Genomic DNA, 284,389 nt, shown 5'->3' on the forward strand with positions numbered 1-284,389 from the left:
TAACGTTTTACCTGATCGACAACAAAACTGTTTCAGGTGAACAAAGTAACTGTTCAACCGTGATATAAAAAGCTGGGTAGCGCTGTGGCTAGCTGTAGCTAACAGGTTAGCCTCTTTTAGCTCAGTCAGTTAGCCATATTAAGCTACACTACTTAAACTTCATGTCAAGAACAACTGTTCGTTTTCTACAAGTAGAAAAACAGTTTTATTCGTCTAAAGTCTCTATGAAAGTCATTTTAAGATGTCCCGTTTTTCCTCCACTGACCTCAGATCTTAATAAAAGAAAAAAAATGAGCTGAAACTTTTAGTGTCTCCTTGTTAAATAGCAGAGCTCAGTCTGTCTTTCCTTCCAGACTGACAATGATTGTTTTCTACATTCAGCTACTTTAGATCAACAATGAAATGTAAAATAATAGCAAATATAGGGAATAATGTCCTGCGATGGACTAGAGACCTGTCCAGGGTGGACCCCGCCCCATGGCCATTGACAGCTGGAGATAGAAACCAGCAGCCCTCGCTACCCTGCTTGGTATAAGCGTGTTAGAAGATGGATGGATGGATGGATGGATGGATGGATGGATGGATGGATGGATGATGGATGGATGGATGGTGCCATTAGCTTGGTCAGAACGCTCTCTATTGATGGAGGCAGACTGGAAGCATGCTGGCACTATGGATTGGTCCAGCCAGCTGATCTGACCACTCCTTATACACCTGCCCAGGTGTGTTATCAGGCCCTGGGGCCTTCCTTGGGTTGACTCTCCTCAGAGTTTTCCTCCCTTCAGCCACGTCCAGGTAGTGTCTTTGAGGTGTGGAGGCTGCAGCGCCTCAGACTGGAAGAAGGTGAGAACAGCAGAGAGGATCATGGGGGCTCCTCTTCCCTCCATGAAGGAGATTTCATCCCAGCACTTTCTATGTCTCTTAAATTCTCTCTAACGACCCCCTCTTTCAGAGATACAGACAGGTATGGGGCAGGCCAACAAATCAATGAAACAGCCCCCATTCCAAAGGGGGGGACCCGTTCATCCGTTTCTGCATGTTTTCTAAACTAAAACCAGGCTTTGTTGGGCTGCTGGATAAAACCTGGAACTAAACGCTATTTCTGACATTTTGGATTAAAAAATATTCCTGGATGGAAGAGAAACGTCTTCAAACTTGGAAACAAAGTCCAGAGGATTGTTTTTTAAACTCCTTGGAATGACTCTGACCTGGATGACTGAGAATCTTCACCAGGACATTAACCAGAAATTTGTAGATGTTTTATTTCTTCACCTTCAAAGCTTGCTTGTCCAGAGTTCATTGTTGCAGGACATGATAACCTCTGTGTGAAAAAGTGTTTATTTCTATCCGCATGCAACGATCTGCATGTTAGCTGTGATTCTCAACCTTTCTGTGTGCCGGTAACCCATTTTAAATGTATTGGCGCTACCTAAAGCGCTGCTGGGAGAAATATAGTTTCCTATTTGAAAATGTGCGTTTTGTTAAATTAAGCTGTGATCATTTTGCAAATGCAGTTAATTGGCCAGCCCTAACCAACACTTTTATCACCAGCTGCTGTTACAGCACTGCTGGAAAGAGAACGGCTACTTTTAAACTGTCAAAATATGTAAATATTTGCATTTGTTAAACTGTACTAGCTGTAGGTAAATTCAGCTGATCACAGTTTCAAAAAATTCATAAAGTTCTGATGGGGCCACTGAAACTAAAAGCCATAATTTCAGGGTTTCAAACTAGTATTGTGGTAAACCTGCCTGTAGAAAGTTTATTTTGGGATTTTTAATGTTACGTCGCTGGCTGTGCAGAGCAGGATGAAATGCTAAACTGATGCTACTACAATTTAAACTTGATTTTGTGGGGTGGCCAATGGGGTGGCCAGTCAGGGGGCCAATGGGGTGGCCAGTCAGGGGGCCAATGGGGTGGCCAGTGGGGTGGCCAATGGGGTGGCCAGTCAGGGGGCCAATGGGGTGGCCAGTGGGGTGGCCAATGGGGTGGCCAGTCAGGGGGCCAATGGGGTGGCCAATGGGGTGGCCAGTCAGGGGGCCAATGGGGTGGCCAGTCAGGGGGCCAATGGGGTGGCCAGTGGGGTGGCCAATGGGGTGGCCAGTCAGGGGGCCAATGGGGTGGCCAGTCAGGGGGCCAATGGGGTGGCCAATGGGGTGGCCAGTCAGGGGGCCAATAAGGTGGCTAGTGGGGTGGCCAGTGGGAAGTGGAGTGGCCAGTCGGGGGGCCAATGGGGTGGCCAGTGGGAAGTGGGGTGGCCAGTCAGGGGGCCAATGGGGTGGCCAATGGGGTGGCCAGTCAGTGGGCCAATGGGGTGGCCAGTCAGGGGGCCAATGGGGTGGCCAGTGGGGTGGCCAATGGGGTGGCCAGTCAGGGAGCCAATGGGGTGGCCAGTGGGGTGGCCAATGGGGTGGCCAGTCAGGGGGCCAATGGGGTGGCCAGTCAGGGGGCCAATGGGGTGGCCAATGGGGGTGGCCAGTCAGGGGGCCAATGGGGTGGCTAGTGGGGTGGCCAGTCAGTGGGCCATTGGGGTGGCCAGTCAGGGGGCCAATGGGGTGGCCAGTGGGAAGTGGGGTGGCCAGTCAGGGGGCCAATGGGGTGGCCAATGGGGTGGCCAGTCAGTGGGCCAATGGGGTGGCCAGTCAGGGGGCCAATGGGGTGGCCAGTGGGGTGGCCAATGGGGTGGCCAGTCAGGGGGCCAATGGGGTGGCCAGTGGGGTGGCCAATGGGGTGGCCAGTCAGGGGGCCAATGGGGTGGCCAGTCAGGGGGCCAATGGGGTGGCCAATGGGGTGGCCAGTCAGGGGGCCAATAAGGTGGCTAGTGGGGTGGCCAGTGGGAAGTGGAGTGGCCAGTCGGGGGGCCAATGGGGTGGCCAGTCAGGGGGCCAATGGGGTGGCCAGTGGGGTGGCCAGTCAGGGGGCCAATAAGGTGGCTAGTGGGGTGGCCAGTGGGAAGTAGGGTGGCCAGTGGGATGGCCAGTCAGGGGGCCAATGGGGTGGCCAGTGGGGTGGCCAGTCAGGGGGCCAATAAGGTGGCTAGTGGGGTGGCCAGTGGGAAGTGGGGTGGCCAGTGGGATGGCCAATGGGGTGGCCAGTCAGGGGGCCAATGGGGTGGCCAGTGGGGTGGCCAATGGGGTGGCCAGTCAGGGAGCCAATGGGGTGGCCAGTCAGGGGGCCAATGGGGTGGCCAGTCAGGGGGCCAATGGGGTGGCCAGTGGGGTGGCCAATGGGGTGGCCAGTCAGGGGGCCAATAAGGTGGCTAGTGGGGTGGCCAGTGGGAAGTGGGGTGGCCAGTGGGGTGGCCAGTCAGGGGGCCAATAAGGTGGCTAGTGGGGTGGCCAGTGGGAAGTGGGGTGGCCAGTGGGATGGCCAATGGGGTGGCCAGTCAGGGGGCCAATGGGGTGGCCAGTGGGGTGGCCAATGGGGTGGCCAGTCAGGGAGCCAATGGGGTGGCCAGTCAGGGGGCCAATGGGGTGGCCAGTCAGGGGGCCAATGGGGTGGCCAGTGGGATGGCCAATGGGGTGGCCAGTCAGGGGGCCAATGGGGTGGCCAGTGGGGTGGCCAATGGGGTGGCCAGTCAGGGAGCCAATGGGGTGGCCAGTCAGGGGGCCAATGGGGTGGCCAGTGGGGTGGCCAGTCAGGGGGCCAATAAGGTGGCTAGTGGGGTGGCCAGTGGGAAGTGGGGTGGCCAGTGGGATGGCCAGTCAGGGGGCCAATGGGGTGGCCAGTGGGGTGGCCAGTCAGGGGGCCAATAAGGTGGCTAGTGGGGTGGCCAGTGGGAAGTGGGGTGGCCAGTGGGATGGCCAATGGGGTGGCCAGTCAGGGGGCCAATGGGGTGGCCAGTGGGGTGGCCAATGGGGTGGCCAGTCAGGGAGCCAATGGGGTGGCCAGTCAGGGGGCCAATGGGGTGGCCAGTCAGGGGGCCAATGGGGTGGCCAGTCAGGGGGCCAATGGGGTGGCCAGTGGGGTGGCCAATGGGGTGGCCAGTCAGGGGGCCAATGGGGTGGCCAGTCAGGGGGCCAATGGGGTGGCCAATGGGGTGGCCAGTCAGGGGGCCAATAAGGTGGCTAGTGGGGTGGCCAGTGGGAAGTGGAGTGGCCAGTGGGATGGCCAATGGGGTGGCCAGTCAGGGGGCCAATGGGGTGGCCAGTGGGGTGGCCAATGGGGTGGCCAGTCAGGGGGCCAATAAGGTGGCTAGTGGGGTGGCCAGTGGGAAGTGGGGTGGCCAGTGGGATGGCCAATGGGGTGGCCAGTCAGGGGGCCAATGGGGTGGCCAGTGGGGTGGCCAATGGGGTGGCCAGTCAGGGGGCCAATGGGGTGGCCAGTCAGGGGGCCAATGGGGTGGCCAGTGGGGTGGCCAATGGGGTGGCCAGTCAGGGGGCCAATGGGGTGGCCAGTGGGGTGGCCAATGGGGTGGCCAGTCAGGGGGCCAATGGGGTGGCCAGTCAGGGGGCCAATGGGGTGGCCAATGGGGTGGCCAGTCAGGGGGCCAATAAGGTGGCTAGTGGGGTGGCCAGTGGGAAGTGGAGTGGCCAGTCGGGGGGCCAATGGGGTGGCCAGTCAGGGGGCCAATGGGGTGGCCAGTGGGGTGGCCAGTCAGGGGGCCAATAAGGTGGCTAGTGGGGTGGCCAGTGGGAAGGAGGGTGGCCAGTGGGATGGCCAGTCAGGGGGCCAATGGGGTGGCCGGTGGGGTGGCCAGTCAGGGGGCCAATAAGGTGGCTAGTGGGGTGGCCAGTGGGAAGTGGGGTGGCCAGTGGGATGGCCAATGGGGTGGCCAGTCAGGGGGCCAATGGGGTGGCCAGTGGGGTGGCCAATGGGGTGGCCAGTCAGGGAGCCAATGGGGTGGCCAGTCAGGGGGCCAATGGGGTGGCCAGTCAGGGGGCCAATGGGGTGGCCAGTGGGGTGGCCAATGGGGTGGCCAGTCAGGGGGCCAATAAGGTGGCTAGTGGGGGTGGCCAGTGGGAAGTGGGGTGGCCAGTGGGATGGCCAATGGGGTGGCCAGTCAGGGGGCCAATGGGGTGGCCAGTGGGGTGGCCAATGGGGTGGCCAGTCAGGGAGCCAATGGGGTGGCCAGTCAGGGGGCCAATGGGGTGGCCAGTGGGGTGGCCAGTCAGGGGGCCAATAAGGTGGCTAGTGGGGTGGCCAGTGGGAAGTGGGGTGGCCAGTGGGATGGCCAGTCAGGGGGCCAATGGGGTGGCCAGTGGGGTGGCCAGTCAGGGGGCCAATAAGGTGGCTAGTGGGGTGGCCAGTGGGAAGTGGGGTGGCCAGTGGGATGGCCAATGGGGTGGCCAGTCAGGGGGCCAATGGGGTGGCCAGTGGGGTGGCCAATGGGGTGGCCAGTCAGGGAGCCAATGGGGTGGCCAGTCAGGGGGCCAATGGGGTGGCCAGTCAGGGGGCCAATGGGGTGGCCAGTGGGGTGGCCAATGGGGTGGCCAGTCAGGGGGCCAATGGGGTGGCCAGTCAGGGGGCCAATGGGGTGGCCAGTCAGGGGGCCAATGGGGTGGCCAATGGGGTGGCCAGTCAGGGGGCCAATAAGGTGGCTAGTGGGGTGGCCAGTGGGAAGTGGAGTGGCCAGTGGGATGGCCAATGGGGTGGCCAGTCAGGGGGCCAATGGGGTGGCCAGTGGGGTGGCCAATGGGGTGGCCAGTCAGGGGGCCAATAAGGTGGCTAGTGGGGTGGCCAGTGGGAAGTGGGGTGGCCAGTGGGATGGCCAATGGGGTGGCCAGTCAGGGAGCCAATGGGGTGGCCAGTCAGGGGGCCAATGGGGTGGCCAGTCAGGGAGCCAATGGGGTGGCCAGTCAGGGGGCCAATAAGGTGGCTAGTGGGGTGGCCAGTGGGAAGTGGGGTGGCCAGTGGGATGGCCAATGGGGTGGCCAGTCAGGGAGCCAATGGGGTGGCCAGTCAGGGGGCCAATGGGGTGGCCAGTCAGGGGGCCAATGGGGTGGCCAGTCAGGGGGCCAATGGGGTGGCCAGTGGGGTGGCCAATGGGGTGGCCAGTCAGGGGGGCAATGGGGTGGCCAGTCAGGGGGCCAATGGGGTGGCCAGTGGGGTGGCCAATGGGGTGGCCAGTCAGGGGGCCAATGGGGTGGCCAATGGGGTGGCCAGTCAGGGGGCCAACAAGGTGGCTAGTGGGGTGGCCAGTGGGAAGTGGAGTGGCCAGTCGGGGGGCCAATGGGGTGGCCAGTGGGAAGTGGGGTGGCCAGTGGGATGGCCAATGGGGTGGCCAATGGGAAGTGGGGTGGCCAATGGGAAGTGGGGTGGCCAATGGGGTGGCCAGTCAGGGGGCCAATGGGGTGGCCAATGGGGTGGCCAGTCAGGGGGCCAACAAGGTGGCTAGTGGGGTGGCCAGTGGGAAGTGGAGTGGCCAGTCGGGGGGCCAATGGGGTGGCCAGTGGGAAGTGGGGTGGCCAGTGGGATGGCCAATGGGGTGGCCAATGGGAAGTGGGGTGGCCAGTGGGGTGGCCAGTGGGTTGGCCAGTCAGGGGGCCAATGGGGTGGCCAGTGGGGTGGCCAATGGGGTGGCCAGTCAGGGGGCCAATGGGGTGGTCAGTGGGGTGGCCAGTGGGGCCCCTGGTGGCGCCACTAAACTCAGAATCACATAAATTTGCTGAAATATTAATTTTAAATATTTGAAATGTGAAACAACATGTATGAGTTAAAATTTCTGAGTCAAAATAAGGAACAAATGAGCTTTGAAAGCTAGTCTGCCTTAATGAGATGCAGCTTAATTCATGCAGATAAAGTTCAGCTTTTTAAAACAAACTAGAACTTGTCCCCAAACCTCCCACGACATCGTGAGGCAGCAGGCTGAGGATAATTTGTTTTCTGCAGGTTTCACTAAGTCTGGCTTGCAGAACAAGTTTTCTCCCTGAAGTAACGTAACTGCAGTCATTATCACCGCGGGGGAGTTTCTGAGAAACTCTGTGTCAGTGCAGAAAAACAAAGAAGGACTGAATCCAGAGAAGGAACAACTGGAAGCAACTCATGATTTACTGTGAAAAGGTCATCAGTGGGATGTGGAGGAGTTTAGGGGAGTATGAGCCGATAAAAGTCTTCTAGAACTTTGGGACTGAAGAGAATCAAGATGATCAGGGCTGTGGTTTCCAGAATTAGATCCATGATTTCAGATGAGTAATTTGGAAGAAATGCAGTGGGAGCAAGGAAGACAGAGACGGGGGCTGAATGGTATCGGAGGAGGTTGGGAGGTCATCCGCTGACTAACACATTTCTCTTTCGTGTTTAAACTTATTTTTTCTATTTATTGTGTTGGTAATATCCTCAGTAAAGAGATGACCACCTTAAGTTCTGATCTTCCTGCATTTTTATAGCGTTTTCTGCGGATCTGTAAAGTAGTTTTTGGTTCTACTCACAGAAACATTATCAGAGCTCTGAGACAGATTTAAGATGTTAAACTCTCCCCTTCTGAAACTAACGCAGGTCTTTGAGGTCTGATAAGGTCTGATTCATTTTCCTGGTGTCAGTCAGGAATCTGGCAGCTGTTTCTGTTTTAACAGGATGTGACTTAATCACTGATTTAATGCAGCTGCAAGAGTTAATGATGGACCAGAAGAAGAGTCAGACATGAGGTACCTCTCAACAATCGGACCACATTAGGACTCATTTACAGGAGATTTCTAAAGTCAACTCACTTCTGTACATTTGGTTAATAAATTAGACCATAAATCATTTAAAAACTGATGAATTTCTAATTAATTTAGAAAGAGAAAAACTCTCATGTCAGGTGGATCAGAAGAGGCCGGCTGTCGGATTCAGGATTTGCTTCTCTGATTTAGACGTTTGCTTTGCTTCACTGTGGAGCTAAAACTCCCTCCTCATCCTCAGCCGTCCAGCAAACACTGGCTGATGTTGAGAAAATGAACTTCTATGAAGAAAAGGTGTCCCAGAGCATGATAGTGCCACCACCATACTCTTCTACAGTGGATCAGTTGGTGTTGGGTTCCACTGCACTGCCATTTTCAAGGCATTTCTTTGCCATCATAGAGCAACAGACATTTCTTTCCTGGAGTTTTTCCTCAATCTGTTAGAAGCGGTGATGTTTACGAGCTAAACCACAGGACGTCAGTCAGTGGCAGCTGGTCAATAGAGGGCGCTACGATCCACCCCACTCACTAAATGACCTTAAAGGAATAGTACACCCAAAACATGATTAGCCTTCATTTTCTACTCACCCCCATGCTGAACAACACTCTGGAGTACTTTTTTGATATCTCAAATGCATCTGGAGATCTGGGAGGCTTCTTGCTGTCTGCTGACATTCAAATAATGGAGGTCTATGGCGCCCGAGGCAGAAAGGTCCATAAAAGTCCACAAAAAACGTGTCAATATTCCTCCATACTGCTCGTCCAATGTATTCCAAGTGTCCTGAGTGGGTAGCGTCCAGAATTTACTCGAAACGAAGTCATTTAGAATGTTTTTAGAGCATAAACAGTAGCGTATAGGATTTCCTGAAAGCGCGATCACGACGCTACGGAAGCCGGCAGACCAAACTAGCGCATTCAGCTCGGCAAAGAACTCATGCTCTTCCTCAACACTGAAGTCCTCAGACATTTTTCTTTCGTTGTTTCTTTCTTTGCACAGGTAAATGGCACATTTCTTCTTCTACGCTTGCATTATCGGCAGAGCAGACGCTGAATGCGCACTTTCATCTGGTTTGGTCTGCCGCGGTTTCCGTAGCGTCGTGAACTCGCAGGCGCGCGCTTTCAGGAAATCCTATACACTACTGTTTATGCTCTAAAAACATTCTAAATGACTTCGTTTCGAGTAAATTCTGGACGCTACCCACTCAGGACACTTGGAATACATTGGACGAGCAGTATGGAGGAATATTGACACGTTTTTTGTGGACTTTTATGGACCTTTCTGCCTTGGGCGCCATAGACATCCATTATTTGAATGTCAGCAGACAGCAAGAAGCCTCCCAGATCTCCAGATGCATTTGAGATATCAAAAAAGTACTCCAGAGTGTTGTTCAGCATGGGGGTGAGTAGAAAATGAAGGCTAATCATGTTTTGGGTGTACTATTCCTTTAAGACATAGAAAATGAATAACAATTAAATTATAAAATGAAAATATTTCGAAATATACTCATATATTTTTTTAGATTTGCAAGATATATGAGGCTAACTGCATACAGTGAGGCTAACTGTATGCAGTGAGGCTAACTGCATACAGTGAGGCTAACTGTATGCAGTGAGGCTAACTGTATGCAGTGAGGCTAACTGCATACAGTGAGGCTAACTGTATGCAGTGAGGCTAACTGTATGCAGTGAGGCTAACTGCATACAGTGAGGCTAACTGCTTACAGTGAGGCTAACTGTATGCAGTGAGGCTAACTGCATACAGTGAGGCTAACTGCATACAGTGAGGCTAACTGTATGCAGTGAGGCTAACTGTATGCAGTGAGGCTAACTGCATACAGTGAGGCTAACTGCTTACAGTGAGGCTAACTGTATGCAGTGAGGCTAACTGCATACAGTGAGGGTAACTGTATGCAGTTAGCCTCACTGTATGCAGTTAGCCTCACTGCATACAGTTAGCCTCACTGCATACAGTTAGCCTCACTGTATGCAGTTAGCCTCACTGCATACAGTTAGCCTCACTGCATACAGTTAGCCTCACTGCATACAAAAAAAATGTGTGCGTTTTCGTCTCCTCATGCAGTTAGCCTCACTGTATGCAGTTAGCCTCACTGTATGCAGTTAGCCTCACTGTATGCAGTTAGCCTCACTGTATGCAGTTAGCCTCACTGCATACAGTTAGCCTCACTGCATACAGTGAGGCTAACTGTATGCAGTGAGGCTAACTGTATGCAGTGAGGCTAACTGCATACAGTGAGGCTAACTGTATGCAGTGAGGCTAACTGTATGCAGTGAGGCTAACTGTATGCAGTGAGGCTAACTGCATACAGTGAGGCTAACTGTATGCAGTGAGGCTAACTGCATACAGTGAGGCTAACTGTATGCAGTGAGGCTAACTGTATGCAGTGAGGCTAACTGCATACAGTGAGGCTAACTGCATACAGTGAGGCTAACTGTATGCAGTGAGGCTAACTGTATGCAGTGAGGCTAACTGTATGCAGTGAGGCTAACTGCATACAGTGAGGCTAACTGCATACAGTGAGGCTAACTGCATACAGTGAGGCTAACTGTATGCAGTGAGGCTAACTGTATGCAGTGAGGCTAACTGCATACAGTGAGGCTAACTGCATGAGGAGACGAAAACGCACACATTTTTTTTGTATGCAGTGAGGCTAACTGCATACAGTGAGGCTAACTGTATGCAGTGAGGCTAACTGTATGCAGTTAGCCTCACTGCATACAAAAAAATTTGTGCGTTTTCGTCTCCTCACCGTCACGGGAAAAAGGGGCGTTGACGACATATTTTCATCAACTTCATTGTTGACGAAATTAACACTTCGGTCTGCCCATCCTTCCTTTAATTAATTAATTAAATTCCAATTTAAGGCAATCAATTAAGACCATTTACTGATTTAGAGACTGACAGAAACAAAATATCACTTAGAATGAAAAAAAAGTTTTCTTTGGTTTTAGCAGAGAATCCTGCAGTTCTGGGTGAAGCTGTTCTGCTTAAAATATTTACACATCAAAACAGGAAATGTCCCCAAAATTAAGGCCTGATCAGTTTGTCTTCTTTTGGTTCCATTTGCAGATTAAACATCAAAGCTTAATCACTTTGATAAAATGATAAATGGCTGAAAGGCTCAGCCTAGCATAGAGCAAACCGTCCAGGTGTTTGGTTTCTAACCTTACCTTCTTCTGCCTTTCTTCATTTCGTGGTTTCAAATAATTGAGTGATTAATAAAGCAAATATTTGGCAGAAGCAGGAGATCTGCCTTTCTGTGTCTTTGGGTCAGACTTTCTTTGTTCGGTTGTGAAACGTTAGCTTCAGGATGTGATCAGACAGGAGAAGAAGCAGCGGGATTACCGCCAACATTTCATCATCCTAAAGAACCGTGGCGGTCACAGTCACAGGTGGAAACTTTAACAGCACAGACATGTTTTCCTTCCTGCTTGTTTCTGCCTACTAATAACTGTGGTGAAGAGTTTAAAAAACCTAAATCCTGAAAGCATCCTGGTGCAAACCTTCCATCTGCAGGGTTTGACCTTTAGATGAGAACAAAGTGAGAGTAAAAGTAAAACCGTTGTTGATAAAACCTGGATAAGCTTGGCTGAGAGCATGTTGAAGCACATCAACCATCATCTGTTAGACAGAAGCTTTCCTCCGTTCTCCAGAAATGCAAAAAAAAACAACCCGACTGCGGCCATGTTTCCTGTGTCCATGCTGGGGTCTGACGGAGCGCTTTAAGACCCTTCAGTTTGCTCCACGGATTGGACAACAACCAAAACCTCTCTATCGTTTAACTAAGCTGAATAAATAGAAAGTTATAACGAGCTGATCATAATCAGTGTATTATCCATGAAAGCTGCAGAAGACCTTTGATCTGAGCTGGGAGGCAGATTTCAAACGCTGACAGCGAAATAATTATTTTAATTCATAAATAATCAAACCGATTTTATGCATTTTCCAATTTCTTTAATTCAGTTGCTTTATATGAAAATGAACAGATTGAGTTCTTCCCAAATAAGTTTAACACCACCTTCATGATCCGATACTGAGTCTGTCATGATTTTATTAAGAACTCTGACCCACAGACAGAAAAACCAAAACAGAGAGACCGGGGAAAAGTTTTAACAGGTTTATTTAGTATAATGAGATAAATCAAGTGCTGCTCTGAACACTGTTCAACCGGAACTGGAAAGTGAGGGGAAGACGCTGCGGTTAGTTCAGGCTCAGTGGGAAATTTGATTCTTGAACTTAAAGGAATAGTACACCCAAAACATGATTAGCCAGAGTGTTGTTCAGCATGGGGGTGAGTAGAAAATGAAGGCTAATCATGTTTTGGGTGTACTATTCCTTCAATAGGAGAAATAGGTTGCAGACTCACGTTTCCAGAAAAAGGTGTCTTTAATTGAATCCGGTTGGTGTGGGATGTTCCAGTGATTGTCTTGTTCGATGGAGGGCGGAAAGGGTTTACCCAGATTGCGGTTGTTCCTTGGTGAACGGAGAAGCTGACTGCCACTCAGATTTCCTGCGGTACTTGAACGGGTTATTGTGGAGATGAATCCCCTGCTCAGAGAGAAGCCCCAGACAATCCTTGGGAGAAAAGGTTGATCCAAATCACAAACTTGAATCCTCAGCTCAGTTTGGTGCTCAAAGAATCCTTCCAGGGAGAGAAGGTCCGAAACATCCAGTTTGCAGGATGACTTCCTGCCGAGAGGCAAAGACAAAAACAGCGAGGTTAAAACTCAGGTAGACAAAAACTCAATTTGACTCAGCAAAACTCAGCTTGGCTAGAGTACCTAAACTGGAAAACACTCTGGAGTCGAGGTAGTGGCAGTCAGCAGCTTAAGAACGCTCTGTTAATGAGGAAACCATCAGCAGGTGTGTGAGGAGGAGAATCAGAACTAGGCGCCGCCTGGTGGAGGAAGGAAGACAAACACAAACCACACAGACTGGAATCCTAACAGAGTCGTATCCAGGCTGGGATTGGTGACGCCGTCAGGATTGTTATTCTCAAACACACCTAATGTGTTTGTTAACTGCATAAAATAACTGCTCTGTAACTGGTTTTCCAGCTGGCTGTCCGGCATCTTTAGGTGTTTCCCTGCCTTAATAAACAGGCCTCTGCAGCACCTGGTGGCAGGTGGAAGGCTGGGTGCACATAGAGAGTAGAGACAGTCAGAGAAATGTTCTCTATGGAGGAACCAGGTTAGCCAAACAGGAAACGGACGCCCTGCAGAAACTAAATAAAAGTCTATCTGTCAGGCTCAGACATAAAGAATCCAGTATTTAAAGCAGATAACCAGTTAGATTTCCCAGGACGTTAATTGACAACAGAATCAGAGTGAGCGGTGTTGGTAACTAAGGCGGGAAGCCCTGTGGGTGGAGACAGCAGGTTAGTGACCGAGTCTTTCTGGAGGTGAATGATCACAAATATGCGAGTCACTAACCTGGTCCTATAGTTCAGTCCGAATCTGGAGAGCGAAGTTGGTTCCAGCCGCTCAGCTGCAAATACGGCGCAGTGATCGCCGCACAGGGAGTCCCAGATGCGGATCTATTGGTGGTCGGAGATCAGAACCGAGCAGACGGTTCAGAGGGCGAAGCCAAAGGCGATGTGGGTGACGGTGTCCAGTGATGTAGATCCAGTGAAGCACTGAATGAGAATCCAGGACAAAGTCAGGTCACATGTAGAGTTCACAGTGGTGCTGGCAGGCTGGATGAGGGCAGGCAGGCTCAGTGGTTCTGGTCGGTACACAAACAGAGATCAGGCAGGAGTCAGAAGACGGGTCAGGCAAACAGATCAGATGGGAACATCTGCCTGGGCTCCCTGCTGTGAATCTAAAGCTACAGATCCATGTTTTTCTCAGAAACTATTCAAACTATTTGCTGATTAAATCTGATGGAGACTGGATGAGTTCAGGAAGGTGGAGAGTTGGAGTTTACCTTAAATCTTCTGCTTCCATTCTGACCTGCTATCATAATGTCTGCCGTATGTTGGGGTTTATTGACCAGAGTGATTCATGGAGTGATAAGAGCGAGTCCAAACATCAGGATGAGCGGACAAATAGTTCTAGTCTAGGAAACATAAACTGCTGAGTTTTTGCAACCTTCTGTTTTGCCTCCCTGGGGCTCAGGCTGCTAACGAGTCTCCACATGTCTGGGTTTCTCTGTCAGAAACAGCTTCTGGGAGGCTGACAAAGGAAGTTCACTCCCTTGTCTAAGAACAGGCAGGTCTGCTCAGAAACAGGAGCAGACGGAGCAGCAAAGCCTCCCTCTGCCTGGGCTGCTGCTCAGCCTCTGCAGAAACTCTGCTGATAGAAGCTGAATTCATCTGTTTTTTGCCCTCCGACTCCTTTAGATGTCTGCATCAGGAAACATTTAATTTCCTGTTATCCACTGCCTGCTGGACAGTCAGTCTGAGTCCTGAAAGTCTTTCAGGATGGATGTTTTCTTTTTATTTTTCCAAGCTTGATCATCTTCTATAGAAAATCTGATGTAGAATCTCCTCTGACTTCTCTACATTTACTGTTAAACCTGCTGCGATCTTTGGGTTTGTTTGCTGATTATCTTTGGTTCTGTCTCTCTAGCGATCCGTAGTTCCGTCACTTCTTAGATTGCTGGATAACTGAGGCCTGTTTCACAAACCAAGCAATAAACTGGGATTATCTGGATATTCTGGCCTAATTAAGCCTCAACTCAGTTTCACAAAAGCAATCTGTTATTACAGTTCTGACTAGGATTGTGATTTTGATCAGAGTGAATCTTATTTTAGGGATCTAGAGATGGAACAACAGAGAGGAGAGAATGTAAAACGGCCTGCCATAGCCCACATCATATAAACTATTATTAACTCAGCAGGAATCTCCTCCTTCTCCATCTTCCTCTCCCTTGCAGTTGTAGAGCTGGTCTTTTGTCTTTTAAACACATTCTCCATGTTATGTTTTATGTCTTCATTAAAATCCCCAGTTAAATAGTCACTTCCTGTACCCTGTTGTCATGGTGATATGTTGAACCAGGGCTCCACTGATAATTACTTTTCATACTTGTTGTGCAAGTGTTCAACACTTTGTGGAATTCTAATTGTGCAACAGCTGAAGCCAGGATGCTGTGATTAGGCTTAGATCGGGGGTCAGTGACCCGCGTCTCCAGAGCCGCTCTTTAGCGCCCCCTAGCGGCTTACTGGAGATCTTTAAAAATGTATGAAAATCGGAAAAAAGGATTTGTTTTTGTTTCCATTAATATAGTTTGTAGGAGGACAAACATTCTTTGTTTTTCATTGCTGTAAAATTTGTAAAATAAATAAATTCAAACATTTCTATTAATGAAGGTTTGCCTCACTGCTGTGGCGGCTCTAGACTAAATGTACCAGGGGGCCAGGAGGGGGCCAGCAGTGTTTTCACGGGGGCCCAGAAAAGCACGAAATAATAAACAGAGAAAGGGATTGAAATGTATTAAGATACCTGCATGAAGTGAAGTTTCTATTTAATTAGGTTTAGATAAAATTATATGTGTTATTAGGTCAATATACCTTCATAATTTAGGAATTTAACTTTTTTTTATATACATATATTTATTGAGAACATATGTCCAAATAAAATCTGAATCCAATGTACAACTGTATTTTTCCTATTTTTGAAACCTAAAGAAAACAAAAAACAAAAAACAAAAAGAGACAACAAGAAAAAAACAAACCCACCCACCCCACCGACCCCACCCACTCTCCCCATGTAGCAGCACATGTTCACTGTAGTAGTACTATATTAAGCATTAACCATATTTTTTGAAAGGTCAGAATTAAGAGAAAAGAACAAAAATATTGGAATAATTGAAACACAGTGAAGATCATTATTGATCCGTCTCTCAGGTCTAATCTGGTTAGAACGTCCAAGAAGGGACTCCATATATGGTCAAATTTAGCCAAAGTTCCACATACCGAATGGAGAATTTTTTCCGGAGTGCAGTATGACAGTTCCTTGATCTAACGTTTCTTGTTTGGAGGCTCCAGTTTTCCAGTTTTTAAGTATAAATATTTTGGAATTTTACATATTTTTGACTTAATTTAAGTTAAAATAACCGTTTTATATGGAATCTGAATTAGAACTCAAGAAAACTCAATAAATTCAGCTGTAAAAAAAGTATTTCTTTTTATTTATTTTGGAAAAAAAGTAAACATTTAGCAGATAAAAACTGGGATCCTATCTCAATACAATCACCTTATTGATTTTATTTAAGATTTTAAATAATTATTAAAACACAATTTGTAAAGAAAAAGAATGAAATAGATCCAAAGGATCTGTCAGTAATCATGTCTGTTCCAGCGCAGATCATCATTAATTCCTTTGAGTATTATGTCTTCAGTACAGGGGCCATAACAGGGGCCGGGACGTGATCCCCAGGGGCCCCCGTTGGCCCCTGTCTAGAACCGCCCATGCCTCACTGCCTGTGTCAGACGTTTCAGCGCAGCGAAGCCAAGCAGGTGGCTGAATAAATAAGCCGCTGGGCATAGGCGGATCTACTGGGGTGGCATAGGGTGGCAACTGCCACCCTAAATGACAGCCTTGCCACCCCTGTTGCCACCCTAGTTGGCGGTAGGGGTGGCGAGGCTTATAAATTATGGATAATTTGAGAATTGTGACCGCTAATTTCCAATGTCGGACTGCAGTGAATGCAGCACGAGATGACGCAAGAGCGACTGAGACTGATTGTTTTTTTTTTTTTTTTTTTTTTTTTTTTTTTTTTTTTACTATTTTATTAACAAAATAAAGTAAATACAGATATATTAAATAGACAAATAATATGTTTTATTTATATAATATAAATAAAATATAAGAACACAAGTGACTCAACTCAACAGACTAAGTCAGAAGGGATTGTCTTTTTTTTTTTTTTTTTTTTTTTTTTTTTTATTGAACAAAATGTATACAAATTCTCGATGAGGTGCAAGAACAATACAACATAGGTAGAAAAAGTAAAACAAAAAAAAACAAGGGTAACAAGGTAAAAATTGTGAGAAATTTTGAAATGAGTTTCTTTAACTTTTGGTGAAATTGGCCATTTTACGTACTTGGAGAACGCATTCTCAATTATAGACAAATTGGTTGTTTTTATTAAGATATTATTATTGTAATCATTAAATAATTTAGATTTGAAGGCAGTCACAAGCAGAACATTGTTGCACTTTGAATCGGTCACACTATATTCTCCAATTTTTAATTTGGGTAAAGATGAAGTGACATTTGAGTATCGTAGAGTGTTTTGGATGAGATGGATCAGAGCTACAGGGATAGCTCTACATACTTTTAAATATTCATTACAAGAACAGTTCAGTTCAAATTTGTTAGTGAAATCACTATGATTTAACAACATACCATTACTATCCATTAAGTCAGTTACAAATAAAATACCTTTTTCATACCAGTCAGTTTTAAAAATAGATTTTCTATTTATCAATATTGACCTGTTATTCCACACTACAGATCCATGTGGGGTAAAGTTGTGGGTAAATATCATTTTCCAAAAGTGTAAAACTTGCCTGTGAAAATTAGACAGTGTAATATTAATCTTGGTTAATTCAAAATCACATTTAAGCAGAAAATCCAAGCCACCAAGCTTATTAAATATAGATTTAGGAATATGAAACCACATTGAATTGGAATGAGACAAATAGGTCTTCAGCCAGTTTATTCTAAATGAGCCAATCAAAGCCTCAAAATCTAATGCTCTAATTCCTCCTTTATCATAATCTTTAATAAGATCAGATCGTCTTAAATAGTGAGTTTTGTTTCTCCAGATAAATTGAAAGATTATTGAATTGGCTTTCTTAATATTCTTGCCAGAGATAAAAGCAGAATGGCACGGGTAAATTAATTTGGACACTCCTTCAGCTTTGGACAAAAGTACTCGTCCAAAAATAGTCAGATCTCTAGTTAACCAATGACTCAAGGATCTCTTCATACCATCCAAGCAACTACAAATGTTTTCCTCCTCTCTTCTAATAATGTCCTTTGAAATCAGCATTCCCAGATATTTAACCTCAGACTTAACTGTAATGGAGGCAACAGACGTCTCAGAGCTAGAATGGATCGGCAAAAGTTCACATTTATCAATATTGAGAGACAAACCAGATGCGCTAGAAAACATTGAAATAGATTTTAGTGCAACATCTACCATAGTTTTATCTCTTAGGAAAATTGTTGTATCGTCAGCAAATTGACTAATCTTGAATTCCTTATCAAAAATTTTGATCCCATGTAAATTAGAATTTTTCATAATTAGTAAGGTTAGCATTTGAGTTGTTAATATAAATAATTTAGGTGAAATTGGGCAGCCCTGCCTGATTCCCCTTGACATAGAGAAACTAGGGGTCAAACTCGTTCCCAGGGAAACAGAGCTACTTATATCAGTATAAAATAATCTAATTATACTACAAAATTTTTCCCCAAAGCCAAAATATTTTAAGGTTTTTATTATAAAGCAGTGTTCCAGTGAGTCAAAAGCCTTGAAGAAATCCAGGAATAAAATAAAACTCTCATCATCAATAAAGCTACGATAATCAATCATATCAAAGATCAGTCTAGTGTGATGATGGATATTTCTTCCTTTTAAAAAAGCTGATTGGCATTCATTAATAATTGTTCCTAATCCACTGTTCATGCGATTGGCATAAACAAGAGCTAAAAGTTTATAATCTGTACATAAAAGAGTGATGGGTCTCCAATTGTTTAAAGATAAAGGGTCTTTTTTAGCTTTGGGGATCAGAGTAATCAGACCTCGTTTCATGGTGGGAGAGAGATTATTGTTTGAAATACATTCCAGCAGGGCCTCAAATAAAAGTTTTCGTAAATCTTTCCAAAAGAAAGTATAAAATTCAGTGGTTAACCCATCAAGGCCTGGAGATTTCCCTTTTGCCATTTGTTGTATTGCTACGTCAAGCTCTTCGATTCCTAAGTCATCTTCCATAAGGTTTTTAAAATCAAGGTTAATTTTTTCATCAGATTCCTGGATTTCATCAAAAAAAGATTGGCAATTGGATTCTGAATACTTAGAGCAATAAAGATTACTATAAAAATGTCTAATTGCTACATTTATTAAATCCAGGTCTTCAGTGATACTACCATTAATAATTAGTTTCTGAATCTTCTTTTTGGACTGTCTCTGCTTCTCAAGATTAAAAAAATATGATGAGTTCTTTTCACCGTCTTCAATCCATCGAGCCCTAGAGCGAATGAATGCCCCCTTTGCTTTATCTAAAAAAACATCATCAAGTTGAGATTTGAAACTATCAAGCTGACTCAGCTCTTCGGATGATAAAACTGATTTTGAACATAGAGAATTTATATTGCTTATAAGTTGGGAATGTTTCTGTCTCCTCAGCTTAGAAGCAATTTTGCCTGTCTTTATTGCTGCTGTCCTAACACTAAATTTAAACCATTCCCACTTATTTAAGGGCGACAGATCCATTACTGAAATATCTTCAATAAGTTTCAGGACTTCTGAACAGAAGGTTTTATTATTCAGTAGATTACTATTAAACTTCCAAGTTACGTTTGAAGGTAGTTTGGATTTATTCAGAGAGAGAAACAAGGTAACTGAACAATGATCTGTTAAAGGAGCTGCTGAAATTTCACAACTTGAAATATTATTTACCAGATTATGAGGGATTAACCAGTAGTCTAGCCTGGAGCATTGGCCATTTCCCGAAGGGTTGAACCAGGAGTATTGTCTGGTATTAGGATTTCTAATTCTCCAGCAGTCTGTCAAATTTGTATTAGAGATTAAATTTACAAAAATATCATCATAAATATGGTGTTGTCCCCGAGAGGGCAGACGATCAATGGATCCATCTGGAGCTACATTAAAATCTCCTCCCAAGATAACCTGATCAGTGGAATATTTTATTTTCCATTGTTTTATCTTCACTCCGAGGTCGGTAAAAAATATACTATTCATTGCTTTATTGTTGTATCCATATACACACACCAAAATGATCTTATTTCCATCAATCTCCACTATTGCAGTTACCCAGTGGCCATTTGTATCACTGATATGTTCCAACAAAGAACCTGGGAATTTATAAAACATAATCACAACCCCAGCTGAATGCGACGTACCATGACTAAAATAAATTTGATCCCCCCATTGAAGTTTCCAGAATTTAGCTTCCTCACTTGATGAATGAGTTTCTTGCAGAAAAAAACAGTTTGCCTTTTGCTCTTTGCAATAAAGATAAATAGCCTTACGTTTGACAACATTTTTTAAACCCCTAGTATTAAGTGAAAGTAAGGATAACATGCAAAAAACACAGTAGTTGTACAAAAACTACTCACAGGAACGATGAGCAGGAACGAGATAACATAGCCAATAATAGCTAAATGGAATAGTGCAATAGCCCTTTAAACAAATACAAACATAATATACCATACCGGTGAAAGTAAAGAAACATGGCGGTGTAATTAGTCCGGGTCCACTCTTCGATTATCGATCAGGGCAAAACCCTCCCTCAGGTATGCACGTTTGCCTCGGCTCCTGGCTTCCTGAACCAGGGGCCACAGTTTAGCCCGGGCAATTCTGTCCTCCTTAGAAAAGTCCTCCTTGAAACTAATGTGCATTTCTTTACAAACTTTAGCATCTTTGGACTTCCTCCAGACCTCATCCCGCATGGTTCGCATCCCGAACTGAATGATGACGGCTCTGGGACGGTTGTTGGGCGAACCAGCGCCAGCTTTTTTCCCCAATCTGTGAACGGTGTCGACTGTATCACGCAGCCGATCCACGGAGACAGGAATGATCCTAGTGAGAATCCCAATGATGGTTTCCCGTACATCCTCGTCGTCTTTCTCGGGCAGTCCGGTCACCCTCAGGTTCCAGCGTCTCTTGTAACGAGCCTGGTCTTCACAGGAAATCCTCAGCACTGCATTTTCTTTTTTGAGAAGGTTAACTGTAGCATGGAGCTCTGATATGGCTTTCTTATTAACCTCAATGGCGACAGTATTAGCTACTATGCGTTTGTCAATGCTTTTTAAAATTTCAGTCTGATTGTCCATCTTTGTGTTAAGTTCTCCTATCGCACGAAGAATGGCGTTCGCTGTGTCCTCCTTACCGTCAGCCTCTTGTAGCTTCCATTTTTTTCTTGTTTTTGTTTTTTATGGGTGTGTGATCCCAATTCACCTTTTGTTCTTTAACAGAAGGATCAGACGTTGCCCCGACCGATTCAATTTCTTCTATAATATCTTCGTCACAAGCCTCTTGAAGAGCCGATAGATTGTAGTCGTGGTCTGACATGCTAACTTCCATCGATGAATTGCAAAACGGAAAAAAGGAGTAAGAAGGCTGAAAGGGTTTCAAAAAGTGGTTGAACTAAGAATAAAAAACCTAAAACGTTTAAAAGCAAGGGCTAGAGCACAAAATTTGGGCTAAATCAAGGCTAAATAATAACTGTATTTTAGAGCCTGCAAAAACACAACCTCTCACTCCGCCATCTTAGGACCTCCGTCAGAGACTGATTGTTTTGAAAACCGAGCGGGGCAAAGTGAGGGAGCCAGGGGTCATGGGGAGAGGAGACACAGGATGAAACAGGTAAAAACTGATTAACTATCTATCGAGAAATGAAATCATAATGAAAGCACAATGTTGCTAGCATAGCTGCAATGCTGATTTACAGATGATAAAAATCAGGTTGCAGAACGTTATTTCTCTAACTATGATGTTAGTTAGGCCTGACGTCTCAGCCTCATAAAGACATATTTGCGGTCAACTATGACAGAAAAGAGACGATCAAGTTTGGTTTTACTCAAATCAAAACGCAAAAAGGCATTGGATCTAAATACATTTGTGAAGTGTTTTGCTGAGCAACGTGGAAATCACTGCATTCAGCTGTTATAGTCATGTTAACTTCATGTTCTGCTCTCTGGTGAACCTTTACAGAGCTGTTAGGCTACATTTTGTTTTGGCACCTGAGAAAATCTGATATTTCCTTTAATGAAAACCAAAAGTGTTAAAAGTTAAAAATGTGATACTGGTGTGAATCCTGCTTAATATGAAGCAGTGTTGTTGTTTCTTTTTTTGTATATATAGTATGAAACTATCCAGAAATGACCCGTATGAACCTACTCACTAAATGTTTTGTACTTTTACAGATTGGAAGCAAAATTTATTTTTATGTTGCTTCTTTTCAGATTTGTGGAGTTTTGTTGTAACATCCAGTACCTGCCTTTATGTTGATTTGTTGATAGAGCAGCTCTATCTACAGCAGATCTACATGCATGAAATGTCCCTTTCATGTTGCCTTAACTGCTGTATGTCAAGTTACTGAGGAACAAATGGGGTAAATGTGTGTTCAGAGTAAACATTACATAGATGTCTGGTACCTTGTTTGGGTGCCTTGACCCATTTATTTCTACTGTGTAGTTCTGCTCACTTTAGTCCAGCTCAGTCCATAGATCTCTGATGGGAAACTTTTTCTTTCTATAGTTTCTTCTTGTGCAAATGCTGCAAAGCTGCCTCTCTGACAGTCAATCTCATACATCTGCGACTCAGCACCTGTGTCTTACCTTAATACCTTTCCTGTCATAATGCCCCTCTAGAAGTAGTGTTATCATTCTTCTATCTCCTATTAGGTGAGATCTCATTGTACAATGTATTTCTAATATGATCTGTTTCACATGAAACACTAGTACTGTACATACTATTCTCACCGAACTGTGATAACTGTGATTAAATTCAGTGTAAACAAATGCCATATGTTGCCACCCCTCAAAACTTCCTGCCCCCCTCTCGCCACCCCATAAATATTTTTCTAGATCCGCCCCTGCCGCTGGGTGCACCTTCATTAAACTACATGGACGTATTTTCATTTCCAGAACCTCCTTACCTTATCAAAAGGCTGCTGTTGCAGGCTGTGTTTTATGGCACTGTTCCCCCGATAAGGGGGGGGGGATAGAAATTTAGCATATTATTCCATTTTTTTTTTTCAGATCCTCAAAATAGATTTTTTTAATCATATTTCTTTAATTCCATCAATGCAAGAAGTCATAATACATTAATACTGTGATGGAAGTTAAACTTAAAGCACCAGAAATTGTGCAGCAGATTAGTCAGATGATGTCATTTTCTCCAGGATGCGCTGCAGGGAAAATAAACCTTTAATCATGAAAGTTTGTCGTCTATTCAAGCTTACTTAGTCATTCTGATGGTGGGCTAATATACACCTAAACCCCCTTAGGAAGCTTATCGTTTATAAGCTTCAGCTTCAAACTGCTTTTTGTGTTTTTTTTGGTCCAATATGACGCTGAACATTTTGGGTGGCCGACCCCTGGGCCCCTCCAGCCTGAAACAGGCTTCATCTTCAGGAGGTTGTTTCTGTTTTTATCATTTGTTGTTATCAGGCTACATTCACACGCTGACTCTGGCGGTTTCTGTCCTTACCACAGACCAACTTCTCCTCGTCTGGACGTCGCTGTAGGAGCCATTTATAGTCTTTGGGGTTTAGGTTCGGGGTTTGAAGTTGCTTGGGTTGGGGGGTGGTGTTCTTTTTAGATTGAGGCACTGACCTATTTTGCTCTACCACTGGTGGCTGTGGGGAGGGGGAACTATAAAGGTGACAGGTGAGAGGGCAGAAAGGTCACACCTTAGCCTGCGTCCTAAGGTTTAGTTCTGTCATAGTCTCCATTATTACCCGTCCATCTCACTTGCTGTAGTCGACCGCCACTCTGACAGTTTGTTCATCTACAGACTGACCTCCATAAATGGAAACGCCCGTAACTCATCTCCCGGTTTGGATATCATCTTGCAAGCGAGTTAATATACCAGGATTCCCGCGCCCAGAAGCCATTAAAAGGTGATTGATGGTCGCTACAGTCGGTCCACAGGATGCAACACAATTCTTCTTTTTAAAAGATCTAAACATTTCTCCTAACATTGTTTAAATCTCAGCCCATCTCCCTGTTTGCTCTGACATATTTCTTGGATCATCTCCCTGCTTTGGTGGGATGTTGAAATCTGTGGCATCTGAGTATCGCTTGTTTTGATATAAACTGACAGCTTCAACCTTTCGCCTGAAGGGAACACATGCTGGTACCCATATCAGCCCAGTTCCAACACCCTGCAGCTGGAACTAACCTGCCCTACAATTAAGCCATAAAGTTTAAAGCTGACAGAAATAAGATCACCTAGATTAAACTCTCCCTGGTCGGGGTTTTAGTGGATCGGGTTACCTGTTGACATCACCTGGTTAGAAGGTTGTTTTGATTAATCTGACTTTGACTGGATGATCTGGTTGAACTTTAAATTGCCTTGAGATGACATGTGCTGTGAACTGCGCTATAGAAATAAACTGAATTGAATTTAAACGGAATTAAGCGACATTTATGGGAAATCAGACTTTAATGCTGAGTTGTAACCTAGAGCTGCAATATGTTTTTACTTAATTAAACGTAAAAAGTATACATTTAAGAAATTACTCCAGGAGCAGTAAAGAAAGAGGGAAACAAGCTACTAAGTACTGAATACCTGTTATATCTTTAAAAGTTTGTGTTAAAAGTGATTTTATCCAACAGAAGAAAGTCTAAATTGTGTAAAAGTTCAGATATTTTAAAGACTAACAATAAAAAAGTCAAGCAGGAGAAACACTTTTCTTAATCAGTTTTTTCCTCACAATCAAATAAAACTGATAACAGAAAGAAAAGAGAGCAAAGTCGATCCAGTAGAGATTTATAATGTTTCCTTCAGGTTCAGCTAAACGCTACATAAAGCTCAGTGTTGCAGGAATCGCTGGAATCAACACTTTATCATTAGTTCTGGGGAAAGATCAAGGTGAAAAACAAGATGGAGGCAGTTACTGTGTAGTTCCTTCTTGACGTCACATCTGGACTGACTTTATTTATCATTCCAGAGCCAATCCAATCTCAAAATATATTAGCATATTGTGATAAAGTTCATTAATTTCCATAATGTAATGATAAAACTTGAACATTCATATATTTTAGATTCATTGCACACTAACTGAAATATTCCAGGTCTTTTATTGTTTTAATACTGATGATTTTGGCAAACAGCTCATGAAAACCCAAAATTCTTATCTCACAAAATTAGCATATTTCATCCGACCAATAAAAGAAAAGTGTTCTAAATACAAAAAAAGTCAAACCTTCAAATAATTATGTGCCCTCAATACTCGGCAGAAATGGCTGCTTCAATGCGGCGTGGCATGGAGGCCATCAGCCTGCTGAGGCGTCATGGAGGCCATCAGTCTGCTGAGGCGTGGCATGGAGGCCATCAGCCTGCTGAGGCGTCATGGAGGCCATCAGCCTGCTGAGGCGTGGCATGGAGGCCATCAGCCTGCTGAGGCGTGGCATGGAGGCCATCAGCCTGCTGAGGCGTCATGGAGGCCATCAGCCTGCTGAGGCGTCATGGAGGCCATCAGCCTGCTGAGGCGTCATGGAGGCCATCAGTCTGCTGAGGTGTCATGGAGGCCATCAGTCTGCTGAGGCGTGGCATGGAGGCCATCAGCCTGCTGAGGCGTCATGGAGGCCATCAGCCTGCTGAGGCGTCATGGAGGCCATCAGTCTGCTGAGGCGTCATGGAGGCCATCAGTCTGCTGAGGCGTGGCATGGAGGCCATCAGCCTGCTGAGGCGTCATGGAGGCCATCAGCCTGCTGAGGCGTGGCATGGAGGCCATCAGCCTGCTGAGGCGTGGCATGGAGGCCATCAGCCTGCTGAGGCGTCATGGAGGCCATCAGCCTGCTGAGGCGTCATGGAGGCCATCAGCCTGCTGAGGCGTCATGGAGGCCATCAGTCTGCTGAGGCGTCATGGAGGCCATCAGTCTGCTGAGGCGTGGCATGGAGGCCATCAGCCTGCTGAGGCGTCATGGAGGCCATCAGCCTGCTGAGGCGTCATGGAGGCCATCAGTCTGCTGAGGCGTCATGGAGGCCATCAGTCTGCTGAGGCGTGGCATGGAGGCCATCAGCCTGCTGAGGCGTCATGGAGGCCATCAGCCTGCTGAGGCGTGGCATGGAGGCCATCAGCCTGCTGAGGCGTGGCATGGAGGCCATCAGCCTGCTGAGGCGTCATGGAGGCCATCAGCCTGCTGAGGCGTCATGGAGGCCATCAGCCTGCTGAGGCGTCATGGAGGCCATCAGCCTGCTGAGGCGTCATGGAGGCCATCAGTCTGCTGAGGCGTGGCATGGAGGCCATCAGCCTGCTGAGGCGTCATGGAGGCCATCAGCCTGCTGAGGCGTCATGGAGGCCATCAGCCTGCTGAGGCGTCATGGAGGCCATCAGCCTGCTGAGGCGTCATGGAGGCCATCAGCCTGCTGAGGCGTCATGGAGGCCATCAGCCTGCTGAGGCGTCATGGAGGCCATCAGCCTGCTGAGGTGTCATGGAGGCCATCAGCCTGCTGAGGCGTCATGGAGGCCATCAGCCTGCTGAGGCGTCATGGAGGCCATCAGCCTGCTGAGGCGTCGTGGAGGCCATCAGCCTGCTGAGGCGTCGTGGAGGCCATCAGTCTGCTGAGGCGTCATGGAGGCCATCAGCCTGCTGAGGCGTCGTGGAGGCCATCAGCCTGCTGAGGCGTCATGGAGGCCATCAGCCTGCTGAGGCGTCATGGAGGCCATCAGTCTGCTGAGGTGTCATGGAGGCCATCAGCCTGCTGAGGCGTCATGGAGGCCATCAGCCTGCTGAGGCGTCATGGAGGCCATCAGCCTGCTGAGGCGTCATGGAGGCCATCAGCCTGCTGAGGCGTCATGGAGGCCATCAGCCTGCTGAGGCGTCATGGAGGCCATCAGCCTGCTGAGGCGTCGTGGAGGCCATCAGCCTGCTGAGGCGTCGTGGAGGCCATCAGCCTGCTGAGGCGTCGTGGAGGCCATCAGCCTGCTGAGGCGTCGTGGAGGCCATCAGCCTGCTGAGGCGTCGTGGAGGCCATCAGCCTGCTGAGGCGTCGTGGAGGCCATCAGCCTGCTGAGGCGTCGTGGAGGCCATCAGCCTGCTGAGGCGTCGTGGAGGCCATCAGCCTGCTGAGGCGTCGTGGAGGCCATCAGCCTGCTGAGGCGTCATGGAGGCCATCGGCCTGCTGAGGCGTCTTGGAGGCCATCAGCCTGCTGAGGCGTCATGGAGGCCATCAGCCTGCTGAGGCGTCATGGAGGCCATCAGCCTGCTGAGGCGTCATGGAGGCCATCAGCCTGCTGAGGCGTCATGGAGGCCATCAGTCTGCTGAGGTGTCATGGAGGCCATCAGCCTGCTGAGGCGTCGTGGAGGCCATCAGCCTGCTGAGGCGTCGCGTGGAGGCCATCAGCCTGCTGAGGCGTCGTGGAGGCCATCAGCCTGCTGAGGCGTCGTGGAGGCCATCAGCCTGCTGAGGCGTCGTGGAGGCCATCAGCCTGCTGAGGCGTCGTGGAGGCCATCAGTCTGCTGAGGCGTCATGGAGGCCATCGGCCTGCTGAGGCGTCTTGGAGGCCATCAGCCTGCTGAGGCGTCATGGAGGCCATCAGCCTGCTGAGGCGTCATGGAGGCCATCAGCCTGCTGAGGCGTCTTGGAGGCCATCAGCCTGCTGAGGCGTCATGGAGGCCATCAGCCTGCTGAGGCGTCATGGAGGCCATCAGCCTGCTGAGGCGTCGTGGAGGCCATCAGCCTGCTGAGGCGTCGTGGAGGCCATCAGCCTGCTGAGGCGTCATGGAGGCCATCAGCCTGCTGAGGCGTCTTGGAGGCCATCAGCCTGCTGAGGCGTCATGGAGGCCATCAGCCTGCTGAGGCGTCATGGAGGCCATCAGTCTGCTGAGGCGTCATGGAGGCCATCAGCCTGCTGAGGCGTCATGGAGGCCATCAGTCTGCTGAGGTGTCGTGGAGGCCATCAGCCTGCTGAGGCGTCGCGTGGAGGCCATCAGCCTGCTGAGGCGTCGTGGAGGCCATCAGCCTGCTGAGGCGTCGTGGAGGCCATCAGTCTGCTGAGGCGTCGTGGAGGCCATCAGCCTGCTGAGGCGTCGTGGAGGCCATCAGCCTGCTGAGGCGTCGTGGAGGCCATCAGCCTGCTGAGGCGTCATGGAGGCCATCAGCCTGCTGAGGCGTCTTGGAGGCCATCAGCCTGCTGAGGCGTCATGGAGGCCATCAGCCTGCTGAGGCGTCATGGAGGCCATCAGCCTGCTGAGGCGTCTTGGAGGCCATCAGCCTGCTGAGGCGTCATGGAGGCCATCAGCCTGCTGAGGCGTCATGGAGGCCATCAGCCTGCTGAGGCGTCATGGAGGCCATCAGCCTGCTGAGGCGTCATGGAGGCCATCAGCCTGCTGAGGCGTCATGGAGGCCATCAGCCTGCTGAGGCGTCATGGAGGCCATCAGTCTGCTGAGGTGTCATGGAGGCCATCAGCCTGCTGAGGCGTCATGGAGGCCATCAGCCTGCTGAGGTGTCGTGGAGGCCATCAGCCTGCTGAGGCGTCGTGGAGGCCATCAGCCTGCTGAGGCGTCGTGGAGGCCATCAGCCTGCTGAGGCGTCGTGGAGGCCATCAGCCTGCTGAGGCGTCGTGGAGGCCATCAGCCTGCTGAGGCGTCGTGGAGGCCATCAGCCTGCTGAGGCGTCATGGAGGCCATCAGTCTGCTGAGGCGTCTTGGAGGCCATCAGCCTGCTGAGGCGTCGTGGAGGCCATCAGCCTGCTGAGGCGTCGTGGAGGCCATCAGCCTGCTGAGGCGTCGTGGAGGCCATCAGCCTGCTGAGGCGTCGTGGAGGCCATCAGCCTGCTGAGGCGTCATGGAGGCCATCAGTCTGCTGAGGCGTCTTGGAGGCCATCAGTCTGCTGAGGCGTCGTGGAGGCCATCAGCCTGCTGAGGCGTCGTGGAGGCCATCAGTCTGCTGAGGCGTCGTGGAGGCCATCAGCCTGCTGAGGCGTCGTGGAGGCCATCAGCCTGCTGAGGCGTCGTGGAGGCCATCAGCCTGCTGAGGCGTCGTGGAGGCCATCAGCCTGCTGAGGCGTCGTGGAGGCCATCAGCCTGCTGAGGCGTCGTGGAGGCCATCAGCCTGCTGAGGCGTCGCGTGGAGGCCATCAGCCTGCTGAGGCGTCGTGGAGGCCATCAGCCTGCTGAGGCGTCGTGGAGGCCATCAGCCTGCTGAGGCGTCATGGAGGCCCAGGATGCTTCCATAGCGTTTAGCCTTTAGCTCATCCACAGTGTTGGGTCTTAGATCTCTCAACTTTCTCTTTATAATATCCCACAGATTCTCTATGGGGTTCAGGTCAGGAGAGTTGGCAGGCCAACTGAGCCCAGTGAAACCAGTAAACCATTTAGCAGTGGTTTTGGCTCTGTGAGCAGCTGCCAGGTCGTCTTCATCTCCATGAAGCTTTTCAGCAGATGGAAGCATGAAGTGCTCCAACATCTCCTGATAGCTGCATTGATCCTGGCCTTGATAAAACCCAGTGGACCAACACCAGCAGCTGACATGGCGCCCCAGACCATCACTGACTGAGGCTACTGACTCTGGACTTCTGGCATTCTGGCATTTCCTTCTCCCCAGTCTTCCTCCAGACTCTGGCTCCTTGATTTCCAAATGACGTGTCAAACTGAGCAACAGTCCAGAGCTGCTTCTCTGTAGCCCAGGTCAGGCGCCTCTGCTGCTGGTTCTGGTTCTAAAGTGGCTGACCTGGGGAATGCGGCACCTGTAGCCCATTTCCTGCACACGCCTGTGCACAGTGGCTCTGGATGTTTCTACGCCAGACTCAGTCCACTGCTTCAGGTCCCCTAAGGTCTGGAATCGAACCTTCTCCACTATCGTCCTCAGGGTCTCCTCTTCTGGTTGTGGAGCGTTTTCTGCCATTTTCTCCTTCCCATTGAGGCGCCGTGATGCAGCAGCACTCTGGGAACAGCCTATTGGTCTGAGCCTCTGGCTGAGGGGGTCAATGATGCCTTCTGGACAGCAGGCAGGTCGGCAGTCTGACCCATGATGGGGGTCTGAGTGATGAACCAGGCTGGGAGTTTTAAAGGCCTCAGGAATCTTCTGCAGGTGTTTAGAGTTAATTAGATTCAGATGATTAGGTGCATAGCAGCTCGTTTAGAGACATTTATCATGACATGCTAATTTGGTGAGATATTTTGGGTTTTCATGAGCTGTTTGCCAAAATCATCCGTATGAAGACAATAAAAGACCTGAAATATTTCAGTTAGTGTGAAATGAATCTAAAATATATAAATGTTTAAGTTTTATCATCAAATTATGGAAAATAATGAACTTTATCACAATATGCTAATATTTTGAGGAGGACCTGTATTAATGTCTGTTACTGTTCAAGTTAAAAACTGAACTCAACACAGTTAGCAAAGGTTTGCTTTGTCCAAAGAAAAAAACAAAACCAAAGAAATGAGATTTAGACTCCAGACAAAAGGAGAGACTGTTTGCAGGTTAGTGGATGAATTTAATCATTTTAAGATTTGTGACCAAAAGGCTGAAAGCTGAAGTTGAGTCAAAAGGTTAATTAATAAAGTATTTATGTCATAAAGTTCCCCTTTGCCACCAGATTCTAATGGTCTCATTACTGCCTCTGTCTGCATTAGAGTAAAAACAAAGCATTCATCCTACTTTCAATGGAGATGAGTTCACCATAACATTTGTGTTGGCGTGCGACACGGTGACTCCTAACCAGAAGCTTCCAACCAGCTCACTGCCACGCATGGCATCTCTGTTTCTGTACCCGACGCCGGCTCTGATTGACGACTGTTAGCTCTGGCTGATGACCAAGCATCACATATTCCTGCACAGGCTGGGAAATATGACAAGCATTCATAAAGCAAATAATAATAAAATCACTGAAAGTTGTCCAACACAATCAGCATGAAGCAAACTTCTGTATTTACTGCAACATTCACGGGTGTTGGTTTGCTCTGGGATGCTGTGAAATTAACAGTTAGTTGACTTTATTGATGCAGCTACAGAGATAAAACCTGACATAAGAGGAAAATTACACTAAAATGTTGGGATATTTAAACCCAGAAATACAGACTAAAACTTTCTGTTTCTTGACAGGAAATATAAGAAGTGACGATGGTCAAGAAGAAGAAGAAGCGACGTCGATGGCGTTCCCAGACTCAAGTGTAACTCCGACACCCGACTACGACTACGACAACGCCACCTTTGATTATTACCTCGGTAACAGCAGAGCAGCATCACAGCTCCAGTATCAGTGCTGGTAGCATCAGTATCAGTGAAACTTCAGGCTCTAACAGAACAATCTGGGTCTCTCTGTGTCTTTATAGTGACCTTCAACCAAAGCCTAAACCTGACCGAGGTGAGCGACAGTTCTGCTTTTATCAGATTAGTCATTTTTAACCTCACAATAATGTTTTCACCATGAAACCTCTTTCCTTTGGCTTTAGTGGGAGTCAAACTAAAAGAGAGACTTTTGCAACTTAAGAATAGTTTGATTATTAAATAAATAACAGGGTCTTTATTGGCATTAATGATTTTATTTTATATCACTCTAGAAGTTCATTGGTTGCATTCATTTAGAAAAAGCTATTCATTCAAGTTGAACTCCACCTGAACAGTAAGCGGCAGACTCTGCGCCGCTCTCATTGGTTCTCTTTGCCAGCCGGTTGTTACGTCTGCCAATGCTATCGCTAACCGGGTGTTTGCAGTTACCTTTAGGAAGCAGTTTAGCATTCCAAAGGTTAGCGAATATGGAAAATTTAACTTGCCTGTCCAGAAGGAATTCACCAACCTGTGCATTCCTTCTCAGCCCCTTTGCTTTGTTCGGTCAGCACCGACACACTATTGCACCGACGTTCTTCTTGTTTTGCTTCTGTTTGGAATTATTTTTTTTTGTTTGGTTGAGAAAAGTAACGCAGTGAAGAAAACATTTCTCAGCTCTACCTTGGAGACACGTCGAGCTGGAAACGTCTGCGCTCCGTCTCACCTGACTCCAACCTGCTATTCCTACTGGTGCAGAATCCTTTAACGTTGGCATGGTAACCAGATGTAAATATCTTCATATTTAACACCTGTCAAAATTAATGAAATAAGTATTTTTGAAAAACTGACAGTTTTGATTTGAAACAATTGTAACTATTATCTTTAATGACAAGGAGTAAAACAGCCTAAAGTGGTCCGCAGTGACACCTATTGGCCAAAGATGGAAATTACATCAAACGACTCTAATATTTAAGTGATCAAAGTTAATTAAACCACATCTTCTGCAAATCAGGGTATTTTTTGTTTGTTTTTTGTACTTTATTTGAAAATGAAGTCAAACAAAATAAATAAAAAAAGTTTAAAAACACAGAACAAGTGACTTTTAAAACTACCCACAAAAAGGAATTTGATCAGGACCTGTCATTTAAATCCCAGATCAAAGAGGTTTCTAGAATTTCCTTCTTTCATCTGAGGAACATTGCTAAAATGAGCAATCTCCTGTCCAGGGGTGATGCTGAGAAACTAGTCCATGCATTTGTTACTTCAAGGCTGGACTATTGTAATTCTTTACTATCAGGAAGTCCACAAACTGTAGTTAAAAGCCTTCAGCTGATCCAAAATGCTGCAGCCAGAGTTCTGATGAAAATGAAAAAGAGAGATCATATCTCTCCTATCCTGGCTTCTCTTCATTGGCTTCCTGTTAAATCCAGAATAGAATTTAAAATCCTCCTTCTCACATATAAAGCCTTAAATGGCCAAGCTCCATCTTATATCAGAGATCTGATTGTTTGTAATCATCATTTTAATCATGGAAAATTGTGATTTTCATAAACAGGAAGAGGAGACGACGACGATCCGGGGCTCGAGTGTAACTCCGACACCCGACTACGACTACAACGCCACCTTTGATTATTACTACGGTAACAGCAGAGCAGCATCACAGCTCCAGTATCAGTGCTGGTAGCATCAGTATCAGTGAAACTTCAGGCTCTAACAGAACAATCTGGGTCTCTCTGTGTCTTTATAGTGACCTTCAACCAAAGCCTAAACCTGACCGAGGTGAGCGACAGTTCTGCTTTGATCAGATTACTCATTTTTAACCTCACAATAATATTTTCACCATGAAACCTCTGAGAAACCTCTTGAGACGTTTGCAACTTAAGAATGGTTTGAATATTACATAAATAACAGGGTCTTTAATGGGATTAAAATTAATAATTTTATTTTATTTCACTCTAGAAGTTCAATGTTTGCATTCATTTAGAAAAAGCTATTAATTTAAGTTGAACTCCTCCTGAACAGTAAGCGGACTCTTGCTGAGCCGCTCTCAGTGGTAAAGCAGCCTAAAGTGGTCCGCAGTGACACCTATTGGCCAAAGAAGGAAATTACATCAAACGACTCTAATATTTAAGTGATCAAAGAACATTAAACCACATCTTCGGCAAGTCAGGATATTTTTTTTGTTTGTTTTTCTACTTTATTTGAAAATGAAGTCAAACAAAAGAAATAAAAAACGTTTTAAAAAAACAGAACAAGTGACTTTTAAACCTACCCACAAAAAGGAATGTCGTGGCTCAAGTTCTTTTTTCCCGGGGCTAACGAGGAATTATTCATATTAGATGATGGAACAGTTTGCATTTATATAACTAATTCCTCACAGGTTTTATTCTCTTAGTAGTTGATGTTAAGTTATCCTGCTGACTCTAACAACCTCCTGCAGGCGGATGGTCGGCTATTTGATGGTCTTGGTTTTACTGTGACACTAATTAATGTTACAGTACAGAGTTAAATTAGTCTGGCTTTAGAGCTCATCATAGCACTGAAACAGCTCTGGTGAAAGTCACTAATGATATTCTCATGGCCTCAGATAATGGACTTGGATCTGTGCTCGTCCTGTTGGATCCAGTCCAGAGGGATTGCTGAAGAGTCAATGAGTCGATGCAATCAGCTGGTTTTCCTTAGATAGAAAACTTTGAATCAATCTGACTGGATGATCTGGTGAACTGGAAAGTGACCTGAGATGACATGATGTGAATTGGAGCTATAGAAATAAACTGAATAGAATTGAATTATCAACACTTTGATCAGGTCTGAAGCCCCAGAAGTTAAATACTGATTTTGTATTAATAATCTGGTTGTCTCTCTAAAATAAATGTTCTATCTTTTTTTAATATTTGCACATGCCCTTCAGAATAGTTTGTGTCTTCAGCTTTGGAAAAAAATCCACTGACCACAAAAACCCCAGTTTGTCAAAATAAACTGTAGGGGAGAGCGGGTATGGTCGTAACATAGGGAGAGTTGTAACACCACCAGTTCCACTAATCAGGGGTAAGATAGGAGTCACATGATCATTTCAGTGTTTACCTGCTTCCCATATTGTGATTGTCAAGGCTGGAAACGGGCACATGCCGATACTTAGGAGAAAAAAACAAATTTCGAGGTGAGAAAGTAAATTTTTTGACGTGATGCATTTGCCCGTGCTAATTTTAAACCGCATGCTACTACAGCTAGCTAAACATGGCTAGCAGGGTTGGGGTGGGTTGTAACACATCTTTAAAAAGTATTACAACCATCCCCTTAAATACAACTAAGACCATTTTGATTTAAATAATTTTACAGAATGCCTACGCAATGGAAACGAAAGACTGATAGAGGTGTGCCTGCAGATGTTTAAAAAAAACAATCTGATGAGGTCACAAAGTAGAGCCAGTCAGTGAGATCAGTTGTGAAGGTGCATGGGATCTGCCATGTAACACTGAGCAGATGCTGCAAATCCCTGCAGAAGCAGAGCGAGCGGGGGTCCAGAGATCTTCCCAGTGTGGGTTATTGGAGCAGCAACACATTGGTTTTTGTTAGACCTCCATGTTTGTTCAGCGTTCATTAAGCATACATTCTACATGTTAAGGAAGTTTGTTCTAGTTGAATAATTTACACACAGGCACACAGAGTATATTAGAGTTATGGTCAGAGAGAGAGAGAGAGAGAGAGAGAGAGAGAGGGACATTGTTCTTGTATTGTTCTTTTAATTCAGTAAACCTCTTTTTGAAGCATATCACGGTGTGGCCTCTGTTTTTGCTTCTTTTGTCTAATTGTTAGAACTTACCCCAGCAGGTGTTACCCCGGTAGCGGGGCAGGTTGTAACAGGGGGAACTCCATGTATTTGACATGAACTCATGAAGTCTGTGATATTCTTGCAGAGGTTTGAATTGGTGCCTTTTGTAGCAAACAAATGTTGGTATTTTGTATAAAAGTTTGAAAAGTCAAATATTCTGTGAGTTAAAGGTGCTGGAGCAAAAAGTGTCCCAACCATATCCGGTCTTACGAAAGGACAAATCTGGTCTTTTAGATCCCTGAAAGATAAGTTTAGTGTTAATCATCATTTTAATCATGGAAAATTGTGATTTTCAAAAACAGGAAGAGGAGACGACGACGATCCAGGACTCGAGTGTAACTCCGACACCCGACTACGACTACGACTACAACGCCACCTTTGATTATTACCTCGGTAACAGCAGAGCAGTATCACAGCTCCAGTATCAGTGCTGGTAGCATCAGTATCAGTGAAACTTCAGGCTCTAACAGAACAATCTGGGTCTCTCTGTGTCTTTATAGTGACCTTCAACCAAAGCCTAAACCTGACCGAGGTGAGCGACAGTTCTGCTTTTATCAGATTACTCATTTTTAACCTCAAAATAATGTTTTCACCATGAAACCTCTTTCCTTTGGCTTTAGTGGGAGTCAAACTAAAAGAGAGACTTTTGCAACTTAAAGCTACAGTGTGTAATAATTACAGGCATATAAAGTCAGAAATTTAATATATTATACATAACTATGTTATTTATCATCACCTATGAGCTCAGCCTTTTAACCATAATATTTGCGTTGCCTTAGAATTCGTTATTTATAATTACATAGGAGCGGGTCTCGCAGCCATGGAGGCTGACATCTTTGCGCTACGGCAGCACAGAGGCAACAAACTAGCGATTGCGAGATCTCCCATGACGCTCAAAAATAACTACGGCAAGTTGAGAGAGATGAACTGAGACGGTACTGAACAGTAGATGGCAGTATTATGCCTGAGAAGCGTTTAGTCTGCCTGAAACCAAAGAAGAAGAAGAAGCAGGTATACTGCGCCTCAGTAACAAGAAAGGTGAACAAGGCGGCAGGCGTGAGTGACTTTGCAAACTGTTTGGCACTGTGTGGCCAAACATCAGACGAATGGAGGATCATGCCTACTCTGTATCACAACGAAAAGCGGCGGACACCGAACCCCCGTCATCTAAGAAGCGGAAACACGACGAGAATAAACGCAAGCGTGACAAGAAACGACAAAAAACACGGATCAACATTGGCACGGCATTTACACGATGGAAGTCACTGATGGAGGAAAAAGGTTTTCAAAGTGACGCTCAAGTTGCCAGTTTTCTCTTGGACAGGTAATTAATCCTACACACACAATTGTCTAATATCACTGCAGTTTTTGGAGTACAGGATGCTCAGACCTGTCTAAAACAATAACATGCTGCGTGATGATGCTGTTACTCTCCAGTATACTTATTCAGCAACGTCCCTGACGTTTCACAGGTAATGATTCAGTAATTTTCTGTAAAATAATTTTCTGGATATATACCTCGGTTACTTCTCTCCGGCTCCTTTGGAGATCTTCAAGCCTTTCCTCCTCTGCTCTCACCCCGCTGGCTCCCCTCTCTCGCCTGGCCCTAGCTGCACGGCCTCCCTGCCTTCGCCCTCGTCCTCTCCCTCTCCCTCGCGTTGTAACCCCCGTGCCACCAAAATGACTTGGACTCTGTAAACGGGGGATATATATTCTTCCAGCGAACACAATCTCGCTGTTAAACTAATGACTACAATTACTTCGTCTGTTTATATCACCATGCAAAGCAGCTCACCAAGACGTCACAACGATGTAGAAAAAATAACGGGTATATTTATTATCTTAAGTCTACATGAAATCTATACCCTACACAGACTAATGAAATACTATCTGTAAAATTATCTATGTAAAAAAACCTCATCACTTGAGAAGGTAGGTGATGCGGACGTCGTGGAAGACATTTTGTCCCGTAACGCTCGCCGTACTGTTGGGGGGGAGAAGCGGTGGGGGGGAGATGTTCATGTTGCTGCGGTCTGTAGTCTGACCGCTAGATGTCGCTGAAAATTACACACTGTAGCTTTAAGAATGGTTTGATTATTAAATAAATAACAGGGTCTTTAATGGGATTAAAATTAATGATTTTATCTTATATCACTCTAGAAGTTCAATGGTTGCATTTATTTAGAAAAAGCTTGCAAAGTTTAATAAAACATTTATAGCTATGACCATAAATGACTAGAAATAAAGCTAAAATTGACAATAGTGACACCTGCTGGCCAAAGCTGGAAGTTGCATGAAACAGATGCAAAAGCTCATCTTTTTCTGAGAGGCTATGGAACTGCTCTGTATTTTGCATTTCTTTAACTGATACATGGACATCTCTTATTTTCTGAGTAGTTGGGATGGGATGGGATGGGATGGGCAAAGGCCGGAGAAAACCAGAAGGAGGTCTTTTGGATGCTTTGGATTGGTTACACAGAGAGCATTCCAAAAAGTTAAAATCAATCCTCTGGACTTTGTTTCCAAGTTTGAAGACGTTTCTCTTCCATCCAGGAAGATTTTTCAATCAAATGTCAGAAATAGCGTTTAGTTCCAGGTTTTATCCAGCAGCCCAACAAAGCCTGGTTTTAGTTTAGAAAACATGCAAATAGAAACGATGAACGGGTCCCCCCCTTTGGAATGGGGGCTGTTTGGCTTCTTTTTCTAGCCTGCAATGCATTCTCCCATTCCAATGGGTGGACCTGTTTGTCTGTTTTTCATACAGTCTCTCTTTCCTTATTTTCTTTACCAATGGCACATAAAAGTTAAAGCTGGAAATTGCATCAAACGTCCAACTACCTTTATATTTAATTCCTGAAGTGATCAAATACATCTGAATCACAATTTATGCAAGTCAGGATATGTAAATGCATGATTTATTGCTGTTAAGTGAGTCTTCAGACTTATGCTATGTTCACACCTAACACGCTTTGAGCAGCAGAGGCAACAGGTTTCCATGCAAAGTCAATGTTTGACGCGCATCAATTCACATCTAAAGGCCCTGCAGCATCAGAGCGGCAGGAGCAGCGGCGCCTCAGGAGCTTCTGGGCATCTGAGGTGCGTGATGCACTTCAGAAGCAGCAGCTGCTGGAGTTGGAAACATTGACCTTTAGCTGCTGGACATCAACCAATGAGAGAAGCTGATCTGGGAGCTGGCAGGGAGTCAGACGCAGCACTGCTGATGCAGAGCGCTATGATCACTCCCCTGGAACAGTTTATTAACGCCTAAATTAACTTCAAATGTAGAAACCTGCCGGCAGAATATGTTGGCTTTTATTATCCTGCTGCCTGCAGTTTGTAGCACAGACCTGAAAAACGCTAACATCTACTTCCAGCCGCCACCAACAGGAGGGGAAAACCCTGGAGAGGCGAGCGGGCCTGAGGCAGCTGCTGCTGGGGATTCCCAGTGACAGCGCAGCGCCGGTATGTGGGGGTCTGAGCGGCTCCCACAGAGAAATAATCTTTGAAGGCAGGATGGTAATCTGGATGAACTGACTGCACAGACCATGTTTTCAGGAGGACTTTCTCACTTCAACATAGATTCTAACTACTTTCTACCCGCTGATCACAGCTAATATAGCAAAGCCGCTGTTGAAGAAAATTTCTTTTTACTTTATTTTCTGTTTTAAATAACTTTTACATCGGCTCATTTCTGTATCTGCTCACTGTTCTGTGTGGATCAGCCAAAATGGACATTCCTATGCTGACATATGGTGGCCAGAGCGAATCCATCATCATCTTATAAACTGTGAGCAGAATTATTAGGCAATCAGTATTTCCACCACATCATCATTTTCATACATGTTGTCTCCAAGTTGTAAAGGCCTGAAAGCCAACTACTAATTAAGTAAATCAGGTGGTGAGCATCTCTCTAATGAGAAGGGGCGTGGCCTAATGACATCAACACCCTATATAAGGTGTGTTTAATTATAAGGCAACTTCCTTTCTTTGGCAAAATAGGTCAGAAAAGAGATTTACAGACTCTGAAAAGTCAAAAATGGTCAGATGTCGTTCAGAGAGGAGCAGCAGTTTGGAAATTGCCAAGCTTTTGAATCGGGATCATCGCTCAATCAAGCGGTTCATGGCAAATAGCCAACAGGGGCGCAAGAAGCGTCTTGGAAGACACAAAATAACTCCCCATGAATTAAGAAGGATGAAGCGAGAAGCTGCCAGGAAGCCATTAGCCACCAGTTGTTCCATATTTCAGAGCTGCAACATGTCTGGAGCGCCGAGAAGCACGAGGTGCTCAATCCTCAGGGACCTGGCCAAGGTAAGGAAAGCTGAAAAAAGGCCACCTTTGAACAAGACGCACGAGACAAAACGTGAAGATTGGGCCAAGAAATCTCTGCAGACTGATTCCTCCAAGGTGTTTGGGTCTGATGAAACTGCAGGGTTTAAATCTCCACAGCTCATGATGTTTGTTCTTACGCTGATCTACCTGCTCACACTGTACGTCTAAAAACCAGGTGGGACTCAGCTCCGCAGTGAGATGGCGCTACTGGGACTCGTCTATCTGAAGCCAAACCAGTAGCAGAGGAACATGAAGCTCACTAGAGGGAAACGCGCTGCCTTGGATATTTGGGCGATTTAGTGCTGAAAGCCCTAAAAAGAAAAGGAGACGACGTATTTGGACAAAGACATGGCTGAGCTAACGTGGCTACTACGGTCTGGCAGTTTGACAGAAAGAACTCCATTTCACTCACTGCCCCCCCGCCATGCTGCTGGGTTTACAGAAGAGAGGAAGAAGAAGAAGAATCCTTGTTTGCCCACTGAGTGATTTGCCCACGACCACCTTACGACGGCCGACTGAATTTCAATGTTTGATTTTCTCCCGACCTTAAAGGAATAGTACACCCAAAACATGATTAGCCTTCATTTTCTACTCCCCCCCATGCTGAACAACACTCTGGAGTACTTTTTTGATATCTCAAATGCATCTGGAGATCTGGGAGGCTTCTTGCTGTCTGCTGACATTCAAATAATGGAGGTCTATGGCGCCCGAGGCAGAAAGGTCCATAAAAGTCCACAAAAAACGTGTCAATATTCCTCCATACTGCTCGTCCAATGTAATCCAAGTGTCCTGAGTGGGTAGCGTCCATAATTTACTCGAAACAAAGTCATTTAGAATGTTTTTACAGCATAAACAGTAGTGTATAGGATTTCCTGAAAGCGCGTTCACGAGTCTACGGAAGCCGGCAGACCAAACTAGCGCATTCAGCTCGGCAAAGAACTCATGCTCTTCCTCAACACTGAAGTCCTCAGACATTTTTCTTTCGTTGTTTCTTTCTTTGCACAGGTAAACAGCACATTTCTTCTTCTACGCTTGCATTATCGGCAGAGCAGACGCTGAATGCGCACTTTCATCTGGTTTGGTCTGCCGGTTTCCGTAGACTCGTGAACTCGCTTTCAGGAAATCCTATACACTACTGTTTATGCTCTAGAAACATTCTAAATGACTTCGTTTCGAGTAAATTATGGACGCTACCCACTCAGGACACTTGGAATCATTGGACGAGCAGTATGGAGGAATATTGACACGTTTTTTGTGGACTTTTATGGACCCCTCTGCCTCGGGCGCCATAGACCTCCATTATTTGAATGTCAGCAGACAGCAAGAAGCCTCCCAGATCTCCAGATGCATTTGAGATATCAAAAAAGTACTCCAGAGTGTTGTTCAGCATGGGGGGGAGTAGAAAATGAAGGCTAATCATGTTTTGGGTGTACTATTCCTTTAAGATTCCTGATGGTGGGGGTCATTAGAGGCTGATCGCCCCCTGGTCACTACACTACGCACCATCAGGCTGGAAGTCGACCCGATGGGAAAATTCTTGCACGATTTGAAAATCCTCCAGAAAAAAGGGCATAAAATCGTACAGTGTACGTCTGGCTTAAAACCATGCGACCATTTCAGACAATTTGTTTGAAAAAAAATCCGTAATGTGCTGCTCCCTCTCACAGAGAGGGGGGGCTGCTGTTCTACCTCCAGAAAACCTTCCCAGTTCGTCCTTCTCCTGCTTTACGCTCTTTTCTCGCTGCGTTTATCTAATATTTGACCAGTCAGCCGCTCAAACCCACTGATGATGATCTGTTTATTTTCCTGCAGGTGACCATCGATCCTCAGGAGGTCCGGGACGGCTGCAGATCATTACGCCACCAATCATGGATCATCTCAACCCTGCTGGTGTCTCTGGCTGCTTTTTCCCTCTAAACGCTTAGATCTACCACAATGAAGCTGCAGCTGCTTTCAGCTTTATGTCCTTTATGTTCACGTCTCCATCGTGTAATTAGTGATTCCTCTCTGAAACGTGCTGAAGCTGTCCCCATCCGTTCAGTTTGGACCAAACTTCAGTGAGACGTTGAGGAAGGAGGTTCTGTTTTACTTCCTTTACTTTATTGTCTGATCAGTTGTGCAGCAGGAGGGATCTCTGGTGTTTCTCCTGAGAAATAGAAGATCACAGCCGAGGAGACCAATGACATTTAGGATCTATAGCCTTCCTGTTTCACAGCGTGCTCTGAGTTTTAGAGTGAACTTACCTTAAGAAAGAATCAGAGGCTGGAAGTGGTGTGTGAATATTGATAATACATTAATCATTAATATATTCATGAGATTAATGAATTATGTCTAAAGGGCCATCCATCAGTCCAGGGTTTTATTGTGAATTTCTGGCAGAACTTTTCAAAGTCCATGTAAATTAGCAATAAATATGTGTTCTGTTTCTCAACCTTTAATATGTGCTATTTATTACCCGACCAAATTTAAACCATTAAAATCCTGCTGAACATATAAAGGCAATCTATTGCTGCGTTCACACTGAACGCGTTACGAGCGTCAAAAACACATAACAGAAATCTGGACTCTGGATCAAAGTGGTCCAGCTGCTTCACTGCTTCAACGCTCTGGTTGTTTATCTGTTCTGTAGCTTCCAGCTAGAGAGCAGCTCGGCTTTATTTACTTTATGAGCTGAAAGAATAGTTTTAACACGTTTCTAAGTGAGAAAGTCCACCTTCAAACAATTTTTTTCAATTGTTGCTCGCAGTTGCAGCTCACACTGTACGATGAAACTGCAGGTTTAAAAGTTCTCAGCTCACGATGTTTGTTCTCACGCTGTGCGACCCGACGCTCTGATGCGATCTACCTGCTCACGCTGTACGTCTAAAAACCAGGTGGGACTCAGCTCCGCAGTGAGATGGCGCTACTGGGACTCGTCTATCTGGAAGCCAAACCAGTAGCAGAGGAACATGAAGCTCACTAGAGGGAAACGCGCTGCCTTGGATATTTGGGCGATTTAGTGCTGAAAGCCCTAAAAAGAAAAGGAGACGACGTATTTGGACAGAGACATGGCTGAGCTAACGTGGCTACTACGGTCTGACAGTTTGACAGAAAGAACTCCATTTCACTCATTGCCCCCCCGCCATGCTGCTGGGTTTACATCTAAGAGGAAGAAGAAGAATCCTTGTTTGCCCACAGAGATTTGCCCATGACCACCTTACGACGGCCGACTGAATTTCAACCATGTTGGATTTTCTCCCGACCTTCTGATTCCTGATGGGGGGGGGTCGTCGTTAGAGGCTGATCGCCCCTCGTTAGCCCCTGGTCACTACACCACGCACCATCAGGCTAGAAGTGGGGCAATAAATCATAGTGTACGTCTGGCCTAAGCTAACGAATGCAGAGGAGATTAATCAATAAAAAGGCCAGCAGAGCAGGGTTACGCTGAATCAGTTTATTCAGGAGTATAAGGCCACTGTGGAGTGTGCAGAAGTCAGAAAGGAGAACAGAAACAAGCAGCAGCAGAACCCTGGGAGGGCTCGCTTTATTCAGTCACATCCTCGCTCTTCGCTTTAACGTCTCAGCCCATCTGATCCAGATATGCTCAATAAGACGCTGACCATCAGATAAGGCCCATGACCTGATGAGTGACGAGCAGGCGTCTGCAGGATCCTGGAGCTCCGCCTCCTCGATGGGGAGAAGGAAAGTCCATCACCACAGTTAGAAGAGCTCCTGATCTGGAGCAGATTCTTTGGTTTTTCTGCCAAACTCACAGGTTTAAAAACACTTTTTCACACAATCAGCTGTCAGAGTCAAAGATGCATGAAAGGAAAAAGATGGAGGAGGAATATTGGGCGTCTATTTCATCTGAAATCAGCCAACATGTGTCAGCAGCTCCCCCTGCTGGTCAGCCAGGAAGGAGAAAAAAATGCCGACTGTGGAGACGTTTGCTTCAGGAGCAGAAACAGTCGGTCAGGAACTCCTCCTTTACACTCGTTCTACAAACAATAAGATCTAAGATAGAGAAATACACGATTCTAAGGCCTCATGGTTTATACAGCGGCTACAGCGCCTTACACACAAACTCACAGAGTCCAACTCAGCTCCTCCTGTAGCTCCTGTGGAACGTCGATAAGATATGAAGGATTAAAGGAGCCACAAGGGGGAGCCATCGCTTCATTTTAGCTGAAACCAATCGTCCTCAGCCTGAAGCAGCTGATCGCCCATCTGCACAGATCACAGGATTATTTCACAGCTGCTGGTTTGTTCTGGAGTTTGGTTGAGGAGTTTCCTGCAGGCTTCTCTGCAGGCTTCTCTGCAGGCTTCTCTGCAAGCTTCTCTGCAAGCTTCTCTGCAGGCTTCTCTGCAGGCTTCTCTGCAGGCTTGCGTGGCTGCGCAGGCGAGCGCAGGCCGGACTCTGTCCCGATGTTGACGGTGATGTTGGTGTAGAGGGGCAGGTAGTCCCTGGAGACGATCTCGTACTCCATCGTGTTCATGCCGTCCATCTTCCAGGTCTGACGGGTTTTTGCCAACATGTTGAATCTGAGGACAGAAGAAGAGATTCTCCTGAATGGATCTAAAGCAGCAGGTTCTGGTTCTGATCGCCGCCGTTTGATAAAATCAAGCTAAACTATGATGCAGACTAACGCTGCGTTCACGTTTTTTCTGAACATAAAAATTTATGATCAACCGGAAGAAGATCTGCAGAAATATATCACAATAGCATATATCTGACTAGGTTGTTTTTATAAACATTTTTTTTTTTTATAAAGCATTTTAAATGCCACAATAATCACATTTAAAGAATTTTAATGGCAATTAAGGCCTTAATTAAAAAAATAATTGAATTTCTTAATGATTTTCAATGACCAGCAGAAAACCTGCATAGTTAATAACCGTTTATTCCTTTAGTTTTGTTCTAAAAATAAACTTTAAACCACCTCAGCGAGCGTGTTTCCCTTTAGTCATGTAAAAAAACTATTTAAGGTCAGATCGCCATATGCTTTAAAAAAACACCAAAAATTAAGTAATTTTTTTGACCATGACTAAAGGGAAACACGCCCGCTGAGGTAGTTTAAAGTTTATTTTTTTAACAAAACTAAAGATAAAAGCAAACCTGACATCTTGCGCATTCGTACTGACTATAGGTATGCTGGTCTGACAACAGCGGCGGGATACTGGAGGTCTGGACTGCAGATTATAGTGGGATTATAATCCTGATGAACAGTTTGGAGGTGGACTTTCTCACATCTTAAAACTATTTTTCCAACTGAAAGTAAATAAAGCCAAGCGGCTCTCTAACCGGAAGGGTTAGCGCCCAGCAGCAAAGCAACTGGACCACAGTTTGATGCAGAGTCCAGATTTCTGCATTGAAGCGTTTTTGATGCTCAGAACATCTTTGGTTTGAACCCAGAATCACAGAACAACCTTCAGCTGCAGTAATGATCCAGTTAAAGTCGTAGGGAAGCGGCTGTTCTAACCGCTACATTTCTGAATTCTCCCAGTGGTGCCCGACTTACACCAGTGAATAAAGTGAATGTGATTGGTCGGTTATCATAGGGGGCGGGATTGTTGGGGTGGACAGAGGTGTCAAGTAGAGAAGTACAAATATTTTGTTACTGTACTTAAATACACTTTTTAGGATCTATACTTTACTCCATTACTTATTTTTCCTCCTACTTCTGACTTCTACTCATTACATTTTCACACAGTATCTGTACTTTCTATTCCTTACATTTTAAAACAATCGTTACTCTTGGCTTCGGTTTAATGCAGAGGTCACGGATTAGCGGACCGCGGTCCGGTGTTATGCTGAAAAGTGCATCCCTGCAGAGATATGCATCCCCAGTGGCGGGAGTGCGCCTCGCTCTGAACAACTGCGACTATCGACGAGGAAAACTGATTAAAATGTGACCAATGGAGCTACTTGTTGTTATATTAATGATATAAAAACGTTTAAATATTCCTCTAGTGGGAAAAACAATTGTGGTTATTTTGCAGATTCATTTACAAACGTCCGGCTGTTATGAACAACGTTTAATCCAAACATTGTGTCCGAGGTTCGGCTGATTTATCTGTTCTAGTCTCTTGTTTTCACACACAACAATAAACAGTGATAGTTTTCAAACTGCAAAGCTTCGTCTGAAGCGGAAAATCAAACATGCATCTACTCTGCACAGCGTTCACAGACCAGTGTGATGCATTCACGAGCGTCAGATAGCTATGGTGCATTCAGGAGCATGGGACATTTCACACGTACAAGGAAAGGGACATAAAGGGAACAGAAGTTAACTCATCCAGTAACGGATGAACTCTACCTCTTTGGGTTGATGTCGTTGCCTTTGTCCAGCTTGTGTTTGATCATCTTGTAGCGGCCAACCTTCAGAGACGGACGGCTGATGTACATCCCGGCCAGAGACACTCTGAGCGGACAGAAACAGAACCATTTATCTCTAGGACCTGAACGGGACGGTCCGTCAGAACCTCAGAACCGCCCTCACCTGACTCCGATGTCATCGTCCTCGCCACCCCAGCCCCAGTAGTTGTTGGGGAAGCCGTTCATCTTCAGGTAGTGCAGCGGCGACAGAGCGGACACTCCTCCGAAGTACATCTTGTACGGAAGCCTGGAGAGAACAGGTAGAAGCCGAGCGGTGAGTCTTGCTCAGAAGCGGCGGCCGACATTTTGACCGGCGTTCTCAGGGACGTACTTGTAGCCAAACTTGTCCATGGCGATGGCGGCGTGCTTGGGGTTGTCGTCGCAGACGTAGAGGTTGCGGTCGTCCTCGGGGATGAGGTCGACGTCGTGGAAGAACAGGCAGTCCCAGTCCTCCTCCCTCATCGCCTCCCGGAAACCGACGTTCATCAGCTTGGCGCGGTTAAAGGTGTAGTTTCCCGCCTTTACACCAAAAGAATAAAGAAAAAAATATTCTGATTCATCCATATTTCACTGATTAGATAAAAATCCTGGAGATTTAGATCCATTATTCGGCTGCAAAGCAACGGCTCCCCTCCCCCACGTGTTGCTTGGAGGTGCTCCCTGTTTATCAGAGGGAAACAGAGAGGCTGCTGGGAAATATTTCTGTTCTAAGTTTGGAGCCAAATCTGCATGCTGGAAAAGAATGATCAGTCTGACTGGCATCAAACCATCAGCAGGTTGAAGAACCAGTAAAACCAGTAGAATGGTGAAAGGTTCGGGTCCACCAGGGGGAGCTGTCCAGCAGTGAGCGCGACTCACCTGGTGGATGACGTAGATCCCGTAGCTGAGCTGCTGGCGCTGCAGGAACGGATGCAGGTAGTAGAGCAGGAACTTCAGGTGATGCTCTCGGTTGCGGTGGGGGATGATGATGGCCGTCTTGTGTCGGGCCTCGCATTCCGGCGGCCTGTAGCGCCCCCCTCGTACCACCAGGGGGTTTTTCCTCTGAACCTCGGCCAGAGTGAGTCCAGACAGGAAGCTGACGTGGATCGGCCCGCCTGCGGACAGACCCAGGTTAATGGAGCGGACCCAAAGCGAACGATACTTCAGGCTGAGTTCAGTTCTGCAGCGGGTTCAGAAGAACCAAACATTTTGGGCTCTAGTCGATCAGCCGCTGTTCTGTCAGATCAGCACAGCCGTGGTCATTATTACTCGTTTATCCCTTTAGTTTTGTTCTCAGCGGGCGTGTTTCCCTTTAGCTGTGTGCAAACAAAACTATTTAAGGTCAGATGGCCAAACTGTAATATAGAAAGCAATTAATCTGTTTTTTATAAATGACTAAAGGGATACGCGCCCTCTGAGGTGCTTTAAAGTTTATTTTCTTACTAAACTAAAGGGATAAACAGGGTATGCTGGTCTGATCAGGTATGCCCATCTGACAGAACACCTGAAATAATCGTCATTCAGGAATCGATTAATCATTAACAGGAGCATAGAAACTCTAAAACGTGTCTTTAGCTGACAGAGCGACTCACTTAGAGCAGGAATGAAACCAGTATGGTTAGTAATGGTTAATGGTTAGTAGCAGCTCTGGCAGAAGCAGAACCCTGCGGTGAAATCTGCAACATCTGGCTCAGGGTGACCCGCTCAGAAAGCATTTTAATTATGGAACCAACAATCAGACCTGGAAACGGCCGAACCAGAACTCGCCTCCTGAAAACAACAAATATGGAGCTCAGTTAGCGCCGCTAACGTTCACCCTGCAGGCCTACAGGCTCAATTCTGATTTTTTCTGCGCTGCCGTTCACATTTCCAAATATATATACGACTTGTATGTGATCTCCTGTATGACCTGCGTTCATACAACCTAAGTGTCCCGCATGCGCAGTAGAGGACGCAATGACATCACAAGCCAGCGGGCTCTGTGTTTACAGAGGTAAACATGGATGGTAGCGCTGGAGCGCATCTTTTCCAACCTTAAAAACAATTATTTCAAGAGGATTCAAAAAATATACAGCTCTCTGCATCATTGTTGTTTTTCTTCCTGCTTCTGCGTAGCAAGACCCAGAATAGAGACGTTTGTTGATTATTAATGGCGTTCAGGTCGGATGAATGCGACCTGGCTGTTCAGACACAGGTCGCATTAGAAAAGATCGTATCGGATTGAGGACCACAGAGCCGAGTGGCCTCGGTCGCATTGGAAAACATCAGATCTGTGTTCATCAGGCCGTCATGAAAGATCAGATACAGGTCGCAAAAATTATTTCATTTGAAACTTAAAAAAAAAATAATTCAAGCTGATTTTCTCTCCCAGTGTCAAAGTGCGGATCCCTCAGGGGATAGATGGTGTGAAGGGGACGGTTATTTAAGGACAGTTTAGGACAAAGTATTCCCAGCTGCTGCATTCAGGAACCGTGGGAATTCATTGCGCCAATCAGGGCCTGATTGCTGGAATAATGATAACAGGAATAGCAGGGTTTTTATAATAGTGATATTCCATCTTAAAAACATCATGTGTAGCTAACAATGCGGACATTTTTGGATTTAGACGAAGAAGAGCATCTCCGCTACTCACTGATGCGCGTTCTTCTTTTCTTCTTCTCCTCTTAGGTATATTTGGCAATTATCGGCATTTTCAGCTGTTCCATATAATATCGATCTATCAGCTCCTAGCATTGATTTTTTTTTTTAAATAAAACATTTTTCCTAAAACACTCTGATAGATGGCGCTGTGGAGCCCTGTAGCTGTGCAGCGCTGCACCATATCTGTGGAGGAAGTCACAGCGGAAGACAGGAAATGACCATAAGCCCAAACAACCAGGAAACCAAATTAACTACATAATCAGTAGTTATACGTTAACCTTTAAAATATTCCAAACATGGATCGCTGATTCGAACCCAGATCTACGGTCGTATCAACGGAGGAACCAGCTTCTAAAAACCAGATCTCGGGATGGACCCAGATACCCACCGATCCTCCGACAGGCGTCAGAACCACCAAGCAGCTGAACGTTTCAGGCGGCTGCTCAATAGAGGGCGCAGCCACACCCACCCAGCAACCCTCATTAAGACATTAAAAAATATATATATATGGATTTTTTTTTTATAATTTGATTTCAAATAAAAATTCAAAATTTTATGAAATATATTGCTGCAGCAGCTCCTCTGGTGGGTATCAGGGACCCAGAGTGGCAGGCTGTGGGAGTGGGGCTCTATGCATCTGGAGATCTGGGAGGCTTCTTGCTGTCTGCTGACATTCAAATAATGGAGGTCTATGGCGCCCGAGGCAGAAAGGTCCATAAAAGTCCACAAAAAACGTGTCAATATTCCTCCATACTGCTCGTCCAATGTATTCCAAGTGTCCTGAGTGGGTAGCATCCATAATTTACTCGAAACGAAGTCATTTAGAATGTTTTTAGAGCATAAACAGTAGTTTATAGGATTTCCTGAAAGCACGCACATGCGCGCTCACGACGCTACGGAAGCCGGCAGACCAAACCAGCGCATTCAGCTCGGCAAAGAACTCATGCTCTTCCTCAACACTGAAGTCCTCAGACATTTTTCTTTCGTTGTTTCTTTCTTTGCACAGGTAAACAGCACATTTCTTCTTCTACGCTTGCATTATTGGCAGAGCAGACGCTGAATGCGCACTTTCATCTGGTTTGGTCTGCCGGCTTCCGTAGACTCGTGAGCGCGCATGTGCGTGCTTTCAGGAAATCCTATACACTACTGTTTATGCTCTAAAAACATTCTAAATGACTTCGTTTCGAGTAAATTCTGGACGCTACCCACTCAGGACACTTGGAATACATTGGAGTATGGAGTATGGAGGAATATTGACACGTTTTTGTGGACTTGTACTATTCCTTTAAGGCGTTCAGCGCTGGGGCAAGGCGTCCACTGCAGACCCAGAGCGCTTACATAAGTCAGGGCGAGGAGTCAGGAAGCAGAGATCGTGCGAGCGGCACGCAGCACAGCTGAGAGAAGCAGCTGAAGATGCAAATGAGCTCAGAGGGAATAAATCCAGGATGCAGATCCCTGAAGGCAGCGTTAGATGATCTGCATTCATGAAGGCCTGGCAGCTGATTATGGAACCAGGCTGAGAAGCAGCCTCCAGAGAAATAAAACCTTCAGGAAGGCAGATGATGGCTGTTCAGCAGCAGGATCAGATTAAAAACCTCTGAAGGCCCCTGAAGCTGCAAACAGGAAAAAAGTTTTGCTTCTTCTTTCTTTAATACGTTTAACATCAAATGTTTTTCTGTGAAAATAAAAGCTTGGAAGACTAAGCAGTTACACTCCTCACCAGATGGTGGCAGTAAATAGCCTGAGGTCTGTTCAGACGCCTCTGACTCATCTAATGTTACACTGATCGCAACGATTAGCAAAGATAAAATATTTGGGCCGTTTCTCAATTCACAAAAACACGAGTACGGACTCGGGTTCTCACCAAGTCTGTTCTAGAGAAGAACCCAGGAAAGTCTGGACTCGGGGAGAACGAGACACGCAGAATAAATCTGGGTCAACTGGAACAGCAGCGTACTGATGACATCACCACATTGTGATTAGCCATCCACATTAGCCATGGCCACTGCAGACCGGCTAACGTTAGCCATGGCCGTCGCGGACGGGCTAACATTAGTCCTGGCCGCTGTTAGCCTCAGAGCTCCACTGGTTGCCGCGGTTCTGAACATCAGAACTTTTTATAAATTACGCACTAAATCAGTAAACGTTCCATATAGTGAAGCTCGCCTCCAATGATCTGAAAACGTACTTTTATTGAACAACAGCAACAGAAAAGAGAACTTTTAACTAAATACTCTGAGTGCTAACCTGGAAGCTGCTGCACAAGTACACAGAGAGAAACAGCCGTGTTCAATGGTTCAATTTTCTTCTTCTGTGGTGATATTTAAAGCATCACCAACATGACATGATAAAAATAATTGTATTTCAGCATCAAAGGCAGTCATGGTAATCTATATTAAAGTAGTAACGCTGTGTGGAGTACTGCTGATATTTCACATAGCACTAGCTACATTAGCATAGCTTAAAAGCTTTGTTTTGGTTAGCCAATATAGCCTGTACCTGCTAGCTATGAGGGACACTGCTATGGCGCCCGATAAACGGTCAGGTCATATTTAGGACTGAAATCCGATTAATTGATTATTAAAAATAATCGTCAACTAATTTAGTAATCGATTAATCGTTAACTGGACTCTAAAACGGACCTTTAGCCGACAGAGAAACAGTAAATATACCAAAAAGAATATATATTACCTTTAAGATAAAGAACGTTTTTCCTTTTCAACCTGCTCTATAATCCAGAACTCAAGTAGAGAAGTTTTAGTTTCACCTGGTTAAAAGTTTTCTTTAAGAAAACGTTGGTTATCCGATTATTACTCGACAGATTAATAATCGCCTTCAGTAACGGCCGCTAGAGGGCGCCGCAGTCTATTCCTCTGAGGGACTCACCTATCAGGGGGGACGTCTTTGGACAGTAAGGCATTTCGTCTCCATGGCTATGTCCTCTGGACGGGTGCGACAGGTTGGCGTAGACGTCCCCGCCACCCAAGGCGCCGCCCGTGCGGTTCTGGAGCGGCGGTCCTGTGGCGTCGCCCTTACGGAAGATCCGGATAAAGTAGCTGACCCGTTTCTGGTATCCCTCCCGGGAAAGCAGTGCCATGACCACCAGCTGGATGCCCAGGAACATGAACAGGAAGCGCCATTTGGACTGTAGTGTAACCATGGCGACAGCAGTGGGGTCAAAAATGAGTTCCAAAACAAACAAAAAATCTCAGAAAAAAGGCACTTTAGGCAGCCGGCTGCTAAACGTCCGACCAGCAGCAGGAAACAGTTTCTGTTGCGACTCGTCCCAGTTGGACCGGCGGTCCGGTTCTGGTCTCGGGGGTGTGATGATGGCGGCGTCACGTGGTTCCTCCCCCCATCCTCCGGCCTGGGAAGCTCATTCTCCTGCTGTCAGCTCTTTATGCTGCCGTCTGCTCTCCCTCATGGCCTCCAGGCCAACAACAGCGCCGCAGACAAAAGGCGGCATGTGCAGCCGCCCTGAAGGCCCGCCGCCGCCCGGGGGATTACAGCCAGGGGGGGTCTGGTGGAGAAGGGCGTCAGCTCAGTGAAAAAGAGGCGTTATTCTACCACATCAGGCCCAGTGGGTGGAGGGGAAGCGGGGGGTCCAGCAGGGTTCTGGAAGACAGAGAAAGAAGGAGGTCCGTCAGAACCGGAGCAACAGAAACATGAAGCATAGAAACGGTTTCAGCCTAAAGATGGCGCCGCAATGACCTCTGAAGCTAATTAATTAGCAGTAGTTAAAGCTGCAGCCTGCTGATCCTAATCCTAATCCTAATCCCACTGAAGGCTCCCAGAGGATCACCTGCACACAGCAACACCTCTGATCTCAGCCTGAGCCTGAATCGGGTCAGAATCTGGAGAACCGCTGCTGGGATTCAGTCATGGAGAGAAAAGTTCTGGATTCTGATAAACGGGAAACGCACGTTAATCACCATCATCATCATCATCATCAGCAGCACTTAGGCTAATCAGCTCTCAGAGGAACATGATGCATTATGAGCACTTTGGGTCGGGTCCAGATCAGACGCAGCGGTTCTGGTTCCATCTCTGTCTCAGTAAAATAGCAGACGGCGTAAATCACACCCAGTCCGTCGGAACCAGAACATCACACCCAGTCCGTCGGAACCAGAACATCACACCCAGTCCGTCGGAACCAGAACATCACACCCAGTCCGTCGGAACCAGAACATCACATCCAGTCCGTCGGAACCAGAACATCACACCCAGTCCGTCGGAACCAGAACATCACACCCAGTCCGTCGGAACCAGAACATCACACCCAGTCCGTCGGAACCAGAACATCACACCCAGTCCGTCGGAACCAGAACATCACACCCAGTCCGTCGGAACCAGAACATCACACCCAGTCCGTCGGAACCAGAACATCACACCCAGTCCGTCGGAACCAGAACATCACACCCAGTCCGTCGGAACCAGAACATCACACCCAGTCCGTCGGAACCAGAACATCACACCCAGTCCGTCGGAACCAGAACATCACATCCCGTCCGTCGGAACCAGAACATCACATCCCGTCCGTCGGAACCAGAACATCACACCCAGTCCGTCGGAACCAGAACATCACATCCCGTCCGTCGGAACCAGAACATCACACCCAGTCCGTCGGAACCAGAACATCACACCCAGTCCGTCGGAACCAGAACATCACATCCCGTCCGTCGGAACCAGAACATCACACCCAGTCCGTCGGAACCAGAACATCACATCCCGTCCGTCGGAACCAGAACATCACACCCAGTCCGTCGGAACCAGAACATCACATCCCGTCCGTCGGAACCAGAACATCACACCCAGTCCGTCGGAACCAGAACATCACACCCAGTCCGTCGGAACCAGAACATCACACCCAGTCCGTCGGAACCAGAACATCACACCCAGTCCGTCGGAACCAGAACGTCACACCCAGTCCGTCGGAACCAGAACGTCACACCCAGTCCGTCGGAACCACAACGTCACACCCAGTCCGTCGGAACCACAACGTCACACCCAGTCCGTCGGAACCAGAACATCACATCCCGTCCGTCGGAACCAGAACATCACATCCCGTCCGTCGGAACCAGAACATCACATCCCGTCCGTCGGAACCAGAACATCACATCCCGTCCGTCGGAACCAGAACATCACACCCAGTCCGTCGGAACCAGAACATCACATCCCGTCCGTCGGAACCAGAACATCACACCCAGTCCGTCGGAACCAGAACATCACATCCCGTCCGTCGGAACCAGAACATCACACCCAGTCCGTCGGAACCAGAACATCACACCCAGTCCGTCGGAACCAGAACATCACACCCAGTCCGTCGGAACCAGAACATCACACCCAGTCCGTCGGAACCACAACGTCACACCCAGTCCGTCGGAACCACAACGTCACACCCAGTCCGTCGGAACCAGAACATCATACCCAGTCCGTCGGAACCAGAACATCATACCCAGTCCGTCGGAACCAGAACATCATACCCAGTCCGTCGGAACCAGAACATCACACCCAGTCCGTCGGAACCAGAACATCACATCCCGTCCGTCGAAACCAGAACATCACACCCAGTCCGTCGGAACCAGAACATCACACCCAGTCCGTCGGAACCAGAACATCACATCCCGTCCGTCGGAACCAGAAGCGAAGCAGAGAGGAGCATCGATACCCAGCAGGAGATGAAGGATCAGTGAAGATGATCTCAGGTTAAACTGAACTTGGATGCTTTCAAAGTAACAGTATGACCTTTGACCCCAGCTCTGATCCAGAGCAGAAACCTTTCCGCTCCTTGTTTTCCTGCTGGCAGGGCCGGGTCATCGTCTCCATGGCGACCTGTAGATCCTCCCAGCAGCAGCAGGTCCTCTCTGTTTGCCTTCAGCTGGATGATAACAGCAGCTCAGGAGATAATCAGGACTCCAAGTTCAAGTCCAGACTGGGTTTTAAAACTAGGCAGATGTTTCTGTCACAGCTGGATCCCATATAAACAGCTGCCGGGTCAGACCAGAACCAGAACCCGGGCCTGAGCCCTGCTCAGCCAGCGCTACGTCAACACGTTTCCCAGTAACAGGCTGAACAAACATTAGAAACAGGGATGGGAGGAAGGCCAGCGGCCGTTGGCACGACAACGGGTACCCGCCTCCTCACCATGGAAACCACCCATCCATCAGCCGCCTGGGGGTTGGAGTCTCCTGAGGGAGAAAGAGGAGACCCAGAGGGAGACCCAGAGGGAGACAGAACCCCCCCTCCCTGGAAGAACGCTGCGGTCAACAGCAGCATCAGGAGGCGACCCACCAGAACCGAGCAGGGAACAGAACCGGTCCGACACCGGATCCACAGACCCACTGAGGGTAAACATGCGGACAGGAATGAGGAAGTATTTCATCCTTCATCCTCTGGGTCCAGTTAGCCAGGGTTCTGATCCATGTTCTGCCAACATCTGCCCACTGAGAGCATCAGGCTGGTCCAACTGACAGGAGACATGTTCACCCCGAAACTAAAGGAGGAGGAACAGCAGGAGGAGCAGGAGCAGCGAGAGGAGGAGGCCCTGCTGGGCCTTTTGTTCCGAGGAGGAAACTGAAACCCAAACCAGCCTGAAACCAGCTGATTCCCAGAGATCCGAGCAGTTTGACCCGAACCAGCTGCTACGCAGCTTCCGGTGAAGCCTGAACCCGGAGGGAAACTTTTCTTTGTTCTTCTTCTTCTTGGGGAAAAAAAACTTTCAATGTAGCGCAAACGCTTCAAATGACGCAAACAGTTTCAAAGTCTGAGATGAGCGCAGATAACGAGCCAATCAGGGTTCGGTTCAGTTCGGACCAGAGTCCGAAATCAGCGTTTAATCATTAACAGCTTCCATGCTAACTCCGCCATGCTAACACCGCCATGCTAACTCCATTAAAGTCCTCATTTCAGCTTCACAGCAGAACAAACTAACTTTAAACCGAAAGAAGCTCCCAGATGTGAAGGAAGAACCGGACGGAGCTAACGGCCGCTAGCCAGTTAGCTCCTTAGCCTGCTAGCTGGAGAAGCTAACCTCAGAAAAAACACTTTATTTCCTCCATGTTGAAAAACAATCATTACCGTCAGAGCGCGCGGAGCTCCGGGCTGGAGGAGCAGGAGGCTCTCGGTGTTTCCAGCAGCGGTCTGAGGCTCACGGAGGCTCCCCTCCCCTTCAGAGACTCCCACACCGCCCACACTCAGCCAGGGAGGGGGAGGAAGCTCATTCTGCCCCTCCGGTGCGAGTACGGAAACACCGAGGAGCCAAAAAACACAGCGGCGGGGGGAGGGGCTACTCTGCCCTGATTAAAACACCTGCGCCTATTCTCAATTCTATGGTACGAAGGAGAATTAGAGCCAGGCTAGAGACTGGCTTTTACTCTATTACCAGAATAAAGTAATAACCTTGTGAGAATAAAGTCATAAAATTACGAAAATAAAGTCGCAACATTACGTGAATAAAGTCATAAAATTACGAGAATAAAGTCACAACATTACGAGAATAAAGTTGTTAAAATTAAGAGAATAAAGTCATAAAATTACGAGAATAAAGTCGCAACATTACGAGAATAAAGTTCTTAAAAGTAAGAGAATAAAGTCATAAAATTACGAAAATAAAGTGGCAACATTACGAGAATAAAGTTGTTAAAATTAAGAGAATAAAGTCATAAAATTACGAGAATAAAGTCGCAACATTACGAGAATAAAGTTCTTAAAAGTAAGAGAATAAAGTCATAAAATTACGAAAATAAAGTGGCAACATTACGAGAGTAAAGTCATAAAATTACGAAAATAAAGTGGCAACATTACGAGAATAAAGTTGTTAAAATTAAGAGAATAAAGTCACAACATTACGTGAATAAAGTCATAAAATTACGAGAATAAAGTCACAACATTACGAGAATAAAGTTGTTAAAATTAAGAGAATAAAGTCATAAAATTACGAGAATAAAGTCGCAACATTACGAGAATAAAGTTCTTAAAAGTAAGAGAATAAAGTCATAAAATTACGAAAATAAAGTGGCAACATTACGAGAGTAAAGTCATAAAATTACGAAAATAAAGTGGCAACATTACGAGAATAAAGTTGTTAAAATTAAGAGAATAAAGTCACAACATTACGTGAATAAAGTCATAAAATTACGAGAATAAAGTTGCAACATTACGAGAATAAAGTTGTTAAAATTAAGAGAATAAAGTCACAACATTACGTGAATAAAGTCATAAAATTACGAGAATAAAGTTGCAACATTACGAGAATAAAGTCATAAAATTACGAAAATAAAGTCGCAACATTACGAGAATAAAGTTGTTAAAATTACGAGAATAAAGTCATAAAATTACGAAAATAAAGTAGCAACATTACAAGAATAAAGTGGCAACATTACGAGAATAAAGTTGTTAAAATTAAGAGAGTAAAGTCGTAAAATTACGAGAAACAATTTGTATTTTATGACAAGAAGCCCTTTCTTCCCTAAAATGAGGAATGTGGAGCATCATGTGAAGTTCTACTTGAGCAGGGGCGGAGTCAAGATGGCGCACTGAGCAGACGTTCTTTCCAGAAGGTCCCAAAATTTAGCCCAAACTTCGGTAATTTTTCCAGCCTAAAAGTTTATCATGGAGCCGCAGAAAGTCATAAAACCTGCCAAGCTTAAGCTGGATCCTAGAGAACTTGAAAGAGAGCCAAATCTTGAACAAGGAGGTAAGAATATGGAGCATGACTATGCGATGGAGGTGTCTCAGTTAAACAAGAGGGAGCGTGAAGGCAACTCTGCTCCTTCTACTCCGAGTAAGACTCAGACAGGGAAGAAAACAAAGCCAGATGAAACAAGCGAATCTCCTGTATCAAATGAAGCCATTCTTCAAGCTATTTTAAATCTTGAAAAGAGAGTGGAGAGTCAGCTTGTGGATCTAAAGGAGCAAATGAGGCAAAGTGGCACAATGCTTGCTAATTTAGCAAAAGCGGTCCAGTTTAACGCAGAAGAAGTGCAGGAGTGCAAAAAAAACGTGAAAAAATTGGAGGAGCAAAATGTGTCCTTGAAGAAAGAAGTTTCTGAGTTGACAGAGAGAGTCCGAGAGCAAGAAAGACATAGAATGAAGTGGTGTCTCCGCATTAAGGTCTGGAGGAAAGAGAGGGAGAGGACATCCGCACCAGGGTGGTCCACATTCTCCAGAAAATTGTCCCCGACCTAAAGGGGAAAATTGAAGAGGCGGTGGACATAGTGCATCGGCTTGGAAGGAAGAGCGACAACAGAAAACGACACGTCTTGATTCTGTTCACCCACAGACGAGTGAAAGAAGATATCTGGAAGTGAAGCAAAGGCTCGGTAGTTTGCAAAGAGGAAGGAATCCAGCTTGCTGAGATGATGCCAAAAGAAGATCTGGAGGAAAGGAGAAGGCTGTGGCCTCAGATGGAGCAGGCCAGGCGAGCAGGGAAACAAGCCTTTTTCCGAGGTCCACACGGCTTCATTGAGGGACGTAGGATTGGAGACGGCTAAGAGAGGCAGATGGAGAAGTTTTCAGATCACATAAAGACGGGACACACTGATTTATTAGGGAAGGAAGCTATCTGCTGTTAGTAGGGTGAGAATTTCAACCTATAATTGTTTTGTTTTTGTTTTTTTTTAAGTGTTCTCGTTATGAATAGAAAGTTTTCATTCGGTTCTTTAAATGTTCGGGGCATCAAAGACATTGTGAAAAGAAAAGCACTCTTTTTGTTTTGTAAAGGGCAAAAATGTCACTGTTTTCTGTTACAAGAAACTCATTCAGCAGAAGTGGACGAAACGTTCTGGGCTAATCAATGGGGCGGCAGGATGTTATTCAGTCATGGCTCAAATAGGTCAGGTGGGGTCGCTATCTGCTTTAACAAGTTTCCAGGAGAGATTTTAACACACAGAGCAGATGTAGCAGGACATTGGTTAATTGTGGTGGTAAGAACAGAGGATAGGTTGTTTTTTGTTACAAATGTCTATGGATACAATAACGAAATGCAAAATAAAAAGTTACTGGCTAATATAACCGATGTCATAAGGGAACTTAAAATTCTTTATCCCACAAATAATTTGGTGTTTGGGGGGGACTGGAATATGAGTCCAGATGAATGGAATGATAGATGGCCCTCAAGAACAGGTAGATCAAGACTCAATGAGATTGTCTATAATTTCATGGCAAGAAATAATCTCATTGATATATGGAGAGAGAAAAATCCTGATAGAAAAGAGTTCACATGGTTTAAACCAAATGATAGTATCAAATCTAGAATAGATTACTGGCTTGTTAGTTTTGAAATATCCAGGCTTGTGTCAACTGTAACCATCTCTAAAGCTCCACTTTCAGATCACTGCTGCATAATCCTAATATTAGAACCATCCACTAGATCACATAATAACAAGAGCTACTGGAAATTCAATGCAAATTTATTGGTTAACAAGGACTATTGTTCAAAAGCAAGGGAAATTATTCATAGTATTGAAAGGGATGAAACATTTGAAAATTATGTAAGTAAATGGGAATATATTAAATTTAAAATTAGAGAATTTTCAATTTACTTTAGCAAAACACTAGAGAGAAAAAGAAAAGAATATGAAAGTAACATACTGAGGGATATTTGGCAATACTGTGGTTCATTGGATGATAATGACCAGAATAAGAATAGGTTAATTCAGCTACAAAATCAGCTAGATAAACTTTATTTGGATAAAGCTAAAGGAGTTTTTATAAGATCCAAAGCAAAATGGTTAGAGGAAGGGGAAAATAATTCAGCATATTTTTGCAAGTTAGAAAAAACTAGACAGGAAAGAAATTCAGTAGCTTGTCTCTTAATCAATGGAACAGAATGCAAAGATCCGAAGAACATTGAAAATGAGATTTTCAACTTTTACTCTACCCTCTATGACTCAAGTTCTTTTGGGGATGATGATGATTCAATATTTGTTCAAATTAAAGATTTCACGCCACAAATTGATGATTCCTGGAAAAGTTCATGTGAGTCTGATTTTAGGATTGAAGAATTAGATACATCTATTGGCAAAATGTCCCTGAACAAAAGCCCTGGAACAGACGGCCTCACATCCAATTTTTATCAACACTTTTGGGCTGATATAAGGGAAATCCTTTTTAAAGTAATTAAGGAATGTCTGGAGAATGGTGAACTAACAGTAAGTATGAAGCAGGGGCTAATAACCTTAATTCCTAAGTCTGGAAAAGATCAAAGGTTGTTGGACAACTTGAGACCAATAACACTTCTTAACGTTGATTATAAAATATTCTCAGGAGCCATCGCTGCTAGACTTAAAAAAGGCCTGTCTGCAGTTATTAGTGAATCACAATCAGGTTTTTTGAAGGGACGGTCTATTCACAATAATATTAGATTAGTATTAGACTTAATAGAGTATAAAGATATGATACAAAAAGAGGGTTTTATTCTTTTTTTAGATTTTTATAAAGCATTTGACTCCTTGAAACACACATTTATGCTAAAAACTCTACGTCATTTTGGATTTGGCGATAAATTTATTAAAGCAATTGCAATCTTATATAAAGGAATAAATAGTTCGGTTACTTATGGGAGAGGCACTTGCCGTAGGTTTGAGATTAAAAGAGGGATACGACAAGGATGTGGATGCTCCCCCTTACTGTTTATTCTGGTTGCAGAAATTCTTTCTATCCGTATTAAGAACAGTGATATCCAAGGTATTTCAGTGTTGAATAAACAAATTAAAATCAGTCAATTAGCTGACGATACCACTCTGTTTTAAAAAAATGAAGGACAAATTCCATTAGCTCTAGATTTAATAAATCAGTTCTCTGTTTCAGGTTTAAACTTAAATTTAAATAAATGTGAACTATTGCCACTACACAACCCAACAATGCATTCCCTACATAATATTACCATTAAATCAGAGGTTAAATATTTAGGTATAGTTATTTCCAAGAATAGGAACATAAATGAGAATTTGAACTTTGGGAAGAAATTGGATCATTGCAAATCAATTTTAAACAGTTGGTTAAGGAGAGACATTTCTTTATTTGGTAGAGTATTATTGTCCAAAATGGAGGGTCTATCTAGAATAATTTACCCGGCCTCTTCTCTGCCGGTATCAAGGGAGTTAATTAAGAGAACTAATGATATTCTTCTGAAATTCATTTGGAGGAATAGATGCCATTACATTGGAAAAGATGATGTCGTTAAATCATTGGTTGAAGGAGGACTAAATGTTATTGATTTTGATGTAATGAACGGGGTCCTTAAATTAAAATGGCTAAAATGTTTTCTCCAACATAAAGATTCTTTTTGGTTTACGATCCCCAATTTTATCTTTGGAAAAATGGGAGGAATTGATTTCCTTTTACGGTGTGACTTTAGTTGTAATTCATTGCAGATCAAGCTCTCCGCGTTTCATCAGCAAGTACTCTTGTATTGGAAATTGATTTACAAACATAACTTTACTCCACACAACATTCCTATTTGGATCAACAGATATGTAGTGGTCAACAGAAAGTCAGTATTCGAAAGGGAGTGGTATGCCAAAGGCATCTGGTCTGTTAGTCACTTCATGGATTCAGAGGGGAACTTTTTGGATTTTGGTCGTTTTTGTGCCCAGTACAACCTAAATTGTTCCGAAAAATTGTATAACAAACTGTTAAAGTCTATACCTTGTTCTTTTAGATCTCTAATTAAAAATATTTTGTTATACTCTGACATCTCCCCTATACTGAGATCACTGCAGATCGAAGGTATTCAGATCCAGGATATTAGATGTAACAATAAGATGTTGAGGAATTTCCTTTTAAAAGAACTCTTCCCAAATCCAATTAGAAGACATTACATTTTAAAGGACTTTACAACAGATCAGATTATTAAAATAAGAACTAATTACATAACTTACCCTCTGCCACCAAAAGCGAAAGAGATGCAATTCAAAATTATCAATGAAATATATCCAACGAAATAATTTTTGACTTCTAAGTTTAAGTTTGATACAGAATATTGTGTTTTTTGCATGAGAAACGTTGAGAGTTTGGAACATTTATTTTTTTTTGTGAACCAATCTTTAAATTCTGGAAAGATTTCCAATGTTGGCTAATAAGTAAGAATGTTGTTTTGTCACCACTATCTGACACAAGTATTTTATTTGGTTTAGAAAGTGAGAATAAGACTCTTGAATATTTAGGAAATTACCTTATACTGTTGGGAAAATTCTTCATTCACAGATGTAGGTATTTTAAGACTAAACCCACTTTTTGCCATTGGAAAAATGACTTGGATTTATATTATAAGTCTCTGAGATTAACTAATTCCAAACCCGCTGTCAAAGTTTCATCTTTATTAGAAAACTTGAAGTTGATATAATATTGCCCTTTGTTATTATTTTATTACTTTACTTTTGTACAGTTTTGTTATTTTATTTCAGACACAATTCAGGTGTGTAAATGGTGTAATGTTTATGGTGTCTTGTTTCTGTATTATTTCATGGTCTTATTATTTATATACTTACTTGATGATGCTCCATTTTACAAATTGACTTGATCTCTTAAGAAGTTGTTTGAATGGAAATTCATGTACATTTCGCCCTGTCATTGTTTTGTACTTTATAAGATTTGCATTAATAATAAAAAAAAAAATAAAAAAATAAAAAAAAAAGTTCTACTTGAGCATCAGTTTGACAAATCAGGAAATCTTTTAGCAGCAGCATCAAACTGGACAGGATGTCAAAGTGGACTCTGGCTGCTGATTGGTGGAGCTGGTCGGACATCATCTGCTGGGCGGAGCTCCAAGCTTTCTTTCTGAATCGGGCTGTTGTCTGATCACATAATTCTTGTTATTTTACGACTGTATTCTCATAATGTTATGACTTTATTCACAAAATAAAAAATTAAAAATCTCTAGCCTGACCCTAATACTATGGACGCCTGTTTCCGCCACATGAAAGTAAAAAATGCCAAACAGAAAGTCATTATTATGATATTTGACTTCCAAATTTTGTATGGAGTGAGACTTGACCAAAGCGCTTTACACTATATTCAGCCGTTCACGCACACACTGACCCTGAAATCCCACATCCTCCCTGCTAACCGCCCTGCTCCACCTGTGCTAAGCAGAGCCTAGACCAGCGGGAACCAATTAAAAATCATTTGGGTCCAAATAAAGAAAATCATCAAGCAGTAAAGGTTTGGAAACATTTTCAATTATAATCTGTTACTTTAAACAGAATTTGACACTGAAATAAAATGAGGTTTTTACTCATCCGTATTGAAGTTAATTTTAAATAAGAAAATAAAAAAATAAAATAAATTTTTTTTCCATTTTGAAATCTAAAGTTTTTTTTTGAAGTAGAGAACAACAATCGGTCAGTTTGGTTTATAGATAATTTCCTGATTCCCATATTTTCTCAAACACCTGAACTGATGGTTTGTTCTTTTCTTTCTTTTTTCTGTCTTAATGTTGGCAGTGGGCTTTAGGCTGCCGTGATGTCAGAGGTCAGAAACCAGTAAGGAAGACCTGCTTTGGTTACTGGATGTTATGGTTTAAAAGCTGCAGAAGTTCTAGAAACTAAATCCAGATTAAAAGTCAACATTTCACACAGATGATCGTCTTCGAGTCCGAATCAGCAGTAAGTAACTATTTTTCTATTCTTCAGCTTTGGGTTGCCAGCCCAGAAATGACCCCTGACCTCCTACATTTAGAGGCCTAAAGAACAAACCTTCATGCGGAAACTTCTGGTACAGAAACGGTAAATGAGTAGAAATTCATCCAGAATTGTAGAACAATATTCCTTTAGTAGGGTAGAGCAGTAAAGCTTCAGGCCTTACATTTATACTTTAAGCAGTTTCAAAAACTTTTACTGGACTAAAATTCTGAAGTCGATGTTTTTAATCAGTAGAATTTATTCTTGTTCTGTAGTAATAAACATTTATGCTTTTAGCACCTCTGGCTACCAGCGTGCTTAGCGTGAGGCATTACTGAGGAGTCTATAGTTACCCTTCCCTTTAGAAGCCGTGCAGAGATCGGTCCGACCACGATAACTAAGGGAACTTCAGTGTAAATGGTACGCAGAACTGAACCGGACCACGCCAGACCCAACCGAACCGCGCTAACATGGTTCATCAGTAGGGCTCGGAGTGGTTCAGTTCTGGCTCAGTTCTCAGATAACAAAGACTGCATGAGCATCTCCTTACAGTCAGCCTCCCTAATCAGGAAATTTCAGACATTCCTAAAATCCTAGCTTCCCTACCGTGCCGCACGATTTCCAGTGATGATTCTGCTCAGCAGGGTGATGAACCTCAACGTCTGTCGTTGTTTCCTGCGTCTATAAGCCCTGATTAGACGATCGTTTGTCGTATCCACTTCCCAAAAGCCGACTCTGTCCAGTAAATTCACCAAAGGCTGCCTTCTTCTCCTGACTCTCTGCAAACTGCCTGAATGTTACGGGCGCCGCCATGTTGGTTTGCTTGTTTCCCTCTAGAGAGCAGTAATACCGTAGATCGCCATTGCTAGTGTTGGGTTGTAACAGGTCGTAAGGTAGTGGAAATAGGGCCAATGAGTCGATGCAATCAGCTGGTTTTCCTTAGATAGAAAACTCTGAACCAATCTGACTGGATGATCTGGTTGAACTGTTTCTATAAAGTGGCCAGAGGTGACATGATGTGAATTGGAGCTATAGAAATAAACCGAATTGAATTTTTTCCGCTGCAGGTTTGTTGGAGAAATGCGTTGTTACCGGTTACTCCCCCGCCGGGTCTCTGCAGCTCAGACCCAGATGGACAGACTGGTGTCCACCCTGTGGGACAGGATCTTCCCCAGACAGCTCTTTGGGCCGGACCACAGGCTGGACCAGGTCTTTTCCAGGACGCTCCATCAGTCAGAGCTTTTGACCCAGAACATCTGTCCGTACTACTTTGACCAGGTCGCCTGGAGCCTTCCTGCTGCGTCCCTCCGGTTGGTTCTGTTGAAAGACGTTCTGATGATTAGACGTTTGTCTTCGTCCTAAACTCAACCTCCCCTCATGGCTTTAAGGCAGGACAACCTGCAGCTACACCACTTTGAGTCCTGGGCGGACCTGGAGAAGGAGCGGCATCGCAGGAGACTGACCAACCCTGGATCCAGACCAGACAGCGGGGTCTACCTGAGCCGACTCTGTTATCTGCAGGACCTTCAGTGTGAGGGGAGCATGACCACGGAAACGTTCATCCGCCTGATGTACGGCTACAGCGGCTGAACCGCCGCCTCCAGATTCAATAAAACCTGTTTGCTTTTGGACAATCAGAGTGAAATCATTAAGCTCATCATAACAGAGGAGAACTGGGTGAAGACCAGTCTCCATGAAGGCTTGGAGAAGGTCAACCATTCCCTCCCAGACGGCCTGAATCGGCGTCCCTCAGCCTGCCTTGCAGAGATGCAGCACAGCGTCCCTCCAGGAGTAGGAGGGAGTCTACAGACCACCAGAGTTCTGCTGAGGATCGTCTCCTGGAGGACAACATCTGGAGGTCTTCAAGCAGTGGACATCTCAGCATTCAGTCCAACATCAGAGCAGAGACTGAAAACCCTGAGAGCTCCACCTCAGCCTGTACAGGTTAAAGGTCAAAGGTCAGGACCAGTGTGCGAAATACCTTCATAGACTGGTCAGCTTCCTGACAGCCGGGAGGATGAAGTTTTCTGTGAGCGGGCAACAGCCTGAACAGTCAGGCAGTCTATGAAAACACACACAAAGACTGTCTGTCAGTCTGTCTCTTTCACACATGTCCCACTTTAATCCAGTTACTGACGAATGGAACTGGGTTGAATTTGTCCAGAGGATAGGGGTGTAAATAATAATCGTTTTGTATCGATGCATCGATCCAAAAGCCGACGATCCGATGCATCGACACGTCCGCAAGATAATCGATTGTTTTTTTTTTTTTCCCTCCGGTCTATTTTTATCCATTTGCTCCTGGGCGTAACTCTCCTCCCGTGCTGCGGTGCCGCTAAATCTATTTTGCCCTCCTACCGCGCTTCCTGGTTATACTCTTACAGCAGTTTGTTGCAGCAAGCTTCACACAGACATTTTTAAATTATGCTCAATATTGCAGCGTGGTCTGAGCTACACGCTGTGGGTCTAGATACGGCCGAGGCGGTGAGGAAGTGGGGGCGAGTTTAGTCCGACGACGGAGGGACAATGGGGCAAAAAGAGCGGAGATTCAGCTGGAAAAAGGATCCCAGCGTTCTCGCGCTTCTAGCGGGTCAAACTTCACGAGTTGTTTTCCGCAATTTCGGTCATAAAAACAAAACAAGCCGCCCTCCTGTCTGGTGCACTGTTTGCGGTCAGCTACAATCTGGGAGAGGTGCAGCGGAGCGTCTCTCAAGGGGTCGGCGACGTCAACACTCTGGAGCCTTCTTCTTCTTCTTTTTTTTAATGGCGGTTGGCAAACAACTTATAGGTGCATTACCGCCACCGTCCAGAATGGAGTATGGACCAGACAAACTATTATATTCTCCCTAAAATACCCGTTCTTCTTAGAAAATTAAAAATACCCCCAAAAACTACATCCCCAGATGACCTTTGAAACAATTCCCTTATATCTAGTTTACTTTTATTCCTGTCTGACTCTCTACACAACATCTCTCTTTCCTGAGTATATTTATTAAATTCTAAAAAAATATGTTGGACAGTTTCTTTGGAGCGGAGGTATTGCATTGCACTCATTACACTGATATTCTGCAGTATTTTTACAGTATTTTTTGATGCAGCTTTTCTACTTCTGTTATTTGCTGTTGTTTCTAAAGAAAATGCATAATGATATTACAGCTTTCATTGATTTATTTCAAACTTGAAACTTTGTTTAGCCTGTAAGGTGTAAAAAAAAAAAATAATAATAATAAAAAAAAAATTAACCGATTAATCGATTAATCGAATCGAATCGTGGTGTATTCTTAAGTATCGAAAATAATCGAATCGTTGGGTCAGGAAATCGATACTGAATCGAATCGCCATGATGGATGTGATTTACACCCCTACCAGAGGAGGTCCACAAACAGGAGTGAAGACCTGCTGTCTTCACGCAATCTGTTCTGCGTCTGGTTGCTCGTATTATTTATTTATTCATTTTTATTCTTAATGCACCTTTTCCTCCTTGTTTGCACCTTCTTTAATCACTATGCCAATATGTGACCAGTGAATTTCTCCACTATGAGATCAATAAAGCTCATCTAATCTAATCTAACTGCGCGATAGCTAATTAGCATACGCGAGCAGGATTAGCTGGCTCCACTTGGCGAAAAACAGAACATATTTTTGAATAAAGGTTTTGAATTTCAAATACTGGACATGTTGAGCTTAAAAACATTTTGGTGACAAAAAATATTTTATTTTACATTTTTTTGACACAATTTAAGACTCCCTTTAAATTTAGCTTTTGAGGCTTCCAGGGGGTCTTATGGTTTAATCAGGGGGGAGTTGAGTACCCCCCGGACCCCCCCGTATTTCGCACTCTGGTCAGGACCCTGAACTAGCTAAGGAGGACTGAAGGAGAACCAAGATGGCAGCAGGAGAACCAGGAGATGATTGATGATGGACAGAGCAAAACACAGGCGATCAGCAGAAACGCCTTGAGCTCCTGTTAGGCACGGCAGTGGAGGGATGGTGATGTGGGCCTGTTTGGTGTGTGCAGTAAATCCAAGGATTCGTCTCCTTTACTTGCTTTAATCCACCTATGAAAACGCTGCTAACAATTGATCCGATTAATTAATCCGTCCGGGTTTTCATCAACATTCCGAAGTATCGCATTTTTTAGCAGAGTAAAGGTCTAAGGCAGGGGCGTCACACTGGTTCCAGAAAGGGCCATGTAGCTGCAGGTTTTCTTTCCAACCAAGCAATAGCAACCAGACTCCAGTCATCTCATTAGTGAGTTCAGCATCAACATGATGATTGACTGGAGTCTGGTGTGGTATTGCTTGGTGGGAAAGCAATAGCACACAGCTACACAGCTCTTTCTGGAACCAGTTTGAAACCCCTGCTCTAAGGAGAAGGAAGCGTGCTCTAATAGGTTCTCAGGAAACGACCGTCTGCATGACTGATCAACCGTTTCCTCTAAAGCAACAAAATCCACTCCGTACTGAAGACATTTCTCATACAACCTGCTATTTTTATCAAATTTAAAATAAACTGCATCTCGCGTTTAGAAAGGAAATCTTTATTCATTAAAGACAACGGGGCCGAACTAAAACGAGAGTAAATAAAAACAGGAAGTGAGAGGAGCGGTTTCTAAGGAACCATTAGCACTCAGATGTTAAATCATTTATTATTCTGCTCTGGTCTCAGTTTCCAAACATGGCGTGACTCGACCTCTGCTTCCGGCCCGTTCTGGTTGCTACTGGAAACCAGTCTGATTTTCATTTTCTATGTTTGGTATTTAAAATCTAATGAGAGCTGGGTAGAAACGCGGCCTGATTGGAGCCACAGATCAGAAAAAAAAAATCACATCAAATCCTTTCTTTGGAAAACGTCTTTATTTATTATTTTATTAACACCTTGTTTACTGAGCACACAGAAACCAACTATAGCTACAGTCAGGGTCTGATGTTGCAGGAAGCAGCAGAAGTCATGGCTGCGTGTCTGTGGGCGGAGTCAGGCCTGACCAGGTTATAAATCCACTCAGACGAACGGACATAGATCAGCGTCGTCAGACGCCTTTCAGCGCGACGCTCTCTACTTGTAGAACTCGTGCTCCTGCTCGTCCTTCTTGATGACCGTCTTATACGCTTTCTCAAAGTCTTTGGCGAGGACGATGTACCTGTTCTCGCGTACGGCCAGCATGCCGGCCTGAGGAGAGGAGAAACGGATGAACCAGAACCGTCTGAAGGGTTAAAAGCATCAAACGCGCTAAGCGTCGGCTCACCTCCTGGCAGATGGAGTTGATGTCGGCTCCAGAGATCTTATCGGGTCGGGCGACGTCTGCGCAGCAGTTAAAGACAAAACCAAGAAAACATTTACCCCCCCCCGAAACAGGAAACCCCTGACTGGGAATCCCCAGCAGCAGCTGCCTCAGGCCCGCTCGCCTCTCCAGGGTTTTCCCCTCCTGTTGGTGGCGGCTGGAAGTAGATGTTAGCGTTTTTCAGGTCTGTGCTACAAACTGCAGGCAGCAGGATAATAAAAGCCAACATATTCTGCCGGCAGGTTTCTACATTTGAAGTTAATTTAGGCGTTAATAAACTGTTTCAGAGGAGTGATCATAGCGCTCTGCATCAGCAGTGCTGCGTCTGACTCCCTGCCAGCTCCCAGATTAGCTGCTCTCATTGGTCGATGTCCAGCAGCTGCTGCTGGTGAAATATTGAACATTTGAACAAAGTTTCTGGGGGAAATTAGGGCGTACCAAAGCCGTACATTCCGGAAACAGGAGGTAATAGGCACACCTTTCACTACCGATCCGTCCAAATAGATATACATCCAGGTCGCCATAAATAATATAATCCTGATACTAAAAATACTTATTTCCATCCTTAACTTTCTAAAGAATGCTAATAAACATCTTTAAAAATGATTTTATTACTTTTCTGAGACAATTTTAGTGCTTTTCCATTTTCTCTGTTTAACCAGCTTCTCTGACGTCATCATGTGACATGATCAGAGCAGTAAATCTGATTAAACCATGTTTATCTGCATTTTAGATCACGCACTATATACCGTAATGTTAACATGAAAGGAAAACATAAAACTCAAAAAACCTAGATGTATGCTTAAATCCAAAGCTGATAAAGTTAGCTCCTGGACGTAGCGTAGCATCCCATTTCCTGTACAGATCAGGAACAGAGGATAAAATAAAGAATTTTAATGCATTAATTTTCTAAGGAAATACATTAATAACCTTTAACTAGTGTTGCATCGATACCATTATCAGGCAGGGGCCCGGACAAAGCCATGATGGCGATTATTTTACAAAAAAATGGCATTGGTGCAACATTACCTTTAACACATTATAATTTAGTACGGCAACTATTTCCAGGGAGGGAAAAATGGAATTTAGGTGTTTTTAACTAAATAAAATCTGGATGTTTATCTGGATTTGTAAATGAGCTGATGGCGCCGGGTAGTGGCGGCCCGTACGCATGGCGAGCTAAAAGACTGGCTGTGGAGGCGCTGCAGAGACGATGGAGGAACAGAGAAACGATTCCTGCTTCTCGTTAACAGGATTCTGACGCTTCGCACGTCTGACTCCCCGTCCTCCATTCCCATCGTTCCTCATCTACCTTCCCTGGTTCTGATTTTAGCTGTGCAGAAAACTCTGGACTGGAAAGTTAATTATTGTTACATTTAAACTTCCTCACAGTGTGCAGATAAAAAGTTAGAAAAGAAAAAATGGTCGATTATTTTAATGTTTGATATGGATCACCAGAATAAAATCCTATTTATGATGTAGTAACAATTTTATGGCCTATAAAAGACACTGTAACAGTAGTGGTGGTAGTTTTAGTTCATGCTTTCACCACTAGAGGTAGCTGTGGTGCCTTTGTTGCCATAAAGAAGTTCAGCTTTTATTTTTAACTGCAATGAGATTAAAGAAAGACAGATTTATGTAAGATTTATTTAAGTCAGAAGCGCTCTGACTTCCTGCAGAGGATGAGGAGGACAAGCAGGTTCTGCAGCAGCTTCTTCCCCACCGCCATCACACTGATGAACTGATGGATAAATAGGTTTTATTTATAAAAAAAAATAATTAATGTTAGAACTGTAAATATAGTCATAGGTTTGTATTACTGTTTTTTATGCATTTCTTGCCGTTTACAAGGCTGCACTTTAAAACAGATCTAGACAATTTCATTTTTAAACGAAATTTACACGTGTATACAAAATGACAAATAAAATGAATCTAAGTTTAAGGATCTAAGTTTACAGCGACGTCACTTTGCGTTTTTCGTCCATCTAGGCAATAAGTGATGCAAACGGACTCAGCAAGAGCAATTTAGAAGAAAAGCGTTTTTAAGCTGACAGGTTTGTCATCTAGCAGAACAAAGTGCTATCTTTATTATTTTTAGCTTTTTAATTGTATATTTTGTACAAGTAAAGCAAGTAAACTAATTTTGTGTTTATGCTCTATATGTTTCAGTTCTACGGCGTACAGGTGGCGTAAAGCAAGATAGAAGAGCACAGTAAACACCAGTTAAAGGAACTCTGGAGTCGTTGTGTGGATAAACCGGCATAAACACTTTTAAACCAATTACAGCCTTAGTTACTTACTGAAGAATTAAAAGATTTTAAGAGTTTTTCAGGATTTCCAGAAACCCTGAGAAAGGATACAGTCCTCCAGGTCCACCTCCTCCGACAGGTTCATGTTACTGGTGATGGTGGAGAAGATGAGGCGTTTCTGTCTGCGGTCGGGCAGCGGGAACTCGATCTTCCTGTCCAGGCGGCCCGGGCGCAGCAGGGCCGGGTCCAGAGTGTCCGCCCTGTTGGTGGCCATGATGACCTGAGGGAGCAGATCAGGGTGAAACATTTCCTCCATCGTTTCCTCCTGTCCAGATACACTGGACAACAGCAGATCTATTCACTCTATTTCTGTTCGGTAAAGAAAATCAGAAAGTTCCAGTGAGGGATAAATGCAGTCGGTGTGAAAGTTTCCGCTGATGTCGGGTTACAGGATGGAGAGAATCAGAGTAACACCAGGAGGCGCTGAACCTGCGACACCTGAGATCTGCAGACAGGTGAACGATGAGGATGAAACCATCAAACCTCCGGCTGCTTCCCAGCAGGAACTAAACGGACATGAAGCTGCCTTCTGGGATAAACCTTTAAATCCAGACAGAAACCAGCGAGGAGCTGATGGAGGCAGATGATTAGAAAATTAACCCTTTATAGCGCACTCACAGAAATACTTTAAAAAACATCTAAATTTCCATCTAACAGTGTTTCTGGAATCCAAGTTGGACCCATTACCTTTATAACGTTAAAAAAATATATTTTGATGTTAAAAATTAATGTCAGTGTAATAAAAGGAAACGCCCAAATTTATTAGGAAAAATAACTTAAGTGCTTCTAGAAGAAATTGATGAAACACACAGAGAGAAAGAAACGTTTGCTGTTAGAATATAACCTTATATCAGTGTTTGCCAACATTTTTTTTTTTAATCGAACCATAAATTCCTCCCTGGTTCAAACATGTTGATTATTTTCCAAAGATAGAAAATATAACAGATTATAAAATTAAAAACTATCTAATTGCATTAACTTGCACATTTGATAATCAGACATTTCATTATTTTCTATTAGAATAAAAAATAACACATGTTGCCTGGAAAGGGATTAAGTTCTGAAATTAATATAACATCTAATCAAGTTACAAATCTACAAATTGGAGCTAATCTGAATAATTAAACAAATTTAAACTTAACAAAATCAGGACGAGACAATAATATTCTCTCATTTTTAATTTATCATCATCGCTCACTGCTGATAAGGAAAACAGTTTTAGCCTTTTATCCTCGACTGCAGCTGCTTTCGTCTCTCGTGACCTTTGCCCCTGACAGCAGTAGTGCATATATTTGTTTTTGTTGGTTGATAAAATCTTGGTTTATTTTGCATTGGGGTCCTTATAGAGCAAAACTCATCCCAGACCCATTTTATTATCTTTCTTTATCTAGAAAGTAAAATATTAAATGTTTACACATAACCCCTGCAATGGATTGGCTGACCACTAGGGGAGCTAGTAGCCCTAGTTGGGAAACAGACTTAGAGGCATTAATGCCGATACAGGCACTTATATTAGTTAGTTTCTTAATTTATCAACTTTTTAACTTTTCACTTAGATTTTTACCTCTTTTTTCTTAATTAACCTTAACGTTTAGCTGTTCTTCCAACTTAATTTCCCGTAGGTAATCTATCATTCTAGGGCTCATCTAAGATGTACGGCCATGGAGCAGAATCTATGCTGAACGGCCTGAATGAGCGGCGGAGGGGGACTCCATTTGTAAGGAGAATGCAAGTGATCAGGAGCAGCCTATAAAGGGTTAAATGTAGAAAAACTGAATAGAAGCAAATGATTCGGCATAAAGGGTTAAAACAAATGGCTCTGGTACCAGAATCTGCAGTGATAAATATTCTGACTGCGGACGGATGTGATCCAGACTGGGTTAATGATGATGGGATCAGGCTGAGCGACCAGCCATGTTCACCTGCGCTCTAAAATTTTCAGTAAAGGGCGTAGAATGAACGCCCCAACGCATCGCTAGCTAAAAGCTTGGCGCTCCGTCTCTCCCTGCGTTGCTTTGCTCCAGCAGTGTCTTTGGAACGACTGTCTGGAGGAAACCGAGTGGTCAGTGGCTGGCAGTGCGTCCACGTGGGAACAGACCACCCACCTTGACGTTGACGTTCTGGTCGAAGCCGTCCATCTGGTTCAGCAGCTCCAGCAGGATCCGCTGCACTTCCCTGTCAGCTGCAGGGAGAAAGGTCAACCAGGTCAATTAGCCGCGCTGCGTTCAAGGTAATCGGCAGAAAGCGAAGGCCCGGCCGCACACCTCCGGTCTGAGCGTCGAAGCGCTTGGTGGCGATGGCGTCAATCTCGTCGATGAAGATGATGGCAGGAGCGTTTTCCTTGGCCAGCCGGAAGACGTCCCTCACCATCCGAGGACCTTCGCCCAGATACTTCTGGACGAACTCCGAACCCACCACCCGGATGAAGGCCGCTGCACACAAACGGGTCACAGCAAGTTCCAGCCGGTTCCACACTCCATTAACTGGAGAAACTCCTTTGGTTCTACGGAGTCAACTTTGTTACAACATTTTTGCAAAGAACCAGTTTTGTAAATGAAAATATGAAAAAATAATAATAATAAATAAATTAAACTTTGAAAAATGTTATGTAAAATATGTTTTCGCAGATCTGTTTTCTAAATTTTCATATTTTATGTTAAAGCTACAGTGTGTAATAATTACAGGCATATAAAGTCAGAAATTTAATATATTATACATAACTATGTTATTTATCATCACCTATGAGCTCAGCCTTTTAACCATAATATTTGCGTTGCCTTAGAATTCGTTATTTATAATTACATAGGAGCGGGTCTCGCAGCCATGGAGGCAGACATCTTTGCGCTACGGCAGCGCAGAGGCAACAAACTAGCGATTGCGAGATCTCCCATGACGCTCGAAAATAACTACGGCAAGTTGAGAGAGATGAACTGAGACGGTACTGAACAGTAGATGGCAGTATTATGCCTGAGAAGCGTTTAGTCTGCCTGAAACCAAAGAAGAAGAAGAAGCAGGTATACTGCGCCTCAGTAACAAGAAAGGTGAACAAGGCGGCAGGCGTGAGTGACTTTGCAAACTGTTTGGCACTGTGTGGCCAAACATCAGACGAATGGAGGATCATGCCTACTCTGTATCACAACGAAAAGCGGCGGACACCGAACCCCCGTCATCTAAGAAGCGGAAACACGACGAGAATAAACGCAAGAGTGACAAGAAACGACAAAAAACACGGATCAACATTGGCACGGCATTTCCACGATGGAAGTCACTGATGGAGGAAAAAGGTTTTCAAAGTGACGCTCAAGTTGCCAGTTTTCTCTTGGACAGGTAATTAATCCTACACACACAATTGTCTAATATCACTGCAGTTTTTGGAGTACAGGATGCTCAGACCTGTCTAAAACAATAACATGCTGCGTGATGATGCTGTTACTCTCCAGTATACTTATTCAGCAACGTCCCTGACGTTTCACAGGTAATGATTCAGTAATTTTCTGTAAAATAATTTTCTGGATATATACCTCGGTTACTTCTCTCCGGCTCCTTTGGAGATCTTCAAGCCTTTCCTCCTCTGCTCTCACCCCGCTGGCTCCCCTCTCTCGCCTGGCCCTAGCTGCACGCCCACCCCGGCCTCTCTGCCCTCGTCCTCTCCCTCTTCCTCGCGTTGTAACCCCCGTGCCACAAAAATGACTTGGACTCTGTAAACGGGGGATATATATTCTTCCAGCGAACACAATCTCGCTGTTAAACTAATGACTACAATTACTTCGTCTGTTTATATCACCATGCAAAGCAGCTCACCAAGACGTCACAACGATGTAGAAAAAATAACGGGTATATTTATTATCTTAAGTCTACATGAAATCTATACCCTACACAGACTAATGAAATACTATCTGTAAAATTATCTATGTAAACAAACCTCATCACTTGAGAAGGTAGGTGATGCGGACGTCGTGGAAGACATTTTGTCCCGTAACGCTCGCCGTACTGTTGGGGGGGAGAAGGGGTGGGGGGGAGACGTTCATGTTGCTGCGGTCTGTAGTCTGACCGCTAGATGTCGCTGAAAATTACACACTGTAGCTTTAACTTATTTTTTCAAAATGATGTTTATTTTATTTTTAATATTTCCATTTTTTTTCTCTCTTTTTTAGATTTTGTTTTAGATTGCAATTTCCAGATCTTTTTCTCTTCACTGCTGGGGGCGGGCCTTCCTCTGCATTTCTATTGGTCAGCTGGACATTAGCAGCATTTCTATTGGTCAGCTGGACATTCGCATCATTTCTATTGGTCCAGAGCGAGTGTCTGTACGGGGCGAAGGGAAGAGTGATCTGTGAAACCCAGTCTGACTAAGAATATGATTTGGAAAACTCAAACTGAAAAAAAATTTATTAAAATACAATTTGTGAAAAAAAAATAGATAAAAATCAAAAATAACGTTTTATCACTTGATTTAAAAATTGGCTGAGAAAACACAAATTTTCTCCCCAAACCTGTTCTGACTTTAAACTTTCGTTTTTAAAGTTTTTTTTTTTTCCATTTGCAGACATAGTTCTTTGCACCAATAATGGACCAAAGTTGACTCCGTAGCTTCCTTGTAATGAAGGTTCAGAGACGGCGGTGGGGGATGGAGGTCTCACCGGTGGTATGGTGGGCCACCGCCTTGGCCAGCATGGTCTTCCCACAGCCTGGCGGTCCGTACATCAGGACTCCTCTGGGGGGGTCGATTCCGATCTGAGCAGAAATGAGAGAGGCTGGATGAGCTGCTGCCTCCACTGGGTCCTAATGACCTGCGCCTCAAAGACATTCCAGGACTGAAAATACAAACCGTCTTTACGGGATTTAGATCTGAAACTAAAACAGAATGAATAAAAACCAGAAGCAAACAGAAAAGTTTTTATCTGCTCGTTCTGCAGTTTAACAAGAGAAAAAGGGTTAAATCATCCTCCATCCTGAAATCTCCTCCAATCTTCAGATCTCCAGCTCAGCTCTTTATGGCTGAGGTTTGATGACATCATCACCTATAGACCCTGATCCAGAGCAGCGCTAACATGCTAAAGCATCCTGAGCTCAGAGAGGTCCACCAGCAGCCCCCCCATCCCAGAGGAACCGACTCCAGCAGCGTCTAAAAAACTCTTTTATTTTTAGACTCAGTGATCGCGATGAAAATTATTATTTTAAATGTTTTACTGATTAACGCTAAATTGATTAAATCACTGCAAACGTTTTAGTTTTAGGTTTAATTGTTCCTTGCTCACCAGACTTTTCCTTTAGAGGTTAGTCATCAATTTTAAAGAACCATGTGATCCAGTCTCCTGACCTGTTTATAGAGCTCAAAGTGTGTGAGCGGCAGCTCCACAGCCTCCCTGACCTCCTGCTTCTGGATGTCCATGCCTCCGATGTCGGCGTACATCACGTCTGGCTTTTGGTCTGCAGAAACGAACACAGAGAGCTTATAGAGCAGCAGTGCACCGGGGCGGGCCCTCCAGGGAGGACGGCGGCGTACCTGAAGTCAGCATCATGATGCTGCTGTCGGCCTCTGGAGGAAGGACGTCCACCAGAGCATTGCTGTGTTTGTGCAGAGCCACCGAGGCGTTGGGCTTCAGCAGTTCTCTGTCGATGGTGCTCAGGATTCGCACGTAGTAGTTGGACCCTGGAGGGAGGAAACCAGCGTGAACGGACGAGCTGAGGGGCTGCAGAGCCAACATTTATCACATGTTCACAAGTCAGTGTTTGCAAGTCTCAAGTCTTGAGTGCGTCTGTCGCACAATAATTTCTAATCTCATGTTTAATTAACCTCTTTAAATCCACCTATTGGAAGCCATCCTGGCTTTTTTACATACCCAGATAGATCTCTCCTCACCACAGATAGAACATTTTTTAAACTGGGCTTATTGATTGTGGTCGGAAAATTTAGATTTCTCTTATTTCATTTATTAATTTATCCTATTTACTCATAAAAGTTTTCATTAAGTCTGTTTCACGGCCACACCATTCTCCTGCATGAGTGTTTGTAGAGCAGACATAGCTTCCTCCCATAGCAAAGCAGATTCTTTCTCAGGTTTATTCATAACATTTTATCGTTTAACCAAAGTGTCTGTAATTTGTTTTGACTCTGACTATTTTCCATTATTGTTAGGAAGGAGAAACGAACGCTGCTGGATCAGAACAGGGCTGATAACCAAGCAATAAGACCCGTATGATGAACTGTTCTCTATTTGCAAAGATAAAATTAAGTCCTGACTGAGTGAAATCCATCGATATCTATGGAGTGATTTTTCTGCCAAAAGGTTGCGTACACACATAAAGCATGTTTCACACAAACAAATCTTATTGTTCACAAATAAAACTTATGTTACAAACTCTCCTCTACAGGTGCTGGTCATAAAATTAGAATATCATGAAAAAGTAGATTGATTTCAGTAATTCCATTTAAAAAGTGAAACTTGTATATTATATTCATACATTACATACAAACTCATATATTTCAGATGTTTATTTTGTTTAATTTTGATGATTACAAATGACAACAAATGAAAATCTCAAATTCATCATATCAGAAAATTAGAATATTGTGAAAAGGTTCAAAATTGATGGCCCCTGGTGCCACACTCTAATCAGCTAATTAACTCAAACCACCTGCAAAAGCCTTTAAATGGTCTTTCAGTCTAGTTCTACAGGCTACACAATCATGGGGAAGACTGCTGACTTGACAGTTGTCCAAAAGACGACCATCGACACCTTGCACAAGGAGGGCAAGACACAAAAGGTCATCGCTAAAGAGGCTGGCTGTTCACAGAGCTCAGTGTCCAAGCACATTAATAGAGAGGCGAAGGGAAGGAAAAGATGTGGTCGAAAAAAGTGTACAAGCAAGAGAGATAACCGCACCCTGGAGAGGATTGTGAAACAAAACCCCTTCAAAAATGTGGGGGAGATTCACAAAGAGTGGACTGCAGCTGGAGTGAGTGCTTCAAGAACCACCACACACAGACGTATGAAAGACATGGGTTTCTGCTGTCGCATTCCTTGTGTCAAGCCACTCTTGAACCACAGACAGCGTCAGAAGCGTCTTGCCTGGGCTAAAGAGAAACAGGACTGGACTGCTGGTGAGTGGTCCAAAGTCATGTTCTCTGATGAAAGTAAATTTTGCATTTCCTTTGGAAATCAAGGTCCCAGAGTCTGGAGGAAAAGAAGAGAGGCACTTCATCCACGTTGCTTGAAGTCCAGTGTAAAGTTTCCACAGTCAGTGATGGTTTGGGGTGCCATGTCATCTGCTGGTGTTGGTCCATTGTGTTTTCTGAGGTCCAGGGTCAACGCAGCCACATACCAGGAAGTTTTAGAGCACTTCATGCTTCCTGCAGCTGACCAACTTTTTGGAGATGCAGATTTCATTTTCCAACAGGACTTGGCACCTGCACACAGTGCCAAAGCTACCAGTACCTGGTTGAAGGACCATGGTATCCCTGTTCTTAATTGGCCAGCAAACTCTCCTGACCTTAACCCCATAGAAAATCTATGGGGTATTGTGAAGAAGAAGATGCAATACACCAGACCCAACAATTCAGAAGAGCTAAAAGCCACTATTAGAGCAACCTGGGCTATCATAACACCTGAGCAGTGCCACAGACTGATCGACTCCATGCCACGCCGCATTGCTGCAGTAATACAGGCCAAAGGAGGCCCAACTAAATACTGAGTGCTGTACATGCTCATACTTTTCATGTTCATACTTTTCAGTTGGCCAACATTTCTATAAATCCTTTGTTTTTATTGGTCTTCAGTAATATTCTAATTTTCTGATATGATGAATTTGAGATTTTCATTTGTTGTCATTTGTAATCATCAAAATTAAACAAAATAAACATCTGAAATATATGAGTTTGTATGTAATGTATGAATATAATATACAAGTTTCACTTTTTAAATGGAATTACTGAAATCAATCTACTTTTTCATGATATTCTAATTTTATGACCAGCACCTGTAATGTCACACAAATAAAACTTTTTTCAAACTGTCCTTAAATGTTGCACACACACAAAAACACACTGTTTTACAAACCAGACTAACATTGCACTGAAAATATCATTTGTAAATTAACCATCCGATGATACCGTTCGCCCCCCCCCCATGTTAGACCGGGGGGGACGGTATCTGACAGGCCCCATCAGATACCGTTCACCCTGAAATTAATAACTGGGGATGTTTGATTCTGAAATCCTGTATGTTTGGGATCGATTTGTCCCGATTTCTCCCTTTCTAACTTTCTTCCCTTTCATACAGGCTTGCGCGGTAAATCGTGCCGCCTGCGCGGCGCGGAGATGCAGGGGAAACCACGTATCAGACGGGAAAACGCAGGTCGACGTAACACCGGCACGTTTCAGTTGTTTTGATTGTATGGCGCCTCCTGCTGTTAGTTAGTCAGAATGACAATTCTCCATGTATCTCATGAATTTTGGCAGAAACTTACCAACTTGCACTGAAAATACAACTTACAAATTGTATTTTCAGTGCAATGTTAGATAGAGTCTGGTTTGTAAAACTAATTTTTGTTTGTGTGCAACATTTACAGACATTTTGAAAAAAGTTTTATTTGTGTGACATTAGAGGAGAGTTTGTAACAACTTTTATTTGTGAGTGATAAGTGAGTGATTTGTGTGCGCGCAACATGCATATTTGTACACAACGTTTTGTCAGAAAAATCACCCCATAGATCTCCGTTTATTTAACTAGGGTAAATAGTTGAATACTTTTTTCCCACTACATTGATCACTAATAGTGGGAGGTCATATGAAGTAATAAAGTCCTGTATTATTATTACTTCCTGATATTCTTATGTGTGGGATGTCCCTGACTGAACACTGGTCCTCCTTTAGTCCAAAAGGACTCCATGCTGATCCGTCTCCATTTGGCAGATTTTTTGCTTTACTGAATTTAAAGAACATGCGTTCTAGCAAACATTTCCCAATTCTCCTGAGTTGTCCCCGACAGAGCGCTATGATCACTCCTCTGAAACAGTTTATTAACTCCTAAATTAAACCCCCAAGAGGCGAGCAGGCCTGAGGCAGCTGCGGCTGATCATCATCAGGTTTCTTTAGGACGACGGTGAGAGAGCTGCTCATTGGGTCCCTACTGGTGGCGTCCAGAGTCAAAGACTGGGAACCCTTTTACCTGTGAGGTGAAAGCAGACGGCGTGCCCAGCTACCTGTGGTGGAGCCAACGATGGCGGTGTTCTGGTCCACAGCCTCCAGGAACTGGCCGATGACCAGAGGGATGCTCTGTATCCTCTTCACCTCCTCCTGAGCGTGAAGGAACTCCTTCTTCAGGTTCTTCTGCTCATCCTTGATGTACTCCTCCTGCACCTCCAGGAACTCCAGCTCCTGCTGCAGCTTCTGTAAACAAACCCAGGATCAGCGGCAGACCTAACTAAGATCAGCAGAACCTCAGGACTGGCTTCTAGTTTCAATCAAAACATACAGTTTCTGGTAGCGCTGGGCGATAAATCATATTTATTTGATTAATTTCTGTTCTTAAAAGTCCAGGATTTGAAATTTTGCTCAATTATAAAATCCAGTAAGTCTCTTCTTCTGCATTTTTTACCTGCGTGTTGCTTCCTCCGCCACTTTCCTCCTTTCGCCCGATAGCATTCTGGTTTACTGACGCCATGGCCGCTGCTCTATCAGAGGAACAGGTACCAAGAAAAGAGACTCGCGTTTCCTCCATTATTTGGAAGTGGTTCGGCCGATGTGGAGCAGACTACAGTCGTGGACAACTAAAGCCGGGCTTACGCTGTACGATTTTTTGCCCTCATCAGGCTGATTTTCCAGTCGTGCAAGAATTTATTTCCATCAGCCTGATGAGGGTCAAACAGAGCGGGGATCCAGGTGGAAAAAGGGTCCCAGCGTTCTCGCGCACCTCGCTCTTCTAGCTGCTCGTTTTCAACATGGCGGTCAGACAAACAAAACAAGCCGGTAAGAAACCAAACAGGAAGAACGCATAGAGTAGAGCGGATGTAGATCTGACCAATCAGAGGCCTCCGGTCTGCGGTCACCTACGATTCTGGACAGGTGCAGCATATCTGCGTTAACTGCGACACACGCAGACGACCTGATTTCTGAGCATAAACCAGATTTAAGGCGCCCCACAGAGTGCGAGCAGCACTCACAGCTTTGGGTGTGCAGCGTCGGGCCGAGACGAGTACGACCAGAACTAGAAAAGACCACAAACCCAGGCCGCCTCATTTTCCAGAGCTGTACTTCAGGTGCGCGGTGGAAGCAGACGGTCGACGCATCATATAGGGATGGACATGGCGCCCATTAAAACCGTAGAGTAGCCCGGCTTCCTTCACGTGATTAAAGCGTGTCATCCGATATACGACCCACTGAGCTGCAGATACTTTACGGAGGCTGCGCTACTAAAGCTGTAGAAGGAAACGTGAAAAGCTCTCTGGGAAAAGCTGGACTCTGCTCTGTTTTTAGAGCTACTGCCGACCGTTGGTCCCGTCGGTCTCTTCAGAGTTCACTTGCATTATATCGACCTGAACTGGGCTCCCAGGAGCCGCTGCTTACAGACCACCATAGATATCAGGCTGTGTCTTTCCTCAGCCAAATAGAAGTAACCTTGAACTGGTCTCTATACTGGAGTTATGTGGGGAGGAGGGAGGGGGGCGACGGAGAGAAGTTTCCTCCTCACTCTAGACAAGGACGAAAAATAGAAACTTGCCCTTTCAAGGCTTTAAGACTCCCTAAAGCTGTGAAAGGCAGAGACGGCTGCTTTAAAATGTTTTTATCGGACTAGTGAAAAATGTCCGTCTTTGATGAACTGAAGTCCCAATTTTCATGTGAGAAATCTCTTTATATGCAGGCAGGAAAGTAAAGTCCTGAAGGTAAACTTAACTCAGACATAAAGAAAACCTGGAACCTTGTATCTGCTGTAGAGGTCCTCCAGATCCTCTGGGTCCGGTGCCAGGAAGGACAGAGCAGTCTGAGGTCTGGAGCTCAGGACTGAGGGCGCCTCCTCCTGGAAGGATGAAAATACAAACACTGAATAACACTCCTTTTCCTCTCCTCCTCCCATATCTTTGGGAAATAAAGAGCAACTATTGGCAAATAAAAATCATTATGTGAATGTCGCATATTAGGAATGTCCTTAATCCAGTAATTTTAGACTTGGACAGATTTACTTGTCATTTTGTTTACAGTGTAAAACAAAAAGAAACTTCCTTTAGAACAGCTCTCTGAACAATTTCATTTTTTTAAAGTGCAGCCTTGAAAAATAGTAAAAAAAAATATCTATAAAAACAGTAATATAAACATATGACTGTAAATTTACAGTTCTAACAAGTAATCTGTAATATTTTACATTAGAACAGGAGAGTCTACACTCATCTTTTCAGTAAGTCTTAGTTTTTATGTCCTGCTATCAGTCAGTTTCCATCCTCTTATATCGGTAATGAAAAATGATCTCTCAGGAGGCTGGTGTTCTCTGCCTCTATTGTCGATGCAGCTGCCCGTAGCTGTGGCCGTAAGGTTTGCGGTGCCTGTCGTGGTGGCAATCATCGAACCCGGTGGTGGACACAGATGGTAAGGGATGCTGTCAAGCTGAAGAAGGAGTCTTATCGAGCCTGGCTGGCCTGTGGGACTCCTGAAGCAGCAAGCAGGTACCGTGAGGCCAAGCGTGTCGCGGCCCGGGCGGTTGCAGAGGTAAAATCTCGGGCCTGGGAGGAGTTCGGAGAGGCCATGGAAAAAGACTATCGGTCGGCCTCAAAGCGATTCTGGCAAACCGCCTGGCGCCTCCGGAGGGGAAAGCAGTGCTTCACTAACACTGTTTTCAGGGGGAGTGGGGAGCTGCTGACCTTAGAGGAGGATATTGTCGGACGGTGGAAGGAATACTTTGAGGATCTCCTCAACCCGACAGACACGCCTTCCGTGGGGGAAGAAGAGACGGGGTGCTTGGGGCTGGATTCGTTCATCACCCAAATCAAAAAACTCCAGGAGTATGGAGTCAGGGGCCCTTTATTAGGGGCCATCCGTTCTCTGTACAAGCGGAGCAGGAGTCTGGTTCTCATTGCCGGCATTAAGTCGGACCTGTTCCCGGTGCATGTTGGACTCCGACAGGGCTGCCCTCTGTCACCGGTCCTGTTCATAACTTTTATGGACAGAATTTCTAGGCGCAGCCAAGGACCGGAGGGGGTCTGGTTTGAGGACCAGCGGATCTCGTCCCTGCTTTTTGCGGATGACGTAGTTCTGCTGGCTCCCTCCTGCCAAGACCTACAGCGTTCGCTGGGGCGGTTCGCAGCCGAGTGTGAAGCGGCCGGGATGAGAATCAGCTCCTCCAAGTCCGAGGCCATGGTTCTCGACCGGAAAAAGGTGGCTTGTCCCCTTCAGGTTGGAAGAGAGTCCCTGCCTCAAGTGGAGGAGTTCAAGTATCTTGGGGTCCTGTTCACGAGTGAGGGAAGAATGGAGCGGGAGATCGATAGACAGATCGGTGCAGCTGCTGCAATAATGCGGACGCTGCACCGGTCTGGCAGGGTGGCTGGGCTCTCCCTTAGAGATAGGGTGAGGAGCTCGGTCATTCGGGAGAGGCTCAGTGTAGAGCCGGTTCTCCTCCACATCAACAGGAGTCGGTTGAGGTGGCTCGGACATCTTCTTCGGATGCCCCCTGGACGCCTCCCTCGGGAGGTGTTCCAGACACGTCCCACCGGGAGGAGGCCCAGGGGACGACCCAGGACACGCTGGAGAGACTATGTCTCTCGGCTGGCCTGGGAGCGCCTAGGGCTTCCCCCAGCAGAGCTGGAGGAGGTGTCAGCGGAGAGGGAAGTCTGGGAGTCTCTGCTTAGTCTGCTGCCCCCGCGACCCGGTTCCGGATAAAGCGGGAGACGACGAGTACGAGTAAAATGATAAATACTCACTATGAGTTGGAAAACTGTGTTTGGTGACTGACTTTAATTTCTGTCAGGCTGAAGGGACAGATGTTGGTAAAAAGACAGATTCTCTTGGCGTTTAAAATAACACAAAACAGCTTAAAAAGGACCTTGTTTATTTATTTATTTATTTTATAATTTTGTAAAGAGCAGCTGCTGATTAAACTGGATGTTTAACAGTGACATGATTATAGGAGCTGTTATTAGCCAGAAATCGATCAGCAGCGCAGTGAAAATTGTTCCATCCTCCATTTCCGCCTCTCTGGCTTCAATGCACCTCCAGATAAAAGGGGAACAGAATTCCATAAAACACCGGGACACAGATGACTGCTCCGTCAGTCAGAGCTTCACATCCCACATGGGGACAACTTCTTCTTTTGCACGGTAATGCTACAGGCCGCTTTCCTGCGCATGCTGCCACTATCTGGTGAATTCCAGTACTGCACATTTTATAGCGGAAACATCCGGGGCTGTAGCCACCCCCTAGATCCGCCACTGGTTGTGGTTAACATTTAGGGCCCCTAACAACATGCTTTATTTATCCCACTACTGTTTGAGAGTATTTCATTTTATCACAAACATTTAATCTTGTACCAAATATTTAAACAACCAAAAAGCTCTGGGGAAAAAATGGAATGATGCCTAAACCAGAAGATTATTTATATTTTATTATACAAGATAAAGTAACAAAGTCTTTGATATTCCGTTTATTTTTGGAGTATCGATTCACACCAAATGTCCTCAAAATACAATTCCTTAAAAAAAATATATATATATATATATTTTTTTTTCTGACAGAGATATGAATAGAAAAGAAGGAAGGAAATCTCGCTGCATAAAACTAAAACTGATCCAGGGTCAGATGAGGCTCATAGAGCAGTAAATAGATCCACCTGCTATTTATCTATTTACATTTTTATTTATCTCTAGATATTATTTACAGTTCTATACTTTCAATCAGCTAAATAAGCTCATATTGCTTCCTATTTAGAAGTTTTTCATAACATTTATTATCTCCAGTATATTATTATTATCAGGTTATCAGGGACTCCAATGTTTCATGCAGATTCTACTGGAACCAGGATCCCAGCTTAGAAACAAAGCTAATGGCTAACAAGCTACTAGCTTTAGCAACTGAAACTGATTAGCGATAACATCCTAGCACCGAGCCGGCAAACAACGAAAAACGACTAAAGGCATTTCATACGAAGCATGTTAGCGAATTTCAAGTTCAAATTCGTCACTAAGATGCGAAACATCGCAATTATTCGTCTTCAAAGGCGATGCTAATGCTAATGCTAGCAGCAGCCGCACCGAGCGCAGAATGAATTGGCAGGTTTCTGCTTCAGCAGCTTAAACGAGACAAAATAATTACGAAAAAAAACATTGAATTTCTCTAACGAAGAAACTAAAAACTATAAAAATCATCTAAATACGGCGTTTGAAACTAAACTAAAAAAACTAAAAGATAAGAAATATTCTTACCGGGCTCTTCTCAACAGCAACGGAGTCCTCCATGATAAACTTCTCTAGTGCGACGCATTAACAGAAGGGTTTATGGGTAATGGAGTTCTTTATTTTCTTCTTCTGTATTGTTTTTCTTGAGGTCAGCAGAAATCTATAAACGTTTGCATTACCGCCACCGCCTGGTATGGACTGTAATTCATGCTTTATACTTAAATTCTATTAAACAGTTTAATTTTCTAAGAAATAAAGTGAAATAATAATTATATATTCCTGTTCATTGAGCTTCTTTTAAATGCATCTTCTATATTAAAGCTCTCTTTATTTCTTTGATCTCCTCATGAACATCTTCTATTGATTCCTTCTCCAGAATATTCGCTCCTCTCTGTAACCTGCTTTTTATTTGAAACAGTGACGAATTAAGTCCTGAACGTCTAAATCTTAATCTAGTAATTAATATTTCTCCTTTTCTATTTTTTTAGACTTAGACTGATTTATTTCATCATTTTGTATTCACAAGTGTAAACAAAAAGAATTAATAATTTAAACCAGCTCTAGAAAATTTCATTTTTTAAAGTGCAGCCTTGAAAACAGTAATAAATACAATAGTAATATAAACATATGACTGTATATTTACAGTTCTAACATAATTTTTTTTATTTTATTTATTTATTTTATAAGCAGCCTAAACAATTGTTGTTCTTTACTTAAAAAAAAACACTTAAGTTTTTAAAAGGAAAAAACGTTCTTTTTTTTTTTTCTTTTTTTTATTAAATGTATAACATGGATGCATAACAATCTGCATTTTATTCCAGCGTTAAATTCTGTTTAAAGTAACAGATCATTCAAAATGTCTCCAGATCTTTACTGGTTGATGATTTTCTTTATTCAGACCCGCTGGTTTTTAATTGGTTCCCCTGGTTTAATGTTTCTAAATATCTATTTCCCGTCATGTGCTCCATCCAATGCAGATCATTGGCTCCGCCCACATCTAGTGAAAACTAGTGTGATTGGATGAGTCATAGAAGGCAAACACTCATTGGTTAGCTAAAGGAAATCATCAGAAGCAAGCAGGTGTTCTTCAAACTGCTAACGTGAATTGTCTATGCCATGCTACAATGTGGGATTCAGAAAAAGATGTTGAAATGTCTGAAAGGTCGGACACAGGCGAGAGCGTATCGGGAGACGGAGACCAACCAGACCTCCCTCATCCTTGGCCCTATCTCAGAGGATATTTAGAAATAGTCCAAAAATTGAGCTTTAATTCATATAGCAGCATCTGGCTGTTTTTATTAAAGGTTACTTTATACTTTTATACTTTAAGTAGTTTATGGAGCTCATACTTTTTCACTTTTACTGGAGTAAAGAGGTCAAGTTGATACTTTAACTTTTACCAGAGTGTTTTTAAACTGCAGGATCTATACTTCTACTGAAGTAACTAATGTGGGAACTTTTGATACTGCTGCTGTTCCACTGGCAGAGCAGCTATGAAAGATGTTGCAGAGGTGTGCAGACCCTCACTCACTGTGCTTCTTGTGAAGCCTGACAGTTTCACACTTACGCCCTCTTCACAGCGACGTGTCTGAAAACACCAGAATTCATCCAATAACTGTTTAATATATTAGAGTTCAGCCAGTGACATCATGGAGAGAAAATATGGTGGTTTAGTTGAGGGGCCCAAACCACATCCTCCCTCCTTTGTCTCTTTTTGAAGAGCTGAGCCTCCTCTGAGGAGAACTTCCCGCTTCACCTCAGATAATCAAAGTGCTTGTGAGAAAACATGGTGGTCTTCAGCCGCTGTGGTCCGACGCCGCTACTGCTCTGCTTCATGATCTCAGGTAAAAAAGCAGAATAATGTCATCTATCCGCCTACAGCTGCAGCTCTACTTGCAATGATGGAGAAATGTGTTTCAGATCAAGTCAATCTAAAGATTTCACAGCTGAATATGATGCGTTTATATCGATGCCTATTGTTAGAAATATAAAACCTTCTGCCTTCTGCAGTAACACACATTCAGTGCGGACCCAGAAACCTTTGGCCAGCTCTGGTTTCTGGTCTGACTCCCTTATGCTGGATTTAATGCTGAACGATCAGGGAGAACACAATGCAGGATCTTCTTTTTATCTTTGAAATATCCGGTGGGACATGTGTTTTCTTCTTCTTTTGGGCCCCCCCCTCAGTCAAGGGCCCTTGGAATCTTCCTATATTTTCACCCCCACAAGGTGCCTCTGCGAACAGATCCACACAGATTTAATTAATTAATCTAAATAAGCAAAGCCAGTAAAACCGCATTATAGAAGTGTCAGAGCCTTGGTCTGTTTGTTCCTGTTTTCCTTGTTTATCCATTTGTTGTCCTCTGCTGCCCTCTTGTGTCCTCCCTTGCTCTGTTTCTCTGTCCTGCCAGCACCTGTTGCCAATTTCCTCGTCAGCCCTCTCTTTGCCTCTGTCCCCTTTAAAAGCCCTCCCTCTTCAGTTCCTGTTTGCTGGATCCTCGTCTAACATCTCGTCTTACTTCCCGCCTATCATCTGCTGCCTTGTCTCGTCTCTCCCTGGCTTCTGGTTTTGGTTAATCCCTGATGTCTCCTTGGTTCTGGTACGTTTGGTATTTTCAGTTGGACTCTGATTCCTGCTTCTGGACCTGTGAACCAAATTAAACAGACTTTAATTCACCTCTGCCTACTGGTCTCTGCGTTTGGGTCCTCCATACAAATACCGCTTCATGACAAGAAGTCTTGGTGATGCTTGAAGATAGATCGGTTAATCCACAATGTGGATTCCTATCGTGTTTCACATTTGAGACGCATGCGTTTGACTGATCGTCAGACTTGTTTCCAGTCTGAGCCTGGCGTAGACTAACTTTTTTCTCATTTTGTTACACTATCTGTGAACAATGGCGTAATGACACAACAACAGGCCCATAAGCAACATTATCTGGGTGGGCCCCATATGAAATACACAGAATAATTGTCTTGATGGCAAAAACAGATTTTACTTTCACAGGTGGAGCAGTACAGCTATCGCCATATTGTTCCACCTGTTTCATGCATATAAATTGCTTTATTATAATTATGCAGGGAGTTTTACAGTTTATATGGACACTACAATGGAAATAGAGCAGAAAAACTGAAGAAGAAAAAGGAAAAAAAAAAAAAAGAGAAAAGATGAAAGAAAGAGAAGATAGAAAGGAGACAATGACAAAACATTTTCAGTCTGCTTCATCACCTGTAACGAGATGAAAGGGGAACAGAACAACCAAAAGACATGGTACGAGATATACAATAAAGCAACACCTTGAAACTATCGGTTATGGTTTTAATCTACGCTCTGGATTACCCATAATTCCAAGTCGTATTGTAAAAAATAAAATACTCAACTTCATCGTTCTTTTAAGAGCTTTATTGTGGTTTGAAACATATTATAGGACTTTATTTTCACCAACCGATAATGAACTATACACAGTTATTAACATAGTTTTTAAAAGTGTCCGCTTTGCTGTTGGTGTCGTGTTTAAATGGTTCACCATCGTGGTGAAATCTGCGAAGTGTCGCGGTGTGAATACGGTCTGGTCAGTCTACCAAGTACCAGCTGGGTTTAAGAGGATTTTTTGCACCATTACATCTGCAAAGAGACGTCCTAGTCTACAATCGCGTTGGGGGCCAACCAGGTGTCAGGGACGGGGCCCCTAAGAGGTAGGGGGCCCCTAAGCAACTGCAGTCTCTGCTTTTTGATGCTGGAGATTGGCCTGTTTTCCAGTGTAGTCCTGTTTCTCTGACTGTGACTGGATGTGCTCTCTTCATCCTCTGACATGGGAGCTGGCTCGGAGCTCGTCTGCCTGGCTGTGTGTTTCCTGGACGGGGCCGCCTGTGGAGCTGGTTGACAGTTGCCTTTTGTATCTATGCTTCTTTTTCTATGTCTGCTTCTGTCTCCTTGAACCCCAGTGGGCCTCAGCAGATGGCCGCTCACACTGAGCCTGTTTCTGCTGGAGGTTTCTTCCTGTTCAAAGGGAGTTTTTCCTCTCCACTGTCGCTACAAGCATGCTTAGTGTGAGGGATTGCTGAAGAGTCAATGAGTCGATGCAATCAGCTGGTTTTCCTTAGATAGAAAACTTTGAATCAATCTGACTGGATGATCTGGTGAACTGGAAAGTGACCTGAGATGACATGATGTGAATTGGAGCTATAGAAATAAACTGAATAGAATTGAATTGAATTTACCGATACTGTTCTATACAAAACGAACTTTCGATGCATCCAGCTTATAACAGTGAAATGAACATTGACATTTATAGAGTGCTGCTGTGATAAAGAACGTAAACAGTGTATGAGAAAAGGAAAACCAGTTATAATGGGCTGAGGGTGTGAGGTGTAAACAGCCCCTGTTGGTCCGTCTGTGTCGTCCTTCTGAGTAGAGCGGCTCTTTCTTCAAGCCAAGCAGGAAGTTCGAGGTTTTTGAGGCTCCACCCTGTCAGTAGATTGAAGTGTGGCGTTGTTGTTGTTGTTTTCAGGTGCAGCCGCTCTGATCAAGCTGCTGCAGCCTCCTGTGATAGCCGCTCCTCTGGGCCATGATGTCCTCCTTCCCTGTGAACTCCAAGCTTCCCAGGATGTGAAGATAACAAACACGCCTGTGCTTTACTGGACGGCTGCAGGAGATCGGACCTTAGAAGTTGACCGTAACTCTTCTAACTACTCCCATGTGTTGAAGAAGGTGCAGTGGTCTGACAGCGGCTCGTATCAGTGCAAAATGTCCATCAAAACCAGTGAAGGAAGTTTCCGGCTGAAGGGAACCAACACCACGCTGGTCATCTACGGTAGATTCCCTTTTCTTTGCTGTCAAACCGATCAAATGACCTCATTTGGTTCTATCAACAGGGACTTAATGTAGAACCAAAGTAAACAGAAGAGAAATGCGTTTTTTAACATTAGTTTGTGCAGCGGTAGACGAAGTACTGAACAGTAGTACTTGAGTAAAAGTACTGATACTCATAGTCAATTTTTACTCAACTAGAAAAGTCACTCAGTCAAACATCTACAAGTTAAACTATTAAAGTTCTCACTTTTGAAAAGTATTAAAAAAATATAAATTCAGTTTTCTAATAGCAGAACATTTCTGTCTAATTTTCATTAAAGTCATTTTAAAGGAAAAGTCGGTCAGCAGGAAAAATCAATAGATCATTATTTAGACCTAAAACTAAATCGTTCGCAGTGATTTAATTAATTTAGCTTCAATCAGTAAAAAAAATAAAAGCAATAATTTTCATGGCGATCACTGAGTCTGGGAGCGGCCATTTTTGCCCAAATATAGTAGCCCCTCCCTCCTGCCATCTTCCAGCAGTGACGTCACGGTGCGGTAAGCCTAGCGCCATTCTCCCCGCTTTCCAAGCTAAATCAATGGGAACTACTAGACACATCTGCAATCAACAACAATTATTGAAGATTTCCAGAGGACTTCACCATTGAAATTCACCAGAGCTATAGTGAAACTGACAATGCCCACGTGCATGGCAGCTGGATGCTGGAATACATCGGGGAAAAGTGAAAAAAAAAAGAGTTATTCCACCTTTCTGATTCCTGATCCTCCACGGACGGGTTGGTCGTTGGATCGCCAACTTGAAGAGGGAGGATTTGCCATCGAACTTCTGGCCAGAGAAAAAACCCGTAATATGTAGCCGACATTTGGAAGAAGAATGTTTTCAAGATGACTTGGATAATAGCGCGTTGTGACAAACACCAGATACAGCACTGGGACTTGATCAACAGCCGATACCGCACCGTGACAATGTCACTAACCAGTAGGTGGCAGTAGTGTTCTTTGACAAACATGGATGCCTCCAGTAAAGCACATTCACATGAAAATTACTCTGAATTAAAAACACTGATCATTTATTGAACAGGATGGAATCATTTCAGATTTAAAGAACTTTCAGAAGTTTGGATTCTGAATGTGAGCGACTTTTCCTTTAAAGAATCTGTAACTTTCAGAAACCACCTGATGAACAGATGCGTAGAACAACCTGCTATAGATTCTACACCACCTGGAAAGAACTTCTGCATAGAAATACCAGAAAAAAATAAGGACAGATATTATTATTAGTGCTTCTTATTTAAAAACCAACCAAACAGAAAACAGTAATATCATGATTCTCTTCCTACTTTCACAATAGAAAAGCAGTTTAAAGTTGAATCTATGAGAAACTATCAATCTGAGACTCATCCTACTGAACAACTTGGCCACATGGCAATAAGAGGATAAACTACTAATAATATCTCACATTGTGGAACGTTATTAAACCTGTAAATGAGTCCAGATTCAGTCCTAAGCGCTGCTATCCGCCATGATGGAGGAAAAACTGCAGCAGACGATTAAAAAGCAAAGCTGAGCTAAAAGGAACTAACAGGTTCCTGGAGACGGAGTGGATGAAAATTATAAGTCCCGCCCCAAAAATGGACTCAAGTAAAGTAATGATACTGAAAAGAAGTACTTAAGTACAGTCAAGGGCGGATTTAGGAAATGTGGGGCCCTAGGCAAAGACAGGCAGGGGGCCCTCAATTTCCCTGTTAGCCGTGAAGAAGTGATGGAGACTGTAATCAGGGGCCGATTTAGCATCAGGCAATACTAGGCAGCTGCCTAGGGCCCCAACTTCCTGGGGGCCCCATAAAGCTCTGTTTCCATGTATGGTTAATACAACTATTCCTTATTTCTGCACATTAATTATGTTTTTGATTCAAATCCTTTGTCTAAAATGCCATCAGAATGCTGATAATAGAAAGGGATGAGAAAAGAGGGACAAAACCTAGAACAGATAATGGATGTCTATTCTATTAACATTTATTTACCTAATAGTGAATCTTCCCCTGAATACAATAATCAAGTAAATATACTTTATTACTTTCCAAAAACTGCACATCCAGCTTTAGGTCCATCTTGACACGGATGCAGCAGGACAAAAACATATTTAGTCAGCATCTGGTTTGTCAAGTTCTCCAGTATAGATGAGACAGGTCTATAATTTTCATCATCAGTTCATTTCTGCAATGAAAAAAAAATAGAGCAAAAATACAGGAAATCATATTGAAGGATGTTAAATAATTATAACATTTTGTGGAGAATAATCTGTCCTCTGAACACCAAACTTTTGTGAAGCATGGGGGTGGAAGCATCATGCTGTGGGGCTGGTTTTCTGCAAAGTGGAGAGGATGATGAAGGAAGAAAGAATGAGGAAACATATGTTAAAATTTTACTCACAAACCTCCTTCCATCAATGAGATCATTGAAGAATGAAGGTGGCTGGGTCTTCCAGCACGACAATGATCCAAACACACCCCTAGGCAACCAAAGAGGGTGTTCCGTTTAAAAACATTTCAGGGTCCTGGAGCGGCGAAGCCGCTCTCCCATCAAATTGATTCAAAGTTTTCTGTCTAAGGAAAACCAGCTGATTGCATCGAGTCATTGACTTTTCAGCAATCCCTCACACTAAGCATGCTTGTAGCGACAGTGATCAGACCAAAGCCTATGCTACAGATTATCAAGTTAAATGCTTGTTTTCTTTTATCATTCTTAAAGTGGATCTTTGATGAAAATGTAAAAAATGTTTCTCCTAGCAGGACGTAAACAAGCGTCTGGCCGCGTATGAACCGGTAGATGACAGGAAGATCCAGCTGTTTGAACAGGAAACAGAGAAAGATGAAAGGATTTCAATGCAGCTGTGTCTCATTTCAGACACCATGACCTTTAACCCCAGCAGCCACAATCACTTCCTGCTCCGCTGTGAGATAAACGTGTCCGAGGACCTCGGCTTCGCTCTGTCAGTCCTCAAAGATGGATCCTTCCTCCAGGGCGTTGACTCTGACCACGGACCCGCCATCAGCGGCGCCGTCACTCTGTCCCAGACCGTCTCCCTGACAGGAGGACAGAAATACGAATGTCTGCTGCTCCTGAGGGGAGATCTGGTGACCAGCAGCACCTTCTACACCAAACCCACAGGTGATCATCCGATCAGGAGGAATCAGTGTGGCGTTCGCACTGAACCCGCCGCACTGACGGCCTGAACGACCCCTCAGAGGGACGTCATTCTACTCTACTCTATTCTGTTCTAGTTTAAATAATCTAAGCTTCTGCAGCCTGAATGGTCGGCGTGAATCTGTTAGCATTTCTATGCTAGCTGCAGGATTTGCATGAATCTTTTCACTCTGATTTATTTATACATCAGAAGCAATCATGCATTTAATAAAATGTGATTTATCTCTTTAAACTCAGCACCTGGAGGAGGAGGAGAGAGCCAATTGAAGGTTTATCCACTTTTATGAGCTTTGACAGGATGACAGGATGTTTGACCTTCGCCATCTTTAACCGGGTCTTTGTTTCTGGGTAGGGGTGGAGCAGATCCAGGAGCCGTGGATTCTGTATGGATCTCTGCTGCTGGTGCCCATCGTGGTCCTGCTGGCCCTGCTTACAGCCATCCTGATGTGCTGATAGACCAGGTCATGACCACACAACCCAGACCAGATGGACACAAAGGAAGGACATTTCTCTCCCTGCTACCTTACAATCAGCAGCAGTGACTGATTTAGATGAATTATTGATCTGATTCTGGTCTCCATGATGTCACTCAACCCTGATAATCATCATCAATTAAAGACATTATGACATTTCTAGTAAATCTGTTGACATTCAGTTATTTGTGTCGCCTTCGTTAGTTCTTTAATGGTGGTCAGGGCCGGCCCAAGGCATAAGCAAAATAATCCACTGCTTAGGGGTCCAAGGAAACTAGTGGGCCCTCAGGGGCCATCAGTTGTTTGTTTTCACGTATAATGATTTCTATATAAATATAATGATAAAACACTGACTTTGATGGTATAGTTGTACAATCTTCACATCAATATACCTTTAATGATGTAGAAATCATGACCTATACCCAAAACAGGTGTTATTGGTCAAGCAGACATGATGGTCCAGGGTAAACTTCTCAGAGACAAACTTTTCTTTAGAGGAAAGGCGGATAGAGAAGCTGTGGCTTCAGAGATGAAGAACATTCCAGAACTCTTAGAGCTCAGATATCCTCACGGATCGAAGGATCTGAGCTCTACCCAGATCTCTGGGTCGCTCTGAGGATGGCTGGCTCTCTACCTCTGCAGAGCGGAGCGTTTCCAAATGAGTAAAGATCAACCATTCAGTGGCCAAAAACTCATTTAGGCCTCCGTCTGTCATGCCACATATTTTGGCATTCATCAGAGGACGCCAGAAACCTGTAAACCCTGTAAACCAACTAAAGACAAACGGATAAGGGACCACAGTCTGATCAGCATCACAGATGGAGACGTGTCACATTGGAAAAATAAATCAATATTGCAAAAACAATTAGAGTGAAGGCCTTTTAAAGCAGAGAGGAACAGTGCGACCAACATGGGTGCCATTACTGCTCATTAGTACAAACAACCCAAGTAGTTTGACAAAAGACTTGTTGCAAAAAGAGACTCTGAACAATACAGAGGTATAAAAAAAAATGGCGGCACCCATGACACTGAGGAACTTATGTTTGTTTATATGAGTGATATTTCCTTGTTTGTGGAATGCTAGGAGACGGACGGACATCCTCCTCTGCCTCGGCATCATCCCAGGTCGCACCGCGCTCTTTTGATGCCATTTATTGTTGATAAGCTGAGAAGTTCATGTTGTGAACAGGTGAAGAGATCTGTGAACAGCAAAGACTCCTGGAAAACCTGCGAAATGAGTCAGCTGACTGCAAACAGGAGATGAGGCGGTCTGCTGATGCTCTCTATAGCCCGGTTTACCCTTCCCTTTAGAAACCGTGCAGAGATCGGTCCGATCACGGTAACCGAGGTAACTGATCAGTGTAAATGGAACGTAGAACTGAAGCGGACCTCGCCAGTTACAACAGAACCGCGCTAACATGGTTCATCAGTAGGGCTCGGCGGCGTTCTGTTCTGGCTCGGTTCTCAGAAAACAAAGAATGAAATTTCAGACGTTCATAAATTCCTAGCTTCCCTACTGCGCCACGATTTCCAGTGATGATTCTGCTTAGCATTGTGATGAACCTCAACATCTGTCGTTGTTTCCTGCGTCTATAAGCCCTGATTAGGCTATCGTTTGTCGTATCCACTTCCCAAAAGCCGACTCTGTCAAATAAATTCACCGAAGGCTGCTTTCTTCGCCTGACTCTCCGCAAACTTCCTGAATGGTACGTGCGCCGCCATGTTGGTTTGCTTGTTAACCTCTAGAGAGCAGTAGTACCGTGGATCGCCACTAGGAGGCGAGGAGCTGTGCTAGCGTGGTGTGTCAACAGTGGCTAGGAACCGAGCTCGGCACGGATCGTTTTCAGAGGCTAGTGGAAATGTTTATTTGTTATCAGAGAACCGAGGCACAGATGAACCGCGCCGTACTGTTAAGCTAGTACTAGATTTAGCGCGGTACGGTTGCGTCTGGCACGGTCCAGTTCAGTTGCTTTCTATTTACACTCATCAGTTATCTTGGTTATCGTGGTCGGACCGATCTCAGCAAGCGTAGCGGAAAAAGGGTAAAAGGCTGCAGGTTTGAGCTGTTACTGTCAGCGCTAACAGCTGTATAGGAGGTGACAAACAGAAGGAAGATATTCTTACCACAAATGCAATGCTCAATGTAATCAACCATTTACCATCCGATGTTTCTTTTGGTCTCCTGGTTTTTGCATTCCTGTTTACTTAGTCCAGTTCAATTAAAAGAGATCAATGGGTTTCACTCACAGGATTTTATTTTACTTTGCAAAGTAAATAGAGAACAAGACAACAGCCCTCAATGCATGGTAATCAGTGATAAGGAAAACAGGACCTGCTAACCAATGGCTGCTACAGTCCTGACTGATGGAATAACTCCAGAGGAAATGTATTAGAAGCTGTGCCAGCGCCCTCCCCTGGTGAGAACAGAACCAACACTCACCAGCTCAGGAGGTAAGGCTCATGTAAATGACAAGGAGAAACTGTCCTTTTTTGTTTATGTAATGTTGGGTCCTTCTGGTGCATTCACGCCGAACACCATGTCAGCAGCAAGACAGGCGGATTTACAAAGTAAACCTTCACAAACCAGATGAACAAGAGCAGTGAAGCTGCTTGCAGTGAAATCTGAAGCTGACAGATCGGAACTTTTTTTGGCTGCCTGCTACCAGTCATCAGCACCAGATTCTCTTGAGGCAGTGGGAAGAGTGGCCAGAACTACCGTAGTGTTTTTGATTTCCTGGTCTGCCTCCACCACTGACCCTGCCTGTTACCGTCTGATCTGTTAGCCTGACCTGACCTCAGACCCCTGCTTGTTTTCCCCGGGCTGCAGCATATTGGATCCTACCGTGTTCTCTGGGCACAGACTGAACTGTTGAACCAGGTTAGTGACCCATATTCATCCTCCATCAGATTATCGTGGGTCACTAACCTGTGTTTCTCTACTCTAGAGGTTCCTGTCGCTGCTACTAGAGTTCCACTATTTTAATAAATGCTATTGAGTAATGCCACTGTCTGTCCTCCCTTGAATAATGGGTCCTCTGTACTGAGCCGTGAAGGGATGATAGAAGGACTGTTTAGGTGCCTTTTAAAAAGCCAGTTTCAATTTAGAACTAGAAGGACTTTTCAATGCCCTCCATTACCTCTTTTACAGTCACCAGCGACTTTCCGCCACCTCTCCCTTCCCCTTGGTGTAACCTCTAGTTAGCCTCTATTCCAGGGGTAACCAATTAAAAATCAGTCCGAATAAAGAAAATCATCAACCAGTAAAGGTCCGGAGACATTTATATTTATAATCTGTTACTTTAAACATGAATTTACCATTGAAATAAAATTAGGTATTTATGCATCCATGTTACACAAAATATCTAAAAATAGAACGTTTTCCTATTTTAAAATCTAAAGTGTTTTTGAAGTAGAGAACAACAATCGTTCAGTTTGGTTTATAGATAATTTCCTGATTCCCATATTTTCTCAAACCCCTGAACTGATGGTTTGTTCTTTTCTTTCTTTTTTCTGTCTTAATGTTGGCAGTGGGCTTTAGGCTGCCCTGCAAGGCTTTAAACCTGGGTTTAACCGGAGACTAAGCCATTCTCAAGCACATATCAAGGAGCTCATTTTGAGCCTGGATCCAGATTTATTGTTGATTCTGTTCATGGTGGAGAATCCTGCTTCACAGCAGCAGGTTGAGCCAAACATCCTCTAAATGTTCAGGCTCCGCTCCGTCCAGCCAGGTCCGGATCCGCTAATCGCACCAAACAGGAGAAAGAACGGCGAGAAGATCCGGTTTGTCAAATTAAATTTAGCTTTAATCTCAGGAGGAGTAGTTGTCCTAACCTGAGCTGCTAACCCTACAGCTCCTCCAGAGGCTTTGTGGGCCACCTGTTTGGACTAGCATCCCTTCTCCAGGTTCAGATGGTTGAGCAGAGCCCTGGGTGATTGTTCTAGAAGCTACTTCCTGTTTTAAACGGAACCAGAATCTCCTCCCTGACCCGTCTGCTGGGTTCCCCAAGCTTCATGATGCTGGATGTTCTCTGATGTTCTCTGAAGAACCTCTGAGGTCTGCTGATGACTGACTCACTGCAGCGCCTATTCTGCTGTTTGGCCTCATGGTGGCAGCAGTGATCTTCTCTGTCTTTATCTCAAACTGAAATGGATTTTTGCCTCTAAAAGATAAAATTAATCTTTAATTATGTTGAACATCAGGAAACAAGAAGACCTGAAATAAAAGATTCTTCTTCTAATAAAAACATGTTGGAGATTTTTTCAGCTGCTGATCCAAACTCTTTAAGATATTTTTTTTTTCCAGCCTTTCCAAATGTGAAACTGGGAAAGATCCGTCGTTCATCCAGTTGTTTGAGCTGGAAAGAGAGGAGTTGGAAGATGGCAGCCAAATGCTTCCCGGCCTTCGATGAGGCTGAAGGTCAACTGTTGAAGGTCAACGGCTGAAGGTCAATGGACATCATCACGGGACTGAGGCGAGCTAAATTAGGACTACAGCCTTCAGAAAAAGAACTACAAAAACCAAAGTTCCCCTAACGTGTTGAATGGCTGGTCCAGAACCCAAACATATGAAGGTGAGAACATCAGCGTGATTCAGAGAAAGAACTGGGAACAGACCATCGCGTTTTTCAGGCTCTATGAGGTGATTGTTCCTATATGGTCTGTTAAGGTAAACCTGACCTTTACCAGACGGATCCTGGTAAAGGTCAGGTTTTGCAGGTTTTTTTAGGACATGAGAAGTTAAATTCAATTCTAATCAGTTTATTTCTATAGCTCCAATTCACATCATGTCATCTCAGGTCACTTTCCAGTTCACCAGATCATCCAGTCAGATTGATTCAAAGTTTTCTATCTAAGGAAAACCAGCTGATTGCATCGACTCATTGACTCTTCAGCAATCCCTCACACTAAGCATGCTTGTAGCGACAGTGGAGAGGAAAAACTCCCTTTGAACAGGAAGAAACCTCCAGCAGAACCAGGCTCAGTGTGAGCGGCCATCTGCTGAGGCCCACTGGGATTCAAGGAGACAGAAGCAGACATAGAAAAAGAAGCATAGATACAAAAGGCAACTGTCAACCAGCTCCACAGGCAGAGGAGCTGGATAACTAAAACAAATCTAAACAATCAAACTCTCCTCAAACATGTATTCATTTAAAGTTTTGTTTCTTCCTTTCTTTTAATCAACTTTTATTTTGTTAAATCAGAAACATAAAGGTTTGACTTTATGATCTGAGACACTGTTTCTCGCTAAACATTAATTCAATTTTCAATTCAGTTTATTTATATAGCGCCAAATTCACAACACATGTCATCTCAAGGCACTTTACAGTTCAACCAGATCAAATTGATACAAAGTTTTCTATCTAAGGAAAACCAGTTGATTGCATTGACTCATTGACTCAAATACAATCCCCCACACTAAGCATGCTTGTAGCGACAGTGGAGAGGAAAAACTCCCTTTTAACAGGAAGAAACCTCCAGCAGAACCAGGCTCAGTGTGAGCGGCCATCTGCTGAGGCCCACTGGGGTTTAATGAAAATTAGACAGAAATGTTCTGCTATTAGAAAACTGAATTTATATTTTTTTAATACTTTTCAAAAGTGAGAACTTTAATAGTTTAACTTGTAGATGTTTGACTGAGTGACTTTTCTAGTTGAGTAAAAATTGACTATGAGTATCAGTACTTTTACTCAAGTACTACTGTTCAGTACTTCGTCTACCGCTGCACAAACTAATGTTAAAAAACGCATTTCTCTTCTGTTTACTTTGGTTCTACATTAAGTCCCTGTTGATAGAACCAAATGAGGTCATTTGATCGGTTTGACAGCAAAGAAAAGGGAATCTACCGTAGATGACCAGCGTGGTGTTGGTTCCCTTCAGCCGGAAACTTCCTTCACTGGTTTTGATGGACATTTTGCACTGATACGAGCCGCTGTCAGACCACTGCACCTTCTTCAACACATGGGAGTAGTTAGAAGAGTTACGGTCAACTTCTAAGGTCCGATCTCCTGCAGCCGTCCAGTAAAGCACAGGCGTGTTTGTTATCTTCACATCCTGGGAAGCTTGGAGTTCACAGGGAAGGAGGACATCATGGCCCAGAGGAGCGGCTATCACAGGAGGCTGCAGCAGCTTGATCAGAGCGGCTGCACCTGAAAACAACAACAACAACGCCACACTTCAATCTACTGACAGGGTGGAGCCTCAAAAACCTCGAACTTCCTGCTTGGCTTGAAGAAAGAGCCGCTCTACTCAGAAGGACGACACAGACGGACCAACAGGGGCTGTTTACACCTCACACCCTCAGCCCATTATAACTGGTTTTCCTTTTCTCATACACTGTTTACGTTCTTTATCACAGCAGCACTCTATAAATGTCAATGTTCATTTCACTGTTATAAGCTGGATGCATCGAAAGTTCGTTTTGTATAGAACAGTATCGGTAAATTCAATTCAATTCTATTCAGTTTATTTCTATAGCTCCAATTCACATCATGTCATCTCAGGTCACTTTCCAGTTCACCAGATCATCCAGTCAGATTGATTCAAAGTTTTCTATCTAAGGAAAACCAGCTGATTGCATCGACTCATTGACTCTTCAGCAATCCCTCACACTAAGCATGCTTGTAGCGACAGTGGAGAGGAAAAACTCCCTTTGAACAGGAAGAAACCTCCAGCAGAACCAGGCTCAGTGTGAGCGGCCATCTGCTGAGGCCCACTGGGGTTCAAGGAGACAGAAGCAGACATAGAAAAAGAAGCATAGATACAAATGGCAACTGTCAACCAGCTCCACAGGCGGCCCCGTCCAGGAAACACACAGCCAGGCAGACGAGCTCCGAGCCAGCTCCCATGTCAGAGGATGAAGAGAGCACATCCAGTTAGTCACAGTCAGAGAAACAGGACTACACTGGAAAACAGGCCGATCTCCAACATCTAGAAACAAAGGTGTTGATGGCAGCAGCACAGCTGATGTTTCTCTCTAGGATGGAGTCACAGCCAAACAGGAACAGACCAGATGAAGCTACTATGAGAAAAAGCAGAGAGAGCAGAACGTTAGAGATTGAACTAACAGATTCTGCAGAGTGGGAGAATAGAGATAGAATGAAGCAGAATGATGAAAAAGGGGTCCCTATGTCCTCCAGCAGTCTAAGCCTATAGCAGCAGAACTATAGAGATAGCTCAGGATAACCTGAGCCACTCTAACTAGAAGCTTTATCAAAAAGGAAAGTTTTAAGCCTAGCCTTAAAAGTAGACAGGGTGTCTGCCTCACGGACTAAAACTGGTAGTTGGTTCCACAGGAGAGGAGCCTGAGAACTAAAAGATCTGCCTCCCATTCTACTTTTAGAAATTCTAGGAACCACTAGTAAACCTGCAGATTGAGAGCGAAGTGCTCTGTTAGGAACATAAGGAACAATCAGATCTCTGATATCAGATGGAGCTTGGCCATTTAAGGCTTTATATGTGAGAAGGAGGATTTTAAATTCTATTCTGGATTTAACAGAAGTTCCGTGTAAACTTATCAGGCTGCCTGCTGTGGCTCCACAGCGCCTCCTGCTGGCTTCAGCCCTAAGCTGCAGCTCGGTTCGCTTATTCCTCGGTCCGGTTCTGCCTTTATTTGAATCAATAAGCGAACTTTTCCTGCTGCCTTGTTTGGTTCCTCTCCAACATCCTGGAGCTTCTAGAGGAAACGTTAGAAAATCTGTTACCATAGCAACGCCTCTACCTCCTCTCCTCCTCCGTGTCGCGGTTGCAATGCATCCCCCCCCCCCCCCCCCCCCCCCCTTTCTCTGACTTTCAGCTCATCGCTCTCCTTTCCTCTCCAGCTCAGGTTTCTCCTCCCACCGCTGCAGGAGGAGGAGCTCCCGGTACCTCCTGATGGAAGCCAACCAGCTCTGATCCACAGTCAGCTTCTACCCGGGAGAACATTGTTCACAGGTTATCCGGGTCTCTATCGGGGGGTTAATCCGTCTGAAGACGCGCAGGAAGCGGACCGCTGCTGCTGCGGAGATCCGCAGATGAAGGCGAGCGAACAGCGGCTGGTTGAGGCGCACATTGCGTCATCAGCGTCATCCAGGGCTGGATGAGCAGCAGGCTGATCCTGGAGCAACAACAGCCTCACTGCTTCCCTCCATCTCCTGCGCTGCTTTCTGCTCAGGTCACGTTTGATTTCTGCAACATTTGGGCTCCAGGTTATCTTCCAGGTCGTCTTCCAGGTCCTCCTCCAGGTCCTCCTCAGCAGGAGCTTCCACTCTGCTCCCAGGTGCTTCAGAAGGGTCTTCACGCCTCCTCCCCCTCTGCATCAGGAGCAGAGGAAGAGGAGGGCGGACCACACCCAGAGTCCCAGCAGCTTCATCCTCCTCTTCCTCCCTCAGCCTGGAGGTGTTCAGTCGGAGCGGAGAGCGTTGGTGTGACTCCTCCAAAGTGAGCCAGGATGCTCCTGCTGCCTGTGACCCTCCTTGCTCTCCAAGGTGAGTGGGCTGCATGTGTTCATGAGCCTCCAGCTGAGGAGCTCTCTGCTTCTCTGAACTTCATGTTGTTTCAGAAACCTAACGGTGTTATTCTGCTGTTTCACTGGTAACAGAAAGGAGGAGAAGTTTTTCTTCCAGGAAGTTTTCTAACAAACATTCAGGGTCATCTAACAACACTTGTTACCATCGTTTACTTCTGCAGAAACATCTTCCTTTCTAGAAGGTTCAGCTGCCTGCAAACTGAATGAGAACTGAAGGTTAAATCAGTGGAGAAGAGAAGAAGCATCTGATAAACATGTTAGAAGATGAAGCATCAAATATTGAAATCTATGAGTCATTTTTTCTTAAAATACGTGCATTTGGTCTCGGATTGAGGAGATAAAAGAGACATTTTGCCAATGAGACAAGACAATTTACACTTAAAATAAGAAAACATAATTGTCTTATTTCAAGCACATATTATCTAATTATCTTATTTTAAGAGTAAAAATACTCATTCTATTGGAAAACTCATTTATCTACTCAAATCAAGGGTAAATACATTTAATTTAGGAAATATTTACTTATTTCTAGATGTTTTTGCAGTGCAGGCAGAGAGGAACATTGCTGCTCTGATCATCAGACATGCTGGGATCCTCTAGAAGCTGCTGGTAGAGTCAGAAACATCTACAGAGCTTAAATTAAAAACATTAACTATAAAGAATGACTGATGAGATGCTGCTCCTGAATCCATCTGATTCTCTGATTGGTCTGAGGAGGATTTCGCTCTATTAAGGCTGCAGACGTTTGGTGTTTGACAAACGGACCCGATCCGACCTGAAAACAAAGGAAGGAAGGGATTTATTATCCTATTCAGCTTTTATCCTGATTTTAATTCTGAATTTTGATGTTTTTAATGAATGAAAATGATCAGAAAAACTGAAGATAACTGGTTTTGGGCTCCTAACGGGTCAGGAAACAATTCCTGATTCCTCCACAACAGCAGCATCCAGCTGACTGACAGGGAGGATGAAGAGGAGGATGACGAATCAAATGGAGAATTTAAATGATGATTAAAGTTGAAATTAGTTGAAATTTTCACTTTAGTTCAGATTTCAGTTTAACCTTCCAAAATGTTTATATTTAGCTGAATATAAAACCCTGAAGAGGAGCTTCTTCCTCAGGGAATGTCTTATTTATACTTTTATTAAACTGCAAACAGAAAAAGGAATGAAGAGTTTAAAGGTATTGATGGAGCTAATCTGCTCCCATCAGCTAATGCCGGCTGCTACAGCCGGACCCAACAAGGCAGAAGGTGAAACCGAGGAACAGAAAGAGGTTTGGAGGTTTCTTCTTCTTCTGCTGCTGATAAACACCAGGAACGTCCTGCAGATTTATCAGGACAGATCAGAACCGATTCAAGATCAAAACCACTTTAATGTTGTTATTAATTAGAAGAGAGGGAGAATGCATGGAGCGGAGGCTCGGAGATGTTAGTGCCATAATTACTGGGAGGCGGGCACTTCCAGCTGCAGCTAATGGAAGCTAACCGCATTACGGAGCCTTCAGGCTGCTAATGTCTGCAGAGAGGACTGATAGTCGCATCAGATGGAGTCACGCCAGAAGACCGCAGTGAAGCTGATTCCTCCAGATGCCTCGGTCCGATCGGACCCTTCTGGACCTCAGGCAGCAAAAAACGATCCGGTTCTGCAGATCCGGACGCTGCTGGATCTATCTTCCAAACTCTGGTCAGTCCAGCAGCTGCATCCTCCTCTGCCTCAGGATGTGGCTTTCTGTGTCCCTGGAGAAGATGAGAGTGGGGGGGGGGGGGGGGGGGGGGGGGTTGGTTCCAGCCCATACCATGATACGACCCCCCAGCATCAGAGAGGCTGTGGAACACGGATCTCTCAGAATCTAATCCTTGGTTCTGCTTTGTGATGCAGAGAAGGAACAAATGCTTCCCTGCTTCTCCTTAATGAAGAACCATAATCTGAGAACATGGGTTCCACCTCAGCTTCTGATCTGAACAATCTTCCTCTGGTTCCACTCATCAGTTTATGATCAGAGATCTTTTCTGCTTCCTGCATCGTCGTCTGACCTGCTTTCTAAACCCACTGTGGAACGAAGGGGAGCTAATGAAGCTGATGGGTCCTTCTCCATCATGAAGCGTTCTCTGTTTTCTCTGGGAAACGTTCTGCAGCATCAGCAGGACAAAGTGGTCTTCAGCAGGAAGCATCCTTCCTTCCTTCCTTCCTTCCTTCGTTGATTTTAGCGTCCAGCCCGGTCGGGCAGCTGGGTCCGAACTGGGAAGGAGCTTCGCTCCGGTTCTGCTCTTCAGGGTCACAGCAAAAATCTGGAGCGTGAAAATGACCCAATTAGAGGAACCATTTAACTCTCACACAAGTTTATTTCTCGCTGTATGCTGCGGTGACCATGTGGTGAAATCAAAGAGCTGGAGGCACCTCTGTAAATCCTCAGTCATTGCCATGGCAACCAAAAAACAGGCTGAAATTGGAAGCTAAGCGGACTTTCGCTCCGTTTTTGGAAGAAAAGATCTGCAGAAAGTGATGCGCTGGTGATCTCACAACTAGCATCTAACATGATGGAAATCTGAATCACCCAGAATATCTTAGGTCAGAACTAAACTTGTATTCAATTCTATTCAGTTTATTTCTATAGCTCCAATTCACATCATGTCATCTCAGGTCACTTTCCAGTTCACCAGATCATCCAGTCAGATTGATTCAAAGTTTTCCATCTAAGGAAAACCAGCTGATTGCATCGACTCATTGACTCTTCAGCAATCCCTCACACTAAGCATGCTTGTAGCGACAGTGGAGAGGAAAAACTCCCTTTGAACAGGAAGAAACCTCCAGCAGAACCAGGCTCAGTGTGAGCGGCCATCTGCTGAGGCCCACTGGGGTTCAAGGAGACAGAAGCAGACATAGAAAAAGAAGCATAGATACAAAAGGCAACTGTCAACCAGCTCCACAGGCGGCCCCGTCCAGGAAACACGCAGCCAGGCAGACGAGCTCCGAGCCAGCTCCCATGTCAGAGGATGAAGAGAGCACATCCAGTTAGTCACAGTCAGAGAAACAGGACTACACTGGAAAACAGGCCAAGCTCCAACATCTAGAAACAAAGGTGTTGATGGCAGCAGCACAGCTGATATTTCTCTCCAGGATGGAGTCACAGCCAAACAGGAACAGACCAGATGAAGCTACTATGAGAAAAAGCTGATTTTTATTTGGACGTTTTCTCCGCATACCCGCCTGCAGGCCTCCAGGTGACTTTACGGATACTCTGGATTCTGTCTGGAGAGGACATCTGGGAGATTAAACCCAGTTCTGATCCAGGATCACCTGGTTCCTGCAGAAGAAGCTCCTCCTCCTGCTCCAACATTCAGGACCAGAACTCAGGCATCTCTCTTCCCCAAACAGAAAGAAGAAAGTTTATTTTCCTGGAGAAACATCACGCCGTATCTGCAGATGACCACAGAGAATCAGATCAGTCCTGCTGCCGTCCAGTCTGCTCCAGCATGACGACACCTGCAGGAGGATGGGGACAGTTGGAGCTTCTGTCTATGAGGGAACCAAAGAGTTAACATTGTTCTCCTGCTGAGTGGCAGCAGCTTTCTGAGGAGGCATCATGTGATCTGTTTGATGGACAGAAGGTCCATGTCCCTCAGCGAGCTGGATGTTACTGTCTGAGGTGCCAGTGGGCGGAAGCTGATTTAAACGGAGCTAAACTGAAGGTTTGGTCTGAATCATTGCATCTTTTTTAAGTTTGGAGAACATCAGAGTTTTCTGGAAACTGTCCTCTGTCTGCATACGAGGACTTGGGCACTTCCTGTTTCTGTCTCACTGGGACAATCCATCTTTGAATGAGATGAGAAGTAGACAGACATTTTTCAGCCTGGGACGTTGGGACGGCGTCATGGCGACAGAAGAAAGGTGAGCGGGGGAAATGTCAGAAGTCCTTGGCATTTCCCCGGGACAGCTCGTCCCCAGCATGTCTTCATGTGTGCAGCAACAGAGCCATGGAAACAGCTGCTGTCTCCTCAGAGACACGCTGAGTCCTCATGTCTCCTGGAGCTGCAGACGATGGTCTTTTCTGCAGCTGAGGGACATTTGAGGCCTCAGAGGGGAACAGCTGTTGATGAGAGGGATTACAGACTGCCACGACACAGCCCAGAATATAAAATCCTAATCTGCAGCTTCTAGAACTTTCCTTGCATAATCCCAAGCCTCAGTTTGCAGATTGCTCTGTGGATTAACCGCTGCGTCCAGCTGCTGTTGGACGCATCACTGGCTCTGGATGTGCTGATCCTGCAGAGCGACGGTCACGCTTCTCTCCTGTCGGTTTGCATGTTTGCATCTCCTCAGTCTGCCTGCTCAGCGTTTCTTCCTGCTGCAGCCAATCAGCAACAGCCGCTCTGAACGTTGGAGAAGCTCAGAGGTAAAGTTGTCTCTGCGCTCTGTCCCGATGGACAGGAAGGAGAAGCTGGGACTGAGGCGGAACGTCACTCAATCCTCCAGAGAGGAAAACAGATTCCCATCCTGCACACTGTAAAAAATGAAATCTAAATAAGTCATTTTTTCTTAAAATAAGTACATTTTTCTTTAATTGAGAAGGTAAGTGAGACATTTTGCCAATGGAACAAAATAATTTAAATTAAAATAAGAAAAAAACGACTGCATTGTCTTATTTCAGGTGTACATTATCTAATGATCATATTTTAAGAGTAAAACAACTAATTGCTTTGGCAAATAATCTTATTTACCTGCTTAATTTAAGGCTAAATACACTTAATGGAAGAAATGTTCACTTATTTCTAGATTGTTTTTGAAGTGCAGCATCCATTTCAGGATCCTCATCAGAACCTGTGCAGCTCACTGGATCATCGTGTTTACAGCGACCTTTACCATCCAGAACCAACCGGACCTCTGTGACCCGGATCCACAGGAAATTTCTGGAAACAGTCCTTCCAACCTGGAGATTTGATTACATTCTATTCAGTTTATTTCTATAGCTCCAATTCACATCATGTCATCTCAGGTTTATAGATCCAGATCAACCAGATCATCCAGTCAGATTGATTCAAAGTTTTCTATCTAAGGAAAACCAGCTGATTGCATCGACTCATTGACTCTTCAGCAATCCCCCACACTAAGCATGCTTGTAGCGACGGTGGAGAGGAAAAACTCCCTTTGAACAGGAATGGCCGCTCACACTGAGCCGCTCCGTTTCATTTAGATCATCAAACGTCTGAGTTTCATTCAAACCACCAAGGCGGCCTCAAAATACTCCATCATCGGACTCTGCCGACCTTCAGAAGCTCCATCTGATAAAAGTCATTTCCTGTTTTCATCATGTAGTTTAGAAAATAAGCTTTAATTACCTCATTAAATAAAAAATAAATCAAATCTTTGATCTAACTGTAACTTTGTTGTTTTTCTTTCTAAACCTCCTTTCTTCTTCTGCGGGACATCCAGGCCGCGAGCGTCTGCCTCCTTCTCTGACCTCCAAACATGGAGGTCTTTCCCTCTTTAATATGATGCAGCTCTCCTGGTTTTGTGTTGAGCCTTATGAAGGGCCAGAGCTTCTCCTCTGCTTGTATTCCAGGTTTGACTCCAAACCAAACACTTCGTCCTCTCTGTCTGCTGGTGTCACAGAGTGTCTCACAGGTCTGAGTCATGAATCTGTTGCTCTGCAGTGAGGCTTCACAGATGCATGAAGTGATGAATGTCCTCCGTCGGCTCCCGGCAGCTCAGGATTAACGCCGACATCTGGAGCAGTTTGCAGCAGCCTCCAATTAACACGGACTATCGACTTCCGTTTGTAACAGACGAGGGTTCGGAGATGGAGCTGAAAAATGCGTGAAAAAGCTGCATCACTTCTCGGCTTCCTGTGAATCAGTGCGCCTGTTCTCTGAGGAGGGATGAAAAAAGGAAGCTTTTATAGATTCGCCTTTCGCCTAAAGTCTGTTTGGTTCTCTGCTCATCTGTCAGTCAGCTGAGAAAACAGGGAACCTGACCCCAGATCAGCTGCCACTGGTTAAAACATCTGTTTGATGCAGCTGAGCTCTACTGGACACAGACAGACCTGAAAAAGGTCTTGAACTCGGTGGTTAGTTTGACTTTCAATGCTGAACATTGTTTTTGCTGCTCCGGCACTGTCAATATTTCGCTGCAGTCTTTCACAGTCTGGAGAATCAGGGAGGAATTTTGTTTAAGAAGTCGAGCTAACAACCGGGACCTGATGAGGTCTTGAACAGTCGGTATAGGGTTGTGGTCAGGTCTTGGATGGTCTTTATACATCTTTGGTGCTCCTTGGAGGTTTTTATATGGTCTTGTTGAGGTATTTGTATATTTATATTTTGATTGGTCTTTATTGAGTCTTAGATGGTCCCTATAGACTGTCATGCTGCATTGTTTTCTATCTATTGTCTTTACAGGATCTTGGTGAGTTCTCAACAAGTTATGAATAGCATATTAGGGAGGTCTTGGGAGCTCTTTATTTGGTCCTTGTGAGGTCTTGGTTGTTCTTTGTAGGGTCTGGCGAGGTCTTAGAGTGTCTTTATTTGGTCGTAGTGAGTTCTTGGGTGGTCTTTATAAGGTCTTAGATGGTCTCTAAAAGTCTTAGTGAGGTCTAAGAAGGTCTTTATGGGGTATGGGTAAGGTCTTGGGAGGTCTTTATTGGGTCTTGGTGAGGTCTTAGATGGTCTTTTTAGGGTCTTGTTGTGGTCTTGGATGGTCTTTATAGGGTCTTTGTGAAGCCTTGTGGGATCTTTATAGGTCTTGGATAGTATTTATTTGGACTTGGTGAGATCTTGGATGGTCTTCATAGGCGAGGTCTTAGATGGTGATTTATGGTCATGGTGTGGTCTTAGATGTATTTATTGAGTCTTGGTGAGGTCTTTTATAGTCTTCATAGGTCTTGGAGAGGTCTTGGGTGGTCTGTACAGGGTCTTGTTAGGTCTAGGATGGTGTTTTAGGGTCTTGGGGTGGTCTTGGATGGTTCCTACAGGGTCTCGGTGAAGCATTGGGTGACCTTTATTGGTCTTTATGAGTATTGATTGAGTCTTGGCTAGGTCATGTATGGTCTTTATAGGTCTTGGAAAGCTCTTGGGTGGTCTCTATAGGGTTTTGTTACGTCTTAGATGGTGTTTTAGGGTCTTTGTGAAGCATTGGGTGATCTTTATAGGTCTTGGATGGTCTTTATTCAGTCTTTATAGGAACTTGATGAGGTTGTGGGTCTTTGTGAGGGTCTTTGATGGTCTTTATAAGTCTTGCGGGGTCTTGGATGGCGTTTTAGGGTCTTGGTGTGGTCTTGGATTGTTCCTACAGGGTCTTGGTGAAGCATTGGGTGATCCTTGTAGGTCTTGGATGGTCTTTATTCAGTCTTTATAGGAACTTGATGTGGTTGTGGATGATATTTATTGGGTCTTTGTGAGGGTCTTTGATGGTCTTTATAGGTCTTGCGAGGTCTTGGATGGCGTTTTAGGGTCTTGATGTGGTCTTGGATGGTCCTTATAAGGTCTTGTTGAAGCCTTGGGTGATCTTTATAGGTCGTGGATGGTCTTTATAGGGTCTTGGTGAGGTCGTGGATGGTCTTTATAGGGTCTTGGTGAGGTCGTGGATGGTCTTTATAGGGTCTTGGTGAGGTCGTGGATGGTCTTTATAGGGTCTTGGTGAGGTCGTGGATGGTCTTTATAGGGTCTTGGTGAGGTCGTGGATGGTCTTTATAGGGTCTTGGTGAGGTCGTGGATGGTCTTTATAGGGTCTTGGTGAGGTCGTGGATGGTCTTTATAGGGTATTTTCAGGTTTCCTGGATGTCCCAGTGTTTATGCGTCATGGACGCAGACAGTCTCTGCTATTATCTTCTCTAAGATGAAGGAGAGGAGCGTTGCTAAAAGACAGAAAGCAGGACTTCAGGTATGAACCTGGTCCTTCAGCTGTCCTGGTTATCAATAATTAAAGACAAACCTTTTTCTGTTAGGGTTAGACTGGACTGAACCAAGCAGACTGTCAAAGATTAAAGGAGAGAAAATAATGGTTGATTTTAGATGTTTGTTTTTTTTACTATCGCCTGTTTAAATGACATCAGGCTTATTCTCAGTGGTAGAGGTCCAGTCTGCATGGCTGTGACGGTCATTCCTGCCATTTACTGCAGACTGGACATCAACAGCTCAGCACTGGAAAACAGAATCAAAGTGTTTTTATGTTTAATGAAGTCTTAAAGTTGTTCTCCTAATATTCTCTTTTCCTCCTTTTCCTCTGCAGCTCTTCCTTCTCTCATCCTCACACACCTTGTCTTTCTAACATCCATCCTTCCTCAGCAGGCCGACGCATCGCCACAGACTTTCATGGTTTTGTGGCTGTTGATCTGATTTGGAGTTGAATGTTTCCTGTCTTTTCCCTTCACCCCCCCGTCCCTTCATCTTGCTATTCAAAATGAAAGCCCCCCCGCTCGAGGTGAAAGTAGAGCGTAGACCTCTTTGGTTGAGAGCGATGCTGAGGCCTCAGGGGAAACTGCAAGGTGCAGTTTGAGACAAACTTTTGGAGCTACAGGTGTGTTACTTCTGGCCGATGTGTCATGATAACGTTAGCATATATAGACGCCCGTCTCTATATATGATGTTAGCTCCAGCTGGCAACCAACAGAATGCAACAGGAAACAGGCTAACTGCTCACTGCAACCTCTTTATTTCCCCTCAGTTTCACCTTTTAAAGAGAACAATCACAGCTGAACTCTACTCCAAATTTTTTCTAAGAGTGAAGCAATGAGTGGAAATAAAAACAATGCGAAAATTAAAAAGTCAAAAAGAAAAATGACGCATGCATGGAGGATTGAAAGCAAGCACGCCAAAAAAGAAACATTGCAGGAGCTTCTGTTTTTTTTCTGAAGTACTAATTAGACTGTTTGCCTGCAAGTACTGAGAAAAAAAAACAAAAGCTCCTCCTGGAGTCACGGGAAAGGAGGGAGGGGGTCACCCACGGCCCCCCTCTCCCACCCGCTGACCGAGCAAACAGCAGCGCCTCGTCTCACTCGTCTTTCCTTTGTTGCTCTGCAGCGACTCTGTGCCATGCAGCCTGCGTGGAGGTGGACTCTGACACGGAGGCCGTGGCTAACGAGGGCTTCAGGCTGGGATGCATTTCCTGCAAGATGAGAGGCGAAGTTCCCGCCATCGCCGTCGTTAACTGGTTCTTCAAGGGTTCAGAGGACAAAGATTTCAATCCTGTAAGTGGAGCTAAGATCAGCCAATTATCCGCACCTCATCTCGAGTCTCTTTCCAGAGACTTTCAATCAGATTATCCAGTCAGATTGGTGCTGAAGGCTTTTAACTACAGTTTGTGGACTTCCTGATAGTAAAGAATTACAATAGTCCAGCCTTGAAGTAACAAATGCATGGACTAGTTTCTCAGCATCACCCCTGGACAGGAGATTGCTCATTTTTGCAATATTCCTCAGATGAAAGAAGGATATTCTAGAAACCTCTTTGATCTGGGATTTAAATGACAGGTCCTGATCAAAAATAACACCAAGATTTTTTACTTTATTATCTGAAATCAGTTTAATCCCATCCAAATGAAGTGACTGGCTAATCAGTTTCTTTTTCAGAGACTCTGGTCCAAAGACTATAACTTCTGTTTTGTCTGCATTCAGAAGCAGAAAGTTAAGAGTCATCCAGGTTTTTATGTCTTCAAGACATGCCTGTAATCTATGTAATGGGTTAGCTTCATCTGGATTATAGACAGATATAGCTGGGTATCATCAGCATAACAGTGGAAATTAATCCCATGCTGTCTAATAACTCTACCGATTGGGAGCATGTATAAAGTAAAGAGAATTGGTCCTAGCACTGATCCCTGTGGTACTCCACAGGTAACCTTTGAGCATGAGGAAGATCTATCATTAACATGAACAAACTGAATTCGATCAGATAGATAAGATTTAAACCAGTCTAGTGCTGTTCCTTTAATTCCAACAAAATATTCAAGTCTTTCTAAAAGAATATTATGATCAACTGGATCAAATGCAGCACTGAGATCCAACAGGACGAGGTTGGTCCACGGTTGGTTATTGGTGATGCTGCTGCAAGTTCAAGCAATATTTATGTTCATTCTTTATATCAAACATGGACTGAATCATTTTAACAGATTTTTTAATCTGTTAGAACTTCCCAAACTCTTTCAAAGTGAGTTTAGGAAGTTCTAACATCAGGAGTTCTACAGCTGGTGTCTGAACCACAGTTTGGAAGCGTCATGCAGATTGATTCAAAGTTTTCTATCAAGCAACAGTGGAGAGAAAAAACTCCCTTTTAACAGGAAGAAACCTCCAGCGTGATGGGAAACTTTGGAGATGTATAAGGATTAAAAAAAAAACTAACAAACGCAGTGGTGAAAGAACGCCAGAGTTTAACAGACACTTTATACAGAGTAGTTATTTACACAGTAAAATCAAACTTAATGGTTAAAGGGAAATCTTTGCTGCTTTTCTTCCTATTCCACCAAAACACACAGCCTTGGTTTGCATGGCCTTTCATGGACGTCCGTTCATGGTAACCCTAACCTGGTCCTAAACCCAACCCACAGTAGAAAGCTTTACCATTTGGGGACCCTTGAATGTCCTCATTTGGACCGGTCCCTCATTTGGACCGGTCAGTCCCCAGAATGAGGGATACTTGACGATAATGCTGGAGGTTTCTTCCTGTTCAAAGGGAGTTTTTCCTCTCCACTGTCGCTACAAGCATGCTTAGTGTGAGGGATTGCTGAAGAGTCAATGAGTCGATGCAATCAGCTGGTTTTCCTTAGATGGAAAACTTTGAATCAATCTGACTGGATGATCTGGTGAACTGGAAAGTGAACAACACTTAAGTTTGCTTGTAGCGACAGTGGAGAGGAAAACCTCCCTTTGAACAGGAAGAAACCTCCATCTGCTGAGGCCCACTGGGGTTCAAATAGAAACTTTAGAAGCAGATCTTTAATGAAAGGACAAACAGATGATGAGCGTAAGTCTTATTTTTCTTCTGAGCCAACCACATCAGGCCGCCGGAGGAAGCGGCGCCGTCTCTGTGCCCATCACTCCCAGGAGACGGCTGCTCCTCTTTCTGATGTAATTATCTTGTGGGAAACTGTTTGGTTTGTCAGCAGAAAGCTGAGTGTTGCATTTTTAATGACGGGTTCTTCTGCTGATCTCTGGATTGGAACGGCCATAAACTCAGAGCGTTTACTTACTGCAGGAGCAGGAAGAGCTGCAGCTTCTGCACTCAGCAGGAAACGCAGCATCAGCAGCAGCAGGAGGAGGAAAGTGAAACAAATGAACACAGAGATCTGGTTGTTGTGAACTTCCTTGGTTCTGCCTCCATAAACATCTCACAGCTTCTGTCTCTGTCCTGCTCCATGTTTCAGTTGTACATGTATGAGAACAAGCAGGGCGAGGTCCTGGACCCTCGCTTCTATGAGCGTCTGGACTGGAGCGGCAGCAAGCACACCCTGGACCTGCAGGACGGCTCCATCTACATCCTCAATGTCACCTTCAACGACACGGGGACCTACCGCTGCACCTTCGAGCGCAAACTCCTGTACTCCAACTACGAGTTTGAAGTCAACACCACCAGGGTGATCCACCTCAACGTGGTTCCCAAACGTAAGACCTGCCTCTCAGCTCCCTTTAAAGGAGAAGTCCGTTCAGCTAGAAATAACCAGTGGGTCATTATTTATACCTAAAACTAAAACGTCCGCAGTGATTTACACTGGAAAAAATAGAAATCTGGATAAGTCATTTTTTCTTAAAATAAGTGCATCTGTTCTTGAATTGAGGAGATAAAAGAGACATTTTACCAACAGAGCGAGACAATTTAGATTTAAAATAATAGAACACAACTGCATTGTCTTATTTCAAGTTCATATTATCGAGTTATCTTATTTTAAGAGTAAAAATACTCATTCCTTTGGCAAACTATCTCATTTAGTTACTCAAATTAAGAGTAAATACACTTAATTTAAGAAGATTTTTACTCATTTCTACATCATTTTATAGTGTAATCAGTCAAAACAATAAAACAACAAATTTTCGTTGCGATCACTGAGTCTGGGAGCGGCCATCTTTGCCCAAATATAGTAGTGTGGTGGTTTTCAATGGTAGAATGTCAAAAAATCAGGACACCTTCAGTCGATCATCTGATTGCCCCAGGACGGGAGAAGAAGCGTTTATTTTATAGATCAAATTGACATGCTGTCCTCAGTACACGTAACACAGCGCTGAACATTTCAACAGAACACATCTAGCTTTTCTCAACTTCTCATTCAAATCTGGGCGTTTATACAGGTGCTGGTCATAAAATTAGAATATCATGAAAAAGTAGATTGATTTCAGTAATTCCATTTAAAAAGTGAAACTTGTATATTATATTCATACATTACATACAAACTCATATATTTCAGATGTTTATTTTGTTTAATTTTGATGATTACAAATGACAACAAATGAAAATCTCAAATTCATCATATCAGAAAATTAGAATATTACTGAAGACCAATAAAAACAAAGGATTTATAGAAATGTTGGCCAACTGAAAAGTATGAACATGAAAAGTATGAGCATGTACAGCACTCAGTATTTAGTTGGGCCTCCTTTGGCCTGTATTACTGCAGCAATGCGGCGTGGCATGGAGTCGATCAGTCTGTGGCACTGCTCAGGTGTTATGATAGCCCAGGTTGCTCTAATAGTGGCTTTTAGCTCTTCTGAATTGTTGGGTCTGGTGTATTGCATCTTCTTCTTCACAATACCCCATAGATTTTCTATGGGGTTAAGGTCAGGAGAGTTTGCTGGCCAATTAAGAACAGGGATACCATGGTCCTTCAACCAGGTACTGGTAGCTTTGGCACTGTGTGCTGGTGCCAAGTCCTGTTGGAAAATGAAATCTGCATCTCCAAAAAGTTGGTCAGCTGCAGGAAGCATGAAGTGCTCTAAAACTTCCTGGTATGTGGCTGCGTTGACCCTGGACCTCAGAAAACACAATGGACCAACACCAGCAGATGACATGGCACCCCAAACCATCACTGACTGTGGAAACTTTACACTGGACTTCAAGCAACGTGGATGAAGTGCCTCTCTTCTTTTCCTCCAGACTCTGGGACCTTGATTTCCAAAGGAAATGCAAAATTTACTTTCATCAGAGAACATGACTTTGGACCACTCACCAGCAGTCCAGTCCTGTTTCTCTTTAGCCCAGGCAAGACGCTTCTGACGCTGTCTGTGGTTCAAGAGTGGCTTGACACAAGGAATGCGACAGCAGAAACCCATGTCTTTCATACGTCTGTGTGTGGTGGTTCTTGAAGCACTCACTCCAGCTGCAGTCCACTCTTTGTGAATCTCCCCCACATTTTTGAAGGGGTTTTGTTTCACAATCCTCTCCAGGGTGCGGTTATCTCTCTTGCTTGTACACTTTTTTCGACCACATCTTTTCCTTCCCTTCGCCTCTCTATTAATGTGCTTGGACACTGAGCTCTGTGAACAGCCAGCCTCTTTAGCGATGACCTTTTGTGTCTTGCCCTCCTTGTGCAAGGTGTCGATGGTCGTCTTTTGGACAACTGTCAAGTCAGCAGTCTTCCCCATGATTGTGTAGCCTATAGAACTAGACTGAAAGACCATTTAAAGGCTTTTGCAGGTGGTTTGAGTTAATTAGCTGATTAGAGTGTGGCACCAGGGGCCATCAATTTTGAACCTTTTCACAATATTCTAATTTTCTGATATGATGAATTTGAGATTTTCATTTGTTGTCATTTGTAATCATCAAAATTAAACAAAATAAACATCTGAAATATATGAGTTTGTATGTAATGTATGAATATAATATACAAGTTTCACTTTTTAAATGGAATTACTGAAATCAATCTACTTTTTCATGATATTCTAATTTTATGACCAGCACCTGTATAGTTTCAACATTGCACTGTGTGGATGTATGTGCACGACTGGACGCTCTGATAAAATTTCCTGGAAGTTCTTGGCCTGTGACCGGATTGCGTGCGAGTGGGCTTTTAAAGACTCTGTTTTTCAAGACTTGTACTTGGCTTCCAGCCTGTGAACACTTGTTATTGCCAAGATGTGTACGTGGCTTCCAGACTGCTTGCTCTGTGTTATCAATTATTGTGAGCTTAAGGTCACGATGACCTAGGGCAACACAATTCGCTTCTACAGTAGCCCCTCCCTCCTGCCATCTTCCAGCAGTGACGTCACGGTGCGGTAAGCCTAGCGCCATTCTCCCCGCTTTCCAAGCTAAATCAATGGGAACTACTAGACACATCTGCAATCAACAACAATTATTGAAGATTTCCAGAGGACTTCACCATTGAAATTCACCAGAGCTATAGTGGAACTGACAATGCCCACGTGCATGGCAGCTGGATGCTGGAATACATCGGGTAAAAGTGAAAAAAAAAGAGTTATTCCACCTTTCTGATTCCTGATCCTCCACGGACGGGTTGGTCGTTGGATCGCCAACTTGAAGAGGGAGGATTTGCCATCGAACTTCTGGCCAGAGAAAAAACCCGTAATATGTAGCCAACATTTGGAAGAAGAATGTTTTCAAGATGACTTGGATAATAGCGCGTTGTGACAAACACCAGATACAGCACTGGGACTTGATCAACAGCCGATACCGCACCGTGACAATGTCACTAACCAGTAGGTGGCAGTAGTGTTCTTCGACAAATATGGATGCCTCCAGTAAAGCACATTCACATGGAAATTACTCTGAATTAAAAACACTGATCATTTATTGAACAGGATGGAATCATTTCAGATTAAAAGAACTTTCAGAAGTTTGGATTCTGAATCTGAGCGACTTTTCCTTTAACATTAAAAACATATTTATGACTTTGGAAAATGCTAGTAGGAGAATTTCTTTCCCATCCAAACATCATGAACCTGATTTTAATGTCGTCTTTCTGTTGAAGCTTAGAAATATGTTACCAAAAAAACTCCAATATAATGAAAGAAGTTGCTTCATTTCAACTTGAGGTTTTAAAATCGACACTCAGATCCTGATAAACTATTATGATGATGATGGAGATTAATATTTCTGTTATTATCTGACACAAGATCTTAACCTTTCAACAGTTCAGGTTCAGGATTTTCCTCTTCTAGCTCCTCCTCTCCCTCTACCTCTCTCCTCACTGCTCCTCCTGCTGCTCGGCCCAAAGAGGAGCTCGCTTTGACTCGGCTTTTTCCTCCTTATCCTGTTTTCCCTTTAGTAAAGAAAATCAATCCAGTCTAAAGCTGATGAATCAATAAGCATTTCAACATCATGTTTCAATGAGTTTTATTTGTCATTTTAACAAATTAACATGAAATTAAACTAATTTAGTTTCCAGGTTCCAGAGCAGCCTAGTGCCAAAGAATAAAATAGTAAAACTGGCTATTAATGAGGATAAACATTAAACAAACCAGATAAATATGCTCATTTAATCACTTATGTAAATAAATATAGAACATTACAGCAGTTGTAGATAAAAATTTGTAATTTTGAGGCTTTTTGAAGGATCATGGTGACTCTGGAATGAAGGGAAAATCTTATTTATTTTGTTTCTGTGTCGGATTTCCTGTCAGCATCACATTCTGCTCGATGTTGGCCTGATTTTTCCGTTTCTACCTGAATGGAGCTGATAGTGGCTCCTCCCTGCAGGAGCCGGCAGCAGCTGCACAGACGTGTTCATTTGTTAGTCAAACACGCTCCTCTGCTGACGGAGGAGCCGCAGGAGGAGCAGCAGCTCTGCAAACATGTCAGCGCTCGCTGTGTTTGCAGAGCTGCTGCTTTGTTTGCAGGACAGCTTTTTAAATCAGTTCACGGTAAAGAAATAAAAATCAGGAGCGTTCCTGCAGCTGTTTGCTTCCAGGCACAAAATGACCTTCATTAAATATTCATGTTTCTGTTGTTTATTGTCGAGCACTGAAGCTAAAAACATCCGATCCATTTATAATGGCTTTAAAATCATGCAGACGTTGGTGAGAGAGCGGCTCGCTCTCAGCAGCTCACTGAGTTCCAGCAGCGTCCTTCAGTCTCCAGCTTTCTGCAGTCAGTCACTGCATAACCTCTGACCTTCAGGCTGCCTTTAGATCAGCTCCATGGAACAGGCCTCCATGGTGGAGCAGCGGCATCAGCGAAGCATCAGACGCAGGCCTGGAAAGCAGCCGCCGCTGGTGGAGGTGGAGGGGGGGGGGGTTCCAGTGAAAGGAACTGATCCCAGCGAACAGTTCATGTTGCTTGATGCTTGATTTACGATTGAAAACTTTATTCTTTTTCTCAGATCTTATATGAACATGAAATATTTTGGTTAGTATGAGGTGACTTCATTCTGAAAAAATGAATTTGTTTAGTTATATTTTAGCTGCTATGCATAACTGATGCTATTTCCTGGCTCCGCCCCTTCATTATAGACAGGTGATGCAGCACCTGGATTAAATTGTTTATTAGGGAGCTCTAGGATTCAGGCAGCGCAGCCATAGAGTGTTTGATCTGCCTGTTACGTCTTTCTGCGGTGAGAAATTCTAAGTTAGTTTTTAGATAATAAAGCGTCTAACAACGAGAGGAGAAAAGTGTGTTGGATGAATAATCACTGAGAACGACTGACAGCGCTGGAGCGCGTCCAGCTTGGATCCTTCTGCTTCCTGCGAACCAAAGGTCAAAGGTCCATTGAGACGTGGATGCTGGGAGTCCTGACCTCCTGGATGAATTAGAGCGCAGACTGAGAGGCAGGCCTTCTCATCCAACATTAGCAGCTGACCTTTCAAATGTGCTGCTGGAAGAATGGTCAAAGAAAAGAAAAGCCAACTTTGCTTGGCTTTTAAAATCAACCTTTAGCATTAAAAACGACACGGATGTTTATTCTTTCCCAATCATTGTTACTTTAAATCGCTAAAGATAAAGTGATTTATTCAGAAAAGCATAGAAACCGGATCCTCCATGAAGCGGCGGCGTCCCTCAGAGTCCTGTTCTCGGTCTTTTGTTTTTAACTGATCGAGCTGGAGGACCGGAGCAGAGAGGACGGAGGACGGACTCTAACTCAGGACACGAATCATTTCTCACTGCTATGAGCCGCCCTATTCCTGTCTCAGCTCCTGCTCCTTCTGTGTCGCCGCAGTCACCAGAGGAATGGCGTCCATCCTGTCTGAGGTGATGATGTACGTCTCCATCATCGGGCTGCAGTTCTGGCTGGTCGTTGAGATGATTTACTGCTACAGGAAGATCTCAGCGGCCGGAGAAGAAGCTCTGAGGGAGAGCGAGTGAGTAAGAGGCAGCCTGTCGTCTCCTCGTCCTCCCGTTGGGTGGACCAGATGTCCCGACAGCGTCCCCCTGCTTGTTGTTCCCCTCCTGCAGAACCAGCGGTCTGTCCGTCTGAAAGTAGCAGCAGGTTCTGCTCTGATCTTTGCTCTCTGTTCCTCAGGGCCGAGTATTTAGCCATCGCTTCAGAGAGCAAAGACAACTGTGCAGGAGTCCAGGTGGCAGAATAATCCTGGTAGGTCGACTCTTCTTCTCTGCTTCTTTACTTTGAACCCAGAACCGAAAAACTTAATCTAAACCAGAGAAAAAGTTTCTTCTCTGAACCACTTTGATTTATGAAAGTAACTGACCTCCTCAGCAGTTAGTCAGGATATAAATCCTGGAATGAAACCTCAGTTATTCTGCAGCAGTTCTCTGTTTGTTCTGCAGGTTACAGAAGGAGGCCCCTCCCTGAGGAACCCGCCTCCTACAGCCTCCCCTCCTCCTCCCTACATGATAGAAATCCTGATACCTGGAAGCAGAAACAGACTCAGCTTGAAGAAGCTGCTGAGCTGCGAGGAGCAGAAGGAAGCATGAAGTTCCCCAGGAGGAGATCTGAGGACTGCGTCCCGCTGGGTTCCCCATCCCTGCATGCTGAGGAGCATCGCTCATGTTCTCTCACTTTTCTTCACGGACCAGTTGTTCATCTGCAGGTTTAAGTTTCTGTCAGGAAAATTCAAGGATGAGATTTAAAACTAAAGCAACAACAAATCAGAAAACAAACATCTTGTTGGAGAGCAGGGCTGCAGCAGCTTCCTGCCAGAAGTTCAGAACTTCTCCCTGAAAGTCTTTCATATAAAAAACAAAATAATCCTGGTTTGGATTTTTTCTGCAGGTTTTCCTTTAAAAAGGAGAGAGAAGAAAAAATCCCTAAAAAGTAGAGAAATCGCTCCATTAATCACCATCAAAGCAAAACGCCTCTGCATGTTCATCTAAGGTGCTGCAGCAGCGACACCCAGTGGACAAATAAATCAATGAACAATAATTGGAAGCTTCAGTCGACAGAACAAACAGTTCCTGCATCTTCAAAACATTGAATTTATTTAGAGAAATTAAGTTGATGGAGCAGCCATTCAGGGTGACCCCGCCTCTCACCCGTAGACTGCCCCGTTCAGGGTGACCCCGCCTCTCACCCGTAGACTGCCCGTTCAGGGTGACCCCGCCTCTCACCCGTAGACTGCCCCATTCAGGGTGACCCCGCCTCTCACCCGTAGACTGCCCCGTTCAGGGTGACCCCGCCTCTCACCCGTAGACTGCCCCGTTCAGGGTGACCCCGCCTCTCACTCGTAGACTGCCCCGTTCAGGGTGACCCCGCCTCTCACCCGTAGACTGCCCGTTCAGGGTGACCCCGCCTCTCACCCGTAGACTGCCCCGTTCAGGGTGACCCCGCCTCTCACCCGTAGACTGCCCCGTTCAGGGTGACCCCGCCTCTCACTCGTAGACTGCCCCGTTCAGGGTGACCCCGCCTCTCACCCGTAGACTGCCCCGTTCAGGGTGACCCCGCCTCTCACCCGTAGACTGCCCCATTCAGGGTGACCCCGCCTCTCACCCGTAGACTGCCCCGTTCAGGGTGACCCCGCCTCTCACTCGTAGACTGCCCATTCAGGGTGACCCCGCCTCTCACCCGTAGACTGCCCGTTCAGGGTGACCCCGCCTCTCACCCGTAGACTGCCCATTCAGGGTGACCCCGCCTCTCACCCGTAGACTGCCCCGTTCAGGGTGACCCCGCCTCTCACTCGTAGACTGCCCCGTTCAGGGTGACCCCGCCTCTCACCCGTAGACTGCCCGTTCAGGGTGACCCCGCCTCTCACCCGTAGACTGCCCCGTTCAGGGTGACCCCGCCTCTCACCCGTAGACTGCCCCGTTCAGGGTGACCCCGCCTCTCACTCGTAGACTGCCCCGTTCAGGGTGACCCCGCCTCTCACCCGTAGACTGCCCCGTTCAGGGTGACCCCGCCTCTCACCCGTAGACTGCCCCATTCAGGGTGACCCCGCCTCTCACCCGTAGACTGCCCCGTTCAGGGTGACCCCGCCTCTCACTCGTAGACTGCCCATTCAGGGTGACCCCGCCTCTCACCCGTAGACTGCCCGTTCAGGGTGACCCCGCCTCTCACCCGTAGACTGCCCATTCAGGGTGACCCCGCCTCTCACCCGTAGACTGCCCCGTTCAGGGTGACCCCGCCTCTCACCCGTAGACTGCCCCGTTCAGGGTGACCCCGCCTCTCACCCGTAGACTGCCCCGTTCAGGGTGACCCCGCCTCTCACCCGTAGACTGCCCCATTCAGGGTGACCCCGCCTCTCACCCGTAGACTGCCCCGTTCAGGGTGACCCCGCCTCTCACTCGTAGACTGCCCATTCAGGGTGACCCCGCCTCTCACCCGTAGACTGCCCGTTCAGGGTGACCCCGCCTCTCACCCGTAGACTGCCCCGTTCAGGGTGACCCCGCCTCTCACCCGTAGACTGCCCCGTTCAGGGTGACCCCGCCTCTCACCCGTAGACTGCCCCATTCAGGGTGACCCCGCCTCTCACCCGTAGACTGCCCCGTTCAGGGTGACCCCGCCTCTCACTCGTAGACTGCCCATTCAGGGTGACCCCGCCTCTCACCCGTAGACTGCCCGTTCAGGGTGACCCCGCCTCTCACCCGTAGACTGCCCCGTTCAGGGTGACCCCGCCTCTCACCCGTAGACTGCCCCGTTCAGGGTGACCCCGCCTCTCACCCGTAGACTGCCCCATTCAGGGTGACCCCGCCTCTCACCCGTAGACTGCCCCGTTCAGGGTGACCCCGCCTCTCACTCGTAGACTGCCCCGTTCAGGGTGACCCCGCCTCTCACCCGTAGACTGCCCCGTTCAGGGTGACCCCGCCTCTCACCCGTAGACTGCCCCGTTCAGGGTGACCCCGCCTCTCACCCGTAGACTGCCCCGTTCAGGGTGACCCCGCCTCTCACCCGTAGACTGCCCCGTTCAGGGTGACCCCGCCTCTCACTCGTAGACTGCCCCGTTCAGGGTGACCCCGCCTCTCACCCGTAGACTGCCCCGTTCAGGGTGACCCCGCCTCTCACTCGTAGACTGCCCCGTTCAGGGTGACCCCGCCTCTCACCCGTAGACTGCCCCGTTCAGGGTGACCCCGCCTCTCACCCGTAGACTGCCCATTCAGGGTGACCCCGCCTCTCACCCGTAGACTGCCCCGTTCAGGGTGACCCCGCCTCTCACCCGTAGACTGCCCCGTTCAGGGTGACCCCGCCTCTCACTCGTAGACTGCCCCGTTCAGGGTGACCCCGCCTCTCACCCGTAGACTGCCCGTTCAGGGTGACCCCGCCTCTCACCCGTAGACTGCCCCGTTCAGGGTGACCCCGCCTCTCACCCGTAGACTGCCCGTTCAGGGTGACCCCGCCTCTCACCCGTAGACTGCCCCATTCAGGGTGACCCCGCCTCTCACCCGTAGACTGCCCCGTTCAGGGTGACCCCGCCTCTCACTCGTAGACTGCCCGTTCAGGGTGACCCCGCCTCTCACCCGTAGACTGCCCGTTCAGGGTGACCCCGCCTCTCACCCGTAGACTGCCCATTCAGGGTGACCCCGCCTCTCACCCGTAGACTGCCCCGTTCAGGGTGACCCCGCCTCTCACCCGTAGACTGCCCCGTTCAGGGTGACCCCGCCTCTCACCCGTAGACTGCCCGTTCAGGGTGACCCCGCCTCTCACCCGTAGACTGCCCCGTTCAGGGTGACCCCGCCTCTCACCCGTAGACTGCCCGTTCAGGGTGACCCCGGCTCTGTCTCTGCATTCCAGGTGGAACAGCCTCCCTCACATGTTCTGGTTTCCTGATGCCTCAAGCTGTTTTTACTGTGAGGATTTAAAGCCATGAGGATCCAGGAAACGTTCAGGAGATCCAGGACGCGTTCAGGAGATCCAGGAAACGTTCAGGAGATCCAGGAAGCGTTCAGGAGATCCAGGAAGCGTTCAGGAGATCTCCATTATCTCCATTCTTCATGTGGATCCAATCATCACATCTTTTTTGCTTTAACTTTATGATGAAAGTGTAACTGGATGCTGAGCTGCTTCCATCTAATTAATAATAATAATTCATATTTAAATGTGTTTCTGGCCTATTTATTTATTTATTTCACATCCATCACTAAGTTTTTATCACATGTTTCTACAGAGCAGCGATCCGAGATGTTTGGATCATGTTCTGGTCTCAGAGAGCAGAACCAGAACCGAGAACATAGAGTCCAAATCCAGAACGCACACATGAAAGACTGAATTTCTACTTTTCTGGAATCAGATTTATTTTCTGTTTTCAGAGATTTAAACTGAAGCAGTTCTGACCCCAGAACCAGATTAACCAGATAGGTTCTGAAACATGTCTGGGTTTTCCGTCGGATCCGGATTCTGGTTCCTGGAAACTCAGCCGAGCAGCGAAGCTGCATCAAGTCCAGATGTTTCTGTAGAAAACATCTGGATTCCTTTTTAAACAGCATCTCTGCAGAAACAAACATCTGCAAACATCTTAGAAAAACGTCTTTTCCCCAAAAACGTTTTCTATAATTTAGCTGCACGATAAAAAAGGAAAACATTCTAGTAGTTAATTCAGATTTTCTATTTTTATACACTTTTGAAATATTTTCTATCTTCTGTTGGATTAAAAAGTTAATCCTGTTTTAACATTTTAAAGGATGATTTATAAAAATCATTGGATTCTGAATCCATTTTTATGTAATAAGAGCATAAAGTTGATCATAGTGATTAAAAACTTTAATGAACCAAACATGATCAGAATATCTTAATTTATGATTAAATTTCCCTTTGATCAAATATTAACTAATTAAAATTAGCAGTAGAAGCTCAGATTAGAACAGATTATTCCTGATTATCCTGTAATTTAGTCCCTGTGTGAAATTAATTAAAAATTCACATTAATCCTGTCAGTTTTCAAACAGAACTAATTAACTAAATGTGGTTTATTTTCTATAAATGTTGAACTCAGAAGGAGCTTCAGTCAGATCTTATCCTCTGATGCGTTTCAGGTGTTCAAAGGTTCCTGTGTCTGGGGGGGGGGATCCTGGAGGGAACCAGGGAGGAACCGGTTCTGGACTTGTGGGCCGATCCAGATTCTGCTGAAGATGCATCCAGACCATTCAAAGCCTCCATGTTCTGCTTCCATCTCCAGTTAAACCAGTGGCCTAGTTCCTGTCCCAGTAGCTCCCTCCTGGTTCCTCCTCCTGCAGCCGTGGAGGTTCTGAATCTCCTTCTATCCTTTAAACTGTTTCTGTTAATTCAGCTCAGAGAGGAACCATGAGGAGAACCTGAGCTTCTGATCTCCAGTGGTTCTGGTTTCACCCTCAGAATGGAGGTACCGCTCAGGCAGGCAGCAGAATGATCAACCAGAAACTGGTTGGTTTCTGATCAACGGCCAATGAACAGGATTAATTGAGCCTGGCTGTTAATCTGGACTGGATCAGGTAACCAAGATAATCCCAGTTTAATCCGCAGCTACAGTGAAACAGGCCTGATATCCCATTATAATGAACTAATGGGTTCATCCTCATCCAGAAACAAACACACCTGGTGTCACTTTTAATAGCCGCCGTGTGAAACCATAGAGGCGTTCCTCTCCATCAGGGGGAGGAGCTTCCATTCTGGCTCCTCCCCTTTCAGGATGAAGCCTGGAGGCCCATCAGCTCCTCTTGTTTGTGAACAAAGACGTTTTATAAAAGTTTCACCTTTTAAAAAGTTTGTTGAAAGATAGAAAACGGAGAGCAGTGACGTCACTCCGACTTAAAAACCTTCAGCATCTAAAACACGAAGAAAATGAATCAGTTTTAATCTATGAACCAAAAACTGCAATGAAATTCAGAAAATGTCGAGAAAATGCACATTTTCAGGATTTACAACAAAAATCTATCAAATCAATTATTATTAAAAACAGCAACAGAAAATGTTATAAAAATAGTTTCCCTTCAGACTGAAGCCAAAGGAAAAACTCCCCTAAATAAATTATTTTATTTCTTAATTTGCTTTTTAATGGGATCGTTTGAAACATTTAAATTTTTCATCCTGAAGTGTTTTAAATGTTCTTTGCTTTGAGGGTCAGCGCTTTGCTCCAAGGAGCCAAATCTGACCTTCAACTTTTCTTCCAACAGTGACCACCAGGGGGCAGCAAAGCGCGGCCCAGTCCGTCCCAGTGAATTACAAAAATAAAATCCCATTTATGACTTGGTGACAATTCTAAGACCTATGAAAGACTTATTTTTTTTTATTTTATGCCTTTAAATACTTTTTAAAGATCAGATCATTTTAAATGAGTTAATTAATGATCAGTTTAGGGCTTATTTGGATGTCTGAGGCTATTAAATAAACAAAACATTTGAATAAACAAATTTTTAACTCAAAGTTTTTCATTGGATTATTTCAAATTCCTGAAGATAAAATCTAAAAAAGGGGATTAATCACGTTTCTTTGAAGCCAAAATAACGTTTTATCGGTTTAAAGTTGTTTTTAGTTTTGCTAGAAAATGAATCAAAGTATTAGGCTTTATTTAATTAAAATTTTATTTTGATTATTTAAACAGTTATTTATCTATTCTTCCAGTATTTTTTCACACCAAGAAAAAACAAAAACAGAAGGAGGATCGTTTCATGTTTTAGGATTTTCATTTCTCTGCTTCTTTGCTTTTTTTACAATCATAACTTTACAGAACATTCTCTCCTAAACCTTTAATAATAAATACATCAGCTGTTCGTTTCCATGGTGACCGTGCACAGCAGGGCCATCGAGCTTCAGCTGAAGCTCGGAGCAGAAGAAGAAACGATGAACCGATTCTCAGAAATGAAAGGACCTCAGAAAACGACAACAGGAAGTGGAAAAGCAATAAAAAAAAAATGAAAAGCAAATTCTGATCATTTAACACAAAAAAAAAAAAAAATACTGTTTCCCTTTTTGATGCTCCGGGTCTGAAAAGTTCTGCTTGGTCCGTTTTGTTCTGATTCGGCTGGAAAATGAAGATTTGGACAAAAAAAAAAAAACAAAGAAAAATGAGCAAAAACAAGGAGAACGTAACCATGGCAACGCACCCGCTCCTCTTCTTCACTCACATCATCTTCTTCCTCAGTGTTGATCTAAACCAGCAGCAGGGAAACATTCAGAAATCATTTTTGCTGCATCTGGTTGGTCCAAAACCAGCGAATCAGAGCGCAGAGCAGCCGTCACATGACCGCTGGAAGCAGGACGAGACTTCAGAGGTTCTAATAAATACTAAGATGGTCCGTCTCAGGGTGGAACCGATCCGGAGAAGGCAGCAGGTCAGGTTCTGGGCCCACCAGTGGGCCGGTTCACTTATATACACATGGGACCCAGCTGGCGGGGTGGGGGGGTTATTGCTGTGGTTCTGGAAGCTTCTCATTGGTCGAAGCTAAAGGCGTCTGAAGCTACTTCAAGTCAGTCAGGAGGAGAGCTGAGGAAGGAGCGGTCCGACCGGGACCCGATTCTGATTGGGGGGGGCTCAGGTCTCAGACGGGGGCTCTGCCAGGGAGTCGGGGGGGTCCTGCAGCTCCGGTACCTCGATGTTTCTGTGGAGTTTCTCCAGAGAATGCTTCATCTGTGGAGCAAACAGAAGCGATGAGCCGCCGGCTGCGGGACAGAGCGTCCTCTGGAGCAGAGAGGGACTCACCTGGTCCAGGAGGGACACGGAGGACTGCAGGATCTGCTGCCACTTGCTGAGCTGGGCCTGGTGGAACTGCCTCTGGAGGTGCAGGACCTGGGCCCACTCCCCGGCCGTCTGGGGCAGAGGACTGATGAGAGAACGGCGCCACGTTAGAACTGTCCAAGGTTCTGATCCAATACTCAACCTTAAAGCTGCGGATCCTCCTTAAACTTTACTGTCCAACAAAACAGGGGAAGCTACAAGCTAAAACCGCTAGGCTAAGCTGAACTAGGCCAACCAACCGTAGCTAAGCTAACATGACATCAGCTAGGCTAAACTGAGCTAGGCCAACCAACCGTAGCTAAGCTAACATGACATCAGCTAGGCTAAGAACCCATAGCTAAGCTAACATGACATCAGCTAGGCTAAACTGAGCTAGGCCAACCACCCATAGCTAAGCTAACATGAAATCAGCTAGACTAAGAACCCATAGCTAAGCTAACATGACATCAGCTAGGCTAAACTGAGCTAGGCCAACCACCCATAGCTAAGCTAACATGAAATCAGCTAGGCTAAGAACCCATAGCTAAGCTAACATGACATCAGCTAGGCTAAACTGAGCTAGGCCAACCAACCGTAGCTAAGCTAACATGACATCAGCCAGGCTAAACATAGCTAGGCCAACCACCCATAGCTAAGCTAACATGACATCAGCTAGGCTAAGCACCCATAGCTAGGCTAACATGACATCAGCTAGGCTAAGCACCCATAGCTAAGCTAACATGACATCAGCTAGGCTAACCACCCATAGCTAAGCTAACATGACATCAGCTAGGCTAAAAACCCATAGCTGAGCTAACATGACATCAGCTAGGCTAACCACCCATAGCTAAGCTAACATGACATCAGCTAGGCTAAACGCCCATAGCTAAGCTAACATGACATCAGCTAGGCTAAACACCCATAGCTAAGCTAACATGACATCAGCTAGGCTAAACACCCATAGCTAAGCTAACATGACATCAGCTAGGCTAAACACCCATAGCTAAGCTAACATGACATCAGCTAGGCTAAACACCCATAGCTAAGCTAACATGACATCAGCTAGGCTAACCACCCATAGCTGAGCTAACATGACATCAGCTAGGCTAACCACCCATAGCTAAGCTAACATGACATCAGCTAGGCTAACCACCCATAGCTGAGCTAACATGGCATCAGCTAGGCTAACCACCCATAGCTAAGCTAACATGACATCAGCTAGGCTAAAAACCCATAGCTAAGCTAACATGACATCAGCTAGGCTAAACACCCATAGCTAAGCTAACATGACATCAGCTAGGCTAAACACTCATAGCTAAGCTAACATGACATCAGCTAGGCTAAGCACCCATAGCTAAGCTAACATGACATCAGCTATGCTAAACACCCATAGCTAAGCTAACATGACATCAGCTAGGCTAAACACCCATAGCTAAGCTAACATGACATCAGCTAGGCTAAACACCCATAGCTAAGCTAACATGACATCAGCTAGGCTAACCACCCATAGCTGAGCTAACATGGCATCAGCTAGGCTAACCACCCATAGCTAAGCTAACATGACATCAGCTAGGCTAAAAACCCATAGCTAAGCTAACATGACATCAGCTAGGCTAAACACCCATAGCTAAGCTAACATGACATCAGCTAGGCTAAACACTCATAGCTAAGCTAACATGACATCAGCTAGGCTAAGCACCCATAGCTAAGCTAACATGACATCAGCTATGCTAAACACCCATAGCTAAGCTAACATGACATCAGCTAGGATAACCGCCCATAGCTACGCTAACATGACATCAGCTAGGCTAAACACCCATAGCTAAGCTAACATGACATCAGCTAGGCTAAACACCCATAGCTAAGCTAACATGACATCAGCTAGGCTAACCGCCCATAGCTAAGCTAACATGACATCAGCTAGGCTAAACACCCATAGCTAAGCTAACATGACATTAGCTAGGCTAACCACCCATAGCTAAGCTAACATGACATCAGCTAGGCTAAACACCCATAGCTAAGCTAACATGACATCAGCTAGGCTAAACACCCATAGCTAAGCTAACATGACATCAGCTAGGCTAACCACCCATAGCTAAGCTAACATGACATCAGCTAGGCTAAACACCCATAGCTAAGCTAACATGACATCAGCTAGGCTAACCACCCATAGCTAAGCTAACATGACATCAGCTAGGCTAAACACCCATAGCTAAGCTAACATGACATCAGCTAGGCTAAACACCCATAGCTAAGCTAACATGACATCAGCTAGGCTAACCACCCATAGCTAAGCTAACATGACATCAGCTAGGCTAAACACCCATAGCTAAGCTAACATGACATCAGCTAGGCTAACCACCCATAGCTAAGCTAACATGACATCAGCTAGGCTAAACACCCATAGCTAAGCTAACATGACATCAGCTAGGCTAAAAACCCATAGCTAAGCTAACATGACATCAGCTAGGCTAAACACCCATAGCTAAGCTAACATGACATCAGCTAGGCTAGACTAACTCAAAGCTAAAACCTCCTGAAATTTTGACCAAGAAAACAGCAAAAGGTTAGGGTTAGATTATTTCAGCCCTGAATATTTGTTAAATTATTAAATAAATGATCTAGAACTGATCAGAGCTTCTAGTTTTGCTTCCGAGGATCTTTTAGTCCTTTAAAATCATTTTCAGCTGCAAGCTGCTCAATCTGGTTAAATATTACTTTCAACTAAACTCTTTTTAGAAGCTTTTAAACCCTAAAAGAATCAAAGGAGATTTTAGGGGAAATGTTTGGTTAATGGATCAGAAACCAGTGAAGAAGAAGTCCAGCGTTGACTGGGAGGCGAGGAGGCGGAGTCTACCTGTCAGCCACAGAGTAGGAGTGCCACCTCTCCAGGGTGTGAGCCGCTTTCTCCAGAGCGTAGAGCTTGTAGAACAGCAGCATGTTGAGGACGACCAGCACCACCAGGCTGAGGGTTCACAGACAGATGGCCGTCAGCGGCGACCAGAGGAAAACAGGAACATCAGGATGACGGGCAACAAACCCAACCACAGAGATGAAGGCATGAGAACAATCCACCGCCATCATCATCATCATCAGACAGCATTTAGCTTCCCTGCAGCCTGAATCAAAGCAGCTGAGGTCCAGGTCCGGTTCTGATGTTCTACCATCATGTCTATCTGATAGAAACCAGCAGCTGGGGATGATTTCCAGCAGGGGGCAGCATAGCCCCCGTTGAGAGAGAGCGCAGGTCGGTTTACGTAGAAATTCAGCAGCAATTTCATGACAGGAAGAGCGACGCGGTTAGAAAGTAAAACTCATCCGCTTTGGAGGAAAATCCTCCACGGAGAAAGAGTCGGTCTGGAGTCGCCCATCGCGTTTATAGTGAGCAGGACAGACTGGAGCAAAAACAATAAAACATTAAAATAGAAACTTTCCCCATGATGGGAGTTCAGATAGAAACGGATAAAGTAGAGATCCTCCAGAATAAGGAGGAGCAGACAGAGCAGGTCAGCGCAGCGCATCTCTCACCTCTTTATGGAAAAAAAGAAAGAAAAACTTCCCAGATCTCTCAGAGTCACCTCTGTCGCCATGGAAACCGTCCCACAGAGTTCATTGCTGCGTTTTTCTGTTCTTTAGACGTAGATCTCATGTTTTAATAGATGAACATTCTATTTGTTCTGGTTCTAGATGCATCACTGTGCAGGGGAACTGCGCGGCCTTGCAGGTGAAACAGACTGAGTAAAAACTTTTATCTTGAGTTAATAGAATAAATTATATGAAATGAGATAAATTAAATTCTGCATTTTAAAGTCCCCCCCCCCGTCCCTCAGTGAGATCTAGAAGGACAACATCTATACCCAGCCATTCAGCTGATAATCAGATGATATATTTACCTAATGTAAATTAAGTTACAAAAAAAAGTCAAGAGAAAAAGATAAAAACTAATTGAAAATTTAAAAAGTTAAAAAGTTAATAAGCCTCGTTAACAATTATATTTAGGTTTATAAACTAAAAACTGTTCCAGTATCAGCATTAATGTTGGACCAAAATAAATGTTTCTTTCTCTCAAAGTGTTTTTCATGAATTTCTTCTAGAAGCACTTTTGTTATTTTTCTAAATATATTCGGGAAGTTTGCCTTTTTTTGTTATAACATTGATATTCATTTTTTTACACATAAAATCTCCATATTTATTAAATGTCCAAAGGTAATGAGGTCTTTTCCTGGATTCCAGTCACACTATTGGCTGGAAATGTTGATTTTCAAAGGATTGTCTCCTATAAAGGGTTAAATAGAGCTTTGCTTTATAGAATGAAACAGTGGTTTTATTTTTATTTGTTTTTTTAAATAACTTTTCATAATGTGTTCCAGTCAAATGTGGGAAATAGTTTTTAATGTGTTTTTGTAGCACAAAGATAGAAGTGATAAAAATCTGCATAGATCTGCTCATCCTGCCTGGGCGGAGCTTCTCTACACGCCATCAGCGGGACAGGGAAAATAATCTGATCGTAGATTCAAAAGTCAGACGCGGTTTTCGGGGCCTAAATGTCTGCAGGCTGCAGCGCAGTGCTTCCTTCAGATGTTAGGGGGCAGCACTGAGCTCCTCACGTATATTTCATCCAGACGGAGGAGCAGCAGGACTTCTCTGCTCATGACGCAGCCCGTCTCTTAATGGTAGATCTACATCACTGGAGATCAGTTTGATCTTTTTTGTGACCCAATCGCTTCCTGTTCTGTTGGATCTCATCAGCTGGAAGAACATAGAGCTGAAATGTGTAGATGAGCTCCGCTCTGCGGCTCTGGTTGATGATTGGTCGTTTCTCAGAGGAACCAGCACCTGCGGTTCTGTCTGAACCTCCTCAGCTCCAAGGTTCTGCTCTAATTGGACCCAATCCCGCTGAGCTGCCGCCTCCTCCGACCTGGACCTCAGCCAAGGCGGCCATGTTGGACCTGAGGCCCCAGACTGACTGAAACGGTGGATTTTTCTCATTTTCAAACGTCTTTCATTCACATCCAGAGAAACGAAGCTCTGCATACCAACCTGATACAGATCCTACGCAGACGCAGGGGGAGAGAAACGGGGAGAAACGCGTCTGTTAGTCTGATTATGGGGGGGGGGAGGGGGGTCTCAGCAAACTGAAGAATCAGTGCAAAACTTTGATTTCTGTTCATCTGGATAAAAATTACTAATTTATTTCCAATAAAAACCCAAAAGTTCAGTTTCTCAGAAAAGTTTTGGTCTAAATTCAAACGGCCGGGAAAGTCGAGTGGAAGGAAAAACTAGAGAAGGACTGGATTCAGATCAGAACCGAGCCCAGTCCTCTAGATTGGTCCGATTTAATGATTTCCATTTCTGAGAAACTGATCTTTATGCAGACAGTTTCATTACTGAGATGTTCTGACCCAATAGAACCTTCAGGGGAAGCAGAACTGAGGTGATAAAGGAAGCTGGACTCACATGAAGCTGACGATGAGGAGGATGGTGGAGATGCTGGTGGGTCCTCCACCGCGAGAGCGATCGCCCAGTTTCATGAACTGAGAGCCTGGAAACAGAACAGAACCATCCAGAACCAATCAGAACCAAACAGAACCGATCAGAACCAATCAGAACCGATCAGAACCAATCAGAACCGATCCGAACCAACCAGAACCCCCTCATGCCTCCAGCTCTGATCCTGATCCTTTGCTTCCAAGCATCTTTGACTTTTTTCAGCTCGGAGGATTTTTTATTAATCAGACGAACAGAAAGAAGTTTTAAAAATGACTGAACTTCCATCCGGCCACCAGAGGGCAGCAGAGCTGCTGCTGACTTACTGGTCTCCCTTCGGTTCCGCTCTTCTCCCGCTCCTCGCTCTCCTCGCTCTCCGCCCTCAGCGCCGCCTCCCTCCCTCTCGCTCTGCCTCCTGGAGCAGGTGCGTTTTCGCCGTCGCAGGGAGGGCGGGGTCTTTGCGGCGTCCGGACCCGCGTCCTCGGCTGTGGTTACCACGGAAACCTCAGTCTGCAGCAGGGTCTCCAGCTTGCAGACTTCGCCCTCTGTGTGTCAGAAGAGGAAGGAGAGAATGAGCGGAATGAGGAGCTGCAGCGACTCTTAGCTTAGCCAGTTGCTAACGGAGCTAACCCCAACCCTGAGACCAGAACCCATAGAGCCCTGCAGGAACATGTAGAACCCATCAGGACCCTGCAGGACCCATCAGGAACCTGTACAACCCTTAAAGGTCATGTATCTTCAGTGAGCTCTGATGCATTTAGGCCTCATTTCCTCGTGAAGAAGCTCCTCTTCAGAGCAGAGCTGCACACGATTAGGTTCCCCTCCACTAGACGGACACTTCCTGTTGAGCGCCTGCGCCGACTCACCCAGGTTCCTGTAGGACTCACCCAGGTTCCTGTAGTACTCCTCGATGCCGCTCCAGGTATTCTTCTCTATGAGCGCTTTGACCAGACTCCACGGCTGCTTCTTGTAGCAGATGTCTGAGGAAACTCTGCATGGAGGGAAACCAGAGCAACAGTTTTTGATTAAAATCCTTTGGCTAAAATGCCATCAGAACGCTGATAATATTAAGTGTGTCTCAGCCCCCCCCTTCAGTGTCCACCATATTGGATCAGTCCATTTGCTGCACATGTTCAGAAAGGTCCAAACAGACAGCAGCAAACCATTTGAAAACAAACCATGCAAAGAGCAGTGTTGCCAACTTAGCGCTTTAGTCGCTATATTTAGCCACTTTTCAGACCCCTCTAGCACTTTGATTTCTAAAAAGCTCCTAGCGCCAAATCTAGAGACTTTTTTCTGCTACTGGAGACTTTGGAGACAACATCTAAAAGCAGCGAACTCTGCTCTCCAGAGCGAGTAGATTGGTAACCCCGCCTCCTGCTCTCCTCTATCTTGTCTGCTGTCATGATTCATGCAGCTATTATTTCATCCAAATGAAAAATGGAGAACAGATAAGCAGATCATGGCTTGTCTACAGTGAAAAGAAGGACTGGGTTATTTACTTTGGCCTTTTTGGAAACACAGGAAGGAGCAATCAGCTAAGTGAGCTTAGTGCTTGGAAAAAATCTTTCATTCCTTTAGAGACAGCATGAAAAGTCAGCTGAGTACAAAACATAGAGAGGAAAACAAGAAGAAAAGGGACAAGAAGAGAGGGACACAACCTAGAACAGATCATGGATGTCTATTCTATTAACATTTCTCTATCTGGAGAATGGGGCTGTTTGATGGATTCTCCATTCAGAGGGCCCCCAGCCTGTCTTTGCCAAGGGCCCCACATTTCCTAAACCGGCCCCTGGACGGCTGGGACTCTTCGCTTCTTTAATCAGCTGATCTGAACCATTAATCCAATAAGGAGAATCAAACAAACCATCGACTTCATTTTAACGATCAGTTTATTAGATTCAAATCGTTTTTATCAGATGAACTGATAACAGCTGCTGGAACATTTCCTGCTGTAGTGCTGCTGCCATCCAGCAGGAGGCGCTGCTGTTCAAGCAGAAACAGGAACTAATCCAGAGTCCAGTTTAAAGACACCCAGTGTGCAGACTGGTCTCTAAAAGGTTCAGTCTGGAAATATTAACACTAGAGGCGTAAGAAAAATAATAAAATCAGTCAAATATTAAATTATTTCATTAGAAGATGTTAATGTTGGTGTTAAATAAATGTAAAAAGTATTTATTGTGGTTAGTAGAGTAATTCCAGTGTTTACTCCCTATTTTACCAGCTGGGATAGTTTCTGATGCTTTCTGTAGTTTTCAGGATCAGAGAACTTCAGCGCTGAAGCTGGTGTCAGACTGCTCTGCTGTCTGTTACTGGTTATACTGGTTTTCTGCTAATACTGGATTTTGTGCTGAGGTGTGATGGCAACAATAAGCTCCATGTGATTTCGTTTGCTGACATTTAGAGTTTTTCTGCAGACTTTGCTGGAAGCCTCTCGCTCCTCCAGACCTGCTGAAACCAGTCTTTATGCTACGTCATCAAGCACTGGAAACCAGTTAAAAAATTAGTCATTTAACTGGAAACATCCAACAGTTTGGAGAATCTTTGCCAAATCAAAGTGTTTCAGTAGAGGAACAGCATCTTGTTTTTCTGAGTACATTGAACATTATGGATTAGTCTAAATTATTAATTAAACAAAAACTTGATTTTAAAAAGGAAATAGTAGCTTTTAGCAATGAAAGCCCATTGGCTGATTAGCTGGCAGTGGGTGTGGCTAAAGCTGCAGCAGCATCATGAGGCTGAGGTGAAATGAAAGGGGACTGATTATGGTTGCAGGCTGGTTTGGTGAAATTATTTCCATAAATCCTGATGGGATTATAATCCACAGTTAATCTTCTAACCTGTTAAAGAGGCTCAGCACTAATGAGTCTGATTGACATAGAAATAAAACAGCTTCACATGCAGGAGTCTCTCTGCTCTTTGGTTCAGTTTATGGAGTAAAACTACATTAAAAGATTAACACCCATGTTAATGGAACATAAATATTAAATACAATTAACTGGAAATTTCTACTAAACTGATTAATTGTTTAAAGCGACTCGTTTCTTTATTCATCTCCTTAAAGGGGGAACGCCGTTTTTTTCCATTGGTTCCTTGATTTTCCGTTATACCATCATGTTCTACTCTCCCATATGAGTTTAGTGTCATTTGGAGCCGTTCTGAAGATATTCCGTTAGGTTATATCCAGTAACGTCGTCCTATGGGCAACGACTTGAAGGCACAAACTAAACTGTTCATCATTTATTCTTTATGGTACGCCAGCATTCAGAACATGGAGGCCAATCACTGGCGAACACATCCGCGGTTATACAGTGATTGGCCTCCATGTTCTGAATGCTGGCGTACCAAAACCTCCTTCAATCTCTGGAAATTTCCTCTGAGGTCCCTGACCAATGAACCAATCAGATCAGTCACCAATGAACCAATCAGATCAGTCACCAAAGAACCAATCAGATCAGTCACCAATGAACCAATCAGATCAGTCACCAATGAACCAATCAGATCAGTCACCAATGAACCAATCAGATCAGTCACCAATGAACCAATCAGATCAGTCACCAATGAACCAATCAGATCAGTCACCAATGAACCAATCAGATCAGTCACCAATGAACCAATCAGATCAGTCACCAAAGAACCAATCAGATCAATCACCAAAGAACCAATCAGATCAATCACCAATGAACCAATCAGATCAGTCACCAATGAACCAATCAGATCAGTCACCAATGAACCAATCAGATCAGTCACCAAAGAACCAATCAGATCAGTCACCAATGAACCAATCAGATCAATCACCAAAGAAACAATCAGATCAGTCACCAATGAACCAATCAGATCAGTCACCAAAGAACCAATCAGATCAATCACCAATGAACCAATCAGATCAGTCACCAATGAACCAATCAGATCAGTCACCAATGAACCAATCAGATCAGTCACCAATGAACCAATCAGATCAGTCACCAATGAACCAATCAGATCAATCACCAATGAACCAATCAGATCAGTCACCAATGAACCAATCAGATCAGTCACCAATGAACCAATCAGATCAGTCACCAATGAACCAATCAGATCAGTCACCAAAGAACCAATCAGATCAATCACCAAAGAACCAATCAGATCAATCACCAATGAACCAATCAGATCAGTCACCAATGAACCAATCAGATCAGTCACCAATGAACCAATCAGATCAGTCACCAATGAACCAATCAGATCAGTCACCAAAGAACCAATCAGATCAGTCACCAATGAACCAATCAGATCAGTCACCAATGAACCAATCAGATCAGTCACCAAAGAACCAATCAGATCAGTCACCAATGAACCAATCAGATCAATCACCAAAGAAACAATCAGATCAATCACCAATGAACCAATCAGATCAGTCACCAATGAACCAATCAGATCAGTCACCAAAGAACCAATCAGATCAATCACCAATGAACCAATCAGATCAGTCACCAATGAACCAATCAGATCAGTCACCAATGAACCAATCAGATCAGTCACCAAAGAACCAATCAGATCAATCACCAAAGAACCAATCAGATCAGTCACCAATGAACCAATCAGATCAGTCACCAAAGAACCAATCAGATCAGTCACCAATGAACCAATCAGATCAGTCACCAATGAACCAATCAGATCAGTCACCAATGAACCAATCAGATCAGTCACCAATGAACCAATCAGATCAGTCACCAATGAACCAATCAGATCAGTCACCAATGAACCAATCAGATCAGTCACCAAAGAACCAATCAGATCAATCACCAAAGAACCAATCAGATCAATCACCAATGAACCAATCAGATCAATCACCAATGAACCAATCAGATCCCTCGCCTGCTGATCAGCTCTAAACTCTCTGAATCCTCTCCTGCAGCCTCTGCCCACTAACCGCCATCATTCCCAGGCCGTCTTCCTTATCTAATCAGGGATTGGACGCTTATCTCAGAGCAAACAGTGATTGAGTGAAGGTCGGTCAGGTGAGCGGCGGTCAGAGCGTCTGACTGCCAAAGAATCACAGCTTTAAAACAGACGGCTGTGTTTGCAGCAACCAGCTCAATACAGACTGCAGGAGAACGCCACCAGAACCACGCTGGACGACACCAGAACCAGGAGGACGACACCAGAACCACGCTGGACGACACCAGAACCAGGAGGACGACACCAGAACCACGCTGCACGACACCAGAACCACGCTGGACGACACCAGAACCACGCTGGACGACACCAGAACCACGCTGGACGACACCAGAACCAAGAGGACGACACCAGAACCAGGAGGACGACACCAGAACCACGCTGGACGACACCAGAACCACGCTGGACGACACCAGAACCAGGAGGACGACACCAGAACCACGCTGGACGACACCAGAACCAGGAGGACGACACCAGAACCACGCTGGACGACACCAGAACCAGGAGGACGACACCAGAACCACGCTGGACGACACCAGAACCAGGAGGACGACACCAGAACCACGCTGGACGACACCAGAACCAGGAGGACGACACCAGAACCAGGAGGACGACACCAGAACCAGGAGGACGACACCAGAACCAGGAGGACGACACCAGAACCACGCTGGACGACACCAGAACCAGGAGGACGACACCAGAACCACGCTGGACGACACCAGAACCAGGAGGACGACACCAGAACCACGCTGGACGACACCAGAACCAGGAGGACGACACCAGAACCAGGAGGACGACACCAGAACCAGGAGGACGACACCAGAACCAGGAGGACGACACCAGAACCACGCTGGACGACACCAGAACCAGGAGGACGACACCAGAACCACGCTGGACGACACCAGAACCAGGAGGACGACACCAGAACCAGGAGGACGACACCAGAACCAGGAGGACGACACCAGAACCAGGAGGACGACACCAGAACCAGGAGGACGACACCAGAACCACGCTGGACGACACCAGAACCAGGAGGACGACACCAGAACCACGCTGGACGACACCAGAACCACGCTGGACGACACCAGAACCAGGAGGACGACACCAGAACCACGCTGGACGACACCAGAACCACGCTGGACGACACCAGAACCACGCTGGACGACACCAGAACCACGCTGGACGACACCAGAACCAGGAGGACGACACCAGAACCAGGAGGACGACACCAGAACCAGGAGAATGACGTCAGAATCAACCAGCCTCATTAAAGCCACAATTTTCTGTTTTTTTGTTTTGGTTAAAACTGAAATGAAAACATCTCGTTTGCAGCTTTTCTCAGGCTGCAGCTGCAGCATGACCTCATCGACCACGGCTGCTGCACCAGCTGAGACAGGAAGCCCAAACGGACCGACAGATCTGATCTCTGCTGCTGGTTTTATCTGTCCTGTTTATCTTGCGGTTATTAGCTGGGTGAGCTCTGCGGCGAGCTGATGGCGTCATCATCCGGTGGAGGAATAAAGGAACCCACCTGATTCGGCTCTTGTGTTTGTTGATGGAGGTCAGGCAGTATCTGTGGACGGTGTAGAAGTAGTCCTGGTACGGGATTCCTGAGGTGATGACCTCAGAGTCCACCACGTAGCACTCCCCTCTGGAGGAGCTCTTATGAAGCGTCTGGAAGGAGGGAGACGCACGAAGAAGTGAGTTCCTGCATGCGGGTCACATCCTGCGGAACCTGCAGGACCAATCAGAGCTGCTCTGGTTTCAGGAGGACCCGCTGACAGCAAACCAACCTGCGTCTCGACCACGGGAGCCGTTTTAGGGCCCAGCGGGTTGTTGAGGGCGATGGTGTAGCTCAGGACGCGGCTGGAGGTCCCGCTGCTGGCGTCCTGCTGCCATTCACCCACCGACAGGTCTGAGGGACGAAGCAGAAAACCATCAGAGGACGCAGCAGAGATCTGACTCCATGTTCCTCAGCTGGAACTCAAAGAGAGATCGGATCACTTAGGATCTCACTGGGAGCTCCTGATGGAACTGGGAGAACTGGTGGAACCAAAACTCTAGCGTTTACTGCAGGCCGCCCCCAGCTGAGAAGGAGGAGTCAGCGACCTCTGCTCAGTCTGACCTTCAAACATCTGGAAACATCTGAGCGGACCTCCCTGTTCTGAGGAAAGCTCCTAAGGAGAGCAGAACTGGACTTATGTTCCTAACAGAGCACTTCGCTCTCAATCTGCAGGTTTACTAGTGGTTCCTAGAATTTCTAAAAGTAGAATGGGAGGCAGATCTTTTAGTTCTCAGGCTCCTCTCCTGTGGAACCAACTACCAGTTTTAGTCCGTGAGGCAGACACCCTGTCTACTTTTAAGGCTAGGCTTAAAACTTTCCTTTTTGATAAAGCTTCTAGTTAGAGTGGCTCAGGTTATCCTGAGCTATCTCTATAGTTCTGCTGCTATAGGCTTAGACTGCTGGAGGACATAGGGACCCCCATTTCATCATTCTGCTTCATTCTATCTCTATTCTCCCACTCTGCAGAATCTGTTAGTTCAATCTCTAACGTTCTGCTCTCTCTGCTTTTTCTCATAGTAGCTTCATCTGGTCTGTTCCTGTTTGGCTGTGACTCCATCCTGGAGAGAAATATCAGCTGTGCTGCTGCCATCAACACCTTTGTTTCTAGATGTTGGAGCTTGGCCTGTTTTCCAGTGTAGTCCTGTTTCTCTGACTGTGACTAACTGGATGTGCTCTCTTCATCCTCTGACATGGGAGCTGGCTCGGAGCTCGTCTGCCTGGCTGTGTGTTTCCTGGACGGGGCCGCCTGTGGAGCTGGTTGACAGTTGCTTTTTGTATCTATGCTTCTTTTTCTATGTCTGCTTCTGTCTCCTTGAACCCCAGTCGGCCTCAGCAGATGGCCGCTCACACTGAGCCTGGTTCTGCTGGAGGTTTCTTCCTGTTCAAAGGGAGTTTTTCCTCTCCACTGTCGCTACAAGCATGCTTAGTGTGAGGGATTGCTGAAGAGTCAATGAGTCGATGCAATCAGCTGGTTTTCCTTAGATAGAAAACTTTGAATCAATCTGACTGGATGATCTGGTTGATCTGGATCTATAAAGTGACCTGAGATGACATGATGTGAATTGGAGCTATAGAAATAAACTGAATAGAATTGGACTAGGCCACTTCAACACTTGGATTCTTCTCTTTTCGATCTGGTCTTTTATAGATCTGTAGTTATTTATGGTCTGTCGTGACCAGGCTGGTGGGCAGATGCTTGACTGGAGGAGGGAGGTCACGGTCCACAGTACCGCTGAGGTTCTGCCTCCCGGGTTCGGGTCCATCACCTCCACCTCCTCTGTCCCAGAAGTCTGGTTTTTCATCCAGAAGCAGCTTGTTGTTCTGCTGCCATCTTGGTTCTAGAGAGAAGAGGTTTCCTCCTTCCAGACGGGTTCAGGGTCGTGACCTTTGACCTGTAGGCTCTGAGGTAGGGCTCCTCCTGGACCATCAGCTGACAGAGACGTCCTCCTCTCAGGAGGGACGTCGTCTCTGAGGGTTGATGGTCTTCAGGAGACGACCTTCTGACCTCAGAGGTTTTCCCGCCTCTGCTGGCAGCAGCAGTGAGCTGCTGCTGCCAGCAGAGGAGAAACCCGTCTGACACTCATGGAAATGACCAGATGAAGGAGCAGCGTCAGACATTGAATTGGGAGTATCCGCATTGAACTGGGAGTATCCGCCGTTCCACCAGCAGAACCAGCGCTGAGCCTCAAAGACGCATCAGGAGGCGTCAGCTCAGCCAAGAACAAAAACAAAACGCTCCCAGGGACACCGCCTCGACAGGAAAAACCTGCAGCCGTCCTCTGCAGAGACAAGCTCACACAAGTCCTGCAGAGACGGCTGACACGAACCATCGCCATGGAGACGAGGAGGAAGACGGGCTGCGTACCGGTGAAGTGTCTCTGAGAGAAGAGGTGCTGGATGAAGTGAGTGTCTGCGGAGAACAGCAGGTCGTGCAGCTTGTCCACGCTCATCCTCACCACCGTGTTGATGTTGAGGCGCCCGCTCAGGTCGGCGCAGAACGCCTCCACCTCACCTGAAGCTATGACACAGAACAGAGCAGTTAGCTGGATGGCTCTACGGCGCTTAGAAAGGTCAATCATTGATACGTAGAGTTTCTGTAGCAATTTAACATCACCTGTAGTAGCATCTAGAAATTTAATGAAAACATCTTTTAGCATTAAACATGGTCGAGGATATCAGTTAGCATGATGAGAACCAGGCTCCGCCCCTCAGCAGAGCGTCAGAAGAAGCTGATCAGCTGATCGTTAATCAAAGCGGCTCAGCGTTAAAAACAGAACCTCCAGTTCCATCTTTAGAGCGATGAGAGGAGGAACCGTCAGCCTCAGACCGACCGACGGTCACAGCCTGACGAAGATCAACGCTTTCTGGAAGCTTCCTAAACATCTGCAGTCATAAACAGCCTGTAACGTGTCCGCCATGTTCGCTGCACCACAGGGCCCCATCTAGGGCCCCATCTAGGGCCCCTCATTCAGCATCACTACCATCGGCCCTCTGGATGCGTTCAAAGACAGCTGAAGGTTGAGATAACCATCGAAGGAAATCTAGCTGATGTAGATCTACAGCGATGCAGGAAATGAGCCACATGCTTCCTGTCTCTCTAGATGGTTAGCATGTTAGCAAAACCCACTGATAGATGAAATGTCTCCATGGCGACACGTTAAAGAAGCTTTAATCTTGAGAAATCATTGATCATCCAGTTAAACATTCTCTGATTCTGAAGCAGACTTCTGGTGATAAAACTGGATGCAAATCTAAGAAACTAGAGTTTATTTCTGGTCTTTTGCAGCGTAGAATAAATCATGTTTGGTACCGACTCGGTTAAACCATGAAGGTCACAGACTGGTGCCAGTTCCAGGCTCCCAGTGGGAGGGGGGGATGGTCAGTGACGTAAACGCGTGGCTCTGAGGGCCATGGAAAAACATCCGGTTCTGAAGCAGAACCAAATGTCTCCAGAGTATTTATAGCAGGTTCTGATCCCAGGTCCGGTTCTACTCTGACGGCCGGCTCACCGTGGAAAAGGTCCAGAACTTTCCTCAACAGCTTCCAGATATTTCCCCATCTGCACCAAACCCGGCTTCCCTGATAAGTTCAGCAGACCAGGTGTCGGGTTAATCAGCGGCTCTCCTCGGGTCGACCTTTAGGCCCGGTTCATCCAGGCAGAACCAAACCATCACTGCTGAGTTTGGAAAAACGGGGAAAAGCAGCAGCGACGCAGAGAGGGAGCGTTTAAAGTCCAATCAGCCGGTTAAACCAGGATTAAAGCTTAATTAAGGTGAATCTTTAGAAACAAGGAGTCATTCTGCTTCTATGACTCATTAACTTCAGACTCATCATGTTCTGCATGAACTCTGAGCCTAACAAAGCTGTTTTTTACATGATGACCTTGAACTGAGCGTAGCTCTTTAAACGGTTCTGAGGTTGAGGCTTTTTTCTTCCCTGAGAGCAGGAAGTCTGGTGCGTTCTGAGCGGCTCTGAGCGGCGGGCGTGGGTCTGCATCATCGGCCTTCAAGCATTGGTTGATAATAAAGTCGGAGGGAAGCCGCCGTTCCAACGTCGCATCTCTGAATTCTCCTCAGTGGTTCACGACTTTACACGAGAGAATAAAGTGAATGTGATTTCAACCGTTGCGTATATTAGCTGCGACATATGAATCAAGATGGTATGACCGGAAACATTTGATTGACAGATGACCGCTGATATATGATTGGCTGAATTTAGGTGTTCAGGCTGACGTAGAACTAACTGGCCTGCAGAAGATGACGGAGGAAAAAACACAAACGTTCTAAATTTTGGGACAATCTGGTCTGATAAAGAGAACATTTATGTTCATGTTTGATTTGACATTTAAATGACTTCCCTACGACTTTAGGTCCATAGAGACGGCGTTAGTCAGCAGGAGTCCGCTGCAGGCGCTGAGCTGCAGCGTCCAGCAGTCGCTCCGTTCTGATTAACGACCCGTCTTCATTCCTTCAGTCTGAAACCTGCTGCAGCTGCTCTTCAGACATAGAAACTCTGCAGTCTGATGGTTGTACTGGAACCGTAAGTGCAGACGAGGACTTTAGCGTCTGACAGATGCAAGATTTTCTTATCTAAGGGAACATGGACTCCCTGGAGCCTCCAGGCCGACCTCCAATAAAGACGTGACAATGAAGGCAGCTTTAGACCCATCAGAGCAGCGATGAGGAGCAGGTCTGAGCGGCGGGTTCTCACCAACGCCTCCAACAAATGAACGGTTTTATCATCTATTTATTTACTGATGAAGATACAGGATTAAACACCATCATCATCCTCTCCCACAGATACTTACTCTCCTCCTGCGTGTCGGACGAGTTGCTGGGGTCAGTGGGCAGCTCTTCGTCGTTGGTGATGTCCAATGAGGAGAGGTTTCCCAGACTGGCAGCTGCTGGCGGCGGCGGCATAGGATTGGCCGACTCGGACTGACTGTCCCCTCCTTCGTCTAGGGTCTGATAGAGACAGAGGATCAGAGCTCTGAATGCGTCCACAGAATAAACCTGAAGAGGTTTTCCTCTCTGCGCCTTAACAGGTCCGTCTGCGGCGGCCGGGGCCGACGTCAGCCCGTCTGCAGCAGCCCTCTCTCTGCATAGCCGTGTGTGACGTACTGCTGGCTCTGATGGACGTTTTTTTTGGTTTATTTGACAAAATGTTCATTAGATTTGTGTTTATCTGACTGTGTTCATTATTATTCCTCCACTAAAAGAAAAAGTCATAATTTATTATTATCTAGAGACGATTAATAAGAGGAGGAGAAATGCAGCTCCAGACTAGCTTTGAATGTGGTGATGTCATCAGTACGCTTCTGGTCCAATTGACCCAGATTTATGCTGCGTGTCCCGTTCTCCCCGAGTCCAGACTTTCCTGTGTTCTAGTCTAGAACAGACTTGGCGAGAACACGGGTCTGTATTCGCGTTCTAGTGAATTGAGAAACAGCTGAACATTTTAGCATAGTTAGCGTAGCTTATACATGTTTCTTGTTGGCGTCACTTTGATTTCAATACATTAGCATAGATCCATTTTCATTATGTTAGCAAAATTGAGTTCATGGTTGATCCAGTGATCATCTTTACGGTATTTGGGTCGCTTGGTTTAGGTAACATGTTTCATCACTCGCTACATTTACCCTTAAATAAATGATTTTTTATCTAAATAAAAACATTTTAAATGACATTAAACTGGGTTAAATCTCTGTTTCTATCTCCACAGAGCCGTCAGTTTATATCTATCTGCTTATATCTAATATATTTTGCAGTTTTTTCCTAAGATTTCAGAAAATTGGATGAATGGAGCAAAAAAACATTTTTTTCACTCAAGATTCAGAAAAAAACTGTTAGAGTTTGTAGAAAGACAAAATTAATTAGATAAACCCTTTTGGTGTGATGTCACATGGAAAAGCAACGTCTTTAGGAGAAAACAAACCCAAGAGATTCTATATTTTAATTTGATCATAGAAATTTGACTTCCAGAAGTCTTTGTTTAGCTAGAAAACAGGAAGCTGCAGAAGATCAGAATAAACATCGAACTTAAAAAAGATCTTTAAACTGAAATTCCTGGAAAGAGTTAGGAGGAGTTAAACCGTTTGTTCTTTTATCGAACCGTCAGCAGCTAACGGCTCCTCCTCCTCTAACAGAGTAACTGGCAGCAGTTTCCCGTCTTTACGCCGATGGATGCTGAGGATACTCACGAAGGATGCAGCTGCAGAGACCGAGGCGCTGACGGAGGGGCTGATGGTGGGCAGCGAGCCGTGGGAGCTGGGGGGGCTGGGCTCCAGCGGCTCGGAGCCCAGCCTGCTTCCTGAAGAGGAGGGCACCTCTATGGGCGGACAGGAAGCAGAGGAGGGCAGGAAGGTCCCGCTGAGGGCGGGGGCCGACGCCGGGCTGGTCAGCCCGCAGTGGACCGAGGCAGAAGGGGGGGAGCTGCCGGCAGACGGGGCCGACACGGTGCTCAGGTCCAACAGGTCAGTGACAGACACCGACTCGTCTCCAGGTCTGCAACAGGAAGAGAAGCAGTCAGACGGTAGAACTGGGTTCCTCTATGCAAACTTCTGCCCTGACCCAAATATTTGCATAGAAATGCTGCAGAACACGCTGTGCTTTTGAGGAACGGCGGCTGGCAGGAGAGGAACAGGTTCCCCTCCAGCACAGCTGCCCCCCACCATGCTTAGCCTGAGTCACTCACAGCAGGCCGTTCATGTGCTCGCTGATGGGGGAGACGTAGTCGTCGTCTTCGCTGGTCAGGCCCAGCTCGGTGCCGTAACACTGGTGCACGATGTGCCACAGCTCTTTGGGGGACAGAGACTGGAGACAAACACAGAAATGAAACCAGACCAGGAGAACCAGAACCTCCTGCTGAGGGACTAGAACACATCCAGCTTCTATTCAGGAAGGTTTTCTGAGCAGCAAACCGTGATGGATCAGAACCAACGACCCATCAAGAACATCACATCCAATCAGCAGCGGCTGGTTCTGAGCTGGAGGATCCCATCGCTGCAGCCCGTTTCAGGCCGTCTGGATCCTCCCATCAGAACCTCCAGCTGGTTCTGATCTCCGCCTGTTTCTGCTCCGATAACTCAGACGCTAACTTGCTCAATCAGTGAGGAACAGATGGAAACGACCTGAACCTCCTCTGGGATCAGAACCAAGCTCGGATGCTGTCGTCATGGTAACATGTAAAACTCTCCGCCCTCCGGTTTACTTCCTGACAGCGATCTAACCCGTCTTTTTGGGCCGCTGGTTCTGGCTGCACAGCTCCTTCCTGCTGCAGTAACAGGTGGGGGAGGGGGGCTCACCTTGTCCAGCAGCGCGTTCTGCCACAGGCGGAAAATCATCATGAAGCTGCGCTCCCTCGCCCCGAATGACGTGAAGAAATGCTGCGGCAGAGAGGAGAGGAGAGAGACGTGAGAACAGAGCCTGTCTGCAGACGACAGGGTCAGAACCAGCCGAGTCAGAACCAGCCGGGTCAGAACCAGCCGGGTCAGAACCGGGTCACAACCAGCCGGAACCAGCCGGGTCAGAACCAAGGATACCTTCTCGTTCTCAGTGTTGATCTGGATGGCGTTGGGGATGAGCTTGGCCGTCTTCTCCTTGGTCATCGACGTCACGTCTTTGAGCTGGATGGTGATCTGAGCAGAGACCCAGAAACATTAAACACTCTGCTCTTCCTATATGTGTGAGGACCATTTTAACCCTTTCTCTGCCTGACAGTAACCCCAACCTGAACCCAAACTCACACCTTTTCTCAATCTGTGTACTTGTGCGTCCTCGTGAAACGCCATCAGCCTCAGCCCTAGTACTGTTCCAATTCACTAGAACAGCAGACGGAGAACGGACACAGTCTCCAGATGTTGTTCTGGCCCCTCCCTCTTTACCCAGCATGCATCAGAGCAGACCTGTCCGTCCTCCAGACTGACAGCTGTCCCAGCATGCACTGCAGCAGCAGCAGCTTCCAGGTTAGCGCTCACAGAGCTCAGAGGATTAAGTTAAAAGTTTTCTTTCTGTTGCTGTTCTTCAATAAAAGGAAGTTTAAGATCATTTGAGGCGAGAAGATTAAACTTTAAGCTTCACTAAACGGAACATTTACTGATTTAATGAGGAATTTAAAAAAGTTCTGATGTAGAGAGGACCGCAGCAACCAGCACAGCTCGGAGGGTAACGGCAGCCAGGGCTAACGTTAGCCCGTCTGCGGCGGGCGGGGCCAACGTTACCCCCGTCTGCGGCGGGCGGGGCTAACGTTAGCCCTTCTGCGGTGGTCGGGGCCAACGTTACCCCCGTCTGCGGCGGCCGGGGCTAACGTTAGCCCTTCTGCGGCGGTCGGGGCCAACGTTACCCCCGTCTGCGGCGGGCGGCCGGGGCTAACATTAGCCCTTCTGCGGCGGTCGGGGCCAACGTTACCCCCGTCTGCGGCGGCCGGCCGGGGCCAACGTTACCCCCGTCTGCGGCGGCCGGCCGGGGCCAACGTTACCCCCGTCTGGCGGGGCCAACGTTACCCCCGTCTGCGGCGGCCGGGGTTGGATGATCTAGTCAAGCTCACATCCTTCCCATAATCAGGTTTAGTGTTTTATGATTCTGAGGAAACTGTTTGCCTTTTCTGCTCAGAAATCCACTTCTTAAAATCGATTTTTTTAGATTTCCATTCTTGCAGTGAAGTTCTCACATGTTCCTCACCGCCTGCAGCTGGAGTCCCTGAGTCTCCATGGCGACCGACTGCTCTAGTGGGGACCAAGGTCTGGTCCTCATACTGCAAAACCTTTAAATCTAAATCAAGTCACTTTGACATTAGAACAAGATCATTTAAATTTTATTAAAAAACAACTTCCATGTCTTATTTTAAGTGTATATTTTCTAATTATCTTACTTTAAGAGTAACATAAGAGTAACATGATCTGCAGTGGCAGATCAGCTCAAATTAAGGCTAAATATTTAAGAAATGTTTGGTTATTTCTGGATCGTATTTGCGTTGAAGGACGGAAGGACGGAGGGTTTGAAGCCTTAAAGGTTGGGCTGCAGGAATGAGTCAGAAATGATCGGCAGCGGACAGATAAAGGTGACTGTGTCCCTGTGGGCGAGCAGCTCCCACGGTGACCTACTGTGGTTTCCCAGCGGAAGATGTTGCTGTAGAAGCAGAGCCAGTTCTCTGACAGATAGAGGCGTCCCTGAAGCAGGATGTCCTTCTGCAGAGCGCAGGAGTAGTCTGTAAAAGGAAGAAGAAAAGAGAGCGGCTCAGCTGCAGAGGATCAGAGGGTTTATCGCAGAGCTCCATCCCTGCAGCCGCTCAGACGCAGAGCAGAGGAGGAGCTGCAGCTGCGAGGTCAACAGGAAGCAGATAATCCAGCCGGTTTTAGGGCCAACCAGCAGGGAGCATCAGGGTAACGGATGACGACCCAGACCCGTCAGCACGCCGCTGCTCCTCCAGGCAAACATCTCAGTGTTTGGCCTCCCAGCAGAGTTTAGTCTATCTGTGGGAAACAAACATCCCAGGAGCTCCTGCTGGGACCAGCGCTGCGCTGACGGCGCCGATCGGCTCCAGTTTCACAGGTTCTGCAGGAAAACAGACCAGAGGAGAGCAGGATGGACCCAGCGGTTGATCCTGGCTCCTTGGGTCGCTCTAAGGTCACCGATTCAGGTTCCAGAACCTCAACCTTCTAACCTAAGATCCAAACTTTTGATTTTATTATGTTGTTTTTATGTGTCTTATTGTACTGCCGCCCCTTGGCCAGGTCTCCCTCGAAAAAGAGATTTTATCTCAGGGACTTCCTGGTAAAATAAAGGTTAAATAAAAAAAATAAATAAATAAAAAAACTCCTCCCCCTCTCTGACCGGAACCTTCCTGGTTGCTCCACAGCTAGACCTCCATCAGGGCTGTGGGCCTCCACCTGCTCCACCTGCCATCAGCATACGCCGCTTCTACGACCATCTAGAGGTAATGAAGGTTTCTAGAGCCGCTCCACTTTGCACCGGTTCTGATGAGTGAACCAGCTCCTCTCAGGAGGCTGCTGCCATCAACACCTTTGTTTCTAGATGTTGGAGCTTGGCCTGTTTTCCAGTGTAGTCCTGTTTCTCTGACTGTGACTAACTGGATGTGCTCTCTTCATCCTCTGACATGGGAGCTGGCTCGGAGCTCGTCTGCCTGGCTGTGTGTTTCCTGGACGGGGTCGCCTGTGGAGCTGGTTGACAGTTGCCTTTTGTATCTATGCTTCTTTTTCTATGTCTGCTTCTGTCTCCTTGAACCCCAGTGGGCCTCGGCAGATGGCCGCTAACACTGAGCCTGGTTCTGCTGGAGGTTTCTTCCTGTTCAAAGGGAGTTTTTCCTCTCCACTGTCGCTACAAGCGTGCTTAGTGTGAGGGATTGCTGAAGAGTCAATGAGTCGATGCAATCAGCTGGTTTTCCTTAGATAGAAAACTTTGAATCAATCTGACTCGATGATCTGGTTGATACGGATCTATAAAGTGACCTGAGATGACATGATGTGAATTGGAGCTATAGAAATAAACTGAGTGGAATAGAATCAAACCATCAGAGTCAGAGGGACTGGGTGCGGGCAGCGTGGTATCTCTGTAATCATAGCTCTAGAACAGCATAGAATGATGGTTGTTAGATGTTTCCTCCCCAACAAGCTCTGCAGGGAGGCAGCAGCCTGGCCTCACGGATCAACTCTGCTCCTCTTAAGCTGCCTGCAGAACCGGAACGTGGAACCAAGGTGCAGGGCCGTAGAACCCGATATAAGAACCCAGCCATAGAACCAGAATGTAGAACCCAGCCATAGAACCAGGCCGTAGAACCCGGTGCGTGTTCTCAAACTCACCCACTATAAGCCGCTCGGTGTCTGGAAGCTTCTTGAAGATTTTGCGGAAGTCCTCGTTGCGCTGTTTGTAGGTGGGACTGAGAACCTGGCAGAGACACGGAGAAGCAGTGAGAGGCAGGAACCTCGGCGGAGGCGGAGCCAAAGCGGAGGCGGAGCCAAAGTTGAGGCGGTTATTAATACTCACATTGTACCAGCTCTGCATTTTCTGCAAAGAGAAACAACAAAAGGTCATTTAGCCAAGAAAGCAGATAAGGGCAGGTTACCATGGAAACGGGAGACGTTCAGCTTCTGGCGGTCACATCATACCGACCCGTCAGCGGCGGCCGGTGCTCCTACAGCTCGCCGGCCGCCGCTGACGGCTTGGTATCATGTGAGCATCAGAAGCATCTTCATCTCTCCTCTGTCTGCTGCCTGATGACATCATCATCCTGCTCGGTCAATTACAGAGCAGGATGATGACATCATCATCCTGCTCGGTCAATTACAGAGCAGGATGATGACATCATCATCCTGCTCGGTCAATTACAGAGCAGGAAACAGAACCCCCCTCTCACCTTGGCATTGCGGCTGAAGTGGCGGGACGCCAGCGGGTAGGCGGAGGACAGGGAGGAGGCGGAGGGCACGGAGGGCAGCGGGCTGTCAGAACCTCCTCCCCCTCCCCCGCTCTTCTCTGCTCCTCCTTCGCCCTCGCTGGCTTTGCCCCCCCCCAGGACCCTCCGGCGTAAGGAGGGGGAGCTGCCGGGGGTGCTGCGTGGAGAGTTACTGGCCGTACTGGAGACAGCGAACAGAGGGAACGCCATCAGAGAAGATCAGACGGGACATTTCAGGCCAAACGCCGAGGAACAGAGGTCCCAGGATGGAGGAGCAGAACCAGAACCAGAACCACCGACAGATCCAGTACTGATTCTACCGGGACCGGCCTGATCAGAGACCAGTAAAGATCTCCCAGAGACGTAAACCAAACCAGTTAGAGTCACTGGGAGGTTCTGGATGAACAGGTCCATTCGGTGTCAGCGGTCCGGTTCTGCTTCCCCCCATGAAGGGCAGCAACCCAGACCCGGTTCTGGATCAGTTATTTCCCCATTGAGGAACAATAAAGGATTTTCTTTTCTACATTAAAGGCTCAGAAGAACCAGCAGGGTCATCATCATCATCATCATCATCCTCTCCATCATCATCCTCCTCTCCATCATCATCATCTCCATCATCATCATCTCCATCCTCTCCATCATCATCATCATCTCCATCATCATCATCTCCATCATCATCCTCTCCATCATCATCATCATCCTCTCCATCATCATCATCATCATCATCCTCTCCATCATCCTCATCATCATCATCATCCTCTCCATCATCATCATCATCATCCTCTCCATCATCATCATCATCATCATCATCTCCATCATCTCCATCATCATCATCATCTCCATCATCATCATCATCTCCATCCTCATCATCATCCTCTCCATCATCATCATCATCATCTCCATCATCATCATCATCTCCATCATCATCATCCTCTCCATCATCATCATCATCCTCTCCATCATCATCATCATCATCATCATCTCCATCATCATCATCATCTCCATCCTCATCATCATCATCCTCTCCATCATCATCATCATCTCCATCATCATCATCATCATCATCCTCTCCATCATCATCATCATCTCCATCATCATCATCCTCCTCCTCCTCATCATCGTCATCATCATCCTCCTCCTCATCATCTCCATCATCATCATCATCCTCATCATCATCATCATCCTCTCCTTCATCATCCTCATCATCTCCATCATCATCATCATCATCATCATCATCATCATCCTCTCCATCATCATTATCATCTCCATCATCATCATCCTCCTCCTCATCATCTCCATCATCATCATCATCCTCATCATCATCATCATCCTCTCCTTCATCATCCTCATCATCTCCATCATCATCATCATCATCATCATCATCCTCTCCATCATCATTATCATCTCCATCATCATCATCCTCCTCATCATCGTCATCATCATCATCCTCCTCCTCCTCCTCCTCCTCATCCTCTCCATCATCATCATCATCATCATCATCATCATCTTCTAAGGCCTTCACTGTTTACTTAGACACATGAATTTGTTGTGGACATTTAGAAGTATGATTATTTTATTTTTATTTTTAATTCATTATATTAAACCATTATTTTTAGTTGACTGAAAAATATTGAATATTTGGATGAAGTCGTAGATAAAAAAACGTTCTGGTTCTGACCGACCGGCTGATCTCCTCATGTTACGGATTGCTTTTAAATGACGGCACGTCGACGTTCACCTCATGGTTCGCGTCATAATTCTTGTGGAAACCATCTCAGACCGCCCGCCTGCTGCCTGTGGGCCCTCAGCGGGTCCCCAGCCCCCCTTTGGGAACCCTGCTTTGCTGCCGGGAGGAAGAGAAGCTCTTCAGCTGGAGCTCAGAGCAAGATTCCCATTTTAACACTTGGAGAAATAAATATGGAGGAAGGTAGCAGAGGAAATTTCCAGAGGGAGACGATGTCAGGAACACCAGGAGAGGTCAAAAGCCAGGAGAGGAAAGGTCAAAGCTTCATTTTCAGCCAAACAATGAATATTTTAAAAATAAAACATTCCTCCTGGTTATGATGTCGAGGTCATCATGGAAGGGTCCAGGCGTTTCCAGACCCTCGTAGCTCCACCATGGAGCCGGCAACCCCTTTCCTTCTCAGATTCAAGTTCAAATGGGAAACGAGGAGAACGTTGGAGCGATGGAGCTACTATGGCTGCCGCTATCCGTCCTGCCCCGCAAGCGCGATCCCTGCTGCGCCAACAGGCATTCATCCATGTCGCCGTAAATAATGTAATTATGGCTCTAAAATTACTTATTTCTATCTTTAACTCTCTAAAAAATGCTAATATCTTTAAAAAATGTTTCATGATTTTTCTGAGACGATTTTGCTGCTTTTTCCAATTTCTCTGTTAAAAAGCTTCTCTGACGTCATCATGGGAAACGATCAGAGCAGTAAATCTGGTTAAACCATGTTTATCTGCATTCTAGTTGTTTCTGTAGATTAAGCACTTTATAGCATAATGTTAACATGAAAGGAAAACATAAAAGACTAGCTTTATGTTTAAATCCAAAGTTAGCTCCTGGAAGTAGCGTAGCATCCCATTTCCTGTGCAGATCAGGAGCAGAGGATAAAACAGAAAGGATCACGAAATACATTATTGACCTTTAAGACATTATAGTTTAGTAAGTTTACTACTTTAGGAAAGGAAAAAAAGTAATTTAGGTCTTTTTAAAAAAATAAAATCGATGCAACCCGAATGAGCTGATGGTGCAAGACAGCTATGGTTAGCATTAGCATGAGTAGATCAGGACGGCTATGGTTAGCAGTTAGCATTAGCATGAGTAGATAAGGACGCTATGGTTAGCATTAGCATGAGTAGATCAGGACGGCTATGGTTAGCAGTTAGCATTAGCATGAGTAGATAAGGACGCTATGGTTAGCATTAGCATGAGTAGATAAGGACGCTATGGTTAGCATTAGCATGAGTAGATCAGGACGGCTATGGTTAGCATTAGCATGAGTAGACCAGAACAGCTATGGTTAGCATTAGCATGAGTAGATCAGAACGCTATGGTTAGCATTAGCATGAGCAGATCAGAACGCTATGGTTAGCATTAGCATGAGTAGATCAGGATGGCTATGGTTAGCATTAGCATGAGTAAATCAGAACGCTATGGTTAGCATTAGCATGAGTAGATCAGGATGGCTATGGTTAGCATTAGCATGAGTAGATCAGAACAGCTATGGTTAGCATTAGCATGAGTAGATCAGGCAAGTAAGTAAGAACAAATAAGCAGGCGAGAGCAGGTGCGCCCCTTAGTGGCCGGGAGAAGTTGACCTTGTCGCTCTGCTTTTAAAAATACTAACCAAAGTTATTATTTAGCTCTTTATTGTAACAGGATCGTTTTGGTCTTTTAAATCAAATTATCTCTAAATGTTGGACTTTTTTTCCTACTGGAGAAAAAAAAATCTTTAGATTTTTACTGCTGAATAAAATAGTTTTTCTGGGAGGAACCTGGACGTCCTCCGGTTAGCCGTTAGCTACGGCGGCTCAGCAATGATCAGAAATGGCTCTGAAAGCCTGAAGCCAGCTGACCAGCAGTGCACAGCATGAGAGGGGAAACGCTCCTTCCTGCTGGAAACCAGTGCCTAACCAACCAGCAGAACCAGTTAGAGGTCCGTCAGAAGATCAGGCTGGGCACCAGAACCACCGAGTCTGAATCAGAACCATTCAGGTTTATCACATTAAATTATCTCTGAGCTAATCTGCTGATCAGCAGCTGTCATTCTGACCACAGTCCAAAGGGCCACCATGCAGGGCAAAGTCCAGCCGGTGCTGCCGCTGCTAGGGGCCCCGCCGCCGATGCTAGGGGCCCCGCTGCCGCTGCAGCTGAATCACATCGTTCAGCTCCGCTATCCGAGCGTCTGGCTGTAATCTGCGGGATTGGCTTGATTCCCGCGCTGAGCAGCTTCACTCACTCAAACATGTCATCAGGATCCAGCCGGTAGCCGCTAACCGAGCCGCCGCCTTTATCTCCGCAGCGCGGCGCTGATCCGGGGAGGGGGCGGAGGAAGGTCCGCTGCTCGGCCGGGCTTCAGTCACTCTGCCTCGGATCGGGAAGCGCCGCCGTCCCGCGGTCGGATCTCAGCCGCTCATGGTGGCCGAAGGCGCGCCGCAGCGCCGAGGTACCGGAGGGACCCAGAACCGAACCGAGAGCCGCTAACGGGCTGCAGAGTCCGAGGCTACCCCTAATCCCTCTGCAGGGGGGGGGGGGGGAGCAGGAGGAGGAGGAGGAGGAGGAGCGAGGCTGTCTGCTCTGATAAGGATGACAGCGCAGACTGAGGCTGGAGGACAGAACATGGATCCTTCATCATCCAGAGGACCCGGATTAGAGCCCAGAACCTGGATTACATCCTAATCCAGTCCTCATCCATAATCTGCTGTTCTAGGCTCAAAAGCAGCAAACCATGAAAGATCTGGAGCGTCTAGAAACATAGATCTATGTGCAGAAACAAGTGACACCGATCCAGTGGTGCCAGTCAGGCCCGGTTCCACCTGCTGCAGCCCCCACAGCTCAGCAGAACCTTCACCGGGTCCAACCGGGTCACAGGAAGGTTCTACTGATTATGGTCAGAACCAGAGGAACCTCTTAGAGGTCCGGTTCTTCTCTTACTGCCCAGTCTGACTTCCCAGAGCTACACATCCAAAACATCAGCCTGGTTCTGGTTCTGACGGGTCAGTGACACACAAACCCACAGCTTCATGTTTAGTTTCACTCTGGCTGAACATGCGGCGGCCATCTTTGCTCTAAACCATCTTTCTAGTCCTGGATCTGCTCAGCAGCTGAATGAGCAGAACCCGACCCAAACAGACCTGCAGGGTTCTAATTGGACCTCCTGGTTCTGACTGGACTTCCTCCTGGTTCTGACTGGACCTCCTGGTTCTAAATTGACCTCCTGGTTCTAATTGGACCTCCTGGTTCTGGCTGGACCTCCTGGTTCTGACTGGACTTCCTCCTGGTTCTGACTGGACCTCCTGGTTCTAAATTGACCTCCTGGTTCTAATTGGACCTCCTGGTTCTGGCTGGACCTCCTGGTTCTAATTGGACCTCCTGGTTCTAATTGGACCTCCTGGTTCTGGCTGGACCTCCTGGTTCTGGCTGGACCTCCTGGTTCTAATTGGACCTCCTGGTTCTGGCTGGACCTCCTGGTTCTAATTGGACCTCCTGGTTCTGGCTGGACCTCCTGGTTCTGACTGGACCTCCTGGTTCTAATTGGACCTCCTGGTTCTGGCTGGACCTCCTGGTTCTGGCTGGACCTCCTGGTTCTAATTGGACCTCCTGGTTCTGGCTGGACCTCCTGGTTCTAATTGGACCTCCTGGTTCTAATTGGACCTCCTGGTTCTGGCTGGACCTCCTGGTTCTAATTGGACCTCCTGGTTCTAATTGGACCTCCTGGTTCTAATTGGACCTCCTGGTTCTGACTGGACCTCCTGGTTCTGGCTGGACCTCCTGGTTCTAAATGGATCTCCTGGTTCTAATTGGACCTCCTGGTTCTGCCTGGACCTCCTGGTTCTGGCTGGACCTCCTGGTTCTGGCTGGACCTCCTGGTTCTAATTGGACCTCCTGGTTCTGGCTGGACCTCCTGGTTCTGACTGGACCTCCTGGTTCTAATTGGACCTCCTGGTTCTGACTGGACCTCCTGGTTCTAATTGGACCTCCTGGTTCTGGCTGGACCTCCTGGTTCTGGCTGGACCTCCTGGTTCTAATTGGACCTCCTGGTTCTGGCTGGACCTCCTGGTTCTAATTGGACCTCATGGTTCTGGCTGGACCTCCTGGTTCTGACTGGACCTCCTGGTTCTAATTGGACCTCCTGGTTCTAATTGGACCTCCTGGTTCTGGCTGGACCTCCTGGTTCTGACTGGACCTCCTGGTTCTAATTGGACCTCCTGGTTCTGGCTGGACCTCCTGGTTCTGCCTGGACCTCCTGGTTCTAATTGGACCTCCTGGTTCTAATTGGACCTCCTGGTTCTGGCTGGACCTCCTGGTTCTGGCTGGACCTCCTGGTTCTAATTGGACCTCATGGTTCTGGCTGGACCTCATGGTTCTGGCTGGACCTCCTGGTTCTGACTGGACCTCCTGGTTCTAATTGGACCTCCTGGTTCTAATTGGACCTCCTGGTTCTGGCTGGACCTCCTGGTTCTAATTGGACCTCCTGGTTCTAATTGGACCTCCTGGTTCTGGCTGGACCTCCTGGTTCTAATTGGACCTCCTGGTTCTAATTGGACCTCCTGGTTCTGGCTGGACCTCCTGGTTCTAATTGGACCTCCTGGTTCTAATTGGACCTCCTGCTTCTGGCTGGACCTCCTGGTTCTAATTGGACCTCCTGGTTCTGGCTGGACCTCCTGGTTCTGGCTGGACCTCCTGGTTCTAATTGGACCTCCTGGTTCTAATTGGACCTCCTGGTTCTGGCTGGACCTCCTGGTTCTAATTGGACCTCCTGGTTCTAATTGGACCTCCTGGTTCTAATTGGACCTCCTGGTTCTGGCTGGACCTCCTGGTTCTAATTGGACCTCCTGGTTCTAATTGGACCTCCTGGTTCTAAATTGGACCTCCTGGTTCTGGCTGGACCTCCTGGTTCTGGCTGGACCTCCTGGTTCTAATTGGACCTCCTGGTTCTGGCTGGACCTCCTGGTTCTGGCTGGACCTCCTGGTTCTAATTGGACCTCCTGGTTCTGGCTGGACCTCCTGGTTCTAATTGGACCTCCTGGTTCTGGCTGGACCTCCTGGTTCTGACTGGACCTCCTGGTTCTAATTGGACCTCCTGGTTCTAATTGGACCTCCTGGTTCTGGCTGGACCTCCTGGTTCTAATTGGACCTCCTGGTTCTAATTGGACCTCCTGGTTCTGGCTGGACCTCCTGGTTCTAATTGGACCTCCTGGTTCTAATTGGACCTCCTGGTTCTGGCTGGACCTCCTGGTTCTAATTGGACCTCCTGGTTCTAATTGGACCTCCTGGTTCTGGCTGGACCTCCTGGTTCTAATTGGACCTCCTGGTTCTGGCTGGACCTCCTGGTTCTAATTGGACCTCCTGGTTCTGGCTGGACCTCCTGGTTCTGACTGGACCTCCTGGTTCTAATTGGACCTCCTGGTTCTAATTGGACCTCCTGGTTCTGGCTGGACCTCCTGGTTCTAATTGGACCTCCTGGTTCTAATTGGACCTCCTGGTTCTGGCTGGACCTCCTGGTTCTAATTGGACCTCCTGGTTCTAATTGGACCTCCTGGTTCTAATTGGACCTCCTGGTTCTGGCTGGACCTCCTGGTTCTAATTGGACCTCCTGGTTCTGGCTGGACCTCCTGGTTCTAATTGGACCTCCTGGTTCTAATTGGACCTCCTGGTTCTGGCTGGACCTCCTGGTTCTAATTGGACCTCCTGGTTCTAATTGGACCTCCTGGTTCTGGCTGGACCTCCTGGTTCTAATTGGACCTCCTGGTTCTAATTGGACCTCCTGGTTCTGGCTGGACCTCCTGGTTCTAATTGGACCTCCTGGTTCTAATTGGACCTCCTGGTTCTGGCTGGACCTCCTGGTTCTAATTGGACCTCCTGGTTCTAATTGGACCTCCTGGTTCTGACTGGACTTCCTCCTGGTTCTGACTGGACCTCCTGGTTCTAAATGGACCTCCTGGTTCTAATTGGACCTCCTGGTTCTAATTGGACCTCCTGGTTCTGGCTGGACCTCCTGGTTCTGACTGGACCTCCTGGTTCTGGCTGGACCTCCTGGTTCTAAATGGATCTCCTGGTTCTAATTGGACCTCCTGGTTCTAATTGGACCTCCTGGTTCTGGCTGGACCTCCTGGTTCTGGCTGGACCTCCTGGTTCTAATTGGACCTCCTGGTTCTGGCTGGACCTCCTGGTTCTAATTGGACCTCATGGTTCTGGCTGGACCTCCTGGTTCTGACTGGACCTCCTGGTTCTAATTGGACCTCCTGGTTCTAATTGGACCTCCTGGTTCTGGCTGGACCTCCTGGTTCTGACTGGACCTCCTGGTTCTAATTGGACCTCCTGGTTCTAATTGGACCTCCTGGTTCTAATTGGACCTCCTGGTTCTGGCTGGACCTCCTGGTTCTAATTGGACCTCCTGGTTCTAATTGGACCTCCTGGTTCTAATTGGACCTCCTGGTTCTGGCTGGACCTCCTGGTTCTAATTGGACCTCCTGGTTCTAATTGGACCTCCTGGTTCTGGCTGGACCTCCTGGTTCTAATTGGACCTCCTGGTTCTGATTGGACCTCCTGGTTCTGGCTGGACCTCCTGGTTCTAATTGGACCTCCTGGTTCTAATTGGACCTCCTGGTTCTGGCTGGACCTCCTGGTTCTAATTGGACCTCCTGGTTCTAATTGGACCTCCTGGTTCTGACTGGACTTCCTCCTGGTTCTGACTGGACCTCCTGGTTCTAAATGGACCTCCTGGTTCTAATTGGACCTCCTGGTTCTAATTGGACCTCCTGGTTCTAATTGGACCTCCTGGTTCTGACTGGACCTCCTGGTTCTGGCTGGACCTCCTGGTTCTAAATGGATCTCCTGGTTCTAATTGGACCTCCTGGTTCTAATTGGACCTCCTGGTTCTGGCTGGACCTCCTGGTTCTAATTGGACCTCCTGGTTCTGGCTGGACCTCCTGGTTCTAATTGGACCTCATGGTTCTGGCTGGACCTCCTGGTTCTGACTGGACCTCCTGGTTCTAATTGGACCTCCTGGTTCTAATTGGACCTCCTGGTTCTGGCTGGACCTCCTGGTTCTAATTGGACCTCCTGGTTCTAATTGGACCTCCTGGTTCTGGCTGGACCTCCTGGTTCTAATTGGACCTCCTGGTTCTAATTGGACCTCCTGGTTCTGACTGGACCTCCTGGTTCTGACTGGACCTCCTGGTTCTAATTGGACCTCCTGGTTCTAATTGGACCTCCTGGTTCTGGCTGGACCTCCTGGTTCTAATTGGACCTCCTGGTTCTAATTGGACCTCCTGGTTCTGGCTGGACCTCCTGGTTCTGGCTGGACCTCCTGGTTCTAATTGGACCTCCTGGTTCTAATTGGACCTCCTTGGTTCTGGCTGGACCTCCTGGTTCTAATTGGACCTCCTGGTTCTAATTGGACCTCCTGGTTCTGGCTGGACCTCCTGGTTCTAATTGGACCTCCTGGTTCTGGCTGGACCTCCTGGTTCTAATTGGACCTCCTGGTTCTGACTGGACCTCCCGGTTCTAATTGGACCTCCTGGTTCTAATTGGACCTCCTGGTTCTGGCTGGACCTCCTGGTTCTAATTGGACCTCCTGGTTCTAATTGGACCTCCTTGGTTCTGGCTGGACCTCCTGGTTCTGGCTGGACCTCCTGGTTCTAATTGGACCTCCTGGTTCTGGCTGGACCTCCTGGTTCTAATTGGACCTCCTGGTTCTGGCTGGACCTCCTGGTTCTGACTGGACCTCCTGGTTCTAATTGGACCTCCTGGTTCTAATTGGACCTCCTGGTTCTGGCTGGACCTCCTGGTTCTAATTGGACCTCCTGGTTCTGGCTGGACCTCCTGGTTCTAATTGGACCTCCTGGTTCTAATTGGACCTCCTGGTTCTGGCTGGACCTCCTGGTTCTGGCTGGACCTCCTGGTTCTAATTGGACCTCCTGGTTCTGGCTGGACCTCCTGGTTCTAATTGGACCTCCTGGTTCTGGCTGGACCTCCTGGTTCTGACTGGACCTCCTGGTTCTAATTGGACCTCCTGGTTCTAATTGGACCTCCTGGTTCTGGCTGGACCTCCTGGTTCTGACTGGACCTCCTGGTTCTAATTGGACCTCCTGGTTCTAATTGGACCTCCTGGTTCTAATTGGACCTCCTGGTTCTGACTGGACCTCCTGGTTCTGACTGGACCTCCTGGTTCTAATTGGACCTCCTGGTTCTAATTGGACCTCCTGGTTCTGGCTGGACCTCCTGGTTCTAATTGGACCTCCTGGTTCTAATTGGACCTCCTGGTTCTGGCTGGACCTCCTGGTTCTGGCTGGACCTCCTGGTTCTAATTGGACCTCCTGGTTCTGGCTGGACCTCCTGGTTCTAATTGGACCTCCTGGTTCTAATTGGACCTCCTGGTTCTGGCTGGACCTCCTGGTTCTAATTGGACCTCCTGGTTCTGGCTGGACCTCCTGGTTCTAATTGGACCTCCTGGTTCTGACTGGACCTCCCGGTTCTAATTGGACCTCCTGGTTCTAATTGGACCTCCTGGTTCTGGCTGGACCTCCTGGTTCTAATTGGACCTCCTGGTTCTAATTGGACCTCCTTGGTTCTGGCTGGACCTCCTGGTTCTGGCTGGACCTCCTGGTTCTAATTGGACCTCCTGGTTCTGGCTGGACCTCCTGGTTCTAATTGGACCTCCTGGTTCTGGCTGGACCTCCTGGTTCTGACTGGACCTCCTGGTTCTAATTGGACCTCCTGGTTCTAATTGGACCTCCTGGTTCTAATTGGACCTCCTGGTTCTGGCTGGACCTCCTGGTTCTAATTGGACCTCCTGGTTCTGGCTGGACCTCCTGGTTCTGGCTGGACCTCCTGGTTCTAATTGGACCTCCTGGTTCTAATTGGACCTCCTGGTTCTGGCTGGACCTCCTGGTTCTAATTGGACCTCCTGGTTCTGGCTGGACCTCCTGGTTCTGACTGGACCTCCTGGTTCTAATTGGACCTCCTGGTTCTAATTGGACCTCCTGGTTCTGGCTGGACCTCCTGGTTCTGACTGGACCTCCTGGTTCTAATTGGACCTCCTGGTTCTAATTGGACCTCCTGGTTCTAATTGGACCTCCTGGTTCTGGCTGGACCTCCTGGTTCTGACTGGACCTCCTGGTTCTAATTGGACCTCCTGGTTCTAATTGGACCTCCTGGTTCTGGCTGGACCTCCTGGTTCTGACTGGACCTCCTGGTTCTAATTGGACCTCCTGGTTCTAATTGGACCTCCTGGTTCTAATTGGACCTCCTGGTTCTGGCTGGACCTCCTGGTTCTAATTGGACCTCCTGGTTCTAATTGGACCTCCTGGTTCTAATTGGACCTCCTGGTTCTGGCTGGACCTCCTGGTTCTGGCTGGACCTCCTGGTTCTAATTGGACCTCCTGGTTCTAATTGGACCTCCTGGTTCTGGCTGGACCTCCTGGTTCTGACTGGACCTCCTGGTTCTAATTGGACCTCCTGGTTCTAATTGGACCTCCTGGTTCTAATTGGACCTCCTGGTTCTAATTGGACCTCCTGGTTCTGGCTGGACCTCCTGGTTCTAATTGGACCTCCTGGTTCTAATTGGACCTCCTGGTTCTGGCTGGACCTCCTGGTTCTAATTGGACCTCCTGGTTCTGGCTGGACCTCCTGGTTCTAATTGGACCTCCTGGTTCTGGCTGGACCTCCTGGTTCTAATTGGACCTCCTGGTTCTAATTGGACCTCCTGGTTCTGGCTGGACCTCCTGGTTCTAATTGGACCTCCTGGTTCTAATTGGACCTCCTGGTTCTGGCTGGACCTCCTGGTTCTAATTGGACCTCCTGGTTCTAATTGGACCTCCTGGTTCTGATTGGACCTCATTAACATGCTCCCTGCAGCTGAACTGGGTCATCCCTCAACAGCGTCCACTCCGCCCCACCTGATTGGACCCACATGACATCATCAGACCCAGATCCTCTCCCATTGGCTGCAGATGATGTCATCAGTCCCAGGAAGACCCGCCTCCAGATTCTCCTCTCTATGTTTACATAACCTTTCTGCTGCGCTGCCAGAATCCCACCATCCGTCCAACTGGATCCAGAACCGGCGGCTCGGGTCGCTGCGGTTCATCCAGCCGGTCGGTCAGAACCAGAACCAGAACCGCGCCGCTTTGTCTGACATCAGAACCAGGTCAGGTGACCTTTATCAGGGTTCTGACAGCCACCAAAGGTCCGCTCTGTTCTGGACCCGCAGCAGAACGGCTCCTTTAATCTGTTCTGACCCGAATGTGGCGGCGACAGAACCGTCCGCATGCTGGAGTTCTGCTGCGGGCTCAGAACCGCCAGGACGGATCTGGAACACTAACCTGCAGCTGTCCAGGTCCGAGTCTCTGCTCAGCAGGCTCCTGAGGGACCAGCGGGACCGCCGGCTGGGGGAGGGGCTCCGGGACCAGGACCGGGCCGGCGGCAGGAGCAGGACCTGGGAAGGACTGTCCTCCCTCTGCCTCTCTGAGGGGGCGTGGCGGCGCCGCCGGGCCGGGCCCCTCTGCACAGACTCCACATCAAACGTCGGAGTTTGGGCCGGTTCCTCCTGCCTCCTCTTGGTTCTGGTCCGGCTGCGGTGGGACTGGCTGAGCGGGCCGGAGCGCGGCGGCCCGGGGCTGGGGGAGCGGGACCAGGACTCCGTGTCCGAGGACGGCGGCAGGACGGTCAGGGTCGGTACCGGGATGGGCTGGGTCAGAGTGGCGCTCTGGGTTCTGACCCGGGAGGACGTGGTCATCTTCTGGCTCTCTGAGTCCCTAACGAGCCGCCGGGTCCGATTCAGTCATGGCGACGCTGCTTCTGATGAAAGCAGAGAGCAACCTGCCGGCGCCGATCCGTTGGGCCGCATTTCCTGTCAGGCTGAAACGGTTTGGCGGCCAGAAGCACAGAGCAGAAGAACGAGGCAGAGGTTCCGTCACAGCGGACCCGGCAGAACGACGCTCTCTGGATCAGAACATCCCTCCAGCCGCCATCTGCCTCAGCATCGCTCCCAGAACGCAGTCCTTTCCTCCCGCAGCGCGGGTCAGAACTTCAGGAGCGTCTCTGCGCCATCCGACCCGTTTGGAGGAGCTGAAGGCAGAAAGCGATCAAAGTCTACCTGAGGAGTGGAGAGAGCAGAGGCTGGGTGACGGTTCTCCTTCTGCGCCTCCCCCCGCCGCCATCATGTGACGGCCATGTTGATTAGAGGCCGTTATGCTGCAGACCTGATCAATACGCCCCATTCAGAGCGGAGCGCCTCGTCTGCTGCTCCGGTTCTGCTTTTTAATCAAAGCTTTCTGCTAATCAGGATCTTATCAAACATTAAAACTTTATTTAAACTTTAGACCGAGAGGAAGAATAAAAACAAACAGAATTCATCAAAAACAGAAAAATAAATTAAAATGAGTTTATTTGAGCAGGAAAAGCAGACGATCAGCCAATAGGATGAAGGCAAATTATTTTTCCTGCTCAAATCAGGGAAATTAAAATCCCTCAGGAAAAGATTCTGATGTTTTCCAGTCTGAGAGGAAACCAGGAGCCTCATGGTGTTTGGTTCCACGCCGCGCCCCGCCCACCCGAGAGCTGCTGGTGGATAAAACCATCAAACATCCAGAAATGAAGCCGTCACAGAGGAACCGTTCAACCCGTTTTAATCAGAACCCTCCGGCTGGACGTCATTGTGGCTTTGATGTTTAGACGCCGCCGTGACCTCAGCGGCGCTCATGGCCCTGACCCAACAAACACCAGGCATGTTCGCCTGAAACCGACCGGAGAGACCGCAGCTCCACAATGACCCAAAAGATCTGGATCAGTCAGAACTGATCCGGAGAGAGAAGGACCATTCCAAGGTTCTGTTCTGGTTCTGGCTGCTGGGACCATTTCAGACCGGCAGACGTTACCCTCCATGGATCTGTTCTGGTACCAGCAGACGGTTCCGGACCCTCGGTTCTGGGTACGAGAAACCGGCCCGTTTCTCCATCACCACCTGTTCTAGTGAGAAGCCAGAGGAAGTTCTGGATGAAGCAGAGTTCGCTCTACACAATGCTGCCCCTCCCCAACCTGTTGCTGGCACAGGCCACTCATCACTCCATCCACCCGCTTAGTTTCTCCAGCTGTCAGAACCTCCAGCTTTGGGTCAAAGTTCTGCTAACCTCGGCGTTAAAAGGAAAAGTTTGGTCAAACTCAGAATCCAAACGTCTGAAAGTTCTTTAAATCTGAAATGATTCAATAAATGATCAGCGTGTTTTTTTTCACTTTTACCCGATGTATTCCAGCATCCAGCTGCCATGCACGTGGGCATTGTCAGTTTCACTATAGCTCTGGTGAATTTCAATGGTGAAGTCCTCTGGAAATCTTCAATAATTGTTGTTGATTGCAGATGTGTCTAGTAGTTCCCATTGATTTAGCTTGGAAAGCGGGGAGAATGGCGCTAGGCTTACCGCACCGTGACGTCACTGCTGGAAGATGGCAGGAGGGAGGGGCTACTATATTTGGGCAAAAATGGCCGCTCCCAGACTCAGTGATCGTGATGAAAACATTATTTTACTGATTAACGCTAAATGCATTAAATCACTGCGAACATATTAGTTTAGGTATCAATAATGATCCATTGATTATTCCTGCTGACCGACTTTTCCTTTAAAATCTAAACTAAAACAGTTTGGTTAAAAAAATAAACTTTAAAACTTGAGTTTTATTTTCCCCCAGCAGAGCAGAGGTGAAATGGACTCTGGTCCTGCTGGAGGCGGCTCCTGATCTCTGGACTCGATAATTAGAAATAATCGACTGTATTTTTTATTTAATTATCCTAAATTAAGCGTTAACTCAGGATCAGCTTTTCTAAGGAGCCGATCTGGGAGAACATCTGATGATTTTCTGATCGGTGGCATCAGGAGGACGATCTGATCATCTGACCCCAGAAGGTCTCTACTGACAGACACCAGAGGGGCACAAAGCAGCGTAGACACAGATCCATCCATCCATTCATCCTTCCATCCTCCCTTCCTTCCTTCCTCCCTTCCATCCATCCTTCCATCTATCCATCCTTCCTTCCATCCATCCATCCATTCATCCTCCCTTCCATCCATCCTTCCCTCCTTCCATCCTTCCTTCCATCCATCCATCCATTCATCCTCCCTTCCATCCATCCTTCCCTCCTTCCATCCTTCCCTCCTTCCATCCATCCTTCCCTCCTTCCATCCTTCCCTCCTTCCATCCATCCTTCCCTCCTTCCATCCATCCATCCTTCCTTCCTTCCTCCCTTCCATCCATCCTTCCCTCCTTCCATCCATCCATTCATCCTTCCTTCCTTCCTTCCTCCCTTCCATTCATCCTTCCTTCCTTCCTTCCATCCATCCTTCCTTCCTTCCTTCCTTCCTTCCTCTCTTCCATCCTCTCTTCCATCCTTCCTTCCATCCATCCATCCTTCCTTCCTTCCTTCCTTCCATCCTTCCTTCCTTCCTTCCTCTCTTCCATCCTCTCTTCCATCCTTCCTTCCTTCCTTCCACCCATCCTTCCTTCCATCTATCCATACTTCCTTCCTTCCATCCATCCATCCTTCCTTCTTTCCTTCCATCTATCCATCCTTCCTTCCATCCATCCTTCCTCCCTTCCATCCTTCCATCCACCCTTCCTTCTTTCCTTCCATCCATCCTTCCTTCCATCTATCCATACTTCCTTCCTTCCATACTTCCTTCCTTCCATCCTTCCTTCCTTCCATCCATCCTTCCATCCTTCCTTTCATCCATCCTTCCTTCCTTCCATCCTTCCATCCATCCTCCACCCATCCATCCTTCCTTCCTTCCTTCCTTCTATCCATCCTTCCTTCCATCCATCCTTCCTTCCTTCCATCTATCTATCCTTCCTTCCATCCTTCCATCCATCCTTCCATCCATCCTTCCATCTATCTATCCTTCCTTCCATCTATCCTTCCTTCCATCCTTCCTTCCTTCCTTCCTCTCAGCAGCTCAAACACTTCAGAACCACCAGATTTATTAACATTTCCTCCTTTTCTCCGTCTGCATGTAAATATTTAGCTAATTCTCCAAACTTTGCATATTTTCTTTGAATCTGGAAACTTCTTGTGCAGCCGATCTGTTTCTGTTTTTCTATCTTTAGCTGCTTCTACTCTCCTTCCACTGCAGCTGAGGATGAAAGCTGACATGTTTCCAGCTGATCCTCACTGATCCACATCCTGAAGATCTAACCGGGTCTGATGAGGACCAGAACCAGGAGACCCAGGGACCAGAACCTGGAACTTTCCGCTCCAGCCTGAAGTTCTTACCTCCCATTGGAAGAGGTTCCTGCGGTTCCACCGTCCTGTTCGGCCTCGAAAACCAGCCGGGTCACGGTCCGGGAGGCGATGCTGAAATCCACTTTCTCACAGGAACACATCAACATTCTCAGCGGGAGGATGAGGAGGAGCAGGAGGAGCAGCAGGAGGAGCAGCTGCTAATGGCTCCTAGCCGGCTAGCGGCGGCTCCCCGCGGACCCCGAAGGCCCCAAACCCCGACCAGCAGCCGGGTTCAGCTTCCAGCAGGACCGGCAGCTTCCATCTCCACCTCCCAGAAACACGCGATCCGCTGCGGAGGGTCAGACACCGAGCTCCGCCTGGCTGGAGCCGAACGGGCCGCTTTACAGAAGCCAACAAACGCGCTTTGATCGGAAAGTGAAAAAGAACCAAGTCAGTTAACCGGACCGAACCAAGAGAGTGGGGGGGACGAACCCGACCGAACCGGACCGAACCTGACACTGCTTGAATCCAGCCGGGGGGGGGATGACCAAATATCTCACCCAGAATTATACTAGAAAGTAATATTTTAGATAATCAACGGATAAAAATGATAATTATTCACAAAAATGGACTAAACCTTCGGGGGAAATAAATTGAACCCCCCCCCCCCCGCAAAACTTTTTGGTACATTCCGGGAAAATAACTGTACCGAGGATGTGGGGAGAGGAAGGGGGGGTTATTTCACGCAAAAATACAGACAGCAGCTTCAGATCAGCTTCAAATCAGCTTCAAATTAACTTCAGATCAGCTTCAAATTAGCGGCAAATTAGCGGTAAAACATAAACTATCTGAGTATTTAAGAAAGGAAACGTGTTTGGCTCCAAACACAGTGTTTCAAAAACTTATATTTTGCCTTTATAATTTTTTTCTCGTCCACATCAAAGCCACAATGAGCAGATAAATTATATTTCTTTACATTCGAGTTGATTTTTAAGGTAGAAAAGGTTCAGCTCCTGTTAATCAACAGAGCTTTGGCGACATCTAGCGTCCAATCAGCGTCTGTGCAGCAGGCATTGATTTCCTCTCAGTCTGTGAACAAAACCTGATTTATGCGTTTATTGAAAAGCTTTTCAGCGCAAAACTTCCTGTAATCGCGATGAAAGACTCTGCTGATCCTCAGGGTTAAGTGTGTGAAGCAAAGTAAAGACCCACCTGCTTCCTGCTGCTGCATTGCTTCATCTGATCCCACAGATTCCCACCAGAAGGAGATCAGATGTCTTCAGCTGGATATAAACAGCTGACGGAGCTGAAGGTAGGTCACCTTGGCTGCAGCTGAAAATAAAGACACGTCACTCCGTGTAATGTCAATAATGCACACGTCAATATGCAGAGATCATTGATGTAATTTTGTATAAGAGGAGGAGGCGTTACTTTGTATCAGTTTGAAACACATATTTATATCGTTTAGGATGTTTTTAGTTTCAGAGAGGTAGTTCTGTTTATTTGGTTTGAGTCCAGCTCTAAATCAGAGCCCAGGATGAAGCTGTTAAATACTCTGCTTCACTCATTATGAATAAAACAACACGGTTTGATCCAGCTTGGCTTCAGAACAAATGTTTCTGGACTTTAATAGAACTTATTCTTCTCAGAGGACCAAAGTTTACACGACATTCACTCACTATGATTGATGTTACAATTCTGGCAGAAACCTGCAGAATGTGATCCATATCCCTTAGCTTCAGGCTAACTTTTAATGATTGAAATAATAATAATAATAATAATAGTAATAATAGTAATAATAATAATACAAGGTGAGGAAATTCAAAGTGCAGAAACCAATATTTGTTTTTATCTGGTTGTTTTCTGTTCAGAGCAGCTTTTAACATATTTTATTCTGGTTTGCAGCTGGTTTGAGTATGTTGGTGAGGCAGCTCCATCAGGAGCCTCAAACATGTTTGCTCGCTTTCAGTTCATAAAAAAAAAAATACAAATTTTTTATTGTTTCTAAATTAATATAAAAGAATTCACCTTTATTGTCAAGTACAGAGCAATGAAATTCCCTCTCTGCATTTAACCCCTCCCCTTTGGGAGCAGTGGGCTGCCACTGTGCGGCCCCCGGGGAGCAGTGGGGGTCTTGCTCAGACGGTGGGAGTTGAACTCAGAACCTCTGGAATCCAAGATCAATGCTCTAACCACCAGACCAACACCCCCCTAATATAAGACAAAACTCTGCAGCACATTTATAGATATTTTAACCAGTTTTTTTAATTATTCTTAGAAGAGCAACTTAGTTTCACAACTAGAAGAAATAAAAAAATATATTTATCACAATATTTAAGTATGTTGGCTTAGATTTCTGTGATTTTCTAACTATTTGCATCTTTATTTGCATATTTCACTGTTCTAAACAAAAGCTCAAACTGCTTCAGATAAATACCTGCATGTTTCCTTCAGATTTACCCTTTAATTTTTTATATTTAAATCCAGAGGAGAGGAAATGTTGCTATAAGATCCAAATGTCCGTCTGAAGGTGAAATCCACAGCCATGCAGACATCAGAATCTGTGATCTTAGCGCCTACCTGCCTGTTAGGTGTGCTTTAAACTCAGCAGCAAAGCGTTAAAACATCCCAGAGCGCCTCCTGCCTGTGATGATCCGGGAAGCGGCGCTCCCCTGCAGCTCCGGGCGGCCGGGCGATGAGCAGCAGCAGCAGCAGCAGGAAACTGGATCCCTGCTAAAAATAAAGGAAACAGCAGCAGAGAGGAGAGGAAGGAGCAGCCGGACTCTGTCCACTGAACAAATGCATGGAGGCTTTATCACATGACTGCATTGCCTTGACGCCCCCCTCCCCCCCATGTTTCTGCTTTCTGAGGTCGGGGGGGGGGGGGGGGGCAGGGTCTGTCCATGCTTCACCCAAAGCACCACAAACACAGACGTGTCTCCTCTCACCACATCCATCACCTCAGCAGACATGTTTCTGTCAGCAGACGCTGCCGGGCCTTCAGACAGGCTCCCTGACCCCCCCTGGGTCCTGGTGGTCCTGATACCAGGCTCCCTGACCCCCTCACGGTCCTGGTGGTCCTGATACCAGGCTCCCTGACCCCCCCTGGGTCCTGGTGGTCCTGATACCAGGCTCCCTGACCCCCCCTGGGTCCTGATGGTCCTGATACCAGGCTCCCTGACCCCCTCACGGTCCTGGTGGTCCTGATACCAGGCTCCCTGACCCCCCCTGGGTCCTGGTGGTCCTGATACCAGGCTCCCTGACCCCCCCTGGGTCCTGATGGTCCTGATACCAGGCTCCCTGACCCCCCCTGGGTCCTGGTGGTCCTGATACCAGGCTCCCTGACCCCCCCTGGGTCCTGGTGGTCCTGATACCAGGCTCCCTGACCCCCCCTGGGTCCTGATGGTCCTGATACCAGGCTCCCTGACCCCCTCACGGTCCTGGTGGTCCTGATACCAGGCTCCCTGACCCCCCCTGGGTCCTGATGGTCCTGATACCAGGCTCCCTGACCCCCTCACGGTCCTGGTGGTCCTGATACCAGGCTCCCTGACCCCCCCTGGGTCCTGATGGTCCTGATACCAGGCTCCCTGACCCCCTCACGGTCCTGGTGGTCCTGATACCAGGCTCCCTGACCCCCTCACGGTCCTGATACCAGAACTGATAAGATCTGGAATAAAAAACACAAAACAGCAACTCAGCTCAGCGGACTGAAAACAAAGTCTATAAAATAAACTTTAAAGTTCCTTATTCTGCATAAAGAATTTAGCCTCAAACTTCTGCTAAATCTCCCATTTTTTTATCCTCTAGATGAACCAGGATCACATTTCTTTTCTATCCAAACTTATTCGATCCCTTCAACATTTTAAACATTTATTTCTTCATGATAAATATTGAAATCAGCTCTATTTGCTCTACATCTACCTGTCATCTCTAATAATCAGGCTGTTCCCTGTTAGAGCTGCTGCAGAAATAATCGCTCAGATTATCCATGATTCATTGATTATTGAATTAATCCTCAACTAACTTCGTCTATCGATCATTAGCTGTTTTATAAAGAATAATTCATCTCATTTGCAGAAACAGGTCAGAGCAGATTTACACAAAACTGTGTGAAAAAGAAAATAACCTGGATGGATGGATGTGAGATGAAAAGCATTTGTTAATAAAAAAAAATATTAATCCAGAACTTTTAAATACAGAGTTTTAGATTTCACTGATAAAAAACAACAACAACAACAAAAATGTATGGATGATATAAAATATTATTCAAAACCATCCATCAGCTGCAGCCCTGGATGCTGAAACCTGCTTCTGCTCTTTTTATCAAGGCGTCGACCATATTTGATGGTTTTAAGTTCTGGTTCTGTCTGATGGAGCTGGATGTAAATCCTCTGTCTGCTGTCAGTCTGTCCGTTCATGTGACTGCTGGACAGAAAGAAGAGCCGGACATAGAAACGGTGGAGAGTTTCTAATCCCTGGATGTTCACCTCCATAATAAACTGGACTCCTTCTGTAGAAGGAGGCCCAGAGCCGCCTCCCTCCTCCTCCTGAGGCGGCTGAGCTCCTCTGCAGTGAGCGGCTCCTGCTTCAAACCTTCTCTGACTCTGTGGAGGCATTAGCCCTCCTCTACGCTGTGGTTTGCTGGGCCCCTGGCAGCGCAGAGCAGGACAGAAAGAGACGTTTCTGTCCTCGGCTGCAGTCTGGACTCAGTGGCTGAGAGGAGGAGCTGTCCAAGCTTCCATCCATCATGGACGCCACCTTCCACCCTCTGCAGCAGACTGGAGAGGAGCTGAGCAGCTCCTTTAGTCAGAGACTTTTACAGCCTGGTTGGAAAAAGCAGCGCTACAGCAGGTCCTTCATCCCTGCTGCAATGAGACGCTACAATGAGACGCTACAACCACAATAACTGCTGCGATGGAGAATAATTACTATTTAATACCCTGAGCAATAACTATAAATATAAATATCCATAGAAACACCCGGTGATATATAATAATCCTACTATCCTAATATAAAAAACACTGTCTTATGTGGACGCACTGTATATCCTGTATATATCCCATCATGCACCTTTTTCTTCCTTTGCCACCTTCTTCTTCTCCTGTGACTATTTGAGCTGATGGAACGAGGAAGTTCAGCCACTGTGAGATCAATAAAATCAATCAATCAATCAATCAATCAATAATGCATTTATACATCCCACACATCTATGTTGACATTTACAGGTTATATTAGCATTATTTAACTGTTGCAATTGGAGCATCAAACTGTAACTGAATGAAAAACAAAAAACAAAGAGTTTGTTGTTTTTTAACTAAATTAAAATTAATTTTTTTCTGTCACTAAATCCACAAAAACTGATCTATAGAGTCCGGCTTCTGTTACCGGCCGATAATTAGGTCATAATATTTAGTATTCATTGATTTCCTCGCATTAATGTGTGATGATGTCACAGCCTGTCTGAATCCAGGAACGGTCGGTTACCATGGAGACCGATGCAGGCAGAGGTGGATGCTGAGGATTTTCTCAGATAGATCCTCCTTCTAGGTCGCCTAGATCTGCTCCCCTCCAACATCTGGACAAACATTAACTTTTAAAATCAAGCTTTATTTTCACCGTCAGCATGAATCAATAAACTCCAGTAATGCAATAAAACATGTTTTATAAAATATTTCATAATAACTATAAATTTATAGCGATAAGAACTTTTTATTAGACCAACAAGATGTTTTTCTGATTTTAAGACACAGAAAATGAGACAAGTTTCCCAATAAGACAGAGAGAGATCTAAACTGAGGTGTGTGAAAAACAGCGCCCCCCTGTGGTCACAAGGACTCGACACCTGTCCAGTAATGTGACGTAATGGGACCAGTTTTCAGTTTTATTTACTGGACAAAATTTCTTTGCTGTTTTTAAAGTAAAAGAAAAATAAAATCAACAATTTCTGAAAATAAAAGAAAAAATGTTTGTATTTTAATGCAAAAATTACTTTATTTTTTATATCTGTTTTTGATGAAAACCTTCAAAAAACAAAAATGATTTTTCAAAGCAGAGAAAAAGTGAAGGAAACGCAGATAAGAATAAATGATGATGCAGTTATAAGAAAAGTGTTAAATGAATGAATAACAGCAGCTCTGCTGGGACGTCCGTGATCCAAAGCATCCAGCCATGACCTCTGACCCCTGGAACATGATCTGTGTTTACAGACGAGCCTCGCCTTCAGCCGCTCTGTTTGCTCTGCAATTATTTGCTTAACAAATCAAAACAGGCTGAGTTTCCACCAGAGAGCGGCTGCTGCTCCTACAGGAGGAGGAATGGAGCCATCTTAGAAAACTAAAGTAGGACCCCCCCCCCCCCCCCCCCCATGTTTTCTTCCATGAATCAGAGCCTGCTGAGGATGGTCACGTTGTTCGGAAGAACATCTCACCATCTCAGGTTTCTGCTGGCTCCAAACTCTCCCAGCGTCCAACTCCACTGATCCGGCTCTAAATTTAGCCTTAAAGTCAGAAACAGGAGGAGAAAGTTCAGCATAAACCCTGAGAGGCTCCGAAAAATCCCATCATTCACATCCAGAGTATTAATGATCGATGGATTAAACCCGTCCTGCTGGAGGAACATGGAAGCAGCCGGGAGTCCAGAGGAGTAGCAGGATCAGTCTGCAGGATCTTTCCAGGAGCGTCCAGAACTTTCCAAAGCAGCAGAATGATGAGCTGCTTCACTTTCTTAATCCTCTGCAGCCTTTTTGGTGAGTCCAGCATTTAAAAACCCAAAATCCTGCGTATTAGAAAAGGTTTGAACTAATGAGGGCAAAGACCTCTGACCATTTAGAATCTAATGGTGAGTCTGCAGTCAGATCGCCTGCAGAAATGGAGCCTTTAAAAAGTATTTCATTATTTCTAAATATTTCTGAAGCTTTTAAACCGAGCAGTTATATTTTTTATTTAAAATGAATTGTGATTTGGTCCTAAAGCGAAGCTCATGGCTCCCTGAAGCAGTTCAGGAGCTGCAGACCAGTTCAGCAACAAAACCAAACAGACACTAGAGGAGAGGGGGGGAGGGATCGGCTAATTTCTCCTCGTCTGAAGAAGAAAATGATGGTCGGACTGAAAGGATCCAGGAGGAGCTTCCTGGATGGATCTGATCTCTGATCCTTCAGACGGATCTGCAGCAGCAGCAGCCGTTCTTTATCAAGAGTTAAACAAACAGAAAGGACTTGATTTCATGGAGGAAATCTAACTTTAAGAACACGAAGCTAAAAAAGAAAAAGGTTTATGAGCGTCAGCCTAATGTCTCCAGAGACGTTCCCTGTTCCTGGACTCAGAAGCATCTGATGGAAACATGAGGACCAAGTCTGAGATGTTTGCAGAGGAAGGAGCAGCCAGTCCCTGCAGCCTGTAGGCTCAGTAATGGTAGGAGGTGATATCATGGTATGGGTTCATATAAGCGGTTTGAGCTAAGCTCATTTCCACCAATCTGATGTCATCATTAAAGTCGTAGGGAAGCGGCTGTTCCAACCGTTACATTTCCCAATTCTCCCAGTGGTGCCCGACTTTACACCAGTGAATAAAGTGAATGTGATTGGTCGATTATCAAGGGGGCGGGATTGTTGTGGCGGAAGGTTCGCAAGCATGTTTGGTTGTGGCCGGTTTGTTGGAAGCATCCTGCTAACCAGTTAGCATCTTAGTGCTAGCAGGTTCCCAATGGGAAATTCCATTGGGACCAAGTAGCACTAAATTGCTAACCAGTTAGCAACTTAGTGCTAGCAGGTTCCCAATGGGAAATTCCATTGGGACCAAGTAGCACTAAATTGCTAACCAGTTAGCAACTTAGTGCTAGCAGGTTCCCAATGGGAAATTCCATTGGGACCAAGTAGCACTAAACTGCTAACCAGTTAGCAACTTAGTGCTAGCAGGTTCCCAATGGGAAATTCCATTGGGACCAAGTAGCACTAAATTGCTAACCAGTTAGCATCTTAGTGCTAGCAGGTTCCCAATGGGAAATTCCATTGGGACCAAGTAGCACTAAATTGGTGACTTAGAAACGACGCTGTCAAGGAACGCTATGGAAACATGCAAGAGGAGGAGAGTTTAGTGTCGGAGGTCGTGGATGAGTCTCCTCCGTCATCCATTTTTTATTTAGAGGAGGAAAGCGGGGACGAAGATGTTGTGGAAGAGGACGCCAGGGCGGCAGAAGCTTGGTTTGGTGTAGAAGGCTTCCAGCCGTACATGTTTGAGCCCTTGCCTCGCAACGCTGCCAGTTCTGTTAGCTCTACGCCTGCCGAAGACACAGACGTCCATCCCCGTGAACACTGGGACGCAACTCAATGGGAAAGGAAAGGATTCTGGTTTCAACCGTTGCGTATATTAGCTGCGACACATGAATCAAGATGCTATGACCGAAAACATTTGATTGACAGATGACTGTTGATATATGATTGGATGAATTTAGGTGTTCAGGCTGACGTAGAACTAACTGGCCTGCAGAAGATAACGGGGAAAAACACAGATTTTAAGACAGGATTGTTTTTTTTTAAATAGATATTTTCTAACTTTAGGACAATCTGGTCTGATAAAGAGAACATTTATATACATGTTTAAGCCAGAATGATTTGACATTTAAATTTGATTTCCCTTCGACTTTAATGAGACTTTATAGACGATCTGCTGCCTTCAGGACCTCCATCTTGCTTCAATAATGGAAAACCACCTCCCTAAAATCTGGCTGGTCTGTCCCTGAAAGAGTTCAGATATCAGCCGTGGGACAAGAAGGAGGCGTTAAAATGCAGGGAGGAATAGTCCATATAGAGCGATATGTCCTCAGAAAGAGTGTGAGTGTTTGCTGAAACCCTCTGACTACTGAGGAGTTTGATGCAGAGATTGTTTTATCTTTGTGTAAAGCAGGTCCCTCTGTTCACGGATGAATAAAGTTGTCCTGATCTTGTCCTCCATGTCCATCCTCTGCAGTGTCTCAGTGCCACGGAGGCTGTGCCGAGGTGGACTCTCAGACCGAAGCTGTGGCAGGAGAAGGATTCCTGCTCGGCTGCATTTCCTGTAAGAGGAGAGAGGAGGTCTCTGCCAGAGCGACTGTGGACTGGCACTTCAAGCCTCTGGAAGAGGATGAGTTCAGACATGTGAGTCAGAAAACAAACCTGGAAATCTGGGCCTGTTTCTCCCAAAGAACGCTCCCATCAACATGTTACCAAACTGCCATGTTTACAGTCTTAGACTATTGCCTGACTCCCCAGGACAGAATTATTCATCTGTGGCTTGATGTGAAACTCGACATTTTCTCATCGTACGAACGCCGTTTACCACCGGATCGCTTCCTCCATCAGCGACTTATTAGCAGAGGAGTCAAATAATGAAGTACAAATACTTTATTACTGTACTTAAGTACACTTTTAGGTATCTATACTTTACTCCATTACTTATTTTTCTTCCTACTTCTGACTTCTACTCATTTCATTTTCACACAGTATCTGTATTTTCTATTCCTTCCATTTTTAAATCAATCATCACTCGTTACTCTTGGCTTCAGTTTAATGCAGAGGTCACGGATTAGCGGACCGCGGTCCGGATCCGGATCCACCTGCTGGCTAATCTGGACCCAACCTGATTTAAAACATTTGCAGATTTACATGACAGAGTCTAAACGTCACTGCGACGCTTCTCCTGTTACCCAGAAATCCCTCCTCCTCGGCTCCGCCCCCCAGCGCTCCGCCCCCCACCGCTCCGCTCCGCCCCGCAGCATCCAGACCTCCTGCTCAAAGCAAAGCCTCCAGCCTCCGCTGTTCCTCCGTATCGATGCGCTCTGACTGATCCTCGGAGCTCCAGGAGAGCATGCGCCATATTATCATTAAATTAATAGGAGCAAAACATGCAGAAATGAAGCTTAATTTAATCTGACAGATTAAATAATCCCCATCAGCATCCAGCAGATGTTCAGTTTCTGATGGAGATGAGAAATCTGCTTCCTGGTCTGTTGAAGGACCAATAGTTTGCATCCAATCTTTGAAATAAACGCTGTTAGTTTATTGAAATGTAGAAGAATTATAGTTACTGATCTGTTCACGTTTCTAACCGGTTTTCCCCACTCAGTGACACACCCACTGAGAAGCCCACTCTGGTGATTGGCAGCTCCATAGTCAGAAACGTGGCATTAGAGACACCAGGGACCATAGTCAAATGTTTGCCGGGGGCCAGAACGGGCGACATCAAATCCTACCTGAAACTACTGGCTAAGGATAAGGTTAAATACAGTAAGATTGTTATTCACGCTGGTGGTAATGACACCCGGTTACGCCGATCGGAGGTCACTAAAATTAGTGTTGCTTCGGTGTGTAAGTTTGCCAAAAAAATGTCGGACTCCGTAATTTTCTCTGGTCCCCTCCCTGATCTGACCAGTGATGACATGTTTAGCCGCATGTCGTCATTCAACCGCTGGTTGTCTAGGTGGTGCCCTGAAAACAACGTGGGCTACATTAATAATTGGCAATCCTTTTGGGGAAAGCCTGGTCTGATTCGGAGAGACGGCATTCATCCCACTTTGGATGGTGCAGCTCTTCTTTCTAGGAATCTGGCCACATTTATTAGTCCTCCAAAACCCTGACCACCCAGGGTGCAGACCAGGAAGCAGAGTTGTAGTTTAACACACATCTCTGCAGCTTCTCTACTGTTACCCACTCTTTACTCCATCCAGACAGTGTCTTGCCCACGACCAAAATCTAATAAATTAGCAAAGATTCCCAAAGGAGTAAATCATGATAATCTAATTAAAATCAAAATAACTCAAATTGGGGAAAAAGTTAAAACAATTAAATGCGGTCTGTTTAACATAAGATCGCTTTCCTCTAAAAGTCTACTAGTTAATGACTTGATTTGTGATAATCACATTGACTTGTTTTGCCTTACAGAAACCTGGCTGCAGCAAGAGGATTATGTGAGCATAAATGAGGCAACTGCTTCAAGCTATTTAAATTTTCACATCCCCAGAAGTTCTGGGCGAGGAGGAGGAGTAGCAACAATCTTCCAGTCTGACTTACTGATTACTCCCAAAACAATTAATACCTACAACTCTTTTGAACATTTAACCCTTAATTTCCCTGATCCAAATTTCAAGGCAAGAAAACCTCTTCTTTTTGTAACTTTGTATCGTCCACCAGGTCCTTACTCTGAATTTTTAGATGAGTTTTCAGAGTTCCTTTCTGATTTGGTATTAAATACTGACAGGGTCATCATAGTGGGAGATTTTAACATCCATGCTGACATTGAAGGCGATAGCTTAAGAGCAGCCTTTAATGCTATCTTAGACACTATTGGCTTTGTTCAAAATGTGAATAGTCCCACGCATTCTCATCTTCATACTTTGGATCTTGTGCTGACATACGGCATAGAATGTGAAGAAATAACAGTATTTCCTCACAACCCTGTCCTCTCTGACCACTTTCTAATAACCTTCAGGATTACTTTAACAGAGTTCTCCTCCCCCAAAAGAAGGTTCAATTTTAGTAGATCTTTATCAGATAGTGCAGTTATAAATTTTAAAGAATCTGCTTCACTTTCTCTCTCCTCTGTGTCACTGAGCAGTGCTGCAGAGTGCAAAAGTTTAGCTTATTCCCCTTCACAGGTTGATGATTTTGTTGATGGGGTTGCTAGTTCTCTGCGTATTGCCTTAGACAACGCAGCTCCTTTGAAAATGAAAACCGTTAAAAATAGAAAGCTTGCTCCTTGGTTTAATGCAGAGCTGCGTACTTTGAAGCAAAATGCTAGGAAACTGGAGAGAAAATATCGCTCCACAGGCCTGCGAGAGTCCTTCCTAGTCTGGAAAAATGGTTTACTGCTGTATAAGAGGACCCTTTGTAAAGCAAGAGCAGCATACTTCTCCTCATTAATAGAGGAGAATAAGAATAATCCTAGATTTCTTTTTAATACAGTTGCCAAACTCACCCAGAGCCATAGCTCTGTTGAACCGTCCATTCCACCTGCTCTTAGCAGCAATGACTTTATGGGATTCTTTATAAATAAGATTGATCTTATTAAAAATAAGATCATAAGCACTCCTCTATCCGCGATTGTACCTGAGGTAGTCATGGAATCTGAACTGGGTTTAGACTGCTTTGATCCAGTTGAACTCTCTGAATTAGCAAAATTATTGTCTTCATCTAAGCCTTCAACTTGTATGTTAGATCCAGTTCCAACCAGGTTATTTAAGGAGGTATTCCCTTTGATCTCCTCCTCCATTTTAGATGTGATTAATCTATCTCTGTTACAGGGATATGTACCTAAAGCTTTTAAGGTTGCTGTAATTAAACCTCTGCTTAAGAAACCGTCTCTTGACCCAGATGACTTGGTCAATTATAGACCTATATCCAATCTTCCTTTCTTATCCAAAATTCTTGAGAAAGTAGTTGCCAAACAAGTTTGCGATCACTTCCACCATAATGAACTTTTTGAAGAGTTTCAGTCTGGCTTTAGAGCTCATCATAGCACTGAAACAGCTCTGGTGAAAGTCACTAATGATATTCTCATGGCCTCAGATAATGGACTTGTATCTGTGCACGTCCTGTTGGATCTTAGTGCTGCATTTGATACAGTTGACCATAATATTCTTTTAGAAAGACTTGAATATTTTGTTGGAATTAAAGGAACAGCACTAGACTGGTTTAAATCTGATCTATCTGATCGAATTCAGTTTGTTCATGTTAATGATAGATCTTCAACACGCTCAAAGGTTACCTGTGGAGTACCACAGGGATCAGTGCTAGGACCAATTCTCTTTACTTTATACATGCTCCCAATTGGTAGAATTATTAGACAGCATGGGATTAATTTCCACTGTTATGCTGATGATACCCAGCTATATCTGTCTATAAATCCAGATGAAGCTAACCCATTACATAGATTACAGGCATGTCTGAAGACAGAAAAACCTGGATGACTCTTAACTTTCTGCTTCTGAATGCAGACAAAACAGAAGTTATAGTCTTTGGACCAGAGTCTCTGAAAAAGAAACTGATTAGCCAGTCACTTCATTTGGATGGGATTAAACTGATTTCAGATAATAAAGTAAAAAATCTTGGTGTTGTTTTTGATCAGGACCTGTCATTTAAATCCCACATCAAAGAGGTTTCTAGAATTTCCTTCTTTCATCTGAGGAACATTGCAAAAATTAGAAATATCCTGTCCAGGGGTGATGCTGAGAAACTAGTCCATGCATTTGTTACTTCAAGGCTGGACTATTGTAATTCTTTACTATCAGGAAGTCCACAAGCTGTAGTTAAAAGCCTTCAGCTGATCCAAAATGCTGCAGCCAGAGTTCTAATGAAAATGAAAAAGAGAGATCATATCTCTCCTATCCTGGCTTCTCTTCATTGGCTTCCTGTTAAATCAAGAATAGAATTTAAAATCCTCCTTCTCACATATAAAGCCTTAAATGGCCAAGCTCCATCTTATATCAGAGATCTGATTGTTCCTTATGTTCCTAACAGAGCACTTCGCTCTCAATCTGCAGGTTTACTAGTGGTTCCTAGAATTTCTAAAAGTAGAATGGGAGGCAGATCTTTTAGTTATCAGGCTCCTCTCCTGTGGAACCAACTACCAGTTTTAGTCCGTGAGGCAGACACCCTGTCTACTTTTAAGGCTAGGCTTAAAACTTTCCTTTTTGATAAAGCTTATAGTTAGAGTGGCTCAGGTTATCCTGAGCTATCTCTATAGTTATGCTGCTATAGGCTTAGACTTTTGGAGGACATAGGGACCCCCATTTCATCATTCTGCTTCATTCTCTCTCTGTTCTCCTATTCTACAGAATCTGTTAGTTCAATCTCTAATCTTCTGCTCTCTCTGCTTTTCCTCAGAGTAGCTTTGCCTCGTCTGTTCCTGTTTGGCTGTGACGTCATCCTGGAAAGAAACATCAGCTGTGCTGCTTCTATCAACACCCTTGTTTATAGATGTTGGAGATCAGCCTGTTTTCCAGTGTGGTCCTGTTTCTCTGACCGTGACTGAGTGGATGTGCTTTCTTCGTCCTCTGGCATGGGAGCTGCCTTGGAGCTCGTCTGCCTGGCTGTGTGTTTCCTGGACGGGGCCGCCTTTTACAGCTGCTTTTTCTATGTCTGCTTCTGTCTCCTTGAACCCCAGTCGGCCTCGGCAGATGGCCGCTCACACTGAGCCTGGTTCTGCTGGAGGTTTCTTCCTGTTAAAAGGGAGTTTTTCCTCTCCACTGTCGCTACAAGCATGCTTAGTGTGGGGGATTGTATTTGAGTCAATGAGTCAATGCAATCAACTGGTTTTCCTTAGATAGAAAACTTTGTATCAATTTGATCTGGTTGAACTGTAAAGTGCCTTGAGATGACATGTGTTGTGAATTTGGCGCTATATAAATAAACTGAATTGAATTGAATTGTTACTATATTTTAATTTGACAAACCGGATCTTCTCGCCGTTCTTTCTCCTGTTTGGTGTGATTAGCGGATCTTGACCTGGCCGGACCGGAGAGGAGCCTGAACATTTAGAGGATGTTTGGCTCAACCTGCTGCTGTGAAGCAGGATTCTCCACCATGAACAGAATCAACAATAAATCTGGATCCAGGCTCAAAATGAGCTCCTTGATATGTGCTTGAGAATGGCTTAGTCTCCGGTTAAACCCAGGTTTAAAGCCTTGCAGGGCAGCCTAAAGCCCACTGCCAACATTAAGACAGAAAAAAGAAAGAAAATAACAAACCATCAGTTCAGGGGTTTGAGAAAATATGGGAATCAGGAAATTATCTATAAACCATTTTATATTGCTTTTAGAATTAGTCCAAAAATTGAGCTTTCAGTTCATCTAGCGGCATCTGGCTGTTTTTATTAAAGGTTACTTTATACTTTTATACTTTCAGTAGTTTTTGCAGCGCATACTTTTTCACTTTTACTTGAGTAAAGAGGTCAAGTTGATACTTTAACTTTTACCAGAGAGTTTTTAAACTGCAGGATCTAAACTTCTACTGAAGTAACAAACGTGGGAACTTTTAACTCCGCTGGTTATTAGTGAGCGTGTTTCAGAGATGGCGTCCGTCTGTACGGCTGTCAAACCTGAGATAAGGAGAATTAGGACAGTCAGGGCTTTGGGTGAGTATTGTATGGGGGTTCCGGTACGATATGATGTCATCATGATATCACTATATATGGATATAAAAGCAGGTGCTGTCAATGTTCATCAGAAGATAATAATCATGGAGTTGTTTTGGTTTCCATGTTGTTTGGGGGTTTGTCAGTAAACGTCTTCCAGCGTTGCCAGGGGCGGATTTAGGAAATGTGGGGCCCTGGGCAAAAACAGGCAGGGGCCCCTCTGAATGGAGAAGACAACACTTCAACCAGACCCATTCTACAGATAGAGAAATGTTAATAGAATAGACATCCATTATCTGTTCTAGGTTGTGTCCCTCTCTTCTTGTTTTCCTCTCTACGTTTTTTACTCTGCAGTGTTAATTTAATCAGTTTTTTTATTTAGTCTTAGTCACAACGGTAAAACTCAATGTTAGTCATATTTAGCCATTTTAATCAACACTCTAAATAATAGAACTTCTCCACACACAGCTTCTCCTTTTCTCTATTTTATTTATCTAACACTGTGCAGAATAGAACTTCACACACTGATTCTTTTTAACATATATCCCTCTGCACACATTGAACCTTCTGTCAGTTTGTTTCATCATATCCAAAAAGTCTTCATCCTCCATGGTCGTTGCAGGCAGGTCAGAACGCCCAATCCACTCTGCCATTGAGTTCTCCAGGGCTTTCTGCTCTTTGGGGTCATGTTTGTACGGTGGGGGGGCTCCCAACATCTCTGGAACAGACTTCCCTTCCTTCTCCAACCTCTGACCTGGCGGTGGCGTCAGTCACTATCATGCAGGTTGTTTCGTTGTCCTTCATGTTGTAAACAAATGGCTCCATATATCTGGGTTGTACGTCGCCATAGATCCACTGAGCGATTTTCCCACCACCACCTTACGGCGGCCGACTGAATTTCAAACATGTTTGGCTCCATGGAGCCTCTGATTTGTTCTGCTTCTCCTCCCAGATCTTCCATTATGACCACCCCTCCGCCACCGTTCTCCATCAGGACTTCAGCGACCGCCTCAGCTGGCTGGGAACGTTGGACGAAGACGTCCAGATCGGTGCCGTTTACATCCAGAATGTCACCTTCAACGACAGCGGGACATACCGCTGCACCTTCCACCGCACCCTCCTGCTGGCCCTGCAGCCTGAGCACGTGGTGGTGGAGAAGGAGGTGGAACTCACGGTGGTGGCTGTAGGTGAGCAGATGATGGTGAGCGCCGCTTCGTCCAGAACGCTCCTTTTGACTGACGCCATGCTGGTCGGTGTCTTGCAGCCAATCGAGAGCTGACAGCTATAATCTCAGAGATTGTGATGTACGTGCTGATCGTTGTTCTGCAGCTGTGGCTCATCATCGTCATGGTCTACTGCTACAAGAAGATCTGGAACGAACACGAAGCTCGAGAAGAGAGGAAAGCAGTCAGAGCAGAGGAGCTGTGAGTCTAAGATGGCCGCCTCTCTTTCTGCTGCCGCTCAGATCATCATCATCTACTTTCTTCTTCTGTTCTCAGTCTGTTGCAGTCAAAGGAGGACTTCTGTGACGGGGTCATGGCAGATTAGCTGGACTCCACGAGGTCTGGTTAGAGGCCCGCCTCAAGAGGAACTATCGTTTCCTGAGAGACGGGCTTTTAGAATCCGTCATTAAGGAAGATCATCTCTGAAGAACGAAGGTTCTGTCCTGTTCAGTCGGAACCAAAACGTAAAGCGAGTCAAAGGCTTCCATTATAAATATGCTGCATAAGCAGTTTATCCTTTAAAGGAAAAGTCGCTCATATTCAGAATTCAAACTTCTGAAAGTTCTTTAAATCTGAAATGATTCCATCCTGTTCAATAAATGATCAGTGTTTTTAATTCAGAGTAATTTTCATGTGAATGTGCTTTACTGGAGGCATCCATGTTTGTCAAAGAACACTACTGCCACCTACTGGTTAGTGACATTGTCACGGTGCGGTATCGGCTGTTGATCAAGTCCCAGTGCTATTATCCAAGTCATCTTCTAAGACCAGTTAAAATTAATGCAACATTTATTAATGTACTGTATATTTTTATAGTAAAATTATTGATTTTTTTCTGCACCAATCTAAAACTTTTGTGGATAAATTGTTTTTGAAAAAAGTTGCAGCTCTGACCTTCAGAGGTTTTCTGACCTGAAAAGACTAATTATTCTCCAGAACCTCTCAGGTGTGTTTTTGGTACCGCCCGGCGTACTGAGCTGGTAACAGCTGGTACTCTGACTGACTCGGACTCTAAAACCTTAGAGTTTATAAACTTGGTCAAATAATAGTTATCAGTTTATTTAGGATTCTTTGGTTGGTTGTTCTCGTAGGTCTAAGTCGTCACTAAGAAAAAACCCTCAGAGGTTTTCCTCTTCTGTTCTCATCCAGTTCCTGATCCGGTCGTCTTTTCTTTACCTTTTCTTCTCCAAAACCAAACGGATCTTCCTCTGTGCTTCTCTGAAGCTGTGATTAAAGGTGATGATTGGAGGAAAAGCAGGATAGTTTCAGGTCTGCTTCCTGCGAGCAGATTTATCCTCATTAAGCGTTTGTCGCTTTAATAGACGTTTGCTTACATGAAAGGCAAACAGACTGAAAAGGTTTTTATCTCTGATGTTTGGTATTTTTAGAGGAAGACCGTCCCGTCAGTGAGCTGGAGGACGTTTGGAGGAGGTTCTGCTGTAATCTAATCTCTCTCAGTCTGAAAGCTGCTTTGTTTTCTGGCTGCAGCTCAGCGCCTCACAGACCCAAAGTCCAACAGAAACACGTCTGGTTCAGAACCAAAACATCCCTGAATGGGACGGATCAGCAGGTTTCTGATCCAGACTCATGTAGATCCTGGTTGGTTCTGGCAGAACCAGCGGGTTTGGACCCGTGCTTCATGTGCAGGACTCCTCAGGCTGCAGAGACCTTCACCTGCGCTCTGACCTCCTCCTCTTTCATTAAACCTGTTGACGTGTGGAACCATAAAGGCTGGGGGGGTTACCGGATCAGAACCACTAGATGCTGCTGCTGAGAGTGAAATGGTTGCAGTTTGATTTCGGACCTTCAGAAGGTAAGAATTAAAGGACAGAGACAAATCTGGACCTTTTTTCCTCTTAATCTGCTTAAAACTGAAAGGATGAGATCATAGAAAAATGTTCTAGATTCAAACCTGCAGTTTGCTGATCTGAGCTCTGCTGTTTCTGATCATTCCTCCTTTTCAAAGCAAAACGAGACGCTTAAATGGGAGGAAGTATTTGGTTTCCTTCTTTTTTAAAAACAGAAACCAGATCATGATTTTAATCGTTTCATAAACTTGGTTCATATTTCTATTTTTTTTTTTTTTTGCTGCAATGAAAAAATATGAATAATTTTGAAACAGGAAGTCTGGAGCAGAAATATTTTAATTGTTATATTTCAAAGTTTGTCTTTTTGGAGAAACACAAACTTATATAAAATCTATAAAAACATGTTTTCAATAAAGAAAATATTCAACATCTTTTGATTGTTTTCATTTTCTGACACATTTTGTAGATTTATTAATCTTGTTATAAAATCTTCCAGTTTCATATTTTACTGACATAAACAGCTTTTCTTTCCTCTCATGAAATGTTTCAGTTTTTATTTAATCTCCAAATGATGAAAAATGTTTCAGAGAAACGGTTTTATTTCTGGTTGCAGAGCACAGAGCGGCCAGTAGAGGGCGGCGATGCACCGCTTCAACAGCACCGAGCTGCAGTCCCTCCTGCTCTCCTTCCTGCAGCACTGCCTCAACAGAAGTAGCCTTCAGGCGCCTGAGAACTACACTTCCCATGAGGCCTTGCAGCAGGCGGCCCCGGCCGGGGGCCACACTCAGCCCCAGGAGCTGATGTACATCCTGCTGATGGTGGGCCTCTTCAGCTTCTTCACCTTCGGCATCATGCTCAGCTACATCCGCTCCAAGAAGCTGGAGAGCTCCCAGGATCCGTACCACCAGTACATCGCCCACGACTGGAGCGCGGTGGCCGCGCCCCCCAGGGCCGTAGCCGAGGCCCTGCAGAGGGGGGCCGAGGGGCCGGTGGTCATCTGCAACCCTGCGGCTCTGCAGCAGCTGCCAGAGTGAACAGACCTCCAGGACCTTTTGTGACGCAGATAAACAGGAAGTCATGGATTCCTGATTTAACTCTGATCAAGTTATAATAAAAAAATCTGGTTTTATTTTGTCCTTCTGGATCTGTTGGGGATCACTGGTTACATTCTTTAAAAAATAAAGTTAAACTCTGAGTGCTAATGACGCTCAGAGCTGAGCAGCAGGTTTCTGTAGCTAAAACCCAAACATAATCTGAATCATTTCAACTTTAAATGAATCGTTCCTCCGACTGAAGCGAAACTCTGGGAAAAACGTCCTAAAAATCCGTTCATCAGTTTTCAATCGATCAAACCAACAATTTTCCCTTTTCTAAATTCTATTCAGTTTATTTCTATGGCTCCAATTCACATCATGTCATCTCAGGTCACATTATAGATCCAGATCAACCAGATCATCCAGTCAGATTGATTCAAAGTTTTCTATCTAAGGAAAACCAGCTGATTGCATCGACTCATTGACTCTTCAGCAATCCCTCACACTAAGCATGCTTGTAGCGACAGTGGAGAGGAAAAACTCCCTTTGAACAGGAAGAAACCTCCAGCAGAACCAGGCTCAGTGTGAGCGGCCATCTGCTGAGGCCCACTGGGGTTCAAGGAGACAGAAGCAGACATAGAAAAAGAAGCATAGATACAAAAGGCAACTGTCAACCAGCTCCACAGGCGGCCCCGTCCAGGAAACACACAGCCAGGCAGACGAGCTCCGAGCCAGCTCCCATGTCAGAGGATGAAGAGAGCACATCCAGTTAGTCACAGTCAGAGAAACAGGACTACACTGGAAAACAGGCCAAGCTCCAACATCTAGAAACAACATCTCCTGTTTCTGTCTTCAGTGAAAAACCTGCAGACTTTATGAGTCCGATGCTGAAGCTGTCAATGGTCTCTGCTGCCCCCCTCTGGTTTGGGGGGGAACTGCTTGTTCCGTTAAATATCCTGATATCACCATGTTGGAGAATCTTTAAAAAATCCTGTATCAGGATTATTATCTGGATTAAGACTGGAGCTAATAACTAATTAATAATGGATAAGAACTGAATTGACTTTTTGTCAAATAAAAACCGATGAAACTAAAACTGGAGTTCCAGATGGAGCAGATTGACAGACCTGAAATATCATTTATCTTAAATGCTAAATCTTTGTAGATTTATTTTTATAATCTTGGTATAATTCCAGTGAGTTGTTCTCTCAGCTAAAGGCAAATGTTAGAGTCTCTATGCTCCAGTTAACCAGTAATAGATTACTAAATGGATTACCTTCAAACTAAAGGTTAGACTCTGGTTTAAACTAATTAAAACAGCAGCAGCATCTTGAAAATGTTCTGGAAGATGACGAGCTTCCAGCGACTCTGCATGAGATCAAAGTTCTGCTGATGATTCGCCGTCTTCCAGGTCAGAGTCATTCCAAAGGGTCGGCGCCGTTCGTCCGTTTCTATCTGCAGGTTCACTAAACCTGGAAATAAAGACTGGATTGATTTTAGTTTTGGTTTAAGATCAAAGAACATTTAGCAGCTTAATAAAACTCTGATTGCTTCGTATTCGTTAAAGGATAAAAACTGCATCACTAAGGTGAATAAATATTGACTCGCTGCGTAAAATGACCACTTCCTGATTAAAATGACATCACAGCGTCCCTCAGAGTTTAGCGTCGTCTGCTCAGTGGATTATTTTATGCTGAACATGTTTTCCCTCGGGATGCGTTTCCTTTTTTAAACGCCATCAGAGCGAACCTCCAGGTTTGGTTTTGACCTTCAGAGTCGGAGCAGACGCTGCATCCAGGTCAGCAGTCCAGCTGTTTTTCTCCGAGTCTTTGCTGCAGAGTCGGCTTTCTTCTTCTCCTCCTTCCTTCTCTGTCGCTCCGCCTCTCGGACCCTCAGCAGGTCGGCGCGGCGCCGCTCGGCGCCCCTCTGTGCGCGCTCCGTCTCCCTGGCCATGCTGAAGTGGACCATCTGCATGCCGAGCATGGGGACGATCAGGTTATAGTTGTCCACCATCTTGTTGAGCTTCTTTAGCTCCTCCTCCATCGACGCGCACAGCCGCTCCCACTGCTCCTGCTCTGCCGGGGTCATGGGGTCGGCGAGCCGGGCCCGGCCGTCCAGCAGCCGGCCGCGGAGCCGCGCGGCGCCCTCCCTGATGTCGCGCTGCGTCACCACCCATGGCGGCTGGTAGCCGTTGTCGATCAGGATGCGGTTGAGGTTGTGGGTCATGGGGTCGGCGTACGGGTTGTGCTGGAACTTGTTGAGCGGTTTCCCAGCTCCGCTGAGGTTCCGGAAGTCGCCGCGCGCCATCGACTCCTGGATCAGGTCCTCCACCAGCCGCTCCACCGCCTGCGTGATCTTGATCTTGCGGCTGCGCTGCCGGGTGTCCCGCTCCACCAACGCGCCCTCCGCCGCCGCCGCCCTCTCGTGCTCCCTCTGACGGTAGCTGAGGACCTGCTCGGCCGCCCTGTCCACACGGATCTGCCGGTACTGGCGCTCCCGCTGGCTGGGGGTCCCTGAGCCCACGCCCTCGTAGCTCAGGTAGTGTCTGTGCTGCGGGGCGGCTCGCCGCGCCGCGTCCTCCTCCTCCTCCTCCTGCGTTGCTCCTTCCTGCAGCCTGGTCTTACTCTGATGGGTCAGAACGGTCCGGTACGCCTCCTCGATCTGAGCAAACAGCGCGGCGTCGGCAGTGGCTTCCCCAGAGTCCGGGTGGTAGAGCTTGGCGAGGCGCAGGTAGGCGTCCCTCACCTGGGCGGGGCTGCTGTGGCCCTCGGCAGGCAGCTGCAGCAGCCGGTAGCTCTCCTGGAGGCTCCGGCTGATCCGGTTCCCCGAGCTCAGCCGCCTGAACGCCACGGAGCGCCGGAACGGGCGGAGCAGCGAGCGGCCATGATGGAAACCACTGCAGCCCCGCAGCAGGTGGAGACAGACGCTCATCCCTCAGGTGGAGCTCACCTGAAACAGAAAACTCTTCATCAGGAAGGGGAGGAAGAGGAGGAGCAGTCCAGCTTACCGCACCGTGATGTCACTGCTGGAAGGAGGGGTTACTATATTTGAGCAAAAATGGCCGCTCCCAGACTCAGCGATCGCCATGAAAATTATTTTTATTTTTTACTGATTGAAGCTAAATTCATTAAACCACCGCGAAGGTTTTAGTCTTAGGTCTAAATATTGATCCATGGATTATTCGTTGCTGATCGGAGTTTTCCTAAACGCCTCGGCTCTACTTTCTGTATTTCTACTTTTGTTAATAATATTTTCTCTGTTTTCCATTTTTAGTGAAAAGTTTCTCCATCCGGTCCCTGATTGGTCGGCGTGCGGCGCCGCCGTCTGACACCTCAGCTCTAACTGCTAGCAGCAGGTGGGGGAGGGGCAGGGAACGCTCTGACCGATTCATGTGAATCCCTGTTTTTGTCGCGAACACGAAAAAACGCGTCTCCCTTGAACGCATCATTTAACCATCCAGGCTGCAGCTAATTATTATTTACAGTCAATTAATCTGTTGAATAGTTTTTAGATTAATGTGTTAATAATCGACTTGTTTCAATAATCGATTAATCAGGATAAATTAATTCAGCGCTAAAAGCATCCGTCAGCAAAGAGTCGATTAGAGATTTGATCAAATCAGCTGATCTGGAAAATCAGAAACTTTCAGCTTTAATTTCAGTCGGACTCTTTTTTTTTTTCCTCTTCAGTTTCGCTCTAAATTGTTCAGAACTTAAGTTTTAAAACTATTTGTTCTTTGTAACATTAGTTTTAGTTTTTAATCCGTCACAGTGATGCATGGAGCCCATAGATCAACGATCCAGGAACCGTTTCTAACCCCTGATTCACTGAATCGTTTCTGTCAACATGATGCATCCAATAAAAAAATATCTCATCTTTTACAGTTTATCAGCAAAATGATCCAGAATTTTGGAGCCTAAAGGGAAGAAGAAGTGTTGGAGCTATTTATTCTTTATTTATCCATTAGCATTGTGTTAATTCCTAAACTTATATATTTTTTGTATTATTTACAGACTTAATTTATAGGTTAATTGTTGGATTTTGTGCATCTATTTTTTGCTGTTTTATCATTTTTTCTTTCTTTATTTTATGTAAAACAGGAAGAAATGTGGGCGGTCCACTTTCTATAAATATAGGAGCCTGGTAAGGACCAGCAGGCATTCGGGTTAGGCGCCTATGGGTTTTTACCAGAGCAAGAGAGGAGACAGAGCGAGGAAAGTTTGAACTCTGTAATGTTGCAAAATATAGGAAATAAATCAACTGAACATCTACAAGTTTGGACTTCAACTTCTTTTGCCTGCGTCAAGAAAACGTGAGCCCAGTGTCTATAGCGGCTTATTGGAACTTTACTGGATGTTTGGTTTGACAAACATTCGCCACTACAAGAACGTTTCAGCCGTTTTTAATTTTAAGTTTTTTCCTCTCAGTTATTCACTCAAATGATCTTAATTAAAGCTAATTTTAAATTCATTCTTAGTTTATTTACTATTTTTACTGCACTTATTGTTTTATAATTATGATTTAAAATCCTAGTATACAAGCACTGCATTATTTATTGGCTGCATCTAAAATATCAAAGATATTTTAAGTTTAAACATAGAAATAACCTTTAATTAAATGCAGTGTTTTTAGGATTTTAGGAGACTGTGAGGGAGGGGGGGAGTCTGACCCTCGGGGGTTTTCATGTGTGCACATTTTTAAGCCTGGTGTATCCCACTTAAAGGGGAACGCCGTTTTTTTCCATTGGCTCCTTGATTTTCCGTTATTCCATCATGTTCTACTCTCCCATATGAGTTTAGTGTCATTTGGAGCCGTTCTGAAGATATTCCGTTAGGTTATATCCAGTAACGTCTTCCTATGGGCAACAACTTGAAGGCTCAAACTAAACTAAGAGTCTCCAGAAGCCGCCAGTGACACCAGAGAAGTCGCTAGATTTGTCGTTAGTCGCTTTTATTGAAAAAGATTCACTGAAAAGCGGCTAAATATAGCGACAAAGTCGCCGAGCTGGCAACACAGCACGGGGGAACCGGGCAGCCAGGGCGGGATTTTTATAAAGGAGGGCGGGACGCGCTTTGAAAAAAATCTAACAATTTGTGTCTCTATGGCGACGGGTTACGGGCGGAATGAAAGTACAGCTGTGGAACGGTCTGATAAACTGACTGATCTTTTTGTTCTTGTCGTTTTCTCTCTCTATATCTATATATCTATATCAGACTGTGGCGGGCCTCGTTCATTAATGGGAAACACTGATATCATTGATCTAGGTCAGTTATCCCCAAAGTGGGTCCCTGAGGGCCGCTGTCCTGCAGGCTTTAGACGTTTCTCTGCTTCAGCTGATTCTGATGATCCCAGTTCAGCAAAAGCCTTTTAATCAACCATCAATGCAAACCTGCAGGACGGCGGCCCTCAGGGGCCCACTATGGCGATGCCTGTTCTAGGTCATCAAATCAATTCAATTTAGTCTGTCCAATCAGATGCCTGTAGTGTCTTTTAATGTCCAGCAGGGGTCAGTATTCTGTCAGAATCAATGCAGCATCAATACAGTTTGGTTCTATGGAGGACCAGCTCCACCATATTTAAATTTAAATACAAAAATAAATAAATGGTCAATAAATAAATATGCATACAATTAATTTCATGTAACTACAGTATAAATGTAGGTAGAAATTTAGACACGCCCCCTAAAAATTACAAAGAATAAAACAGACAAAAATATTAGAATATACACATAAATAAATACTTAAAAAATATGTAATAAATAAATTAAGTTGAAGATTATAACAGACAACAAATAAATAAGTTAATTATTACAAAGGTGAATAAATAATGAAGCTAATTAAAAGATATATATATATATATATTATGTCTCAGTGTATAATTTAATTTCTACCTTCCTTTTTTATTGCATTTTTTGGGGGGGGGGGGGGGGGGGGGGGGGGCAATTAATTATATGCTTATTTATTTATTGAGCATGTATTTATTTCTGTATTTATTTTTAAATATGGCAGGATTGGTCCTCCATAGAGTCCAGATGCCTCATTAATCATTATTTAGATCAACAGCAGATATTTCAGAAACTCACAGAACAAAATCTGTTTATTCACATTTTGAACATGTGTCACTTTTTTCTAATTGTGACAAATAAAAAACCTAATAAATAGAAAACACCAAAGTTTTAAAGCACAGATAGTTTTACCTTGTTATTTCAGAGCCTCTAAGCGGAATGAGCAGCTGCTAAAATAACAACATTTCCACACAAACATCGATGAAAGTGAAGAAAACCTTCGGGCAGAAGCTGCTCACCGTTCGGCTGCAAAGCTCCGCCAGAGGCCGGAAGGTTCCAGCCTGCTGCCGCCCAGCAGGAGGTCAGCTCACCGGGCAGCAGGAGGTCAGCTCACCGGGACGCAGTCCGGTTCTTATGTAGCTTCTTCTTCGTCTTCTTCCTGCGCCTCTCTGCTGCTGCGCCTCCTCACCGCCCCCTGGCGTCAGGACAGAGGACTGCAGCTTCACTGACAACTTCTTCTTCCGGATTTTGAGGAGGACATCAGTCCTCTGCTGCAAAATATGATCTCAATGATGCAATTATCCAAGATGGCGCCAAAATACTCTACAAAAGTTGTTTAAAAATAGATGTTTGAGCTCATTTTTGGAAACTATAAACCCTATTAAAAGCGTTTGGGTGGAGTAACTGGAGGTCCATCAGCCCCCACCCTTAGAGCTGCCCCATTCTTAGAGGGCCTCCACCCTTAGAGCTCCTCCACCCTTAGAGGGCCTCCACCCTTAGAGCTCCTCCACCCTTAGAGGGCCTCCACCCTTAGAGCTGCCCCATTCTTAGAGGGCCTCCACCCTTAGAGGGCCTCCACCCTTAGAGCTCCTCCACCCTTAGAGACACTTTCTGCTCTCATTGAACATAAACTATTAAATGATGAGATTTCATCATTCTGCTTCATTCTCTCTCTGTTCTCCTATTCTGCAGAATCTGTTAGTTCAATCTCTAACCTTCTGCTCTCTCTGCTTTTCCTCAGAGTAGCTTTGCCTCGTCTGTTCCTGTTTGGCTGTGACGTCATCCTGGAAAAAAACATCAGCTGTGCTGCTTCTATCAACACCCTTGTTAATAGATGTTGGAGATCGGCCTGTTTTCCAGTGTGGTCCTGTTTCTCTGACCGTGACTGAGTGGATGTGCTCTCTTCGTCCTCTGGCATGGGAGCTGCCTTGGAGCTCGTCTGCCTGGCTGTGTGTTTCCTGGACGGGGCCGCCTTTTACAGCTGCTTTTTGTATCTCTGCTTCTGTCTCCTTGAACCCCAGTCGGCCTCAGCAGATGGCCGCTCACACTGAGCCTGGTTCTGCTGGAGGTTTCTTCCTGTTAAAAGGGAGTTTTTCCTCTCCACTGTCGCTACAAGCATGCTTAGTGTGGGGGATTGTATTTGAGTCAATGAGTCAATGCAATCAGCGGGTTTTCCTTAGATAGAAAACTTTGTATCAATTTGACTGTATGATCTGGTTGAACTGTAAAGTGCCTTGAGATGACATGTGTTGTGAATTTGGCGCTATATAAATAAACTGAATTGAATTGAATTGATCATCTCAGGATAACAGGATAGTGTCTCAATAAAGAAAATTCTCATTCCACCATTATGTCTCTCCCTCATCACATTTATCTCATAGCGGGATTATAATCCGAACAACATCTGCAATAATTAATGATGTCATCATCAGAGTTAGCTTGTTTCCTGGTATTTTTTTATTAGTACTATGAAGCTCTGGCTGTTTAAACTTTCACCGATCCGACTCCAGACAGCAGTTCTTCATCTTTATGACATTAATAAAGCCACTTATTAGAAATAAGATATCAGTTTAATTTAAATGTAACAGACAATGTTACGCAGACATGGAGACGTTACAGTGAAGGAAAATGTTCCTCTTCTGTGCAAAAGAACAAAAACCAGAAAACAACTCATATTTCATAAAAATTTTTATTTTCTCTCAACATCTAGTCGTCCATCTGCAGGTCTGAGACCAGAAAACGTTCGTTCTTCTGAAGGATGGAGAAGAAAATATTCTTGCATTCGTCTCCAGCACCAAGGTGGATAAAAATCTCCCTCATCTGAGACTCAGCGGTCCGCAGAGATCTGATGTCGTTGTAGGTCTCTGGATGCAGAACGCCGTTCTGGAGAAGTTCATCCATAATGGGTCCCAAGTTCTTCACTGTTTGGATCAACTGGTCTCTATGTTTGTCCACAAAGTCTGGAGAGAATAAAAGAGAAATACCTTTAAAATACTTGCACTTAATGGTAATAATTATTATTATTATACTTCGATGACCTAAAAGTGTTAAAAGTGTTTATTCCTCATTAAGATTTCAAACATCTTTACTTTTCTGCCCAAATTAAATGTTTCAGATAATAAAAAAATAATGATATCAGCCAAAGAAACTTTAAGCAAAGAACAAAAGCAGTTTTCAAACTAATTATTCCTTCATCTCCAAACCAAAGGTCTGTTTGTTTCCACCTGGGAAGCAACAGCTGCCATCGGTTCTTTCCTCAGCGTCACTGTGGAGGAGCTTCATCCTCTCTGCTCGGAGGAATTGCTTATTTAGGCCAAAATGGAGTAATTAACGGCCTCAATTAAAGCTTTATAGTCTAGTTTCCATTAGATCAGGGTAAAATAAGGTGTTAATATGCAGCATCTGTCCTGATAGTGATCCGTGATGGCGTCCTTTCTCAGCCTAATGCCGCGTTCACACCGACGGCGGTTTGGGCGTCAAAAACGCGCAGACAGAGAAATCTGGACGCTGGATCAAGTTCGATGCTCCGCCTCTTTTTCAGCCCCCATTTTTCTGTCACACCGACAATATTTTAAATCATGTTTTTATAGAAAGATTAGTTTTAGGCTCTAGTGGCCTTTATTTTGAAAAGTAAACAGGAAGTGAGAGTAGAGAGATGGTGAAGAAGTTCACCAGGACTCTACCTGCGACCCATAAACAGGACGAAGCGTCTGTTTATGGGTCCCATGTTCATCCTCTGTGCCGCCGCCGCCGCCCCAAAGTTCATATTTACTGTAATTAAAGCTTTAAAAGACACTGCAGAATAAAACAGAGTAGAAATAAAGACGTATCCTGCAGCTCCTCCTGCTGCTCCTCCTGCTGCTCCTCCTGCTGCTCCTCCTGCTGCTCCTCAGCCCAAAGAGGAGGTTGGTTTTACTCGGCTTTTGTAACAGGTGGCAGCAGTGGGTGGGGCCCTCTCCTTTGCCTGAGCCTGTATAAAGGAAGGAGAGCAGGAAGAGGAGCAGGAAGGGGAGCGGGAAGAGGAGCAGGAAGGGGAGCAGGAAGGTGAAGCAGGAAGAGGAGCAGGAAGGGGAAGCAGGAAGAGGAGCAGGAAGGGGAGCAGGACGTTGAAGCAGGAAGGGGAGCAGGAAGAGGAGCAGGAAGGGGAGCAAGAAGGGGAGCAGGAAGGGGAGCAGGAAGGTGAAGCAGGAAGGGGAGCAGGAAGGTGAAGCAGGAAGGGGAGCAGGAAGGTGAAGCAGGAAGAGGAGCAGGAAGGGGAGCAGGAAAATGAGCAGGAAGGTGAAGCAAGAAGGGGAGCAGGAAGGGGGGCCGGAAGGGGAGCAGGAAGAGGAGCAGGAAGGGGAAGCAGGAAGAGGAGCAGGAAGGTGAAGCAGGAAGGGGAGCAGGAAGTTGAAGCAGGAAGGGGAGCAAGAAGAGGAGCAGGAAGGTGAAGCAGGAAGGGGAGCAGGAAGGTGAAGCAGGAAGGGGAGCAGGAAGAGGAGCAGGAAGGGGAGCAAAGGTGAAGCAGGAAGAGGAGCAGGAAGGGGAGCAGGAAAATGAGCAGGAAGGTGAAGCAAGAAGGGGAGCAGGAAGGGGGGCCGGAAGGGGAGCAGGACGAGGAGCAGGAAGGGGAAGCAGGAAGAGGAGCAGGAAGGGGAGCAGGACGTTGAAGCAGGAAGGGGAGCAGGAAGGGGAGCAGGAAAATGAGCAGGAAGGTGAAGCAAGAAGGGGAGCAGGAAGAGGAGCAGGAAGGTGAAGCTGGAAGGGGAGCAGGAAGGTGAAGCAGGAAGGTGAAGTAGGAAGGGGCAGCAGGAAGGGGAGCAGGAAAGTGAAGCAGGAAGGTGAAGCAGGAAGGGGCAGCAGGAAGGGGAGCAGGAAGGTGAAGCAGGAAGGGGAGCAGGAAAGTGAAGCAGGAAGGGGAGCAGAAAGTTGAAGCAGGAAGGGGAGCAGGAAGGGGCAGCAGGAAGGGGAGCAGGAAGGTGAAGCAGAAAGGGGCAGCAGGAAGGGGAGCAGGAAGGTGAAGCAAGAAGGTGAAGCAGGAAGGGGCAGCAGGAAGGGGAGCAGGAAGGTGAAGCAGGAAGGGGCAGCAGGAAGGTGAAGCAGGAAGGGGAGCAGGAAAGTGAAGCAGGAAGGGGAGCAGAAAGTTGAAGCAGGAAGGGGAGCAGGAAGAGGAGCAGGAAGGTGAAGCAGGAAGGTGAAGCAGGAAGGGGAGCAGGAAGGTGAAGCAGGAACGGGAGCAGGAAGTTGAAGCAGGAAGGTGAAGCAGGAAGGGGAAGCAAGAAGGGGAGCAGGAAGGGGGGCCGGAAGGGGAGCAGGAAGAGGAGCAGGAAGGGGAAGCAGGAAGAGGAGCAGGAAGGGGAGCAGGACGTTGAAGCAGGAAGGGGAGCAGGAAGGGGAGCAGGAAAATGAGCAGGAAGGTGAAGCAAGAAGGGGAGCAGGAAGAGGAGCAGGAAGGTGAAGCTGGAAGGGGAGCAGGAAGGTGAAGCAGGAAGGTGAAGCAGGAAGGGGCAGCAGGAAGGGGAGCAGGAAAGTGAAGCAGGAAGGTGAAGCAGGAAGGGGCAGCAGGAAGGGGAGCAGGAAGGTGAAGCAGGAAGGGGAGCAGGAAAGTGAAGCAGGAAGGGGAGCAGAAAGTTGAAGCAGGAAGGGGAGCAGGAAGGGGCAGCAGGAAGGGGAGCAGGAAGGTGAAGCAGAAAGGGGCAGCAGGAAGGGGAGCAGGAAGGTGAAGCAAGAAGGTGAAGCAGGAAGGGGCAGCAGGAAGGGGAGCAGGAAGGTGAAGCAGGAAGGGGCAGCAGGAAGGTGAAGCAGGAAGGGGAGCAGGAAAGTGAAGCAGGAAGGGGAGCAGAAAGTTGAAGCAGGAAGGGGAGCAGGAAGAGGAGCAGGAAGGTGAAGCAGGAAGGTGAAGCAGGAAGGGGAGCAGGAAGGTGAAGCAGGAACGGGAGCAGGAAGTTGAAGCAGGAAGGTGAAGCAGGAAGGGGAAGCAAGAAGGGGAGCAGGAAGGGGGGCCGGAAGGGGAGCAGGAAGAGGAGCAGGAAGGGGAAGCAGGAAGAGGAGCAGGAAGGTGAAGCAGGAAGGGGAGCAGGAAGGTGAAGCAGGAAGGGGAGCAGGAAGAGGAGCAGTAAGGGGAGCAGGAAGGTGAAGCAGGAACAGGAGCAGGAAGGGGAGCAGGAAAATGAGCAGGAAGGTGAAGCAAGAAGGGGAGCAGGAAGGGGGGCTGGAAGGGGAGCAGGAAGAGGAGCAGGAAGGGGAAGCAGGAAGAGGAGCAGGAAGGGGAGCAGGACGTTGAAGCAGGAAGGGGAGCAGGAAGGGGAGCAGGAAAATGAGCAGGAAGGTGAAGCAAGAAGGGGAGCAGGAAGAGGAGCAGGAAGGTGAAACTGGAAGGGGAGCAGGAAGGTGAAGCAGGAAGGTGAAGCAGGAAGGGGCAGCAGGAAGGGGAGCAGGAAAGTGAAGCAGGAAGGTGAAGCAGGAAGGGGCAGCAGGAAGGGGAGCAGGAAGGTGAAGCAGGAAGGGGCAGCAGGAAGGTGAAGCAGGAAGGGGAGCAGGAAAGTGAAGCAGGAAGGGGAGCAGAAAGTTGAAGCAGGAAGGGGAGCAGGAAGAGGAGCAGGAAGGTGAAGCAGGAAGGGGAGCAGGAAGGTGAAGCAGGAAGGGGAGCAGGAAGAGGAGCAGGAAGGGGAGCAGGAAGGTGAAGCAGGAAGAGGAGCAGGAAGGGGAGCAGGAAAATGAGCAGGAAGGTGAAGCAAGAAGGGGAGCAGGAAGGGGGGCCGGAAGGGGAGCAGGAAGAGGAGCAGGAAGGGGAAGCAGGAAGAGGAGCAGGAAGGGGAGCAGGACGTTGAAGCAGGAAGGGGAGCAGGAAGGGGAGCAGGAAAATGAGCAGGAAGGTGAAGCAAGAAGGGGAGCAGGAAGAGGAGCAGGAAGGTGAAGCTGGAAGGGGAGCAGGAAGGTGAAGCAGGAAGGTGAAGCAGGAAGGGGCAGCAGGAAGGGGAGCAGGAAAGTGAAGCAGGAAGGTGAAGCAGGAAGGGGCAGCAGGAAGGGGAGCAGGAAGGTGAAGCAGGAAGGGGAGCAGGAAGGTGAAGCAGGAAGGGGCAGCAGGAAGGGGAGCAGGAAGGTGAAGCAGGAAGGGGCAGCAGGAAGGTGAAGCAGGAAGGGGAGCAGGAAAGTGAAGCAGGAAGGGGAGCAGAAAGTTGAAGCAGGAAGGGGAGCAGGAAGAGGAGCAGGAAGGTGAAGCAGGAAGGTGAAGCAGGAAGGGGAGCAGGAAGGTGAAGCAGGAACGGGAGCAGGAAGTTGAAGCAGGAAGGTGAAGCAGGAAGGGGAAGCAAGAAGGGGAGCAGGAAGGGGGGCCGGAAGGGGAGCAGGAAGAGGAGCAGGAAGGGGAAGCAGGAAGAGGAGCAGGAAGGTGAAGCAGGAAGGGGAGCAGGAAGAGGAGCAGAAAGGGGAGCAGGAAGGTGAAGCAGGAAGAGGAGCAGGAAGGGGAGCAGGAAAATGAGCAGGAAGGTGAAGCAAGAAGGGGAGCAGGAAGGGGGGCCGGAAGGGGAGCAGGAAGAGGAGCAGGAAGGGGAAGCAGGAAGAGGAGCAGGAAGGGGAGCAGGACGTTGAAGCAGGAAGGGGAGCAGGAAGGGGAGCAGGAAAATGAGCAGGAAGGTGAAGCAAGAAGGGGAGCAGGAAGAGGAGCAGGAAGGTGAAGCTGGAAGGGGAGCAGGAAGGTGAAGCAGGAAGGTGAAGCAGGAAGGGGCAGCAGGAAGGGGAGCAGGAAAGTGAAGCAGGAAGGTGAAGCAGGAAGGGGCAGCAGGAAGGGGAGCACGAAGGTGAAGCAGGAAGGGGCAGCAGGAAGGTGAAGCAGGAAGGGGAGCAGGAAAGTGAAGCAGGAAGGGGAGCAGAAAGTTGAAGCAGGAAGGGGAGCAGGAAGGGGCAGCAGGAAGGGGAGCAGGAAGGTGAAGCAGGAAGGGGCAGCAGGAAGGGGAGCAGGAAGGTGAAGCAAGAAGGTGAAGCAGGAAGGGGCAGCAGGAAGGGGAGCAGGAAGGTGAAGCAGGAAGGGGCAGCAGGAAGGTGAAGCAGGAAGGGGAGCAGGAAAGTGAAGCAGGAAGGGGAGCAGAAAGTTGAAGCAGGAAGGGGAGCAGGAAGAGGAGCAGGAAGGTGAAGCAGGAAGGGGAGCAGGAAGGTGAAGCAGGAACAGGAGCGAGCAGGAAGTTGAAGCAGGAAGGTGAAGCAGGAAGGGGAGCAGGAAGAGGAGCAGGAAGGGGAGCAGGAAAATGAGCAGGAAGGTGAAGCAAGAAGGGGAGCAGGAAGAGGAGCAGGAAGGTGAAGCTGGAAGGGGAGCAGGAAGGTGAAGCAGAAAGGTGAAGCAGGAAGGGGCAGCAGGAAGGGGAGCAGGAAAGTGAAGCAGGAAGGTGAAGCAGGAAGGGGCAGCAGGAAGGGGAGCAGGAAGGTGAAGCAGAAAGTTGAAGCAGGAAGGGGAGCAGGAAGGGGCAGCAGGAAGGGGAGCAGGAAGGTGAAGCAGGAAGGGGCAGCAGGAAGGGGAGCAGGAAGGTGAAGCAAGAAGGTGAAGCAGGAAGGGGCAGCAGGAAGGGGAGCAGGAAGGTGAAGCAGGAAGGGGCAGCAGGAAGGTGAAGCAGGAAGGGGAGCAGGAAAGTGAAGCAGGAAGGGGAGCAGAAAGTTGAAGCAGGAAGGGGAGCAGGAAGAGGAGCAGGAAGGTGAAGCAGGAAGGGGAGCAGGAAGGTGAAGCAGGAACGGGAGCAGGAAGTTGAAGCAGGAAGGTGAAGCAGGAAGGGGAGCAGGAAGAGGAGCAGGAAGGGGAGCAGGAAAATGAGCAGGAAGATGAAGCAAGAAGGGGGGCAGGAAGGGGAGCAGGAAGAGGAGCAGGAAGGGGAAGCAGGAAGAGGAGCAGGAAGTTGAAGCAGGAAAGGGAGCAGGAAGAGGAGCAGGAAGAGGAGCAGGAAGGGGAGCAGGAAGGTGAAGCAGGAAGAGGAGCAGGAAGGGGAGCAGGAAAATGAGCAGGAAGGTGAAGCAAGAAGGGGGGCAGGAAGGGGAGCAGGAAGAGGAGCAGAAAGGGGAAGCAGGAAGAGGAGCAGGAAGGGGAGCAGGAATTTGAAGCAGGAAGGGGAGCAGGAAGGGGAGCAGGAAGAGGAGCAGGAAGGGGAGCAGGAAGGGGAGCAGGAAAATGAGCAGGAAGGTGAAGCAAGAAGGGGAGCAGGAAGGGGAGCAGGAAGAGGAGCAGGAACAGGAGCAGGAAGAGGAGCAGGAAGGGGAGCAGGAAGGGGAGCAGGAAAATGAGCAGGAATGTGAAGCAAGAAGGGGAGCAGGAAGAGGAGCAGGAAGGGGAGCAAGAAGGGGGGCAGGAAGGGGAGCAGGAAGAGGAGCAGGAAGGGGAAGCAGGAAGAGGAGCAGGAAGGGGAGCAGGACTTTGAAGCAGGAAGGGGAGCAGGAAGAGGAGCAGGAAGGGGAGCAGGAAAATGAGCAGGAAGGTGAAGCAAGAAGGGGAGCAGGAAGGGGAGCAGGAAGGGGAGCAGGAAAATGAGCAGGAAGGTGAAGCAAGAAGGGGAGCAGGAAGGGGGGCAGGAAGGGGAGCAGGAAGTTGAAGCAGGAAGGGGAGCAGGAAGAGGAGAAGGAAGGTGAAGCAGGAAGGGGAGCAGGAAGGTGAAGCAGGAAGAGGAGCAGGAAGGTGAAGCAGGAAGGGGAGCAGGAAGGTGAAGCAGGAAGGGGAGCAGGAAGGGGAGCAGGAAGAGGAGCAGGAAGAGGAGCAGGAAGGTGAAGCAGGAAGGGGAGCAGGAAGGTGAAGCAGGAAGGGGAGCAGGAAGGGGAGCAGGAAGAGAAGCAGGAAGGGGAGCAGGAAGGTGAAGCAGGAAGAGGAGCAGGAAGGTGAAGCAAGAAGGGGAGCAGGAAGGGGAGCAGGAAGGTGAAGCAGGAAGGGGCAGCAGGAAGGGGAGCAGGAAAGTGAAGCAGGAAGGTGAAGCAGGAAGGGGAGCAGGAAGAGGAGCAGGAAGGTGAAGCAGGAAGGGGAGCAGGAAGGTGAAGCAGGAAGAGGAGCAGGAAGGGGAGCAGGAAGGTGAAGCAGGAAGAGGAGCAGGAAGGGGAGCAGGAAAATGAGCAGGAAGGTGAAGCAAGAAGGGGAGCAGGAAGAGGAGCAGGAAGGTGAAGCTGGAAGGGGAGCAGGAAGGTGAAGCAGAAAGGTGAAGCAGGAAGGGGCAGCAGGAAGGGGAGCAGGAAAGTGAAGCAGGAAGGTGAAGCAGGAAGGGGCAGCAGGAAGGGGAGCAGGAAGGTGAAGCAGAAAGTTGAAGCAGGAAGGGGAGCAGGAAGGGGCAGCAGGAAGGGGAGCAGGAAGGTGAAGCAGGAAGGGGCAGCAGGAAGGGGAGCAGGAAGGTGAAGCAAGAAGGTGAAGCAGGAAGGGGCAGCAGGAAGGGGAGCAGGAAGGTGAAGCAGGAAGGGGCAGCAGGAAGGTGAAGCAGGAAGGGGAGCAGGAAAGTGAAGCAGGAAGGGGAGCAGAAAGTTGAAGCAGGAAGGGGAGCAGGAAGAGGAGCAGGAAGGTGAAGCAGGAAGGGGAGCAGGAAGGTGAAGCAGGAACGGGAGCAGGAAGTTGAAGCAGGAAGGTGAAGCAGGAAGGGGAGCAGGAAGAGGAGCAGGAAGGGGAGCAGGAAAATGAGCAGGAAGATGAAGCAAGAAGGGGGGCAGGAAGGGGAGCAGGAAGAGGAGCAGGAAGGGGAAGCAGGAAGAGGAGCAGGAAGTTGAAGCAGGAAAGGGAGCAGGAAGAGGAGCAGGAAGAGGAGCAGGAAGGGGAGCAGGAAGGTGAAGCAGGAAGAGGAGCAGGAAGGGGAGCAGGAAAATGAGCAGGAAGGTGAAGCAAGAAGGGGGGCAGGAAGGGGAGCAGGAAGAGGAGCAGAAAGGGGAAGCAGGAAGAGGAGCAGGAAGGGGAGCAGGAATTTGAAGCAGGAAGGGGAGCAGGAAGGGGAGCAGGAAGAGGAGCAGGAAGGGGAGCAGGAAGGGGAGCAGGAAAATGAGCAGGAAGGTGAAGCAAGAAGGGGAGCAGGAAGGGGAGCAGGAAGAGGAGCAGGAACAGGAGCAGGAAGAGGAGCAGGAAGGGGAGCAGGAAGGGGAGCAGGAAAATGAGCAGGAATGTGAAGCAAGAAGGGGAGCAGGAAGAGGAGCAGGAAGGGGAGCAAGAAGGGGGGCAGGAAGGGGAGCAGGAAGAGGAGCAGGAAGGGGAAGCAGGAAGAGGAGCAGGAAGGGGAGCAGGACTTTGAAGCAGGAAGGGGAGCAGGAAGAGGAGCAGGAAGGGGAGCAGGAAAATGAGCAGGAAGGTGAAGCAAGAAGGGGAGCAGGAAGGGGAGCAGGAAGGGGAGCAGGAAAATGAGCAGGAAGGTGAAGCAAGAAGGGGAGCAGGAAGGGGGGCAGGAAGGGGAGCAGGAAGTTGAAGCAGGAAGGGGAGCAGGAAGAGGAGAAGGAAGGTGAAGCAGGAAGGGGAGCAGGAAGGTGAAGCAGGAAGAGGAGCAGGAAGGTGAAGCAGGAAGGGGAGCAGGAAGGTGAAGCAGGAAGGGGAGCAGGAAGGGGAGCAGGAAGAGGAGCAGGAAGAGGAGCAGGAAGGTGAAGCAGGAAGGGGAGCAGGAAGGTGAAGCAGGAAGGGGAGCAGGAAGGGGAGCAGGAAGAGAAGCAGGAAGGGGAGCAGGAAGGTGAAGCAGGAAGAGGAGCAGGAAGGTGAAGCAAGAAGGGGAGCAGGAAGGGGGGCAGGAAGGGGAGCAGGAAGTTGAAGCAGGAAGGGGAGCAGGAAGGGGAGCAGGAAGGTGAAGCAGGAAGGGGAGCAGGAAGGTGAAGCTGGAAGGGGAGCAGAAAGGTGAAGCAGGAAGGTGAAGCAGGAAGGGGAGCAGGAAGGGGAGCAGGAAGAGGAGCAGGAAGGTGAAGCAGGAAGGGGAGCAGGAAGGTGAAGCAGGAAGAGGAGCAGGAAGGGGAGCAGGAAGGTGAAGCAGGAAGGTGAAGCAGGAAGGTGAAGCAGGAAGGGGAGCAGGAAGGGGAGCAGGAAGGGGAGCAGGAAGAGGAGCAGGAAGGTGAAGCAGGAAGGAGAGCAGGAAGGGGAGCAGGAAGGTGAAGCAGGAAGGTGAAGCAGGAAGGTGAAGCAGGAAGGGGAGCAGGAAGGGGAGCAGGAAGGGGAGCAGGAAGAGGAGCAGGAAGGTGAAGCAGGAAGGAGAGCAGGAAGGGGAGCAGGAAGGTGAAGCAGGAAGGTGAAGCAGGAAGGTGAAGCAGGAAGGGGAGCAGGAAGGGGAGCAGGAAGGGGAGCAGGAAGGGGAGCAGGAAGGGGAGCAGGAAGGGGAGCAGGAAGGGGAGCAGGAAGGGGAGCAGGTGGATCCATGTTGTCGGCTTGCTGCTGTATGTTGGGAGGAAAATAGTTTGATCTGATCCTCTGCGATAACTTGCTGCTGATTTAGTGTTTTTTTAGTGATGGTGAGATGAAGCTTCATGAGGCATTGAACCATTTGGACAAAACGCTCCAACGATCCCCACAGTTCATGATGCTCCATGTGAATATGGCCATTAATAGCCATTACAGGCCATTTACCAAAAACTGAAAGTTGTAAAGTCAAACTAAACATAATTTAAAATAAATGTAAACAGATTCTTAACAACTGGTTGCAGAGAGACTGAACTCTTTCTGGTAGAATCCTACTGACCAAAATAGATTTATTTACCCCGCATACTCATTATCTATACCAGAAAAAATTATCAAGGAAATTAATTAATTTAAACCTTATCTGGAGAAACAGGCATCACTATATCAAGAAATGAAATGTAGTTAAAGATTACGAAGATGGAGGAATTAAAGCAATAGATTTTGAAATAATGAATGTTGTTTTAAAGCTAAAGTGGCTTAAATCTTTTCTTAGAAGTCGTCATGAGATCTGGTTTGCCGTCCCTCTCTGCTGTTCAGTAAAATCACTGGTATTTAGTTCCTGTTCAGATGTGATTCATTTATTTCCTGTCATTCCGTAAAAATTCAAAAAATATCCACTGGACTTGGTTTTCAAATTTGAAGACGTTTCTCCACCTCTCCAGGAAGCTTTCTCAATTCAAATGTCTGGATCCGCAGTGAGTTTGAGTCTTATATGGACAAGGCCTCGTATTGCTTGGAAACATGCAATGGTAACCGATGAATGGGTCGTTAGTTCCATCGTTAGCCTGTAATATCTGAACCTGTCTATGATTCTAGGGGTCGGTCGTTAAAGGGGGGATTGTCATTAAGGGGGGGATTGTCTCCTATAATACCTGAAACCTGTGTATGATTGTTAAGGGTTGGTCGTTAAGGAGGTATTGTTCACCGGCTGGGGCGGGTAGGTCCCTCGTTCCTCTGTGATGGGGTGGGGGGTTTGGTGATATCTGGAAGGGATCATGTCTATGATTGAATTGTATGTTTTTGGAAGCTGGAATCTGAGTCCACCACCTCTGTTTAAAGTTGGTTTTTCTCTCTTAACATAGATGGCTTCCTTCATGCCCCTCTCAAACCACCTATTTTCTTTATCCAGAATATGGACATTCTGGTCCTCAAAAGAATGTCCTTTGTCCACAAGGTGTAGGTGTACTGCGGAGTCTTGTCCAGAGGCGGCCGCTCTTCTGTGTTGGGCCATGCGTCTGTGGAGAGGTTGTTTGGTTTCTCCAATATAAAGATCAGAGCATTCCTCGCTGCACTGAACAGCATATACCACTCCGCTCATATTCGGTCTGGGGGTTTTATCTTTAGGATGCACTAGCCTCTGTTTAAGGGTTTGGTTTGGCTTGAAATGTACTGAAATGTACTTTATTTCCTGTAAAACTTTTTGCGTTTCACCAGCAAGTGCTGATAAATTTGAAATCACCATTAAAACATAACTTTAGTCCCCGAAATGTTCCTTTGTGGAAAAACAGAGTTATTTATATTCTGTGTTTATGGAAAACAGGATGGAGACGGGAATCTGGTCAATTAGTCATTTATTGGATGATTAAGGCAAAAAATATGAAGATTTAATTCATAAAAATAATCTAATCTGTATAAAAAAAGATTATGAATAAATTATGAAAATAATACCAAATGTATTTATTTAGCTCATAAAAAACTATTATGATACAAAGTAAGTGATTAAATTACAGAATATTGTAATAAATGGTTTAGATTTACTAGATAAAAAATGCAATAATAAGTTTTTAAGGCAACATTTAGTAAAACAGACAAACTCTGGACTGGTTAGAAGGACATTTATGGATAACTATGAAAAGAAAGACCAAATAAATTTAATGTCAAAGTTTTTAAAATTGGAGCTCCCACCAAAATATAAAGAAATACATTTTAAAACTCTAATTATATTTATCCCTCAAATGATCTGATCAGAAATAGATTTAAAATTAAACGTAACTGCTATATGTGATGAAAGCGAAACAACAGAAGATCTTTTCTTTCTCTGTCAAACTATCAAATAAATGTGTGAATCTTTGCTCTCTGCTGACTAGTAAACTCATAAACACGCCTCCTTCTCATCACAAACTGTCTTATATGGTTTTTATCTGAAAACAAAAGAGATGAATATTTTATTAATAGAATTATCATCAAAATTTTATATACATAAATGCAGATTTGGAAAAGCTAAATAAGCTTATATGGTTTGAATTTAAACAGGATCCATCTTCTAAATCTTTCCTTCGACAAAATTCAGAAACCAAAAGCTAAAAGTTTTTCATATCACCTCTCTAAGTTATCTCAGCAATCCCTCCATACAAATGAAAGAATAATGCTTACTTGGCTTTTCTTTATTATTGTAATTTTTTTTCTTTGTGTGTGTTTTGTATTTTTATTATCTTTATTTATGCATTTATCCTTCATTATAATTCTGTTAGATTCGACGTATATAATTATAGATATCCTTGATTTTCGACAAACAGGACAAACAACTCAGAAAGTGCAGAAAGACCCGGGAATCGGACCTGAAACCTTCTTGCTGCGAGGCAGCAGTGCTTCCCGCTGCAGCACCGTGCAGCCTGTTAAACGAACCACCCGGGGGAAACGATTGAGTTCAAAGCAGCAGGTAGACGGCGCCTTTTGGACTTGATGAACCAAACGGGTCCAACAGATTTTCAGCTGCTTTCTGCAGCGTTCACTGATGTCATCAGTTGCTGGTCGGCTGAATAAATCTGTGGATTTAGTCTATCTATGATGGCCTGACAGTACTGTTGCCATGGTTATTTTCACACATGGTGGGAGCATTCTGGGTGTTTATAATAATTTTCATTTGTATTGAATGGTGGACGATAATACAGGTGAGCAAGGGAACAGATCCTGACTGTGACTTATACATCTGACTGTGCAAGTTTCAAATGTTTTGTTACCACTAAGTTTTAGTTAGGAAGCTGCAATAGATGCATGAAACCCCCGGTGAAGCAGAGGTAAGAAAAGCTAACATATGGACTATTAAAAAACTACAGAATATTTATGTGTAATTGCACCAACCTCTTCGAATCTGGCACGTCCAAACTGGGTCTAGAATTTGTTCCTTGTTTTCTGATTCAGCATACAGCAGGGTAAGATCAAAGGTCCTGTTTGGGTTTCCGATATACACCTCGTAGAAGTTTGGGACTGAGCCGTCATATCTGAAGGTTAATTTCTGTGCAGAAACATCAGATTAAAGCAGAGAGTGAAGTACAGCGGATCATAACGTCCGTCACCATGGCTGTGTGCTTTTGTCCTGGTTAGTTTCATCACTCGGACCAGAGACCGTATTCTGGTAAATTAATAAATAAATGAACCACAAAAGTTCTGTTGCAAAGTGAGTACTTTCATATGAAAGGTAATGAAATATACATATAATGGTCTCTGAGAGATCTGTAAACACAACTTGCCATCAGAACATCTAATCTTCTTAGGTTCTGAGATCTACACTAGTTCATTCACACATGTATAGCCGCCACCTATTGGTGATAATTAATTAGCCCATATTAACATCATTGCAACACATACCTGTGGTTGATCTCAGCTGTTTCTAAAGAAGCTTTAAGAGTAAATTTCTTCTGCATCTTTAGGGACCGCTCAGGTCGAGGCTTTTTGATCAATTCAAAGCCAGATGATGATTCTTCCTTATCCACCGACTGCAAAAAGAAACAAAGGACTTTTTTTCCCCGAGTTTGAATGTTTAATGGCGAAACTAATAATGAGATGCCTGTGTGAGGACTCAGTCATCGGGGTCATGGCTACCACAAACAGCCTTAAATTGGAAGGCCAGATCAGTGTGTAGTTAGAGCTCTGACGTATTTAGGCAGCATGGGGGTCCATCCTCCTGAACACATTCCAGATCAGATGCTAACCGCGTCCTGAGCCCCCTGCCGTTCACCATGATGACACACGACTGCGTCCCCAGGTTCACCACCGATCACATGGTGAAGTTTGCAGACGACACCACGGCGGTGGGCCTCATCAGAGACGACAACGACCTGGACTACAGAGAGGAGGTGGAGCAGCTGGTGGAGCAGAGATAACAGCCTGATCCTGAAGGTGGAGAAGACCAAGGAGATCATGGTGGACTTCAGGAAGAAGCGGCCTGACCACGCTCCACTGCTCATCAACAGCTCAGCTGTAGAGGTGGTCAGCAGCACCACATTCATCACAGACACCCTCACCTGGACTGGAAACACCACCTCACTGGTCCAAAGGGCCCAGAAGCGCTTGGACTTCCTGCCCCCCCCATCCTCCCCACCTTCTCCAGAAGCACCATAGAGAGCGTTCTGAGCAGCTGTCTCACTGTGTGGTGTGGAGGCTGCAGCGCCTCAGACTGGAAGAAGGTGAGAACAGCAGAGAGGATCATGGGGGCTCCTCTTCCCTCCATTAAAGACATTTCATCCCAGCGCTGCGTGTCCCGTGACATCATCAATGACCCCTCACCCCCCCACCATGGACTGTTCTCCCTGCTGCCCTCTGGGAAGAGGCTTCCCAGCATTCAATGCAGGACCAGCAGGTTCTGCAGCAGCTTCTTCCCCACCACCATTTAAAAATTTAAAAAAATTTGTGTTAGAACTGTAAATATAGTCATATGTTTATATTACTATTTTTTATGTATTATTACTGTTTTCTAGGCTGCACTTGAAATTGTCTGGAGCTGATTTAAACGAAATTTCTTCTCGTATAAACATTTTGTATAAACTTGTTTATACAAAATGACAAAATAAATCTAAATCTAAAAAAAGTGTATAAAGATTTCTAGAAATCTCAGAAGGTATTGTTAATATTCTCAGGATCCTGTAATGTATTACCAACTGAGTCTGTAACTGCTAATATAGTCATTTTGTCTTCCTGACTTATTGCTATGTTCAAAGTTTTTTATTCCAGGTCTTTGTATTAAAAATGTATTTTGTGCTTTTGTTCTGAGCCTGACAGAGAAAGGCCAGTTTCCAGACAAGAGAAAAAGTTGTGACGACATTCAGCTCTTTCCCAAACAGCCTCATAACGAACCAGCTGCTAAACCAAGAGCATTAATAGTAACCGATGATGCTGCAAATGAGATTAAACGCTTCTGCACCAACAGCAACACATATAGTGAATGATGGCTGTTCCATGCTTTCTGAAATCTCATACAGGATTATAAAAGATCACGGAATTAAACCCGACCTTGAAGAACTTAACTATTGACATCAGAGCACTGAATGGCTTTGGGTTCATATGGTAACTTTATCAGAACTGATTCTGTCCAGGAAAAACTGGCGCCTCAAAGGGAAGATAAAGATGGTTCTAAAATCTCAGTTTTTATACGTTTCGGAAAAATAGACCAAACAGGAAAAACAGAAGTAAACCATCCAACTAAAAATCTATACAATGTGGACCTTAACCAGCTAAAGAGACTATATTGACCAAAGTGTTTACACTGGCTTTAATTAACATCCATCAAACTGCCATCAACACCTTTGTTTCTAGATGTTGGAGCTTGGCCTGTTTTCCAGTGTAGTCCTGTTTCTCTGACTGTGACTAACTGGATGTGCTCTCTTCATCCTCTGACATGGGAGCTGGCTCGGAGCTCGTCTGCCTGGCTGTTTGTTTCCTGGACGGGGCCGCCTGTGGAGCTGGTTGCATCTATGCTTCTTTTTCTATGTCTGCTTCTGTCTCCTTGAACCCCAGTGGGCCTCAGCAGATGGCCGCTCACACTGAGCCTGGTTCTGCTGGAGGTTTCTTCCTGTTCAAAGGGAGTTTTTCCTCTCCACTGTCGCTACAAGCATGCTTAGTGTGAGGGATTGCTGAAGAGTCAATGAGTCGATGCAATCAGCTGGTTTTCCTTAGATAGAAAACTTTGAATCAATCTGACTGGATGATCTTTATTTCAAAAAAGCACCTAGTGGCAAATCTAGTGACTGTTTTCTATGTTGATGGAGACTTTGGTGACATAAAGCAACAAACTCTGTCCTCCTGATTATCAGCCTCCCTCATCATGCAGGGCGGGCTGCCTGCGCTGCAGCAGATAGTAACTCTTTCCGCTTTGAATCCAGATTGCAAATAAAATGTTTGAAGCTGCTGCTAATCCTGTCCTAGGTTGCAAAATCGAAAAATTAAATTGATTTTTATCTAACAGTGTCTTTAGGGATTCAGGGTCTCCTGCAGCTGTAGGCTGATTTTAATCCAGGCCTCCTTCCACTAAGCTGAATGATTCTAAGCTCCTTGTTCAGCTACTCTTTCAAAGCCATTTAAATGATAACAAGGAAAATATAAGTAATAGAAATCAGAAGAAAAACCTGTTTTAGAAAATGTTCTTAGTTTATTCCCATGTGTCAGAGCTGCGCTTTGGACACGTCACTTGATTAGAATCAGGAATGAAAGCAGGAGATCAGTTACCTGTTGAAGAGCAGGATCATTTGGGATCAGGTAGACACAGAGTTTGAGGAACGGCTGGAGGGGCTGATAATAAATCAACAATTTGGTGTTAACTTTAGATCCAAATATGGAATATATCAGAGCTGCCACAGTAGAGAAAACTGGATCCATTAGCCCGACATGCGTTGCTGTGACAGTAGATACTTTCTCCAAAACATCTCCGCAGTCATTCATGTGCAGGACAGAAAAGTTCTCTGACAAGTTGGGAATTTCATCTGCAGAGAGCACAGAATATTACCGGTAATGAGAAACACTGCTTCGGATTATGAACAAACCGTTTATTCATGTTTTCCTACCGATACAGATCCAGTGAGGCAGGAAAACCTCATTTATCTTCCCAGAAATTCAATTCAATTCAATTCAGTTTATTTATATAGCGCCAAATTCACAACACATGTCATCTCAAGGCACTTTACAGTTCAACCAGATCATACAGTCAAATTGATACAAAGTTTTCTATCTAAGGAAAACCAGTTGATTGCATCGACTCAAATACAATCCCCCACACTAAGCATGCTTGTAGCAACAGTGGAGAGGAAAAACTCCCTTTTAACAGGAAGAAACCTCCAGCAGAACCAGGCTCAGTGTGAGCGGCCATCTGCCGAGGCCGACTGGGGTTCAAGGAGACAGAAGCAGACATAGAAAAAGCAGCTGTAAAAGGCGGCCCCGTCCAGGAAACACACAGCCAGGCAGACGAGCTCCAAGGCAGCTCCCATGCCAGAGGACGAAGAGAGCACATCCACTCAGTCACGGTCAGAGAAACAGGACCACACTGGAAAACAGGCCGATCTCCAACATCTATTAACAAGGGTGTTGATAGAAGCAGCACAGCTGATGTTTTTTTCCAGGATGACGTCACAGCCAAACAGGAACAGACGAGGCAAAGCTACTCTGAGGAAAAGCAGACAGAGCAGAAGGTTAGAGATTGAACTAACAGATTCTGCAGAATAGGAGAACAGAGAGAGAATGAAGCAGAATGATGAAATGGGGGTCCCTATGTCCTCCAAAAGTCTAAGCCTATAGCAGCATAACTATAGAGATAGCTCAGGATAACCTGAGCCACCCTAACTATAAGCTTTATCAAAAAGGAAAGTTTTAAGCCTAGCCTTAAAAGTAGACAGGGTGTCTGCCTCACGGACTAAAACTGGTAGTTGGTTCCACAGGAGAGGAGCCTGATAACTAAAAGATCTGCCTCCCATTCTACTTTTAGAAATTCTAGGAACCACTAGTAAACCTGCAGATTGAGAGCGAAGTGCTCTGTTAGGAACATAAGGAACAATCAGATCTCTGATATAAGATGGAGCTTGGCCATTTAAGGCTTTATATGTGAGAAGGAGGATTTTAAATTCTATTCTTGAATGACGGTGATGTTGAGTAAAGGACCTGCAGGTGTGAATCCTGTGGTTTTCATCCTCTCCATGTTTCCCTGCCAGGAGCAGAACTGGAACTTAAAGCCTACTTTGTCCTTGCAGACCCATCGCAGAGCAGAAACGCTGCATTCAAACTGTCCCGCCGCAGATGAGAAGCTAAAGGATCGTAGCCAAATTATTATGTTGCATCAAATATGAAGCAATGATTGATTTTCTGAGGCTGCTGTATCACAGAAGAAAACTGATCTTAAGCTCAAAATGTTTCCTTCCATGTAAGCTGACATCCTGGTCCTAAACAAGTGGAGGAGAAATGATGACCTGGAACATCCAGTCTGGTCCTGATTTTGACTGGGACACTTTAAAATGCTCCCGTTTGTGTAAAGTTCAGAGATTAATGGGATAAAACTCACTTTTTAATAACTTTACCTTTTAGTTCTGTTTATTTTTGAATTTCTATGCAATATACCGGTAATATTAATATAACCCCATTTGGTCAAAGAGAAATGATTCTATTTCTCTGATTAAATAAAGTGTCTCCATAGCATCACTTTATAACACACTATGACACACATTACATTATGTCACACATTATTGACAGGAGGTGAATTTATCTTTTAATCATCCAAACAAAGTAAAGTCAATTTCAGTCAAAAAAGCTTTTAAATCTTCAATCAAATCAAGTTTATTTTTCAAAATAATTTTTTTTTAAATCAACTCACTCATTTTTTTTCTCACAAAGTTTAAAATTAACTGCAAAGCAGAAAGTTTGGTTTGCAAATATTGAATCTCTTTGGGTATAAATCTCTAACTTTAAATTTTGAGTCTGTTCTTTTATCTGGACTTGATGAAGTTTGAGGGCAAAGACCAGGACCAAGCTGGGCGGGGCTTAAGGAGTCTGAATTCAGGGGCTGCGTCCTGTGAAGGCATGATTCGTCGCCATCTTTGTTATTTGCTGGGTAGCTACAGCCGTAGGGGACAGCGGGCCGCTGTGATAAAATATCCTATGAAGCTCAGCGAGGAGATGTCTCCTCACAGAGAGATGTTGAGTCCACTATTTTTTCCTCCACTAGACATTCGAACACTCGTCTAAAATGGAGCAACGTCTATACGGTGCCGTATACAGTAGTTAGGGCGGACATTCGGTCGTAGCCAGAATCACGTGACCAACGGGGAGCAAAAAGCAGCGATCATCTCAAGTACATCCCGCTGCAGCCTGCGGGAAGACGGGGTTTGACATCAAGCCTCGCCTTTCCGCAGGCTGCAGCAGGATGCTTCTCGATCATCTGTTCAAATGGTCAGTTAACTGACTTCCCTATAAAGTCCACTATATAGTCATGAGTGGCGTCTTTGTTGACTTTATACTAAATAAAAAATGATATTAAAACAGCAGTGAGAGGTTCGGTGTCCATTCTTTTCCTGCATTTTGTCGACTGTTACGGTTGCTAGGCAACAGTGCGTTTGGGCGGTGAAAGCCAGGGAAGGCTGGACCTGTTTGGATCCGTAGCCTAAACTCTTCCGGTCTCCGTATTCTTATGGTCCTGGAAGATCCAGTCCAGATGGAGGAAGCAGCCTCTGAATGCTGGAGACACAGACTGAGTGAGCAGCAGGAAAACGCCGGCTGTCTTCCATTGTTCCATTTCAGACGCCGCGCTAAACTGTTTAAGGGAGACTCTGATCAGTGTCGGGCTTTTCTCTCCCAGTGTGGAATTATTTACAGTTTTAGCCGTCGCCGTTTCCTGCTGATAGAGCTACGCTAGCCTATCAGCAGCCTAGGAGCCGTCTTGCAACATATACTAAACTAATTTTATTTTATTGTAAGTGATTCCTCAAACAAATAACTGTTTATATTTATACAAATATTGGAATGATACCAACAAATATCCTGATAATTGGATCCCAGCCCAAAGCTCCTGATATTTTACTTGTAGGTTGGAACCTCCTCCTCATTTGTGATTGTCGGTTCAGCTTTCGTCCATCCGCTGGCTTCTTCCTGCTGATTAGAACCGTTTTTATGATTAAGCTCAAATTTTGTGTCTTAATAAACAAGTGGAGGTTTGGCACCAAAGCTAGAAGGTTACCTCAACATTTCCACTTTTCTCTGGAGGTTCAGACGGAGATTCTTGGAGCAGAAATTAGATAAACGGTTAGAAAAACGTTTTGCTGAGATTTATGATCTGAATGTACAATGATTTGATGATCTGATCAGATGCTCCCTCTGGAGTCCAACCAGACATTACAGGTTCCTACATCTGCTTTATGAGGCTGCTATGATGAACATCCTGCTGTGGTTCAGCCTGGGCAGCTTCACCATGTTCTAATGCAGAGGTGGAGAAGCTGAAGGAGGCCTTATGGGAGGAGGAGCAGCAACATGGCTGCCTCCAAATGGAGCATCAGAAAATACAGTTAGGTCGTTTTACTGAGCTGAGATTCAGTCCTGCTTACAGGCTGCTTCTTCCTAGAAAGGACCAGCTAAGAACATCGACGTGGTTCTCCACATCTATTAGGAAAAAAACCCAAACTCTAAGCGGTTTTAGAGGATTTCTAGCCTCGTGAGACCATCCTGATCTCGCAAGCTATCAAGGTTTCACTCGCAGATCAGTCTGGATGTTGGGATCTGGAGGTCTGTCCACCTTTCTCCAGCAGAGGGCGCCCTAGGTCTCCTGGAGCTGAAGCTGACAACCACACCTGCGGCTCATTGGAGACCAGCATTTAAGCAGCGGCAGGACAACACTCTAGTGCCAGAGTGTTAAGCCAGTTACGGTTAGCAAGCCTGAGCCAACCAGCCTGTCTGATTCTCTGACTCCCCTGAAAACCTGACTTTGAACCTAACCAGTCTTTGTCCGCTCTGCTTCCTAGGAAGAACCTGACTGAACACTGGAACTCTGGAAGAGTTTCTCAGCTGAAACCTGCCTGCCTGCTCTCAGAAGCACATCTGTGGATCAAACTATCTGAACCTGCCTGTCCGCTCTCAAGAATAGAACTGGAAGAAACTCAGAACCTGAACACTGACAAGTCTGAAGTCGAGCCCTGCCGTTGCCTAGCCCTCTGCCGACCATCTGCCTCTGGACCCTCCTGGTTCCCTCCCTCTGCTGTTCAGCCTGAACCACATCACAGGTACAGAGCTGCACAACTCCTCTGACAAGATCAACTGCATCCTGGCTAACCTAACTATCCCTCTCTGCAGAGAACCCTGTGTGACCAGTCCTGGATCTGTTTCCCAGCATCAAGTTTATTAACATTGTGTTTTCTCAATAAACATTCAAACTTTTCATCTGACTCCGTGTGTGTTCTGCATGTGGGTTAGGAACCTTAATCCCATCATGACAGAACACTCTGGCCAACAACCTAACCCAGCAGTTCACCCGGAGGATGATTGAGGAACAAGGAGCTCAAATTCAAGGCCACGACTACACCCTCCGTGAGTTTAACACACGTTTGGAACAAACAAATCAAACTTTACAGGAATTAGCCGGCTATCTCCGAAATGCTACTCCCAGAGCGGAGCCAGCTCAACTTCCGGTTCCGGAGCCAGATCCGCCTCAAATGTCAGAACCTGTTCCGTCATTTCCGGAATTCCGTCCGTCACTTCCTGAGAAGTTCTCAGGCATTACGAGTAAGTGCAAAGGATTTTTATTCCAGTGTAAATTCCGGTTGGAATGAATGCGCGCTCAAAGGCGCCTATTTTAAGGCTCTAGACGAAGAAATAAAAGATGTACTCGCCACAATCGACGAACCAGCTACCCTGGAGGAATAAATCAAATTAACAATTTGTCTGGATAATCAACTTCGAGCCAGGGCCAGGTCAAAACTAAGGAGCCATGTTTTCTCTGTAACTGCCCCAATGACTAACAGCTCTTCTGTTTTTTCTGCACCACCTGAGACTGATTCCAGACCACAGAATCGTAACCAGTCAGCTTCTGTTCCTGCTTTTTTAACCCATGGCGTCTCTCCTTCCACAGAAACCTCTGATGTAGAGCCTATGCAGATTGGTCATACCAGACTCACAACTGAGGAAAGGCAAAGGAGATACAAGGGGAACTTATGCATGTATTGTGGTAAGCCCGGCCATTTTGTCTCCACCTGCCCAGCTAAGGTAAAAGCCCGCCCGTCAGGTGGTGCCAGAGGAAATGAGGAGCCTGGCGGACCATCTGCAATCTGAAAAGTCCACTCATCTACTGCTACCAGCTACCTTTTTTGTTTCTGATCAGACTCTCACCTTATCAGCCTTTATTGATTCAGGTTGTGAGAAGAATTTAATTGACTCTAACCTGGTTCAACAGTTAAACATTGAAACCATCCCTCTGAAGAAACCTCTTAGAGTCTCAGCCATTGATGGAAAGAAATTACATCAAGTTACACACCAGACTCTGCCACTTGAACTCCTTATCTCCGGAAACCACAGAGAGACTATAACCTTTTTTTGTTTTTCCATCCGCCTGTTCATCTCTAGTTCTGTGATATGAGTGGTTAGAGCTACACAACCCTCATAAATTGGGCAAAGAGACACATTGAATCGTGGTCTGCCTCCTGCCATGTCTCCTGTCTCCGTTCCGCAGTACCTGCCATTCAGTCTCCAAGTAATCAAAGGGAACCAGACCCACCCGATTTATCCTCCGTACCATCTGATTATCACGATCTGGCACCAGTCTGCAGCAAGGTCAGTGCATTGTCTCTTCCTCCCCACAGACCATAGGACTTTGCTATAGATCTGTTGCCTGGGGCTCCCCTTCCTAGCAGCCGACTCTTCAATATCTCCAGACCAGAGAGAGAAACAATGGAGAAGTACATTAATGAGTCTCTAGCTGCTGGAATTATTTGGCCGTCTTCATCCCCTCTTGGTGCAGGCTTCTTTTTTGTTGGAAAGAAGGATGGATCTCTCCGACCCTGTATAGATTACAGAGGACTCAACCAAATAACCATTAAAAACAAGTATCCCTTGCCTCTGCTCGCATCTGCGTTTGAACCCGTTCAAGGGGCTACTGTTTTCACCAAACTGGATTTAAGAAATGCCTACCATCTTCTCAGAATAAGAGAGGGAGATGAGTGGAAGACGGCCTTCAAAACCCCTCTAGGTCAATTCGAATACCTAGTTATGCCTTTTGGTCTGACTAATGCTCCCGCCTGTTTTCAAGAAACAATGGAGAAGTACATTAATGAGTCTCTAGCTGCTGGAATTATTTGGCCGTCTTCATCCCCTCTTGGTGCAGGCTTCTTTTTTGTTGGAAAGAAGGATGGATCTCTCCGACCCTGTATAGATTACAGAGGACTCAACCAAATAACCATTAAAAACAAGTATCCCTTGCCTCTGCTCGCATCTGCGTTTGAACCCGTTCAAGGGGCTACTGTTTTCACCAAACTGGATTTAAGAAATGCCTACCATCTTCTCAGAATAAGAGAGGGAGATGAGTGGAAGACGGCCTTCAAAACCCCTCTAGGTCAATTCGAATACCTAGTTATGCCTTTTGGTCTGACTAATGCTCCCGCCTGTTTTCAAGCCCTGGTTAACGACGTGTTGAGAGATTTTCTCAACATCTTTGTTTTTGTTTATATTGATGACATCCTGATTATTTTAAGAACCTGTCAGACTACAAGAAACATGTTCGTTTGGTTCTCCAAAGACCTCTCGAAAACAAACTTTTTGTCAAGGCTGAAAAATTTGAATTTCACCAACCTTCTGTCACCTTTCTAGGATTTGTGCTCGAGGGCGGGCAGGTGAAGCCATCGGGGGACAAGATTAAAGCAGTTCTGGACTGGCCTACCCCCGAGAATCGCAAGCAACTCCAAGCGTTTTTGAGTTTTGCAAACTTTTACAGGAGGTTCATAAGAAATTACAGTCAGACAGCCCAGCCACTCACTGCTTTGACATCGGTCAAGAGAACTTTCCACTGGTCTGCTGAGGCTGAGGCTGCATTCAATAAACTTAAGGCTCTTTTTTCCAGTGCACCCATTCTTATTCAACCAGACCCCTCTAAGCAGTTCATTTTAGAGGTGGATGCATCTGACTCTGGAGTGAGAGCAGTCTTATCCCAGCAATCTGACTCTGATCACAAGACTCACCCATGCGCCTTCTTTTCTCGCAGGCTTTCTCCAGCTGAGCAAAACTACAATGTTGGTCGATAGAGAACTTCTGGCTATCAAATTGGCTCTGGAGGAGTGGCGGCATTGGCTAGAGGGCGCAGAACACCCCGTGTTGGTATGGACTGACCACAAAAACCTATCTTATATCCAGTCTGTCAAAAGGTCAAACCCACGTCAATCCCGTTGGTCTCTGTTCTTTTCTCGGTTTAACCTGATAATTTCCTACAGACCCGGATCCAAGAATGTTAAACCTGACTCTCTTTCTCGCCTGTACTCACCTGATAAACCTGAAACACCTGATTCTGTCCTTCCTGCCAGCTGCACCGTAGCAACCGTTTCCTGGGAAATCTCCGACTTGATAAATCTTGCCTAGTTTCTGAACCTGACCCAGGAAATGGACCTCCACACTGAACGTACGTACCCACCTCTGTAAGATCTACACTAATCCATTGGATGCATTTTGCCAAGTTTTCAGCCCATCCAGGTGTTAGCAGAACCATTGCCCTCATCACTCGCCGTTTCTGGTGGCCGTCCCTCCACAAGGACGTGAAGGAATACGTTCTGGCCTGTCCCATCTGCGCCAGAAACAAACCATCTCATCAGCCTCCTTCTGGTCTGCTTCACCCCTTACCTGTTCCGTCTCGTGCCTGGTCCCACATAGCGGTGGATTTTGTAACCGGCCTCCCTGTCTCCAAGGGTATGACTACAATACTCACAATCATTGACCGCTTCTCTAAGACCTGCCATCTTGTTCCCCTCAGGAAGCTCTCAACAGCCTTCCAAACAGCTCAACTGCTCATAAAACACGTTTTCCCACTCCACGGCATACCTCAGGAGATCCTGTCCGACAGGGGCCCCCAGTTCACAGCTCAGGTCTGGAAGAACTTCTGTTCTGCACTTAACTCCAAAATATCACTTTCCTCAGGTTACCACCCTCAATCCAATGGCCAGATAGAAAGAATGAATCAAGAACTAGAATCCACTCTCCATTGTCTGACTTCCACCAACCCGACCGATTGGAGTCAATTCCTACCCTGGGTAGAGTATGCTCACAATTCTCATAAATCATCTGCAACCGGTCTGTCTCCATTTGAAATCTCCCTAGGTTACCAGCCACCACTCTTTCCTGCCGATGAAAAAGAAATCTCTGTTCCGTCTGTACACCATCACATCCGCCGCTCCCATAAGATCTGGAAAGACACCATCTCAGCCCTGAACCGGACATCTGCACAAAATAAAAGATTCTCCGACCGTAAACGACGCCCAGCTCCAATCTACTCTCCCGGACAACAGGTTTGGCTTTCCACACGAGATATTCCACTCAAGTCCATGTCCCGCAAACTCTCTCCCAGGTTAATTGGTCCATACAAAATAGCCTCAGTCATCAACCCGTCTGCCGTTCGCCTGCATCTGCCACCTTCTCTCCGAATTCATCCGACATTCCACATCTCGCATATCAAGCCTGTTCTGACCAGCCCTTTGTGCCCTCCATCCGACTCCCCTCCACCCGCCCGGGACATTGATGGTCACCCTGCCTTCACCGTTCGCCGGATCGTGGACTCCCGTCGCCGGGGCCGCGGTTGGCAATACCTGGTCGACTGGGAGGGCTACGGTCCAGAGGGCCGCACGTGGGTTCCGGGATCCTTCATCCTGGATCCCTCCCTGATCGACGACTACCGTGAGTCTCTGCCTTCTACATCCTCTGGACCGCCAGGAGCCGGTCGTTGAGGGGGGGTACTGTTGGGATCTGGAGGTCTGTCCACCTTTCTCCAGCAGAGGGCGCCCTAGGTCTCCTGGAGCTGAAGCTGACAACCACACCTGCGGCTCATTGGAGACCAGCATTTAAGCAGCGGCAGGACAACACTCCAGTGCCAGAATGTTAAGCCAGTTACGGTTAGCAAGCCTGAGCCAACCAGCCTGTCTGATTCTCTGACTCCCCTGAAAACCTGACTTTGAACCTAACCAGTCTTTGTCCGCTCTGCTTCCTAGGAAGAACCTGACTGAACACTGGAACTCTGGAAGAGTTTCTCAGCTGTAACCTGCCTGCCTGCTCTCAGAAGCACATCTGTGGATCAAACTATCTGAACCTGCCTGTCCGCTCTCAAGAAGAGAACTGGAAGAAACTCAGAACCTGAACACTGACAAGTCTGAAGTCGAGCCCTGCCGTTGCCTAGCCCTCTGCCGACCATCTGCCTCTGGACCCTCCTGGTTCCCTTCCTCTGCTGTTCAGCGTGAACCACATCACAGGTACAGAGCTGCACAACTCCTCTGACAAGATCAACTGCATCCTGGCTAACCTAACTATCCCTCTCTGCAGAGAACCCTGTGTGACCAGTCCTGGATCTGTTTCCCAGCATCAAGTTTATTAACATTGTGTTTTCTCAATAAACATTCAAACTTTTCATCTGACTCCGTGTGTGTTCTGCATGTGGGTTAGGAACCTTAATCCCATCATGACACTGGAGACTCTCCGTTAAAGAAAATTTGGAGCCGTTCACCAAACGAACGTCCAATCAGCGTTGGCTTTGAGGCGGGTTGAGGTGTGACGCAACGAGAAGCGCGACAGTTCAGTCTAAAGAACATGGCGGCTTCAGCCAATGAAACTAGCGTTAGCGTGGCTATCGAGCAAGTTTTTTCGGAATTACAGAGTATTTCTTCGCTGAAAGAAGAGCAAAACACTGCTCTGGAGGCTTTTCTCAGAGGAAAAGATGTTTTTGCTCTTCTCCCGACTGGTTTCAGCAAGAGTAGCCTGGCTTCTGGTTGTGTTTTCGTCGTCACTCTGTTAGTACGTCATATGCGTCGTTGATCTGATTGGTTTATTTGGCCCGTCTATCACCAACGTAGGCCAATCAGCTAACCAGTATTTTCGCCCCTTCCCAAAATTACTTCAACGGAAGGTTTCCAGATGGATATGAGGAGCAAATCCATCTGGCGGAGTCAGGTTAGAGGATTTCATCCTGTGTGAGAAACTAAAACCTTTTTCAGGGAATAAATCCTGGAACAAACTCTAATGTGGTTGATCTGCATAAACATTCATAGTTGGTCAATCGATTCGGGTTATTTAGGGCGATGCTGATTATTTAACATCAGTCTAACCAAACGCTGGTATCTGCTGCCCATTGTTTTGGGCCTTTAGGTTTATTCTTCCTCCATTATTCTGAGTCCGAATGTAAACAAGAAATAAAGTCAAATAAAGAAAAAATGTTGAATCATAATCGGAGGAAGCAGCACTATGTGTCATTCAGGCACAAATGCTGAATGCAGGAATCAGATGAAGCTGATCAGAGAAAAATCACTGATATCAGCCCAAAATGGCGGCCGGCTAAAGCATAGGTCCACCTGTCATGCTGGTTGGTCATTATCCCTTCAATCAGAAACACTGAGTGACCGTAGCACTAGCAGAACTGTGGAACAGGACTCACTTTCAGGTGCAGAGCTGCTGGAGGACAACTTCTGCTGGAGATCAGTCCTGTTTATCTCCTGTAAAATCTCCATGGCAACCTGTAAGCTTTGTTTTTGCAGCAGCTGCACCATCACCTCCGCGAGGTTCAGTCTCTCTGTCATCTCATCCTGGTGTCTGAGGAGTAACTTGAAGTCTCTTTTCCAGACCCGCCGCTGGAGAATCCTCCTGAAAACTTCCAGCTGCGTGTCGCTGAGATCCATGAACACTTCCAGAAGTTTCCTGACATCTGCTTCATTGGTTTCCTGAAAGTTAAATAAACCAGCAGTCACTTTCAAAGCCGCTTTAAACCAGTTCAAGTTCATTTCACGGCTCCTTCAATTCTTATCTATTTATGATTTGCTGTGTTTGACTCATTCTGTATAAAACAAATTAGTGTAGAAATATTCTTATAATCAAATCTTATCTATAAACTCTTAAGGTTGTGTAGGAAAATGAGTTTGAAGTTGGTGTGTGATTTTAGAGGTTAATAAAGGGCTTAGTTCAGTTGAACATTATTAAAAATCCTTAATTCAGTTTTTAGATTCAATTTAGTTACACTGAACCACCTCATTCAGAACAAAACAGAAATAAGTAAAAATGTCTCATTAAGTGTTTAACCCTTAAATTGAGCATTTAAATAAGTTGATTTGCAAATTGAACGGACATTTTTACTCCTAAAATAAGATAATTTTGTATGATTATTTTATTTTAGGAGTAAAAATCCTCATTCCATTGCCAATACACCTGAAATAAGACAATTCAATTGTTTTTACTTTAGTTTAAATGTACATTTATTTTTTCCAATGGCAAAGTGTCTCACTTCTCTCCTCAATTCAATAAAAAAAAAAAAGATTAATTTATATTTACCTACATTGTTTTCGCGGTTCAGCAGATAATTTCTCAGGTCTCAAAAAATCCCTTTAAATGAATTTAAAGGTAGTTACGTTACGATGAAACAAAGTTCCGTTAAACTTTAAAATTGATCAAACTCTAAATCATTGGTCCTGGGATTATTGGATGTGAGCGTTGTGTGAATGTGCGTCCGCGTTTTTTTGTTTTTTCTGTGGTGCTAGTGGGGGTACTAGGGTGAGAAGGCATGATTGAGCCTGTGAGTTTTTTTCTCCCAAATACATCTCAAGTCTCCGCCAAGTGCGGAGCCCATTCCCCCCGTCCTGCTCTCACATCGCTGGCTGGCGCCTGGGCTCGCTGGTGGAGCTCGGGGTTAGGGGGTGGATGCCCGGGTGGCTGCTGGCTCATTCCTGGCGGCTTCTCCGCGGGGCCCGTCTGGCCGCGGCCTTGCTGGGGCTCCTGTCTGGGGGTCGAGTGCCCCGGGGGCCTCGGATCCCTGGGGCCCAGGGCCGGATTCACTTCGGGGTGGCTGGCTGCCGGAGGAGCCTGCGGACTCGTCCCCGCGACTCCCGAGAGCTCCGGCATTGCGGTGGCTGGGGGGCTTCCTGGGGGCCGTCTCTCCTCCTGCCTTGGTGGGGGTCTGATTTCCTGGGCTGGCCCCTCCTTGGTGCCTTCACTCTTGGGGTCCCTTTGGGCATCTGGGGCTGTGGGTCTCCCGGCGCTGGACTCAGTGCTCTGGGGGGGGGGGGGCTCTTCGGCTTTCCACAACCACTATTGAGCATTTTCTCTATGGATAAACTTTACATGCACAGGTTCACCCTCACTAACAACTACAGGTGTTTGGTTCCAGGTACTCAGAGATTCACTTCCACACAGAAAGCCCATATTCTGATATTCAGGTAACACAGAATACATGTCAGATTAAATAATACTACTTCAGCGATAGCAAGGTGTTACTTTATTGTATGTCTCGTTCCATGTCTGTTGGTTGTTCTGTTCTTTTTCTCTTTGCAGACTGAAGATGTTTTATCATTATCTCCCTTTTATCTCCTCTTTCTTTCATCTTTTCTCCTTTTTCTCGGTTTTCCTTACCTGTTCTATTTACATTGCAGTGTCCATATATTCTGTAAAACTCCCTGCATAATTATAATAATGCAATTTATATGCATGAATCAAGCGGAACACTATGGCGATAGCCGTACTGCTCCACTGGTGAAAGTAAAATCTGTTGGGCTCTTTTTGGCATCAAGACAATTATTCTTATTGCCACATTGCCAGACAGGACACTGTTTAAAAAAAATAATAAAGCAGTTTGGGGACTTTAGACATTTTTATTGCTTAAATAAAAATAAAAAGTAAAAGTTAGGAGTGTTTTTAAAAACATTGATATAAAGTTGGGTAAACGGCCAAAAAAGCTGTGAAGGTGATATTTGCATAAACCAACGGGTCTGAAACAACAGAAGAAACAATCAAAACACTGCTGGAAAAACGTTAAACTCAAAGAGAAACGACTTACTGATGGGAGGCGTGAAGCGAAATCTGAGGAAACAAAAAAATAAGATCAGAAGAAATAAAAGATAAACAGAAAGTGATTTAAAGAGTTATGTTAGGTATAGAGGGAGGTTTTGTAAGGAAATATAGAAAGTTCAAAGGGAAGCTAAGACCATGAAAGACTCACTGCCTCCAGGTTATAATGTTAGGATGTTATAATGTTATAATGTTAAAGGATGCTAAATCAGTTAGCTAAGGGTTCTCTTACCTTCTGATTTCAGGCTTGTTTTTGGCAGTTTTTCCACCAAATCTCTTCTGTCCATGTCGATGAAAACCTCTCTGACCACAGCCAAAGATTTCTGGCCAAGTCTGTCCACTATCAGACGGACCTGTTGGTTTAGCTCGTCCATCATATCCAGAGTATCCACCTGGATTCCTGGGATGCTCCTGTGGAAGCAGGTTAACTGCAGCAACCTGAAGAATCTGTACAGATCCATCAGACTGAGATGACGAAGGATCTCCATGAGGATTATCCTGAAGTCTTCCTGCTGAAAGTCCAAAGTTTCATTTCTTAAAAGTGAATCATCCATATACTATTCAACCTTATTTTCTGTCTCTCTTCTTTCATTAATTATATAAACATCCAGTTTGTGGGCTGCAGATGTCCTCCATGAGTACAGAACCCAATCAAGGCTGGACTTTAAAAAATCAAATAGTCTAGAGAGCTGTTCTTAATGAAATGTATTTTTGTTTACACTTGTGTTAACAAAAAAAATAAAATCTGTCTTAGTCTCTAAGTCAAACTCACCGATGCATCCGCTGGTTTTTCCACAGACAGATTCTCTGGGAAAAGGAAGAATACCAGGCTGTATTACTGTATGCAGGAACGCTGCAATAACACCTTTAATTCACTGTAAACCCGACTTTACAATAAAAAAAATGACTGCATGGAACAGCAGAGCTCAGGTAATCTAAGCTAATCTAAGGAGATTATGGGCTGTCCTTACCTTTATGCTGTGGGGATGCAGGGAACCTCTGCAGCAGGTCTGTCCTCTTCAGTTCTGTGAGAAGCTGCTTGGTGACGTCTACAGAGCGCGGGCCCAGCTCTTCCATCATCAGATCCACTATTGCTGATCTATCTGACCTGTTCCACAACGAGAGTTGAGGAATACTCCACCAAACCTTTACCTGCAGTGACGCTGTAAATTCGTTGAGCTCATCGTCACTCAGCTCAGTAAGTATTTCCACCAGCAGCTGTCTTAAAGCTGACAAGGTCGCCACCTGGAACATGAGGTTGATTAACAGAAGATATTATAATTAGATCCAGGTCAGCAGCAGCAAGCAGGGAACATTTCCTGTCTCTCTAACACTGAATGAATGTTACTCACTCTGCGGATCAAAGCTGATCGTTTTTCATCCACTGAGGAAAGAACAGAATCTGATTCAGTACCATCAATCAGGCAGGTTGGTAAAAACTTTCTATCTAAGGAAAACCAGCTGATTGCATCCAGTCATGGCCTGATTAGAAACCAGACAAAAGTAGCTTTAGGTGGCCTAGTCAAAGTCTGGACTTTCACTGTGAAACAGCAGCTAACAGTGACAAACTCTGGCAGGCATGACTGTACAGATTTATACCCCAGTGGTTTATATGGCCGTTAAAAATGGTAAATGTCCTGTACTTATATAGCGCCTTTATTCAAGTCAGCAGACTTGACCAAAGCGCTTTACACAACATTCATTCACCCATTCACTCACACACTGATGGTGGCGAGCTACATTGTAGCCACAGCTGCCCTGGGGCTCACTGACAGAAGCGGGGCTGTCGTACACTGGCGCCACTGGTCCCTCTGACCACCATCAGTAGACAAAGCAGGTGAAGTGTCTTGCCCAAGGACACAACGACACTGAAAGTCAGAGTCGGGGCTTGAACCGTCAACCCTTCGATTTCAGGGCAAACTCCTACATCCAACGCCACTGTCGCCCCATAAAACCATAAACCAGAAGGAAAACAATAAGAGCCTTTAGTTTTGCTTTTGATGCATGTTTCTGTTCATCATCTGTTCACTAAAATCGTCTCACCTTCAGTTTCAGAGCTGGACTTTCCAGGTCTGAGAGGAGAATGTCTCGGAGGAGTTAAAAAGTCTGATATTTTATCCTCAGATTGTTGGCCGTAAGCCAGAACCAGTATAACCATCAGGACAAATGGGTCTCTGATCACAGCAGGAAACCAGAAAGGTAAACTCTGTGGGTATAAACACTGTTGGTTTAAACGCATCTCAAACATAGCTTTCTTCTTCACAACCTCCAGTTCTCTTAGACTCAGCTGAGCCAGTTTATCCATCAGCTTCTGGATCACAGACTCTAACTGGTCCACCTAGAAGAAAGAATCACTATAATAACTCCCAGGTTTTATGATTCGTTTTATAAACAGTGTTGGATTAACCTTGGTTTCTAAATCATCTATTGATTGTTATCATTACTGCTGTCAGAGAGACAAATTCCTCATGTTTAAAACCATCGCTGCATTAAAGGCAGGTTGATCACAGAGACATAAAATCACTTTACTTACTTTGTCGTTCAGTTCAGGCCAAATTACTTCCTGTTTCCCTGAAGATAGAGAAAATAAACTAGATCCGTTTAGAACGAGGCTCAGTCCTCCTGCCCCACAACATCAGATTAACAGAATTATAATGAAATGATCGATATGTGTCTAGTTTATCAGCAGCATGCGGTGGTTTATCCTCGGTGTTTAGCATTAATATGAAATCAGCCGATCATGGGGATTAGGCAGAACATTGGATGGATGAAGACGGGCTGAAGTTCAAACGGAACCTCAGATTACAGTAGGAAGGAGACAGATATTAGCATCTGATCATCCAGCAGGTTTCAGATGATTGCCTTGGTGTGTTCAGATGTTTCAGCAATCAGATCATCAAACATGGAGCAGCTGCTACGGACAGACTGGTTTAGCAGACATGGAGGCCATCGAAGCTCGGAGCGACAGGCTACAGCCGCCCGGACCAGACCGCACGCTACAGGCTGACAACCTCCTGGTTGTCATGGTGATGGAGACCCTCGGTTCCTATGCTAACCATGTTCAACACTGTGCCACTCGTGTTAAACTGGTTTCCAGTGAGCCCTCTGTATCCCACTGTGGCTCCCAGTCAGATTTCAGTCCAACCCAAAGTTCTTCAGCAGAATTAAACTGAACTGCTGCTGTTGTTTGTGAAGCTCTCCTCCAGCAGGTCACTAAACCAGAAACACCTTTCTGGAGGAGAACTGGAAGGAAGCATCCATCTTCTACAGACCATCACTTCCTGGATGACTGAGATCTTCCACCAGCAGAACGAGGAGATGTTCAGATCAGGGAGCTGCTCTCTGCCACTAAGTGTGAAATGCTATCATTCGTATCTCCACTGCCTCTCCATTCTTACTACAGATCGGGTTTGACTCACCTTTTCCTCTTGGGCAGCCGTCTGACAGCCTGTGAGCCAAATCAGACATGCTGATGCCTGTTAAAGCCTCGGCGGGCACCTCCCCGGCCTGTCGGCCGCATCGAACCAACAGCTCATCCGGTAATTTCTCCTTCTTCAACGACAACCTGCTGCTAGATGGAAAAGGTTGGAGACCCCGTTGAAAGAGAGTGAACTGCAGAGACCATGTGAAGAGCTGGAATTCTTCCTGATTTAGAGCCCCCAGTATTTCTGAAAGATGATCTCTGGCAGCGGCCATCGATGCCACCTGAACCAAGAAGAACATGTTCAATTCCAGACAGGAAGCTTTTCATCTGGTTACCTCTGAACTCTGGGATTATCTTAATCTGGACGTCTGGAGACTCCTCAGATCAGACAATGCTTACTTTGTGGATGAGTGCAGTTGGAAGTTTATCAATTTCTGTTTCTAAAAGAAGTGGAGAAACATTTATTAAATAAAAGGAAACGCTGAGGTTTGGTTGTTAATCTTTCTAAGCTCACCTTTGGATCTTGGTCTGCTGTCTGACAGCTTCTTAACCAGACTGATCTTCCCCATCTCCTTTAAAATATTCTTTGTTTTATCCAGAGACTGCATTCTCCAGGCCTCCACCAACATCAGCACGGCGTTCGCGGGGTCTGCCCTGTGCAGCCTGATTCTGAGGTCTACAGCTGACCCGTAGGTCTGTATTTCCCTCTGGAGGAACTCCTGAAAGACTTTGAATTCCTCCTCAGTCATTCCAGTCAGCGTTTCCAGCAGCAGCTCAACATCAGACTCCATCTTTAAAACCTGAGGAGATGAAGTGAGAAGTCGGAGTCTGTTCCAGACAAAGACTGTCCATCCAACAATCCAAAGACTGTTGCTGTTAAAGACTAAAGGAAGGAGGAGGATCAGGATTTACGAAGTTTTCAGGCAAAGTTATTTTATATAAAATAATTAAATCTACATCTTTAATAATGTTAATATGTTTTATTATTTCACTGGATTGTCTGAAATGATGATCTACTTAAATCACTTTTTGAACAAAATGTACTTTTAGGAGTACTATCACTGCAGTGTACTTTATATTTTTACTTGATGGATGTGTTTGGGACGAATCGCCACTCGGACTAAAGCAAAACTTCCAGCTACTCTCCTCTAAAAGAGTAACGTCACTGAATTAACGACGTGTTTTAGCATAAAATCCACCAGAGAGAAACTGCTGTTGGTGTTCTTATTTCAACACAAACTTTTTCGTTCTTTCCTACTTTTATTAACAAACACAAATGCAGCCAAAGCAGAGGGGAGTTCACTGCCCTTCAATCTATAACAGTCAACAATAAGGTGGATGATGAATTCTGCTATTAAATGAAAATACAGTTAAACATCTTTAGGAAAAGAGTAGCATGTAAACTGTTATAATTAATCCCCAGATCTGGGAAAACAAAATCCACTGAATTGAGCAGCGACATTTGGTTCTATTCAGTTTATTTCTATAGCTCCAATTCACATCATGTCATCTCAGGTCACTTTCCAGTTCACCAGATCATCCAGTCAGATTGATTCAAAGTTTTCTATCTAAGGAAAACCAGCTGATTGCATCGACTCATTGACTCTTCAGCAATCCCTCACACTAAGCATGCTTGTAGCGACAGTGGAGAGGAAAAACTCCCTTTGAACAGGAAGAAACCTCCAGCAGAACCAGGCTCAGTGTGAGCGGCCATCTGCTGAGGCCCACTGGGGTTCAAGGAGACAGAAGCAGACATAGAAAAAGAAGCATAGATACAAAAGGCAACTGTCAACCAGCTCCACAGGCGGCCCCGTCCAGGAAACACACAGCCAGGCAGACGAGCTCCGAGCCAGCTCCCATGTCAGAGGATTGTTATGCCATATGCCATGATCATACTTTTTGGACAGTGGGAACCAGTGTCCATATTTCATGCTGATAGGATGACAAGAGAAGAAAACGCAGCTTTGGTGAATAAAGCTGGGGGACTTCAGCAGCCCCCCCCTTTTTCAGCAAAAGCAGCCCCCAGCAAGTCACATGGAAGCCACCAGAGGTGTGAAAACTTACCCCCTCCCTGAGAAGACAGAGAAAACCACAGAGCACACAGGATTTTGCCTCTTCTCTCTTTCTCCCTCGTCTGATCCAGCCTGCTTCTGCTCCTGCGCTCAAAGCTGGGGCCCACAGTGGCCCACAGTGGAGATGTGGGCCCCAGGGGAACCAGATCCCCAGAACCATCAAGGATGAGTCAGAACTCTTCAGAACCTAACTGCTGCAAACAGAACTTTTGCAACACATTTCTCTTGAGTTTCAGAACTTACAGAGCCAAACTAGATGAAGACCATGCCCTGGGTTTGAGACTGAGGGGACCCCTGCTGTGAGACTGAGACAAAGAGCCCCTGACTGCAGAGCTGCAAAACTGGATGAAACTCAAGCTTTCCAAATGGACATGGAAAAAGGTTTGCAGGTCTGGCATGATTAGGGACAGAACAAGCAATGTGTCTTTTGATGATGCTAATCATATTGTGTGTTTACTGCTGAGTAAAGACAACGCTAATTGATGCTAAAGAATGGACTGCATGCTACGCTATGCTACAGGAATATGTGTTGAGCTGTTGCTAAAGCTTAGACAAGCTTTATTCACTGAGGATTTAAACACTGATGTAACATTAGTGTTCATGTGTTCCTCAGATGCTCGTTACATTTCCATTACCAAGTCTGACCAAGAGTCATTTAGTGGAATCCTGATGTCTATTCGCTGCTAGCTATTTCAAAGAGGGTAAAGAATCATTTAACTAAAGGTTTTTGGTTCTTGATTAAGCATATCATTTAATAAAACATTATTTGGCCAAATAATGTTTTATTCACCTCATGGATTTGCATTGTGAATTGGTCTGAAAACATTCCAATTTCTTTAAAATTAGTGAAAAGCTAATTTGATCAGATCCCAAATTCTTCCAGATAAACTTTGGTTTCAAACACAGAATCCATCTTAAACTGTAATATGGTTTTCAACCATTTTCCCCTTCCTCTTTGTACATAGTAGTTAGTTTAGTTTAGTTGAGTTTTACTAGTCTTAGTTGAGAGTGTTAAACTGAAATACGTTTGACTTGGAGCTGAATGATTTTTGTTAATAAAATCTTATATTTTGAACAGAAGTTGTGGTGAATTTATTTCATGTATGTGCAGAAATAACTGTTTGACCATGATTAGAGCTCGAATAACTCTTTCATCTATTGTTCTAACACACAGTTAGTAGGACTGTGTGTCATAAACAGTATATAACAGCTGAAATAATATCTGATTCAATCAGATATTTACCACCCCTACAGGGTAGGGCAATAAACATCTTAAAGTATCAGAAACATAAATTCCCAGCGGGCTGGGAATAGAATTTACCTATAGAATCACAACATAAATATGGCGTCCCTGGGTGGGCCCATTAATTGTAACATCTATTTAGCGTCCCATGTTGCTGGACTCATTGAATGTAACATTTAATTGGTGTCTCAGTTTGGTGGTCATCGAATATAACAGTCATTCTGCACATACAGTATATGAGAATAAACTTAGAGCCATTATTGAGAGCATTAACATCAGCTCTCACCACTCAATAATAAAATCTTAAACTCACAACTTAAGAATCCAATACTAAATGTCTTAGCTTATATGAGAAGAAAATATAACCTTTGACATTCTTGGAGCATCAAAATATAGAACATTTAACTAAATCTAATAACTCCAAAATATCTCTTCAGCTAGTGATAACCAACTTTACTTCAAAGCAAAACTGATGATTCAAATCAATCTGATCACTTTGGTCCAACTAAAACTAAAAGATTTAACTCCCAAGTTAATCTTATTGTTCGACCAAAATTTATGCACATCTATACCTAGATGTTGCCATTTGTGGTTTCTATAACCACATACCAAAAAATGAAAACTCCCAAGTTATGCTATTTCAAAGTCACTTCCAGTCCAAAATAGGTTAGATGCCTCAAAATTTAACCTAAATCCCTTTGTCTATTAGTCTAATAAGACTCCTAAACACTTATTTTATATTGCGTAGAACAAGATTTGTTGCCAGATTTAACGTAAGTTAATCTTTGGTCCTACCCGACCAAAAGGGGGTGGATTCAAATTAAATTGCTTAAAATCCCTTAAAGAAAGGTGAATCATAAGCTAAATTGCTAGTAAAACATTAAAGGTAAGCTTTGCGCCAAACTGCTTATAAATCCTCAGAGACAGGTAAAGCATGCGCTAAAATAGCTAATAAATCCTAAAACAAGGTATAGCATTTTTAACACTGAAAGAAAGTGTTTCTTTGATATCACAGAAAAGGGTGAAGCATAAGCAAAATTGCTTGTAAGTCCTTAAAAGGTAAGCTTTGCGCCAAACTGCTTATAAATCCTCAGAGACAGGTAAAGCATGCGCTAAAATAGCTGGTAAATCCTAAACAAGGTGTAGCATTTCTAACACTGAAAGAAAAGTGTTTCTTTGTTATCACAGGTTTAAAGATAACCCGTGACCCGTTTCTACACACATAAAAATAAGTCCTTACAATATGTATATGTAAATATACAAGTATATTGGGTACTGACTGGATTGTGTTCTTTTGAAATTTCTTCATAACTTGTGTTTTTGTGCCATCAGCTGAAAATGGATCCAAGCATCCTCAATTCTGGGCACACCATTGGCTCCATAGGCATAGAGAAACAGAAACAAATTGTTGCAAAGCTTATCACTTATCTTCAGAAAAGCAGGATAACCTAAACAATTTTAACCTCAGCCTATGTGAAGAAAAGATTCAAGAATTAATTACCTTAATTCAAAACCCAAATGGAAACTTTCTGATAACAGATGTACTCTGTGTGCTCACGCATCTTTATCAGCTTAAATCCCAAATAAAAGCTAAACAGTACTCTGAGTTAGAAGCCAAATATCAGATGATCTGCCACAGAGTAAGTGCTGCAAACATTTTATGGTCAGGAGCTGACAAGATCAAACCCCCATGTGGCCAGACTGACCATGCCTCAGAACAAAGAGTGACCCCCCTCTTGGAGGAGCTATGCAATAAACAAAGCAAGCAGACTTTGAATCAGCATGAGATCACCCCAGGCGAAAGGAGAACAGTTCCTGAGGCAGATACAAAGTCTCTAAACTCTGAGTTAACACTAAATAGATCTGAAGATGTTCAAAGTCAAAGTAGTGCCGCAGACAGAGAGAAACAAGTAGATCACTTGGTAAACTCAAGCGGTTTAAAATTTTGCAAAGGACAGCCATGCAAACCAATCTCTATCTCACACTCCGTTGACCGAGCATCAAGTGCCAAAGTTCACACCTTGAAAAACTCTGAGGAGAACCAGTCTCCCTTGTGTCATCAAAGGTTAGCTCAAAACCCCCCACCACCTAATGAGCAGAACCAGCTTCCTGACGGGCCAGGCCCACCGAGTGACCATAGAAGTCAACAAATTGAATCCTTGGCCAAAGACATTGATATTTTTGACCCAGAAAGTCAACACTCCAACATAGCTGATTATCTGCAAGAAGTTGAGCACTGTCTAAAAGACTTGCCATTCCCTTCTTCTCGTGAGAAATTGAAGCTGATTTGGAAAACAACAGCTAGAAGCGTCCATGTTTTCATAAAATCTCTTCCTCCAAAAATCAGAGAAAGTTATTCAGCTCTTTGTCAAACCTTAAGAGAAGAATATTCTGGTTACAGAGATCTGGCGTTAGCAACGCTTGAGACATCTTTAGTTCTCCAAGGAGAACATGAAACACCCAGAGAATATTACTTTCGCTTGAGACAGGCTTATTTTGAAGGCTGCAGTTCTCCAGATATTGACGAAGAAGATCACACATTTAAAGCATTGTTCATCCAAAATCTGCATGAAAGTGTACGATATGATGTAGAAATGCATTGCAGGATAGAGAACCTTTCTATGCAGGAAACTCGCAGATATGCTCAGCTTGTTTGGGAAATACGTCTCAAATCAGATAGATTTCAAAGCAAGCTTAGAGTCTTTAACCTTCAAACAAAGAACAGGACCAGAAACAGACACAGATTCAGTTCCCCAGTGGTTCACCAAGATGAAGGAATTAATGACTTGAGAGAACGAAAACCAGAACCCCCAAATAAAGGTCATAAGCCTTCACATCACAATGCAAAAGCAAAGGTTTACACTGGTAAAAGGGGACATCAACAAGCTACAGAAACAACCACAAAAGAAAACTTAGAACAGATCTGCAAAACAGTTCTTACAGAGCTACTGGCTTCTCTGACCAATCACAAGGTACTACAATTCCAAGCTAATGGTAAAACTTATCATATCCAAGATTATGATAGTTGCTGATAATTTCTAACATACTTTAACCTGTTTTATCCTTTCTTTCTTTTGTTTCACAACTTGAGAAATGATGAAGGTTGAACAACAGCATCATGAAGGTGTTAGGAAATTTTGTTTGGATTGTATATATTTGTGTATCAGGGTCAGACTTTCCTGCCAGACCTGCTTCAACCAGACGCAAATCCTCTGGAGAAAATGAACTTTTTTATGATGAGATAGGGTCAGCTTCTGCCAGACCTGCAACAAATCATCCAGGAACAAACACTGGAGAAGATATGAACCCTAAATGAACTTTCTTCCTACCAACAGGAACCTGACTCATCACCGCTCCAGATATCATGGCTTTATGGACTTATTTGTTGATCTGAAAACAAAGAACTGCATCTTTTATTTCCAGATCAAAAAGGGGGACTGTTATGCCATATGCCATGATCATACTTTTAGGACAGTGGGAACCAGTGTCCATATTTTATCGAAATAGGATGACCAGAGAAGAAAACGCAGCTTTGGTGAATAAAGCTGGGGGACTTCAGCAGCCCCCCCCTTTTTCAGCAAAAGCAGCCCCCAGCAAGTCACATGGAAGCCACCAGAGGTGTGAAAACTTACCCCCTCCCTGTGAAGACAGAGAAAACCACAGAGCACACAGGATTTTGCCTCTTCTCTCTTTCTCCCTGGTCTGATCCAGCCTGCTTCTGCTCCTGTGCTCAAAGCTGGGGCCCACAGTGGCCCACAGTGGAGATGTGGGCCCCAGGGGAACCAGATCCCCAGAACCATCAAGGATGAGTCAGAACTCTTCAGAACCTAACTGCTGCAAACAGAACTTTTGCAACACATTTCTCTTGAGTTTCAGAACTTACAGAGCCAAACTAGATGAAGACCATGCCCTGGGTTTGAGACTGAGGGGACCCCTGCTGTGAGACTGAGACAAAGAGCCCCTGACTGCAGAGCTGCAAAACTGGATGAAACTCAAGCTCTCCAAATGGACATGGAAAAAGGTTTGCAGGTCTGGCATGATTAGGGACACAACAAACAATATGTCTCTTGATGATGTTAATCCTTTCATATGTTTACTGATGAGTAAAGGCAACGCTAATTGATGCTAAAGAATGGACTGCATGCTACGCTATGCTACAGGAATATGTGTTGAGCTGTTGCTAAAGCTTAGACAAGCTTTATTCACTGAGGATTTAAACACTGATATAACATTAGTGTTCATGTGTTCCTCAGATGCTCATTACATTTCCATTACCAAGTCTGACCAAGAGTCATTTAGTGGAATCCTGATGTCTATTCGCTGCTAGCTATTTCAAAGAGGGTAAAGAATCATTTAACTAAAGGTTATTGGTTCTTGATTAAGCAAATCATTCAATAAAACATTATTTGGCCAAATAATGTTTTATTCACCTCATGGATTTGCATTGTGAATTGGTCTGAAAACATTCCAATTTCTTTAAAATTAGTGAAAAGCTAATTTGATCATATCCCAAATTCTTCCAGATAAACTTTGGTTTCAAACACAGAATCCATCTTAAACTGTAATCTGGTTTCCAACCGTTTTCCCTTCCTCTTTGTACATAGTTTAGTTTAGTTGAGTTTTACTAGTCTTAGTTGAGAGTGTTAAACTGAAATACGTTTGACGTGGAGCTGAATGATTTTTGTTAATAAAATCTTATATTTTTAACAGAAGTTGTGGTGAATTTATTCCATGTATGTGCAGAAATAACTGTTTGACCATGATTAGTGCTCGAATCACTCTTTAATCTATTGTTCTAACACACAGTTAGTAGGACTGTGTGTCATAAACAGTATATAACAGCTGAAATAATATCTGATTAAATAAGATATTTTACCACCCCTACAGGGTAGGGCAATAAACATCTTAAAGTATCAGAAACATAAATTCCCAGCGGGCTGGGTATAGAATTTACCTATAGAATCACAACAGGATGAAGAGAGCACATCCAGTTAGTCACAGTCAGAGAAACAGGACTACACTGGAAAACAGGCCAAGCTCCAACATCTAGAAACAAAGGTGTTGATGGCAGCAGCACAGCTGATATTTCTCTCCAGGATGGAGTCACAGCCAAACAGGAACAGACCAGATGAAGCTACTATGAGAAAAAGCAGAGAGAGCAGAACGTTAGAGATTGAACTAACAGATTCTGCAGAGTGGGAGAATAGAGATAGAATGAAGCAGAATGATGAAAAAGGGGTCCCTATGTCCTCCAGCAGTCTAAGCCTATAGCAGCAGAACTATAGAGATAGCTCAGGATAACCTGAGCCACTAACCAGAAGCTTTATCAAAAAGGAACGTTTTAAGTTTCAGGGAGTGGTTTCCTAGTGGTTAGGGCATTATGCTTGGATCCCAGAGGTTCTGAGTTCTAGCCACACTCCCACAGACTGCCACTGTGAGCAAGACCCTTAACCGCTCACTGCTCTCTGGGCGCTGCACAATGGCAGCCCACTGAAATGCAGAGATACATTTCTCCAGGGAGAGTTCAATAAAGTTCAAATATTATTATTGTTTAAATAAAGGTTTAATTCCAGCAACCTTAAAAGCCTTTGGTACATATCCCTGTAACAGAGATAGATTAATCACATCTAAAATGGAGGAGGAGATCAAAGGGAATACCTGCTTAAATAACCTGGTTGGAACTGGATCTAACACCCAGGTTGAAGGCTTAGATGAAGACAATAGTTCTGCTAACTCTGAAAGTTCAACTGGATCAAAGCAGTCTAAACCCGGTTCAGATTCCATGACTACCTCAGATGCTGCCCCCCCCCCTCCAGAGACAAACCAATCATGGATAGAGGAGTGCTAATGATCTTATTTTTAATAAGATCAATCTTATTTATAAAGAATCCCATAAAATCATTCCTTCTAAGAGCAGGTGGAATGGACGGTTCAACAGAGCTATGGCTCTGGGTGAGTTTGGCAACTGGATTAAAAAGATACTCCTTTATTAATGAGGAGAAGTATGCTGCTCTTGCTTAACAAAGGGTCCTCTTATACAGCAGTTGTTGGGAGCTGGAGAGGTTCCATCTCTCTCCAGCAGTCCGCCATGGATCCTCCTGAGCTGAGCCTTCGACACACCTGAGGCGCATCTCATCATCAGAGGATCCACAGTATATAAGCTGTCTTCAGATCTTGCCTCGACGCCGCAGTGTTAAATCCAGTTGGAAACTTGTCTTTCTCCTGTGAAGCTCTGGAAGAGCTTAACCTGCCGAGCCTGCCCTCTGAGCCAAACCTGAAGACTCTTCTCTGGATTCCCATGCAGCTCAGGACTAAGAGCTGGAAACTCAGAACCAAGGTCTGCCTTCACGCTAGAAGTAAGACGCTGAAGCAGTTATCGGACTCTGCTGAACGAAACAATCTCTGGATCCCAACAGTTCCTCCCTCAAGGCTTTATTAGGACTCCTCAAGGTACAAACCAGAAAACCTTAAAGACTCAAACTCAACAGAGCCAACGCTAACTAAACTGTCTCCCTCACAGACTCCAGTGAACCAGCCCCCCAGGCCTGAACCAGTACCAGTGTTATTTCCATGTGCTTTTGTGAAACAATAAACCTGTTAAACTTTTATTCTGTCTCCGTGGTGTTCTGCATCTTGGGCCTCTCAGTAACCCATCATGACAGAACACTGCGGCCAAACACAAGGCCCAGCAGATCACCTCCGTCGTCTATTGAAGGAGCGGGAGGCTCAAATCCATGGACATGTCCAAGCTCTCAGTGAGTTAAACACCCACATTGAGTTACAAGACCAAGTAGTTCAAAACTATGCTAACCGCTTGAACAGAGCTAACGCCACACCAGCAGTACAGCCATGTCCGGGTCCAGTTCCGCCTCCGAGGTCACCGGCGGTGACGTCATCACTAGAGTTCCGCCCAAGTCTCCCGAGAAATTTTCTGGTAATATGAAGGACTGCAAGGGATTTTTGTTTCAATGCCGTTTAATTTTTCTAAACTCTCCTGGCAGTTTTTCCACAGATCATGTGAAAATAACCTTTATTTTGTCTCTATTGACTGGAAGAGCCCTGGAATGGGCTCAGGCAAGGTTTGCCTCTGACGAAAGCCTCAATTGTCAATACACCGATTTATCTCTGAATTTTCTCAAGTATTCAACCAAGAAACTGATCAAACCATTGACTCTCGTGCTCTTTTTGACCTTAAACAGGGAAGTTCTTCAGTGGCGGAGTTCTCCATTAACTTCCGGGTAAAAGCTGCAGCTTCCGGATGGAATCAAAGTGCTTTAAAGGGCGCTTATTTTATGGTTTTAAACGAAAGCATCAAGGATGAACCAGCAACCCTCGACGAACCTGCAACACTTGAAGAATCCATCCATCCATCATCCATCCATCATCAATTCATCCATCATTCATACATCCATTCATCCATCCATCATCCATTATCCATCCATCCATCCATCATCCATCCATCATCCATTATCCATCCATCCATCCATCATCCATCCATCATCCATCCATCATCCATCATCCATCCATTCATCCATCATCCATTATCCATCCATCCATCCATCATCCATCCATCATCCATCATTCATCCATCATCCATCATCCATCCATTCATCCATCATCCATCCATCCATCCATCCATCATCCATCCATCATCCATTATCCATCCATCATCCATCCATCATCCATCATCCATCCATCATCCATCCATCCATCCATTATCCATCCATCCATCCATCATCCATCCATCATCCATCATTCATCCATCATCCATCATCCATCCATCATCCATCATCCATCATCCATCCATCCATCCATCCATCATCCATCCATCATCCATTATCCATCCATCCATCCATCATCCATCCATCATCCATCATCCATCCATCATCCATCCATCCATCCATCATCCATCCATCCATCCATCATCCATCCATCATCAATTCATCCATCATTCATACATCCATCATCCATTATCCATCCATCCATCCATCATCCATCCATCATCCATTATCCATCCATCCATCCATCATCCATCCATCATCCATCAATCCATCCATCATCCATCCATCCATCCATCATCCATCCATCATCCATCCATCATCCATTATCCATCCATCCATCATCCATCCATCCATCCATCATCCATCCATAATCCATTATCCATCCATCCATCATCCATCCATCATCCATTATCCATCCATCCATCCATCATCCATCCATCATCCATTATCCATCCATCCATCCATCATCCATCCATCATCCATCCATCCATCCATCCATCATCCATCATCAATTCATCCATCATTCATCCATCCATCATCCATCCATCATCCATCCATCCATCCATCCATCCATCATCCATCATCCATCATCCATCCATCCATCCATCCATCATCCATTATCCATCCATCCATCCATCCATCATCCATCCATCCATCCATCCATCATCCATCCATCATCCATCCATCCATCATCCATCCATCCATTCATCCATCCATCATCCATCCATCCATCCATCATCCATCCATCCATCCATCCATCCATCATCCATCCATCCATCCATCCATCCATCCATCATCCATCCATCCATCCATCCATCCATCATCCATCCATCCATCCATCCATCCATCATCCATCCATCCATCCATCCATTATCCATCCATCCATCCATCATCCATCCATCATTCATCCATCCATCCATCCATCATCCATCCATCCATCCGTCCATCCATCATCCATCCATCCATCATCCATCCATCCATCCGTCCATCCATCATCCATCCATCCATCCATCCATCATCCATCCATCATTCATCCATCCATCCATCCATCATCCATCCATCCATCCATCCATCCATCATCCATCCATCCATCCATCCATCATCCATCATCCATCCATCCATCCATCCATCCATCCATCCATCCATCATCCATCCATCATTCATCCATCCATCCATCCATCCATCATCCATCCATCCATCCATCCATCCATCCATCCATCCATCATGGGCGACAGTGGCGTTGGATGTAGGAGGTTGCCCTGTAATCGGAGGGTTGACGGTTCAAGCCCCGACTCCGACTTTCATTGTCGTTGTGTCCTTGGGCAAGACACTTCACCTGCATTGTCTACTGATGGTGGTCAGAGGGCCCGGTGGCGCCAGTGTACGGCAGCCTCGCTTCTGTCAGTGAGCCCCAGGGCAGCTGTGGCTACAATGTAGCTTGCCACCATCAGTGTGTGTGTGAATGGGTGAATGAATGTAGTGTAAAGCGCTTTGGTCAAGTCTCCTAACTTGAATAAAGGCGCTATATAAGTACAGGACATCATTAATCCATCTATCCATCCATCCATCCATCCATCCATCCATCCATCATCAGGACTCTATATAATCTCTCTATGGTTATAATGAGAGATAATAATCTTTTCCAGTCAAAGCAGATAAACTTATTTCTGCTTTCTGAATGTTTTATAACCTGAACAGGTAGAAATGATGGAGTCTAAAATAGAGCAGCTGATGGAAACGCTGGCTGATCTGGTTCCCAGTGAGCTGCAGATCTTCTACAAGCTCTTGATGAAAACAATGAGCTGTGATTGGATTCCTGTGAAGAAGCTGGAGCAGCAGAGCTTGGTGTTTTCACTGGTGCGGACACACGCTGGACAGTGTGTGGAGGTAGCTAAGAAGATCCTAAAGTCTATGCGGAAGATAGATCTGCTGGAACAGATGGAGGACAGCGGCCCCAGAGCAAAAAGTAACGACGCAGACAAACCATCAACACCATGGGCAGGAAAATCAGCAGTAGATCAGTTATTTCTATACTCTAACTTTGCTGAATTTTCTCATTTCTCCACAGAAAAACGGTTTGATGAGCTTCTGTCTGCAGAAATCCACAGAGTGAGTGAAGACAGATCCCAAGAAAAACATTGCTGTTTTCATTCAGTTATCTGGTTTGTTTTAGGTCCCGTTAACTTCATATGATGCAGAAAGAAAGACAGACATTCATCTTTATTCCTTTACTTTTATACAGTTCATGATTAGAACATTTATATCATTTGATGAAGAATAGAAGCATGAATAGTTTAGATAGTTCTCAGGTATTAATGAGCTGATTAATACAAACATCCAGGCCTAATCTGGCATCAGAAACAAACCAAAATATTATGTTGAGCCTTCAGGTTTACCAGTTCATTGAATTCTTTGAATATTTTTACGATTTCTATCGTTCGCCAAACCTTAATGTCTTTAGACCCCCAAAGACTTGGAGCTCATTGAAAAACATGGATGATCAAAATAAATAAACATCGTCTTTGTATCATTTGGGAGATACTGATGCCTTTTAGAAGCATCATTGAAAAGAACATTTCTTGAATCTAAATGTGTTGAATAAATATAAGTGTTGCTCCACGGTTTGCAGACAGGATCTTTATCTCAGTGCTTTCTACTTTTGAATCCTTTAGGTTTCGGCCGTGGCTGTAACCAAAGATCTGGTTCTGGAAACGCTGAATGACCTGAAGGGAAGTGAATTCATGAAATTTAAATGGTTCCTGCAGCTGACTCAGTTCCAAAGGCGTCTTCCACAAATCCCATGGAGCGAGATGCAGTTTGCAAACAGGACAGACTTGGTGATGATGATGTGGACTACATGTGGTGACGAGTGTCTGCAGGTGACTGAGGAGGTTCTGACGGACATGAAAAGGTCTGATCTGGTGGAGAAGCTTCCAGTGCAAAGTTCCCGCTTTAAAGGTCAGAAGGAAAATATTCTTCTAAAGTTACTGCGATTCTTTTCAGTTCTGTTTGGTAAAACATGTTTAATTATAGTGAAGTAGAGATTCTTCAAAAACCAAAGTCAGGAATGACAAATTATAGATAAAAAGTTTTGTTTTATATTATTTATATAACTTAATCTATTAAATTGCATAATATTTTTTCTAGATTTAATCTGAGGCTGCATCGAAATATTTGCTGTAATTTTGCACCAAAAAGTAAAAGTTTTTTGAGTGAAAGCTAAAACCTATTGTTTTATATATATATATATATATATATATATATATATATATATATATATATATATATATATATATATATTTACTCTCACAGTGAGAGAAATCTAGATTTGGACGTTTTCATTGTTTTAGGACTTTTTAGTGGAAATTCTCCATGTCTTAGGCTTGATTTGAGGGACGTTAAAGAATTCAGAAGAAATGAACCTTTATCTTAACTCGTTGGTTGTAGCAATAGCAGTGAAAATGGCCCACAGCATAACACTGCTGCTGTTTCAGGATTTACAGGTCGGGTTTGTTTAAAAAATAGTTCCAGTTAATTTGTGTAATTATGTTTTCATTGCTCTAAATTAGGGGTGCACCGATAAATCGGCCGGCCGATCGATCGGCCCCGATTTCCTTAATTTAGGGTGATTGGTGATCGGCCGATATTTACAAATGAAACCGATCTTAACCACCGATCTATTTACCTCCACAAGTGTCTTAAAGCTACAGTGTGTAATAATTACAGGGATATAAAGTCAGAAATTTAATATATTATACATAACTATGTTATTTATCATCACCTATGAGCTCAGCCTTTTAACCATAATATTTGCGTTGCCTTAGAATTCGTTATTTATAATTACATAGGAGCGGGTCTCGCAGCCATGGAGGCTGACATCTTTGCGCTACGGCAAGCGCAGAGCCAACAAACTAGCGATTGCGAGATCTCCCATTACGCTCGAAAATAACTACGGCAAGTTGAGAGAGATTAACTGAGACGGTACTGAACAGTAGATGGCAGTATTATGCCTGAGAAGCGTTTAGTCTGCCTGAAACCAAAGAAGAAGAAGAAGCAGGTATACTGCGCCTCAGTAACAAGAAAGGTGAACAAGGCGGCAGGCGTGAGTGACTTTGCAAACTGTTTGGCACTGTGTGGCCAAACATCAGACGAATGGAGGATCATGCCTACACTGTATCACAACGAAAAGCGGCGGACACCGAACCCCCGTCATCTAAGAAGCGGAAACACGACGAGAATAAACGCAAGCGTGACAAGAAACGGCAAAAAACACGGATCAACATTGGCACGGCATTTCCACGATGGAAGTCACTGATGGAGGAAAAAGGTTTTCAAAGTGACGCTCAAGTTGCCAGTTTTCTCTTGGACAGGTAATTAATCCTACACACACAATTGTCTAATATCACTGCAGTTTTTGGAGTACAGGATGCTCAGACCTGTCTAAAACAATAACATGCTGCGTGATGATGCTGTTACTCTCCAGTATACTTATTCAGCAACGTCCCTGACGTTTCACAGGTAATGATTCAGTAATTTTCTGTAAAATAATTTTCTGGATATATACCTCGGTTACTTCTCTCCGGCTCCTTTGGAGATCTTCAAGCCTTTCCTCCTCTGCTCTCACCCCGCTGGCTCCCCTCTCTCGCCTGGCCCCAGCTGCACGCCCACCCCGCCCTCTCTGCCCTCGTCCTCTCCCTCTTCCTCGCGTTGTAACCCCCGTGCCACCAAAATGACTTGGACTCTGTAAACGGGGAATATATATTCTTCTAGCGAACACAATCTCGCTGTTAAACTAATGACTACAATTCCTTCGTCTGTTTATATCACCATGCAAAGCAGCTCACCAAAACGTCACAACGATGTAGAAAAAATAACGGGTATATTTATTATCTTAAGTCTACATGAAATCTATACCCTACACAGACTAATGAAATACTATCTGTAAAATTATCTATGTAAAAAAACCTCATCACTTGAGAAGGTAGGTGATGCGGACGTCGTGGAAGACATTTTGTCCCGTAACGCTCGCCGTACTGTTGGGGGGGAGAAGCTGTGGGGGGGAGATGTTCATGTTGCTGCGGTCTGCAGTCTGGACGTTAGATGTCGCTGAAAATTACACACTGTAGCTTTAAAATCAGTTGCTATTCCATATTTTTTCTGATCTTTTGTTTAAGTTTTGTTTTTTGAAATGTAAAAAAATCAAAAGACCAATGTTGTAGTCTTAAGTTTGTTTTACTTAATATTTATTATTTAATTCATATCTATGTCAAGGCTCTACCCAGTGTTGTGCCTGAACGCGTTCATTGAACGAAAGTTCATGAACTCGTTCATATTTTGGGCGAACGTGAACTGAACGTACTGCATTACTGTCTGATGAACGTTATTGTGAACTCGTTCATTCTGGTGTCTGTGAACGGCACGCTCTCTCAGTTCAGCTCCGTTCAATAGGTTGCCAGATTTCTATAGAGTCCTCCAGGCGAAACCCCGGCTAAATCACACCGTAAACAGGCCTTAATATGTAGCGGGAAAAACACCCAATCTGGCAACACCAGCTACCAGTGCAGCGTGGAGGCGACAAAGCAGCAGTATGATCACTTAAAACAGTTTTATGACCAGGTGGTCGGTGAGGATGATGGCAACAAGTTTGCCCGCCGGCTTTCAGTAAAAAAATCCGCACTTCAGTAACCTTAAATTCCTACCTCAGCCTGGTCCCTCAGTTTGTGTTAGTAAAATGTTCTTGAGCGGAGGTCTTCAACAGGGGATCCGCGACCCCTAGGGGGTCTACGGAGGTACTGCATGAGGGTCTGCATGGTTAGTTGATATTTTTATATCCCCCCCCTGCAATTTTTTTCCCCACTAATTGAAATGTCTTTAAATAATCATTAACATAAAATCAACACACTGTAGTAAACAGATAAATGGAGGCAGAAGATGTCTTTCAGTCATCAATGCTCACATTCAGCGACACACAGGAGCTCTTTCAAGCTGGGCACCGTTTCCTTCACAACAACCAGGAATCAGAATCAGAAAAACTTTAATAATCCCAGGGAGAAATTAATTTCTTTACATTACTCCATCTGTAATAGAGTGACTATAGGACACAATTTCATACAATATATATAGTTAGGGGGTCCCCGCTCCATCTCGCCATCAGTTTGGGGGTCCTTGGTCTGGAAAACATAGAAGACCCCTGTTCTTGAGGGTTTTACTATCCATGTAACTTGTTTGTTAAACCTGCCTGGTATAATTTTCCAGGATTCCAGTATTCCTTTTTGGTATGTATTGAAATGGAATTTCAAATGGAAAAAATTATTAAAATAAAAAAAAACATTTGCACCTTAAAGACTACTTTCCTATTTTTCTTTTAATAATTACTCATAAAAAAGACCATTCAAGCAGGACATTTTTCCTGATGTTTTTGAGAATATACTGTAGGGGTGAAAGCTGCAGCTGCTACTAGTGTGAAGTGAATGGACAGCAACAAAGCGTTAAAGCAACAATGGGGAAATGCTGTCCCCTCAATGCTAATGTAAACCCTGGTTGGATAAGGATTCAAAACTGGATATGAAGATGAAATCTGACGCACAGTTTCAGAGTTACAACTGATAAAATAATTGCTGTCTGTGGTTCTACAGTAGGCTATGGTGTAATTGAGCAATATATGAAAAAAAAAAAAAGAACTATGAACTAGTTCATTTTTTGGTTTTGAATTATGAACTATGAACTGAACTAGTTCATTTTAAAATGTGTGAACTGAACTTTGAACTAGTTCACGTAGAAAGAGAACTTTCCCAACACTGGCTCTACCTCATGGGCAGTTAAAACAAGTTTATAAAGGTTCAAGGCTATTGTTCAAGGGCATGTTTTTCAAGAAAAGATTGTAACATTGACAGTGAATTACGATCTTGTAACACAGTGTTGGTTATAGCAAAAAAAAATAATAAAATCGGTATTAACCAAAAATCGGAATCGGCAGGTCAGATTTTTTAAAGATCGGTGATCGGAAATCGGCCGGAAAACTGCAATTGGTGCACCCCTACTCTAAATGGCAGCCGGACATTTCTGGAAATCATCCTAATGACAGATGAAAACTGCATTACACTTTAAATGCAGCAGGTGGCAGTATTTAGACGCCTAAGGCTAAACAGGGAAATATCAAAGAACAGATAATTGTTTCCTTTATTGAGAGCAATAAAACTAAACAAAAGAAAAATAAAATAATGCTACACCCATTCAGTTGAAAAATAAAGAAATAAATAACCCTATTTCTTATTTTCTCTATGGAATTTATATCAAAGCAATTTTACACAAACCATGTTTGAGTATAAAGCCTAGAAATGAGCTGAACCATTACCTTTGCTTCCAGTGAAGGCCTCTGTGAGCGAAGCTTGGCCTGAACTGAAGCAGGAAGTGAGTAACTGGTTGATAAGTCAGATCCACCAACAGCTGAACTCTGTTTTTCCTCTCAGCTTTAATCCCGGTTTTCCTTTCCCAGGTAAGATACATGGAGTCCATTATCAAGTGGCTGCTGGAACAGCTGGATGGTCTGACTGTCAGGGATCTAAAAGATATCCAGAAGATCCTTAGTTGGACCCGGTGCAACAGTCCGTACTTATGCGTCTCATCGAGGCTTCTGGGCATGGAGGCTGACCTGCAGGACACTGTGTTTCTAATGGTGCAGACCTACAGCCACCATCCTGTGGATAAGATGGTGAAACTGTTCCAGAGCATGAACAGGGAGGACCTGGTGTTTAATCTCATTCAATCCACAGAAAGTAAGATTAAAGCTTAACAGACATTATGATATCAATATTTTATCATGTAAACATGCCCTGCTTCTTTCCAGAAACTTTATGAGAGGAAACGGAGCTCCAGTGTCATCCAGAAAGTGAGTAATAATCCAACCTCCATGCTGCAGAAACGGCCCAAAGAATAAAAACCAGATTTAGCATAAAGTGAGATTAACCAATGCAAAGTAAAAATCCTCTAAATGAAAAACATTTTCTTAGAAATCCTGGTAGTTTTCTCAACTATTCTTTAATTACCAGATAAATACGTATTATTGTAGATTAGATTTAGAGAATCTGTCTCATTATTGGACTTCTGTGCAAGTCATGGATTGTCCATAATGAACACCATGTTCAAGCATAAGGATGTCCATCGGTGCACTTGGCACCAGGACACCATAGGCCGAAGGTCGATGATCGACTTTGTAGTCGTATCTTCTGATCTTCGGCCGCATGTCTTGGACACTTGGGTGAAGAGAGGGGCGGAGCTATCCACCGACCACCACCTGGTGGTGAGCTGGATACGCTGGAAGAGGAAGAAGCCTGAAAGACTCGGCAGGCCCAAACGTGTAGTGAGGGTCTGCTGGGAACGTCTGGTGGAACCCTCGGTCAGGGACGTGTTCAACTCCCACCTCCGGGAGCGCTTCTCTCAGGTTACGAGGGAGGTTGGAGACATGGAGTCCGAATGGGCTGTGTTCTCTGCCTCTATTGTCGATGCGGCTGCCCGTAGCTGTGGCCGTAAGGTTTGCGGTGCCTGTCGTGGTGGCAATCCCCGAACCCGGTGGTGGACACCGATAGTAAGGGATGCTGTCAAGCTGAAGAAGGAGTCTTATCGAGCTTGGCTGGCTTGTGGGACTCCTGAAGCAGCAAGCAGGTACCGTGAGGCCAAGCGTGTCGCGGCCCGGGCGGTTGCAGAGGCAAAATCTCGGGCCTGGGAGGAGTTCGGAGAGGCCATGGAAAAAGACTATCGGTTGGCCTCAAAGCGATTCTGGCAAACTGTCCGGCGCCTCCGGAGGGGAAAGCAGTGCTTCACTAACACTGTTTTCAGGGGGAGTGGGGAGCTGCTGACCTTAGAGGAGGATATTGTCGGACGGTGGAAGGAATACTTTGAGGATCTCCTCAACCCGACAGACACGCCTTCCATGGGGGAAGAAGAGATGGGGTGCTTGGGGCTGGATTCGTTCATCACCCAGGCTGAAGTCACCGAGGTGGTCAAAAAACTCTACGGTGGCAAGGCTTCGGGGGTGGACGAGATCCGTCCTGAGTATCTTCGAGCTCTGGATGTTGTTGGGCTGTCATGGTTGACAGGTCTCTTCAGCATCGCGTGGAGGTCAGGAACAGTCCCCCTGGATTGGCAGACTGGGGTGGTGGTTCCCCTCCATAAGAAGGGGGACCGGAGGGTGTGTTTCAACTATCGGGGAATCACACTTCTCAGCCTCCCCGGAAAGGCCTATGCCAGGGTGCTGGAGAGGAGAGTCCGGCTGATTGTCGAACCTCGGCTGCAGGAGGAGCAGTGTGGTTTTCGTCCTGGCCGTGGAACGGTGGACCAGCTCTACACCCTCTGCAGGGTGATGGAGGGTTCTTGGGAGTTTGCCCAACCAGTCCACATGTGTTTTGTGGACTTGGAGAAGGCATTCGACCGTGTCCCTCGTGCTGCCCTGTGGGGGGTGCTCAAGGAGTATGGAGTCGGGGGCCCTTTATTAGGGGCCATCCGTTCTCTGTACAAGCGGAGCAGGAGTCTGGTTCGCATTGCCGGCATTAAGTCGGACCTGTTCCCAGTGCATGTTGGACTCCGACAGGGCTGCCCTCTGTCACCGGTCCTGTTCATAACTTTTATGGACAGGATTTCTAGGCGCAGCCAAGGACCGGAGGGGGTCTAGTTCGGGGACCAGCGGATCTCGTCCCTGCTTTTTGCAGATGATGTAGTTCTGCTGGCTCCCTCCTGCCAAGACCTACAGCGTGCGCTGGGGCGGTTTGCAGCCGAGTGTGAAGCGGCCGGGATGAGAATCAGCTCCTCCAAGTCCGAGGCCATGGTTCTCGACCGGAAAAAGGTGGCTTGTCCCCTTCAGGTTGGAGGAGAGTCCCTGCCTCAAGTGGAGGAGTTCAAGTATCTTGGGGTCCTGGTTACGAGTGAGGGAAGAATGGAGCGGGAGATCGATAGACGGATCGGTGCGGCTGCTGCAATAATGCGGACGCTGCAACGGTCTGTCGTGGTGAAGAGAGAGCTGAGCGAAAAGGCAAAGCTCTCAATTTACCGTTCGGTCTACGTTCCTACCCTCACCTATGGTCATGAAATTTGGATCATGACCGAAAGAACGAGATCCCGGATACAAGCGGCTGAAATGAGCTTTCTCCGCAGGGTGGCTGGGCTCTCCCTTAGAGATAGGGGGAGGAGCTCGGTCATTCGGGAGAGGCTCAGTGTAGAGCTGGTTCACCTCCACATCGAGAGGAGTCAGTTGAGGTGGCTCAGACTTCTTCTTCGGATGCACCCTGGACGCCTCCCTCGGGAGGTGTTCCAGGCACGTCCCATTGGGAGGAGGCCCAGGGGACGACCCAGGACACGCTGGAGAGACCATGTCTCTCGGCTGGCCTGGGAGCGCCTAGGGCTTCCCCCAGCAGAGCTGGAGGAGGTGTCAGCGGAGAGGGAAGTCTGGGAGTCTCTGCTTAGTCTGCTGCCCCCGCGACCCGGTTCCGGATAAAGCGGGAGACGACGACGACGACGAGATTTAGAGAATTGAACAAAGTTCACACTGTTCTGAATATTTCAGGTGGCATTAATGGCAGCTGTTAAACATCTGCTCCTGGAAACCTTCAACTCTCTGAGTCAAGCTGAGTTTTTTCAGCTCAAGAGGCTCCTTTACCCGAATTCCTCACAAACCACAAAGTTGAGTTTGACAGAAATGGTGAATGTAATGGTGGAGGAGCTGGGAGCAAAGGCTGTGGAGGAAACCAGGAAAATCTTCAAGCACATGAACAGAGCCGATCTGCTGGAGGTGCTTCCAGAGACCGGCTGTGGAACAGGTCAGGACCTGCTCCACATCTTGTTTTCTGTATAATGGAAAGCTCTGTGTTTACGCCTTGAGGCTTACATTTATCTGCAGATGATGTCATCATCAGAGCGGTTTTGGGTTTAGTAGAAAACAGACATGAATGCTGAACTGTTACTGAGGTGTTCAAAGAGAAACAGGGATTCAAAATGTAAGCAGTCGAGGACAGTTCCATGTGGTACACCACAGGACAAGCTTTCCTGATAGATCCTCCTTCTCACATATAAAGCCTTAAATGGCCAGTTGCCTTTTGTATCTATGCTTCTTTTTCTATGTCTGCTTCTGTCTCCTTGAACCCCAGTGGGCCTCAGCAGATGGCCGCTCACACTGAGCCTGGTTCTGCTGGAGGTTTCTTCCTGTTCAAAGGGAGTTTTTCCTCTCCACTGTCGCTACAAGCATGCTTAGTGTGAGGGATTGCTGAAAAGTCAATGAGTCGATGCAATCAGCTGGTTTTCCTTAGATAGAAAACTTTGAATCAATCTGACTGGATGATCTGGATCTATAAAGTGACCTGAGATGACATGTTGTGAATTGGAGCTATAGAAATAAACTGAAAGCTTTAAAACTGATGCCTAAGGAAAAGTTAGAAAAATATGTCCAACATTTAGTAAGCATAGAGATGGACAGACCTGCCAGCCACATTAAACTCATTGCTGTGATGTCAGAGAAGATGCTGATTCACCTCCCTGTGTTTCCAGAAATCCCATCTACATGTTTGGATGCTGTGAAAAGTGAAAGTCCAGAGGTAATCCACCTGCTCCATTGTCCTCGTCTGTAATCCTGTATTTCATCTACATAACATCTAAAAAGTATAATCTGGACGGATGTCCTGCAGCTGGACTCCAGCAGCTGGACCAAAGTTGACCCTGAGGTGGACAGGACATCTCCAGATGAAGCACAAACATTCAGGTCAACATCAGAGCAGCAGCTGAGTAGAAAGCAGAGCTCAGCGGCTCGTTTTTAAATCTTTATTCGTGTTAATAAACCAACGACGCACATGAGCTTTAAAAGCTTCTTCTTTCTCTTTAATATCAGCCTCCGGTCTGAAGCGGGCCGCTTTGAATGCAGCGTCTCTGGTCTGCGTTGGTTCTGCCAGGAAAAGGTGGCCTTTAGGTACCGGTTCTGCTCGTGGGATGGCCACATGGAGAGGATGGAGAGCAGAGGATACAGGCCTGCAGGTCCTTTAATGGACATCACTGTCTCTACTGGGACGATGCTGGAGGTCCAGCTGCCTCACTGGGTCCACATCGGTAGGAGAACTTTAAGGGAAAAGCTTTTCAGGACACATTCAGATCATTTTCACTGAGCATCTCTTGCTGCTGTGTTTGCAGAAGATGTTCCTGAGTTATTGGACAACTTTGCTGTCCTGCATGTAACAGACTATGGAGATGTCCTGGAAAAAGTGGCCCGGGTCACAGAGACTCATCTCACGTTAACAGAACCAGCTTTCTCCTTGTGGGCACCTCTTCTAAACATCTTCTTCTCTCCACGAATCAACTGCTGTAACACATTAATATACTATCAGCCCAACAAGCCGTTCCTCAAGCTGCACGTTTACCTGATCCTGCCGGATCCTGCTCTGAAACAGGTGGTTATTTATTTCATCATCAAGTCCTTCATTTATCAACAATATTACATCATTTGGAGATCAAATCTGTCTCAACTAAAGTCCCTCCATTAATCTCCTTCTGCACAATATTCAGAGGATCCTGAACATCGAGTAGAAACAGGAAAACTTCTGCTTAAAGCATTTCTATTTGATTGAGAACAAACAAAAGTGTCCAGGTTAAGAGGAGGTTTTTGACGACCCAAATGCAGAGGGGAGCTTTGAAGATTGAATTAATTGTCCAAGGCAACAGAGGCAAAAATTCAAAACACAAAATGCTGATAACCTGAAGGAGAACAGGCGAGGGGAGCAAGAAGACGATAGAACTACAAAACAACGAGAAACCAGCACTGAGTGACTGCAGAGGTGGTGTATAGATATGGAGCAGGTGTGAGTAGAACTAACTAGAAGGGAGCCAAGGGGAAAGGAAACAAACACAAGGGGGCAGCAGAGAGTAACTAAAGAAATACCAAACTGACAGAAAACAAAGACACAGAATAACATGGAAACTAAATATAAACTTAAACAAAGGGCAGAACTCTGATTAAAAGACTGATTTACGTATTTTCAGACGTATTTGAACTTGCTGGAATCCGTCTTTTAGATTTGGTGCCATAAATCCAAAGATGGGCTTCCCTTACCTAGAGAGAGGACTCTGCTGTGACCAGTTATTTCTGTCTTTGCTCTTCTTGGAGAAACATCTGGACTGTTTGCTGTCCTTTCAGTCGATCTACAAAGATGAAACCTCTGGGGGGTATGAAGCAATCAAGAAGCCCCACCCAGACCAGCGTCTGAAGATGGACTGTGGTTTCACCCTCAAGGCTTCCGTAGAGACCGCCCACATTCAGCCCCCGGTACCGTTTGACCCTGCTCTGAGAAATGTGGTGTTCATTCTAGGTCCACTTTGATTCTGCTGATTAGATTTTATTACCAAAGCACCAAAGTGCTTCTGCTACTAAAAGGTTCTGGGAACCTTTTGGACTGGTTCTAGTCCAGCTGAGTCAGACCAGCTTGTTTTTCATGTTTCCTCACAGCAAATAACTCTGAGGCACGTCAGCCAGGATCCAAACTTCTACGAGGTGTTCATTGAGAATCCAGACAGAAAGTTTAACCTGGAGCTGCTGCAGACCGGTTCAGAAACAGTTTGGTTCTGTGAAATTCGTAAAGGTCAGTTTGTTCCATAAATATCACCTCTGTTTTCCTTCAGGACCATAATACTACAAGATCTTTAAATAAAACTATTTAGGTTGGTGTTAAAGATCTGATGCAGGAAATCTGCAACCGTTTTATTGAACAAAGAATTTGTATTTTTAGTTTATAACTCTTTAAAACCAAGTTTATAATATTTGAGTTTCTGAGAACTTCACATCAGCAGGGAAATATTCTGTTCTGGAAAAACTGGGTTTATCCAATCAAAATGGTTCAAATAGGGACAAAACAAACATTTAATGAAGCGGAAGCATCGATTTTCTTCTATAGGATGATTGTTTTAATAAAACATAACAGTTTTCAAGTTATTTACAAGAAATATTGATCTAAAAACCTATTCCTGATTCTTTAATGTCATTCTATTGTGTAAAATATTCTTTAAAACTCCTCAGAATGTTATTTATTAATAGACTTTATTCCAAGCCATTAGTTGGTTGTTTTCATCGTTCAGACACTATTAAGAGCCATTGTAGGGTCCAAAGAGCTGCATGCCAGAGCTGGAAAGCTTTTTAGTCAGATGCATCACTGAATTAAACATGGTGGTGTTGGCATCATGCTGTGGGGACGTCTCACTGCTAGTCCTGCTGCTGCAATTTCCCCCTGGAATCAGCAGTGATGTGGTTAAAACCCGACCAGAAGCAGGAATTCCAGCAGAACATTGGTCCAAACCCACATTAACTGGTTCTGGAACAGAAACAAAAGCAGTTTAATGATTATTAATGAAGGGAGCCAAGAAAACTGAATGGAAAACATTGAGACTGTTTTTCTTCCTTTTTATACAGATGATTATCCTAAATCTGGTTTGTCTGCAGGTAAGATGCTCAATTTATTCAACTTTCATTCATAGATTATAGCCACACTTAGTGTCTAAATGAAAGGTGGATAAAATGGTTAAAAAGTAGCTGGAAACGTTGCAGTTTTGTGGTCAGAGCGACTTACAGATGGGAAGCCTTTGATGCATCAGCTGACTGTTGTTTTCTCATTATGAGGGAATTAAAACCTTCCCAGCAATAATCCCTCTGTGTTCCTGTTTCTCTCTCTGTGTCAGATGGAGGATCTTCAACAGAAGCTGTAGCTGTGAAAGCAGAAGGTAAGAAGTGGAAGAAAATCACTGGAAGTTACAGAAAGCATCACTCTGTTCACCGGAGAAATTAGAGAAACAACGACAAATACAGTGAGAGGAAACTGTCATCAGACTGCTCTCTATATTAAATAAAACATTAAAGGCTTTTTCTTTCATTACAGCAGATAGGATCAGGGGCGGATCTAGAAAAATATTTATGGGGTGGCGAGAGGGGGGCAGGAATTTTTTAGGGGTGGCAACATATGGCATATGTTTCCACTGAATTTAATCACAGTTATCACAGTTTGGTGAGAATAGTTGTACAGTCAGTGTTTCATGTGAAACAGTTCATATTAGAAATACATCGTATAATGTGATCTAATAGGAGATAGAAGAATGATAACACTACTTCTAGAGCGGCATTATTACAGGTATTAAGGTAAGACACAGGTGCTGAGTAGTAGATGTGTGAGATTGACTGACAGCTTTGCAGCATTTGCACAAGAAGAAACTATAGAAAGAAAAAGTTGAGCAGAACTACACTGTAGAAATAAATGTAAAGGCACCAAACAAGGTACCAGACATCTATGTAATGTTTACTCTGAACACACATTTACCCCATTTGTTCCTCAGTAACTTGACATACAGCAGTTAAGGCAACATGAAAGGGACATTTCATGCATGTAGATCTGCTGTAGATAGATCTGCTGTATCAACAAATCAACATAAAGGCAGGTACTGAATGTTACAGCAAAATCTCCACTAATCTGAAAAGAAGCAACACGAAAATACATTTTGCTTCCAGTCTGAAAAAGAACAAAACATTTAGTGAGTAGGTTCATACGGGTCATTTCTGGATAGTTTCATATTATATATGCAAAAAAAGAAACATCAACACTGCTTCATATTTAGCAGGATTCACACCAGTATCACATTTTTAACTTTTAACACTTTTGGTTTTATTAAAGGAAATATCAGATTTTCTCAGGTGCCAAAACAAAATGTAACAGCTCTGTAAAGGTTCACCAGAGAGCAGAACATAAAGTTAACATGACTATAACAGCTGAATGCAGTGATTTCCATGCTGCTCAGCAAAACGATTCACTAATGTATTTAGATCCAATCCCTTTGTGCGTTTTGATTTGAGTTCAACCAAACTTGATCGTCTCTTTTCTGTCATAGTTGACCGCAAATATGTCTTTATGAGGCTGAGACGTCAGGCCTAACTAACATCATAGTTAGAGAAATAACGTTCTGCAACCTGATTTTTATCATCTGTAAATCAGCATTGCAGCTATGCTAGCAACATTGTGCTTTCATTATGATTTCATTTCTCCATAGATAGTTAATCAGTTTTTACCTGTTTCATCCCGTGTCTCCTCCCCCCATCACCCCTGGCTCCCTCGCTTTGCCCCGCTCGGTTTTCAAAACAATCAGTCTCAGTCGCTCTTGCGTCATCTCGTGCTCCATTCACTGCAGTCCGACATTGGAAATTAGCGGTCGTAATTCTCAAATTGTCCATAATTTATAAGCCTCGCCACCCCTACAGCTAACTGGGGTGGCAAGGCTGTCATTTAGGGTGGCAGTTGCCACCCTATGCCACCCCAGTAGATCCGCCTATGGATGGAATCTGTTCTGATTTCTCCCCAGAGGAGCACTTTGTGGACAAACACAGAAAAGAGCTGATCCAGAGAGTGAGCAACATCAAACCCATTTTAGATGGACTTTTCCAGGAGAAAGTTCTCCTGGATGAGGCCTACGACAGAATAAGATCTCTAGCGACCTCCCACGATCAGATGAGGGAGATATTCCTCTGCATGAAAGCTGGAGATGCCTGCAAAAATATCTTCCTCTCCATTCTTCAAGAGAATGAAAGATTCCTCATATCTGAGCTAAAGGGTTAACGAGTCGACCAGAGCGACCCAGACTAGTTAGTGATGGTTACCTGCATTTGGACTGACCTCTTTTAAAGCTATTCTGGAGGATTTTTTTCACCCTTTACACAAATAAATATATTTCTTTAAATAAATCAAAATTAGGCTTAAAATTAATAAAATAAGGACAAAAACATTTAATGAAGAGGAAGCATCAATTTTCTTCTATAGGATATTAATATATTATTTTATTTAAAACATTAACAGTTTAAGTTATTGACAAGAAATATTGATCTAAAAACCTATTTCTGATTCTTTAATGTTATTTTGTTGTGAAAATTCTATAAAAAATTTTTTTAAATATTCTTTAAACTCCTCAGAATGTTATTTATTAATAGACTTTATTCCAAGCTATTAGTTGGTTGTTTTTATCGTTCAGACACTATTAAGAGCCATTTTAGGGTTCAGCATGTTAGAATCAGATGCATCACTGATTTATTCCTAAAATGAAGGTAACTGGTTACAGGAAGATGATCACCCTGATTAATAGTGAGCTGCTTGATCTTTACTGCTGTGGCGTCAGAAGTTACTTTAATATGAGAAAGCCTGAAAAACAGAGAGAAGGCAAAAAAGGTAAAGAACAGGAGAAAATAAAAATAAAAATGGTCTCTAATCAAGTCTCTGCATCACACTTGCAACATTATTTTTGCACCACCGATGGTTGAAACTTTTATAATCCTTTTAAATAGAACAGAACTCCATGTTCTACTGGATTTTGGACCATTTTATTTATTTTGCATTGAACCTTGATCCATATCAAAGCTGTTCTGCTTCATTATTTCTATACTGGTTTCATTTTCCCCTACATAGTTTATATTCTTATAGCTGCTACACCATAAATGGTTCATTCCCTGTTTTAAGCTGTAAGCAACGCAATAGTTTGTCTCCAAGTCTAAAGTATTTCATAAAAAAATGTAATTCTAGAAATAAGTTTTCAACAACATAAAGCTGACAGAAACTAGACTAAAACCTTTTTTAGTTTTAGTCGACTAAAGTGGGACTAAAACTAATAAAAGTGCATCAGAGATGCAGTTTAAAACATTTTCTTTTCGTTGTGGATTTTTGTAATCAGGATAACTGGGATCATTCAACGTTGGTTTGTTCTCTACTTCCAAAAACTTCATTCATGCCTGAGGTGAGAAGTTTGTCTGCATTTGATGAAACTTTTAAGCCAGTCAGTATAAAATCAATATTTTTTATAGAGATGCTTCCTGGTGTGTTGAAGTACCAAGAGTTTGCATCCAATAATTCAACTAAACGTAGATCTGTTATAATGAAATTTTAAAATGGGTGTGATTGGAATAATTGATCTCAACTGGAGCTTAAAGTATCTCGGCTCCGTTTTTCGATGCTGAAGGACAGAAGAGGCGGACGGTGACGTTGGAAGGAGTATTGGTGGATGAACAGTTCTGATTGATTCACCTGATGGCTGCTCTGCTGGATGGATGTGAGCGGAGTGCAGCAGTGAAGGAGGAGGAGTCAATGGGTGATTGACAGCCAGTGATGTGCCAGGGTAGTTATGACCAGCAGAATGAATGTCCCCTCACTGGAAGCCATGAAGAGCTTCACCGCAGCCCAACTCCATAACGGTAGAATATCATACAGAAGCTGTAAGTCAATGAAAAACACAAATATATATTTAAGCACTGAATATGACAGGATAAAGTTGAGAGTCAACCCAAGGAAGGCCCCAGGGCCTGATAACACACCTGGGCAGGTGTATAAGGAGTGGTCAGATCAGCTGGCTGGTGTCCTCACAGACATCTTTAACACCTGGAGGAGAAGAACACCAACGATGGATGCTGTTCCTGGACTTCAGTTCAGCTTTCAGCACCATCATCCCACAGCATCTGATGGGCAAACTGGAGCAGCTGGGCTTCAATACACCCCTCTGCTATTGGCTGCTAGACTTCCTCACCAACAGACCTCAGTCAGTCCGGGTCGGACAGAACACCTCTGATGTTGGCTGCTAATAATTATATTACAGGCGTGCTGGAAGCTGTTTCAAGCGAGGGGGGCTGATGGCTCGGTTGGAAAACACGTGACGTCATTATGTTGAGGGCTGTGGCTGACGTTTTTAACGTAATATTGTAGGCCTACATTTGTCGCCAAAAACTGCCATTTAAAATAAATCGGAACAAAGCATGAACATTTTAAACTTTATTTCTTCTCTTTTAATCATTCAAAACAAACAACAGCTCCCAATCAACAGGATCAGGAATACTTGAATGAAACATGGCCTAAATATAGCCTAAACTGAGCATTGAACGTCTTGAAAGTCCATTCGACTACGGATATGAGGAATGATTTCATATCTGAAACAAAAAACACACAAAAAAAACAAACAAATTTCATATTTTATCACTAATTAGCTTAATACAGACATAATATTTAGTGATATGCAGCCTTATTCTAGCGTAGACTTCTTCAGCCACAGGACTAAGACGAATAGGCACAGCATATAGAAATAAATAAGAAATAAATAACGCTAAATAAATGCTCGGCGGCAGTATAGGGGAATTAAAACCATTTCTTACCTCGAAATAGTCAGAAATACGTTTCTGCTGCCTATTGCTAGCCATGCCTGAACGAATGTGAGGTGGCGGAAGCTTCCGGGGGAGTAGCCTAGTTTTTTATGAAATATTAAAATAATGAATCATTAGTTTATATCTTATACACAGCCCATCATTTTAATCCCATATCAAACACAGTCTTTTAAAAAATAAATACATAAATAATTTCATGTTTTTAAGTACAATATTATGTTACTCCACAGCCCCCCACCATGGGGGGCTGATGCTATGACGAGGGAGGCTGCAGCCCCCGCAGCACCCCCCTTCCCGTGCCACTGTTATATTATATTTTTATATTTAAGAAGAAAGATCCGCTGGTTTTCAGTCAGCTTCCTGTTTTGAAGAATTCTTTTTTAATCACCGCTGATATTCTGCTGAGAAATGAAGAATAAAATAAAAACATTTATCTTTCTCCGGTTCAGAGGGTTGGATCTGAGGCGGAGAGACTCCAGCGGCTCTTCCTTCTCTCTGTGCGCTCCCTACTCTGTGCGCGCTCCCGCTGAGGCCGTTCCTGTCGGGGTTACCGACCTTCTCACCACACCTGCTTCGCTGCGTTGCTTTCGGTTTCTGCAGCTCCTGTTGTCAGAGAAATGCCTCCGAAGAGCATCAAGATGCTGCTGCTGGACTCCCTGGAGGACCTGTCCGCAGAAAACTTTGACAAGTTCCGCTACGCTCTGCTGGATCGCCGCGAGGAGCCGCGGGTCCGACGCTGCAGGGTGGAGGGCAAGAGCCGCCTGGAGGTCGTGGACGTGCTGGTGTCCACTTTCACCGAGGAGAAGGCAGTGGGAGTCACCGAGGAGATCCTGAGGGAGATCCGCTGCATCCAGGAGGCAGACAGACTCGGTGAGGAGGAGGAGGAGGAGGAGGAGGAGGAGGAGGAGGAGGAGGAGGAGGAGGAGGAGGAGGAGGAGGAGGAGGAGGAGGAGGAGGAGGAGGAGGAGGAGGAGAAGCTCCAGAGCAGAGAGAAGGTCTCAGTCCTGCAGCTCTTAAAGGTGTCTCTGCTTCAACACCTGAGTCCGATAATGTCAGAACTGTGCAGAAGCTGCAGGCTGAGGAGGAGATCCAGGTGTGGAAGCAGAGGGTCACCATGGAGGTGGAGGACCTGCTGGACTGGATCTGAGGAGCTTTGCTCTGCAGGGTTGGAGGCACCTTCAGGTTTAGTTTAGTTTGGGCTCCATGGTTTCTGCATCATTTGAACAAACAAATTAAAATAAAACTGTTTTTGATCAAAATCTTCAGATTTTATGACGTCCAGAAAAGATTTAGATCGAAAAATAATTTTTTTTCCAAGCATTGGTTGTGTTTTTTATATTAAGCATCAGAAAATATTCCTGATGCTTAATATTCCTTAAAGCTACAGTGTGTAATTTTCAGCGACATCTAGCGGTCAGACTGCAGACCGCAGCAACATGAACATCTCCCCCCCACCGCTTCTCCCCCCCAACAGTACGGCGAGCGTTACGGGACAAAATGTCTTCCACGACGTCCGCATCACCTACCTTCTCAAGTGATGAGGTTTGTTTACATAGATAATTTTACAGATAGTATTTCATTAGTCTGTGTAGGGTATAGATTTCATGTAGACTTAAGATAATAAATATACCCGTTATTTTTTCTACGTCGTTGTGACGTCTTGGTGAGCTGCTTTGCATGGTGATATAAACAGACGAAGGAATTGTAGTCATTAGTTTAACAGCGAGATTGTGTTCGCTGGAAGAATATATGTTCCCCGTTTACAGAGTCCAAGTCTTGTTTGTGGCACGGGGGTTACAACGCGAGGAAGAGGGAGAGGAAGAGGGCAGAGAGGGCGGGGTGGGCGTGCAGCTGGGGCCAGGCGAGAGAGGGGAGCCAGCGGGGTGAGAGCAGAGGAGGAAAGGCTTGAAGATCTCCAAAGGAGCTGGAGAGAAGTAACCGAGGTATATATCCAGAAAATTATTTTACAGAAAATTACTGAATCATTACCTGTGAAACGTCAGGGACGTTGCTGAATAAGTATACTGGAGAGTAACAGCATCATCACGCAGCATGTTATTGTTTTAGACAGGTCTGAGCATCCTGTACTCCAAAAACTGCAGTGATATTAGACAATTGTGTGTGTAGGATTAATTACCTGTCCAAGAGAAAACTGGCAACTTGAGCGTCACTTTGAAAACCTTTTTCCTCCATCAGTGACTTCCATCGTGGAAATGCCGTGCCAATGTTGATCCGTGTTTTTTGCCGTTTCTTCTCACGCTTGCGTTTATTCTCGTCGTGTTTCCGCTTCTTAGATGACGGGGGTTCGGTGTCCGCCGCTTTTCGTTGTGATACAGAGTCGGCATGATCCTCCATTCGTCTGAACAGTTTGCAAAGTCACTCACGCCTGCCGCCTTGTTCACCTTTCTTGTTACTGAGGCGCAGTATACCTGCTTCTTCTTCTTCTTTGGTTTCAGGCAGACTAAACGCTTCTCAGGCATAATACTGCCATCTACTGTTCAGTACCATCTCAGTTAATCTCTCTCAACTTGCCGTAGTTATTTTCGAGCGTAATGGGCGATCTCACAATCGCTAGTTTGTTGGCTCTGCGCTGCCGTAGTGCAAAGATGTCAGCCTCCATGGCTGCGAGACCCGCTCCTATGTAATTATAAATAACGAATTCTAAGGCAACGCAAATATTATGGTTAAAAGGCTGAGCTCATAGGTGATGATAAATAACATAGTTATGTATAATATATTAAATTTCTGAATTTATATCCCTGTAATTATTACACACTGTAGCTTTAAAGCTACAGTGTGTAATAATTACAGGGATATAAAGTCATAAATGTAATATATTATACATAATATTATTTATCATCACCTATGAGCTCAGCCTTTTAACCATAATATTTGCGTTGCCTTAGAATTCGTTATTTATAATTACATAGGAGCGGGTCTCGCAGCCATGGAGGCAGACATCTTTGCACTACGGCAGCGCAGAGCCAACAAACTAGCGATTGCGAGATCGCCAAAACGTCACAACGATGTAGAAAAAATAACGGGTATATTTATTATCTTAAGTCTACATGAAATCTATACCCTACACAGACTAATGAAATACTATCTGTAAAATTATCTATGTAAACAAACCTCATCACTTGAGAAGGTAGGTGATGCGGACGTCGTGGAAGACATTTTGTCCCGTAACGCTCGCCGTACTGTTGGGGGGGAGATGTTCATGTTGCTGCGGTCTGTAGTCTGACCGCTAGATGTCGCTAACAGTTACACACTGTAGCTTTAAGCTTCAGGAATATTTGCTCTTTGGACAGATGATGTCGGAGCGATCAGACGCACAGTTCAGGAAGACCGACATATTTCCACTAAATGTTGCTTCTAAGTTTTACTGATTTATGGCGACAGATTTTAACTTCATTTCTTCTGATTTGTTTTACAGTAAAGGAGATGAGAGGATGATGACAGACGGTGAGTAACTGACATGTGTTTATTACAAAATAAGACATTTAAACTAAACTTTGAAAGAATTTATTTGTTTTTGCAGCAGCAGAACTGAAGACGGAGAAATCGCCTCAAATCCATTAATCCATCCATCATCCATCCATCCATCCATCCATCATCCATCCATCCATCCATCCATCATCCATCCATCCATCCATCATCCATCCATCATCCATCCATCCATCCATCCATCATCCATCCATCCATCCATCCATCCATCATCCATCCATCCATCCATCCACCATCCATCCATCCATCCATCCATCCATCCATCATCCATCCATCCATCCATCCATCATCCATCCATCATCCATCCATCCATCCATCCATCCATCATCCATCCATCCATCCATCCATCCATCATCCATCCATCCATCCATCCATCCATCCATCCATCATCCATCCATCATCCATCCATCCATCATCCATCCATCCATCCATCCATCCATCCATCATCCATCCATCATCCATCCATCCATCATCCATCATCCATCATCCATCATCCATCATCCATCATCCATCCATCCATCATCCATCCATCCATCCATCCATCATCCATCTATCCATCCATCCATCATCCATCCATCATCCATCATCCATCCATCCATCCATCCATCATCCATCCATCCATCATCCATCCATCCATCCATCCATCCATCATCCATCCATCCATCCATCCATCATCCATCCATCCATCCATCATCCATCCATCCATCATCCATCCATCATCCATCCATCCATCATCCATCATCCATCCATCATCCATCCATCCATCATCCATCCATCCATCATCCATCCATCCATCATCCATCCATCATCCATCATCCATCCATCCATCATCCATCCATCATCCATCCATCCATCATCCATCCATCATCCATCCATCATCCATCCATCCATCATCCATCCATCATCCATCCATCCATCCATCATCCATCCATCCATCCATCATCCATCATCCATCCATCCATCATCCATCCATCCATCATCCATCCATCCATCCATCCATCATCCATCCATCCATCATCCATCCATCATCCATCCATCATCCATCCATCCATCCATCCATCCATCATCCATCCATCCATCCATCCATCATCCATCCATCCATCCATCCATCATCCATCCATCCATCCATCATCCATCCATCCATCCATCCATCCATCATCCATCCATCCATCCATCATCCATCCATCCATCCATCCATCCATCCATCATCCATCCATCCATCCATCCATCCATCCATCATCCATCCATCATCCATCATCCATCCATCCATCCATCCATCCATCATCCATCCATCCATCCATCATCCATCCATCCATCCATCCATCCATCCATCATCCATCCATCCATCCATCCATCATCCACCCATCCATCCATCATCCATCCATCCATCCATCATCCATCCATCCATCATCCATCATCCATCCATCCATCCATCCATCCATCCATCCATCCATCATCCATCCATCCATCCATCATCCATCATCCATCCATCATCCATCCATCCATCATCCATCATCCATCCATCCATCATCCATCCATCATCCATCCATCCATCATCCATCCATCATCCATCCATCCATCATCCATCATCCATCCATCCATCATCCATCCATCATCCATCATCCATCATCCATCCATCCATCATCCATCCATCCATCCATCCATCCATCCATCCATCATCCATCTTTCATCCATCATCCATCCATCTTTCATCCATCATCCATCCATCCATCATCCATCCATCATCCATCCATCCATCATCCATCCATCCAGCCATCCATCATCCATCCATCCATCCATCCATCATCCATCTTTCATCCATCATCCATCCATCTTTCATCCATCCAGCCATCCATCCATCATCCATCTTTCATCCATCCATCCATCCATCCATCATCCATCCATCCATCCATTCATCATCCATCCATCCATCCATCATCCATCCATCCATCATCCATCCATCCATCATTCATCCATCATCCATCCATCCATCATCCATCCATCATCCATCCATCATCCATCCATCCATCCATCCATCATCCATCCATCCATCATCCATCCATCATCCATCCATCCATCCATCATCCATCCATCATCCATCCATCCATCATCCATCATCCATCCATCATCCATCCATCCATCATCCATCCATCCATCATCCATCCATCATCCATCCATCCATCCATCATCCATCCATCCATCATCCATCCATCCATCCATCCATCATCCATCATCCATCCATCATCCATCCATCATCCATCCATCATCCATCCATCCATCCATCCATCCATCCATCCATCCATCCATCATCCATCCATCCATCCATCATCCATCCATCCATCCATCCATCATCCATCCATCATCCATCCATCATCCATCCATCCATCATCCATCCATCATCCATCCATCCATCATCCATCCATCATCCATCCATCATCCATCCATCCATCCATCCATCATCCATCCATCCATCCATCCATCCATCATCCATCCATCATCCATCCATCATCCATCCATCATCCATCCATCCATCCATCCATCCATCCATCATCCATCCATCCATCCATCCATCCATCCATCATCCATCCATCCATCATCCATCCATCATCCATCCATCATCCATCCATCATCCATCCATCATCCATCCATCATCCATCCATCCATCATCCATCCAGCCATCCATCCATCATCCATCCATCTATCCATCCATCTTCCATCCATCATCCATCCATCATCCATCCATCCATCCATCATCCATCCATCCATCCATCCATCCATCATCCATCCATCCATCCATCCATCCATCATCCATCCATCCATCATCCATCCATCCATCATCCATCCATCCATCATCCATCCATCATCCATCCATCATCCATCCATCCATCCATCATCCATCCATCCATCATCCATCCATCCATCATCCATCCATCCATCATCCATCCATCATCCATCCATCATCCATCCATCCATCATCCATCCATCCATCCATCCATCCATCCATCCATCCATCATCCATCCATCATCCATCATCCATCCATCATCCATCCATCATCCATCCATCCATCATCCATCCATCATCCATCCATCATCCATCCATCCATCCATCCATCATCCATCCATCCATCCATCCATCCATCATCCATCCATCATCCATCATCCATCCATCCATCATCCATCCATCCAGCCATCCATCCATCATCCATCCATCCATCCATCCATCCATCCATCCATCCATCCATCCATCCATCATCCATCCATCATCCATCCATCCATCCATCCATCCATCATCCATCCATCATCCATCCATCCATCCATCATCCATCCATCCATCATCCATCCATCCATCATCCATCCATCCATCATCCATCCATCATCCATCCATCATCCATCCATCCATCCATCATCCATCCATCCATCCATCCATCCATCCATCATCCATCCATCCTCCATCCATCCATCATCCATCCATCATCCATCCATCCATCATCCATCCATCATCCATCCATCATCCATCCATCATCCATCCATCCATCATCCATCCATCCATCCATCCATCATCCATCCATCATCCATCCATCATCCATCATCCATCCATCATCCATCCATCCATCCATCCATCCATCATCCATCCATCATCCATCCATCCATCATCCATCCATCCATCATCCATCCATCATCCATCCATCATCCATCCATCATCCATCCATCATCCATCCATCATCCATCCATCTTTCATCCATCCATCCATCATCCATCCATCATCCATCCATCTTTCATCCATCATCCAGCCATCCATCCATCATCCATCCATCCATCCATCCATCCATCATCCTTCCATCCTTCCATCCATCCATCCATCCATCCATCCATCCATCCATCCATCCATCATCCATCCATCCATCCATCATCCATCCATCCATCATCCATCCATCCATCCATCCATCCATCATCCATCCATCATCCATCCATCATCCATCCATCCATCCATCATCCATCCATCATCCATCCATCCATCATCCATCCTTCAATCATCCATCCATCCATCCATCATCCATCCATCCATCATCCATCCATCCATCATCCATCCATCATCCATCCATCCATCATCCATCCATCATCCATCCATCCATCATCCATCCATCATCCATCCATCCATCCATCCATCATCCATCCATCCATCATCCATCCATCATCCATCCATCATCCATCCATCCATCATCCATCCATCCATCATCCATCCATCATCCATCCATCCATCCATCCATCCATCCATCCATCATCCATCATCCATCCATCATCCATCCATCCATCATCCATCCATCATCCATCCATCCATCATCCATCCATCATCCATCCATCCATCCATCCATCATCCATCCATCCATCATCCATCCATCATCCATCCATCATCCATCCATCCATCATCCATCCATCCATCATCCATCCATCATCCATCCATCATCCATCCATCCATCATCCATCCATCATCCATCCATCCATCCATCCATCCATCATCCATCCATCATCCATCCATCCATCCATCATCCATCATCCATCATCCATCCATCCATCATCCATCCATCCATCATCCATCCATCCATCCATCCATCCAGGTCAGAGACATAGTCCCAGCGTGTCCTGGTCCTTCCACCCGGCCTCCTGGAAGAGGAGGCCTCCATGAAACAAATCACTTCCTTCTGCTGTAATAAATAAACATGATGTCATAAAGCGTCTCATCTGCTCTGGTTTTTAACGTGTTCATGATCAGCAGTTCCTCAGAGTTTCTTCAGCGCCGCTCTTCAGCATCAGCATCCTGGACGGCTGCTGTCTGTAGATCCGATGACCTCTGACCCCTCCTGCTCGTTTCCAGGGCGGGTGCTGCAGATGCAGTCGACGCTCCATCACCTGGACGGACGGGTTCTGCAGGCAGAATCCGTCCTTTCAGATCAACGTCAGCAGAGATTCACCAGATGAGTCTGCAGCTGTGGGAGGTCTTAGATGTTCCAGACAGATTGGTGAACGCCTCATTTTAACGTCCTCATATTTTTCCTTTTTAAAACAACCGGTTGTTAAAAATCAGGAAGAGGCTAAGCTGCATTTTAAACCCGACTTCCTTCTGTGTAAAACATCTGAAGTGTTTCCAGCATTAATTATTTGTTTATAACCGAATATCGGACGAACATTTCTGTGATTATTGGTCCTCACAAATACATGATAAACATTCTTCCAAAGTGAAAATACAGAAACATGAAATCTAATCAGATCAATAAGAACCTACTCCTTAAAGTCTGTTTTATTCAAATACTAAGTTTCTATTTTTGAAGAGGAGGTGATACAGATTTAAAGCTGCGTATATTTTAACTCCTTCATTTTCAAACAAAGTCATTTTCCTTCTCTGTCAGAGAGAAACGGATGACGTCAGGAATCCTTCTGTTCTGTGTTCTCATCAGCACCATTTTCAAACGACCTCCATCTTTGGACGTGATGACGGCAGCAGACAGGCTGGATCGACCTCGTGCGGATTTAATGGCCGAGAAATCCGACAGTCGTCTGCATAGCGATAATATTTTCTCAGAACTGAACCTAATGAACACATGAAGAGAGAAGATAGTAAAGATCCAACAGCGGAGCCTTGTGGTACTCCCCTTTGCAGGGTTGTTTTTGTAAGGAAGTAGGTGTGGGTCTAAGACGGGATAATAAAGAGGTTTTAGCAGATCTAAACAGCCGCATGTTCAAAGGTTTTCAGCGTTACAGGGGATTCCAGAGAACTAATAATGACGGTTCCCACCGAGCATCATTTGGTGGAAACGACGATATTATTTACGTCCAAACGGCGTCCATATTGGTTGAAAGGTGAAATGCCGTAAATTTCAGATCGTTGCAAAAACATAAAAAATGGGTTTTCAACGTCTTTTTAACGTGTATCATTGGATTAAGATGGGACAAAGTCAGACGGACCAAACGGCCCAATGTTCAGCAACTATTTCTGGACTAAATCGAGGCAATGACGGAGCGACCACGTTTAGCCTTAAAACCGACCTCTGCATGACGTCTGGTGTTTGGGGGGTAATAAGGAGCCGCTAAAGACAAACCTCACTGAGGCTAGAAACCAGCAGCTGTAAGATGAGAAGGAAACAAGTTTAAACAAGTTTAAAATTAGCCAGTAAGTCTAGGCTTGATCTAAATTGTATGTCTCCTAAAGCCCAGATCACAGCGGCTTTTTCATCTCAATTATCTGCCATTTTTTCCCCATCAAAGCGAATGCAGTGACTAGAGAGCCGCTGAGGGCAGCAGATCCTGATGGGTGCAGATTTTATCACCTCTCTCCCAGTTCCCCCACAAATTAAGACCCCGTCCACACGAAGACGAACCCTGGCCTAAACGCACACATTTTTCACCAAACCAGCCTCTCATCCATACGAAGCCGGCGTTTCGGGGGTCTGTAAACGATCTTTTTTTTATTCAGCCTTCAGAGTGGGAAGATTTCGAAACGCCGTTTTCGCGTTTCCATCTTTACGCCCTAACCGCATATTTTTTTTTACACGCATGCGTCATAGCGTCGCCTCTACACACGCATGCGCGACCAGTATCACAACAACAATGGCGCCGTTGCTAATGCTACTCACCCTGCTGTCGGGCTTACAACAGAATCTTCTTCTTCTGGAATATCTCCAGGAATAACAGAGCAATATCGACGACATAGTTCAGCTCCTGAATTTCACTTAACCACGAAAATGGACCCGCAGGGCAACCATGTATAAATATTAGTGCACATGCCCAACATTTCGTCGCTTATTTTTGCTTTGGCACCACAGCGCCACTTACAGGCCTGGCATACATTTTGCAGCGTTTTCATGCATTCGTGTGGACGCTCACATTTATTTTACGTCTCCGTCTTTACGACAAACGTTCTGGAAAATATTAGCGTTTCGTGTTCGTTTTGACTTCGTGTGGACGGGGCCTAAACCTATTTCCCACATTACACTGGGACTGGTTAGAGCCTGACTTCATGACCATCCTGCACAGGATGCTCTGAAAACCACAGAGAGACGGTTTTACTTTATTACAATAGGAACTAGGTTTGAAGAAAAGGAAACTGGGACGGTTTCATTTGCTCTGGTTGAAGCAGAGAGACGAGATTCAAAGAGACGATCAGTGAAGCTTCTCCAAGCTGCTCCTTGTTTTTTTTTTGTTTTTTTTTCCGTGGGGGGTGAGTTAGATAGTAATTTCTATCCGAATCTGTTGTCACGTCTCCTGGTTATTTAATAAATATAAATTATGAAGTGTTATTTAAAGAGTTTGTCCTGAGCGATGATATCTTTTCAGGAAAAAGAACGGTAGAGAGAAAGCTTCAAGGCGCAGACACACACAGAGCCTAACTTTAACAAAACTTAAACAGAAGGCAGAACCGTGACAATAACTCTGATGTCTGAGGTGACGGTACTGCTGCCGAAGCTCCTCAGAAATGCTATTATCACCCAGAAGAGCGTCGAGAAGCTCAGCATCCATTCTTTGCCTGCTTTGAGCGTCAACTGTAACGGTTGCTAGGTGACAGAGCGTACAGGAGGTGAAAGTCGGAGAAGGCTGGATCTGTTTGGCTCCACAGCCAAAGCTCTTCCACCCTCATTATTTTCACAGACCGGTCCAGGTAGACCGGGTCATCCCCCCCATCCGGCCTCTGAAAGCCAACCCTCTACCTGCCTCGGACTTGGAGAAGACGTGTCGGTCTTGTTTTTAGTGTTGAAAACTTGAATGGTTCTGTTCTCATTTATTACTGGTTTATTAATGATTTTAAAGGCAAACATGAAGCTCCTACAGTTTAATAAAACAAAAATAACCTGGATTAAATCCAAACCAACGGAAGTCAAAGTTTCTATAAGAAGCTGTTTGATGGCATGAAGAGTTAAAAGTGAAATAATAAAGCTGTTGAATGTCAGAAATGTAGCATCGAAAGTCTTCAGCTTCTCTTTGTGTTGCTTTCTGTCTGGTTACAGCCAGATGTGTTCAGGATGTATGGCCCCGCCCACATTTCCACAGTAAATGAGTCAACATGCAGAACATTGCGTACATTTCCTGTAAAAAGCAACTGATCACGTGACCTCTGAGACACTCCTTCTGTTTCATCAGCCACTGCTTTACTGTCTGCTTACAGCGAATGCTGCATGTAGAGTTTGACCTCTGCAGCTGCAGCGGCGCCAACTAACAAAGTACAAATACTTTGTTACTGTACTGAAGTAGAAATCTGTACTTTAATGGACTAATTAACTTTTAGACAACGTTTTACTTCCTTACATTTTAAAAATAGACTCATTGGTTTTGTTTTTATTTAAGCTCATTTTCATTACGGCCTGTTGGTATTTATAAAATAAAAACCATCAAAATATGTAGTTTCATAGAATTAATTAGACAATTAATTCCTTTATGATTGGACTCGGTGCTGCCCCAACCTGTTGCTCACCACATAATAAATAAATAGTTTTCAAGATGATGCAAAGTTAAATGTGACGCTGTTAACATTAGTTATAAAACTAAGAAAATGAAGTCTAGAAGTTATCATCTAGAAGTGTAGAAAAATGTTCCTCTAATAGAGTAGAGCAGTAAAGCTTCTGGCTTTAACATTTTTATTTCCTGCAATAATTTTACTTTTATAGTTTAAGTAGTTTTATAGATGGTACTTTTACACTTTTACTGGAGTAAAAAAATATGAAGTTTATTGTTTCTGCAAAAGGGTTTTAATCGGCAGGATAACCCTCCCCACACACACACACACACACACACTCTGGTATGAATTTATGTAACAGTTGAAGTTGAGCAGATGAGCCTGCAGAATGAGGAAGATGGTGGAGAAGTTAGTTAGTTGGTTGCTTCAAATGAAAATGGAGGAGGAGCTTCCTGGGCGTTGAAACCGTATTTCCTGTAAAACTCTAAAATCTTCCTCTGCAAACATTTAAACATCTGTAAGGTTCACTCGGACACATCTGGAGGCCAGAGGCATTTTCTCACTGCAATGAATTTAAAAGGAGATAAAAACTCAGAGATCAAACGAACGTTTTGAATCGTGACAGAAAAAAAACTTCATTAATGAACACGGCGAGTTTTCCCGCGCGACATGTTTACCGTAAAGTCTGCAACACGGGAGCACTTGAAATGCGGCTTTCATCGGATCACAGAGCGCAGCGGAGGCTCACCCGGAGGAAAGAGTGTCTGATATCCAGTGCCTGCACTGCGGCGGCTGACAGAAGAACATCTGGATCATCTGGATCATCTGCTCTAATAGGAAATGGCTCCAAAAACAGCCAAGAAGATTCTGAAGGAAGTTCTGGAGAATCTGACCAAGATCAACTTTGACAAGTTCCGATCGGAGTTAGTGGACCGCGGCGAGGTGAAGATGAACCAGGTGGAGGACCGAGACTTCCTGGTGGTCTCAGATGTGATGGTCTCCGTTTATACCCAGAAGCAGGCTCTGCTTGTGGCCCACGAGATCCTCACAGAGATCCGGTGCGGAGAGGCTGCCAGCAATCTGGGTAAACATTTGCTCAACATCTGGATCCATTTAATCCTCCTGCTCTCACCTCATCACATCCCAGAATTAGTTAATCCCTCAGATTATTCTAATCTTATTTGACCTGATTTAATTGATTTATAGTTCAAACATTTTTTACTTTCACTTTCACCTCTGACCCGAACCGGGTGTCCCTTCTCTAACCTGATCACACTGTTTCCCTTCAACCCGCCAACTGTGGATCTGGTGACAATAAAGTTGAATTCTATTCTATTCTATTTAGTCAGAGCTCCAGCTGTCTGTCAGGACTTCCTGTCCTTTCATCCCTGAAGCTTCCTGCAGGAATCAGACCCAAAAACTGAACTCTGTCCCGAACACTCTGCTCCTCCTTTGAAGGATAATTTAAACAATGACGTCATAAAGGCTCCGTTTATATTCAACCTGATCTCTGCTGATTGTAGAATAATCCTGAGTAGATCTAATCCACCATGAGCTGCAGACCTGAGCTGGAGGTTCTAACTTCAACCTCTGAGAACCTCAGTCTGAAACTCAGCTAAGCTTCCATTAAATGTTTTACTTTGTTTGTTTTTCAGTTGAAGAGGCAAAAAAGGCTGGATTATGGTCCTCAGATGGTTCTGCTGGAGATGGTGAGTTCTACTGCTTCTTCATCCAAAGCATGAGGAACACCAGGTTAGATGAGGAACACCAGATTAGATGAGGAACACCAGATTAGATGAGGAACACCAGGTTAGATGAGGAACACCAGATTAGATGAGGAACACCAGATTAGATGAGGAACACCAGATTAGATGAGGAACACCAGATTAGATGAGGAATACCAGATTAGATGAGGAACACCAGATTAGATTAGGAACACCAGATTAGATGAGGAACACCAGGTTAGACGAGGAACACCAGGTTAGATGAGGAACACCAGATTAGATGAGGAACACCAGATTAGATGAGGAACACCAGGTTAGATGAGGAACACCAGATTAGATGAGGAACACCAGGTTAGATGAGGAACACCAGGTTAGATGAGGAACACCAGGTTAGATGAGGAACACCAGATTAGTTGAGGAACACCAGGTTAGATGAGGAACACCAGATTAGTTGAGGAACACCAGATTAGATGAGGAACACCAGGTTAGATGAGGAACACCAGATTAGATGAGGAACACCAGATTAGATGAGGAACACCAGGTTAGATGAGGAACACCAGGTTAGATTAGGAATACCATATTAGATGAGGAACACCAGATTAGACGAGGAACACCAGGTTAGATGAGGAACACCAGATTAGTTGAGGAACACCAGGTTAGATGAGGAACACCAGGTTAGATTAGGAATACCATATTAGATGAGGAACACCAGATTAGATGAGGAACACCAGGTTAGATGAGGAACACCAGATTAGATGAGGAACACCAGGTTAGATGAGGAACACCAGATTAGATGAGGAACACCAGATTAGATGAGGAACACCAGATTACATGAGGAACACCAGGTTAGATGAGGAACACCAGGTTAGATGAGGAACACCAGGTTAGATGAGGAACACCAGATTAGATGAGGAACACCAGATTAGATGAGGAACACCAGATTAGATGAGGAACACCAGGTTAGATGAGGAACACCAGATTAGATGAGGAACACCAGATTAGATGAGGAACACCAGGTTAGATGAGGAACACCAGATTAGATGAGGAACACCAGATTAGATGAGGAACACCAGATTAGATGAGGAACACCAGATTAGTTGAGGAACACCAGATTAGATGAGGAACACCAGGTTAGATGAGGAACACCAGGTTAGATGAGGAACACCAGGTTAGATGAGGAACACCAGGTTAGACGAGGAACACCAGGTTAGATGAGGAACACCAGGTTAGATGAGGAACACCAGATTAGTTGAGGAACACCAGATTAGATGAGGAACACCAGGTTAGATGAGGAACACCAGATTAGATGAGGAACACCAGGTTAGATGAGGAACACCAGATTAGATGAGGAACACCAGATTAGATGAGAAACACCAGGTTAGATGAGGAACACCAGGTTAGATGAGGAACACCAGATTAGATGAGGAATACCAGATTAGATGAGGAACACCAGGTTAGATGAGGAATACCAGATTAGATGAGGAACACCAGATTAGTTGAGGAACACCAGGTTAGATGAGGAACACCAGGTTAGATGAGGAACACCAGATTAGATGAGGAATACCAGATTAGATGAGGAACACCAGGTTAGATGAGGAATACCAGGTTAGATGAGGAACACCAGATTAGTTGAGGAACACCAGGTTAGATGAGGAACACCAGAGTAGATGAGGAACACCAGGTTAGATGAGGAACACCAGATTAGTTGAGGAACACCAGGTTAGATGAGGAACACCAGGTTAGATGAGGAACACCAGATTAGTTGAGGAACACCAGGTTAGATGAGGAACACCAGATTAGATGAGGAACACCAGGTTAGATGAGGAATACCAGGTTAGATTAGGAATACCATATTAGATGAGGAACACCAGGTTAGATGAGGAACACCAGGTTAGATGAGGAACACCAGGTTAGATGAGGAACACCAGGTTAGATTAGGAATACCATATTAGATGAGGAACACCAGATTAGTTGAGGAACACCAGGTTAGATGAGGAACACCAGGTTAGATGAGGAACACCAGATTAGTTGAGGAACACCAGATTAGATGAGGAACACCAGGTTAGATGAGGAACACCAGGTTAGATGAGGAATACCAGGTTAGATTAGGAATACCAGATTAGATGAGGAACACCAGGTTAGATGAGGAACACCAGGTTAGATGAGGAACACCAGGTTAGATGAGGAACACCAGGTTAGATTAGGAATACCATATTAGATGAGGAACACCAGGTTAGATGAGGAACACCAGGTTAGATGAGGAACACCAGGTTAGATGAGGAACACCAGGTTAGATTAGGAATACCATATTAGATGAGGAACACCAGATTAGTTGAGGAACACCAGATTAGATGAGGAACACCAGGTTAGATGAGGAACACCAGGTTAGATGAGGAACACCAGATTAGATGAGGAATACCAGATTAGATGAGGAACACCAGGTTAGATGAGGAATACCAGATTAGTTGAGGAACACCAGGTTAGATGAGGAACACCAGATTAGTTGAGGAACACCAGGTTAGATGAGGAACACCAGAGTAGATGAGGAACACCAGATTAGATGAGGAATACCAGATTAGATGAGGAACACCAGGTTAGATGAGGAATACCAGATTAGTTGAGGAACACCAGGTTAGATGAGGAACACCAGATTAGTTGAGGAACACCAGGTTAGATGAGGAACACCAGAGTAGATGAGGAACACCAGGTTAGATGAGGAACACCAGATTAGTTGAGGAACACCAGGTTAGATGAGGAACACCAGATTAGTTGAGGAACACCAGGTTAGATGAGGAACACCAGGTTAGATGAGGAACACCAGGTTAGATGAGGAACACCAGGTTAGATTAGGAATACCATATTAGATGAGGAACACCAGATTAGTTGAGGAACACCAGGTTAGATGAGGAACACCAGGTTAGATGAGGAACACCAGATTAGATGAGGAATACCAGATTAGATGAGGAACACCAGGTTAGATGAGGAATACCAGATTAGATGAGGAACACCAGATTAGATGAGGAACACCAGGTTAGATGAGGAACACCAGATTAGATGAGGAATACCAGATTAGATGAGGAACACCAGGTTAGATGAGGAATACCAGATTAGATGAGGAACACCAGATTAGTTGAGGAACACCAGGTTAGATGAGGAACACCAGGTTAGATGAGGAACACCAGGTTAGATGAGGAACACCAGAGTAGATGAGGAACACCAGGTTAGATGAGGAACACCAGATTAGTTGAGGAACACCAGGTTAGATGAGGAACACCAGATTAGTTGAGGAACACCAGGTTAGATGAGGAACACCAGGTTAGATGAGGAACACCAGGTTAGATGAGGAATACCAGATTAGATGAGGAACACCAGGTTAGATGAGGAATACCAGATTAGATGAGGAACACCAGGTTAGATGAGGAACACCAGATTAGATGAGGAACACCAGGTTAGATGAGGAACACCAGATTAGATGAGGAACACCAGGTTAGATGAGGAACACCAGGTTAGTTGAGGAACACCAGGTTAGATGAGGAACACCAGATTAGTTGAGGAACACCAGATTAGATGAGGAACACCAGATTAGATGAGGAACACCAGATTAGATGAGGAACACCAGGTTAGATGAGGAACACCAGGTTAGATGAGGAATACCAGATTAGATGAGGAACACCAGGTTAGATGAGGAACACCAGATTAGATGAGGAACACCAGGTTAGATGAGGAACACCAGGTTAGATGAGGAACACCAGGTTAGATGAGGAACACCAGATTAGATGAGGAACACCAGATTAGATGAGGAACACCAGGTCTGTGGTTCTGTGCTGGGAGTATCTGTGAGGCACTTTAACCTTATTTTATGTTGTTGATTTTTGGCATCCTGCGATGGACCACCTTTTGCCCGTAGACAGCTGGAGATAGACACAGCACCCCTCGTGACCCCATATGGGATTAAGTGTGTCAGAAAATGGATGGATGGATTGATGGATGGAGAAAGTTAAGAGTCATCCAGGTTTTTATGTCTTCAGACATGCCTGTAATCTATGTAATGGGTTAGCTTCATCTGGATTATAGACAGATATAGCTGGGTATCATCAGCATAACAGTGGAAATTAATCCCATGCTGTCTAATAACTCTACCAATTGGGAGCATGTATAAAGTAAAGAGAATTGGTCCTAGCACTGATCCCTGTGGTACTCCACAGGTAACCTTTGAGTGTGTTGAAGATCTGTCATTAACATGAACAAACTGAATTCGATCAGATAGATCAGATTTAAACCAGTCTAGAGCTGTTCCTTTAATTCCAACAAAATATTCAAGTCTTTCTAAAAGAATATTATGGTCAACTGTATCAAATGCAGCACTAAGATCCAACAGGACGAGCACAGATACAAGTCCATTATCTGAGGCCATGAGAATATCATTAGTGACTTTCACCAGAGCTGTTTCAGTGCTATGATGAGCTCTAAAGCCAGACTGAAACTCTTCAAAAAGTTCATTATGGTGGAAGTGATCGCAAACTTGTTTGGCAACTACTTTCTCAAGAATTTTGGATAAGAAAGGAAGATTGGATATAGGTCTATAATTGACCAAGTCATCTGGGTCAAGAGACGGTTTCTTAAGCAGAGGTTTAATTCCAGCAACCTTAAAAGCTTTAGGTACATATCCCTGTAACAGAGATAGATTAATCACATCTAGAATGGAGGAGGAGATCAAAGGGAATACCTCCTTAAACAATCTGGTTGGAACTGGATCTAACATCCAAGTTGAAGGCTTAGATGAAGACAATAGTTTTGCTGACTCTGAAAGTTAAACCGGATCTAGGCAGTGTAAACCCGGTTCAGATTCTATGGTAAATAAAGGACATTCAAACCGGAGTTTCATTATCGTAGTGTAAAAATAACGTCTGCTGTTTCTTCTCCTCAGAGGAGCACTTCGTGGACAAACACATGGACGAGCTGATCCAGAGAGTGAGCTCCGTTGCTCCCATTCTAGACAAGCTCCTTAAATTCAAAGTCATCCAGATTGAAACTTATGATGAGATCAGCGCTGAAAGGACGTCCCAGGCCAAGATGAGAGCCATCTACAGAGGCCCTCTGAGAGCCGGCAGAGACGTCAAAGACAAATTCCTGGACATCCTGAAGGAACAACAACGCCCCCTGATTGATGATCTCATGAAAAAATGAAATTAAACATTTTAAAGAACAACAATGGAAATTTGAATGAGAATTAATTTCTCTGAGCTTCATTTTCCTGAAATCAAATAAAAGCATTTTTCTGACTTGTTTGTTTTGGATTTTCCTGAACCTTGAGTAAGAGATGAAGAACATCCATGACAGAAGGTCCTTGATAGTTTCCATTCAGCAGAACCTTTCCTGCAGATATTGAAGGTGTGTGAAGCTTCGTGTCCTTCAGCCTGGGAGCTTCAGGCTGGAGGTCCAGCCGTCGCTTCTAGTTTATGAATGAAGGGCAGCTTGGAGTCTGATGCTGGCGATCTCCTCTGGTGACACTCTGCAGCCTTTTTCTGGTGGGGATTTCTCTCTTATTGTTTGATATTGTTTTGCCTGAGTCTGCATGTTCTCCCTGAGCATGCGTGGGTTCTCTCCGGGTACTCCAGCTTCCTCAGTCCAAAAACATGACTGTTAGGTTAATTGGCTTCTCTAGAATCTCCTTAGGTGTGATTGTGTGCATGAATGGTTGTTTGTCTCTGTGTTGCTCTACGATGGACTGGAGACTTGTCCAGGATGGACCCGCCTCTCGCCCATTGGCTGGAGATAGACACCAGCACTCCTCGCCCCCCCATTTGGGACAAGCGTGTCAGATAATGGATGGATGGATGACTAAAGGGAAACACGCCCATTGAGGTAGTTTAAAGTTTATTTTTCATAGAAAACTAAAGGGATAAAGGCAAATCTGACTTCTTACGTATTGACTATAGGTATGCTGGTCTGACGGGGTATGCTCATCTGACAGAGCAGCGGTCACAGCCCATCTGCTTGATAAAGCATAAGGTTTGCATGGATCCAGGGCAATGACTGCTGGGGCTACGCTACGTCCTCCATTCATCAGAATTAAAGACTGTTGAGGAAAGCTCTGTGTTTCCACCTTGAAGCTTCTCTCCGGTTCTTTTCCTGAAAAGATCACTGAGAGAAACGCTTTGAATAATACTTCATAATGTTTATGTGTTGAATAACCAGGAGACGTGAGAACAGATTTTGAGAGGAATTATAATCTTACTCAGATCAGAGAAGTTGCTCTGAGTTACAGAAGGCAGCTGCTTACTGACCGCTCCACTGAGGACGCCATCTCTGCTGCTCTCCACCTGAGCCTGGCACACCTGGAGGAGAAGAACACCCACGATGGATGCTGTTCCTGGACTTCAGTTCAGCTTTCAGCACCATCATCCCACAGCATCTGATGGGCAAACTGGAACAGCTGGGCTTCAATACACCCCTCTGCTATTGGCTGCTAGACTTCCTCACCAACAGACCTCAGTCAGTCAGCCTCTGATGTCATCAGTCTAAGCCCCTCCCCTCAGGGCTGCGTCCTGAGCCCCCTGCCGTTCACCCTGATGACACACGACTGCGTCCCCAGGTTCACCACCGATCACATGGTGAAGTTTGCAGACGACACCACGGTGGTGGGACTACAGAGAGGAGGTGGAGCAGCTGGTGGAGCAGAGATAACAGCCTGATCCTGAAGGTGGAGAAGACCAAGGAGATCATGGTGGACTTCAGGAAGAAGCGGCCTAACCACGCTCCACTGCTCATCAACAGCTCAGCTGTAGAGGTGGTCAGCAGAGAGGATCATGGGGGCTCCTCTGCCCTCCATTAAAGACATTTCATCCCAGCGCTGCGTGTCCTGTGACATCATCAATGACCCCTCACCCCCCCACCATGGACTGTTCTCCCTGCTGCCCTCTGGGAAGAGGCTTCCCAGCATTCAATGCAGGACCAGCAGGTTCTGCAGCAGCTTCTTCCCCACCGCCATCACACTGATGACACCAAACCAACAAGCAGCAGATTTTCTCCATAGATATTAAAGCTCTGAACTTCCAGATCGATGAGTTTTTTGCACCATGTTTTTTCTTCCACACTGTTTACATTTGATCACTGCTGACCTTTTAGAAATGGAAATGTTCTGAAAGATGAACTAAACGAAAACATGAAAACTTTTCTAAACTGGCCTCACATCTCATTGGAGTGACTCTGAATCACATTTAGAGAAGCATTTTATACAACTGCAGTCTGCCACATCATGACCTTATCACATCATCACATCATACACGTTTGCAGATGAGGAGACATTCATGGCTCCAGCCTTATCAAAATATTAAAATTTCATTGGAAAAATTTGAAACCTAAATAATTTATTTTTTCTTGAATTCAGGAGGGAAGTGAAATGCTTAAAAAGGAACAAAATAATTACATTCAAAATAACAAAAAATAACAGTTGCATTGTTTTATTTCAAGTTCATATTATCTAATTATCTTATTATAAGAGTAAAAATACTCCGTTGGCAAATGATCAACTTTACCTGTTACTACTGCATATCTATTGTATACTTCACTCATATTCATTTAACTCTGCAATAATTTAATACAATCAATCATTTGCACAGAACTTTACTGTTGTCACTTTATACCAGTGTTTGTAACCTTAGCTTTAGCCATTTAACCTTTCACACCAAGTGTGATGGCCTTGTCTGTACCGGTATATACTTAATGTATATTTTTTATATATTTTTATATTTTGTATTCTTTCTTTTTTCCTACTGTACTGTTCACTGTGATGCAACGCTGCAATTTCCCCACTGTGGGACAAATAAAGGATTATCTTATCATTTAGCTGCTCATATTCAGGGTAAAAACACTTCATTTAAGGTGTTTTTATTTATTTCTAGATGTTTTTTTCAGTGTTGTTCTTAGATCAAGGAGCCGCTCTCATTCCATTCCCAAATCTCTGCAACCTGCAGAATTAAGATAAGTTTTTATCCTGACAGAAGAACCTGATGAGATAAACTACTGAGGAAAACATTAGTTCTGACACACAGCAGGCCGGTATTATTGGGTTTAACAGATTATTAATAAAAATAATCAGAACATGGTGAAACTCTTCAGCTGACCCATAAATAATTTTATTTAAAATGTTTTCTGCAAAACATGATGTGTAATAATCCTGCAGAACCTCAGTGTTCAGGTGGAGAGTCCAAGAGCCAAATGTTGAAGTTCTTTGGCGCCCCCTAGTGGACCTTCTGCACAGTGATCTACGCTCTGAGCTCCTCCATGGAAGACTTGCATCAGGTAGAAATAGTGTTCTAGTAGCTTTTCTGTAATTATGGATTTAATAATTTTCTTCTTTCTACTTTAACATCTTTTTCCATCTCATATTTTTTGTCTCGTTATTTTTCGGTTCCAATCATAACGACTGCAGCTCTGCGTTCTGTTTGTTTTCATTAAAAAAATCCATGGTAATTAAAGCAGCAATGCTCTGAAAGAGCAAGGAGCATTTTAGACGTACTTTTTATTTAAATCCTCAGAGTGTCAGTCAGACGGCCGCCTGTCCAAACACTGAAGGACTTAATCAACATGGAAGAAAAATGATTTTTCAACAGATCACAAAGTTTAAATTCACCCTTAACTCCCAGATATAATAAACTGCCGAGAAAATTCAAGGTAGAAATGTGAGGAGATATCAGTGAGCTGCTGCATTCAGAGGGAAAAAATAAAGATCACTGTCATCAGCATAAAGCAAGACTCTGTTTGATACCATTTCCATCCTGTTATCTCAGTAATTTATGCTTTAGATCAATTTGACAGGAGGCTCTAAGAGCAGGAGGAGAAGGAGACGTCAGGGATCTTGTTCCCCTGAAGGAGAGAAATGATCAGACGTGTTATTCACTAGTTTACCTATAAAAGCTTTGCTGACGACGTTAAATCTTTATGAGATTCTAACCCTGTAAGTTCCTGGAAAGGTATCGACTCTAAAGTCTTTCTGGTAAACAGGCCGATCCTCAAATCCTTCAAAAGGGACTGATTGACTCATTTCATTGGTTTCTGTCCAGAAATCTAATATCTTTTAATTTGCTAACAGATTTAGCTTATTAGGACAGAAACAATTATTGTTCACGATCATGATGGTTGAAATGTGCTGCTGAAGATTCTCAGTCATCCAGGTCAGAGTCGAGTTAAAATCAAGTTTGAAGACGTTTCTCTTCCATCCAGGAAGTTTTTTTAATTCAAAATGTCAGAAATAGCGTTTAGTTCCAGGTTTTATCCAGCAGCCCAACAAAGCCTGGTTTTAGTTTAGAAAACATGCAAATAGAAACGGATGAACGGGTCCCCCCCTTTGGAATGGGGGTCGTTCAGGCTGGACTCGTTTCTATTTGCATGTTTTCTAAAAGAAATTGACATTTTGAATTGAAAAATCTTCCTGTATGGAAGAGAAACATCTTCAAACCGGGAGGGGCCCCACAGGGACACCTACTGTTCCAAACATTTAAGCAATCAGTGATTTCCTGTTTTTATTTACACCAAACAATAGAAAACCTTCTCTGGCTGAACTCAGCAGCAGTTCTTCTCAGTTCCAAAGGAGGTAGAGATGAGTTTGGTATCAAAAAATAACAATATAAATGCACAGAACTCTACATGTTTGTCTTATAAACAATATTTACAAGCTTTTGGTATAAATGCATCAGTAGCATCAGTAGTGCTTCAAACAGCTGCTTGCTGGGCTGCACCGGTCCTGAGGTTTGGAAAAGCTTTCCTGACGTCTTTCAGAGTTCCTGTCCGTTCGCACGGCGGCGTCCCCCAATCCCCACCAGGGTGCTGCTCCCTACTGGGACACCCAGGCCCCCCCGCTCTGCTGAGAGGCGCCCCCCTCTGAGGACGGCCATGTCTCAGTGTTGGTGGGTAAGATGTTGAGGCTGCTGAGGACCTCCTGCGCCGTCTTTCCCAGCATGCCCTGCATGTCGCAGACGAAGCGGTAGACGTAGCGCTTGCCGGCTGTCTTGTGGATGATGTTTTTGTGGTAGTAGTAGCGCAGGCCGCGGCTCAGCTTCTCGTAGTTCATCTTTGGCTTGTTCTTGCACTGACCCCAGCGTTTGGCCACCTGAGGGATGAAAACAACCTTCAGCATCGAACACCTGAACCTTGACCTCAGCAGAAACAGCAAACCTGCAAGCTGCACCGCATTAAGGCCCGCCTACAGAATAAAATCACAACATCATGAGAAGAAAGTTCTGTTTTCAGCTCTTAGGAGAATCTGTCTTCCCTATAAGGAGGAATGTCGAGCATCTTGTGAAGTTTTATACTTTGCTTTCATTAATAAGGAAATATTAAGTCTTTTAGCATCAAATTATTTGCAGAATCAGAAGGACTGAGCTGGAAGCTTTTCTTTCTGAAAGAAGTCATGGTTTGATTACTTCATTCTGGTCATTTGTTCTCATAATGTTATGACTTTTAAAGTTTAAAGACCTAAAACATCTTTAACCTGTTCCTGATAGTCAGACATCAGAGAGAAAAGCAGTTTAATTTCCCTGTTAGCCGTGAAGAAGTTATGGATACTGTAATCAGGGGCCGATTTATATTTAGGGAATACTAGGCAGTTTCCAAGTTCCTGGGGGCCCCAAGTTCCTGAGGGCCCCATAAAACTCTATTTCCATGTATGGTTAATACAACTATTCCTCATTTCTGCACATTAATTATGTTTTTGATAAAAATGCCATCAGAACGCTGATAATATTCAGTGTGTTCGCTGCTTTTAGACGTTGTCTCCAAAGTCTCCAGTAGCAGAAAAAAAGTCTCTAGATTTGGCGCTAGGAGCTTTTTAGAAATCAAAGTGCTAGAGGGGTCTGAAAAGTGGCTAAATATAGCGACTAAAGCGCTAAGTTGGCAACACTGCTCTTTGCATGGTTTGTTTTCAAATGGTTTGCTGCTGTCTGATTGGACCTTTCTGAACATGTGCAGCAAATGGACTGATCCAATATGGTGGACACTGAAGGGGGGGCTGAGACACACTTAATATTATCAGCGTTCTGATGGCATGTTAGCAAAAACATAATTAATGAGCAGAAATAAGGAATAGTTGTATTAACCATACATGGAAACAGAGTTTTATGGGGCCCCCAGGAACTTGGGGCCCTCAGGAAACTGCCTGGTATTGCCTAAATATAAATTGTCTCCTGATTACAGCATCCATCACTTCTTCACGGCTAACAGGGAAATTAAACAGCTTTTCTCTCTGATGTCCGACTATCAGGAACAGGTTAAATCAAACCACGTTTCACAGAGAAAAGCTTCCATCTCAGTCGTTTCCACAATCGTCTCAAAGTTCTGATTCTCAGAATAATTTGATGCTAAAAGACTTAATATTTCCTTATTAATGAAAGTAAAGTTTAAAACTTCCCTTTTAACTCCTTCCTGTTCAAAGGGAGTTTTTCCTCTCCACTGTCGCTACAAGCATGCTTAGTGTGAGGGATTGCATTGGATGTAATGATGTGATGAAGTGGAGTTATTCTGGCTGAAGTCCAGTTTTTGGGGACTCTGTCTCCTCTGATGGGACTTTCTTTCTTTTCTCCCAGTGAACCTGAACGCCTCCCTGAGGAGACAGCAGGGCGGCTTCTCACCTCAGTGGGATCAGACATCTTGAACTCCCAGCCGTCTCCTGTCCAGGAGATGAACGTCCGGCAGGCAGAGTCCAGCAGCAGCTCCAGTAGAAACTGCCACAGCTGAATGGGACCAGAACCTGCAGGAAGAGGCAGAAACATGAAGATCCTCCTCAGCTTTAAGGTCAGAAGGTTTGCTGATGTCACAGGAGGAAACACACCTGGATAAGCTGACATCCCAGGTATAGGCCCCTCCCTCTCAGGCCTCTGGACCTGTGTGCTCTTCCGTTTGGCCACACGGGGGCAGTAGTGCTCTGTAGGCTGGCTGCTGGAGTTTGAAGGACAGGGAGGAGGAGGAGGAGGGGAGGTGAAGCTGGGTGATGGATATTCAGGCCAGAAGGAAGATGTCTGCCTGCGTCCGTCTGCTTCATAGAAACTCTGATCGGTTTTATCTGGAAAATCACAGAACGATCCGGGGTGAGCCGGAGACCAGGCTGGGAGGGGTCTGGGTGTGGGGGGGGTCAGGGGTCTTACTCTGTAGGGGGTTGGATCCTTTTCCTGCCAGGAAGGGGCTGTGGCGGCCCTCCAGGGCCGGGCTGAACTGAGCGGCCTGAGGCACCAGGTTCTGGTAGGTCTGCAGGGCGTCCTGGTAGCCTCCAGTTTGGGACTGGTCCCCAGTTAGACCGTCTGAGGATGAAGGACAGAGTCAGAAAGCAAACACACCCTGACAGCCATGCTGCGCACTGCCGGGCTGCAGCCTCACCCTGTGGGTATGAGCTCCACCAGTTAAAGTCCTGGTATGAGTCCAGGTTGAAGAGTCCGGCGTCTGCAGCACCTGCTGAGGACCAGGATGGAGACGGTTAGAGGAAACTATGGCTGCCAGCAGGACGTCTGGCTCTGAAGCCGCCATGACTATTCATGCAGAAATCCTAACGTCTAAAAACACTTTATAGAAGTTAAAGCATCAAATTCAGCTTTTTACTACATTAAAAGTGTAAAAGAAACATTTTTAAACTATTTCAAGCATAAAAGTAAAAGTAATGCAGTAAAAACTGTGAAGGAAAGAAGCTTTACTGCTCCTCCCTGTTAACCCTTTATAGGCCGCTCAGTGAAATCAACATTTCCAGCCAAGAAATCCAGGAAAAGACGTCATTGGATCATTCAATAAATTTGGATATTTTGATGGTATAAATTAATGTCAATGTAATAATAAGAAACGCCAACTTGCCCGAATATATTAAGAAAGATAACAAAAGTGCTTCTATAGAAATTCATGAAAAACACATTTTATTGGTCCAACATTAATGCAGATAGTGGCGCTGACATGTTTTACTTATAAACATAAATATAATTGTTAACTAGGTTTAGTAACTTTTTAACTTTTTTAACTTAATTTACAGTAGGTAATATATCACTGAAGGGCTGATCTAATTGGTTAAATGCCAGTTGGACTCCATAAGGCAATGATCAGGAACGCTAACTTGCTCTATTAAAGGAACATTTTTCTACAATTCTGGATGATAACTTCTAGACTTTATTTTCTTAGTTTTATAACTAATGGTAACAGTTTCACATTTAACTTTGCATCATCTTGATATTTATTTTGGTAGGTGGTGAGCAACAGGTTGGGGCAGCACCGAGTCCATTCATAAAGAAATGAAATGTCTGGATGAAACTAATTATTTTTGATGGTTTTTATTTTCTTTAAATACAAACAGGCTGTAATGAAAATGAGCTGAAATGAAGCAAAACTAACAAGTAGAAAATTCCTGCAGTAAAGTCTAGAAAGGCAACATTTCTGGTGAAGTGAGGAAGAGTTTAATCTGAAGGTTCCACCTTTGCAGTCGTGAAGCGGTGCAGCTTTAGGCGGCTCATAGCTGCTGTTGGTCCCGTACTGCTGAGCTCCAAACGCTTTGCTGTCTAACAGAAAAGACAGGTCTTCACCAGGGCAGTCTGAGGGTTAAACATAACGCAGACAGAGGCAGACAGACAGGTTAGAGGATGGAGGAGCGCAGCTCCGCTCTAAACCTTCAGGGAGGTTAATTGATCAGATTAACATTAATCCATGTTTCATGTTTAGGCCGTAGATCAGAGCCGGTGTGTTAAAGGTTAATGAGTTTGGAGGAGGCACAGCAGCAGAACATCTCAGTTTAGCTCAAACCATCAGACTGTGTCCAATAGGAGAGCCGCTGCTCCTCCTGAGGAGCATGAGGAGGTCCTGAGATGATGCTATGATCCTGATTCAAACAGGAAGGTTAGAAATGATGAATCTCACAGTCTGAGCTGAGCTCTCAGCGGCAGGAGGAAACGTGGGATGGGAGCGTTAATGACATGAAGGTTGAGCTCAATGGAAGGAGGAGGAAGCGGAGCAGGGAGGGGAGGAAACGGCTGGAGGGAGTGATGGAGAGATGGGAGGAGGAAGAGGAGGAGGGAGAACTAAATCTGTTGAGGAAATCTGGAGGAAGGGATTAGGAGACAGAGGCCTGGAGCCTGACCACCCAGCTCCTCCGCTCAGGGCCCCACTGAGGGCCCTCTGACAGATGTGATGATGACACAGTCTGGGAGCGGGTTTCCTGCGTCCTTCAGCTGCCCCCCCACCCCCACCCCCCCCCCCCCCCCCCCCCCACCGCTCTGAACTCACCATAAGCAGTGAAGTCGAAGCCTGCAGGAACCTCCTGAGAGCTGAAGTCCTCGGAGCAGAAGCCGGTGTGGCAGACCTCCATCTCCGCTCTGAGGGACACAGTTTGACTCCTGAACCAACTGGACCCACAGAGACCAGAACTGGTCTGATGGAACCAGAAGGTCCAAACAGCAAGACTCACCGTGACTCTCAAGGTTTCCCTCTCCGCTCCTTTCCCAGAGGTTCCCAAACTGTCCCAAATGTTCCCAGACGTTCCCAGATGTTCCCAGATGTTCCCAGCAGGATCCCGCAGCCTGAAGCGGAGCTCTGAGCTGCTGCTCGGGGCGCAGGGCCGCTTATAAGAGCGCAGCGGCGCGTGGGCGGGGCGCGTGCCTGCGGAGCGTCGTGACCTGCGGCCCCGAGCTTTGTTTACGCCCCCCCCCCCCCTTCCAAACCCTCCCCCTGAA

The 284,389-nt window shown here is 45.4% G+C and overlaps 13 protein-coding genes and 2 long non-coding RNA genes across 29 annotated transcripts; 6 read left to right on the forward strand and 9 right to left on the reverse strand.

Moving 5' to 3' along the window:
* Positions 1–42,929: 42,929 nt before the first annotated feature.
* si:dkey-199f5.8 (beta-1,4-galactosyltransferase 3) lies at positions 42,930–55,132 on the reverse strand. Of its 4 annotated transcripts, none has more exons than XM_038307673.1 (8): positions 54,974–55,132; positions 50,783–51,511; positions 46,136–46,371; positions 45,609–45,796; positions 45,402–45,524; positions 45,219–45,323; positions 43,282–43,443; positions 42,930–43,233 (listed from the first exon to the last, which is right to left on the reverse strand). In XM_038307673.1, the coding sequence occupies exons 2-8, from the start codon at positions 51,054–51,056 to the stop codon at positions 43,146–43,148; spliced, it is 1,176 nt and encodes a 391-aa protein (XP_038163601.1). In that variant the 5' UTR covers positions 51,057–51,511; positions 54,974–55,132; the 3' UTR covers positions 42,930–43,145. The 4 variants fall into 4 exon arrangements, with proteins under 4 accessions (XP_038163601.1, XP_038163600.1, XP_038163598.1 ...); XM_038307672.1 differs by having other exon boundaries at positions 43,270–43,443; XM_038307670.1 differs by having other exon boundaries at positions 42,930–43,443.
* Positions 55,133–67,354: 12,222 nt separating this feature from the next.
* psmc4 (proteasome 26S subunit, ATPase 4) lies at positions 67,355–84,630 on the reverse strand. The gene is made up of 11 exons (XM_038307692.1): positions 84,515–84,630; positions 81,028–81,126; positions 79,313–79,499; positions 75,614–75,760; positions 75,428–75,537; positions 74,748–74,841; positions 72,372–72,539; positions 72,213–72,289; positions 70,159–70,327; positions 67,763–67,818; positions 67,355–67,686 (listed from the first exon to the last, which is right to left on the reverse strand). Exons 1-11 carry the CDS (start codon positions 84,545–84,547, stop codon positions 67,573–67,575), a joined length of 1,254 nt encoding a protein of 417 aa, XP_038163620.1. The 5' UTR covers positions 84,548–84,630; the 3' UTR covers positions 67,355–67,572.
* Positions 84,631–86,179: 1,549 nt separating this feature from the next.
* LOC119798275 lies at positions 86,180–92,797 on the forward strand. The gene is made up of 4 exons (XM_038307648.1): positions 86,180–86,331; positions 88,999–89,301; positions 92,211–92,474; positions 92,748–92,797. The coding sequence occupies exons 1-4, from the start codon at positions 86,274–86,276 to the stop codon at positions 92,795–92,797; spliced, it is 675 nt and encodes a 224-aa protein (XP_038163576.1). The 5' UTR covers positions 86,180–86,273.
* An 8,045-nt stretch (positions 92,798–100,842) lies between these two features.
* Positions 100,843–119,819, forward strand: scn1ba (sodium channel, voltage-gated, type I, beta a). Of its 2 annotated transcripts, none has more exons than XM_038307695.1 (6): positions 100,843–101,445; positions 110,501–110,667; positions 112,839–113,076; positions 118,575–118,716; positions 118,878–118,949; positions 119,144–119,819. In XM_038307695.1, exons 1-5 carry the CDS (start codon positions 101,409–101,411, stop codon positions 118,942–118,944), a joined length of 651 nt encoding a protein of 216 aa, XP_038163623.1. In that variant the 5' UTR covers positions 100,843–101,408; the 3' UTR covers positions 118,945–118,949; positions 119,144–119,819. The 2 variants fall into 2 exon arrangements, with proteins under 2 accessions (XP_038163623.1, XP_038163624.1); XM_038307696.1 differs by lacking the exon at positions 100,843–101,445 and adding an exon at positions 109,888–109,997.
* Positions 119,820–125,285: 5,466 nt separating this feature from the next.
* Positions 125,286–167,105, reverse strand: gramd1a (GRAM domain containing 1A). 5 transcript variants are annotated; one of them, XM_038307657.1, is made up of 21 exons: positions 166,981–167,105; positions 161,882–162,654; positions 149,789–150,005; positions 149,419–149,439; positions 149,235–149,319; positions 147,519–147,622; positions 145,959–146,054; positions 145,722–145,802; positions 145,112–145,230; positions 144,618–144,921; positions 143,226–143,382; positions 140,784–140,936; positions 138,648–138,769; positions 138,386–138,528; positions 132,807–132,910; positions 132,246–132,464; positions 131,890–131,974; positions 131,473–131,484; positions 129,290–129,397; positions 126,418–126,538; positions 125,286–126,345 (listed from the first exon to the last, which is right to left on the reverse strand). In XM_038307657.1, exons 2-21 carry the CDS (start codon positions 162,292–162,294, stop codon positions 126,250–126,252), a joined length of 2,760 nt encoding a protein of 919 aa, XP_038163585.1. In that variant the 5' UTR covers positions 162,295–162,654; positions 166,981–167,105; the 3' UTR covers positions 125,286–126,249. The 5 variants fall into 5 exon arrangements, with proteins under 5 accessions (XP_038163585.1, XP_038163584.1, XP_038163586.1 ...); XM_038307656.1 differs by lacking the exon at positions 166,981–167,105 and adding an exon at positions 165,820–166,233; XM_038307658.1 differs by lacking the exons at positions 131,473–131,484; positions 166,981–167,105 and adding an exon at positions 165,820–166,233.
* Positions 167,106–172,155: 5,050 nt separating this feature from the next.
* si:ch211-225p5.8 (uncharacterized protein LOC555567 homolog) lies at positions 172,156–182,712 on the forward strand. The gene is made up of 5 exons (XM_038307677.1): positions 172,156–172,513; positions 174,732–174,898; positions 181,822–182,056; positions 182,134–182,293; positions 182,369–182,712. The coding sequence occupies exons 1-5, from the start codon at positions 172,471–172,473 to the stop codon at positions 182,415–182,417; spliced, it is 654 nt and encodes a 217-aa protein (XP_038163605.1). The 5' UTR covers positions 172,156–172,470; the 3' UTR covers positions 182,418–182,712.
* A 130-nt stretch (positions 182,713–182,842) lies between these two features.
* On the forward strand, positions 182,843–185,114 carry LOC119798291 (potassium voltage-gated channel subfamily E member 1). The gene is made up of 3 exons (XM_038307679.1): positions 182,843–183,361; positions 183,481–183,905; positions 184,514–185,114. The coding sequence occupies exon 3, from the start codon at positions 184,542–184,544 to the stop codon at positions 184,932–184,934; it is 393 nt and encodes a 130-aa protein (XP_038163607.1). The 5' UTR covers positions 182,843–183,361; positions 183,481–183,905; positions 184,514–184,541; the 3' UTR covers positions 184,935–185,114.
* Positions 184,357–191,379, reverse strand: dnajc28 (DnaJ (Hsp40) homolog, subfamily C, member 28). 3 transcript variants are annotated; one of them, XM_038307676.1, is made up of 3 exons: positions 191,238–191,379; positions 186,703–187,883; positions 184,357–184,949 (listed from the first exon to the last, which is right to left on the reverse strand). In XM_038307676.1, exon 2 carries the CDS (start codon positions 187,863–187,865, stop codon positions 186,705–186,707), a length of 1,161 nt encoding a protein of 386 aa, XP_038163604.1. In that variant the 5' UTR covers positions 187,866–187,883; positions 191,238–191,379; the 3' UTR covers positions 184,357–184,949; positions 186,703–186,704. The 3 variants fall into 3 exon arrangements, with proteins under 3 accessions (XP_038163604.1, XP_038163602.1, XP_038163603.1); XM_038307674.1 differs by having other exon boundaries at positions 186,684–187,883; XM_038307675.1 differs by lacking the exon at positions 184,357–184,949 and having other exon boundaries at positions 185,786–187,883; positions 191,131–191,373.
* A 1,394-nt stretch (positions 191,380–192,773) lies between these two features.
* LOC119798271 lies at positions 192,774–193,973 on the reverse strand. The gene is made up of 2 exons (XR_005282702.1): positions 193,902–193,973; positions 192,774–193,178 (listed from the first exon to the last, which is right to left on the reverse strand). It is a non-coding gene; the product is annotated as an uncharacterized LOC119798271 (long non-coding RNA).
* An 11,675-nt stretch (positions 193,974–205,648) lies between these two features.
* On the reverse strand, positions 205,649–222,839 carry LOC119798295 (NACHT, LRR and PYD domains-containing protein 1b allele 2-like). 2 transcript variants are annotated; one of them, XM_038307687.1, is made up of 10 exons: positions 222,543–222,839; positions 222,300–222,322; positions 219,915–220,197; positions 212,493–212,533; positions 212,337–212,404; positions 210,405–210,570; positions 209,341–209,389; positions 209,006–209,259; positions 206,153–206,280; positions 205,649–205,799 (listed from the first exon to the last, which is right to left on the reverse strand). In XM_038307687.1, the coding sequence occupies exons 1-10, from the start codon at positions 222,796–222,798 to the stop codon at positions 205,793–205,795; spliced, it is 1,275 nt and encodes a 424-aa protein (XP_038163615.1). In that variant the 5' UTR covers positions 222,799–222,839; the 3' UTR covers positions 205,649–205,792. The 2 variants fall into 2 exon arrangements, with proteins under 2 accessions (XP_038163615.1, XP_038163614.1); XM_038307686.1 differs by having other exon boundaries at positions 212,337–212,407.
* A 186-nt stretch (positions 222,840–223,025) lies between these two features.
* LOC119798299 lies at positions 223,026–226,575 on the reverse strand. The gene is made up of 7 exons (XM_038307693.1): positions 226,249–226,575; positions 225,730–226,174; positions 224,844–224,881; positions 224,354–224,648; positions 223,663–223,694; positions 223,282–223,555; positions 223,026–223,117 (listed from the first exon to the last, which is right to left on the reverse strand). The coding sequence occupies exons 2-7, from the start codon at positions 226,031–226,033 to the stop codon at positions 223,068–223,070; spliced, it is 993 nt and encodes a 330-aa protein (XP_038163621.1). The 5' UTR covers positions 226,034–226,174; positions 226,249–226,575; the 3' UTR covers positions 223,026–223,067.
* Positions 226,576–238,526: 11,951 nt separating this feature from the next.
* LOC119798279 lies at positions 238,527–253,782 on the forward strand. The gene is made up of 16 exons (XM_038307652.1): positions 238,527–238,796; positions 238,899–238,939; positions 239,503–239,788; positions 244,197–244,240; positions 244,326–244,605; positions 244,675–244,718; positions 247,386–247,638; positions 248,363–248,409; positions 248,500–248,573; positions 248,700–248,914; positions 248,996–249,252; positions 249,996–250,124; positions 250,305–250,437; positions 251,262–251,291; positions 251,528–251,569; positions 253,193–253,782. Exons 1-16 carry the CDS (start codon positions 238,535–238,537, stop codon positions 253,444–253,446), a joined length of 2,391 nt encoding a protein of 796 aa, XP_038163580.1. The 5' UTR covers positions 238,527–238,534; the 3' UTR covers positions 253,447–253,782.
* LOC119798280 lies at positions 250,854–251,605 on the reverse strand. Its single transcript, XR_005282703.1, has 2 exons — positions 251,419–251,605; positions 250,854–251,163 (listed from the first exon to the last, which is right to left on the reverse strand). It is a non-coding gene; the product is annotated as an uncharacterized LOC119798280 (long non-coding RNA).
* A 2,752-nt stretch (positions 253,783–256,534) lies between the features above and the next one.
* pycard (PYD and CARD domain containing) lies at positions 256,535–274,978 on the forward strand. Its single transcript, XM_038307649.1, has 5 exons — positions 256,535–256,892; positions 264,301–264,449; positions 268,810–269,056; positions 269,628–269,681; positions 274,624–274,978. Exons 1-5 carry the CDS (start codon positions 256,640–256,642, stop codon positions 274,881–274,883), a joined length of 963 nt encoding a protein of 320 aa, XP_038163577.1. The 5' UTR covers positions 256,535–256,639; the 3' UTR covers positions 274,884–274,978.
* Positions 274,979–279,194: 4,216 nt separating this feature from the next.
* On the reverse strand, positions 279,195–284,231 carry LOC119798293 (ETS1-related protein). Of its 4 annotated transcripts, none has more exons than XM_038307683.1 (8): positions 284,125–284,231; positions 283,944–284,032; positions 283,139–283,222; positions 282,066–282,140; positions 281,837–281,989; positions 281,524–281,754; positions 281,324–281,442; positions 279,195–279,807 (listed from the first exon to the last, which is right to left on the reverse strand). In XM_038307683.1, the coding sequence occupies exons 2-8, from the start codon at positions 284,023–284,025 to the stop codon at positions 279,532–279,534; spliced, it is 1,020 nt and encodes a 339-aa protein (XP_038163611.1). In that variant the 5' UTR covers positions 284,026–284,032; positions 284,125–284,231; the 3' UTR covers positions 279,195–279,531. The 4 variants fall into 4 exon arrangements, with proteins under 4 accessions (XP_038163611.1, XP_038163612.1, XP_038163610.1 ...); XM_038307684.1 differs by having other exon boundaries at positions 282,066–282,137; positions 284,125–284,230; XM_038307682.1 differs by having other exon boundaries at positions 282,066–282,137; positions 283,139–283,255; positions 284,125–284,230.
* Positions 284,232–284,389: the final 158 nt, after the last annotated feature.

This window comes from Cyprinodon tularosa, unplaced genomic scaffold (assembly GCF_016077235.1).
Source record: "Cyprinodon tularosa strain WSP-4 unplaced genomic scaffold, ASM1607723v1 ctg618, whole genome shotgun sequence".
NCBI lineage: Eukaryota > Metazoa > Chordata > Actinopteri > Cyprinodontiformes > Cyprinodontidae > Cyprinodon > Cyprinodon tularosa.

Coding starts and splice junctions, on each gene's coding strand:
- gramd1a (XM_038307657.1), bottom strand. CDS start 162,294: ATGACCACGTCCTCCCGGGTCAGAACCCAGAGCGCCACTCTGACCCAG. Junction 145,803..145,958: donor TCAACACTGAGAACGAGAAG/GTATCCTTGGTT, acceptor TCTCTGCCGCAG/CATTTCTTCACGTCATTCGG. Junction 144,922..145,111: donor GAGCACATGAACGGCCTGCT/GTGAGTGACTCA, acceptor TTCCTGTTGCAG/ACCTGGAGACGAGTCGGTGT.
- LOC119798295 (XM_038307686.1), bottom strand. CDS start 222,798: ATGGAGATCCTTCGTCATCTCAGTCTGATGGATCTGTACAGATTCTTC. Junction 222,323..222,542: donor AACAAGCCTGAAATCAGAAG/GTAAGAGAACCC, acceptor TTGTTTCCTCAG/ATTTCGCTTCACGCCTCCCA. Junction 206,281..209,005: donor ATGATCCTGCTCTTCAACAG/GTAACTGATCTC, acceptor TTCTTTTTGCAG/TCGGTGGATAAGGAAGAATC.
- LOC119798299 (XM_038307693.1), bottom strand. CDS start 226,033: ATGTTCTTCTTGGTTCAGGTGGCATCGATGGCCGCTGCCAGAGATCAT. Junction 224,882..225,729: donor CGGCTGCCCAAGAGGAAAAG/GTGAGTCAAACC, acceptor CTCTATCTTCAG/GGAAACAGGAAGTAATTTGG. Junction 224,649..224,843: donor GGCCTGAACTGAACGACAAA/GTAAGTAAAGTG, acceptor TCTTTCTTCTAG/GTGGACCAGTTAGAGTCTGT.
- LOC119798291 (XM_038307679.1), top strand. CDS start 184,542: ATGCACCGCTTCAACAGCACCGAGCTGCAGTCCCTCCTGCTCTCCTTC.
- dnajc28 (XM_038307676.1), bottom strand. CDS start 187,865: ATGAGCGTCTGTCTCCACCTGCTGCGGGGCTGCAGTGGTTTCCATCAT.
- si:ch211-225p5.8 (XM_038307677.1), top strand. CDS start 172,471: ATGATGAGCTGCTTCACTTTCTTAATCCTCTGCAGCCTTTTTG. Junction 174,899..181,821: donor AAGAGGATGAGTTCAGACAT/GTGAGTCAGAAA, acceptor TTCTCCTCCCAG/ATCTTCCATTATGACCACCC. Junction 182,294..182,368: donor GCAGTCAGAGCAGAGGAGCT/GTGAGTCTAAGA, acceptor TTCTGTTCTCAG/TCTGTTGCAGTCAAAGGAGG.
- scn1ba (XM_038307695.1), top strand. CDS start 101,409: ATGCTCCTGCTGCCTGTGACCCTCCTTGCTCTCCAAG. Junction 101,446..110,500: donor GACCCTCCTTGCTCTCCAAG/GTGAGTGGGCTG, acceptor GTTGCTCTGCAG/CGACTCTGTGCCATGCAGCC. Junction 118,717..118,877: donor GAAGCTCTGAGGGAGAGCGA/GTGAGTAAGAGG, acceptor TCTGTTCCTCAG/GGCCGAGTATTTAGCCATCG.
- LOC119798279 (XM_038307652.1), top strand. CDS start 238,535: ATGATGGAGTCTAAAATAGAGCAGCTGATGGAAACGCTGGCTGATCTG. Junction 244,241..244,325: donor GGCCTGAACTGAAGCAGGAA/GTGAGTAACTGG, acceptor TTCCTTTCCCAG/GTAAGATACATGGAGTCCAT. Junction 248,915..248,995: donor GCCTCACTGGGTCCACATCG/GTAGGAGAACTT, acceptor CTGTGTTTGCAG/AAGATGTTCCTGAGTTATTG.
- LOC119798275 (XM_038307648.1), top strand. CDS start 86,274: ATGGTGGTCTTCAGCCGCTGTGGTCCGACGCCGCTACTGCTCTGCTTC. Junction 86,332..88,998: donor GCTCTGCTTCATGATCTCAG/GTAAAAAAGCAG, acceptor TGTTGTTTTCAG/GTGCAGCCGCTCTGATCAAG. Junction 89,302..92,210: donor CACCACGCTGGTCATCTACG/GTAGATTCCCTT, acceptor GTCTCATTTCAG/ACACCATGACCTTTAACCCC.
- si:dkey-199f5.8 (XM_038307670.1), bottom strand. CDS start 51,056: ATGGTTACACTACAGTCCAAATGGCGCTTCCTGTTCATGTTCCTGGGC. Junction 46,372..50,782: donor AAAGACGTCCCCCCTGATAG/GTGAGTCCCTCA, acceptor GTCTGTCCGCAG/GCGGGCCGATCCACGTCAGC. Junction 43,444..45,218: donor AACGACATCAACCCAAAGAG/GTAGAGTTCATC, acceptor TTCTGTCCTCAG/ATTCAACATGTTGGCAAAAA.
- pycard (XM_038307649.1), top strand. CDS start 256,640: ATGCCTCCGAAGAGCATCAAGATGCTGCTGCTGGACTCCCTGGAGGAC. Junction 269,057..269,627: donor AGAGGCTGCCAGCAATCTGG/GTAAACATTTGC, acceptor TTTGTTTTTCAG/TTGAAGAGGCAAAAAAGGCT. Junction 269,682..274,623: donor AGATGGTTCTGCTGGAGATG/GTGAGTTCTACT, acceptor TCTTCTCCTCAG/AGGAGCACTTCGTGGACAAA.
- psmc4 (XM_038307692.1), bottom strand. CDS start 84,547: ATGGAGGACTCCGTTGCTGTTGAGAAGAGCCCG. Junction 79,500..81,027: donor ACCTCTACAGCAGATACAAG/GTTCCAGGTTTT, acceptor GTTTGTTTACAG/AAGCTGCAGCAGGAGCTGGA. Junction 70,328..72,212: donor ACCAGAACGTCAACGTCAAG/GTGGGTGGTCTG, acceptor CTGCTCCCTCAG/GTCATCATGGCCACCAACAG.
- LOC119798293 (XM_038307681.1), bottom strand. CDS start 284,025: ATGGAGGTCTGCCACACCGGCTTCTGCTCCGAGGACTTCAGCTCTCAG. Junction 282,141..283,138: donor ACCGCTTCACGACTGCAAAG/GTGGAACCTTCA, acceptor CCTGGTCCTCAG/CAGGTGCTGCAGACGCCGGA. Junction 281,990..282,065: donor GTGGAGCTCATACCCACAGG/GTGAGGCTGCAG, acceptor CTTCATCCTCAG/ACGGTCTAACTGGGGACCAG.